Below are 227,805 nucleotides of genomic sequence, written 5' to 3'. Positions count from 1 at the left end.
TGGAACATACTTATACTAAAAAAAAAATGTTGTGTATCTGAAATTCAGATTTAACTGGGCATACAGAATGCCCAACTACAGATTTTTCGTTGTTAAATCCGACAACCCTATTTTAGACCAGTGCCTACCTCAATTAATCTTTCTAAGATATTGCTTATCAGATGATTCCTTCTATTTTGAGTGATAATATTGAGAGACAACCTCCCTTTATATTTAGGCATTAACAGTAATTTCCGCCATCATTTTCTTCCTAAGTATGTAATACCATAAGCACTCTTAAATATATTTCCAAGCATTTTCCCTTGCTGGAAGGTGGAAATTAATTCAGAGAATAAAATATTAGAAAACTCAGTTCACCAATTTTCTGAATATGCCACCAGAACCCGTATTACTAATTAAAGCACGATGTCCTTAACACGGGTTTGGACTGCATGAGTATGTTCATTTTTCTTTTCATATTTTCAGCTTTATTTTCCCTGAGCCTTTCGGCACACCGACATTTTTCAAAGGCAAATGTCATCTTTCTCACCACCATCCTGACTGCACAAAGTGTAGGTATTTCCTAAGCCACACACGCTTGCGAGGCGATTTAAATAGCAAGTCGTAGGATCTAGGAAGAAATCTAGGATTAAAGAATCTCTTTGATCCAATTGACTGTTTTTTCTTTGTTTGTTTGTTTTACAAAAACAGAAGTCTTGAGGACTGAGTTTCTTCATAAAACTAAACATGTTTTCTTCATTTATTCTTGGGCATGGTAACAATAATGCTTTCATTTTCCCCTGCTATATTATTTAGAAAGAGTAATTCAGTTTACCCCAGTACTGCGGAATCCTGGTGGGGTGTCAGATCTTTAATAACTTAACTCGTTCTGTCACTTTATTGAATTAGGAGGAAAAAATAATGTTTGCCACTTTGAATCCCATTTTAGAATCTATGAAAAACTGCTAAGTTCATCTGTGGCTCCTGAATATCCTCGGTTAATATCAAATTGTACCCAGCTTGAATCATTTCCTATGATTCAGAAAATCATTTTTGTTCCATCCCCAAGGATACAAATTGGAAGTAAAGTGATAAAACTTGGAAGTAACACAATAAAACATCCCTCGGAAGCATGAGAATCTTAGATTAACCACTTGGAGAGTTTTAAGTTCTTGCCCAGATGTGCTGGAAATATCCTTTCCACACAGTGAAAATATTCACTGCCTTCTTTAATTCAGTGATTTTCTCTTGCTTCCTTGCTTGTTTGCTTTCTTCTTCTTCTCCTTCTCCTCCTTCTTTTTACTTAGAAAAGCAGCGGCTGTTCTTGCTGGCAGATGACACCGCTGGTTCTGAGGAAAATTCGAGAGCTCCCCACCTTGGAGGCTGATGCAAGGTGGTAGGGGGAGCTGAGTGCTTGGACCAGAAACTTCTTCATGCCCTGGCTTAAAAGGCATTTCTTCCAACACATTCCTATCCCTAAAGAACATCCCTGCTTTCCTTTCCAGCACAGTTCTTCCCCTACCAGCCAGACAACTGACATTAACCAGAGCCCTACCAGCCCTGTCACCCTCTCCCACACCAGTTACTCATTTTATACGATTGATTTCGTGTATGCTAAGCCGAGCATTCTTAAAGAAAGAATTTTTTAAACTATAATTTAAGAAATGGCATTTCCTCGGTGCTCTGGTGTTTCCATTCTTAAGGGCAAGTGCGCCCGGGGCCAGTGTGTTCACAGCATCCTCTCTCATCCCGTAACTGTCAAGCCAACTTGAAAAGATGCCCGGCGGTCTTTCCTTTATAACTTGATTTCTTTCACAGTATTTTATGCTGAATGATGACCTGTGGTCCAGAGTGAGACTGAAAATGGGCCGTCTGCTCCTTGCCCGAGGGAATGGCAAGTTCTGGAGGAAGAAATGTGGGACTGTGTTCCGACCTCTGCTGGTCTCTTGGGGCAGCATTGGGGCACATCAGTCTGCTGCTCTGGGGCTCGGGTTTTCCTGCATGAAACAGGGAGCGTGGAGAGTAACAGGTCCAAACAGGAGGACTCCAGGGCTGCTCGGTGAATTCTAAGCTGCGGCTGGCGTCTCGACAGAGTCCCAGTACCCGTGTGCGTGGGCGAGCTGAGCCTCCCAGAGGGTCTGGGGCAGGAATCCCCTGAGCTCACAGCACCCCCTGTCTTCATGGACTGCCCACCCTCTGCGAGCTTCACAGGAGCAGTACCCAGCCTGATGTGCCTCCCCGAGGACTCTGGCACCCAGGGGTGGCACCCGGCACGGCGGCAGGCAGAGAGGGGGCACTTGATAGTTAAACGTCAGTGTAACTAGTTCATCTACAAAGATGATGTTTACAGCTACAGTTTCTAGTCGACGTTTCCCCCGCCCACTGAGCAGAACTCAGGATGGGGGGTATCAGGCAGCAGGGAGAAGGGAGCAGTAGATGCAACTACAAATTCTAAGAGGTCAAATGTCTTCACTTCTATGGTTACTTTAAATAGATTTTCATTGCTTTTTCTCTTCCTGGGGGAAGTTGCTTAAATACCAAAATTTTTGATTTTCGTTATCTACTAAAAGCATGGAACATTTCCAAGCACAGTTAAGTACTTGCCTAACGTCGTCCAGAATAAATAACCAGGGACATAATTTCCCTGCTCCTGTTACCTCGCGTGGCTCTGCACCACACAGGTTCTCGGGGCTTGAGCAGGGTGTGGTTGCTTTTGTCTCCAATCCTAGAAGATGTTGTGTTCCTTTGTGTTGGGAAAAAAAGGAGGGTATTCTGGTCCCTTTGAGTCAAGAAAATTCTTTCTTGCTTTAAAAAAAAAAAAAATTTATCTTATTTTTTTTAATTGAAGTACAGTTGATTTACAATGTTGTGTTAGTTTCGGGTATACAGCAAAGTAATTCAGTTATGCATATGTATATATATATTCTTTGTCAAATTCTTTTCCATTTTAAGTTATTACAGCTATTGAGCATAGTTCCCTGTGCTCTTGTTGTTTATCTATTTTATAATAGTGTGTGTATGTTAATCCCAGACTCCTAATTTATCCCTCCCCTGCACTCCTTTCCCCTTTGGTAACCGTAAGATTGTGATCTATGTCTGTGAGTCTGTTTCTGTTTTGTAAATAAGTTCATTTTATCATTTTTTTAGAGTCCACAAATAAGTGATATCATATGATATTGGTCTTTCTCGGTCTGACCTACTTGGCTTAGTATGATAATCTCTAGCTCCATCCATGTTGCTGCAAATGGCATATTTCACTCTTTTGTTTAGGCTGAACAATATTCCACTGTGTGTGTGTGTGTGTGTGTGTGTGTGTGTGTATACACACACACACACATATATATATACTACATCTTCTTCATCCATTCCTCTGTCAATGGACATTTAGGTTGCTTCCACCTCTTGGCTATTGTAAATAGTGCTGCTGTGAACATTGGGGTGCATGTATGTTTTCAAATTAGAGTGTTCATCTTTTCCGGGTATATGCCCAGGAGTGGGATTGCTGGATCATATGGTAATTCTATTTTTGGTTTTTTAAGGAAACTCCATACTGTTCTCCATAGTGGCTGCACCCATTTACATTCCCAACAACAGTGTAGGAGGGTTTTGCTTTTCTAATTTCACGATACCAGTACAGGCGGACCTCGTTTTATTGCACTTTGCTTTAATGTGTTTCGCAGATACTACGTTTTTTACAAACTGAAGGTTTATGGCAACCTCGTGTTGGTCAGGTCTGTCAGAGCCATTTTTCCAACAGCATTTGCTCCTGTCTTCCTGTCTCTGGGTCACATTTTGGCAATTCTCACAATATTTCAAACTTTTTCATTACTGTTACGTCTGATTATGGTGATCTGTGATCAGGAATCTTTGATGTTACCACTGTGACCCACTGAAGGCTCAGACGATGGTAAGCATTTGTCAGCAGTAAATTATTTTTAATTAAGGCATGTCCATACTTTTAGACATAATGCTATTTGACTGCACACTTCATAGACTATAGTATGGTGTACACATTAACTCACATGCACTGAGAAACCCCACGTTCATGTGACTCGCTCTATTGTGATCTTCCCTTTCTTGGTGGTTTGGAGCAGAACCCGTGCTGTCTCCGAGGTCTGGCTGTATTTGGTTTGTCTGTGCTGAACATAAAGGAGCCTAAAAGCCTGAAAGCAGCCCTGGAGGCCAGTGTCGCCTTCCCCCCTGCTTCCCTGCTTCTCTGTCCATTGTTCACCAGGTGCCGGCAGGTCCCCACTCTTGCTCCTGTCTTGGGGGTGAGGGTATCAAGGGTAGGGCACCTGCCACACTGTATCCTAACAGCCTACTTCCTCCCCTGTATTCTCCCTGGCTCCTGTCTCCGTAAGCCAGCACGATGCCCCACGCTTTGCGACCATTGAATACGTTCCATAAAGACACAGTGGGCGCTGACATTTATAAGTGCCTTGCTCATGTCAGCCACCATCTCACCATCTCATTTAATGCTCACAGCCATCCTAGGCCACAGGCCCTATTATTATTCCCATTTTCCAGATGAGGAAGCTGGTGCCTAGGAGGTTCACATTTTACCCGGGATGCACAGCTCTGGCCGAGCCAGGATTCCACTGAGGCCCAGCTGCCTCTGGAGCCGGCGTCTTTACCTCCACAGTGAATCAGTGATGTCATATTGTTCCATTAAGTCAGTGGAGGGGGGGGCAGCAGTCTTGGGACAAAGCTGACCCCGAGGATGGCAGAGCAGAGACCACAAGAAGCCGGGGGGCTGGAGGTGGATCTACCACCCTGGAAGGCTGTCCCCTTGCTGGACTTGCAAATTCCATAACGAATAGCCTTACCCTTGAAGCCATGTTAAGTTGGTGTTTGGCTATTTGCAATGGAAAGTACTCTTACTGATATACACTGGGCAAGCTGGGTCTGCGGTCCTTCACTACTGCTGCGTCTTCCACTTACTAATTATGTACGGAGGTGCTTCTTTTCTGCAGGAACATATTCATTAATGAAATGTTAGCAGATATTTATCATATACCAATTGGAAATCAAACTACACCAATAGGTGATTAGAAATGTGTTCACATGCTTTTGTTCTCGTGAATATATTTTTTTTCCTGTTTTAACTTCTGTGTTTATTTCATGCCCCTAAGAGTTTATGAAAGTGTCCGGCTCTACATGGAAAAAGAGGTAACATTGATTTCTTGGTGGTGCATCACGAGCATGCTCTCTGGGTAGAAAGCCCTTTTACACTAGCTTCCAGGCTGATTTATTTCTTTGCGAGCTGCACAATCGCAGCCTTGTGGGAAGACCCCACCATGTTCAGACAGCAGTGGCAGGTTTAGAAACGGTCTATCTTTGTCCAAGCCGAAGTCTCTTCTGCATCCTTGATTACGTCTAAATGATGCTCTTATCCTCACACAGAACCCACTTTCTCAGGCCACCAGGAAGCACTTGATTTGTTTCCCAGCCCCGAGGACGGGAGAAGGCAGCAGTCTAAAGGGTAATCACACAGCCAGGTGAGCTGTGGCTCGGGAGAAAACGGGTTTGAATGCTGAAAGAGTTTGGTATCATGCTAACCTATTTACTAAGGGGTCTGCTCAGCCCTGCCTGGGAAATTGGATGGGCAGGCAGGAAAGGAGTCCAGACACTTCCAACTGGGGACACTCCGGGTAGCTCTAATTGTCCTGGTTGGGGAGAGGGGACAGTCATGAGGGGGCAGTGCCCATGGTGCGTGTGACCTGGAGAAGACGGACCTACAGATGTGGGTGAATGAAGGTCTTCACAGCAACCCCAGCTCTTGGGGGTGGAGCACCTTGGGCTCCAGTGCCCACAGAGGACTGATTTCCCTAGTGCTGTGGCTCAGATTTGCTTAAGTAACAAGGACAGCCAGCGAACAGGACAACAGGACCAGGTGTTTCCGGGAGGACAGGCACCCTGATGGAGTCTTGAGCAGGAGAGATGACCCTGGCCCATGGTCCTGACAGGCCTGCACCCCTCTGTGGGTTTAGGAGGGCCCTGTCCCCACAGAGTGGGCAAGGTGAAGACTGAAGACAGACAGCTGCTGTGATGTTAGAGTCTCCTAGGGCTGCCCTTAAAACTTCATTCATTCCTTGAGGCCAGCCAGACGTCGTGTTAGGTTTCAAGGATGAAGGCGAATAAGTGTGTGTGTTTGTTGGGTGGGTGAGGGGAAGGTGTTGTGTGTTGCGAGTCGAATAATATTTTGCGTTTGCTAAACTAGCTTCTTATTCACAGAAATGTTGTCCTAATCCGTACCTAAAATGAGAAAGTTCATAACACAAAGTCATTCCATTTGTAAACGCTGGGGGCTTGAGAAACAGGCCCACAGAGGGGCTGGGAAGCCTTAGAGCAGCTGGGTTCAGCTTCTGAAATCATCCTCCAGATGTGGGCCAGACCCCGCCCAGCCCCTGGAGAGTGCCCGCCGCATGGCCTCCAGGCCCCTCCTGGAGGTTTCCAGGTGAACCTCTCCCACTTGTTGTGACATGTCCAGCTGAGGCCAGAGTCAGCCCACACCTCTGCGGATGAAAGAGGGTCGGGACTTCCTAGAGGAAGTAGACATGGCTTGTGACAATCTTCTGGAAAGATGGGGTCCCCAAACCAGGACCAGGACAACCGCAGCCCCGCTGGAAAGGCCAGGCGTCTGGTCTCCGAGCCTCGCTCACCAGGTGTGTGCCCGGGAGCCTGCAGGACCGCTGGGCCCCCTGGTGCCTGAGGAGCCTCCAGTGCAGACCCTTCAGCGCTATTTCCCAATGAAGTTACACACTCAGCCCCAGAGAAAACTGACAAGAGTGGAAGCTGCTCATCCCACAACCTTAAAATTGCATCCCATCCCCACTCCTCACACCCACCGGGCCCTAGGAATTCATCTGTTTATTTTAGCGCAGTAATTATTTTGTGACAGGCACAATTATATGCATTGTATCTGTGCAGGCGTGACAAATCTGTTGATTTGTTAAACTGAGAACTGTTAAAATACACCAATATTTTTGTAACTGCTTTGGCATCCTTCATTTTTAAAAATGTATCAGGTGATTTAATAAAAAGTAAAAAAAGAATCGGGCCTGGCCTTTTTGAACCTCAAAGAGGTCCTGCCTGGCCTGGGTGGCAAGGTTCACCCAGGTGGAGAGAGGCCTTGCTGCTCAGAGTGTGGTCCCTGGGCCAGTAGGTCTGCCTCACCTAGAACTTGTTCAGAACACGGACTGCGCCTTTGCATAAGATCACCCGGTGATTCCTAACAGCCGCAGGGAGCACAGGAGAAGGTGTGTCCAGCGCTCTGTCCCCCAGCGCTGGGCCCCTCGCTGTTTGGGGTGAAGGGGTGAGCCCCCTCCAAGGCAGCCCAGAGCCCCCCAGGGAAGGTGAAGGTCATGGAGACCTGGGCTCCCAGATCCAGCCACTCCTCCCTCATTCACAAAAAATTATACTGTTACCACTATCATTTTAAATTTTGTCAATAAAAGCTTTATGGCAATTTGCTTTCTTTCTTGTTTTATAAGTCAAATTCCTGGAGACAGAAAGTAGAATGGTGGTTCCCAGGGCCTGGAGAGCAGCGGAGACGGGGCCTTCGTGCTTAATGGGGACAGAGTTGCAGTTTTGCAAGATGGAAAGAGCTCTGGAGACGGAGGGGGTGATGGTTACACAACAAGGAAGATATCCTTACTGCACTGAACTGTACGCCTAAACATGGTCAAGATGGTAACTTTTATGTTACGTATATTTTACCGCGTTAAGAAGAAGCATTAAGGAGGTACAGTCAGTGGGACGCAGTGGCTGGTTCCTGGACAGGAAAGAGGGAGAAGCAGCTGTCCTGCCCGGCTCCTCCGGCTGTCCTGACTCACGGTTACACCCTCCACTTTATCTTCCCAAAGCTGAACACTTTCACGGCCACCAACAAAGCGCCTACAGAGCTACAGGGCTGCGCCCGGGGCCAACGAGGGCCCGGGTCCTGATGGAGAGGACAGTACGGGGCGCGGCTCAGCGGAGCCCGCCGCCGCGGGAAGGATGCTGCTGCCGCGCGCGCGGAGAATGGGGGATGCCGCCGCCGCGGGAAGGATGCCGCCGCCGCGGGAAGGATGCTGCCGCCGCGCGCGCGCGCAGGACGGAGGATGCGGCGGCGGCGGGGCGGCTGGGTTCCGGGCGGCCGAGGCCCGGGCAGAGGCGTGAGGGCTGCGGTTTGGCGCCACCGCTTCCAGGCCAGGGCCCCGCGTCCTGTGTCCCCCCCTTTGTGCTCGCGGGCTACAACAGCCGCCCTGAAGTGGGAGCTGGAGGAAAGGGGGCTCCTGGGCTCCCCAGGGCGGCGTGGGGGCGGGGACCGGCTACTGAGGCCCGAGGGGCGGGGCTGGGGAGGGATGGAGAAGGGGGCGGGGAGGAGGGGCCCTGGGGGTGGCCGGGAATGGGGTGTGGGTGACGGGCCCCTGAGGAGCGGGGAGAGCCCCGGAGAGGCGTGGGCCAGAGCACCAAGGAGGGAGTCCGTCGCTTAGAGGCCGGGACGGCTATTGGACCTTGGCCTCCAGGAGGGTCAGACACAGACGCTGCCCCACAGGGCTTCTGACGGTAGTAGAGGAAGGAGCGTGTGGCCCTAGCTGAGGCTCTGCACTTGGAATCCCGGCCGGGAGAGGAGGAGGCAGCGCAGAATCAGGCAGAGACGCCGAGGGTTTTGCCAGCTGCTCGGAATCTAGATGGCCTTCCCTTAGGCTAATGTGGTTGTCGAGAGAACCCTTTCCTGTAACCCTTGGGGTCCCAGGGCAAGATCCAGGTCCACACATCAAAGAACAGATCACAGAGCTCCTACGCTGTCACAGGCCCTCGGCCCGCGCTCACCTCCGCGTCCCCAGCCGTCTCCCAGCCAGTGTTCCCGGGCCGTGTGGTTCCCACTGAACAGTTATCTGCCTGCTTTGCGGAGGAAACGAGAGCACGCCACCCTCCTGGTGCCGCCCACTCTCCAGCAGCCCTTGTTGGGTCCGGTGGAGCCTGTCTGTTCCCTGAGTCCAGCCGCCGTACCTCCTGAGCTCCCACACCCTGTCCTGTGTCACACGTGGCACCCTTGCCGAGCATGCCGACCCCTCGGCCCTTGGTCTTCGCCTTAAAACTCCTGGTGGAGCTTGAAGACACTTGTAGCACGTCTGTTCCTGACCCTGGTCACCCCACCCTCCCCGCCTGTTAGCTCCGCACCAAGTCACTGCGTTATAATGGATTATACACCCACCTCTCTCCCCGCAGACTGTGGGCAATCCTTGGGGTCAGACCTACTTCGGTCGAGCCTGGCGTGGGGGGGTGGCATTTCTTGCTTCTGTGACACGCAAACCCCAGGGCCCTCAGCCAGGCGGTTTCAAGGGCAGGCACCAAGGGACACTGTGATGGCCCGAGCCTCACAGCTCAGCTCAGCAGGCAGGGCTACCCCAAGCACTGTATAAAGTAGCCGCCAGCGCCCCCTTTTGCAAATGAGGACCTGAGAGGTGCCACTGAGCAGCTGCAGTGCAGGGATGTGAACCCGGGTCACCCACAGGTGCCGGCTGGGAATCCAGCACTGTGCCTGGGCGGGGGTTGGTGGTCCCAGAACCTGCAGGGTTGGGGGCTCCCGGATGCCCACTGTCTGGGCAGTGCCCGCCCACCCTGCAGGACAGACGCCTGGGTGCTGGGGCAGGTCCTGCTCTTTCCGTGGTTGCCCAAAGCTCTGGTCGTGGCATCAGCTTTTCCGTGGCTATGTTCAGTTTGTATTTCAGCTTGTGGAAATGAGGAAGAAAATCCTGGTTGCATCAGGCTATAAATCTAGTGTTGTTCACTCCTAATTGCACATGGGGGCAGAGATGTTTCCACAAGTAAAATTCACAGGTAATCACCAAACCCAGGGGTTACTGAGGACTCCAGTGTCAGACCCTCCAGAGTTCACGAACACTAAGCAAAACAAAACAGGCCGAAGGAAGAGTAGGGAAGGGTGTGAATCAAATTCCTAGTCTCCACCGCAGAGATCTGGCTTCTAGGCTGCTCTCAGGAATCTATATTTTAAATTCCCCGGTGATTTGGATGCACCAAGGCTTGGAAGCCACTGGCTTGAATGGCCCAGAAATCGGCCCCGCACCCCAGTAGGCCTTACCTCCCCATAAAAATGTGAGCGGATGGCCCAGGCTACACAGAGCAGCAGAAGGAGTGCGCGGGGAGTCCAGCCCCGGGGTGGGGTGGGGTGAGGCGGGGGGCACAGCGCTGACGCAGCCGGTAGCCTCGGAGGACTTCGGTTTTCCTATCTGAGAGCGAAGAAAATTAGACGAACTTTCCTGTTATGAACTTATCAGATTCTACGAGACTTGAATTTCTTATTATTCACTGAGGGTGAGGATATTTTTAAAGGAATGGGAATCAGTCCCTGGAGAGGAATTGTCATGTGTTTAGTATCTCTTCCAGATTCTGCTAAGGAATCTGGCAAGACCTTCCGTCCAGCTCTGTCATCTTCCTTCCCTTCTGATCAGAGGGCCAGTTATGCTGGTGACCCCTGACCCTCAGGCCTTTCACTCTTTGCCCAAGTCTCAGAAATCTTTCCTGACTCTCCTGCTCTTTCTTTCCCTGGAAACACCGGAATGGCCATTTTCGAACCTGGCTGTATATTAGGGTCACCTGGGAAGTTTTTATGAAATATTAATACTGGGGCCCTGCCCCCGACAATTGAATCCAAACTTTGGAGGTGAGGCTGAGGCATCTGCATTTTTAAAGCTCCCCGACTGTTTGGGATGCACAACATGGTTGGACCAGCTCCCCAGGGCTGGTCTGGAAGCAGGGTGACTGGGTCTCCAGCCACTTCTTTACCCGAGTAAGAGGGAGCGAAAGTGTAGGGTTGAATTTGCTGTGTTGCCAGGTCCTCTCTGCCCAGGCCCACATGCCAGCATTTTAGATACACCAGATCAATAGTTACAGGATGAAGCATCACATATACTGTCGACGTGAAATGAAAAAGCCAGGCCAACTGGCGCCACCACATACCCAACCAGCTGACCCGAGTCAAGTCTCCCGAGGTTCCGTTTTCTCATTTGCAAAGTGAGGCCAGCATTTCCCTCTGGTTATTTGATGGATCAAATGGGATAATGTATATGAACTGGCTTTAGAAACTATCAAGTGCTATAAAAATTGAATGGGTTTAAGCACCTTATATGTAGAAGGAGTTCACATATTCAACTAAAATTATGTCAGTTCTTCTCAAATTGACTGACATATATGTATTGAGTGCAATACCAATACTAATCAAAATCCCAGCAAGCTTTTTTTTTAATAGAAATCAACAAGCTGATTCAAGAATTTGCATGGAAATGCAAAAGACCCTGAATAGTCAAAACAGCTCTGAAAAAGAAGTACAAACTTGGAGGACTCACATTCCCTGGTTACAAGCAACAGTAATCAAAATAGTATCAGCGTAAAGACAGGCAAGTAGTTCAATGAAACGGAATATTGAACTCCAAAATAGACCCATAGATATCTGGCCATTGGATTTTTGACAAAATTGCTATGGCAGTTTAATGGAGAAAGAATAATCTTTCAATAAATGATGCTGGAACAACTGGACAGCCATATATATATATATATATATATACACCTTTATCTCATACCATTGATAGAAATTAACTTGAAATGGAACACAGATGTAAATAAAAGGCAAAAGAGCTGAAACTATAAAACTACTAGAAGAAAACAGAGGAGAAAAATCTTAGTGACCTAACATAGGCAATGATCTATTAAATAGGACACAAAAAGCAAAAATTAATAAATTAGATTTCATCAACATTTAAAACTTCTGCTGCTCCAAAGATAGTGCTAAAAAATTAAAAAGCAAGCCACAGGCTGGAAGAAAGTATTTCCAAAACATGTATCTGACAAAGGACTTACATCCACAATGGATAAAGAATGCATACAACTAAATGAAAACAACCGATGTTTTAATAAAATGGATGAAAGATTTAAAATATGTTTATAAGTGAAGATATGTGTGTGACAGATGAACACGTGAAAAGATGCTATAACCTTACTAATCAATGAGATACCTACTAGAATAGCTAAGGGTAAAAAGTCTGTGGCAAGGATCTGGGGTGACTGGAACTCCTGTGCATCGATGGTCAGAATGAAAAACATTATGGTCATTTGGGAAAACAGTTTGACCGTTCCTTATAATGTTAAATATACACTTACCATGGGATCCACGACCTTCACTCCTACCGTATGTCCACAGCAGATTGCACTCAAATGTTCTTACCAGCTTTGTTCATAACAGCCCCAAACTGCACATACCTCCAATGATCATCACCCTGTGAATGGATAAACAGATTGTGGTACATCCATACAATGGAATACTACTCAGAAAGGAAAAAGGATGAATTAGAGATGTGTGTGTTAGCATGGATGAATCGCTAAAATATTATTCTAAGTGAAAGAAGCTGGACACAAAGGCTATAGACTATTTGATTTCACTTATGTGAAATTCTAGAAAAGACAAAACTCTGGTGATAGAAAGCAGATCAGAGGTTGCCAAGGGTCAGGCAGTAGGAGGAGGGGATTGAATACAGAGGGGCATGAGAGCACTTTTGGAGAGACGGAAATATTCTCATGATTGTGCTGATAGTACCCAACTGTATATATTTGTCAGTACTCACTGAATTGTTTAATTAAAAATGGTGAGCTTTGTTGCATGTAAATTATATTTCAAGGAAGCTGACCAAAAAAATTATTGAAGTCTTCTGCCTGTGCTACAGATAGAGATCTGTACACAGGATGGAGAAGTTGGTTCTAACCAGGAGAGGGAGAACAGGCTGGAGGGTATTTGATCCAAGTCTTGAAAGATGGATAGATAACGATTTGCCGAGTAATAAAGGAGAGAAAACAATTCTAGGCAGCAAGGGCAGAAGAACAAAACCTCACAAGCTGGAAATAGCCAGACAGATTCTAGGAAATGCAAGTGGTTGGTTGAAACCTAAGGTTCCAGGAAGAGCATGTCCAGAGGTGAAAATGTGGGTGGCAGTACAGCTTGAAGGGTCTCATACCACATACTAAGGCACTTAGGTTATATCCTGTAAACAAAGAGAAACTGCTGAATAGTTTTAAGCTGTAATAAACATATTCAGCTTTGTGTTTTGTAAATATTACTCTGGAAGCAGGGAGGACAGATTGGAGTGGACAGCAAGATTGAAGGCTGAGAAACCAATCAAAAGACTAATAAGACGAAAAAAGAAGCAGACTCACAGATACTGAGAACAGACTAGTGGTTACCAGTGGGGAGGGGAGGGAGGGGTAATATAGAGGTGGGGGAGGGGAGGTACAAACTGTTGGGTGTCAGATAGGCTCAAGGATGTAGTGTACAACACAGGGAATATTTTGTAATTACAGTATTTTGTAATAGCTGTAAATGGAAAGTAACCTTTAGAAATTGTATTTAAAAAAAGACTGTTGCCATCATTCAGATAAGATAAACCATGAGTTTTGTTCTGTGGAGTAGAATGATGTAGAGGGGAGAGTTATGAGAGGCATTAAGGAGGTATATATAACTGGACAGAATGTGTCTGAGGGTGCTGCATAACAGAAGGATGAAAGGCAAAGAGGACTCCTTGGATTCTGGCCTCGGTGATGGGGTGGCTGGTGGTGACTTTTGTCAAGACTGTGAATACAAGGAAGAGTGAGTTTGGGAGGGAAAGATGAGTTCAGTTTGGGGCATGTTGGGTTTTATATGGTCCATTCTAGTAGAGTGTCTGAAAGGAAATTGAATACCCAAGAGTAAAATTCAAAAGAGAGATCTAGACTCGATATGTGGTTCAAAGTAATCCACACATAGATGGCAGCTGAAGCTAAGGGGTGAATGAGGGTGATCACAGAGGGGCAAGTTATGAAAGGGATGAGTGGAGAACGGGAAGCCTTAACAGGAGCTGAGAAATAACGGTCAAAGAAATAATGGCGCAGCTGAACCAGGAAGAGTGTGGTGGGGAGAAGCAGAGGAATGAGGGAGATTTTAGAGAAAGATGGTCAAACACTGTCCAATGCCACTTAGAGGTCAAACATGATGAAGACAAGAAAGAGTCCATTGGAATTGCCAAGCGGGAGGTCTTTGGTGTTATGTTCCAAAGTGGTTGCTATGACGTGGTGGCAGAGCCTGACTGCAGAAGGCCAAGCTGTGAGTGAGATGGAAAGAAATGGGGACAGTCAGCAGGCAGTTTGGCTGTGACGTGAAAGAGAGAGGAAGGTAGTGAGTAGGTAGGGAGAGGTGTAGGATCAAAGTATTTGTTTTATAAAATATTGGGAGACTTGACAAACTTCACTGGCTGTTGAGGAAAAGCCAGTGGAGTAGAAGAAGTTGAAAATATACAAGAGTGGTCCAATGAAGAAAGGTCTTAGTCAAGGAGGAGACTGCAGGGATAGAAACAGGGAGAGAACACCTTTTCCTCTGGAAACGCAGGAAGGAAGTAGAAGGCAAGCACAGAAGCAGGTAATTTTGGAGGTTTGAGGGCCAAAGCTGAGGGAGTTCATGGCTGAAGACTCATTTCTCAGTGGGTTTGAAAAAAGTGAAAGTCAGAATGGCTATTGCAAGGTATTTAAAGGGAGGAAGTCTGTGAATTGACAAGGGCCCAGAAGGTTGGGCTCCATACGTCTATAGTGTCATCTGTCTGTAAAGGTTATGATTTTTCGGCCTCAGCATTGAACTGCCTACGTGTGGCAACTAGGAAAACAGATCGTTGGATCGATCCAACGTTTGCATGTAACAAGGAGGATGTGGTAGAAGGGCGAGGTGGTGAGGACACTTAGAGTTTTATTAGCAGAGTGGAGGAAGTAATGAACTCCAGGAACTAGGCTGGATGGAGCCAAGGTGCCAGAAGGGATGGGAGAGGAACAGAGAGCTTAGAGACTGAGAGAGGGTCACGGTGAGCGGGGCAAACAGATAAATCGGTGGAGCAGGACGACAGTAGGTTATGGCCTAGAGCACGGTGCTCAAGTATAGACTTCAGAGGGAAGACGGCTCTGGGCAATGCTGAAGTCCAAACTACGGCCATGGGAGTGGGAGCCCAAAGTGAAGGAGACGGAAGGTCGCGGGTGCCCAGGCGACGATGTTACCCGAGTCTTTCCATGAGTGTCAATGTCCCCAGGATGACGTGGGTAGAGAGAAGTACTGCGAGCCAGCTGTCCAGGTCCCCAGTGAATGGGGGAAGGGGGACAGGAAGGGCAGAAGACTCGGCCATCTGTACAGTGCGTGTGGCCTGGACCTCAGAGGAGAGGTCCGTGCACAAGGGTAGCAGACTGACGGTCTGAAAGAAGCAACAGGAGCCAGGGTGCCACTGCCACCCGAGGGCTCTGCAGAGAGACAGCGGGGATGTCCTTGGGGCTCAGCCAGGTTTCCTGTGAGGCTGGGAGGTGGACGGAGGTGAAGATGTTGGTACAATTGCTCTGGGTGAAAGCAGGGCGTGGTTCGGAGGGAGGGAGGGGAGCGTCTGCCGGGGAACCGGGGAAAAGAACGCCCAGCCCAGTCTGGGGATGCGAGGACACCCTGAGGACCACATCTAGGCTGGTGACTTAGGATGTCAGGGGTGAGAGACACAGGCAAGGCTTGTTGCCCTCCAGGTTCTGGGCAACTAAAAATGTGGAGCCCTCAGCGGCCTTAGATCCACGTAGAGTGTGATGAGGGGTTTTGCCAATGCCTCAAAGGAGAAAGAAGACTCTTCAGGATCACAGCTGGAAAAAATTCCTACCTGGGAGGTCGCAGAGCTCCTGGGACATCACCACCTGCTGGAAGTAGCCGTTGCTATGGGTACTCGGAAGACAAAGATTTTACCTGCGGGCTCTTTAAAGGGCAAAGTTATGTCTACAGGTCCCTCAATAGATGTTTGTTTAGCTGATGGAAATGCAGAGTTGGGCTCGCCAGTTCCTTGTGGAATAATGGAACTTGGAGCTGGGAGGACCCACAGGAAGGAATCCACCCTCAGGTGCACTTTTGTGGTCCACGCTCTGGACCCTTCTCCCTCCAGCTCGCCCCCATCACTGCTCCATGGCCCTTCAGCAGTCTCTGACCATTGTGCTCCTGCAGACTTGTCTAGCTCTTTCTATCTCCCTGTACATGCTCTTCTCTCTCCTTGGAAGGGTCTTGCCTCCGGCAAAGCCAAACCACCTTCTGTTCAGCATTTTCTGGCTCTACCAGGCATGCCTGGGGGCTCCCTCTGCTACGTTCCTCCTACACTCTTTCCTACTTCCGTTAAAGCGATGATCTTATCAAAGTAGAATTTCTTGCTGTGATACTGTGATTTATAAGAAATATACATTTGGTCATTCAGATGACCAAAATATATTTCTCATCTATACTGTGGTTTTCTTCCATGGTTCCTGGCTCACAGCTCTGACAACCTTGGAATTTCCTGATCAATAAGAGCCATGCGAGCATCTTTTGTTATAATATTTGGTCTCTTGTCCTCAGTTCCTGAAATTGCTTCAGAGCCATCAAGGTGAAATGGGTATCTTGTTATTCATAATAAGCCCCTTGCCACCACAACTGGGTTTAGGTTGATGAGGTGACTTTTGGAAGGTACTTAGGATGGGGGCTGGTTGCCAGGGGAACCAACCAGGAAAGGGGTGGAACTTTCAGCCCCACCCCCTGATTTCCAGGGAGAGGAGAGGGGCTGGAGATTGAATCAGTTGCTGATAATTTAATCATGGTTTGAGCAATCATGCCTATAAAATGAAGATTCCACATAATCCCAAAAGGATGGGGTTTGGAGAGCTTCTCGGTTGGGGAACCCAAACCCATCCATGTGCCACCTTGTTGGGGACCTCACCCTCCTGTATCCCTTCATCTGGCTGGTGGTTTGTATCCTTTAATACCCTTTTTAATAAACTGGTAATCTAGCAAGTAAACAGGTTTCCTGAGTTCTGTGAGCCACTCTAGCAAACTAGTTGAATCCAAGGAGGGGGTCGTGGGAACCTCTGATTTATAGCCAGTCGGTCAGAAGCACAGGTAACAACCCAGACATCTCCGGGCAGATAGGGTCAGAATTCAGTTGAATTATAAGACACTCAGCTGTCGTCCAGAGAATTGCTTGGTGGTGTCGGGGGGAAACCTCCCATCCACACATTGGAATTGGGTCCAGAACCTCATTACTTGCGTATCTCTTAACTAGACTGTAAACTTTTGAAGTTAAGGACTGTCTTTTCATGCTGTATCCCTAGCTCTTGGAACAATGATAGGTTCTTAGTAACTTGATGAATGAATGAGTGAATAGATGAATGAACGCATGAATAAGAGAATGAACAGCGGAGAGAGAGACCTAGGATTCTGACCCAGTGGGCCAGCACCTGCCCAGTATCCCATGAACAAGGCGTTCTGTGAGTGTTGTTTCATTTAATCCTCACGGTAACTTCGAGGTCAGTACCACTAGCTTATTAGTTAGTCCTCACTTTACAAGCAAGGGAACCGAGGCTTAGAAAAGAAAAGTGATTGTCCAAGGCTATATGGAATCTCATTTGCAGAATGGGGCTCTGAACTCTGGCCTGTGAAGGTCTCTGTCTATTCTGCATCTTTACATCCGGCTCTTTTGAGCCTCAGGGTCTCAGTAAGTGATTAAATGCTTGGATTTTTGAGCCAAATAAACGCCGGACTCAAATCCCAGCTGTGTCACTTAGGAGCTGCTATCCTTAGGCAAGTTCCTCAACCTCTTAAAGCCTCAACATTATCTGTACGTGGGGGTGATGAGATGGTGGTGGAAGTAGTGAAGGGAGCAGCAGTGCTGCCCTGAAGCGTGAGACCTTGTGTTCAGAGCTCTTTGCACAGTGCCTGGCACAGGGTGAAGTCTCCGTCCGTATTAACCATCGCTTTTATTGCTTTTAAAGGGAAATAGATTCAGAAATTTTCTTACAACCTAGATCTATTCAAATCCTGGTGAACAGACTCAGACCCCTTTATAAACCAGGGTAGCAAGTTACTAGTTCACGATAAGAATGCCAAGCAGATCAGACACCAAGTCATCCTCCCTTCCTCCCCCCGGGGACAGTGGCACGGACACACTGAGAAACTCTTATTACCCGCTTCGCAGTTTTTCAGATTCTGTTATGACTATTATTCCTTTCTTTGAAATGTCGTCCTGGCTTCTTTTCACAGTGTCACGTTTCCGAGTTCATTCGCGTTGAGCTGGTAGTGAAAGTCTCCTTAATTTAAACCTTCAATCAAAGAAGATGACCCGTCCCTTTTGAGCCCAAGATCTTGGGCTCTGTCTTACTTTGAGAACGGAAGTCCCTCCCCTGTCCACTGACGACACTGTTTATCCTCAAAGGAGAGAAAAACAGGTTTTCATTTATGGGCCAGACGATGTATCATATAGAGTTGGGAAGACTTCCCCGCTGGAGATCTCAGCAGCGGAGGGCCAGGCGTGCTAGTCAAAAGACACCATTGACGTGACGGGAACAGAAGCCAGTGTCCTCAGCTGCCCTGAGGATGTCTTTCCGGAGATGTTTGTCTCGTCTGACATTTCTGACATTTGCAAGGGAGCCAGTGGGACTGCCGTCTTAAGTGAGGAAGCAGCTGGTAGCTCTCTCCTCCAATTGGCCCTGAAATGGTGTGAAATCCCTTTGTTTTCAGCAGCCCACAAGGGGACCCGAGAGATGTGATGTCCTTACAGGAAGCTCTTTTTTTCTTTTTTTGGCCACGCATTGCGGCATGCGAGATCTTAGTTCCCCCACCAGGGATTGAACCCGTGCCCCCTGCAGTGGAAGTGTAGAGTCCTAACCACTGGACCGCCAGGGAAGTCCCACAGAAAGCTCTTAAATCACAGCTGGGTCCTGGCCTGAGAGCTGCCAAGTGTGTTCTGTTCTGTCCTTCTCTCTGTCTCTCTGTTTTTGTCTTTCTCTGCACCCCCCTTGTACTCTCTTTGTGTGTGTGTGTGTGTGTGTGTGTGTTTGTGTTTGTGTGTGTGAAGCTACACTTTAATAAAACCTACCATGTAGGTTAAATATATTTAGGATAAAATGTACTTTTATCGTAATTCCTTTTAAAATTAAATAAAAATTCGGAAAGGTCAAGGAATGTGTCATAGGAGTATCAGGAAAGAGCAAATCTCAAACATTGTATCTGAGAAAAGATGCTTCTAATCTGGATTTAGGGGTCCAGTCTCCACAGAACCAAGTTTCCCATCTTAGCCTCACATTCTGATGATTTTTGGACTGTTCATTTTCCCCTAAGTAAGAAAACGCAGAGCGTGTTATATGTGAGGTCACGTTCACTCAGACCGTAATGTGCCTTCCCGTCCAGTTCTTCTGGGTTGGGATGACTGAGCTGCTCTCCTGGTGATGGGACTGAGGGGTCCTATAAGGTCAGAGATTCCACCACAAGCCTTCACATTGACACTGATGACATTTCTAAGGCATTAGACACAACAACCCAAGGATATACCACACCATAGTGAAGGCGTGGCTTTCCAACTTCAGGTAAAGGTATTTTTCCTTCAAGCATAATTTTTTTTTCAGTTTGACCTAATTTCTTTCTTGGCTGAGCTATGGAGTTGAAGCTTATTAGCCCACCAGCTGGGTCAGGTGGGTTAGGGGATATATTCACTCCTTCATCCAAGTCCATGAGATGATGCTTCCAGCATCCTGTCCTCACAATCCCACATCCCCCATAACCTCCGTATCCCCACCTGCCCTAGTGACACCTGGGGCCTCACGAGACCTTGGAAGTGCTTCCCCTCGCTTGGCCCACCTCCTATCCTTCTACCTTGACCTACTTTCCAATCTCTTCCTGCATCATGTTCATCTACCCAGTAGAAACATGTTCGCCTTCCCCATCTTAACAATTGGCGGTGGGGGGCAGGGGGTTGGGGGTGAGGGGGTGTGGCTGATTTGTAGCCTTTGCCAATTTCTGTAGTGTAAACACTCCCACAGTGAGACTGTTTCAAGCCAGTTGTAACAGGATGCTCATGGAATTCCTGAAAATTTAATAATCAGCTGTCCCCAAAGTAGGGGGGTTCTGGGACACCATTGCAGCCTTCCCTTGGCTCTGCCTTACTTGAGCCATCTTTCTCTTCCTCTTGATGATGAAACTTCTCTAAGAGCAATCTACAACCATCACTTACACTTCATAACTTTGTGATATCCCAAGGCCTTTACAATTGGAGAGGTTTTAACCTGGTCAAGATCATTAGTAATTTTTGTTGTTATTATGAAAGTTATCCATGCAAAATCCAAAAGCAAAAAAAAATTTCATCCACAGAAATGGAGTTTGAAAGAATTACCGTCAATGAGCTTTGAATCGCAAGCCTACCTTCTTGTTCCCCATTTTCTTTAGCGTCTCTGCACCATCGGTCACTAGTGACCAGAGGTGCCCTCCCGCTCTGCCAGGGGCTCTCTTTTCTGTGGCCTCCCCGAGGCTGCACTGTCCCTTGCTTCTTCCTCCCCCCCGCCACGATGACCTCGTCCCAGAGCTCTGTCCTGGGCCTCTTTTCCCTTTATTAGCTCCATCGACCTTGTCGTTGGTGACTCACAAGCACATACTTCTATGCGGGACTTCTCCTGAGCTCCAGTGCCGTGGCTCAGCCGCCTGCAGGTCCTTTCTGAATAGTCCAGAATAGAATCCACCAGCTTGACATCCTTATCTTCTCCGCTGTCTGCATTTCCTCTTTCTGTTCAAGGGGCTCTGTCCTTCCAGTCTCTCAGGCTCCAGTATCATAGGGCTCCTCTGCACTCTTCACCCACACATCCTGCTTGTGGAATCTCCCAGCTACCTTCTATTCAATTTCACTTCCACATCAGTACCTACTGGCATACCTTCTGGCCTCTAGAACTGGTAAGATTCCTCTCCAATTGATAAGAAATCCAGCTATAAGATTCATAATTGTAAAGCATAGCTCTGACCAATCTCACCTTCCTGCTCAAATACCTTTGATTACACCTGAGGTTTAGCCTCACATCAAGGCCCTCAATGGGTGACCCCAGTTACGTCCCAACGTTATCTCCCATGCCAGCATTCACCTGCCCCTGGACTTGGTCCACGCTGGTCCCTCTGCCTGGAGCTCCTCGTCCCCTGTTTCTCCATTTCTAAATCTACCCATCTTCAAGTTCAAAGGCCACCTCTTCCGTGAACTCTTTTCTGAGCTTCCCCAGCTGTAAGTAATTGCACCTCCATTCTCTGAGTTCTCAGAACACTTTTCTTTTGTGACACATCACTTTCTGCCTTGCAGTAGAGACGTTTGTGAAAGGAAGGAGGAAAACTTAACATTTATTAGATCATTCATCTCATTAAGACTTTTTATTAGCTCCTTCAAGGTTTACACGACCCTGGGAGGTGTATACTATTACTCCTTGTTACAGAAGACGAAACAGTTGCTCAGAGTGGCACTATGAAATTGAATTCTGATGGCAGCCTTCATATCTGTGCTGTTTCTACTCCATCGCATGTTATGTCTAACCCGCTCTGGATGGTAACCTCCTTGAGAGTAAGGACCGTGTCTTTTTCATCTTTACACACCTCAAGACTCCTGGCGCTGGGCTCGGCCCCCGGCTGGCACTCTGAAGGCTGCGGGACTGGATGAAGGCTGAGCTGACTGACTGGCCCGTGCCCTGCTCTTTCCCAGCTGTGCTGCGCATTGCAGCTGTGCATTCCAGAGTTACACGTGCTGTAATGACCTCATAGCCCATCCAGTTTAAGTGTTTTTCCCTGCGCTCTGTGTCCTGCTTATGTGTCTCTCTTTGATTGGCAAGCTTTGAAGGAGGCAGACGTGGAATCTGCGGTACTCTTTTGTCCAGATCCTGAGCATAGCAATCAACAGATGATTCCTGGGGATGGAAACGAGTTGTTTTTCAACTTGTTGATGATGATTTTGTGCTGCTTTTTGGACCAAGTCTACTTGCATTTCCTTCACCTCATTTTTTAAATTATTTATTTATTTATTTTGGCTGCGCTGGGTCTTAGTTGCAGCGTGTGGACTCTTAGTTGTGGCATACATGCGGTAGGGGATCTAGAGCCTCCCTCTCATTTTAACAACAGAAATTGTGGGTAGAGTCCACTGTGACATCACTTTTGTATGAAAATTATTAATGCTCAAGACTCCCAGCCTATTACGACCTATTTTACTCCTCCCGCCCTCCCCCGCTCTCCCCCCTTCCCCGTTCTCCCCCCTTCCCCTCCCCCCACCCCCAGTGGCCCAGAGCCCTCCCTCCGTCTCTGCGCCTCTGAGCAGGCACAGGGAGAGGCGTCCTGCCAGCCAGGCAAGTGGTCCTGACTTCCTCCGCCGAAGCTCCCCTGCCCTTCCTCTCTGCCGCTTAACTCATCCTACAAGCTAACTCGGACTAGATGACTGTTCACAGAATTGCTGCATTAACTCCTTACTCCTTCCAGCTGGGCGGTAGCTTTATGGCGTAATTCAATTGAAAAAGTAACTGTAATGGCGGGAACTCAGGCACCACGGTGTCCTGTTGAGAAAGATGTTTTAGGGCAAGGGGACTCTCCTGAGGGCCCTCCCGTGGCACCGGCTGCCTGACTGGCTGGTCCCGTCCACACACCGTCCTCCGCCTCCGCCACGCGGCGCTTGATTTGCGGCAGGAAGTGGCGACGAGCCAAGGTCCCGTTGCTGCCCTCTTACCCATCTGATGTACAGTGACTCACACATCAGGCTGATAGCACCGCTGACAAACAGAAAGGTGATTCCCCCAAGAGCAAGAGTGATCCACGGCCCCCGTGGGGCTGCGAACTCCCCCGGCCTCAGGGCGTGCTGTCAGAGCCGACCAAGGAGCCTCCAAGACCAGGGGGACAGAGCTCCTGCTTGGCTGACTTCTCTACCAGCGACGCCTCCGACAGAGTGACATGCTGCCCCGTCGTGCGCCCCCCGCCCCCAGTGCTCTCTGAGACCCACGACGGGGCCCCCCAGAGATGCCAGGGCCCGTGGGCGGGGCCAGAGGGGGAGGGGGACCCACGCTTCCCTGTCCTGCCCGGGGTGGGTGAGCAGGACCCTGCAGGTGCTTTTGCTTTTCCAAGAGCACCAAAGAGTCTATGACTCCCTGGGTGTGTTGCTTTGATATTAGAAAATCCTTGTCTTGCCTCCAAATTCCTGCATAAATCCCACCAAGGCCCCGGGTTGATGGAGGGCGGATTTCATGGGCATCAGTGGCCCTGAGCAGCTGTCATGGGATTTCTGACTTTTGAATGCACGTTCATTCCCACGGAGAGCTCCAAGGACATCTAAGCCCTTGGATGTTCCTCCTCGCCTGTCCTCTTTCCGTCTCCGATATGCAGGCTGTCACGGATATTGTTGCATCTGTTAGGGGCTCGTTCAATAAAAGGTTGTCCTTTTTAATCCAAGGTTAATGCAGTGTGTTCTTGTTTATTTGTATATATTTATCTGAATCTCAGTGTATCGTGGGATGAAATGAAACACTAAGAAGTAAAATTGGTCTGCGGTGACTATGGATAATGCTGTTTCTAGCCTCTTTTTGGATATGAGAAAATTTTTATTTGTGTCAGGTGACATACTGAAAAAAATTGGATGTTTCTGATGGAAGGGCTAGGAACTGGCCAGATAAATGTTAGACATGATAGACAGATAGATAGATAGATAGAAATATATATACATTACACTTACATTTTATGTGCCTATTGTATCTATCTATCTATGTAATTATAGAGAGATGCCAATTTCAAGTACTAAATGATGGCAGTTCAAAATTTCTTTTTCTTTAAGGAGAAGGCAAACCCAGGCCAGGCCGTGAGACAAAGGAGTGTGGGCTGTTCTCCCAGTGGAGGTGGGGTCTGATCTCCTGCACGATTAGGAACAGTTGTCGCGTGCTGGCTCCTGGCCCTGGCACCGAGGATTCAGCCACAGGCTCACGAGTTCAGGAGGGAAGCGGATGTTCAGGGCTGTTTTCAGCGCTGGCAGAGGCAGGCCCTGGCCAGGGGTGTGCTCACAAGGCAAGGTCATGCCAGTGCCCCAGGGGGATTCCCCCAGCCTCTGGCAGGGCAGCCTTCGCCAAGGTCTGGCACTCGCGCACTTGACCTTTCAGGTGTATGGGAGCAGGAAGTAACCCCCAGCAGCCGCATCCCTGAACGTGCCGAACAGCAGTGCTGACTCTCCCGGCAGTGTTAAGGGGCAAGCAGCTCTGAAGCGTACCCTTTGAAGCTCTAACGTTTTGAACAGTATCTTGATCTCTCAGAGGCATCATTATGAAAAAGCATAAATGTGGTCTTCGCTTCAGAGGCAAGATCATCTCATTCAGATGCCAGTCTCAGGACCAGCTGCATCAAATAATCTGGCAAACTTGCTGAGAATACAGATTCCTACCTCCCATGCTGGATTCTGACATGGTAGGTCCGGAGCAGGCCCTGGGATCTGCATTTCGGTAAGCTGCTGTACAGCCAGATTCGGGGACACTGGCCTGGTCTAACTCCCCCCATAGAATCATAGAAATCCCTTCCACGATATTCCTGAGCCAACAGCATTGTTTCTCTTACTGAGCTGAAATCTGCCACAGAGAGCTGTTTACCCATCTGCCCTGGTTTACCCCTTGGCACAATAAATGAAAGCCTTCTGAATGTGAGGGTTTGGGAGAACAGCCCAGGGCAGGGGAGTCGGTCGGTTGTGAGTAGGAGTGTGTGTGCGTGTATGTGTGTGTGTGTACACGAGGATGCACCCTTGCATGTGTTGGGGGATTGGCCAGAGCAGGCATGAAGCAGAAGGGAAGCTGACATTTAGAGATCAAATGGGGGCTTGGTACATCCAGGTCCAGCAGCCACTGAGGTTGGGGGGGATGGACAGGACAGGTGTGCAGAAGCCGAGCAGCGCCGACACCAGACCAGCTTATCCAAGAGACTCCAGCCGGTGGGCAGAGCCTGATCTTCAGAAATGGGGGCTGGAAGAGAGAGGCAGGCAGCCAGCATTGGGTACCAAATGAAGTTAAGGGAACCGGTCCGGGGAAACCTCAAAATACCCAGGAGACCTGAGAAGGAAGTCAGCCGTCCCTCCTTGTAGGGAAAGAGAAGGAGCTACTGGCTTACAGGGTCAGAATAGGATCAGAATAGCTTTTAGCACAGAGCTGTAAAAACAGCTTCTAGATCCCATGCATTTGTGGGGCAAGGGCGGTCATCAGCACGGGCCCCTTCATTCTTGCGGCAACAGGCAGGGACGACACAGAGGGTTGGGTCTCACTGGGGGCTTCTGTGCTTCCAGGGTGGGGCCGGCACCACGTCCTCGGGTCTCCAGCTACCTCTCAGTTTTCAAGGACTCTTTGCCACCTTGGTTGAGCACCTTCAGTTAGTAACACAGTATTCCAGAAGGTGTCTAGTCAGTATGGAGCAGAGTGGAACCAGTACCTTCTTTGTTCTGGACACCACTGCTAGCTTCGTAGCCCCCAAATCTCCCAGTCAACGTAGCGGTCCTGTACGCTGGTCATTTACGCTGACCTTGTAGATGTCTAAACCCTCTAGAACCTTTTCACAGAACTTCTCTTAAAATCACATCTGAATGCAAGTAGAGACTTTACATTTTTCCTTCTTCAATTTCATCTTTTAGTTTTGACATAGCTTTTCTAGCTTTTGGCGGTTTCTCTGAATCCCGGTCCACCGCCGACATCTTTGCTGTACCCCACAAATTGATGTCACCGGCAAACTGGATCAGAATGACTGCAGTGTCCTCCTGTAAATTCTTAAAAAGAGTTTGGACAATGTAGAATTGATATAAATCTTTGTGGCGAAGCAGTATAGAGACCTCCCTCCACCTTGATGTTGAAAAAGTAATGTTCTTCCACCAGCTACAAAGTTACCCACTTGGACTGCGGAGCAGGGCACTTCGTAAATGACTCAGTTACGGCATTTATCAAACTGTACCCTCATCACTTCTTTTTTTTTTTTTTAATTTATTTATTTATTCATTTATGGCTGTGTTGGGTCTTCGTTTCTGTGCGAGGGCTTTCTCTCTAGTTGTGGCAAGCGGGGGCCACTCTTCATCGCGGTGCGCGGGCCTCTCACTATCGCGGCCTCTCTTGTTGCGGAGCACAGGCTCCAGACGCGCAGGCTCAGTAATTGTGGCTCACGGGCCTAGTTGCTCCGCGGCATGTGGGATCTTCCCAGACCAGGACTCGAACCCGTGTCCCCTGCATTGGCAGGCAGATTCTCAACCACTGCGCCACCAGGGAAGCCCCCTCATCACTTCTTTACACCGCGGTCTCACTCGCCAGGCTGAGTTCCTCCAAGGCGAGGACCATGTTTTATCCGTTTTCGTGATTTCAGCGTCCCGCTCCGCGCAGTAGGTGTGAGGGGAATGTGGTGTGGATAACTCGTCTGGCTGACATTCCCCCAACTTGTCTAGAGGTAAGAAGAAGCCTAAATCATCCTCTTGTCCAAATGAAGACCCTCTTTCATCCCCCAGCCTTTCAATCTAGCAAGAAATGTAATGAAGTATGAGGTTAACTGGACACAAGTGAGTTCCCCAGAATCATTCATTCTTCTCCTTCATGTATGTGAAACATTGGCTTAATAACATGACATTGGTTTGTTAATCTAACGACATATGTTCGTGCTCAAGGTCACACTCACTGTCTGTGGTTTGGTGTCTACCTTGTTCTTGCCCCCCGACCCCGCCAGTATCCTTAGTCCTTTGCCTCTCACCATCCCTGTGATTTCTCAAAGACTCCTGTCTCTCCAAGCCTCCCCCTGGCTCCCCAGAAGGTCCTCACCTGCCTATCTGACTTGGTGGAAAGCCCTCAGTGCCAGGTGCCTATTTCCTCTCCTTTCTTGGACCCCACTCCCCTGTTCGCCAGGACTGGACGTGGGTCTCTGGGGCCAGGTCTGGAAGTAGGGGGTGAGGATGTTGCCTGGGTGCCTACGCCCTCTCATGCGTGGCCTGGGGCAGGGCCAGGAGACACGGAGAGGGGCCTGCAGGGCACTTTTAAACACCCCCTGCCAGGACTCTTGAATGACCCTGTGGGGAAGAGGCCTCCACAAAATCACGGAGACTGGGTTTCCTGCTCACGCTGGGAGGGGGTAGGAGGAGGCTTGATGTGATGGAGAAAACTTGAAGAAAGTGGCTTGTCTCCCCTCATGAGCGTCTCAGAGCTAACTTACACCATCTCGTAAGGCTTCCTCCCCTTCCGGCTTTAAGATCATTTTCACTGAGAGAGAAAAAGACAAAGGGAGCAAACTAGGATTGAGTATTTCTGTCTTCTCCAAGCTCTCTTCTGCCATCAGGCCACTGGCCAAGCACAGCGTCAAAGATTCCAGGCTTGGGCTTCCTGAATCCAGTCTCACAATTTGCATTACTCCATCCCGCAGGTCCATTCTCAACTGTATGCTTTGATCTCACACATTCACTTAACAAAGATTTACCGAGCACCTGCTGTATACGCTGGTGGAACAAAATGGGGAAAAAACCCCCAGAAACTTAATCTCATCTAATGGATAAACAAGGCAAACAAGTAAATACTTGATGTGTTGGGGGCGATAACTCGGTGGAGGAGAGCACAGCAGAGGGGCACTGGGTGCTGGATCTCGAGGCGCAGGGCAGTGGAGATTGGAAATAGCCCATGTGGGAACATCTCACGGGGAGGTATTAAGTCACCTCACAGGTAGGGGAGGTGGGGGGCAGGCTGTGCAGGTGCCTGGGGAGAACCACAGACCTGGGGTACAACACACTTGCTTGTTCAAGGAGGCCAGAGTGACTGAAGTAGAGACTTGAAACACGTCCCAGTAAAGTTAGAATTCCCCAGAGACCCTGCTGGCATCTCCTTCTCTGTGTCAGAAGAGACTACCCTGAACTCTGGTGCAGGAGTGCTTCAGGGGCCATGGAAGTAAGTGGCTAGGGCCCTGTCCCACTCTAGGTGGCCCCAGATGGCTTTCTGAGTTCAGGAAACAAAGGTGTCCTGAACGGTGGTGTCCCAGGGCACAGACAAGTGGACAGACTCAAGATGAGGCACCCGATTGGCCGGTCTTGGGTTGACGTGTTGTCTGGTGTGAGGGGGAGGGAGGAGCAAAGATGGCACCCAGGTGTCTGACTTGGAAACAGTGGGAGGTGGAGGTGCCATTTCTGCTAACAGCTCATCTCTTCCAAACTCTCACTTGTAGCTCAGGTTTCCTGGAAGCACAGACAGAGGATTCTGACGCCCAAGACCTGGGGAGGGGGTGTGCTCTCAGGAGAAGGCAGTGAAGGGAGGAGGGCCGGGTTGGTGAGAGCTAGGAAGGCTGTGGTCTCGGCTGGGAGCTCTGGGGCAGAACCGCATGGAATTGTTTGCACCTGGAGGCAAAGGGTACCCCTCTGTCAGTCGGTCATTGGCTGTGGGCTGCCTGGGGGAGGGACGGTGGATGCTTCTAATCCCCCGGGGTGAGTTGCATCTGGTTCTGCCAAAGACAAGTCTCCCAAGAAGGGGACACCTGTGAGTCCCTAGCAGCCGATATTCCTGGGGGCTGGGGGGTGGGGCGTAGGGAGCTGGGTGCCCCGGCCCAGTAAGAGGGGCCTGGGAGGGGCGTCCACTCCGCCCTCAGGCTCTCCTGCTCTTCCCTTGGCTGGGAAACCAGATGACCAAACCGACTTGGGGTATGTCATGGCATGAATGTTTGTGTTCCCCCCAAATCTAAACGTTGAAATCCTAACCTCCAATGAGATGGTTTTAGGAGGTGGGGCCTTTGAGAGGTCATTAGGTCATGAGGGTGGAGCCCTTGTGAAGGGGATCAGTGGTCTCATAAAAGGGCCCCCAGAGAGCCCCCCACACATGTGGGGACACAAGGAGTGTGCAGGCTGCAACCCGGAAGAGGGCCCTCATCAGAACCGACCGGGCTGGCACCCTGATCTCGGGCGTCCAGCCCCCAGAACTGCGAGAAATAAATTCCTGCTGTTGTAAGCTGCCCAGTCTGTGCTACTTTGGTGCAGAAACAGGGGATGTACCAGAGCAGAGCGGGTAGCTCCCACTGGGGGCCCGACTGACTTGCTAAGGAGCGCTTTTCAAGGCTGGCTTTAGAAATCGCTGTTCCTACTTCGGATTTTTCTGCTTCCCATCCAGTTCTTGGTTGTGTTCGGTATGGTTGAGTTTGCTGAGAAGGTGAGTTCTGAGGAAACGAGCTGTTGTCTGGGTCCCCAACAGACTGTCCTGCTTTTAGGGTGCAGGGTCGTTATGGGGGAGTGGGGGCCCCCGTGGCACAAGTCCCCAGAAAGCGCCGTTCCCGGCGTGGTCTATGGGGACAGCGCCCCCAGGAGTCGGGCGCCAGGACCTGCGCCGCCCCGGAGGGCGGGGCAGGGTCTGGACTCGCCCCGCGGGGGGCGGGACGGAGGGGGTCACCGGGCGGGGCTGGCTGCTCTGCCCGCCCCCCCCCGCCCCGCCCCGGCCTCGTGCGTGGCCGTGACCTTGCCTCCAGCTGGGCTGCGCTCTCTCACTGCATCGCTGGGCCGTGTCCAGGTTGCCGTGGGAACCAAACCCGGAGCCCGCGGAGCCGCCGCAAAGTGAACCACTTGTGCAGGGCTGGCAGGATGGGAGGGACCCGGCTCTGTGCCAGGGGCGGGGAAGGTGACCTCGCTCCCTCCCCGGCCGGGCTCGGCTCGCACCCCGGGGTGTCACGCGCGGGGTGGGGGCGCGCGGAGAGGAGGCCTTGGGATGAGCGAGGCTGGTGCATCCTACATCCGCGCGGCAACATCCCCGCCCGGGTCATCGCCAGGGCCCGGCCGGCGCCGCCCATCCCGGGATGCCCGCTTCAGGGGGGGCCAGGAGGCAGATTACTTCTCCCCGCAGCACCCCGCGTTTGCGGTTGGTTCACAGGGTCCTCTGGCGTTCGGTGACCACCGGCGACTCTGCGTCTCCCCTGAATGCCTCATCTCTTGACGTGCAGTCTGATTACCGCCTTTTCAGTTCACCTGCAGTGACCCCGCAATATACACAAGAGCTCAGTCTGGTAAACACCTTTCGTCTTTGTAACTGGTTTCTTTTGTGGGCTCCTTTTCATGCGCCAAAACAAGAGATTTAAAAACAAACAAAACCTCTTGTAATACATAATCACTGTAGAAAAATTAGATAATACAGGTAAGCAACAACCAGAGATATGATTAAAATAATCCAAATCTTTCCACCCAGGGACAACCACAGTAATATTGATTCCTGACTTTTAAGGTAAATATGTATGTCCTTTTTAAACGGATTTCATTCACATTATACATATGGCTCTTTGCTTTCCCAACACATATATGCTGAACATCCTTCCCAGTAAGTAAAGATAGAACTGTAATCCACGGTATCTTTTAAAATGGCCGTATAGAACTATTTTGCCACTATAGACAGATTCAATGTATTTTCCAATTATTTAGGAGGTTTGGATTACTTTTGCTACTCTAAACAACACTGCAGTGCGTAATCTTGTGCGTGTATCTTGGTGCACGTGTCTGCTTATTTCCTAAGAGCAAACTCCCAGAAAGGGAATAACATAAAGATTGTGTATCTTACGAAGACTTTTGCTGCATCTCTCTGGATTGTTCGTTAAGTGTACCTGTTTATGGTCCCTCCAATCTGAGGTGATCATTTTCCTCACACCCATGCCAACACTGGTTATTATTCTTTTAATTTTTTTCCAAACCAATATATGAAAAATGCATTCCTGTAATGTTTTCTTCCATTTGTTTGATTACTCATGAGATTTATCACTTTTGACACTTCTTGGTCATCTGTATTTCTTATTTCATGAAGTGCCTCTTCATGACTACTCTTGGCCATTTTCCCATTAAGGTGTTACTCATTTTTGTTGATTTGTGCAAGCTTTCTACAATCAACTTTCACACACACCGCCACCCAGAGAACATTCCCCTTCATGTGGGTGAGAAATTCCTGTGTGAATACTCTGGTGGAGAAGCTGTTTAAGTCAGGTTCCTTCCACAGGACCTTTAAAGGAGAGCGGTCGCTCCTTGAATGCAGGGGGTGGAGCTGCGAGGCTCCTTGTGTTTACTGTTGAAATTGGTGCTAACCGAGAGGACCGAGATTGGGGGGCAGCAGACACAATGTTGGTCCTTGGCTGGACACCGGACCTAGAAGCTGTGAGGTGGGGAGGTCGATTGTGCTGTACTCACTTGTGTTGGCTACGCTAGAGGTCCCCGGGCAGGCAGCATCAACATTACTCAGAAGCCTCTTTGGCAATGCAGATTCCCAGGCCCCAGCCCAGGAGACTTGTCAACACTTGTAAGACTTGGTAAAATATACAGACATAATATTTACCATCTTAACTGTTTTTAAGGGTACAGTTCTGTGGCATTAAGTACATTCACATTGTTGGGCACCCATCACCACCATCCATCCACAGAACTTTTCATCTTCCCAAACTGTAGCTCTGTCCCCATTAAACACCAACTCCCTATTCTCCCTGCTCACCCCCAGCCCCTGGCAGCCACCCTTCTACTTTCTGTCTCTATGAATTTGCCTACTCTGGTACCTCAGATAAGTGGAATTGTACAATATTTGTCCTTTTGTATCTGGTTTATTGCACCTAGCACAATGTCTTCAAGGTTCATCCATGTTGTAGCAGGTGTCAGAATTTCCTGCCGTTTCAAGGCTGAATAATATTCCATTGTATGGATGGACCACATTTTGTCCCTCCATTCATCTGCTGATGGAACTGACTACGTTTTTTAAAATATTTATTTTATTTACTTATTTTATTTATTCGGTTGCGCCAAGTCTTGGTTGCAGCAGGCGTGCTCCTTAGTTGCGGCCAGTGGGCTCCTTAGTTGCGGCTCGCCGGCTCCTTAGTTGTTGCATGTGAACTCTTAGTTGGGGCATGCGTGTGGGATCTAGTTCCCTGACCAGGGATCAAACCTGCGCCCCCTGAATTGGGAGCACGGAGTCTTAACCACTGCGCCACCAGGGAAGTCCCCTGACTACATTTTGAGGTGCAAGACACACAGAGTTCCCTGGGGACAGGATTCAACACAAATTGTAATCAGCATTTCTGGGATGGGCCTTGGGCCTCTGCAGCAAGTTCTGGACCACTTGCCCTACAAGCCAGGCCAATTCTTCATCCGCTGTGTCCTGTCACACTTGTAAAAATAAGCCACAGCCCCAAGGGCTGGTCTCGGCGACTGAATCCCACAGATCTTATAGAAAGCTTTTGAAAAACACAAATTCTCCATTCTCGCTTTCCAGCCAGTTTTACCCTCCACCCACCACCATCCGACAGCAGGACTGAGTGGGTCTGAGTGGATCTGAGAGTCTCTTGGCCACGGCCAGGCCTCCTCGGCGGGTTGAGTTCTCAACCCCCCATGGGACTCTCTCCTGCTTCATTCACTGCCCCCTACCCTGATACCGTTTTTATCTCTTATATATATTTGACTTCTCTCATCTGGAGTAAGGACTCGGAGGCTAAAAGCCTGTATTCTGTATTCACTCATTCCACAAATATTTATTGAGTGTTACTCTGTGCAAAGCACTGTTCTTTCTGGGAACAGAGGATACAGCCGAGAACAAAAGAGACAAAAACCCTGACTTATTAGCTTTCCTGCTGGTGGGGACATGGATCGTAAACAAGGTGGACGAGCACGATTTTGGCTAGAGATACATATTAAGCATGAAAAATAAAGCAGGGGAGAGAGAGAGGAATTTGGGAGGTGATGCTCACCTTTTAGAGAGGGAGGCCAGAGCAGTCACCACCCTCATGGAGGTGACCGTGGGGTAGAAACGGGAGGGAAGGGAGGGAGCCGGCCACATGGGGGTGGTACGTAGGAAGAGCAGCACATACAAAGGTCCTGAGGCAGGAGCCTGCTGGGTGCTTCATAGAAACGTCAAGGAGGCCAGAGTGGTGGGGACAGAGCAAGTGAGGCAGAGGAGGGAAGAAGATGAATCCAGAAAGGCAGCAGGATCAGATCACATAGGGCCCCACAGACCAGCGCTGTCCAATAGAAATACGCCAGCCATGTGTACTTTTCCATTGTCTAGTTGCCATACTAAAAAAAGGCAAAAAAGAAGCAGGTGAAATTAACTTTAATATATTTTATGTAACCCAATATATCTGAAATATTATTATTTCAACAGGTGTTCAGATTACTGATGAGACAGTTTACTTTTTCTGTACTGCAAGGATGGAGGCTCCGGGGGTAGGGGAAGCGGTTGCATTCTAAAACGGAGACAGACAGACAGATCCCTAAAATGATTCCTCACATAAGCACCTGGATGCTGAACTAAATGAAACTAGGCACTTTACAGTGTCCTTTTGAGGAAGAGAGGATAACACATTTGTTGAAATACTTACGTATTCAAGAAAATTCCGGGGGCGTTTAGACAGTGAAGTCGTGGTGAAAGAGACACAGAGTTATTCTCTGCTGGCCGCTCAGCACATCGGGACGGTCCCTCTGCCTGGCCTGGTTGGGTCATTACATTTCCCAGGACGGAGCTGAGGGTCGGAAGCAGGGTCTGTCCCCAGAGTAGGTTAGAACCCAGAAAAGGGAGAGCAGAGCCCCTCTGGCTCCCTTTCGTCCTTGTTTGCACAGGCTGTCCCAGGCCTTTGCGGTAGGAAAGACCGTTATCAAAGGAGCCATTTGTCATTCAACGCTTGCTTCCCGCTGCCGGGCCCAGGGTCAGCGTCTCAGGACTCAGAGGGGCTCATTCTGTCCAGTAGCGCCTCACCCGCATCAGATTCATCCAGCATCCAGGCGGGAGACACCAGGATGACTTGTTCATGTTTTCTTGATAATCTAAACAGAATGCTTTTTACGTTTTTAAAAAAATATTCAATTTTTAATTTTTTAATCAAAGTATGGTTGATTTACATTTCAGGTGTACAGGAAAGTGATTCAGTCATATATATATTCATATATATAGTCATATACATACATTCTTTTTCAGATTCTTTTCCATTATAGGTTATTACAAGATATTGAATATAGTTCCCTGTGCTATACAGTAGGTCATTGTTGATTATCTATTTTATACATCTATATGTGTATCTGTTAATCCCAAATTCCTAATTTATCCCTCCCCCCCTTTACCCTCTGGTAACCATAAGTTTGTTTTCTATGTCTGTGAGTCTATTTCTGTTTTGTAAATAAGTTCATTTGTATCATTTTTTTAGATCCCACCTATAGGTGATATCATATGATATATGTCTTTCTCTGTCTGACTTACTTCATTTAGTATGATAATCTCCAGGTCCATCCATGTTGCTGCAAATGGCATTATTTCATTCCTTTTTATGGCTGAGTAATATTCCATTGTATATATGTACCACGTCTTCTTTATCCATTCCTCTGTCGATGGACACTTAGGTTGCTTCCGTGTCTTGGCTATTGTGAATAGTGCTGCTAATGAACACTGTTGTGCATTTAAGCAGAATGCTTTTGCTTTTCCTGGGGTCTGGCCGCCTTCATGCCTTGTCACCATCCCCAGCCCAGCTCAGGAAGCACAGCCAGTGGGGACATTTCCCCTTTGTATGAAAAAATGAAAGTGGGTCCGGCCATTCCTAGAGCTCAGAGAGGCAGGAGGTTAAGACAGAAGCATTGAGTCAGACAGAAACCACGGCTTTCCTGGAGGGCAGGTGTGGGACGGGGACTCTTTCTTTGCCAGGTGCGCCTGTAGGTAATGTGGCTGACTCGTTAGCACCTGTGCCCTGTCCCCAGATTTCAGATTCGGTGGGTCTGGGGTGGGACCTCAGGGTCTGCTTTTCTAACAAGTTGCCCCGTGATGCAGATGCTGCTTTTGTCCAGGGACCACACTTTGAGACCGCTGCTGAACGGCGTTCCTCTGTGGGAACATCCCACCACTGATGTGTCCATTCTCATGCTGATGGGCGCTTGGGTTTCTGGTTTTGTACTGTTGCAAACAGTGCCTCTCCAGACAACCTTGTGCGTGTCTTTGGGGGAGCTATGTAGGAACTTGTGTTGAGTGTACCCCTTGGAGTGGAATTGCTAAGCCTTACAATATGCACATCATCAGTCTTAGATAAGTGCAGTTTCCCCAAGTGGTTGTATTCAGTTACATTCTCACCAGTAGTTTACGAGGCTTCCTGTTGCCCGCGCCCTCACCAGCACTTGATGTTGCCCATCGTTTTTCTTTCAGACGTTCTGGTGAGCGTGCACTAGACTCTCGTGGTGATTTCAGCGTGTTTTTCCCTGATGGTGTGCCTTCTCCCCCTCTGTGGGCGGCCTTTCCACCCTCTTCAGTGTCTCTTTAGAGACAGAAGTTCTTAATTTTAATATAGCCCAATTTACCAACTTTTTTCTTTATGGGTAGCATGTTTGAGTTTTTCTTAAAAGATCTTTGCCTGCTCCAAGCTTCCACATATGGCTATTTTGAAGTAGGCATCCAACATTCACTCGGAAATATAAGTTTGAGTGCGATCATCCCCAACCTTTTGGATCCAGAGCTGTCAACCACGGTGTGTGTACTTCTTATCACGCGTGGTCCCCAGGTTTTCCCATTTGTGCTTCATCCACATCTTCTGTGCTCCTATCCTGCTCCCCTCCTTCCCTCTCAGCCCTGGTTCTTCCACGTGGCCTCGTAGAGCTCCAGCAAGAACACGCCCCCTCCAGCTGGCAGCCCCCTCCTCTTAGGCCCCTGTTGGGCTGTGGTCCTGGGCTTCATTTCGTGAGCGTCCCCTAGGATGACCATGGCGGTGGCCTGCTCCACAGAGCCCACGGGACACAGCAGCAACCCCAAGATGACCGACTGGCCCGCGTGTTCCTGGGTCAGATGTGGCCCCGGGGTCTCCTTCTCGGGCAAGGGGGCCTCCCTTTCAGGGAAACACCTCTGTGTCTACTGCCAACTAGTTCACTGCTGCCCCATCTGGATGTCTGAAATCCCGAATGTCATGGCTGGATTTTAGAATGGACATCAACCTCCTAAAGTTGGATTAGGGTCGAATTCAGTTCTCCCCGTGAATTCATGCGTCCCCAGCCCCCCGGGCCACGGCAGCGTGGGTCCTGGGCAGAGCCTGGCCCACACAGGCAAGTGGGTCCAGCACATGTGTGTTTGGAGGGAGGGCGAAGTGTTGGCCAATGAGAGTACCCAGGTGGACGCCGGGGCTGGGAAGGAGATGTTGAGAGGGAAAACCACAGGGAGGTGTCAGGACCAGGGACACACGAGTCAGGTACCGGCACACGTGGCTTGAAAAGGCCCCTTGGAATGTGCTCCGTGTACTTAGGACGCACTTTATGATCGCTTGTGAGGGGTTCACCCACAGGAGTCATGTCTTGTTTCTGACACAGGAAGCATCACACTTCGAAGGGGTAACAGAGTTCCTGAAAACACACTTCCTTCCCTGACAAAGTGGTAGGTGAGGAAATGGCCCGAGTACGTTCCCATTACAGATAATTTTAGATTCCCCCTATTAATGGGCAACCAGAGGTATGAAACAGAAAATTCACACTTATTTAGGTGTTACTGTGTAAAGCATTAGATGAATTTTCTTCCCTTAGCAGATCTGCCAAGTCGAGTGTTACACGCGTTTGTAACGCACCCATGGATGGGGCGCTTGGGCAGCGGCGAGGAAACCAGCCGGGGTGAGCGCCACGTGGGGCCTGCCCTCTTCACAGGACACCTGGCAGGCGCTTCACCTGAGTCAGACGGCCATCAACCCTGCAAGAGGCCCCGTGGGAGGTAGGACACACGTGTAGAGAACAGATGCTCAGTGGTACCAGCTGTTTAACCTCCTCATCGGTGGGGAAGCTTGTTCCCAAGTAGCAGCTGTAGGAATCAGCGAGGGCCACCGTGACAAATACCACACACCGGGTGGGATGCACCGCAGATGTTTATGTCCCACAGTTCTGGAGGCTGGAGGTCCAAGATCAAGGTGAGGGCAGGGCCAGTTTCTCCTGAGGCCTCTCTCCTTGCTTGCAGATGGCCGCCTTCTCCCTGTGTCCTCAGCTGGTCTCTCTTCTGTGCACCGTCGTCCTGGCGCCTCTTTGTGTTATAAGAACACCAGGCAGACTGGATTAGGGCCCACCCCAAAGGGCTCATTGTAACTGAATCCCCTCGTTAAAGGCCCCCTCTCCAAACACAGCCACGTTCTGAGGCACTGGCGTGGGGCTTCAACATAGGAATGTGACATGATTCAGCAGCCGCTCTCCTGTTTCCTGAGAGCTCAGGCGAGCACGGAGGCAAAGCGCTGCCCTAAGGAATCAGGAAGGCATAACCTTTTCTAAACATTATATGCATTTCTACCTCTGTCCAGTAGAGGGCAAACTTTTTTTAAAAATTTATTTATTTTATTATTATCATTATTTTTAAGCTGGTGGTTTTTTGGTTTTTTAAAAATTTATTTATTTATTTATTTCTGGCTCTGTTGGGTCTTCGTTTCTGTGCGAGGGCTTTCTCTAGTTGCGGCAAGCAGGGGCCACTCTTCATCGCGGTGCGCAGGCCTCTCACTATCGCGGCCTCTCTTGTTGCAGAGCACAGGCTCCAGACGCGCAGGCTCAGTAGTTGTGGCTCACGGGCCTAGTTGCTCCGCGGCATGTGGGATCTTCCCAGACCAGGGCTCGAACACGTGTCCCCTGCATTGGCAGGCAGATTCTCAACCACTGCGCCACCAGGGAAGCCCAAGGGCAAACTTTTAAAGTGCTCATTTTAAACCATTAGCCTTGACGTTTAACCCTTTATTGTGTGAATAATCTCTTTTAAATTTTAAAAAAAATGATCAGAAACAGATAAGATTTGCGCTATTAACATCACGTATTAACAGTTCAAGTCTCAAAAGGCCATTCTTCCCTTTCTTTGAAAGTTCAGCATGATGGACTAAGATAATTTTCCATTCCTGGGTGAGGATGTCTTGACAATTTAAAAATCAGTTCAAAACAGAAACTCTTTGTTCCTATCACCTTTTATTATAACTCATGTAATTTCAGTTTCATGATTTCATCTTCTAAAACCTTACGAGAGTTAAAGAGTTATCGTGCAAGAGTGGAAAGACAATGCATTTAAGTCAGTACTGAATTTATTGCTTGTTTTATTTATTTATTTATTTATTTATTTTTGGCTGCATTGGGTCTTTTTTGCTGCGCACGGGCTTTCTCTAGTTGCGGCGAGCGGGGGCTACTCTTCGTTGTGGTGTGCGGGCTTCTCATTGCAGTGGCTTCTCTTGTTGCAGAGCACAGGCTTTAGGTGCGCAGGCTTCAGTAGTTGTGGCACGCAGGCTCAGTAGTTGTGGCTCGCGGGCAGTAGAGCACAGGCTCAGTAGTTGTGGCGCACGGGCTTAGTTGCTCCGCGGCATGTGGGATCTTCCCAGACCAGGGCTCGAACCCGTGTCCCTTGCATTGGCAGGCGGATTCTTAACCACTGCGCCACCAGGGAAGCCCACAAATGATCTTTCTTAAATTTCCGTCTTACGTCTTGTCCTTCTTAATCTCTTTTTTTGGTTGTTGTTGTTCCTTTGAATGTCTTAGTCTGGGGTCATTTCTGCTTTATTTTTTAACTCTGGTTTATAAATGGCGGACAAGATGTGTGTGTGCGGAGTGAGAGAGGTGGGGAGGGGGCCAGCCCTGAGTCAGAGGTACCTGCTGGAGGTCACTTCATACACAACTGACCTTCTGGGTCCTCTTGCCACGGCTTCCATCACCTCCTATGTTGAAGACTGAGTCTGAATTGAGACTGGAGCACGGTCTCAATCCCAGTCACCCAGAAGCACCCAGGCCATGTTCCCTCCCAGGGTAACATTGACCTGTGCAGGTAGCAACTTGAATTCACTATTTAACAAGTACACACTCAGCACCACCTGGGCGCTGCTTTGCTGAAGACACCAGGCATGGTACCTTTCCTCCTGGAGCTTCTCCAAACCTTACAGGAAAGTTAATGAGAAATGAGGCTATAGGCTGAAGAGTAACCAAGTGAGGGGGTGGGATGGCTGAACTTAGCAGAGAAGGGGGCAGACCCTGGCCCCAGAATTTCTTCTCTCTAGAGATGAGGTCAAGTCTCTTCCATGGCAGGTGGTCAGTCAGCACACAGGGAGGCGGGGAAGGTCCAAGCCAGGAGGCCCGGAGGCCTTTTCAAGGAGCTTCCACTCTGTGGCTGTACAGTTAACTCTCATAACCATGTACATCCATTTGTTCTTTTTCTGTTGTTTGTTTTGGATGCATGGGACCCTGGAAACAGAAATGGTTGGAAAATTCCATTCAGGAAGAATTGTACCATTTGTATACTAAGCTTTTCCCCTTGTGATGCCCTAAAGAATGAAACTCACCCACGAACCAGCAGAAGAAGTGGTCTCTGCCCCTGTGATGATTGGACCTGGGCCCCCAGTGGATGCCGTGCTCCCAGCAGGAGGGGGAATGGCCCCCATCCTCCCCCTCCTCTTGCAGGAGCCTTGATGCAAGATGCCATGAGGCAGCCGAGGGCAGCGATGAGGCAGAAAAGGCCTCCCCTTTCTTGGGAAAGTGACCTTAGGTAATCGGGGTAGAGAAGTAAGATATAGAGCGTCATCATTACTCTGCAAGCTTCATGGAACAGGGCACGTCGTGGGTCACCCCGGGGCGTGTCTGGGGACACCTGAGCTGGGCAGGAATATGGTGTCCGAAGTCCACCGTCAGATCCTTAGTGGGGATCTTACAGATCACGGGTCTGTAAGAGCGATCCTAGTGGGCAAAGTCATCAAGGTGTCCTCTACGTCATCAAGGGCTACCACAGCCTCAGGAGCTGGCTGGTCTCTGGAATCTTCCCTTGTCCCCTTCTCGGGCAAGATTCCAGAAGCCAGCCAGGCTAGTGGTGTCTGGCGAAGCCGAGTGGAAGGTGGCGGGTCAACCGCCCTCAGCTGGCTGTGTTCGGAGCCTGCCGGTAAACATGTGGTGAACTCAGGGGGCTGAGCCTGGGAAGTGCGTCTGCAACAGGGGACGGGCTGGTCAGAGAGGCCCAGGGGGAGGGAAGAAGCTAAGCGGGGGTGTTTGCAATGATCCTCTGTGCACCTGTGACAGCAGCCCCAGGGAATGGCACAGCCAGACCCCATCCTTAGGGCCCAGGCTTGACTTGGGGAGGCTCCACCCGAGACGGCTGGACTTGAGCAGAAGCCTGGTGCTGAGTCTCCTGGGAGGACTCCGTGGAAGGGGGCATAGCAAGGATGCAGGGGCAGGACCTGAGACCTTTCTTCCCTCTGTGGCCGGTGTGCTGCCTTCTGACCCTCCTTGCGGGGCCATGAGAGGCTCCTACCTGGGGCAGGGGTCTCTCCCACTCCTTCTCTTTGTGCAGAGGGCCCGGAATTAACCCAGCTCCTTTCGCTTCACCATCCACGTCTGCAAAGACCAGAACCGTTGCTGGCCCCTCTGGATCGCTGGGAGCCTTGTGGGGGGGTTCCTGTTCCATCTTCTGGCGAAGTCTCACCTCCTCTGAAAGAGCGTCGCGTTTGCCACGTGGCACCATGATCGTCTTTTCGCAGTCGAGCCCCTTCACGTACACATGTAGCTCAAGTGAATTCCACTGTAGGTGCTCAAGGAAAACTTTCAGTAAAAACCAGTGTCAATAAAGTGTGGGCTCTGCCAGCCCTCCCCACCGTAAGCACATGCCCTGGAGTGTGAATCAGTGAACACGTGCATCCGGTTCTGATCCTCTTGTGCTGGGAGCGTCTCACACACCCGTGTCTCAAGCTACAACACGTATTTTCCGTACAACATGACCTCAAAACGCAAGCTGAGCCAAGCGCTTTTTCTGGTGCTGAACCACCATCTGTTCTGTGGTTCGGGGAAATTGGCTGCATTGTCTTTACTGGGAGACGGTGTTTCAGACGCCAGTGTACCACTTCCCGGGGGGATTATTTTCCCCACAGGTAGTTTTGATTATGCTTGATGTTTTCTCCTTGATGTTGACCTGAGAGGCTACCTGTCCGCTGCCTGAGATGTGACTCCAGGCTTCCTCTCCTCCTGCCCAGCCGTGAGCTTCTGGAAGGGTGGGCCACGTCTAATTTATGCCTGTAGCCCAAGTGCACGCCTGGCGCACGGTAGGCGTGGTGCCACGGATGAGCGGGACGCCAGAGGATGGCCAAGGATGGCTTCCTGGATGGCCTGATTCATCTCCCCGACGGAGGGCCGGCTGAGGTCTCGGGGGTGACTCGGTTATACCCCAGACCTGGGGAAAGCATGCAGCTCCTAGCTGTACTGCCTTCACCCACAGTGTCTTCTACTGTTTCCTTGGAGGGTCCACCTTCTCTTAGAGAAGCCTGATCAGTGGCTCTCACTGGAAGCTGCCCTCCCCCAGCAAACGCTCACCTTCTGTAAGGGATGCAGCCCAGCACGCGGCAGTGCTTTTGGCCTCTGGTTTCCACACTCTCATTTGTCATTGCCTCCTTTGCTGGGTCTTCCTTCTCCTCCTGCCTTCTAGACGCTGAGAGCCCTAGACTTAGTCCCGGGCTCGGATCTCGTCTCTTCCCCATCTGTACCTGCATCTTAAGTCATCCTGCCCAACCTGCAGATTTTACCACTGTCGGGCACCGTGCTGTCCAATAGGGTAGCCGATAAGAGTCTCCATTTCATAGGTTTGTTTGGGGGGGATTAAAGGGATAATCCTCACAAAGACTAGCACATGGTAAATATCCAATAAATGCCAATCAAGACATTGCTGATTTTATTAGTCAAACTGACAGATAAGGAACCGGGAGCTGTGTAATGGGACAGCACAGCCTGTGACCCAGGATCGTGACTTTGTACCACCTCACCCTGAATAAGAGGCTAAGGGGTAGAGCTACTGGGGGGGGATTGCAGGGGCACATAATCCAGTTTTTAAGAGTGAATCAAGTCTCACATTGAACACAGGGAGAGGGTTCAATATTTCCCTTTACTCCGTGTCAGCTTTATCGGGTTTGAATCACCACTACCTTCCCATCTTCCTTTCTCCCAACTCAGCGTGTTTGGCCTTATGGTCCCAGCAAGTGACACGCTGATTTTAACGTGAAATCTGTCATCCTGGCAAGTTAAGGGGACATCGGGAGAACAGGCTTCTCACGGAAATGGGCACATAGAAAGGGAACAGCAAGTCCCCAGTCAGTGCAGAGGCAGAAGGAAGCAACGTCCTGCTCTCAGGGAGTCGGGGTCTCCCGATGGAGGTGGTGGGGGAACCGTCCCTGTGATGCTAATGGATCTGCAGGTGTCACCTGTCAGCCTCCATCTCAATCCTCGAGAAACACACAGGGGAGGATGGGAGGACAGAGGGACTGGACACAGAAACCGTCGTAGGAATTTTCAAAATGCGGAAACAGTGAGGATCTATTGACCACTAGGCTGAATGTAACACGGTCTCTCTTCGATGATCCAGAGGACCATTTAGGATCGTGCATCGATTCAGGGTCATTGCACAAAACAAAAGTCACTGTGTGCTGGAAACGGACAGATGTTCCCATAAACACATGAACTGTCAATAGTTCACAGCTTCCTGGGCAACAGGGGTTGACTGGTTAATGATCTCTTCTATTTACTGGGCACCCTTCGTGCCAGGAGCAGTGCAAAGTGCTGTCCTCACATGTTCTGATTGAATCCTTTCGGCTGCCCAAAGAGGTTTGTGTTATGAGGAAACTGAAGAGACGAGATACCTTGTATCCAGCCACACAGGTAAAATGACAAGAGCTGAGACTGCAACACAAAAGTCCCTAATTTAAAAGCAATTGCTCAGAGATGCATATGAAATTAGAATCATTCCTTTACTATCTTACAAAAACTACTACTTTTATATAGACTCATTTCGTTTAATACTTTTCTTCATTATCTGGTTTAATTCCCATTATTCATTCAAGAAACCTTTATGTCAGGTACTCCATTAAACATTAATTTAATAACAGCTTTATAACTTTAAATACTTAAAAATAAACTGCTTACATTGTAGTTAATTTTATCTTTTGCTTGATAAAAAGTTGCAAGATAATAAAATGAAAGAATAAACTTAAAAAAAAAAGAGAAAAAAAAATAATAAAAGCAATTGCTCTTAATTGCTGCACTGCACTGCCTAGAAAAGCCCAGATGGTTATGATGAGCGAAGAGAAGTGGACAAAGAGGCAGAAATAAGCCCTGGTGAGGGGGGGGCACGGGCAGGGGTGGGAGCAGGCCAGCAAGGCCTCTGTGAAATTCCTCAGGCACTGGCTTCACCTCCGGGGAAGACTTTCCGTGTTGGAAACAATGATATTCACACAGGACAAATGCTGTTCCACGTGAAAATGCCAAGAGCTGCTCTAAACCAAGGGTTCAAGCTCGTGTCAGGTGAGGGGGACCTGACTGGATAAAGAAGATCTAGACGCTCGCCCTGTTTATGTTGTGGTTATTGTTTCCCATCGTCCTGTTGATACCCATCCTCTGAGACCAACCTAGTATTTATATTCTGTTCACAAACCCAATCCCCCAACCTCCCCATGGTCTACTTTGGATGAGTTATATTTTGTCCGTCACAGGCCCTGGCAGGAAGCAAATGGGACCCTCAGACTAGATGACTGAGGACAGATGATGGGGCTGTCCACGGAGATTTGGGCAGGGTTGAGGGAGACCAACAAGGTTATGGTGAAGGTGTCAAGGCTTCTTGGGTCACCTGCCCTAGAAGGATGGGGATCAGGGAGCGGATTCCAGGGCCCGGAGAGGGTGCTGTAGGCAAGGCTGCCCAACCTGAGCCAGCTCCCACAGGGGTGTCAGCAGATGGGGGAGGGGGGCTTGGGGGAATTATTCCAACTCAGTTCCGTCTCCTGAACCCTGCCGGTGTCACCAGGCGAGACCTGCCATTGTTCCCAGGACCCAGGGCGAGGTGGGGAAAGATGGAAATGGATTTGGGTGGGGCTAATAGAAGACACACAACACAATCCTCTACTTCCAAGAAGAAAAAATGAAATTAGAAAAATTAAAACCAGAGCAAAAAGAAAAAAGGGATAGGGACTTCCCTGGTGGTCCAGTGGTTAAGAATCCGCCTACCAATGCAGGGGACGTGGGTTTGATCCTGGTCGGTAAACTAAGATCCCACCTGCCTCGGGGCAACTAAGCCCGTGGGCTCTAGGACCCGCGCGCCGCAACTGCTGAGCCTGCTCGCCACAACTGGAGAGCCCGAGAGCCGCAACTAAGACCCAATGCAGCCAAATAAATAAATAAATATTAAAACAAAAAGAAAAGAAAAAAGGGATACTTTTTTTTTTGAAGATCAAAACAAAAACCACAGATTGAGAGGTTACAAACAAGCCTTGAGCAGAAAAAATCCCGAAGACTATTGGATTGAGCCTGGCACATGCCTTAAACACATTTTAATTTATTGCCAATAGTTAAACATTGGGAGATTTTACACAGAAGTCTGGATTTCCTGTTTTTCTTGAACAATTCCAAAATCCTACGCAATGGCCCCGCAGCTGGACGGGAGACGGAGACATACATCGGTTCCCGAGGTCCCCGCCTGCCCAGCTGCTGTGTCCACTCCCCTTGGGCCCCAGTGGGCAACTCACACCTGCTCAGAGAGGCTGATGGAGCTGAGTGGAAAGACGAGTCTACACTTTTGGGAAACCGTTCAGGCCTCTGGCATCATAAAGGTAAGTACACCAATTCATCAGAAGAGGAAAGTCTTTCTGGTTCCAGTTTCTGAGTAAAGACACAGCAACTGCTTTTTCTCCTGCAGCGTTTGATGCCCACAAGAAGCTCTCCCTGAGGAGGGGAGGGAGATGGGGAGTGACAGCAGAGGAAAGGACTGTCAACTCATGCTGCAGACTTTCCTGCTCTCAGGGCCTCGGGGCTGCTCGAGACCCTTCCACGTTCCGCACGGCCTCTGGAGCAAAGGTCCTCAGCAGGGGGAGATTTTCCACCCCCCACCAACCAGGGGGCCATTTGTCAATGTCTGGAGACACTTCTGATGGTCATGACTGGGGAGATGCTGCTGGCCTCTTGTGGGCGTGAGCCAGAGATACTGGTGAGCATCCCTCCAGGTACAGGATGGCCACCTGCCCTGCCCCACAATACACTCATCCAGCCCCAGATGTCAGTAGTGCCAAAGCCGAGAAGCCCTGCTCTAGAATAAAGTCCAGATTCACTCATTGCACTTTCAAGCTCTCCAGTGCCTGCCCGGCTTGTCATCAGACACCTCCTCCCTCACCTCCGCCCCCCTCTACCCCCGGCCCACACTTTGCTCTGTTGCCCACTCCTTCCGTGCTCTCTCCTACGTTGGGGCCTTTGCATATGCTGTTCCTTCTGCCTGGAGGACAAACACCTCACCTTCATCTGCCCAGGGACAGTCTACAGCCCTCAGGTGTCACCTCAGGTATCACAGCACTTCCTTTGGGGCGCTTCTGCGGCATCTCCAGGCTACTAATAATCACCCTCCATTGTCACCTGTGGACTAAATCTCACCTGTGTCTGCAGTACCTGTACCTGATGGCCACTCAACACTGTTGGATGAATACATGGCCACACCCTCATCTCTAACCATCTTACAGAAATCAAGTTCAAGTCCTATAGGGCGCGAGTTTTGTCTCTAACATCACCAGGAGGAAACAAGCAGCTCCTGGGAGGAAGGGAATGAGTTTGAAGGATTCACTAGGTCACTTCCCATAAGGAGCGGGCTCTGGCACGAGCCTGCACGTCCCCCTCTCATGAGAAAACATTTGTTTTATAAGTTGTTCCCACTTGGCTTTGAAAACCCAAGAACGCACGCAAGTTGATTACCACTTGGCATTGGTCAGCCTGGATTCACAGAAGTCCTCGCTTCTACATATTTATTAAGAAATCCATCGACCCGCATTTTTCTAGACAGGGCAATTTCAGACACTTCCCATCTCCAAGAAGTCATTGCTGATATCAAATTCCAATAGTAGATGAAACTGTGGCTGACAGCCAGCAAAAGATGCTTTAAACCCCAATCCTCCCTTGATAGCCCAGCAATTTGTGAGCAACCTAACAGGCAGCGGAATTCATTGAACTCAGAAGCCTAAGTGTTTCTTTTCTGGTGAGGAAGGATGGCCCTGAAGGAACCACTTTTGGAGCCAAAGTTGCTTACATTCATTCGCCCTGTGTTCACAGCGGAATATTACTTTTCCAGAAGACCTGAAAATGTACCTGAAGTGACAGGGGGAACTGCTCGAAGGCAGTTGCTTTCTCCAGCTGAAAGGCAGATGCCGTTTATAGACCTGAGCCCAGCAGGGCAGGCGGGGGCTGGTGGCATCCCTGCCTGGTGCCAGTCGGACCTCAGGTCCTCGGAGACGAGAGAGCCCATCTGTTCGCCCAGCATGGCCTCGTTGTAACGTGTGCGGCGGGTACCTTGTTCTTCCTCTCTGTGGGGATTTAATGGGATGTCTGTTGAATGGAACCAGAATCTCAAAAGCAGGGAGGCTTGGGGAGAGAAAGTGCCCCAAGCTGTAAATAGCAGATGAAACACTGTGTTTTCTGTTGATGGGAGGTCCCTGGGGAAGGACCCCTCCCAGGACGAACAACATCGCCAAGCTTTCGGCGCCCCCGATGGTGAAACACAGCGGTCTATGAGGAGGTGTGGACGTGACAGTGCTGTTATTAGAATGAGATGAAATGGGATTCACTGTCCCTTCATAGTTCCTGCTTTCTCTGCAACTTGACGTGAAATATAGATGATGGACCTCAGGATCAGGAAGAGCAGCCGTGATGCTTTTCTTTCCACGGAGAACGGTCTGAGCTGCTGGGTTGAGCGTGGTCCCTAGAATTAAGTGCATTGTTCAATTAACAGTTGGTGTCGCAGACTCATGGGCTGTCCCAGCTCCAAAACAGCTTGGAGGCCACATCATCCGCCCCTCTACACAATGTGTCTCATAGATGAGTACCCCAAACCCCGCGGGCCTGAGTGATGCCCCCAGGGTTACACGGGATGTCAGAGGCAGAGAGGGGACCAGTCCAGTCTGTTACCCTCCCATCCTGCCACCTCCCAGCACTGCCCTGAGGACACAGCCCTGCACGCTCGGGGCTTAGGCAACCAGCCCTGGTTTTAAGTGTCTGTCTTAGTCTGTCTCGGCAGCTATAACAAAAATACTAGGTGACGTAGACAACAGACATTTATTTTTCACAGTCTGGAGGCTGGGAAGTCCAAGATCAAGGCACCAACAGATCCGGTGTCTGGTGAGTGCCTGTTCCCCGGGTCACCAATGGTCACCTTCTCCCTGTGACCCCACCTCTCTGGGACCTCTTTTATAAGGACACTAATCCCATTCACGAGGGCTCCCTCCTCATGACCTTATCACTTCCCAAAGGCCCCACCTCCTCACATCATCACCCTGGGGGTTGGGATCCAGCCTAAGAATTTTGTCGGGGCACAACGTCCAGTCCCCAGCACAGGTGCAGGATGCTCAGCAGGAGACAATTAGGCACCTCCCAGGGCTGGCTCTGCATCCTCCCTGCTTCCCACCTGCCCTTCTTTTCTCCTGAATCAAAGACAGAAAAGCAAAGGGCAGGAAGGCTTCCAGCATCGCAGACAGCACTGTAATGGCCTGTAAGTCACCAGGCAGACTGACGTTTCTGGCGCCTTCAAGTCCCATGTCCAGCCCATCCCGCCTGCCTCTTTCAGACAGTGTGACCCGTGCCATTTCCTCTTGTCAAAATAAATACCTGTGAAGGGAACAGTGTCAAGGGGCCTAAGAGGGCTTTTTGTGTGTGTGTGTGGGGAGGGAGTGTCAGACACCCCTGGATGAAGGGCCAGACTAGGTGAGAGGAACAGAGCTGGTGGGTTTCCATTCTTAGAGGCACAGACGGTGTGACAGCTGGTCCCCAGTCTCCATGACCCTGTTTATTTCCACGGGCGGTGAGGGAAGGAACTCCTAAGTAATTAGAACCATCCCTGGTGTTGGGACTGTAGGGGATGAGCTTTTCTGCAGCCCAGCTTTTCTACCCAGTGCTTGGGGCAGGGGGAGAGGGATGAGGTCTGGGAGGAAGGTGCCGGGCAGGGGAAGGGTGATGCGATCCCCAGGCCTTCCCGGGTCTGGAGGCAAAACTCCAACCCTCACGGCAATCCTGTCCTTCATCAATTATGCTGACACTCACTAAAATGGGCTCTTGATAATAAAGTGGGGGAGGGCTAAACAGGGAGATGGACCCACAGGGTGTATCAATCCTACTTCCTCTGCAACTTGACGTGAAATATAGATGATGGACCTCAGGGTGTTAAGAGAGAAAAGGCCATGTTCACCCTCATTCCATTTACTAGTCAGACGGGAGGGGCGACGGGAACCTGCTCCAACTCGGAGCCAAGAAGCGTGGTTCCCAGATTCGTTGAATTCTGCCTCATCGTTAGCTTCCCTAAGAATATTTGCTTTTTAAAAACTTCTTAAAAAATAATAACAATTATTTTAGGGCTTCCTTGGAGATGGGTAACTTGATTTTCTCGAAAAACAGCTTAGTCTATTTGGTCCTTGGTAAAAAGGTCAATCTCTTCCCCAATCCAGTGTGCAAGTAAATCTGCCTCTGGGAATTCGCCTAAGTAAGTAATCCTAAATCCTGAAAAATCTACGTTCCCGACTATGCTTATTATAGCACTACTTACTAGCATGAAAGAACAGTAAACACTTTAAATGCTTGATGACAGGAGAATGGTTACATAAACCCTGTAAATCCCCTGTAAGGAATATTATTCAGCCATTACAAAAGACAAGAAGATGGTAAATTCACGGGAAAAAATTAGGATGTAAAATTGATAGTATTCGTGTACTTGATAGAGACGGAAAAAAACCTGCCACCAAATTTGCTACAATATAACAGTGATGGCAGAAGGGTGGCAGGATCATGGATGATTTCTGTCTCTTCTAAATTTTTAGTTCCATAATTAAAATTTTATTTATTTATTTATTTGGCCTCTTGGATTGCGGGATCTTAGTTCCCCGACCAGGGATCGAACCTGGGCCCTCGGCCGTGAAGGAGGAGAGTCCTAACCACTGGACCACTGGGGAATTCCCATCAGTTCCATAATTAAATTTTTATAACAGAAAATATGAATATAACTTTCCAAAGGAAAAATATTCCACTGACCGCCTAAGACAGTTAGCTCTTCCAGACCTGGGAGGCAGCTACCTGACTTGAAAGGAAGCCAAGTGTAGAGGACTTGGTGGCTTAGTGATACAGCGTGAGTCTCCCAGGAATCCACCAGTGTGAAGCAGTCACTGTGACAGCTGCTGCTTGTTAGGCAGTGTTAATAAAGTGTTGTTTCTAGAACTCCTGCTGTTCTCTGTGCCGGCTGGTAGCATGCAGAGTCTCCCATCCGGAACCACGTGTTAAGACAACCAGAAAGTACCTAGGAGTACTTTCAGGGCAGTGAGGAATCTGAGAATCATGTGATGGGGCAGCTGAAGTTGGAGCTGGGTGTGCAGAGCTGGGGAAAGAGATGCCACGGCCGGCTGGTTGTCCTCAAATGTTTGGGAAACTGGAACCTTGTTTTGTTCTTAACATCGAATCCCTCCTTCCTGGGGAATTGATATCTTTATCCAGGAGTGATCGAGGAAAAGTCACTGCTCTTATCTGTTGCCCTGGTGTTTTTTGTTTGTTTGTTTTAATTAATTTATTTATTTACTTTTGGCTGTGTTGGATCTTCGTTTTCTGTGTGAGGGCATTCTCTAGTTGCGGCAATCGGGGGCCACTCTTCATCGCAGTGCGCGGGCCTCTCACTATCGCGGCCTCTCTTGTTGCGGAGCACAGGCTCCAGATGCGCAGGCTCAGTAATTGTGGCTCACGGGCCTAGTTGCTCCACGGCATGTGGGATCTTCACGGACCAGGGCTCGAACCCGAGTCCCCTGCATTGGCAGGCAGACTCCCAACCACTGCGCCACCAGGGAAGCCCTGTTGCCCTGGTTTTGATGCTCTGTGTGCCGTGTGCTCTTTCATACCAGTGCCAGCCTGCAGTGGGACCTAACTCCCTTCTATCAGCGTGGATTTGCCAATCATAGACAGAACTCTTCCTTTGTAATTGCTTAAATTCAGATATTAACTATGCAGCTCTCGGCATTATTTCAATAGATACAGTTGCTGCCCTTCCTACTGTGCTACTGCACAGATCCTTGCTATGCCAGAATTTGTCATTCATTTGTGCTGCAAATATTTTCATGAGTGCTCACCACATGCCAGCCCTGGATAGGCACTGGAGCACTGCATTCCCCAAAAGAGACCACATCTTTGCCCTCAGTAAGCTTAAGTTCTAGTGAGACAGGAAGAGTTAATGTTTTCTAGGTATGTGAATGTATTAACTTGTTCAATCCTCATCCCAACCCTACTGGATAAGTACTACTAGTATCCCCATTTTAGAGGTGAGGAAATGGAGGCACATAAATGTTGAGCAACCCATCCAAATAGAATGAGGGTGCTCCCTCTTCCCCATGGGCTAGATTTGCCTCTGTGGGGTGAGATTCCAGAGGCCCGTGCTTCTCCTTCTCCTGCCTGGAAATTACTTCTCTCAGCCCGGCAGCGAGGTGAGAGGTGTCAGAAGGACTGGGGTGTGAAAAGAATGACTTCAAAGCTGAGTACTACTTGGAAATTGATTACCTCTAAATGACTTTCTGTGTCGCATTATCATACGGACTCAGCATAATAGCCTCAGGCTTCCTTGGGCCAGCTTGTGAGAATATCAGTTACCTATTTTCGAGTACACGAAAATATAGGATTTCTTTTCTTTTTTAAAAATTTATTATTATTTTTTTTAATCTTTTTGGCCACACCACGCAGCATGCAGGGGATCTTAGTTCCCCAACCGGGGATCAAGCCCGTGCCTCCTGCACTGGAATCTCGGAGTCTTAACCACTGGACCACCAGGGAAGTCCCAAGGATTTCTTTTCGAGTGAAATGTTTTCTTACATGGACCATAGTTGGGGAAATACTGTCTTAACTAACAGGTATAACAGCTAAATGCAAGGAATCAGCACCATGATCAAAGGGCCCCTGCTCCATACAAACCAGGAGAACGTGGGCAGCTGCCTACAGAGGCTAGAGGGGATTCGAACATGCCAATGAGGAAAGCTGAATTTTCAGTGACAGTGTAGATTTCATGATAACCGTTGTTACACTTAATTAATTCAATTACTAACTTTTTAAGGACATGAAGCTAGTAGGAAATGCTAGATGCCCTGTTAATATTATGTTGCCTGCAACATTTTGATGGTTTTCTGATACACACCCAGTCTAAGATTTTGGGGAAAAATCCATAATGAGGAAGACAAGTTTTTCCCTAGCCTTTGGTTTCAAACTAAGCAAGAAGGCTTCCTATTTAGGGTACTCCTACAGAGTTATTTTTCTCTTAAGGTTTACATACATTCCTTTGTTTTAAAAATGAATTAATTTTTTTACATTAACCTCGTATTTCTTGCATGCCTAGTACGTGTCAGGCATTTTTCCGGGCACTAGGGATCAGAGATCAATAAGGCAGACAAAACCCCTCATGGGGTTTATATACTGGGGACGGGGGGGAAGATGGCCAATAAAAAGAATATGAGTGAGCGTATAATACGGTGTCGGTTGATAATAACCGCTCTGGAGGAAAAGTGGTTACGCTTTGGAGAGCGTGAAGCGTTAAAGGTGGTTGTTGATGGGTCACCAGTGTCTCTGGGGAAGTGACACCCTGTAAGTTTGAGTGACAACAACATAGGGTTCACACTGGACGGGCACCAAGGCCATTTCCATGCAAGCCGTGTGACCTTAGGCATCTTACAGAGCACCTCTCTTTTCTCATCATGAAAATAGAGATAGTAATAGTATCTACAAGTTTTGAATTCTCCTACTTTCCTTGTCTGCCAGTTTTTCTTACATACTTTCTAAACAGACGGCAAATGGTGAACATGTGCTTTTCCAAATAATTTTTCTGAATTATCCCAACCGAACTTATCCAGTTGGGTATGTGAATGCAACTCTCACAAAAGGTATAAAAATCGGTTCACATTTTGATGTACATGTAAATCATCATTATATATATAAATATGTATAAGCTTTTTACATATTTACATTGTATAAGCTTTTTATTGTGAAATGATTATAAACCTCCATGAAGTTGCAGGAACAGGACAGAGTCCCATGTACCCTTCACCCAGCTTCCCCGTGGTGACAATCATTAGCCTAAAGTGCCGTCATGGGGGCGGGAGCTGTGGGCGTCAGGGGCATGGGGGGGTCTTCTGTGGTTCAGTCATGTCCTATATTTGGGCCTGGCGATGGTTCAGTGAGCGTTTGCCCTTTAGGTGTCAAACTGTACACATCAGCTTTGTGTCTTTTCCAGTAAGTTCTATTTTGCAATTTGTTCAGGGTTAACAGAGAGAGCATGAGGGTGCAGGAATGAAATCTCCTGCTGATTTTTTCTCCATTCCCCCATGAGGCCACTAAAATGACAATAAAGAAATTGTTTGAAGTATAAACTCACAAGGAGAAAAAAATGGGGGAGCAGATGACAGAGTATTTCAACAAATATTTGGAAGATGAAATGAGTGGAAACCAATTTAGCAGAGTGGGAAGCCTGACACCTCACCATAAACCTCCCACCCCCGCCGCCCAATAAAGGCGGGAGGGAACTAGGACAGGTTGGGAGATGCAAAACACCCATAAAAATAGTTACCTGTAGAGGAAAGGGGGATGGGTGGGAGAAGGAGCCAGAGGTAAGATGTCTCAAAATATACACCTTTCTACAAGTACTTGGATTTTTTTATAACTGATTTTTTCTTTTTTTTAATCGAAGTGTAGTTGATTTATAACATTATATTAGTTTCAGGTGTACAGCATAGTGATTCAACATTTTTTTATATTATACTCCATTTAAAGTTATTACAAAATAATGGTTCTATTTCCTTGTGCTGTACACTATATCTTGGTTGCTTATCTATTTCACACATAGTAGTTTGTGTCTCTTAATCCCCTACCCCTTATCTTGCCCTCCCCGCTTCCTTCTCCCCACTGTTAACCACTGGCTTGTTCTCTATGTCTGTGACTCTGTTTCTGTTCTGCTATATTCATTTATTTGTTTCATTTTTTTTAGATTCCACATACAAGTGATAACATAGAGTATTTGTTTTTCTCTGTCTGACTTATTTGCTAAACACAATACCCTCTAGGTCCAGCCAAACAAGTGTCTGGATTTTGATACAGGTAAGTGGTCATCTATTCACAAAATGAAGGCGAGCGAGACGGGGTGCGGGGCAGGTGAAGCAGCAGGTGATTCCTGCCACGGGGCCGCCTGCCAGGTGGGTGGGGGACAGGCCCCCCGCCGCCCTGCGCCTCCCTCTCCGCAGAGCCAGGGGTCTCAGGGACGGGCCCCGGGAGCGGGTGAGGTGATCCTGAGCGCAGCGGACAACGGGAGCGCGCGGGCATGAGACCCTCTCCGGCCTCCTTCCCCACCTGTGGGGCCATTCATGCCCCCCGCCACAGCCGGCCCAGTGGAGAGCTTCTCTCCAGGAGAAAAGGCCTGTAGAAGGGACAGAGTCCCAGCAAAAAGTAAGACGGCCAGCGTGCTAGGGGGCCACTGTGACCACCGGCTCTACATCGCTGCGCGGACCCACCCGCCACCTGGGCACGCCTCCAAGCCGCTGCACACAGGCAGGCGGGGGATGCTCGGGGGCTGGTCCGGTCCTCCCGCAGCCCTGCCCACCCATGCTTCTTCATCCACTCCTCCCCCTAATGTGAGCCTTCCAAACAGTGTCTAGTTTCCCTCCTTTTTGTGCTCCTTGTCTTTGGGGTTAATTAATATTTTTAATAATTAAACTATCTTTTAGAGTGGTCTTAGATTCACAGCTAGATTGAGCAGGAGGTGCAGAGATTTCCCATACACCTCCTGCCCCACATAGGCAGCGTCCCCCGCCCCCCAATAAACATCCCCACGGGAGGGGTGCATTTGTTCCAGTCAATCCATGAACCCACATTCACACATCCCCATCCCCCAGAGCCCGCAGATTACACCAGGGATCACTCGTGGTGGTGTATGTTCTATGGTTTGGACAAATGACATGTATTCATCAATATGGTATCATACAGAATATTCTCACTGCTCTAAAAATCCCCTGTGCTCTGCCTGTTCCTCTCTCTCCTCCCCCATCTTTGGCAACCCCTGATCCTTTTACTTCTTCATAGTTTTCCCTTTTCCAGAATGTCATATACTTGGAATCATTATTAATACTTTAAGAATAATTTTTATTGCCTTACTGTCATCTTAGCAGGGTGTGGGAGAAAAAGGAGATTAAAAAGTTGGTGTTGGGACTTCCCTGGTGGCGCAGTGGTTAGGAATCCGCCTGCCAATGCAGGGGACACGGGTTCGAGCCCTGGTCCAGGAATATCCCACATGCCGCGGAGCAACTAAGCCCGTGCGCCACAACTACTGAGCCCGTGTGCCACAACTACTGAAGCCCGTGTTCCACAACATGAGAAGCCACCACAATGAGAACCCCACGCACTGCAATGAAGAGTAGCCCCTGCTTGCCACAACTAGAGAAAGCCGGCGCGTAGCAACGAAGACCCAACGCAGTGAAAAATAATAAATAAATAAACTTATAAAAAAATAAAAATATATAAAAAGTTGGTGTTTAATATGTCACGTTTAAATGGAAGGTAAGTGAACCCCATTTTTCTACTAATTTTTCTTTCAAAATTGAAGATGAATTCCCTAGGAAGAAAAAAAAGTCTTCTGCAGGTTGAATTCAAAACCTGCGGGAGAGGGTTGGATATGGACAGACCCAGGGCCTCTGGAGCTTTCAGCCCTGGGGCCTTCGGCAGCGCTTCTGGACATGTGCAGGGTCCACCCTTGGGGTGGTCACAGCCTCCGGCGGAAGCAGGTCAGGCCAGAGTATCATGCCCCCATCCACGTTCTCACCCCAAACCCTGTTATATATATATATATTTTTTTTTTAATTAATTTATTTATTTTATTTATTTATTTTGGCTGTGTTGGGTCTGTGTTGCTGCGCGCGGGCTTTCTCTAACTGCGGCAAGCGGGGGCTACTCTTCATTGCAGTGCGTGGGCTTCTCATTGCGGTGGCTTCTCTTGCTGCAGAGCACGGGCTCTAGGCGCGTGGGCTTCAGTAGTTGCAGCATGTGGGCTCAGTAGTTGTGGCTCACGGGCTCTAGAGCACAGGCTCAGTAGCTGTGGCGCACGAGCTTAGTTGCTCCGCGGCATGTGGGATCTTCCCGGACCAGGGCTTGAACCCGTGTCCCCTGCATTGGCAGGTGGATTCTCAACCACTGCGCCACCAGGGAAGCCCCTGTTATATATTAAATTGTGTCCCCTGAAAAAGATATGTTGGAGTCCTAACCCCCCAGGACCTCAGAATGTGACCTTGTTTGGAGACAAGGCCTTTACAGAGGCGATCAAGTTAAAATGAGGCCATGAGGGTGTGCTCCAATCCAGCGTGACTGTGTCCTCTTGAAAATGGTAAATTTGGACCCGGACACACACACACAGAGGGAAGACGACCTGAAGACAAAGGGAGAAGATGGGCACCTACAAGTCAAGAAGCCCTGAGGCCACCGGAAGCCCAAGGAGGGGGGCGTCCTGGAATGGACTCTTCCCCACAGGTTTCAGAGGGAGCGAGGCCCTGCTGACCCCTTGATCTTAGACTTCTGGCCTCCAGGACTATAAGACAGTTTCTATTTCTAATTTCTATTGTTCTCAGCCGCCCAGCTTGTGGTACTTTGCTCCGGCAGCCCTGGGAATCTAAAGAAACTCCTACAGGTGGAAATTCCATGTGATGAATTTCCTAAAACTAGGTTTGTTAGTTTCTGGTTTGAAGACCAGATTAAAGAAGGTTTTGTTTTGCTTTGTTTGAATGGCATTGGCTTTTAAAATACAAACACTGGCCTGGACAGCACCCACTCCAGCCAATCTGGACAATTCCTTACCACTGTGGCTAAAGCAGGGGTTTTTCCCTCTTTGGGAAAAAGAAAAAGGAAAAAGACACTTAGTTAAATATCAAGGCCTGTCTTCTCCTGGGCTTTGAAGATGAAGAAAAGCAGCTTAATTGGCTCTGGCCTGTCTTGGGGGTGATTTGACATTCTTTTTAAAAATAGATAGCTGGGAACATTGTCTCATATTGAAATGCAGCTCCCTCAGTCTCTAGTTGTAAAGGCACCCGCTGCTTCCTGAGAGTCCCCCTGGCTTATTCACCTGCTCTCCAGGGCCAGCTGGAGACTCAGCCTGGCTTCCCCGCTGCTTACTCTCTGCCAATGCCTCCTCTTTCTCCTCATCATTTTTAGGATTTTTCCCCTTTCAAGAATCTCTCTGATACAGCACAGGGAACTCTGCCCAGTATTCTGTAATAACCTGTGTGGGAAAAGAATCTGAAAAAGAATAGACATATGTATATGTATAACTGGATCACTTTGCTGTACACCTGAATCTAACACAACATTGTAAATCACACTCCAGTATAAAATGAAAATTTTTTAAATATATTAACATTTGGGTGAAAGGTACATGAAAAATCCTTGTATTATTCTTGCAACTTTCCTGTGTAAGTGTGAAATTTATTTCAAAATAAACATTTAAAAAATTTTTTAAATGAGTTTAAAAAAAAAAAAAGATCTACCTGAATCCCGAGGAAGTTTGGAAGAGAACAATGCACTGCTTGGTCTTAACCACAGCGTCCCTAAGTCCTGTCTCCACCTTGGCTGGAGGGCACCTAAGTTCTCTTCCCCTCCCCTCCTCAGCGCCCCACCCCTGCCCGAGCAGCAGGCAAATCCCTGTCTCCGAGGCTCCCTCCAGAGGCTCAGAGCGGACCCGGGAAAGGCTGCAGACCTCCTGTAGTCTAGTCCTGCTAAAGCGTGTTTTTCCACATCATCAGCATCTGATTGCCCTGGCTTTGCAATTCATGGCATTTATTCCAAACCATCTCCGGAGGCTTTGGGGGAGCATTACCCTGGAATTTGAAGAGGAAGAGAACATTTTGAAACCTCCTTAGTAACTCTTGGCGTGTTTTCTGTTAGCAACCCTAGGCCATAAAATTGCCTCTTTTGGGTATTTTTTAAACGCCAAGTTCTTCTGTGCCCTGACAGCTTTCAGACCACGGCTCTGTGTACACAATTGAATTGTACTCTGATGAAACATAGGAATGATTATACGACCAGATCTATTTATAACAAAAGACCACCAAAGGCATGTCCTTTTCACCTCAGCTTAATTTAAGGCTGTCCCAGAAGCTTCTGGAAATAGGGTCTATCTGCTGGGCTTAGGCACTTGACCCAAATGGCGAGACTGAGGGCTTGTGGGCACATTTAAAATTCTTCAGTTCTTTCACAGGAGTTGCTAATACTTCAGAACATGGCATCCTTTGTAAAGGTTTGTGTTAAAGGGAAGGCAGTATATAAAGAAACAATCAGAGTAACAATACCGTTATCACAAATTACAGACCTCTTTGGAATTGTGTTTGATGTGAAATTATAGTCTGTCTCCAACTTCCTTTTTGCAGCTGGGAGTTGTTTACTATTGAACCATGCAACCTTAAATTACAGAGAAGATGGAAAAAAAATCCTTGTTCGGGGCATAGTCTGTACTCATCTTTGAAGATATCTTGAATTGAGCATCACATAACATTCCTGTTAGTTATTATACAGGTTAATTCTAACTACTTCCTGGTTGCTTGGGTAGTTTTGAAAGTGGTATGTTCATATATAAGAAAAATGTGGAAATTCCGGAAAAATTTCAAAGCTGAAATAAAATGGCAGTGATCTGAAAACTAAAATCAAGGTTTTAACCTTTAAAAAAAAAATCAACATCGTTGTTAATTTTCCTTCAGACTTTCCCTGGGATCTGGCAAAGGAAAACTGCCGAAAGGTCAGCCAGATTGCAGTTGGGCAGAAAATCTTCTGTAGACTCTATTATTACAACCGACTAGCACTATTTGGAAATCAGACATAAATAACACTAAGGAGTTAAGAAGGTGGGAAGGACTTGGCCATCTCGCAGTGCCCGCCCCGGACCCTGGCTGCTGTGGGGGCCCAGTGGGCACCACTTCCATCACCCAACAAGCTGGCGGCCGTTGGAAAGGCATCTTCATTTTGGAGGTTTCTGTTCCCTTTTCTGTAAAAAGAGATGATCTTTAAGATTCCTTCCAGTTCAAAAAAAGTTCTGTTTCTAGGCCAATTTCTGATTCATTAGCTGACATTGGGTGCTTATAGGAAGTCTTCAAGGAAGAACTGAAAGTTCATCAGTGTCATGAAAATTTGATTCAAGAGTTGCCGGATATTCTAGGCTAGAAACTGACGCCTTCAAGGAAACTTAAATCAATCAGTTGTCCTCAAGCAGGCGAGGATGGCTTCTGCTCACATGGGACACAGTAAACATTTAGTCATTGACAGGCTAAGTGGACGGATGGATGGATGGACGGATGGTCCTTGAAGTTAAAGACTGAGAGGAAGGAAAGGGCTGAGGAGTATTTAAAAAGGCAGAAACATGTCTGGAAAAGCTCCATCGTTTTCCTCTCTGACTTCTGGTCCAACAGCCTCCTAAAGGCTCCCTTCATCCAGGTTCACCCCAATAGGAGCCCGTTAGCATCCCTGCTCAAAAGCGTTCCAAGGCCCTGCATTGTGTATAAGGTAAAGCCCTGTTGCTTTGTCTGACGTGCCAGAACGTGTCCTGGCAAAACTGTCCACGTGAGTCTTCTACTTTCCTCCAGGCCTGTCAGAACGCTCTGTCCGCAGACCCCTCTGCGCCAGTGCACCCGTGCCTGTGTGCTTATGCTTTTCCCAGGCCTGCAAAGCCCTCGGTCCTCCCCCACCCACCAGCCTCGGGGGCTGATGTGTGCGCCCTGCTCACCTCCTCACCGCCCCTGGCCTTCCGGGATTTCACTCATCCACGTGTGAAATGGTGATTATCCCCCCAAACCCCACTAGACGATAAGCAGCTTGAGGGTAAGTATTCCATGTAATATTCCCTTCCCCACAGGACACAGCATTGTCTGATTAATAGAAAGCTTTGTTGCCATCAGTGAGATTTCAGAGGTGCTTGTAGATTTACAAAGTCATTTCAAATAAATTTTATTAAAGTGAAGGGAGGCTGCCTTTCTGAAGGCTATATAAAAATAGACTTTTAACATCAGAATTCCCATCTGAGTAATAAATTGAATTACATATTAGGATTAAAAAAAGAGGTGATGTTGGTTTTTCATTTCTTCTGCTTGCTGTTTCCAGGCAACATTGAACTTGTCAAATAAAAAAGTCTAAACAGAAGGCTGTGAGATATATGACCTTAGTTCGAAAATCGTGCCCTTGACTGGCCAGACACGTGACTCAGCACTCTGACTAACCGTTCCTGAAAGGCCAGCCCTCTTTTCACATATTAGGGTTTTGTTTTGTTTTGTTTTGTTTGGAGTGATTTAAGGAAGAAAACTTGGTGTTGAAAAGAACATAGGATTTGGAGCCACATACTCTGAATAACTCAGATCCTGAGTTTATTGCTGTGAGATTGGGAAAAATCATTGACACTTTCTGAGCTTTGGTTTCTCTGTCTCTGAATTGGTCGTGACCAGCCACCCAGGCTACCTCACGCTGATGCAGTGTGTGTGTGATATGACTGCAACGTTGACCGAACGATAAAGATGCCTTTGATGATGATCGTCATCATCATCATCCCAGGAAGCGCTACACAAAGCTCAGGGAAGGAGAGGCAGCGGCCCTTGGAACCTCTGCCCGGCCAGGCCTTCAGGAGCATCCCCGTTGCCAGCCCCTGCCTGGGGTAAAACCCTGCATCCCGGGGTCACCTTCCCGCAGCCAGAGTTGGAATCAGCTTGGCTGTACCTTCTTGCCTTCCACCTCCTTAATCCTTGGCCAACATGCTCACTCCAACCCACCACCCACTTTGGCCCTTGGCCTCTGGATTACACTCTTTTCCAGCCACTGGGACCAGTTTAGGGTGACCCTGGGATGACAGCGAGAATGGCGGGCGGTTCCAGCCCGATTCTGGGCTAAATCAGAGAGAGGTCCTTGCCATTTGTCCTGTGCATGGTTTAGAGCCCTGATACGCCCCAGCTCTGCATGTGGCCTTTCCGTTCCTGTTAACACAGGGAGAGAACAACTATCCTTCCTGTGAAAACAGTGAGGCCTCTTTATCCCTTGTCTGCGTTCGGGCAGCCCAAGATCAGGACAGAAGAAATGAGAAAGCCAAGGAGAACCCCTGAGACTGTTAACTTCTATTCACCCCTCGGGTCTTCAGTAATTCTGAGGATCACCAGGAGAGATTTTTAAAAATTTTATTGGAGTATAGTTGATTTCCAATGTTGTGTTAATTTCTGCTGTACAGCAAAGTGACTCAGTTATACATATACATCCATTCTTTTTTTATATTCTTTTCCATTATGGTTTATCCCAGGATATTGATTATAGTTCCAGGAGAGAATTTCTAAATGGAAGGAAGGAAAGCTGGATTTATTAGAAAGCTTTCTCCTCCTTGCAGGGTAGAAGGAGCCTTTATCTCCCCACAAAATACGCCATTTTGGAAGAAAGCTAAAGCTTTTCCCTACTATGACAAAATAAAATGTTCCTTTGTCAGGAATGGGAAAACCTCAGACGAGGCAGCCCTTCCCTGCCAGATGTGAGGGTGATTTCTGTATTTTCTGTCCACTTTAAGTCAATTCAAATCCCTCACACATTTTGAGAGCACAGTGGAGGACAAATCTTCTGAAGAGAGATTTTTCAAATGGCATTTGAAGCCCTCAAGGCCGGCTCCGAGGCTGAGTGGACAGCACCTCTGGGTTACGGCTGGGACAGCATTCTTCTGGAAGATTGTGTTATTCTGAAGCACCATTATTCTCCTCCCTGACCCCGTGAAGCTTATGAGACAGGCCCAATTATTGAGCCATATGGCAAAGAGAATTTTGGGTAAACAAATTTGTATTTCATTAAGATGTAACAGCCTCATAAAAATGTGATAATTAAAATGTGGATGACAGTAGGTGTGCTTGTTGAAAGCTGGCTTGTAGCTTACCAGCTGGTATATCCCAGGTGACTTGTGTTCCACAAGCAGAGGTTTATAGGCAGGTTATATTTTCAATATTCTCTTCCATCCGTTTTCCTGTTTGGCAATATTTCTGATTCATTGTATCACCCCCCTCAGGTCAGCTTTATTTTACAGAATTTCTTCGGGCATAACATCTAGGAGTACAGTCTACTGAAGGGCTTTTTGTTGTTTTTTAAACATTTTTCTTATTTACTAGCATGAGGCTCTCCTCCAGGATGGGAGAGAAGAAATAAGAGTGCTTTCCTCACATAATTCCCCTCTCAGCTTGGAATGGCAAATGCTGAAAGCAGCTTTGCTATGCAGAAGGCTTCTACACCCCAGCCGGGGAGGTTAGAGTTAAGTTAAAGCAACAGGAGCTGTTTTTCAGCTACAGGCTGGACTGGGGGAGGGAGAGGTGGGCAGGTTTCCCTCCTCTGCAACCTCCCCATCCCCAGTCTGCTCTTTCTTCCTTTTCTCGGCCTGTCCTCTTCCGCCCTGGACCAAACCTACAGGGTCAGAGGTGGGAGGAGAGGGCCAGGAAAGGACGAGCACAGGAGGGGAGGTCCCCAAGCTAATTCTCTCCTGCCAGAGGTGCTTGAACACGGGGACCACTCGGAAGCATAGGAACCCCTAACTCTGAGCCTCCATCCGTCACGTGAGTGTCATCTTTCCTCTCCTCATCACCCCCCAGCAGCCTGCAGGCTCCTCAGAGCGGTCTTTTTCTGAAACTAGCTGGAGGGAGATGTTAGATCTAGATTCCAATTAAGGTCGCCTCTGATTGCACCAGACAAGTCCCTGCTGCGGAGGAAACAGGCTGAGAAATCCGAGATTCAGGAGGTCGTAGAGGAAAGCGCAGATCAGGACCAGGGGGCTCACATGAGCCTTCTTCCTGTGAAAATTACATGAAATGGGAACTACAGAAGTCATCAAATAAAAATTCTATGATACCACCCCTTCCTAACCATGAATTAAGATACAGCACAGGGCACATGGTGGCTTCCAAAGTCAGCTCAGCATTGAATGATTGGGAGCCATGAAGATGAGGGTGGGGTTCCCCTTAAGTCAGCGGTACTGAATGGCTGTACCATAGGAGGTGCAAAGAAAAATGAGGCCAGTATTGCTGCATCTGAAGAGGGAGAGCTGGGGCTTGTTTTTCCACCTGTGGCCCAGGCAAAATCTGATGGCACCTGGAACACCCTCAGCCGTTCCCCCAGAGGCCACACTGCCAGCCCGAGTTAGGGCATGCCGCTTAGCATCTTGAGTAAGCACGTTAGGTGTGAAATTATTCTAGCTCATATGAGAGAGGAAAGCCAGGTTGATGATCAGAGTAGGCATCCCATAAACGCTGGATTAAATTAAATGAATATGTGAATAAATGAATGATTGCTTACACGAATGAATGCCAGTGGCCTGGTCCCTGCCCTGTTGGAGCCAAGACAAACATACATGAAACACAACACTCGCACTTGCGTCCCAACCCACGTGGACCGACGGGGAGGGTGTCAACTTTTACGCTGGGTCACCCAGAGGGCTTGGCTGAACGCGGGGGCTTCCTTCTCATTAGCGGAAACCCAGAAGCCCAGCAAGGCTGAGTGGCTTCTCTGGGCCACTGTCATTCATGAGTCAACACTGTGTAAATAGAACTATGTATCCACAAGGAAAAATATGTCCATGCCAGGATTTATTCTTTAGTAACTTTTAATTTGAAATCATGTAATTTCAAATACACAGAAAAGTTGCAAGGATAAGAATAGTACTCAGAGGGAATTCCCTGGCGGTCCAGTGGTTAGGACTCTGCACTTTCACTGCCGAGGGCACCAATTCAATCCCTGATCAGGGAACTGAGATTCCCCAAGTTGTGCAGCATGGCCCCCCCAAAAAAAAAAAAAGAGAATAGTACACAGAATCCCCACATCTCCCAGATTCACCTGTTGCTAATGTTTTGCCCTATTTGCTTTATTATTTGCACATTCTCTAATATACATATATTATATTACCTTATATTGCATTATATTATATCATATCATATGTAATAGGAGCTAGAGATGACGTTCTCTGAAGTGTTTGAGAGTCAGTGCCATATATTTGGCCACTTGACATCTATATACATCAGTGTGTATTTGCTACAAATGAGGCTGGGATCAGCCTCCTCCATGGGCCTTGCCTCCACGTGGCTAATTTGGGCTTCCTCACAGCATGGCTGTCTCAGGGAAGTCGAACTACCATACTGACTTTTTTTTTTTAAATTAATTAATTAATTAATTTTATTTTGTTTTAGCTGTGTTGGGTCTTCGTTTCTGTGCGAGGGCTTTCTCCAGTTGCGGCGAGCAGGGGCCACTCTTCATCGCGGTGCGCGGGCCCCTCACTGTCGCGGCCTCTCCCGTTGCAGAGCACAAGCTCCAGATGCGCAGGCTCAGTAGTTGTGGCGCATGGGCCTAGTTGCTCCGCGGCATGTGGGATCCTCCCAGACCAGGGCTCGAACCCGTGTCCCCTGCATCGGCAGGCAGGCTCTCAACCAGTGCACCACCAGGGAAGCCCCCCATATTGACTTTTAAGAGGGAGCACTTCACGCAGCAAAGGCAGAAGGTACAGATCTCTTGAGGGCCAGCTCAGAAGTCACGTGGTGTCATTGTCACCTGTGAAACTGGTCCAGACAAGCCACAGGGCCAATTGGGTTCAAGGGCAGGAGAACACAACCCCACCTCCACTGGAGAAGAATCGTTGGCCATCTTGACTCCACCACGACACCCACCACTTTCTATCCTGTGGTCTAAGCACTTCTGTGCGACTCTCTGTCCCTACCAAACTCTGAACAGCAGCTCTCTGGAGGCAGGGTTCCTGTCTGACTCACCTTATTAACCTCTCCCTTGGTGCTCAGCTCGGTGCGTTGCACATAGAAGATGCTTACTATTTATGGAATAAATACTGATGAAAAACAGACTTCTCAATAGTATAACCTCCGCACATCGTTTCTGAGGGCCCTGAAACCCTAGGAAGGCTCTTTGATGGTCCCCCGGTCACAAAGCCCCATCTTGTTCATCCCAACGGCAGGCGGGCCTGTGGGTCAGCGTTCCACAAGGGCGCTGCGACTGGCGCCTAGGTGGGTCGCTAGGGGATGGTGGGGACGTGGCCGGGATGGATCGTTGGCTTTCTCTGCCATTTGGTGCCTGTGTTTTTGAGTACGGATCCCGCCTTGGTTGGTTAATTGGCTTATCTGGGCCATAATGGATGCATGAAATAAACCGGAAGCATATCTTTTCCCTATATCTACTAACAGAGTACGGATGTCAGGTTGGAAATACCCTGGGAGAGACATGGAGGGTAGAAGGATTTGTGGTTCGGTAGCAGTGGACGTGGCTGAGAGGGTGATCTGTCCACTTCATCCTGCCCTCCCTGATCCACTGTGGCTGTGCTTAGGCATCTAGAACGTCAGCTTGGTCAATGAACAGGCCAGAGGTTAGCAACTGCTCGGGGTACCTAATCCTAATGCAGCTCTGCTCAGAGGGATTCATCACTTCATTTAAGCTAAAGCACAGAGGGTTTGACATTTTCCCCTCAGGTACCAGCACGGCCCCAGCCCTTATGGGAGCCACAGTGAAAGCAGAACCGGTGTTGGTAGATTCTGTCTCATGGGCCAATTTGCTCAACTTCAATTTTGGTCCTCAAGACAATTTTTGTTTTGACATTTAAAAAATTGCCTTGCCTGTCTGTGGGCCCTGATTTTTGTGATGGTTCTGAATGAATTCTGACAAATTAGGGTATCTTTCTGGATCTTGATGGAGATGTAGGAAGATTAATTGCATCTGTCTTCTATGAGAGTTACAAATTCAGCAGAATGCCAGGCTGGGAAGGCAAAAAGGGAAGCGTTCCTGACAGCAGCTCCATGGAACAGACAGCACGTGTGAAAGACCCCAGGGCTCTCTGACAAGGCGGACAGAACACAGCTGAAAGGTATAAATGAACCTCACACTCTGGAGCCCTGGGAAACAACTAGTCACACCTGTGAAGGACTCTCCATCATCTTGGCTAAAAAACATCTCACTTATCTGGCAGTCATTTTAATTAATTAATTTATTTATTTATTTTTGGCTGTGTTGGGTCTTAGTTTCTGTGAGAGGGCTTTCTCTAGTTGTGGCAAGCGGGGGCCACTCTTCGTCGTGGTGCGCGGGCCTCTCACTCTCGCGGCCTCTCTTGTTGCGGAACACAGGCTCCAGACGCGCAGGCTCAGTAGTTGTGGCTCACGGGCCTAGTTGCTCCGCGGCATGTGGGATCTTCCCAGACCAGGGCTCGAACCCGTGTCCCCTGCATTGGCAGGCAGATTCTCAACCACTGCGCCACCAGGGAAGCCCCTCTGGCAGTCATTTAGATGGCCATCTCAAGTATCTGTGATACCACCAAGATCTAGGAAGGAAGTTAAAGCATCTCTGAAAAGTTAAAAGAGATGTCACACAATTTGTGACAAAAATCCATGAATTTTTAGATAGAATTCCAACAGACTTGGTTATTTGCTGTTCAACTCACAGCCAGTGAGAAGCACCTTTAAGAAGAATGCAGAAGGCTTCTAGAGGCAAGAACATGAAAAATGGAAGGAAATCATAGCCTGACAGAGTAGGAGGAGGCAAAGACAAAACAAAACCAAACCCTAAAAGCAGATGAAATCCTCAACAAGCACAGCATCCTGGGGCCAGTTGAGGGAAAGGCAGAGAGCCCTGTATTCTCAAGTCTGTGAAAGCCTGGCCGTGCCCCATTCCAACCTGATATAAAACAAAGATGGGCAGGGCCTGATGGAATCAACAAGGGGATAAAATACACTCATTATACTACATTTATACACACAGCTTAGAAACATATTCCGCCTAAGTGACTAGACATTTGGAAAGTTTTTACACTTAACAGAATAGACATCTAAAGAAATGTATTAACTAAGTCTATTAGTCTTGTAGGACTGTCATAACTGACTGATTTCAACCTGACATCTTAGCATAATTCATACAAGATTCATACATGTTGCTGCGTGTAGCAGGAGTGGTTTCTTTTTACCGCTGAAGAGTATTCTGTTTCATAGATGCCCTACACTTTGTTTATCCATTCCCCAGTTAAGAGACATTTGGGTTGTTTCAGGTTCTTGTAATCATGACTGAGCCCACTCTGAACATTTTTATACAGGTGTTTGCGTGAATGTAGGTTTTCATTTTTCTGGGGTAATTATCTAGGTGTGGGATTGCTGGCTCATATGGTAAGTGTATGTTTAGTTTATAAGACACTCCCAAACTGTCTTTCCAAAGTGGCTCGCCATCCTGCTTTCCTGCCAGCAACGTATGAGCGTTCCAGTGGCTCCACGTCCTCACCAGCGCTTGACCTCCTTGGTTTGGTTGCCCTCATTTTAAACCATGCTGGAGGGTTTGGACTGAATCCTGGAAGTAAACGGGAGCACGGCTGAAGGGATGTGAGCAGGACAGTGGCAAGGTGGGATGGGTGTTTCAGGGAAATCACGTGTTTCAGGTGGGATGGGTGTTTCAGGAAAATCAGGGAGACTGGTGAGGATGCTGTTATTCAGGAAAGAAATGATGAAGGTCTGAATGAAGGCAACAGCAGAAGAGGGGAGAAGTTCCAAAGATGTTTAAGGAGGACAGTAAGCCAGACTTGATCTCCTGGATGTGTGTGTATACGAGGGGGTGGGGAAGGGGAGGAGTCGGATAAAGGCAACTATTTTCTCAACATATTTGTCAGTAGCTTCAGAGTAACTAGAAAAGAGGATTTCCTGGTAGCTCTACTAATTTTTTTTATTTTTTGAGGCTAAGTTAGTTGTGTTGACGCACAATGCAGCACAGATACAGGAATAAAGTTTTATTAGTGTTATAGGCGGAATTGTGTCCCCCAGATTCATACGTTGAAGTCCTAACCCCCAGGACCTCAGAATGTGACTGTATTTGGAGAGAGAGCCTGTAGAGAGGTGATTAAAATGAGGCCATTGGGTGGGCCTTAATCCGATATGACTGGTGTCCTTATAAGAAGAGGAAGAGACACCAGACACACACGTGCACAGAGAAAAGGCCACGTGAGGACACAGGGAGGAGGTGGCCGTCTACACCCCAACGAGGGAGGCCTCAGGGGAAAGAAACCCCTACCGTCTATCGGTTTGGATCTCAGAGTTTGAGAAACACTGGTGTTCTCACCTCCCCCCGCACCCTCACTGGATCACGGGCTCCCTGAATGTAGTGTGACCTCGTTAGTGTTCACTCCCTATCACCCAGTGCAGTGCTTGACTTCAATATTTGTAGAATTAATGACGGAACAGAAAAGTCTTTATCTCATTTGGCATCCTGAGAAACTGTAGCTGCCGGTGCCACTGGAGGCTCAAATGAGAGACACAGATTTCATGAAAAATATATTCAGGAGCGCAGCTTCCTTCCATAAAATGTGTGCAGTGCAGGTGATGCAGAGCCAGCAGAGGGAAACGATGGCTTCACATTAGTTACAGATGGCTTCTGTCTGTATTCCAGATTTAAGTCCTATTACTCTTTGCATTGATCATTATGCTGTAACAGAGATAAACATTTTGCTGCCCCTTCTACCTGCCTCTGCCCCCAGGCACCCCTGCCCATCACACACACACACACACAGCACGCTGCTCTCCTGGCCTGGCATGCCTCTCCCCACTTCACCCTGATAGCTCTTATTCATCTCTTAAGACTTTGCCCAGATCTCGGCTCCTCTAGGAATTCTCCCATGACTGATTCAGACGAGATCAAATACTTCTTCTATATGCTGGCTTTACACGCTGTGAGTACAACTATCATATCATTCACTACAGGACATCACAGTTACCCATTCCCGAGGTTGTCTTCCCAATATGCCATACATCCCTTGAAAGCAAGGGCCTGTCTCTTCCATTAAAAAAAAAAACTTTATCCTTGGTGCCTGACACAATGCCTGGTATATAAGTCATGCAATGCAGGATAGCTGTTACCATTTTAAATCAAACAGTAGTAAATCATGGGAAGGAAGGTTAGGTATTATACAAGTTAATATGAGTTACTTATAAACAAAATAATTTTTCTTTTCCATTTCACTTCTTTTTCTTCTGCTGATTTCTTCCTAACATAACTTGTTTTCAAACTGCTGAGCTCTAAGATTGGCGAGAAAAAAAATGGGAAAAAGAGAAGAGAAATAAAGTTAAAGAGAACGAGGGAGGACATACTTAGACACACACACACACACACACACACACACTGAGGATAAGGATTTTAAACGCTGAGATAACCACATTCCATCGCTAATTCCCTTAGCACTTTGAGGTGAAGTGTACGGAGTCCTAAGCCTCTAAAAATAGGGCTACAAAGCACATCTCTTTCAACAAAGGGATGAATGTATCAATTAATGCTTACAGAGTACTTTGAGGATGAAAATTTACACACAAATCCTTATTAGTATTAGCTATGCTCTGTACAATAAGCCTTAGATGTGAAATTTACACAACAAATCAAGTAACATGGCTCAAAAATAGAAAAACATGTACAAAGTACATATTCATCATTCACATTAATCGTATAATCAAAAGCTCCCAAATGCTCACTCCAGACTGGACTGCCAATAATCTGAATTTTAATCCTTTGTGTGCATTCCAATGTGATTGTTGGCCCAGGGTGTGGCTTTGTGATGTATATTTTAATGTACTTCTAGAAGATTTTCCTTTTTTTGTTAGATACATTAAAAAGACCCCATTCTGATGTTTTGTTCCAGTGAAGGAAAAAGTTGACAGCACTAAAAAAAATTCATATATTTCATTTTATGAGATTTGAAATGCTGGGTTTTGCCATATGTGTCCATTGTAGACATGACAACTATTATAACATAGAGGTGACTTCTTCTGTCACTTTTCTTCAGTTTGGATGAGAGTCCTGTATAAGAAAGAGCTATTGGGTTGGCCAAAAAGTTCATTTGGGTTTTTCCATACAATGTTATAGAAAAATCCGAACGAACTTTTGGGCCAAACCCAATATTTTCACTTCTTTGAAACAGGGAGAAACTTACAGGTGGTAGCACTGCTGCTTTATGGTAACAGCCTATTGAATGTTGGTCTTCTCCCTCGGATGGTTGCTTCATGAAACCAGGAGCTCTGCCTGCCTTCTCACTTGGTACTTGGCACACAGCAGGTGCTCAGCAAACACCCCACTCAAAGGATATGGATGGAGGAGGTGGGTGCAGACAAAGTGAGGACGGATATTAGTGATGTTAATGCTGTCTAAGCGAGCGGGAGAGACTAATGGGGAGCACACAGTGCGGAAGGCTATAGCACAGGTTTTCGAGATTAAACAGAAGGTCCCAGTTTGCTAAGGTTGATAAATCCGGCTTCAAACTACTCAGTTATGTACATATGTTTTTGTTATTACTTAAACCTATGACCTGAGGAAAAAAGAGGATAGTGTGGTTATCTTTGAAACTCTTTGCCTTAAAGGACAAGCATATGACTTCGGATAAGTCAGGTAGAAATCTGGGCTCTCTGGAATCCAGTCTTACTCATTTTGGGGTGCCAACCGCACCTTGGGTGGCATCTTGCACTTCTTCGTTTCTCAGTGTGGTATGTAGGTTGTGTTGATTTTATCCCTGGCTGTTGTTTACGGAGGCCTTACTTTTTGTCAAGTTGAGCTCAGCACGTTACAGGCTTCACCTCTGGTCCTCACTGCCCTGCATGGAAGGCATCCTTACACCCATTTTACAGAATGAAGAAACTGAAGCCCAAATTCCACAGAATGTGGATTTAAACCCACTTACTCTAAGTGATCCCTTCCCTAAATTATGCTATGTCAGGGGAGAGACTGCTTTTTGGATTTAAACATGTGACTTGAACACGTCATTTAACTTTTATGAGCATCCGTTTTGGCATCTGTACAGTGAAGTGTGAAAACAGTTAATCTTTCAGGTGTATTTTCCTCTAAAATTCTATCAGTAGAAGGAGGCAGTGATGAGGCTCCCTGCTGTGATGGAGCTGTCCATGGTCCTGACAAGACTGGCACCAATAATGCAATAATCAGCTTATCAAAGGAAGGAGCACAAGAAGCCAAAAACGCCTCCATTAATAAAGATTTGCTGTTATTCTCTAGGTCTCTTAAATAATTAAGCATGCCATCTCCTACTGCTGGGTGTCTGGATTATGCCGGGAACCAAGCCTCTGCAAATCAAAGATGCAGGTAGATGTGCACACACACTCCTTTCCCCCCAAAACCTGAAATGCCTGTGTGTTCCAGACAAATGAGCTGTAGAACATTTTGTCTCCTTTTTGTATTCTTTTGCCTTAAATTACAGATTCTTTTTCTGTGAAGCAGATGTTCTTGGACCTGATTTTCCAAGCTTAGCCACCCTAAGAACAAAGTGAGATTAATTTAATGAGTTCTCTAAGAAATCAAATAAGTTCCTTTATTTTAGCATATTTTCATTGCTTCTCTCATTTATGCACATAGATATGTTTCTATAAAGGGATATATATTTACTGTATAAGCAGTAATATCCATGTCATTTCAAAAAAAAGATGTAGTGGATACAGGAATGTTGAAAACATGAGATGAGCACCCACCCATACTTTTCTCTGTAAATCATGGCTAGTTACTGAATTTTGTACCATCACTTCTTATCATTTACCTTATACATAACCCTAATGTATAATTTAACTTGTAAAATAGCATGAATAATAAACCTCTGGTATTTTGAAATCTTTTTACTCCATTACGACATTTGCAAGGTTATGGGTTTTTTAAAAAATTAATTAATTAATTTATTTTTGGCTGTGTTGGGTTTTCATTGCTGGGTGTGAGCTTTCTCTAGTTGTGGCGAGCGGGGGCTACTCTTCGCTGTGGTGCACCGGGCTCTAGGTGTGCAGGCTTCAGTAGTTGTGGCTTGCGGGCTCTAGAGCACAGGCTCAGTAGTTGTGGTGCACAGGCTTAGTTGCTCCGCGGCATATGGGATCTTCCTGGGCCAGGGTTCGAACCCGTGTCCCCTGCATTGGCAGGTGGATTCTTAACCACTGCGCCACCAGGGAAGTCCCAGGTTTTGGGTTTTTTTAAAGCAATATTTAAAGGCCTAAGGAGATCTTTCCAAACATACTGAAATAGTGTGTCCCACTGAGAATTAATTATAAGATAGAACTACCTTTATAAGGATGTACTGGACCGCAAGAAAATAAAATTCTAAAAGCAACAAGTGGTCAGATTATGAGCTGGGCACTGCTCTTAGTGGTTGCCTGAATCTCTGTTTGAATTGTGTGTTCACACACATCTGCATATATATAAACATGGTTTTACACTTTCAAATACACACATATATATTTTCTTACATGCACGTATAAAGTAAACATATATGACTGAATCTAAGTTATTTGCATATGGAGCCAGGGAGGATTCATTTTTTTCCCCCCAAATTATCTTCCTGAGTGATTTGCAAGGGGAAGAATGTCTTCAAAGGGAGAATTTTGAAGGTGCTTGGAGCAAACAATGAACGAGGTAAATTCCCAAGTCAGGCCAAGGAAAAGAAGCAGAAAACCTAGTACCTGGTGCTCATCCCAGCCCCAAGGACTAAGATGGACCTTAGGGAGAGGAATATTTTCCCCAATTCATGCACAAAAAGAAAGGCCCTAGGGCTGGGAGACCTGAATGGAACAGGAGGCTATTTCGACTCCTAAAGAGTTTGCAGTTCTGGGAATGGTGGAAGCAGCCCCCTGGGAAGAGCCAGCATCACCCTGAAGGTTGTGGCAGAAACTACTGCCAGGAAACAGAGGTGCCCAGCACTCAGGGTGCTGTCCACAGGCCTGGCCAGGCAGCAGCACGGGGCAGCTGGTACAGACTGAATACATTCCTCAGAAGGCAGCAAGGACCCAGGGACAGCGTTATTTTAACTGTGTTGGGGGAAACAATGTCAACCTCCAAATCAGTTACATTTTTCACATTATTATTTTTTTAATAGATCTTCATCAGAGTATAATCATAGTACTGTGTTAGTTTCTGTTGTACACTAAAGTGAATCAGCCATATGCATACATATGTCCCCATATCCCCTCCCTCTTGAACCTCCCTCGCATCCTCCCTATCCCACCCCTCTAGGTCATTGCAAAGCACCGAGCCGATCTCCCTGTGCTATGCAGCTGCTTCCCACTAGCTATCTGTTTTACATTTGGTAGTGTATATATGTCGATGCTACTCTCACTTCGTCCCAGCTTCCCCCTCCCCGTGTCCTCAAGTCCATTCTCTACGTCTGCGTCTTTATTCCTGTCCTGCCACTAGGTTCGTCAGTACCTTTTTTTTTTTTTTAAGATTCCATATATATGCGTTAGCATACAGTATTTGTTTTTCTCTTTCTGACTTACTTAACTCTGTATGACAGACTCTAGGTCCATCCACCTCACTACAAATAACTCAATTTCGTTTCTTTTTATGGCTGAGTAATATTCCATTGTATATATGTGCCACATCTTCTTTATCCATTCATCTGTCAATGGACACTTAGGTTGGTTCCATGTCTTGGCTATTGTAAATAATGCTGCAGTGAACATTGTGGTACCTGTCTCTTTTTGAATTATGGTGTTCTCAGGGTATATGCCCAGTAGTGGGATTGCTGGGTCATATGGCAGTTCTATTTTTAGTTTTTTAAGGAACCTTCATATTGTTCTCCATAGTGGCTGTATCAATTTACATTCCCACCAACAGTGCAGGAGGGTTGCCTTTTCACCACACCCTTTCCAGCATTTATTGTTTGTAGATTTTTTGATGATGGCTATTCTGACCGGCATGAGGTGATACCTCATTGTAGTTTTGATTTGCATTTCTCTAATAATTAGTGATGTTGAGCATCTTTTCATGTGCCTCTTGGCCATCTGTATGTCTTCCGTGGTGAAATGTCTATTTAGGTCTTCCGCCCATTTTTGCATTGGGTTGTTTGTTCTTTTGATATTGAGCTGCATGAGCTGTTTGTATATTTTGGAGATTAATCCTTTGTCTGTTGTTTCATTTGCAAATATTTTCTCCCATTCTGAGGGTTGTCTTTTTGTCTTGTTTATGGTTTCCTTTGCTGTGCAAAAGCTTTTAAGTTTAATTAAGTCCCATTTGTTTATTTTTGTTTTTATTTCCATTACTCTAAGAGGTGGGTCCAAAAAGATCTTGCTGTGGTTTATGTCAAAGAGTGTTTTTCCTACGTTTTCCTCTAAGAGTTTTATAGTGTCCGGTCTTACATGTAAGAGGGAAGTTTATAGCAATTCAATCTCACCTCAAGAAACAAGAAAAATCTTGGGGCTTCCCTGGGGGCACAGTGGTTGAGAATCTGCCTGCCAATGCAGGGGACACGGGTTCGAGCCCTGGTCTGGGAAGATCCCACATGCCGCGGAGCGGCTGGGCCCATGAGCCACAATTACTGAGCCTGCGCGTCTGGAGCCTGTGCTCTGCAGCAAGAGAGGCCGCGATAGTGAGAGGCCCGCGCACCATGATGAAGAGTGGCCCCCGCTTGCCACAACTAGAGAAAGCCCTCGCACAGAAACGAAGACCCAACACAGCCATAAATAAATAAATAAATAAATAAATAAATAAATAAATAAATAAATAAAAATTAAAAAAAAAAGAAACAAGAAAAATCTCAAATAAACAATCTAACCCTGAACTCAAAACAGCTAGAGAAAGAAGAACAAAGAAAACCCAAAGTCAGTAGAAGGAAAGAAATCATAAAGACCAGAGCAGAAATAAATGATATAGAAGCAAAGAAAACAATAGCAAAGATCAATAAAGCTAAAAGTTTGTTCTATGAGAAGATAAACAAAATTGATAAACCCTTAGCCACACTCATCAAGAAAAAAAGGGAGAGGACTCAAATCAATAAAATTAGAAATGGAAAAGGAGAAACCACAACTGACACTGCAGAAATACAAAGGATTTTAAGAGACTGCTACAAACAACTATATGACAATAAAATGGACAACCACGAAGAAATGGACAAATTCTTGGAAATGTACAATTTTCCAAGACTGAACCAGAAAGAAATAGAAAATATAAACAGACGTTTCACAAGTAATGAAATTGAAACCGTAATTAAAAATCTTCCAACAAACAAAAGTCCAGGACCAGATGGCTTCACAGGCAAATTCTATCAAACATTTAGAGAAGAGCTAACACCGATCCTTCTCAAACTCTTCCAAAAAATTGCAGAGGGAGAAACACTCCCAAGTTCATTCTACAAAGCCACCATCACCCTGATACCAAAACCAGAAAAAGATATCACAAAAAAAAAAAATTATAGACCAATATCACTGATGAACATAGAGGTGAAAATCTTGAACAAAATACTAGCAAACAGAATCCAGCAACACATGAAAAGGATCATACACCATGATCAAGTGGGATTTATCCCAGGGATGCAAGGATTTTTCAATATATGCAAATCAATCAATGTGATATACCACATTAATCAATTAAGGAATAAAAACCATATGATCATCTCAGTAGATGCAGAAAAAGCTTTTGACAAAATTCCACACCCATTTATGATAAAAACTCTCCAGAAAATGGGCATAGAGGGAAACTACCTCAACATAATAAAGGCCATATATGGCAAACCCACAGCCAACATCGTTCTCAATGGTGAAAAACTGAAAGCATTTCCACTAAGATCAGGAACAAGACAAGGATGTCCACTCTCGCCACTCTTATTCAACATAGTTTTGGAAGTCCTAGCCACGGCAATCAGAGAAGAAAAAGAAATAAAAGGAATACAAACTGGAAAAGAAGAAGTAAAACTGTCACTGTTTGCAGATGACATGATACTATACATAGAAAATCCTAAAGATGCCACCAGAAAACTACTAGAACCAATCAATGAATTTGGTAAGGTTGTAGGATACAAAATTAATGCACAGAAATCTCTGGTATTCCTATACACCAACAACGAAAAATCAGAAAGGGAAATTAAGGGAACACTCCCATTTACCATTGCAACAAAAAGCATAAAATACCTAGGAATAAACCTGCCTAAGGAGGCAAAAGATTTGTACTCAGAAAACTATAAAACACTGATGAAAGAAATCAAAGATGACATAAACAGATGGAGAAATATACCATGTTCTTAGATTGGAAGAATCCATATTGTGAAAATGATTATACTATCCAAAGCAATCTACAGATTCAATGCAATCCCTATCAAACTACCAATGACATTCTTCACAGAATTAGACCAAAAAATTTTATAATTCGTATGGAAACACAAAAGACCCCGAAGAGCCAAAGCAATCTTGAGAAAGTAAAAAGGAGTTGGAGGAATCAGGCTTCCCGACTTCAAAGTACACCACAAAGCTACAGTAATCAAGCCAGTATGCTACTGGCACAAAAATAGATATATAGATCAATGGAACAGGATAGAAAGCCCAGAGATAAACCCACACACATATGGGCACCTAATTTACGACAAAGGAGGCAAGAACATACAACGGAGGAAATACAGTCTCTTCAATAAGTGGTGCTGGGAAAACTGGACAGCCACATGTAAAAGAATGAAATTAGAACACTCCCTAACACCATACACAAAAATAAACTCAAAGTGGATTAAAGACCTAAATGTAACACATTATTGTTTATATTTACTTAAATTTTAATTTGTAACTATGTTGGTAGTGCATGAGTATATACTTCTTTAGAAAGCATTCCACAGTTAGAAAAAGAGCAGAATCCCATTTGTTATCACCCCTGAACCTGGTTCCCTTTTCCTTTTTCCAGAAATAACCACAATTTATTCCTGCCATATTATGGAACATTTTTCCAGAAGAAAAATTATTGACTGAAACTCACTGAGAATACAAGTTTTAATATTGTCTTTTTTTTTTAAAGAAACAGCTGAAATATCTAGAGTTTAGACAATACAAAATGGCAAAAAAAAAAAAAAAAAAGAGCTTCCCATGAGATGTTGGAAATATTTACTCTGTAAGCCCAGCCTCATAAATTCAACATGTCTCAATGGAAGGAAAATGGCGTGAAAGCTTTGGGCTTAAATGACTAATTGATGTGCCCTCTGGAGTGTTTCCTGAAAGAAAGAAAGAAAGGGAGGGAGGGAGGGAGAGAGAGAGAGAAAGGAAGGAAGGAAGGAGGGAAGAAGGGAAGAAAGAAAGAAAGGGAGGGAGGGAGAGAGGAAGGAAGAAAGAAGGAAAGAAAGAAAGAAAGAATCTCAGCCCTGAGGTTGTATCTACATAAGGAGGCCTCGCCAATGTCTAAGCACTTTTTCCCAAAGGCTGTTTAGTGTTCCACACCGATGACTCAAGTTAGGCGAGAGGTAGACAGGTGGCACCTACCACGGGTGATCTGTTAACAGTGTATCAGGAGAATGGATTCGAAGATTTTCATAAAATATGATAAAATCCCCTGGTTTGCAGTGTTTTGCAAAGCAGACATGATTCCCCAGGCACAGAATAAACAGCCAAGGCTTCTGTGTGCTGGTTAATTCCTTTCTCACATGTTTTAGTGGAACCACTGATTACCGGGATGTAATTCCACGACTCAGGTGCTCTGAACGTTCTATAATCTGGTAAATGGCACTTTCATGGCCTAAAAGAGTTCACGCAGCTTCCCTCTGGCTACCATCCAGGGCAGAATCCTTGGCACCGGGCATCTCGTTCCTTTGACCAGATGGACAAGACGCGGGACTTGGGATGGGTGACCTGGCCGCTCTCCGGAGGTCAGGAGAGGAGACCGGATCCCTCCACGGACGTGGGAGTGAGTCAACAGTGAATGGGTGGGTGCCCGTGGCGGATAAACCTGCTCTTACAGCCAGCACCTTGAGCGCCCTGGCAGGACTCGAGGACAAGCCAGTCACCACGTGTCCTGTGCTTTCCTGGCGCTGATGGCCTCTGGAGGAGAGGCACCTGGCTTTCTGTCTTTGTCACCCACGCTGAGGCAATTGGTTCACGGCAAGTTTGAGCAGAATATTTCTTAGAAGTCATCTGGCAGCCAGATTGTTTTTGGACTGATATAATTTTGAACGGATCTATTAAAGGAAATGATTAGTTGGGGATTATGATGACCACACACCTTGGGGGCGGGGGAAATGGGTCCATGACCTGCTGCCCTGAGCCTAATTCTGGACAGCCCTGTTGTGTGTGTGTGTGGCGGCAGGGGGGGGGGGTGTCCCGAAGGATTTGGAGAGAAGAAGAACCCCCTTGGGTAAACTTACAAAGCTGGTTTACTCCATGAGTAAAATACTCTTAACCACTGGCCTCCAGGCTGACAATCAGGTCGATCTATTCAACAACAGGGGAACTGTGCAAAATGAGGGCAAGCAACAAAACACAGCCCAGGCCCTGCCCTCGAGGGACCAACGGTTATGTACCGCTGTCCCACACACCACGCAGGCCTGGCCCGCGGCAGGCGCTCAGTGCACAGGCGTTAAACAGGAAGGCAGGAAGGATCCGTCACAGAATGTGCCTGCAGGCGGGGAGGGCAGGGATTCAAGGAGGGTTTGAAGAAGGATTTGTAGCATTTTAAGAAGCACACTTGGCCGTGTAGACAGATTGTGTTTGAGAGCACTGGCTTTGGAGTCAGGCAGGCCTGTTTCAAATTCTTTTTTTAAAAAAAAAAAATTTATTTATTTATGTATTTTGGCTGCGCCGGGTCTTAGTTGCGGGATCCTTGTTGAGGCATGCAAACTCTTAGTTGCAGCAATGCATGTGAGAATCTAGTTCCCCGACCAGGGATAGAACCCAGGCCCCCTGCATTGGGAGCGTGGAGTCTTACCCGCTGGACCACCAGGGAAGTCCCCTGTTTCAAATTCTTACTGCCGCTTACAAACTCTGTGATCATGGGCAAACTCCTGAATATTTCCGAGCCTCAGTTTCCTCATCTGTAAAATGGGGTCAATAATACTGACCTTGCAGCATTGCTCCACAAATGAAAGGAGATGACATATGTGAAGCCTTTAACACACTCGATAAGTAGAGACAATTATTACCGTGTAAAAGATATGACAAAGTGATGTGTTCACGGAACTACAAGCAACTTAACAAGTGTGGATCTGGCCTCGTGTGCGTCTGCCAAGAGCAAGAAGGCTGGAAGGGGGCGGGGCCACCTCGAAAGAGCCTTGTAGGGCAGCGTTTGGGGTCTGACCTAAGTCCAGAGAGAACCAGTGGAAGGTCTGGCTGGGATAGGAGTGAAAGCAGGATGGAGGGGAGGGGGGGAGAGGGGAGGAACCATCTCTACCCGCGGGTGTTGAAGTGTAAACACAAGGAAACATGGCTGTTTGCTGAAGGCTCCTCACGAGATTGGAAGAGGGAAGACCACCAGCTCAGAAGTCCTTGGCTCCCAGCCCGCTGGCTATGTCACAAGATCTCAAGGACGTTTGCTACCTTTGCAGGTACGTGTCTTCCCACTGAGGGGCGTTTGCCTGTTCTGGGCTTTGATTGGATGCACGGTGTGGCCGTGAAGCCATAGGATGCAGGCTGGGAGGCGTGCTCACAGTGGGCTGTCATTTAACTGGACGACTCCGCGCACGCTGCGTCTCCCACTTGTTATCAAGGAGATCTATGAAGGCTCTTATTTTCCATTTCCAGGTTTTCTGTAATCTTCAGAGGTGAATAAAGAAGATGTGGGAAGGGGTTTCCCTGGTGGCGCAGTGGTTGAGAATCTGCCTGCCAATGCAGGGGACACGGGTTCGAGCCCTGGTCTGGGAAGATCCCACATGCCGCGGAGCAACTGGGGCCGTGAGCCACAACTACTGAGCCTGCGCGTCTGGAGCCTGTGCTCCGCAACAAGAGAGGCCGCGATAGTGAGAGGCCCGCGCACCGCGATGAAGAGTGACCCCCGCTTGCCGCAACTAGAGAAAGCCCTCGCACAGAAACGAAGACCCCACACAGCCATAAATAAATAAATTAAAAAAATAAAATTAAAAAAAAAAAAAAAAGATGTGGGGAATACAAACACTGATTAGCGCCAAAGAACAAAGACAAAATCCTCTCCAAAACGAGTTCGCCACACCAGCTCTTGGATCCTGGAGGGTTAGGGACCTCAGTTTCTCCAGCTGCACAGTGGCGGTCCCTGCCTCCTTAGGACTGTTGTAAGGACTCACTGGAGAGAAACCGCCTGGAGCGCGGGCCCTGCAGGAGGTGTTCAGTCTGTAGGAACTGAACTTGACAACGATGGTGAAACAGACCCTAACGCCTGCCAACGAGGATTCGGAGGTGGGAGCTCCAGACAGAAAAGCAGTAAGGACAGTGCGTCTCTCCCTTCTGTCGCTTAAAAAAAGAACAAAACCAAAAATAAACCCGAATAAAACCAAAAAATTTCCATTCAGGGCCTGCTCTGTGCAAAATTTCAAAATAGGCAAAATTTATTTTTGTCTTTCACTACCCTGAATTAAAAAAAAAAAAACCCATAACATAAAATTTCCCTGCTTAACCATTTTAAAGTGAATAGTTCCGTAGTGTTAAGCATATTCACATTGTTGTGAAACCAATCTCCAGAACTTTTTCCATCTTGCAAAACTGAAACTCCATACCCATGGGACGCTGACCCCCCATCCCCCCTCCCCCAGCCCCTGGCAACCACCATCCTACTTTCTGTCTCTATGAATTTGATTGCTCTCGGTATCTCATATAAGCGGCCTCATGCAGTATTTGTCTTTTTGTGACTGGCTTATTTCACTTAGCATGATGTCCTCAAGGTTTATCCATGATGTAGCGTATGCCAGGATTTCCTTCCTTTTAAAGGCTGAAAAATATTCCACTGTATGGGGGGGACCACATTTTGTTTATCTATTCATCCCCCAAAGGAAACTTGGGTTCCTTCCACCTTTTGGCTGCTGTGAACATCGTTATACAAATAACTCTCTTTCTCTCTCTTTCTCTCCTCTCCCTCCCTCCCTCTCCTTCTTTCTGATTTGTAATCCAAGTTTCTGGTGATTTCACCCTTTACTCAACATTCTGTCATCAGGAAAGGAGATCTGAGAAATCATTAACACCTTGGGGCAAATGTGATTAACGTGTTATCTCTAAATGAGAGTGAATTTTAAAAAGAGAACCTATGGGGAAGGCACATAAGGAAATGAATATCAAACTGTTGGGTTTCAGGCTGAGGCCTCTGGACGGGGGCTGTGTGGGCCTGTGGACTCCCTGGAACATCTCAGAGCGGACTACGGGTTCTCCACCCATGAATACACAGCTCTGTTCCCATCAGACCGGAACTTCCTTGTCTTATGTGCCAATTCCAAACTGAGCCCATCTGAAGCATCAAACTCACAGAGGAAATCTAAAAATTAAGCCTCCACTCCTCTTAATCATTTCATTTTATACCAGGAGGGAAAATCCTTATCAGATACTCATTCTACTCAAATCATGGCTCAAGTCAAAGCCCGGAACCCTCCTTCACGCCGAGCCTTGGCCTCGCTCTGGCTTCTCAGGAGCCGGACCTCCTGCGTGTTTCTAATCCACCCACCGTGGGTTTACTAATCTTCTCTTATCTTTTCCTCCTGATGGGCTCCTGCTCTGCTCTCCACACCTGTCAATTCACCCCCCTCCCATCATTAAGCACCACCATCGTGTCGTTGCCAGAAACGCAAACCCTCCTACAGCCCAGGACGTGCAAGTGAGGAGATATGTTTCTTCCTACAGACTTCGCACTCTGTGTTCTCAGGAAATGTTAATAAGCTGCAGGAATTCATGGCTGTTCAATGAAATCTCGCTCTTCTTTCTTCAATGGTAGCCTGTCAACTTCAATCAGCTGTGTGCTTCCTTTTGTGATGCCTCTCACATCCCTCCCCCGCTATCCGCGCCACACAATCTGGGGGTGTGGGCTTGCCGGGAAGACAACGGTAGATGTCAAATCAACTCTGGAGGCAAATGCAGAGTTTGGAAGCATAGCCAGGGCTAATTACCGAGTGGTGGGGTGACCGACCGAGAGTCAGGTGAAGGCGGCAGAGGATTAGGGTGGGTGCCAGGTTCAGGAACAAACGCAGAAAAGAGAGCAGGAACCAGAGACCCAAGGAGGAACTTGATCCTGGCAATAGCTTTCTGCTGACTGCCTTTAAAAAAAAATGAGTCGACCACTCAGCTGTGTTTTGGGGATATATGCTTTCTTTAAGACTCCCCATTCCCAATTAAAACCCTCATGGTATTTAAAAAATATCTTTCTTAGACCAGTTACACTAGAGTCTCTGAAGATGGGCAAACCAGGAACTTGCCAGGGGATGTCAGAGAAGCCAGAATTAAGCACTGCTTGATCCTCTGCCCCTGCATCCGTCCTCCACGCTGCTTCCAGATGCACCTTTGTAGTGATGCTTTAGAACCTCCTATGACTCTCCGCTGACTTCTGAGTTGGCCGGGTCCCTGCTCTTTGAGACTCTGGACATCCTGGCCGAGCCCACCTCCACCCTGGCGCCAGTGGCCTGCCTGCCTTCCTCTCACTGCCCATCTTGCTGTTTTTCCCGCAGTGTCCTTGGACGCGATGGGGGGAGCCTGCTTGACTCCTGCCGTGTGGAGGCCCTGGGCGGGACAGGCCCAGGTAAGGTACAGGTGCGGGAAGGACAGCCCATCTGGCAGGCAGAACGTGGTGTCTGAAGCCATGCGAGCAAACACACTGAAACCCAGAGCAAGGGTTGGAGGGGTCCCGTGGTGGGGGGGTGTGTGGAAATGTTCAGGTTCCAATAGACAGGAAGTCCACAGATCAGAGCCAGCTCCAGCCAGGGATCTGTGGTCCTACAGCCCTAGAGGGACTACTTGTCAAGCCTAGTTGGGCAATGAGAACAAGGTAGAATGTCGTGCCTCTCTGTGCCTTGTTTTTCTGATAAGAAAAATGGGATAAGATTATTTTATGGATAACCTCAGAGGAATATTTTGAGGATTAAATGGATCATATTATGTAACAAGTACTTCAAATGGTGTCTGGTATACAATAAGTATGCAATCAATGTTAGCTCCTAGGGAAAGAAGGCAGGCAGGGCTGGATTGAGGACCCACCTGGCCCTCTAACACCCTTCAGGTTCCTCCTTTTTATATCTCCGAAGTCCCACCTAGCCTTGTTTTTTTTTTTTTTTTTAATAGCAATTTATTTTATTTCATTTTTGGCCGCTCCACTTGGCATGCAGGATCTTAGTTCCCTGACCAGGGATTGAACACTCACCCCCTGCAGTGGAAGCACGGAGTCCTAACCACTGGACCGCCAGGGAAGTCCCCCATCTAGCCTTTCAACTCCATCTCAAACGCCACATCCTTTACTCAAGATTTCCTCTTCCGAGCCTCCGACCAGGAGTGGCCGAACCTTCCCCTGCATCCGTCTGTCACTCTACACTAGGTACTCTGAATGTGCCTGCCTTTTGCCAGTCAGTTGGGCACTTGTTTTATTCCTTTTTGGAAGCATATGCCGGGAAACTGTGCCATGCCTGCCAGGCTGTAGTACACATGAATTGTCTGAGTTGAATCGCACATTTATTTATTTATTTATTTATTTATTTATTTATTTATTTATTTATGGCTGTGTTGGGTCTTCGTTTCTGTGCAAGGGCTTTCTCTAGTTGCGGCGAGTGGGGACCACTCTTCATCGCAGTGCGCGGGCCTCTCACTATCGCGGCCTCGCTTGTTGCGGAGCACAAGCTCCAGACGCGCAGGCTCAGTAGCTGTGGCTCACGGGCCTAGTTGCTCCGCGGCATGTGGGATCTTCCCAGACCAGGGCCCGAACCCGTGTCCCCTGCATTGGCAGGCAGACTCTCAACCACTGTGCCACCAGGGAAGCCCGAATCGCACGTTTTGAAGACAACCAATTGGCCCTACAAAAATGCTACCTGAAATCTCCCAGCTGGGCACCTGTGAAACGCTGAGGTTTACTGCTTTGAGGCAACTCTCCTTCACTTGTTGCTTCACACCTGTAAGGAAGATTAATTGCACATTCAAAATATCATCACTGGTCACATGTAAAGCCTAGCTGTTTCAAAGAGTTCCACCATTAAGATCTTCGCTATCCGCAAGGTCGGTTGCAGATAAGATTGCAGGTTGACTGAGTAAACCAGTATCGCCACAAACTTGCAAATGTTTGGAATGGCATGTTGGTGCCGAGCAGTGATGGCCTGTCATTCTCGGCCCATGTTAGCGCGAGGAAGTGGGCTGTTTAGGTGGGGCTGCGCTGTCAGCTGCGTTATATTTGGAGAAGAAAAATGCTAGATTTGCTAGAGTTGTGTTTGACACTTACCTCCTGCACGTCTCGGCAAATAAACTATAAATTGTTTGTTGTTCTCCATCTAGACCATACTTCCTGCTCAAATGTTTTTGTGTCCCATTTGCCGGGGAGTTGCAGGATCTTAATTGTAGGACGGCATCAAAACCTGCCAGTGAGTTGGTGGGAATGTAAATGGGTGCAGCCACTATGGGGAACAGTATGGAGGTTCCTCAAAAAATTAGAGCTACCATATGACCCAGCAATCCCACTCCTGGGCATATACCCAGACAAAACTATAATTTGAAAAGATACATGCACGCCTATGTTCATAGCAGCACTATTCACAACAGCCAAGACATGGAAGCAATCTAAATGTCCATCAACAGATGAGTGGATAAAGAAGATGTGGTACATATATACAAAGGAATACTACTCAGCCATAAAAAGAATGAAATCATGCCATTTGCAGCAATATGGATGGATCTAGAGATTATCATACTAAGTGAAGTACGTCAGAAAGAGAAAGACAAATACCATATGGCATCACTTGTATGTGGAATCTAAAATATGACGCAAATGAACTTATCTATGAAACAGAAGCAGACTCACAGACATAGAGAACAGACCTGTGGTTGCCATGGGGGAGGGTGGGGAGGGGAGGGATGGAGTGGGAGTTTGGCGTTAGTGGATGCAAACTATTATATATAGAATGGATAAACAACAAGGTCCTACTATCATAGCACAGGGAACTACATTCAATATCCTGTGATAAACCATATTGGAAAAGAATATGAAAAAGAATGTATGACTGAATCACTTTGCTGCACAGCGAAAACTAACACAACATTGTAAATCAACCGTACTTTAATAAAACAAACTTCAAAAAAACCCCAAAACAAAACCTGCCAGTGAGAAGTGGTCGGCGAGGTGGGCACCTCTTTGCCCAAGGCTGTGTGTTAACCACACACACTGACGTGAGCATGAGGGTTCGAGGCCACACAACAAGCAGGTTTCGTCTGGGTTAACTGGCCCTCCGCACCACCTCCTGCCCAAAGCCCACTGAAAACTGACCAGCAAGGGCCGTTGTTGCCCTGGGCATAGAATAGGTGCTCAACAAACGCTTATAGATTGGTTGCCTTGCGACATTTATTGAATGTGGAGGGTACAGAAACAGTGTCTATGCACGAGGAGCCTATGGGTTTAACAGGACAAATAATTTCTGAGTTGGGCTAGAAGGTGTGAGCCTGTAAAGCAAGTAAAGAAAATGAAGACGTGAAGGAAGGTAGCACAGGGCTTTGGGATGTCACGGCCCGTGGATTCCTGTGTTGAAGCCTGAGCCCCACTTCTCTGAGTCACGTCTGGGCAGCAGGACGCTGGGGTGATGTGGAAGTAGTGGGAAGGTGTCTGCCCTGGCTTTGACCCAGGGTCTTTGTTTTTCTGGAAGCATTCCTGCCTTTCCCCTGGGCTCTTGGGACTCCTCTGCGTGTGTGGGAGGGATTAAAGCATGGACGGATGGATGGATGGATGGATGGGTGGATGGATGGCTGTCTGCTTAGTTTGAAAACAAACATGGGAAACTATGTAGGTCAAATGGGCAAAGTTATTGGGAATGAAGATGGATCATTTATTGATTCAGAAAGCCTTTAGCTTTCAGTTATAATTGAAGAAATACAATAGGGATCATTCAAAGAGATGATGACTTCATTTTGAATCATATGAAGAGAGCTATCGCTATTGCCTGGGGGGGCTGAGATGGGGAGAGGAACAGATTCATGCTGTTTTAAATTTCAGATCTAAGGACCCAAGTCTAGGGCAAGGAAGAGAGACAGTGTGTGGACTTGAGGTGAGAAGCCAGGGCAGCACTAAACAAACAGAGCTGCCAGGTCCCAGAGACTTGATGGTTTCAAGTCCTCAGTCCTGGTGTCTGGAGCCATGTTTTATGGCACCTGCCTGAAGCTTCTCTCTCTTCCAAAAAAAAAAAAAAAACAAACTGGAATTACAGAAAGATCGTGGGGGGCACTGTTGGTTTCCCCAGCCTGGCTGAGCCTGACCTCTTCTCCTGGTTTCCACTGGCAAGCGAGTGGGAAGTGTCTTTTACAGGGCTATTTTACTGCAATAATCTATAAGTCATTAACTGTATCAATCTCTAAGATCCCAGCAATTGTTATCAACTTAAAGGCCGGTTCCACAACAAATCCTCAAAAAACAATGATTCCAGATCTGGGGCTGGGGACTTGCACTGCCCAATCCTCCAGTTCTGATTTGTTCCCTGGGGCTGGGATGAATCCCTCACCCCCATCACATCCTTCTTAAGAGAATCTGTCATTGGAGGGTCTTACAAGCAGGCATGTGATAGATCTTTCGTATGTATTAGGGCAGATACAAGATTAGTTGGGGACTTCCCTGATGGTCCAGTGGTTAACTCTCCGTGCTTCCAACGTCAGGGGTGCGGGTTCGATCCCTGGTTCGGGGACTAAGATCCCACATGCCGTGGGGCGTGGCTAAAAAAATGATTATAAAAAAAATTTAACAGTTTAAAAATATATATATAGTATAAGTTGAAGCCAATGTTTTCCAGTTAGACTTTATTAATGATGTTGTTATGTGCTAAATTGTGTCTCCCCCAGTTTCATGTGTTGAAGTTCCAAACCTCAGTACCTCAAAATGTGTCTATACTGGGAGAGGTGGTCTCTAAAGAGGCCATTAAGTCAAATGAGCCCATTAGGGTGGGACCCTAACCCAATATGACCCGTGTCCTTATAAGAAGAGGATGAGACACCAGGGGGCATGTCCACAGAGGGAAGAATAGTGTGAGGACACAGGGAGAGAGGCTTCGGGAGAAACCAACCCTGCTGACACCTTGATCTTGGACTTCCAGACTCCTCAACCGTGAGAAAAGACATTTCTGTTGTTTAAGCCCCCCAGCCTGCAAGGACTTGGTTAAGGCAGCCCTAGCAAACTAACACAGAGGCTAAATCACTTCTGGGCTTGTTTATAGCTAAGCATTAAACAGCCACAATTTCACAGTACTTATTTTGGGGGGAGCAGATTACAACGTGTTTCAGACACAGTCTCGTGAGAAACAGATACTACCCAAGGGTGTCGCTGAAGATTTTAATGACGGGATGATCTACAGAGGGGTGGGCGAGGCTGAGGGGGCTGAGGATGCTGGTGCCACCCCGAGACTAGCAGCGGTGGGGACCTGAGGGGAGCCCCGAGCGCTGTGGCTGAAGAAGAGGCGGTGCTGGCAGGAACAGCGGCCTCCCAGTGACAGGGTTGGTGGTGTGAGTGAGCTGCCCCCCTCTCCTCCTGCCCCTTCACATGTGCCCACGGCTCCACGGCCTGGACTGTGTGAGGGGCACACCCCTGTGAGAGCAGGACCAACCATGCAGAAGGCCAGCGAGACCCAGGGCATTGCTGAGACCTCCACCACCTCTGAGATCTCTCAGGGACTTCCCTGGTGGTCCAGTGGGTGAGACTCCGCGCTTCCACTGCCGTGGGCCCAGGTTCGATCCCTGGTCAGGGAACTAAAATCCCACATGCCACGAGGTGAAAAAGCAAACACAAACAAACTAAATAAATAAAATCTCTCTACTGGTTTTCTTTCATTCTCTTCTATTTTAGTAGAGAAGTTGGAGTTTCTTCAGTACTTTAGCTCCATACCTCAATGCTATGTTAGAGCACATTATGGCTTTGAAAGATGTGGTTTTCATCGTCTGTTTTGATATATATTTTTAAATTTTTTGATTATTTATTTATTAGTTTTTGGCTGCATGGCAGGTGGGATCTAGTTCCCCGACCAGGGATCCAACCCGAGTCCACAGCATTGGAAGCATGGAGTCTTAACCACTGGACCACCAGGGAGGTCCCCTTTTTTGATATATTTTTTTAAACTTTTTATTTTATTTTTTATAAATTAAAAAAATTTTTATTTATTTTTTTACTTTTGGCTGCGTTGGGTCTTCATTGCTGCGCACAGTCTTTCTCTAGTTGCAGTGAGCGGGGGCCACTCCTCACAGAGGTGCACGGGTTTCTCATTGCAGTGGCCTCTCCTGTTGCGGAGCACGGGTTCCAGGCGTGCGGGCTTCAGTAGTCGTGGCACGAGGTCTCAGTAGTTGTGGCTCACGGGCTCTAGAGTGCAGGCTCAGTAGTTGTGGCACACGGGCTTAGTTGCTCTGCAGCATGTGGGATCTTCCCGGACCAGGGCTCGAACCCGTGTCCCCTGCATTGGCAGGCAGATTCTTAACCAGTGCACCACCAGAGAAGCCCCCCATTTTGATACTTTTAATATTCCTTCTCGTTCTCTAATTTTTGGAATACTTAGATTTATTTTCTTTAGAATTGTTTTCACTTTTAATTCTATTACTTTTCAGTGTTGTTTTTACTTATGAATTGTTAGTCTCTGCAATGTCTTCTTCGAGCTTTATATTTTTACTGATTGCAGTAATTTTTATCCTTTATATCCTTGTTCTTAACCTTTTATCCTTTCTACTTTTGTAGAAAGGATAACTTTTAACTTTTCTAGATTGTTATCTCTTTTAGCCTAAATTGTATTTATCCTGTTTCTTTATTTAAACATTTTTGACTTTCAATCTTGATGTGGTTTTATAATTTCTTATTTAAAATGTTTAATTGATGTTTTAAAATACCATGAATTAATCTTAACTTGTTAGATTTATTTTCTTCTTGAACGACTACCTTCCCCCTCTTATCCTTTTCTTTCTTTTCTCTGATATTTTACTTACTTTGTGATTTCATTTTAGGAATCATACATTGTTTAGGGTTTTATTTTGGGGATCACAAGGACCAGGTAGGAAACACAAATATGTGACTTGGGCCAGATGTAAGGCAGGTGGAACAGGCACCCAAGGGTGGCATGTCCTGCCCGGAAGATCCAAATGAAGAAAGGGCCACTGGAGCAAATATTTAGGGTAAAAAGCAGGTGTGAGTAGTGCTAATTTCTCATCAGGATTGTAGTTTGTTTTTCCTATGTTTTATATAGAAAAGATATTTCTATATTTTAAAATCTTACAAATATATTGCTTTTGTAATAACAGGAGAAGAGTTAAAAGAAAAGTAAAAGACAACAGTAACGAAAAACACGATGCCACCCAGATAGCCTCTGCTGGCTGTACGTGGTCATCAGACTCTGGAGTGCGACCTTGGTTTATTCTCATGATGGCAGGAAAGGAGCCCACAAGGCAAAGGGGGGAGCCAGAGGCCTGGCTCCTGACTTCAGCCACCCTCTCATTTAACAGATATTGTGAGTCATGTTTTCTTCTTTATGTTGGCAGCTAGGAAGCTCAGAACCAAATAGGTGGTCCACCTTCAACTACTCTCTGTGATTTCAGTCTTATCTCACAAATGTCCAGCCCTCACATGTTTGTTCTTTGATTTCCTCATTAGTTTTTAATCCTGTTTTGTGGAATATATGTTATGAGACACCTTAAACCTTCTTTGTCATATTATAATGTGTAAGTAAATTAATTGACTACATGAACATGACCTGCCTCAGTTTACCTCCTTGGTCTCATTTCTGTATAATCTTTCCACACCTCTCTGCTATGCTTACACACACACACACACACACACACACACCACGTACATCAGTTTCCTGGGCCTGTCCAGAATTAACAGTGATATTTACCTGAATTCACCGTACATCCTCATGCCTTTGCTTTTGGTACAACTTTTGCCTACAGGTGGCTCTTTGCTCAAACTTACTGATTCCTACTCATCCTTAGGGGTTTGAATCTCCTCTTCAAGAAGCCTTCTTCAATCAGTTTCCCTCTTTCAGCCTTTCTGCTTAAGATGCTTCTCATAGAACCTTCTAGAAGTGTGTGCATCCTAACTGCAACAGTCTGCTTACTTCTCTTGATCTTCTCCGCTAAACTGTGAGTTCCTTGGCAACTGAGACTTTTAATTTTTTGAACATTTCCATTAAGTGCAAGTAAAGTGCTCCCCGGACTCTTGCCGACATTGAAATGAGTGACAAAACATCAAACAGAAACCAGCGAGGGCACCTGAAGAGAACGGACCTTTGTTTGGGTGAATTAATATAGTCTGTGTAGATTTGGCATACTCATTTAATCTTGCATCAGTGTCAATCAATGACGTTATCTAAAATTGCTCAATTTCCCCTGGAGAGCAAGGTTTCACTCTATTAATAGCTATAATAATAGATCACTCGATTCCTCCAGCTCCGTTTTTCTTTCTCAAGATTGCTTTGGCTATTTGGGGTCTTTTGTGTTTCCATACAAATTGTGAAATTTTTTGTTCTAGTTCTATGAAAAATGCCATTGGTAGTTTGATAGGGATTGCATTGCATCTGTAGATTGCTTTGGGTAGTATAGTCATTTTCACAATGTTGATTCTTCCAATCCAAGAACATGGTATATCTCTCCATCTGTCTGTATCATCTTTAATTTCTTTCATCAGTGTCCTATAGTTTTCTGCACACAGGTCTTTTGTCTCCGCAAAAGGGGATATGGGGATATTTGTATACATATAGCTGATTCACTTTGTTATATAGCAGAAACTAACACAACATTGTAAAGCAATTATACTCCAATAAAGATGTTAAAAAAAATGATAGATCACTTGGTTTGATACACATTGACCTCATATTCAGTTTTGCAGAGAGACGGTTCAGGTTTTCAGATTCTAATAAATCAATCTCTGCACCTATGTATACATATTAATTGAAGTATAGTTGATTTACAATGTTGTGTTAGTTTCAGGTGTACAGCAAAAGTGATTCATTTGTATATATATTATTTTTCATATTCTTTTCCATTACAAGTTATTACAAGATTTTGAACACAGTTCCCTGTGGACCTCATTGTTTATTTATGGACCAATATATTTTTTTTAAATTGTCTTTCTCATTTTACTCCAGCAGAAAGGAATTACTGAGTAAACGGTACAGATAGATTTTATTTTTTATTTATTTTTTATTATTTTGGCTGCACAGCATGAGGGATCTTAGTTCCCCAACCAGGGATTGCACCTGTGCCCCCTGCAGCGGAAGCACAGAGTCTTAATCACTGGACCGCCGGGGGCGTCCCTGCACCAATGCATTTTGTTTTTTGTTTTTTTGGCTGCGTTGGGTCTTCGTTGCTGCGTGCAGGCTTTCTCTAGTTGCAGCGAGCGGGGGCTACTCATACTTGCGGTGCATGGGCTTCTCATTGCAGTGGCTTCTCTTGTTGCGGAGCACAGGCTCTAGGCGCACGGGCTTCAGTAGTTGTGGCACACGGGCTCAGTAGTTGTGGCTCACGGGCTCTAGAGTGCAGGTTCAGCGGTTGTGGCTCACGGGCTTAGTTGCCCCGCGGCATGGGGGATCTTCCTGGACCAGGGATCGAACCCATGTCTCCTGCATTGGCAGGCAGATTTTTAACCACTGCGCCAGCAGGGACGTCCCACCAATGTATTTTTGACTGTAGATTTCTACCTTTTCATTTATACAGGACCCAATGAATTTCCTTAGCATTCACCGTAAAACTCCAGGTGTGTCCCTTCAAACCTGCCGTTTCTCCAATCTCCTCTGTCTGTAGTAACATACTCCTGGTCCTTTCCAGAAACTTAAAACCTTGACATAATCTCTGACATTCTAACCTCCTCTCCTCTTCCTTCCAGTCAGGACCAAATCCTGGGGGCTGGACCCCTGTCCCATGCCCCACACCCACGTTTTCTCTTTGCTCTCTCTGCTGCTTTCCCAGTTTGGACCCTCGATACCTGTCACTAACTGTGAGAACTTAATAACTCACCTCCTCACCTTGGGACCTTCCTCTCCAACCCACCTCCCGTCCGGGCAGGACAGGAGCCCTACCAAAGCACAGGTGCTCATCCTTTCAACTCTTCCCCGCAGCGCTGGGCCAGTTTGCTCGCTCACACACGTGGTTGGATGGATAAGCTGCCTCTGTTGGGTCCTCGCCATCTATGCAATAATGTCTGAATTTCTTAGCAAGACATTCATGACCCTACAGAGTTAAGTCCTAATCTCTTCCTCCAGCTTCTCCACCACTTTCTCCCATTTCTCCCCAACCCTTCCATTTCCCACACCGGGGCGTCCTTCTCCAACATGTCGGCTTGTCAAAATGACATCTACCCTTGAAGGTTCAACTTGAAGGTTATCTCTTCCATGCTTCCACTCGGATAGATCTATTTCCCCCCTTCATGATGTTCCAGTGGAATTTAATTTATAATTGACTTCTCCCCTAGAACCTACTACCTTTCTTCCTTGACTTATTACAATGTTTGCATTTGATAACATTCCTGGGTTTCCCCTTCCGAGCTGGAGGGATGCTCCTTGGTGGCAGGAAGAAACATGATACTTGGCTTGTCACCCTCCAGAACACCTTGCAACCTGTCTCCTTTTAGAAAAGTTTGTTGAATATAATTAGCGCTTTGTAGTAAGTAAGAACACTTGATTATCGCTTATGGGTAGTGAGGGCTAGTGGACCTGACATGGGGAATCACAAAGAGGAGTAAAACAGCCCTTTCCACCCAAAATGACCAGACTGGGAGCTTAGGCAATTAGGAAATACTCTGGGATTTATTAAAATAAAAATCCTCTATGACCCCAGGCAAGTTACTTAACTTCCTTGAGACTTAGATGCCTCATCTATCAAATATCTTATCTTCAAGGGCCTTTCTAAGAAAAAATAAAATTAAAAAAACACCCAAATCTGTTAAGCTCTTTAATTTTTATAGGAAAAGCCATTGCATAATAACCCACATATAAATGGGTTTGGAATGGTTAACTAGCAAAACTCCCAGGCCCCAGTGGTCAAGGGGAACGTCTGACAACGAAGGCACATTCCTCAGGTAGCACCCACCTGGGAGCCGTTTTCTTCCGTCAGAGCCCTGGTGGCTCATCTAACTCGACCTCACCACGCACGAGACGAAAGCCACCCCAGCAGCTGTAGTGGGTCACGCTGCAGTCTGCAGTGCAAGAGAGAGCTGTATACTTGTTTCAGGAGCAAATTAGGAACAGTAATAACCCAAGCAGTAAAATGAAGACTCTATAGTTTAATAACTGAATTCCGAGCAAGTGCTCTTCAATTTTTGTAATAATATGAAAATAATGTACACGTGGATCTAAAAGCAACATCACTCCCAGATAGGAATGAACACATTCTTTGTGGGCTCCAACGGGACCAGCACAGGGTCATTGCCCTCAGCGACATCAGTTTACAGGGTTTGATTTTTTTTTTTAATTCCTTATTGCAATACATAGGCTCATCCTATACCCAGTTTACTATTTGTTTAAATACGTCTCGTGGGCTTCCCTGGTGGCGCGGTGGTTAAGAATCTGCCTGCCAATGCAGGCGACATGGGTTCGAGCCCTGGTCCGGGAAGATCCCACATACCACGGAGCAACTAAGCCTGTGCGCCACAACTACTGAGCCTGCGCTGTAGAGCCCGCGAGCCACAACTACTGAAGCCTGTGCACCTAAAGCCCGGGCTCCGCAACAAGAGAAGCCACCGCAATGAGAAGCCCGCGCGCAGCAACGAAGACCCAACGTAGCCAAAAATAAATAAATAAATTTATTTTTAAAAAAATAATAAATAAATAAATAAATACGTCTCGTGAACTTGAGTCCACGTCATAGCTTTGGTTCAGTCATTTCCAGGTAACCCTCTGCATTGTTTGTAAAATACTGACTTAAAACAGATTTCCTTCAGGTGGAGAAGGGAATAGAGCTGAGAAATCAACAAGTTCTGTCTGGATAGGGAGAGGGCAGAGAAGAGGAATAATTAACATTCCCTGAACACTGGCGATGGTACAACCACTTTTATGCTCATTTTATCTGAGGAAACTGGGGGCTCAGAGACACTAAGTTACTGTCCTAAGTGAACAGGGGTGTGGAGTGCAGCTCCTGAGGGGTTCATTCAAGAGCTCCTCCCCCTGCCTCCCAAGGTTCTGGGGCCCAGAGTGAGTAGACAATAAATGGCGTCTAATTATGGCCCGTGCTTATCTTGCTGTAACTCATTTGGCAGCCAGGTAACTTCAGGTCCGGATGCTTTCCCCGCAGCAAGGTCAGACTGTGAGGCTGTTGGATGAGGGTCAGGAGAAGCTGACCAGTGTCATGGGGCTGGGGCAGTGTGGAGCAGGCAGGACACACAGGCCCGCTGCCAGGGTGCCCACCACCCAGACACCTTCCCTCTTCCTGTTGCTGCCATGATCAGCTTCATGGCCTTCGCAGGGGATGGAAGCTTGTTTCCCACGCGCTCACCATGGAAATTTCTAAGCCTGATGCCTTGGAGCCCTCTGTCTTTAAGTGGTATTTGGATGGCTCGGACATTAGTTATTCCTCTGCTATCATGAAATCCATTCAACAAATATTAGTTATATGCCTAGCATGCCGTAGGGGCTGGGAATTCAAGATGGATAAGAAATAGCCTCTGCCCTATAGGGACTCCCTGTTTGGTGGGGGACAGTGAAATAATTGTGGGAGGAAAGGCAGGTGGAGGGGTACAATGTGAGCGCAGAGGCAGACGTGGATAAATGCAAGAAGGCTCCGGAGAGGGTGACATTTGAGTTGCCTTGTGAAAGGTGAGCTTCCCAGGTGCAGAAGGGAAGGGCACCACAGGTATTCAGACAGCCCAGGCACATGCGGAGAATGCTAGTTCAGGATGCTTTAGGGAAACTGGCTGGAGACAGAAAATGATTTGACTTATCTTGTAGACGGTAGGAGCCTCTGAAGGTTTTTGAGCAGCAGAGAGGTGCAATCAGATCTATATGAATTTTAAAAATCACCCATAAAATAGTGTGAAGAGGAATAAAGCCAGGGTACATGTGTTAGAAATATTGTCACAGCACAGAAGGCAGTGGCAGTGACCTCAGCTTGGGTAGTGGCACTAGGAAAGGAGGGCAGGGAACAGACAAGGGACATACCAGCTGTGGTCGCAGAAGAGTGTGTACACGTGGCCATTTTCACAGCTGTCCTGGTTCATTGGAAAAATAGCTTTCCCACGAAAATATCACTGACTCTTGAGTGACCCTGGTTAAATAACGTAATTTCTCTGTGCCCTATCTGTAAAATGGGCGTAATTCCATGTACTGAATAGATGTTATGAATGTTAAATATAACAAGCACATCATACTGCGAATAATGAATTGTCAATATGTGTGAATTATTTTCACCTTCCCATAATTTTTGTCACTTGAAAATAAGGTTAATATCAATATACTGCCCTGCTCTCACGAGATAATTGGGCTAATGTTCCAATTGAAGATAAAGCTCCTCATTTTTCTGGGGTAGATTTTATTCTTGTGAGATGTGGGTATGTAGATATGTGTATTTATCTCACTCTAGTGTCAAGATAAAAATAGATACTATCCTTCAAAAGAAAGCTAAGTAAGTGAAGTGTGTTTATAAAGATTTATGTATGGAGCTAAATTAACTCTTGAGAACTGAGGTATTTATAGTCATTATTTCACTTCATTCTAAGAACAAGTACAGATGAACATGTCAAAAATGCCGACAATTATTGTGCTCTTATAATTTGATTTCTTACATATTCTAATTATGTTCTTTTAATTAGTAACCACTCTTGTTCTTTTGCTTCCCCTGAAGTGAGACTGAACTCACTTCCTAATGCAAAACAGTTTGTAATTTTTATGTAAGATGACATGCTATTAAGTAAAAAGAATGACAATTGTTTTTCCACTAAAGACTTAGTAATGATAAAAGAGAACTTAAGTAAATCACTGAGTACGTATCTCATTTATAAAGCGTCTTGAAAAAGTCACGGTGTCACCACTCTCAGATTCACCTGATTTGAAGTAAAGATGACACTAAAACTGCCTACATTTTAACTTTGGGAATTTATCCAAGATTTTGACCAGGCAAGGGTGAAGTGGAACAAAGATGGCACATTTCAAAAGGTTTAAAAAATATAGCTGTGAGGATCTCATTAGGAACATGCTTGAGAGCTTGTTCAGTTGTTATAATAACACCGGACAGCGTGCATTCAGCTCACTGGCGGGTCAGGACCGGCTGTACCACGTGCTTCACACACATCATTTCATGGAACACAAAATGACTGATCGCTTCACATCACCAGAATTCTCTTTAGCACGATGCTTTATCATCACCTCCCATGCTCCCAAATTTAATTTTCCTGCTTCAGCATGATATCAGTTCCTGGGGTTAAAGGCACTATATATCAGGTTGGACCAATATTTACAGGGGAAAAAAAAGGGAGTAATGAAGTCTTGAGAAGTTAGAGATACCTAGTCTCTGTGATCCCATTTCGTAGGCTCTGCTTGTCTCTTATTATAGAATAAGACATTTTTGTTCTTGGAGATACATGCTGAAATACTTAGGGTACAGTGTCTGGGTGTCTGCAATTCACCTTCAGTGGTTGAGTAACAAAAAAATTCTTGTGTGCAGAGAGGTAGGAGACAGAGATAGATAAAGTGGCAGCGGGAGACAGGGAGGGAGAGAGAGACTGATAAAGACTGAGGAAAAAAAGTGGCAATGTGCAGACAATTGGTGAATCTTTTACCCAGAACTAAAACTGAAAAAAAAGTGTATGTGAAGAATTTTTTAAGATTTAGCAGTAGTTGAAGGGCAATAGAATTTGTCTGTGAATGCATTCAAGGTCCATAAATAAAACAAAGGTGACTCCTCCAAAGCAAATTTTTTCTCTTTATTATGGTAACCTCAGTATGTTGACATCATTATGGTAACTATGATTCCCATTTTAAAAAAAATGATTAACAGACTTTATTTTTTAGTATAGTTTTAGATTGACAGAATAATTGGGCAGATAGTACATAGAGTTCCATATACCCACCCCCTACCCCTCTAGCCCCTCACACAGTTTCTACTATCATTAACATCTTCTTTTAGTGTGGTTACAATGAATGAACCAATATTGATGCATTTTTATTAATTAAAGTCCATAGTTTACATGAAGGTCCCATTTTGTGTTATACATTGGGTTGTACAGTCTATGGATTTTGACATATGTATAATGACGAGTCCACCACTATAATATCATACAGAGCAGTCTCACTGCCCTAAAAATCCTGTGTTCTGCCTGTACATTCCTCCCTCCTCCTAACCCCTGGCAACCACTGATCTTTTTTCTTACTGTCTCCATAGTTTTGCCTTTTCCAGAATGTCATATAGTTGGAGTCACATAGTATGTAGCCTGGCTTCTCTCATTTAGTAATATATAGTTCAGATTCCTCTATGTCTTTTCATGGCTTGATAGCTCATTACTTTTTATCATTGAATAACATCCCATTGTCTGGAGGTACCAGTTTGTTTATCCATTAACCTACTGGAGGACATCTTGGTTGCTTCCAGTGTGTGGCAATTATAAACAAACATTTGGATGCAGGTTTTCATGTGGACCTACGTTTTCAACTCATTTGGGTAAATACCAAGGAGCTCGATTGCTAGATTGTATGGTAAGACTATGCTTAGCTTTGTGGAAAACTGCCATGCTGTCTTCCAAAGCAGCTGTCCCATTCTGCATTCCCACCAGCCGTGAATGAGCATTCCAGTTGCTCCCCATCCTTGCCAGCATTTGGTATTATCAGCTTTTTGGATTTTAGCCATTCTAGAAGGTATGTTGTGGCATTTCATTGTTTTAACTTGCAATTCTCTGACATATAACGCTTATTTGACATCTGAATATTGCCATCTCTATTTTGATGAGGCATCTCTTCAGATCTCTTGCTCATTTTTACACTGGGTTGTTTTCTTACTGCGATTTGAATGGCTTAAAAAGAAAGTGGGTCATTTCATGAATAAATAAACAGGAGAGAATAGAGAATGTCATTTATTCAGCAACTGTGGCAGAAACTGCATTCCCCTTTTCCCTTAGTAACGGAACCCTCACGTTGGTGCAGACAAGGTCCCTGGCTTATATTACTTAGTATTTCAGATGCTTTGGCACTTAGGGGTATGTCACAGTGTGACACAGGTCTGGCCAATAAGAAGCAAACAGAAGGTGCTGGTTGGGGCCTCCCAGAAAGGTTGTTAGGGGGAAGATTCAGTTGGCGGGCATCTCTTTGATCTTACATCCTTTACCCATCCCCCTACCATTTTCCAGAATATGATACAATGTCCACAAGGGGAACAGCCATCTTGTGAGAGGAAGACAAAGTCACATGTCAAGGACAGCAGAGCCAACGGGGAGAAGGAGCCTGAGATACACTGACACCCTGGAGATATTGCAGATCCTCCAGGCTGTCTCCAGACTTCCTGTCATGTGGTAAGAAGCAACCCCTGTTGGTATGCACTTTACTCAAGTTTCTGTTACAGGCAACCAATTTACTCCCTGATTTGGCAACATTTTTCCAGCTAAGTATGAGGCATTAGCCCCTTAATGCAACTGCTCTGAGCAATTTTATTTAAAGGGCTGGTTCACAGAACAACTATATTTGAAGAAAATTCTCTACATTATGGACACAATACTAAGGGTAGGGTTATATTTACTACATGTTCAGCACTGCACTAGACATCACGGGGGAAGGAAACAGTAGTATAAAATAAGGACCTTACCCTTATGGAACTTACCATCTAATTAGAGATAAAACCGACTTATATGAAACAATCCTGAACACTTCAGGACAGTACAATTAAGGGCTAATAGTGGGTGTAAATTAAGTGTAGCAGCAGTTCATATAAAGTGGGGGGGCGGTCACTGAAGACAGGAGAAGCAAGGGAAATGTGATTAGCAACCCTGAAAACAGACTCTGGGTATCTTACACCTTCACATTTTTGAATTCTAAATCAATGACCTAAATATAGACCTGGAAGCTATTCCCCTGGGTAAATGAAGATAAAATGAAGGAAAGCCATTTCAACTTGAATAACAAGTCAGCTTTGAATGCAACAGAAATTTATCACCCTAGTATCAATATTACAAATACAGAGCACTGTAATAATTCACTAAAATCCTGTTTACCTTATTAATGACCAGAATATTTCATGTTGACATGATATGGAAACTAAATATATGTCACCTTAAAATAGAGCTTTAAAAACGCTTCCTTGGGAAGTAATGTAGGTTAATAGATTACACATGAAGAGGGATGCATGATTTTTCTTCTGCATTTCTGGTGCTGCAAACTTTGCTAAAATTGTTGTCAGCTGCTATGCATTTTTCCTAGCATTTAGTTGCTGTTACGAGCCGGATCAGATGTGGGTAGTTATCACATGTCTGTAAAGACAACCTGAGTTACTTTTTCTAGGACTCTTTATTGGGATTTGAACTTATTTCCTAAAAGCTTTTCAATTTAGTGACCTTATTGGTAAACCAAAAAGAATAAAGGCAAGTAAAATAAAGTAAAATAAAGATAACACTTCTGTTTGATGTTTTTAAACCCCTTTCCTTCAGGACCTAGGAGAACATAATTGGGTTTTCTTTTTTTTCTTGTCTTCCTGTCCTTCCTTTTCCTCCTCTGTTTTCTTTCCTTAAGCTTACCCCTGAGTCATCAATCAAGTCCCACTGCCAGGGGGCTTGGCTGGGTAGTTTAAGGGATACCCTGTATTTAATAGGTATTGTGGATTCTCTCACATCTGGGCGGAGGGAGACTGAAGTCGTGGGGGGGGGGGTGGCGGATAAGAAGAGAGGAATCTGCAGAGGGAATGAGAAGATTCTGCAGGCAGAGTGCTGACGGATTTGAGAAGGGCATTAAGACCAACCGAGGGCATGGCTGTAATCCTCTCAGGGTTGTGAACCCTCAACTCTGCAGCACACAGGTAGATGGACCTCTGTCTCCAAGAGCCCTCAAACCCAGGGAAGGTTAGGGTATGGGTGGAAACCCAAAGGGACTGCAGTGGAACATCGTAAGCGGAGGTGATGCACGGCCCCCAGGCTAAACTCTGCCCAAAGAGTCCCTACCTGTCCACTCCGGGAGGGACTCCAGCCAAAGCCTCAGCCCAACCCGGGGGCGGAGAACGAAGGGCGAGAGCCACCTCCTCCGCAATCCCCCGCCCCACGGCGCCGACGCGCCGCGCTCCTGCCGCGCCCCCATTGGCCGAGACGCTCGCCAATCCGGGAGCAGCGGCCGGTGAGCCGGCCCTGGTTGGTGGAGCCGGCGCTGGGCCCCCCTCTCGCTCCGGCCTGGACCCCGCCGGGAGGGGGCGTGGCCGCGGCCGTGGCCGGGCCGGAGGCGGTGTCGCTGGCGCCGCTGCGTGCGGGGCGGTGCGGGGGCGCCGGGCGGCCGCGGGGCGGCGGGACCATGGAGCTGGGAGCGCGGCGCCGGCGACGGCGGCGGAACCGCGGACCGGTGAGTACGGGTTGCGGCCGGCCGGCTCCCTGTCCCCGGCCTTGACCCCTGCGCTGCTCGGCTTCGGGCCGGCCGGCTGCCCCGCAGGCAGAGGCGGGCGCGGGCCCCACAGCCCCGCGGCCAAGTGAACTTGCTGCATCGCCGGGGTGCTGGGCGGGCGGTGGGGCCCACTGCGGCCGCGCCGCCGCCCGCGCCAGCCCTGCAGCCCGGCGCATCCTCCCCGCCGGCTCCCGCGCCGGCCCGGGCTTCCCGCCGTCGCCGCGCGGCCCGGCGCCGTTCTCGCCCGCGCCGCTCCCCGGCCCTCGGCCCCGGTGTGCGCCGCCCGGCTGCGGGACAGGCGCCCGCCATCCCGGCCGCAGGTGGCGCCCGGGCCTCGGCCCGCGCCGCACGCACGGGCCCGGGGCTGCCCCGCGTCCGGGAGCCTCGCGTTCCTCCGGGCTGCGTGCGATCTCGCCGCACCTGGCCCAGTCCCCGCGTGCCCGCCGCCCGGGTCCAGCCCTCTCCCCTCGGCTTCGCCCTCCCCGCGGCCGGTGCCCCCTCCCCTGGGGCTGCGGGCGCCCGGGGTCCCGGTCCCGGCCTTGGTAGCCGGGCTGGGCTCCGGGTGCCGGGAAGGGGTCGGCAGCCTGCGAGCGGCCCGCTGCGGGGCGCGGGGACGGGGAGCGCCGGGGCCCGCGGGCCGGGATGCGTCCTCACAGGAGGCTCTCCCGGCGGGGCCCGGCTCTCGCGCCTCCTCCGCGCCGGGGCTTCGGCGAGGGGAAAGCCTTTGCCTCTCCGTGTGTGCTGCTTAACCGGCAATGGCGATTTCTTCTTGGTTCAGCTTCTGTGCAAGGGAGAGTTCCCTGGTGGAGAGCAGAGTTCTTAATTATTAAGAAACTCAGCCGTGGGTTTAAGGATGAATGGAGCATTTCGTTTCTTAGCTGCTATTGGGCGGAATAGGAATTCTTTCTCATTTGGGGATGAATTTTAAATTCTCAGTTATTATCAGCAGTAATTATTAAGCTTTTAACAACTGACAATTAAAAAGGCCTGTTTTTGCTTTGAAGCTCTTCAAATCAAATGCATCGTGGGGCCTGAAAGATTAAGAATCGGAAAACACATTTTTTAAGGGCAGGAGCCAGCCATTAGAAATGTTTTGCATCTTAAAAAAATTAGGTTTGTCTAAAACTTAAAATGTCTGCTTCTCTATCAAAACTAGGTTCAAAGTGTTATAATTGACTTACTTCTTTATTGCCTCTAGGGCAAATTCTATTGAACGCTGGTTGCTTCTTTTTGTACGTGCTTTACCCAACTTTCCTTTTCTAGCAGTGAAACAATGCAGAGATTCTTTAAAGCTAGTTCTTTTATCTACTTGAGAGGTTAAACGAAAGAAAGCCGGGTTTGGCCTTTCCCATAGGCAGTTCTCATTGTGTGTCTGGTCTCCTTCCTAAGAGTGTCCACGTCATACTCATTTTTCTTCATTTTTAAAAGACCTCCTTAATTGATATTCATGAGAGTTGTGTCTTTTCAGATGTTTCAAGCTCACTAGGTTGGAAAGTTTGGTTGGCTTTATAAAGTTACCGTCTGACCTGTAGTCTCTGTTTTCTTAACACAGTGAAAAGAAGCTTGTTCTGGAACTATCTCCTTATAAAAATTGTTCTTGCATTTCTGGTTGCTGACATGAAGTTGCATTATAGCATTGTTTTCTCTGTTTGCCTCAGATTTATGACCTAATAGGCAATGATGTGCTACACCATTTTTACAAAATTCTGAAAATAAAGGTGGAAAAACACACTTTGCCGAGCGGTCCTGCCAACATTATAGCACCCATCTCTTCTCAGTGTGTCCTTGTAGACGCGCCTTACCCTTCCCATGGAAGCCTTCATGTGGCAAGGAACCTTCTGGTTATTGGAACGTTTTGATTGAAATAGTTGCCTGTTACAAGTATTCAACATATAGCTCGTGGGCCACTGCTAATGGTCTTTAAGAGTTCCCAGGACCTTCTCTGAAGAATATTCGAGATTGTGTTTTCCACTCACAGGCTGCTATCATTCCTTATGTTTTCTTGGGAGCGCCTCCATATGGCTGGACAGACTGCAGATGTTCGACTTCTCTTTTCAGTCCTTTTTTTTTTCTCAGGGCCTGGTTTTCCTCTTTGAGGTCAGATGTTCTCGGGAGCTGCTCTTGGCGTTGGGACCCATGCATGCCTCTTCCCAGCTGGTTCTTTTCCCAGCTGATTTCATTTTAGGCTGGTAATGCAGGAATATCGTAGACCAGCAATGCGTAAATAGCGCATGTTGTAACATACATTCACTATCACTGAAGAGGTAAGTGGAGCAGGAAGTCTGAGTTCCCCCTTCCTTCTGGTCCTGTCGCCCCCCGTCTGGTCCTGTTTCTTTCTCCAGGGGTAACCGCACTTAATGCCATGGGGTAGTCACCTTTTTTATTCAAAAGCCCTTTAGTGGAGGCCTGCGAAGTACCGGGCGCTGCTGTTTCAATGCTGGGATTGCAGAAATAAGAGACGACAGCTCTGAGGATGCTCATGGTGTGCCGAGGCGAACAGTTCCCGTGCAACGCGGCGGCTGCTGAGGCAGAGCCCGCGGTGAGGGCCGTGGAGCATCCCGCGAGTGGCTGGACCGCTTTATTCATTCAGCGAACTCCAGGGTTCACGGGGTGTTCGGGAACACAGGGGAGCAAGGCAGGTGCCTCTGTGGGCCCCGTATGAGCTCCCGGTTCGGCGGCATCTGGGACCGTGGGAGCTGTTGGTCACGGCGCAGTGTGCTCCGAACGGGCCCGCGCGGAGCTCCCAGGATGACCAGAAACGCGAGCCTGGGGACGGTTCGGAGAGACGAGGAAGGCGCCCCCAGAAGTGCCCGGGGGAAGGAGAGAGTACAGAGGCCTGTCGGGGACAGAGGCTTTGGCGCAGCTAGAGCCGAGGTTAGGGCGGCGTGGGGGGAGGGGGCCGGGGCGCCGCGTGGCAGGAGGAGGGGTGGGCCGGGCCTCCGGGGCCCTGCGAGGCCCGTTAGGAGGGGCCTGGCCTCCCCTCTGGGTGACGGAAACGGCCGGAGCCGTTTGGGGGAAAGATGCTGCCCTTGTCAAGTTCAAGGTGCCTGCGGGACGCGGCGGTCAGTGGCTGCATTGGGATCCGGATACTGGGAGGTGTCTGGACCGGAGGCACGCGTGTGGGAGTTCTCAGCGCCGGTTCCCAAACTGTTTGCCACAGTGAACTCGCGGGGAGTATGAGTTCGATGAAGGGCGCTCAGCAATGCGAACAGCTGTCAGCCCTGTGGGACCTGCCTGCTCAGAGTGGTGGACAGTTTCTACAGGAGTTTATGTCACGTTCCTTCTGATGACGTCATCTTTGCGAAGCTGGGGTTTCACTGCTTGCTGTTCTGCGTGCAGATCGGTGTGGACCAGGGAACGGGGGAGGTGCCATCCAGTCTGACCCCAAGGTGTGAGAAATTATGCTGTTTGTGCTTTATTGAAGAGAGAAGTGAAATACCCATTTTCTCTCAGTTGAAGTGTGCTGTTTTCTAATGGGTACTAAGTTGCTAGGACATAGATACTTGGTATTTGCACATATCTAATGGTTCCATTACTCAGTAAGCATTTCTCCTTGCAATCAGGGCTGAGTGAACGGGTGCAGTGAGAAGAGAAAGTTCTAGAACCTCTGCCTTTGTTAATGGAGTAGATTCAAGAAGCTTGTGCAGAGCATGCGTAAAGAAAAGGAGTGGGGAGAATGGGATCTGAAGGACTCTTGTGTTTAAAAGATAGGCTCCCACACTGAGACTGAAAGGATGGGTGTCTGGGAAGCCATGGTCCAGGAAAACCTCAGCAAAGAGGGATGACAACAGCCAGGTCGTTGTAACATAGCTGACGGCAGTGATGACACAGTGATGGGGACAGGAGTGAGATGGCTGGTTTGTTAAGAGGGTTTCCGAGTGAGCGGGGGCCACAAAGTGTGCCGGTGCTGAAGGGTGACAGAGGAGGGTGGGTGAAGGGGGACCTTTTTTTCTTTTTTAATGGAGGGATTTGTGCATATTAAAGTGCCAAGAGAGAGAGGTTGCTAGACAGAGGTTGCTAGATGGTGGTTTCAAAATTTCCATTGTTTTTAGCCCTAGGATGTCATTACTGATTTCGGCAAGAGGCATCACAGGGGAGCCTTATTGCCGTGGATTAAGGGGTGATGGTGCTAAGGGGGTGAAGCCAGTCAAGGGAGGCTGGATTTTGAAGAGGAGAGAAGGGCATTCACTAGAGAGGAACGTCTGGCGCAGGGTGGAATTTTTTAACAGTGACTTTATTTTCTCTTATTAACAACAGTCTTTTTAGGATGCTGTTTTCCTTTTAAGGCATGCTTTTCCTAGGGTGGGTGGTCCTTCTAAGGGTGGGTTTATGTGCGCACAGCCTTGTCTTTTTCCAGGTCCTGGTGTCCTCTGGGGTCACATTATCTGTGATGTTCTCTCCGTTGCTGCCCTGTCCTGGCGGTGCTTTCTCAGCCACTTACCTCAAGGCCAGTCTTGTTTGTTTTGTGTCAGAGCCTATCCTCCTAACTTAATAGATGTCCCTAGATTAGAATATTTTTCCATACTCGGATTTCAGTCCTGACCTTTAGAGCCACCCTGTTGTGTTTCTTCTTGCCGGGACCTGTGGCTGTTCTCTTTGAGGTTAGCTCTTTGCTTCTGTTGACTTTTTTTTTTTTTTTTAATTTTAAACATCCCAAACATCCCAGGGTATTTTCCCACCTTTCAGGTCTACTAGAGCCTCTGGGCCTTGACCCTGAGCACAGCATCTGGGATCATTTCTGAACTTTGTACGAGTGAGATTGTCCCTTGCTCCTGTTGTTGGGATGTCCTTTGACCTTCTGGAGCAGTGGTCTTGAAATTAATGTAAAGATGTCGTCAGCTATATTATATATTCTTGAACTTTTTCAATGTTTTATTTATTTTACTTTTTTTCGTTCAGTTTTTGCTTTCTGGTTCTTTTCAGGAGGTCCACACGTATTTGAGTGCCTACTATGTGTCACACTAGTTACTGGTGATAACAGTGTTGATACAGCCAAGCTTCTGTGTCAAAAGCTAGAGAGATGAGGCAGAGGGTCGATTGTCCTGCTCACTTAACTATAAACTCCTCGTGGTCAACAACCAGACAGCGTGGTGCCTGTTTGATAGGCGTGTCTGCCTTTGTCAGATAACCTCAGGTAAAGACCTCGTTAGGTCATAGCCCTAGCTCGAAGTGATAACACACGTTGTCTTCCCCCAGCTGATGTGACCTTTGGTCTCTGAGTACTTCTGATTTCTGAAAACCGTATTGGACCTGTAAAAGTTGTGCTCCAGTGCAATCCAAAGATTGCATCGCCTACCGCAACCGTTGCATTTTAGTTCATCCCCTAGCATCCTCTCATTGAGTGCTGCTACTTGTTTTTGTGCACGCGAACAGTTCAGTGAAATTCTGTTGCAATATGAAAGTATGGATGTGATGGACTGTGAACCACAACCCATGTAGCCATATTTTATCAGCTAAGTGGATGAAATAGTGTGTTCTCTGCACATAGAAGAGCTTCAACAGATTTTTTTTTCATTGACTGAATATGTCATAAGTTTTGATTCATGACCTAAACAGAACACTACCCCTACTATGTAATTTTAAAAACTTGATCTGAGTCATTTTGCCCTACTAATGTCACACTTATTTTTTCAGCTCCTCAAAATATGTGTATGACACAGGGGGTTTTGGTTTTTGCCTATTACCTTATGTAGTCCTGTGTTAGGGAATTACCTAGGCAGATATCAGCTTTCAGTTGACTTTGTAACTCTTTGCTGGGTGGTATTCTTTCCTCAGGTTAGAGTGAATGCTTAAGGAGAGACCATGGATTTGAATTACTCGCTGTGGTGCATGGAAGGAATGAATAGTGTCTAAACAGGAGGGAGCAAAATATCCAATCCAGAGGGAGGATGACATTAACCAGAAAGTTGCAAGGAGATAGAGCCTGTGTGCATGTTGGTCTCATCCTGTGCGAGGCTGTCCACAGCCCAGAAAGGGGAGGAATAGATTCACTTTCCATCTCTGCAAAGTAAGATCTTAATTTTGGGGGCATGATTGTAATTTTTCAGAATAGGACATTCATCTGTTTCAATAGAAATAGAAAAGCATTTGTTTTATAACCAACCCTGTAGATTTAAAACATATCTTGGTTCTTAGTTTTCCATAGGATTTGTCTCCCATTTTTGTACACCTTTTAGAGTTAACTACCTTGATTATTGGTTTAAAAACCAGCAGTCACAGAAATCCCCAAATTCCCCAGTCTCCTGCCTTCAGATTTTAATTACACACTGCAAACAACTTTGTTTCCAAAGGCTTGACTAAAGTGGGAATTGTTCTTTGAGATATCCCAGGGAGGAAGATTATTAAAACGTTACTTCTTTTTAAAAATTGGCATTGTAATTTTGAACGGTTACAAGGCTTATCAGCGATAATGAAGTCCCTACCTGAGCTGTAATTAAAAATGCACAGCTCCTGTGCTGTTTGTCCATTGCATCACATAGGCTAATTAAAGACTTCTTCCATTTCCAGTATGCCCAGTTCCTTCCATTCTACCCCTCCAAAAAAAAAAAAATTATGGCCATGACAAAACTTCAGGGTATCATTTGAAAGAATTGTATTAGGGATTAGGCATTAAAGGGTTTAGGACAGAATTTTTCTTTTAAACTATATTTATGGCTACTTTTTCTGCTATGCAGTTTAGAAGTTTGTGGCTTTATTTCTTAGGCTATTTGGTTGCTACTGATGGTCAAATTTCATTTGAGACAAACAATATTGCCCTGCATTTTAATATTTACGCAGCATTTTTTCTCTTTTTGGACACTGATATAACTTAGATGAACTGTGTATAAGTAAAAGTTCCATGTACAGTTTTTTTAAATGGAATGTATACTTTATCCAAATTTTTACTGTTTGAGATGCTTATGATTTTATTGGACATAAGCAGTGGGGGCTTGTCTGTCTTGTCTGCCATTAAATAAAGATTTGAATGAACTTATAGGAAATACTCATAATAATAAAGCTGTATATAAATAATGAGAATCAAAACTACATGAGGATCAGGAATTAAAACAACAAAACCTGTACTTTCAGTGGTGGTTGAGCCTCCCAAGTTGGTGTTTTAGATGTGGTGGGCTTACTTGAATAATGCAACGTGTCAGTGACTCAGCACGAGAAACACCTCTAGGCTTGCAGTGGTGTGTGTTGGAAGCTCTGTTGGAATTCAGTTAGTTTATTCCTCCACTTACAGATAATTTGAAGGCTGTTGTATTCTGCCTCCTATATTAATGCTGGAAGGCATGGATCATATGTGGATTTTTTTGCTCTCCTTGTGGATGCTTTGGAGGGAGAATGTATGAGGAGATTTGGAATCAGGTGGACAAAATCCTCTGAGCCTGAAAGTCCTGCCAGGCCAGCATAATCTTAATATCTAATATTGTCAAGGATGTTACAAGGAAAAAATCATAGGACAGTCTCATTCATGAACATGCTTGCAAAAATCCTAAAAAATAACAATTAGATCTATCAACATAAAATGATAATATGTCATGAGCAATTTGTGTTTATTCTAGAATGCAGTGTCGGTTTAGCATTCAACAAATCCAACGCATCTCACCATATTAATGATGGAGAAAAAAACTATACAGTCGTCATTAGATGCAGGAAACACTAAAATTTAATATCTATTCATGATGAAAAACTTTTAAGCAAACTAGGAAGAGTATCGGTAAGAAAACTTAGAGCAAATATCATATTAGTGTTGAAATAATGAAAAGTTATCTTCTAAAATTGGAAATGAGATAAGGATGCTTGTAATTATCACATTTATTCAGCATTATGTTGTAGGTGCTTGCCAGTGCAGTAAGATAAGAAAAAGAAATAAAAGATACTAGAGTTGGAAAAGAAGAAAAAAATTGAGTATATGCAGGCGAAACTATTGTGTATGCAGATACATCCAGAAGAATCCGTGTAAGTTATTAGACTTAAGATGTGTCTTTAGCATGGTTGCTAGATTCTCTATGGCCGTGAACGATTAGAAAATGAAGTTAATAAAGGTACTACTTATAATAGCATTAAAAATCCAAATATATAGGAATAGAACTTGCAAGAAATTTATAATACCTTTACATAGGAAACCATAAAATATTTAGAGAATTTAAGGAACAGGTAAGAAAAGAGGGAATATACCATGTTCATGGTATGAAAGACTAAATATAGAGATGTCCGTTCACCCTAAATTGTTATAGATACTGTTCAACCCTAGTCCATAGCATGAAAAATTTTAGGAGGTGGAAATTGACTATCTGTTTCTAGAATTTATATAAATGTAGAGGGCAAAGAATTTCAAGACACCCTTGAAGAACAACAGGTGGCAGGACTTAATCAGATATCAAGAGTTTATAAAGTTGTAATATTCTAGACCGTGTGGTATAGGCACAAGTGTGGGCAAACAGACGAGTGAAACTGAACAGAAAGCCCTGAAACAGAACCAAACATGTGTAGACATTTGATTATGTTAAGTGCAAAATAGTTTGGAAAGGATGGTCTTTTCGGTCATTGGTGTGTGATCCTTGAGATGGATGTCCATAAATGACATTTGACCCCTACTTTATAACATACACAAAAATCAATGCCAGACAGACTGTAGATCTAAAGATGAAAGGTAAAAAATAATATAGGGTAGCTTCATGGCTTAGAGTAGGGAAAAATGTCTTAAATAGAAAGCCCTGACCGTGAATGAATAGATGCTAAATTGAACTAAATTAAGAACTTCTGTTTGTTAAAATATACCATTAAGATTAAAAAATGTAATCCATGGACTGGAAGAGAATGTTTGAATCATGTAAACTGACATGTCTCCTACCTAGAGAATTTAAAGAACTAGAAAAAATCTGTAAGAAAGCTAGATAATCCAACAGAAAAATGGCCAAGAGATTTGAACAAGCACTTTACAAATATACAAATACGCAGACATACAAATGGCCAGTGAACATATGAAAAGAAGCTTAAACTCATTGGGAATCAGGAAGTGCGGATTGAAATAATCCTGAGATACCACCGTAGAGTCATCAGATTGGCTAAAATGGAAAAGACCAGCGGTCTGCAGCATGGAGAACATGGGGCGACGGCACTCGTATCCCTGACCAATGGGAGTGTATGGCACAAACATGTTGGAGAATTGACAGGCGTTGTGTACAAAAGCTGAGAATACACATACCTTATGAGCCAGAATCTCTCTTCTAGGTGTACATACACCCAGCAGAAATGCATGACTTTACCAAGATTTGTGTATGCTGGTGTTCATGGCAGCATTGTTTGTAATAGCCCTGTTTGGAAACAACCCAGATGTTCATCAGCAGAAGAATGATTGAGTAAATTGTGGTGTATTCATACCTTATTCAGTGATAGAAATGAAAATGAGCTACATGCAACAATGATCTGACAAATTTAATGTTGAGCAAAACATACTAGACATAACAGAGTCCATAACTGTGAGATTTCACTTAAATAAAATTAAAAAGGGGTGTTAGGAGTGAGGAAGGTGATTACCTTTGGGAAGAATAAAGGATTAATACTTGAGTGGGGCATGGAGGGCACTTCTGAGGTTGCTGGCAGTGTCCTGTTTTATGACCTCCATGCTGGTTACTTGGGTTTGTCCACTTTGTGATAATTCTTCAAGCTGTACATTTTGGGGGCTGTGAACCTTTCTGTATATGTGAAATACTTCTGAGAAAAAAGTCTTAAAAACTTAAGTAGAAAAAGAATTGGAAGGGGACATTTGAATCTATTATAAATGATTTTTAATGTAATTAAAAAAAAATCTGTTTCACCTTGGCAATCTGGAATTTTTTAATACCTGAATTTATCTTATAGATTACATTTATGCTCACGTTTGGATATAGCTCTCCTTTTCAGCTAGTGTCTAGTTCTAATTTGACTCATTTTTAGGTATTAATGTTTTCAGTGAAAATCAACTTGGTTTTTGAGCCAGCTTTTCCCCCCTTCTCCCTGTCTAATTCTACACTTACTTGCCCATCTTTTAGCGAAGTCCTATCTCTCTGTAAAGCGTAAGACCTTATTAGTCTTCTTTTCTTCTATACTTAAAGCCAGCAAGTCTCTAAGTATGGTCCGGGGACTCCTGGGGGGTCTCCAGGACCTTTTTAGGGGTCAGTGAGATCATACTTATTTTCATAATTATACTAAGACATTCTCTGCCCTTCTTATTTTCATCCTCTCAGAGTATGCAGTGTGTTTTTCAGAGGCTACATGATGGAGCCACAATTACCTGAAAAGACTATTAAACACTTCTCCTGTTTTCAACCGGAGATCTGTATGAGACTGAATCGTCTTCATATACTGCAACCAAAACAACATATCGCAACAGATTGAATTCAGAGAGCAGATATGAACATCTAGCTGCCTTCTCTTAAGCCAGACATTAAAAAACTTGCAAAACTATAATCATGCCAATAATTTCTTGTCTTGAGAAATAGTTATTTTTCTTTAAAGATATATTTATGTTAACACATAAGTTTATTTTGTCCTTTTCAGTGATTTAATAAATATTTAAAACGTTTCTGCCTTAATTTCTAATGAGGTAAAGATTGATAAGTGTCACTCATGAGCAACAGCTCTTTGAGGTTTTAGATTGTAAGAGATTCTAAACAAAAATATTGTTGCTTCTTACGACAGTGGTTCACCTGCGGACTTTTAGAAAGTACTGATGCCTGTGTCCTAGTCCCAGAAATTGCGATTTAGGTGGTCTGGTATGTTGCATAGGTTTTGAAATTTCTGCATAATCTCTAGTTGATTTCTAATGTGTAGACAAACTTGGGAATTTTACTGATACATATTTCAGAATGATGGTTTGTCATATGCTTATGTAACTTCTGTTCTTGCCGTCTTGAAAAAGGTATAAGACAGTGGTTCCCAAATTTGCAGAGAAGAATCACCTGAGGATCTTAATTTCATTTTTGATTGTTGCTCTTTTATAGAAAAACACTTGATTTTTTAAAAAAGTAACTTTTTATTTGGAGGCAGTTGTAGACTCAGGAGGTTGCAGAAGTAGAACAGAGAGGCCACATGCACTCTTCACCCAGACTCCCCCAGTGGTAGCATCTTACATAGCTATAGTACGCTATCAAGACCAGATAATTGACATGGGTACAATCTGTAGACCGTACTCAGATTTCACCAGTTTGTACGCACACTCATTTGTGTGTCCTATGTGCCTTAATCTCATACATAGATTCACGTAACCGCCGTTGAGTTGTGGACCGTTTGTCACCACAGAGGAACCCCTTTGTGCTTCCTCTTTGTGGTCACTGCAGTTGATTGTTGTGTACTGATTAGTGTCATGTGACCTTGTAGAACCTGTCTTTTGGTTCTAGTAGTGTCATTGTGGATTCCCTAGGACTTTCTACGTATAGGATCATGACACGCACTAGTTATGAAATTGACTAGCAAGATAATTTTATTTCTTTTTCCATCTGCATGGTCTCCCTCCCTTCTTTCTTTTTTGCCTTTCCGCACCGGGTGAAACTTCCATTCCAATATTGAATAGAACGGGCATTCTTGCCTTATTCCTGTTTTTAAGGGGAAAACATTTAGTCATTCAGTATGATGTTAGTTGTAGTTTTTGTAGATGCCCTTTATCAGGTTGAGGAAATTTTTTTCAATTCTACTAGTTTGTTGGGAGTTTTTAACCACAAATGGGTGTTGGATTTTGTGAAAGAAAAATCTGTATCTATTGAGACACCCATGTAGTACTGTCTTTTATTAATATGACATATAGTCTAATTGATTTTTGGAGATTAAACCAACTTTGCATTCTTTGGATAAATCCCATTTGTTCATGGTATGTAATTCTTTTTCTGTGTTTCTAGGTTTGATTTGTTAATATTTTGTTGAGTATTTTTGCATCTAATTCATGAGGGATATTGATCTGTAGTTTTCTTGTGCTATTTTTGTTTGGCGTTGGTGTCAGCATAAAACTGGTTTCATAGAATGAGTTAGGAAGTGTTTCCTCTTCTAGAAAAATTTGTGAAAGATTGGTATTTCTTTTTTAGGTATTCACCTGGGAAGTCATTTGGGCCTGAGGTTTTCTCTGTGGGAAGATTTTTAATTACTAATTCAATCTCTTAACTTGCTATATGTTTATTCAGCTTATCTCTTTTTAAGTCAGTTTTGTTAATTTGTATGTTTCCAGGAATTTTCCTTTTCATCTAAATTGTCTAGTTTGGTGGCATAAACTTCTTCAGAGTATTCCCTCGTAATCCTTGTGAAGTTTTTATGGTTGGTAGTGATCAGTGTCTATTTTCATTCTTGATTTTACCAGCTTGTGATTTCTCTCCTTTTTTTTTGTGGTCATTCTAAAGGTTTGTCAGTTTTGTTAATCTCCTACCATCTAGGTAGAACTTAACCTCAAAATTGTCGAAAAATGATCTGTGACTGTGTTTTTTTTTTTATTTTTTTAAAGGGAGGTGAAAAGCATTTATTTTAAAATTAACATTCATCTTTTCAAAGAAACATTTGAGAGCTTATCTGAGGCTAAAATGTTATTCAGTAATAATTTGGTTTGGTAGGTTAAAAGTGAGAGGAAAGACGGAAATGAGTTTAAAGGAAATGATGGAAATCATCTATGTACCTATTTATGTTGACTGTGTTTTAGACTATAGAATTTTAGAATGATAATTGTGTGGAACTGTCTTTCTATTGTGAAACTGTAAAACAACAAGAAGAGAGAAACTAGATTAAAATACAAAAGTAAATAAAATATCCAAGCTAGAGAAGGGGAAGGATGGTGATGATTCATTATAAGCAAATTATTTAATTATTATTTTTTTTGCTTTCCTTTTATTGAGTAATTTGAGATGATAGACAAAATTCAAATATTTTAATGTTCCGTGGATTACATAGGTGAGTAGCCTGATTCCAGACAAACATTAAACTGAAGTGCCAAGAATAGGTAATAAGGTTGAAAATAACAATTCTCTTTGCTGAGGAGACATTTATATTTTGGGTTGTTTTGCAGATATAACAAAATCTCATGTCCATTATCACCGTGCCTATTTTACCATTATTTTTTTGTCTCTTTGAACTTTTGGGGGAAAAAGAATGAAAGACAAGAAAAACATGATTCTCTTTGTATCTTGCTCCCTCTTTGTCCCCACCTTGCGGTGATCTTTAGACACGATATACACCCTTGTGATGACCCTTTTCCACCAGGAGACAGCATTCCTAACGGTTAGCGTGCCCACTGATCGTGCATGGTCATCAGAAACGAATGAATGAGCCCAGAAAAAATGAAACTGAATCATGCCGAAAAACACGTGATTTCTAGATTGACTGCATTTCCGAAACCTTAGATGTTGAAAATTAGAGATGCCTGTATTTCCAGTCATTTCTTACTGTGTATTTTTGGCTTTCCAGTATGTAAATTTGCATTTAAAAATAACCTCTTAAGTTTTTCCATTTAGAAGGGTATTAGGATAGGTTTTATTAATATGAGTATGTTCAAAAGTTGGCTTTCATGTTGTTTTTCTCTCAGAAGTGCTGTAGCATAAAGTAGCTTAAAAATTTGTGCAGTTTCTATTTCTGTCAGGAACATCTCAAAGAACCTCAGTGAATGGAATCCCAATTTCAATGGGCTTTGTATAAAAGCAGCCAAGCATTAGATGCATATGCATTTGTAGGTCCAGTTAGCATTCAAATATTATTTCTGAAGTGTTGGATTTCATATAATACATTTTGGTGCTTGTTGACTTTTTTTTCCCCCTTTAATTCTAGTGTCAGCCTCAAATTATTTCTGGTCATTTTGGGATTTCTTTCTTTTTTAATTTTTTTAAAGATGTTTGTTTTGCAGGCATTGGTCATTGGTGAAATGAGGAATACTTCCTTATCTGGATGAATGGAATGTGATTTGTTTTCCTAAATTGAGTGAAATTTGATTCATCCTGGTCTTCTCATGAAAGTACTAAAATAAATCATAAGATTCGGCAAATTTCATTTAAATTTAAGTTCCCAGAATTTCTGAAGTGTTAGGGATATGAACAGTAGTTAGTTAAATCACATTTTAGGAAAGTTGAATAAATAGAAACCCAGAGAGGTTTGAGTTGACCAGAGTTTTTGATGTTTTCCTTCCCTCTCCCCCAGATGTATAAACGGTAAATGCTGTATCCTAATATTGTTTTAATACTCTCACTGTTAAATCTAGCATAGTTTTATAACTTTTTTAGTCACTAATATTTCCTTGCTGCCATATGTAAGTTGTTCCGTATTGCTTCAGTTTTCTTAATTTGCTGAGATATCCTGTATGTATGTTTAAGAATGTATGTGTTTAATAGACTTACTAACCCGAGTTTTACTTTTGCTGCTAATTGCTCCTTTTGGAAGGAAAACAAGCGATAAACTTTGAAGGAAGCAGTAGGAGATGGGTTAGCTTTAAGTGTCGGGGAGGACAGGGGACAGCCCTGAGTGACTTGGCAAGTTTCAGAGAAGTTATGATGAAGAAATCAGTTGGAAGCTTTCACTCTAGTTCCAACCAGAGTTACTCCCTTTTGGCTGTTTGGCATTCTGATGAAAATTTTGTTAAAAAAAAAAAAAAAAAAAGTTACAAAACTACTGCTCTGTGGGCAAGGGGTCCCAAGTTATATTATCAATGGAAGACAATCAGAGCTTCTTGGCTTTTTATTTTTAATGACCATTTACTAGAGATTCTTTCCTTGACAGTGATTTGCTATGATGCTATGCCAGCTAGGCTCTGGAATCAGAACAGAGGGGCCATTTGGAACACTGAAGAAAGAGGAATATGCCTTGGTGATTATTCAGCCCCTGCTTTGGGATAGGATGTCAGTAGGTGTGGACTCTATGTTTGCTGGAATTGCTTCCAGGTCTTAGAATCAGGAGTAAAGGCACTTTCTTTTAGTAGTTGGTAGATGTGTGGCTTGTGGACACTATTCTGTAAAACCTTAGATTCCCCTTTACAGGTTCTTGAACCAAATTTGTGGTTCACCTGAAGCAGATGTACAGGATCTAAGGGATGCCTTCTGTATGTGTCTCATTTTTAGCTCATTTAATGCTTCTATTCTTATTTTTTTCTTTTCTTTTTTTCACCTGCTTCCAATAAATGCTGTCTTGTTTCTGGAGCACAGTGGGATGTGCACAGGGCTGGATGACTGAGTGCCTCTCAGACCCGATGAGAGACAGAATGGCAACCCAGTCAAGAGCAGGTGTTTGGGGCCACACTGATTGGGGGTCACATCTTGGCTTTGCCGTTTATTAGCTGTGTGGTTTGGGGGCCATTTTTTAACTTCCATGAGCCTTGACTTCCTTGTCTAAGAAAACAATGCCTGCCCCGCAGAGTTGATGTAAGGAGTAAAGGAAGCCATGTGAATACTGAATGAAGGGTTGACTTCTGTACTGAGAGTAAAAAATTGCCCAGGAATCGGCAGAATAAAGAACAATAGCAACAGCAAGAAAATTCCTAAGAAACCTTCAGACCTGTGTGTGCGTCTTGGGACCACACCTTGGAAGAGAGGGCAGAACAACCTAGATGTCCTTCCTAGCTGTAAACAGATCTCCTAAGAGGGTCAGTACCTTGAGGGCATAATTAGTCACTAAGAAAGATGTCGTCGGGCACCTCTATGGACATTTAAAAATGGGGCAGAAAGAAATGAATGCGAAGTGATCATTTGCAGCCTGGGGTCTTAGTGAAAAGAGGGTAACAACTAAGGTGCCGTGGCTTGGACAGAGTTCGTGTGGGCAACGTGTGTCAGCTCTCATAGGAGTGCACGTCTGATGATTTACGTGTTAGGTGTTTTTATTATATGATCAAATTTGATGTCTACAACAATCCTCTACGGGAGCTTTTTATTCAGATGGTCCCGGTTCGTGTGAGGGCAAGTTCCAGAGGCAACAGAGACAAGCAAGGATGGGAAAAAGTAGGATGATTTTCCTCAATGGATGAGACACAGAAAAGTTCTCCTGGGCCTCAAGCAGCGGGTGAATGGGTAACGCTGGCTGAGGACTTGATTCAGCGGGGGGCCCTTTCTCCTGTACACCTGTTGTTATTCTGTCTGTGCCCAAAACGGTCGCACAGAAGATGCAGAGAAGGTCATAGTCAGAGTCGGCACAGGTGAGGGGGAAGCAGGGCCCAGGGATCCTCAAACCCAAGCACAGTTCTTTTACGTTAGGTGGTGTTTTCATTAAAAATTCCTTATTCTATTAAGAAGTATTTATTTTTTTAATTATGAATTTGATGATATTTCCTGTTTTTGTTGCTTCTTTGAGCAGTTTTTCAGAGAAGTGGCCCTAAACACACTGTACTGGGGCTTGGGAGCTGTCTTTAAATTATCCTTCTGTAATCTGTAGAATGTCCCTTCTTCCTTCTTAAAGCTGTGACAGTCTTGTGAAGCCACTCTTGCTTTCCTGAGGTTTGCCTTTGTGGTTGGGAGGCTGTGTCAGGACCGCTTCGTTCTCCTCGGATAGTAGGAGCAGATGGTGACAGCCCTCAGCAGTGTGGTTGCTACCTCAGTAGCCCGAAAAGGTTTGGAGGGCAGAAGCCACCGCTCACCAGGAAGTGATCTGCTCAAAAGGATCCTGAGAACTCAGTTCAGTGAAGTTCATTTTGGGCTCAGGGCAGTGAATCTCTGACCTCCTGGAAGACGCTGCATTTTTGCCTAATGTTTACTTAAACCTCTAACTTTTAAGTGGCACCTCTGGTGCTCTCCTACCATCCCCCTCCCTTCTAGGAAAAAATAAGAAAAAAAAAAGACACCCTTGGTTTTGCAGGATTATGGAGATCCAGCAAGCATTATAACAAAGGCACTTCATCATGGCTTAGTCACAGGGCACCAGTAAATTAACAGAATGGGGAGCCTTTCTATTGCTTTTTCTTGCGGGCTGATGGTTTCTGCTGGAATAAAAATGAAACATCTCAGGATTTTAAAGATCTTACTATGAAAATCCTTGACTGTGGCAAATGAGGGTGTCTTACTATAATTCACGGGAAGTACTTGCTAAGAGTACTTCTCTAGAGCGCTTATTTTTAGAGTAAAAGTGTGATGTTAATTTCCAGTACTAGGCAGTGAACATAATTTTTATGAAACAGTATTCATAGGATCTAGAATTGAGCCTGTATGGCCTCTGTTAACCTAATCGATATTTGATCTATTCACTGCCGAATATTGAGTCTGGTTGTTAGCCAAAGAATTATTTATTACAGAAACTGTGAAGGACAGCTTATTGGAATTGACTTATAATTTCATTCATTTCTTCTTAATTACCAGATAAAAGGATGATTTGTGTTGAGTTCAGTCATTCCTTAAATTAAAATAAGGAACTTATAAAATATTTCTCCGTTTTATGTTACCTGGGAAGCATTCATGGGCGGCAGAGAAACACGTGAGATAATTATTCAGGAATTTTACTGGCTAGTATCTGTGTGTTGAAGGTACATATAGGACAAGAGGTTTTGGAATCTCTTGCAAAGTCAGAATTGCCCTGTAGATGATCCTACAGAGAGTCAGAACTGTTTCAAAGTCTTTGTAAATGGAACGAAGTGAAAACAGTTCCTCCTTTGATAGTTCTGATGGCTGGTGCCATTTGGCCAAGGTTATGGAGGAGAAGTAGCATCCAGCCGCTGGGAAGAGGCGGGGCGGGGGTGGGCAGGTTCCTTCTGAATCAGAGCTTTCATCATGAAATACATAACGTCCTCCTAAGTGATAGTGTGGGAAGTAAAAGAGGAAGAAAATCTTTGAAAAAATTGACAGAAGTGAGCGAATACATAATTGTAACAGGTAATATTTGCATGTCAAAGAGAAAGAATGAATGGATGAGAACTTGGCGGAATACCAGATAGGGATAAAGGGGAAAAGTCCACAAGAAGTAAAAATTGCCTGGTTTCTGGACCAATATGATACTGAAGAATGATTGAGTTTAAATAGCAGCTGTTTACATTACCCTGCAGATAGAGTACCCACTCAGCTGATAGGCTGTTACAGGGTGCCTTCTGGTTTGGGGCCGAGTCACTTAGGTATACCCATAAACGAATTTTTTAAAAATCCCATGGTTAGAAGGGATTTGCTTGTTAAGTAATACATTAGATAACTGTAATTTTGCTTTATTCAGTCATGTGGGGAAATACGAAGATTGAAACATATGTTGCTGCTGTTGATAAGGACATCCGTTCCTCACGGTTTGTTTCACTGATAAGTTAGATGGTAAGCTTCTGGAAAGCAGAAGACTGGTTCTTCTTCATCTTAGAGTTTGGCTTACACACAGCAGGCGCCCAATCGTGTCTGTTGACGTTGTAAACTAGGGGAGCATTCACTGCTGAGTCTGCATGCCAACTGTCAGACCATACATCCCAGAGCAGACTTATTCTGAAAAAATGCCTGTTGCTTTGCCCTGTGTACGTTTTGCTAAAGTTAAGCTGTGGCCCCCAATGCCTAATGAAAGACTTACTGTGTTGCTGATGGTTTCTAGTGTGAGTAGGGGTCACAGCTGAGCATGGTGCTGTAGAAATCTCACTCCACAGGGCTAGGCAAGAAAGAAAGGTTTGAGGTCGTTTCCATGGATTCTGTGAGATTTAATTTTTTATTGTTTTAAAACTATCTTCTGAGTAATCTGGGATTGTATGGCAAACAGAAGGAGTGCTGTGCTTGGATGGCAGAGAATCTGGGTTTGTCTGATGGTTAGAATTGTAACGCTCCGAAGGGGCTTCATTTGGTGAGTGATTTTGGCTTTGTTTGTAGAATTTTCGGTAATGAAGTAATATTTGATTTTTTCAAGTAGTTTAACATTTGACTTCTGTTGTTCAGTCATGTTTCACAAGACCTTCTCCACTGCAAGATTATTAAAAAAAAACCTTCTGTGTTTCTTCTGGTCCTTTGTTGGTTCCATTTGGAACTTCTTTTGGCATAAGGGGTAAGTAAGGACTCCGTTTGATTCCCACCCCCCCCGATGGATTGTTACAGTAGCATTTAATGAATAATCTTTACTCCAGTGATATGAAATGCCACATCCATTTTATACTGAGTTCCTAGGTATTATGAGTCATTTCTGCATTTCAGCACCACGCTAATTAATCGTTGTAGCTTTACAGTGCCTCAGTATCCGATACGGATGCGCTCTACTCTTTAGTTTTCTTTTTCAGAATTCTGTATCTTTGCTTGTTTTCCCATAAGAACTTTAAGATCGCCTTGTCTAGTTCCTAAGAGGATTGTTGGGGATACTTAGAGAAAACCTTCCTCTGTGGTGAATGACGCTCTGGAATCTTAGAACCCCATCTGTGTCATAAGCCTGGAGACTTGGTTTTAGACCTAGTTCTGATGTTAACTGGCTCTGTAATAAGAAAAAAAAATTAGATTCATGTTTTACTATTTTACAGGTGTTTGCAGGTGGCTTTTAAAGAATTACTGTGTACTCATGGTTTTTTTCTTTACTTTCTCAATCACTAGACACAACTATTGTAAGAATCCTTAACATTTTTTAGCATCGCAGAGGGGTCCTTGTCCTTGCAAAAGTTGGAAACAACTGAATTAGAGTACTCTAAGCTCTTTTTTGTTCTAAAATTCAATTCTAAGTAAATGAAAGGTGGTATATCATCAATCCAATCAAGGATTGAATTTAAATCTTTGTAGCCACTGAAAGGGCTACTCTACCAAGAGAAACTGCAGAAATGGTTCTTGGCAAGATCATTTGTCTGTTTCTTTCTTTTTCTCTGGAAGCAGTTGGTGTTTTGAAAGGAAGCATATTGTCTAGATTTTCAAAGTTCTCTAAAAACAGGATGGGAGAGTGCGTTATTTTCGAAGCATGTAACATGATTGCATCTTCAGCAGAATTAAGTGCTTTGAAAGCTTGAATTCTTTGTGTTGTCATAGTTGACTATTATGCTTGAAATAAGTATGTATATATCTTCTTCCCTTTCTGAGTGTTCATTGTTAGGTTGGGGGAGAGCCTTGGACAGAATGGTTATGGGAGAAGACAATCAAGGCTGTGTTAATTTTCTAAAGTCAGGCTTTACATTTTGAAGGGCACATCACATCTGTAGTCTATAGAATTCTGTAACAGATTGGAAAATAATGGAACAAATGATGAGAGAAAATTGGCCTTCATCTGTTGGTGAATGGCAGTTACCATTAAATTAAAGTGAGTTTTAAAAATGAGGAGACGATAATTCTTTTTTTTGCCCCCTTTGGAAAATTACTTTCAGGATTCGTTGATTTTAAAATTGTTATAGGACTTAAAAAAACAAAACAAAAAAAACCTAAAAAAATTTACCAGAAATCCTATAATCCGATCAGAATAGTATTCTGAAGTGGAGGGCGAGTTTTGGGATTTGTTGAATCTAGCTACACCAGACTCAGTCTGTTTAAGAAACGTAGATCATCATGCTCTTAAACAGGAAGTCAATATGGTCGTCAAATAAACTGGTTGAAATCACCACTATGAAATTAGAAAGATTAGACAAGGGAGTTTAGGAAAAACAAGAACATAAGCAGAAAATAATCCTAGAGTATAAATTTGAGAAATTCAAAGTGAAAGTCAGTTCACTGAATCCAGATGCCATTTGTGTGCTAAGCAGGAAGAGAATATGCCAGGAACTCGGGACTTCTTTAGATGAAGCTCTTGATGTGAGTTTTGTTTCCTTCATTCGAGCTCACGTGATGAGAGTCAACCAGAATCATGTTCTCAGATCCCCGTTCCTGGGAGGGAAGCCGACCGGCCCATTTTGGGTTGTGTCCATCCTGGTCACCGTGTGGCCAGGAAGTGTGGGGAGTTGGGGGGTGTCACGCTAACCCTTCTGGTTTCCGCCAGCGTTAAACAGCATCCCAAACTGACTTCTGTGTCAGCTGTCAATCACAGACTACCTTTTGGGAAATACATATTTTTTTCCTTAGATTCTAATTTGATCTTGGGCACCCTTTGCAGTCTAAAAAAAGCTTCATTTATAGCTTCTACTTGTGCCAGTGAAGTGTCAGAGTGCCTGAGGAACCCCATCCTGGCCAACACGGGGGTTTTCGTGTTTTAATCCTTGCTGATATGGTAAGTGAAAAGAGTATACGGCACTGCGGCTTTCATTCGCATATATGGATGTCACACGAGGTCGGGCATTTCTTCACGCCTGCTTTTCTGTTAATCGCTGGATGGCGTGTGACTTGGTTCTCTTCTGTTTTTGTTCAGCTCAGTCACTGGGCTGCAGGGAGTCTTCTGTTTTGTTAGAGGAATCGTTTGGGAAAAGTTTCAACTTGTTCCATCAGTCATCAAATATAGCACTAGGAATGGTTCATCTCGAGACTGGCTTGGGCAGAGGGAGTGGGCAGGTGCCAGCAAAGCACAGAAGGAAGTGATCGGGGAGCAGGGTGTCTGGTGGGAACCGCCGTGATGGGTGGATTGGTAGACCACACATTGAGCCCAGCGGGCATCAGTGGCTGTATGGTCTACACCAGGGGCCCCCAACCCCCGGGCCATGGACCCGTAGTGGTCTGTGGCCTGTTAGGAACCAGGCTGCACAGCAGGAGGTGAGGGTCTGGTGAGCGAGTGAAGCTTCATCTGCGAGCGAAGCTTCATCTGTATCCACAGCCGCTCCCCATTGCTCACATTACCGCCTGAGCTCCGCCTCCTGTCAGCATTATGGTGAGTTGTATGTAATTACAATGTAATAATAATAGAAATAAAGTGCACAATAAATATAATGTGCTTGAATGGTCTGGAAACCATACCCCAGTCCCTGTCCGTGGAAAAATTGTCTTCCACGAAACCGGTCCCTGGTGCCAGAAAGGTTGGGGACCGCTGGTCTAGACAGTTACTGATGTCTCAAGTGACAAAATTCCGTGCAGGTCAGAGATTCCAGCCTGGTGCAGCGTTGTCAGTAGATGGATGTGTAGGAGGGGTGTTGCTGCTTCAGCGTTAATGGAATTCTTTTTTTTTTTTTTTTTTTTTTTTTTTTTTTTTTAAACATCTTTATTGAAGTATAATTGCTTTACAATGGTGTGCTAGCTTCTGCTTTACAACAAAGTGAATCAGTTACACATATACATATGTTGCCATATCTCTTCCCTCTTGCATCTCCCTCCCTCCCACCCTCCCTATCCCACCCCTCTAGGTGGTCACAAAGCACCGAGCTGATCTCCCTGTGCTATGCGGCTGCTTCCCACTAGTTATCTATTTTACATTTGGTAGTGTATATATGTCCATGACACTCTCTCACCCTGTCACATCTCACCCCTCCCCCTCCCCATATCCTCAAGTCCATTCTCTAGTAGGTCTGTGTCTTTATTCCCATCTTGCCACTAGGTTCTTCATGACCTCTTTTTTTTTTTTTTTTTCCCTTAGATTCCATATATATGTGTTAGCATACTGTATTTGTTTTTCTCTTTCTGACTTACTTCACTCTGTATGACAGACTCTAACTCCATCCACCTCATTACAAACACCTCCATTTCATTTCTTTTTATGGCTGAGTAATATTCCATTGTATATATGTGCCACATCTTCTTTATCCATTCATCCGATGATGGACACCTAGGTTGCTTCCATGTCCTGGCTATTGTAAACAGAGCTGCAATGAATATTTTGGTACATGACTCTTTCTGAATTATGGTTTTCTCAGGGTATATGCCCAGTAGTGGGATTGCTGGGTCATATGGTAGTTCTATTTTTAGTTTTTTAAGGAACCTCCATACTGTTCTCCATAGTGGCTGTATCAATTTACATTCCCACCAACAGTGCAAGAGTGTTCCCTTTTCTCCACACCCTCTCCAGCATTTATTGTTTCTAGATTTTTTGATGATGGCCATTCTGACCGGTGTGAGATGATACCTCATTGTAGTTTTGATTTGCATTTCTCTAATGATTAATGATGTTGAGCATTCTTTCATGTGTCTGTTGGCAATCTGTATCTCTTCTTTGGAGAAATGTCTATTTAGGTCTTCTGCCCATTTTTGGATTGGGTTGTTTGTTTTTTTGTTATTGAGCTGCATGAGCTGCTTGTAAATCTTGGAGATTAATCCTTTGTCCGTTGCTTCATTTGCAAATATTTTCTCCCATTCTGAGGGTTGTCTTTTGGTCTTGTTTATGGTTTCCTTTGCTGTGCAAAAGCTTTTAAGTTTCATTAGGTCCCATTTGTTTATTTGTGTTTTTATTTCCATTTCTCTAGGACCTGGGTCAAAAAGGATCTTGCTGTGACTTATGTCATACAGTGTTCTGCCTATGTTTTCCTCTAAGAGTTTGATAGTGTCTGGCCTTACACTTAGGTCTTTAATCCATTTTGAGTTTATTTTTGTGTATGGTGTTAGGGAGTGTTCTAATTTCATACTTTTACATGTACCTGTCCAATTTTCCCAGCACCACTTATTGAAGAGGCTGTCTTTTCTCCACTGTATATGCTTGCCTCCTTTATCAAAGATAAGGTGACCATATGTGCGTGGGCTTATCTCTGGGCTTTCTATCCTGTTCCATTGATCTATATTTCTGTTTTTGTGCCAGTACCAAACTGTCTTGATTACTGTAGCTTTGTAATATAGTCTGAAGTCAGGGAGCCTGATTCCTCCAGCTCCATTTTTCGTTCTCAAGATTGCTTTGGCTATTCGGGGTCTTTTGTGTTTCCATACAAATTGTGAAATTTTTTGTTCTAGTTCTGTGAAAAATGCCAGTGGTAGTTTGATAGGGATTGCATTGAATCTGTAGATTGCTTTGGGTAGCAGAGTCATTTTCACAATGTTTATTCTTCCAATCCAAGAACATGGTATATCTCTCCATCTATTTGTATCATCTTTAATTTCTTTCATCAGTGTCCTATAATTTTCTGCATACAGGTCTTTTGTCTCCTTAGGTAGGTTTATTCCTAGGTATTTTATCGTTTTTGTTGCAATGGTAAACGGGAGTGTTTTCTTAATTTCACTTTCAGATTTTTCATCATTAGTATACAGGAATGCAAGAGATTTCTGTGCATTAATTTTGTATCCTGCTACTTTACCAAATTCATTGATTAGCTCTAGTAGTTTTCTGGTAGCATCTTTTGGATTCTCTATGTATAGTATCATGTCATCTGCAAACAGTGACAGCTTTACTTCTTCTTTTCCGATTTGGATTCCTTTTATTTCTTTTTCGTCTCTGATTGCTGTGGCTAACACTTCCAAAACTATGTTGAATAATAGTGGTGAGAGTGGGCAACCTTGTCTTGTTCCTGATCTTAGTGGAAATGGTTTCAGTTTTTCACCATTGAGGACAATGTTGGCTGTGGGTTTGTCATATACGGCCTTTATTATGTTGAGGAAAGTTCCCTCTATGCCTACTTTCTGCAGGACTTTTATCATAAATGGGTGTTGAATTTTGTCGAAAGCTTTCTCTGCATCTATTGAGATGATCATATGGTTTTTCTCCTTCAATTTGTTAATATGATGTATCACGTTGATTGATTTGCGTATATTGAAGAATCCTTGCATTCCTGGAATAAACCCCACTTGATCATGGTGTATGATCCTTTTAATGTGCTGTTGGATTCTGTTTGCTAGTATTTTGTTGAGGATTTTTGCATCTATGTTCATCAGTGATATTGGCCTGTAGTTTTCTTTCTTTGTGACATCTTTGCCTGGTTTTGGTATCAGGGTGATGGTGGCCTCGTAGAATGAGTTGGGGAGTGTTCCTCCCTCTGCAATATTTTGGAAGAGTTTGAGAAGGATAGGTGTTAGCTCTTCTCTAAATGTTTGATAGAATTCGCCTGTGAAGCCATCTGGTCCTGGGCTTTTGTGTGTTGGAAGATTTTTAATCACAGTTTCAATTTCAGTGCTTGTGATTGGTCTGTTCATATTTTCTATTTCTTCCTGGTTCAGTCTCGGCAGGTTGTGCATTTCTAAGAATCTGTCCATTTCTTCCAGGTTGTCCATTTTATTAGCATAGAGTTGCTTGTAGTAATCTCTTATGATCGTTTGTATTTCTGCAGTGTCAGTGGTTACTTCTCCTTTTTCATTTCTAATTCTATTAATTTGAGTCTTCTCCTTTTTTCTCTTGATGAGTCTGGCTAATGGTTTATCAATTTTGTTTATCTTCTCAAAGAACCAGCTTTTAGTTTCATTGATTTTTGCTATTGTTTCCTTCATTTCTTTTTCATTTATTTCTGATCTGATCTTTATGATTTCTTTCCTTCTGCTAGCTTTGGGGTTTTTTTGTTCTTCTTTCTCTAATTGCTTTAGGTGCAAGGTTAGGTTGTTTATTCGAGATGTTTCCTGTTTCTTGATGTAGGCTTGTATTGCTATAAACTTCCCTCTTAGAACTGCTTTTGCTGCATCCCATAGGTTTTGGATCGTCGTGTCTCCATTGTCATTTGTTTCTAGGTATTTTTTGATTTCCCCTTTGATTTCTTCAGTGATCACTTCGTTATTAAGTAGTGTATTGTGTAGCCTCCATGTGTTTGTATTTTTTACAGATCTTTTCCTGTAATTGATATCTAGTCTCATAGCGTTGTGGTCGGAAAAGATACTTGATACGATTTCAATTTTTTTAAATTTACCAAGGCTTGATTTGTGACCCAAGATATGATCTATCCTGGAGAATGTTCCATGAGCACTTGAGAAAAATGTGTATTCTGTTGTTTTTGGGTGGAATGTCCTATAAATATCAATTAAGTCCATCTTGTTTAATGTATCATTTAAAGCTTGTGTTTCCTTATTTATTTTCATTTTGGATGATCTGTCCATTGGTGAAAGTGGGGTGTTAAAGTCCCCTACTATGATTGTGTTACTGTCGATTTCCCCTTTTATGGCTGTTAGTATTTGCCTTATGTATTGAGGTGCTCCTATGTTGGGTGCATAAATATTTACAATTGTTATACCTTCCTCTTGGATCGATCCCTTGATCATTATATAGTGTCCGTCTTTGTCTCTTGTAATTGTCTTTATTTTAAAGTCTATTTTGTCTGATATGAGAATTGCTACTCCAGCTTTCTTTTGATTTCCATTTGCATGGAATATCTTTTTCCATCCCCTCACTTTCAGTCTGTATGTGTCTCTAGGTCTGAAGTGGGTCTCTTGTAGACAGCATATATATGGGTCTTGTTTTTGTATCCATTCAGCCAGTCTGTGTCTTTTGGTGGGAGCATTTAATCCATTTACATTTAAGGTAATTATCGATATGTATGTTCCTATTCCCATTTTCTTAAATGTTTTGGGTTTGTTATTGTAGGTGTTTTCCTTCTCTTGTGTTTCTTGCCTAGAGAAGTTCCTTTAGCATTTGTTGTAAAGCTGGTTTGGTGGTGCTGAACTCTCTCAGCTTTTGCTTGTCTGTAAAGGTTTTAATTTCTCCATCAAATCTGAATGAGATCCTTGCTGGGTAGAGTAATCTTGGTTGTAGGTTTTTCTCCTTCATCACTTTAAGTATATCCTGCCACTCCCTTCTGGCTTGCAGCGTTTCTGCTGAAAGATCAGCTGTTAACCTTATGGGGATGCCCTTGTGTGTTATCTGTTGTTTTTCCCTTGCTGCTTTTAATATGTTTTCTTTATATTTAATTTTTGATAGTTTGATTAATATGTGTCTTGGTGTGTTTCTCCTTGGATTTATCCTGTATGGGACTCTCTGTGCTTCCAGGACTTGATTAACTATTTCCTTTCCCATATTAGGGAAGTTTTCAACTATAATCTCTTCAAATATTTTCTCAGTCCCTTTCTTTTTCTCTTCTTCTTCTGGGACCCCTATAATTCGAATGTTGGTGCGTTTAATGTTGTCCCAGAGGTCTCTGAGACTGTCCTCAGTTCTTTTCATTCTTTTTTCTTTATTCTGGTCTGCAGTAGTTATTTCCACCATTTTATCTTCCAGGTCACTTATCCGTTCTTCTGCCTCAGTTATTCTGCTATTGATCCCATCTAGAGTATTTTTAATTTCATTTATTGTGCTTGTCATTGTTTCTTGGTTCCTCTTTAGTTCTTCTACGTCCTTGTTAAATGTTTCTTGCATTTTGTCTATTCTATTTCCAAGACTTTGGATCATCCTTACTATCATTATTCTGAATTCTTTTTCAGGTAGACTACCTATTTCCTCTTCATTTGTTAGGTCTGGTGTGTTTTGACCCTGCTCCTTCATCTGCTGTGTGTTTTTCTGTCTTCTCATTTTGCTTATCTTACTGTGTTTGGGGTCTCCTTTTCACAGGTTGCAGGTTCGTAGTTCCCGTTGTTTTTGGTATCTGTCCCCAGTGGCTAAGGTTGGTTCAGTGGGTTGTGTAGGTTTCCTGGTGGAGGGAACTAGTGCCTGTGTTCTGGTGGATGAGGCTGGATGTTGTCTTTCTGGTGGGTTCGTCCACGTCTGGTGGTGTGTTTTGGGGTGTCTGTGGCCTTATTATGATTTTAGGCAGCCTCTCTGTTAATGGATGGGGCTGTGTTCCTCTCTTGCTAGTTGTTTGGCATAGGGTGTCCAGCACTGTAGCTTGCTGGTCGTTGAGTGAAGCTGGGTCTTGATGTTGAGATGGAGATCTGTGAGAGATTTTCGCCGTTTGGTATTACGTGGAGCTGGGAGGTCTCTTGTGGACCAGTGTCCTGAAGTTGGCTCTCCCACCTCAGAGGCACAGCCCTGATGCCTGGCTGGAGCACCAAGAGCCTTTCATCCACACGGCTCAGAATAAAAGGGAGAAAAAATGGAAAGAAAGAAAAAAGAGGATAAAATAAAATAAAATAAAGCAATTATAATAAAAAATAAGAAAAAAATTATTAAGAGTAAATTTATTAAGCAAAAAAATTTTTTTTAATTTTTAAAAATAGATTTATTAATTTTTTATAAAAATAAGAAAAAAATTATTTAGAAAAAATTTATTAAGAAAAAAAAATTTTTTAATTTTTTAAAATAAAAAATATGAAAAAACTTATTAAAAATTTTTTTAAAAATAGAAAATAAGGAAAAAATTATTAAGGAAACATTTATTAGGGAAAAAAAAAAATTTTTAAGGCAAAAAAAAAAAAAAAAAAAAACGGACGGACCTAACCCTAGGACTAACGGTGAGAGCAAAGCTATACAGACAAAATCTCACCCAGAAGCATACACATCTACACTCACAAAAAAAAGGAAAAGGGGAAAAGTTAATATATCCTGCTCCCAAAGTCCATCTCCTAAATTTGGGATGATTCGTCGTCTATTCAGGTATTCAACAGATGCAGGCACATCAAGTTGTTTTGTGGAGCTTTAATCCGCTGCTTCTGAGGCTGCTGGGAGGGATTTCCCTTTCTCTTCTTTGTTCGTACAGCTCCCGGGGTTCAGCTTTGGATTTGGACCCGCCTCTGCATGTAGGTCCCCTGAGGGCGTCTGTTCCCCGCCCAGACAGAACGGGGTTAAAGGAGCAGCTGATTCGGGGGCTCTGGCTCAGTCAGGCCGGGGGGAGGGAGCGGTACGGAGGAGGCGGGGCGAGCCTGCGGCGGCAGAAGCCGGCGTGACGTTGCAGCAGCCTGAGGTGCGCCGTGCGCTCTCCCGGGGAAGTTGTCCCCGGATTACGGGAGCGTTAATGGAATTCTAAGAGGAAACTCGGTACCGTGATAATACTTTGGGAATGATTTTGCTATATCTGGTATTTAAATCTTCTCTTTTGTTATTTCTCCAAAGCACCACAGAGCTGGGCAGATTTATGTGTGTACTTCTCTTGAAATTAAAAACAGTCCCGTTGGTGGAGGTTGGGTTGGAGTGGACCTTCTCCCTCCGAGAGAATGTTAGACCTCATGCTTTGGATTGTCTTGAACGCAGAATCTCACGGCTAGACGTTTCTTTAGATTTTAGCATCAGTGAGCACTGTTGTCGTGCCTCTTATACTGAATTGGAGCAAAGCAGTGTCCCCTTTCTGCATTAGTTCCTTGACTGCCCCCGCCTACCCCCAGTGCAGGCGAATGTGACCTTATCAGCTCAGGTTACAGGAGTGAATGGAAAATGTAAACATGCCTTTGTTCTTGTGTGCGTAACTTTCCCTCCCCCTGTGAATGAAACCAGTTCCTTTGGGGAAACTGATGCTGAAGGCCCATATCTAAGTAGCATAACAACAGGATTTCTCATTAATACGCTTTGTCCGTCCTCCGCTTGCAAGACACTGTCAGGGTATTCTTGGCTGGAGGCCGGGATGCTTGGGTTTCCATCGTGTTCATTTCTTATCTGTGATCCTCTGCTGAGAAGGTCTCCCCTCCCCATTTAATCATATTCAGAAAAAAAAGGGTAAACCATCTGATACCTGTTTTTAATTGTTTCTGTACTGATAAGATTGCCGCCTCTCACTCTCTGTATAAAGATGTAATGTGGTATTTACTTTTGCTTCAGTAATTTTTTTTGAATTTTGATCTTTTTCATTTGAGGAAAAAACTAAAAGGAGGCATAAGGTGGAAAATTGATGATTCTTTTAAAATGTCTTTCTTCCTACAGATCTCATCTTTAAATGTAGATCTTAAACCAGAAATATCCCCTAAAAATCTACTCGTGGAAGGTAATCTGGCTGAGATTTAAGAACAAGGCAGATATAGATGAGATTACTAGATGAGATCACCAAAGAAAAGTTCCAAATAAATATATCTAAAGTCTGATAATCTCCCAATTCTCTAGTTTCTTCTGTATAAAAAGTAGGACTGAAATGCCACACAAACTTCTAGCAGCTAGCTATGGGCTCCCTGTTACGTGCCGTGTACTATCTGAGTGAGGTGACCAGCCCTTAGAGAGTTTCAAATCCAGGAGAGACAGGATCCGACTTCCCTGTTGACAGAATTGCTCTGGCTTCCGAGTGGAGAACAGGCTATTGGGAGCCAAGGGTGGAGGTGGGAGATCAGGTGGCGGCCAGCAGAGTCAAGGTGAGAGTGGAGACCAGGTTGGGGGGCTTGGCGGAGCCATAGGTGAGGGCAGAGAGCAGAGCGAGTGTACTGCTTTGAAATTCAGGGCAGTGGTCTGGTCTGGTGATGTGAACTTGGGAGTTGTCTGGACTGGAGGAGATCTGAGAGGAGGGGCTGTGATGGAGGAGAGAAAAGGTTCAGGGACTGAGCTGTGGGCCCTTCTGTTCTGCATTAACCCCAGTGTGCTCAGCTGCTTCTTCAGGGTGGGTGGCTGACCGGCCGATGGAAGGAAATATTTATCAGGGAGTAGCTGAGAAGGACCTAGAAGGAAAGAGGAAGTTGTTTTTCTCTTTTGCTTCCTACATCGGAGTGATTCTAGATTGCTCCGGGCTTTGCTTGATCTCCATAGGATAAGCTTTCCTGTATTATGGTTTTAATGAAGTTTATGATGTCACCTACCTCTGCAAAATGCTTTATTTAACCAATCTCCATAATGTAATATCTCATTCTGAAACTTGACTTTTTAAAAAAATAAGTAATTAGTATGCATTTAAATCTTACTTAGTTTTCAGGATGTATTCCAGAATACAGGGAATATTTTTGTGGCTTTTTGCAGAGTGAATCCCAGTAGTTTTCCTTATGGAATTATATAGTATTTTTACTTTACAATGCTTTCTCAATTTCTCCATATCTAACATGAGGACATTCTTACCAGTTATCTGCTGAAGGGTAATTTTTTGGAGGATAAATGTCATTCGATGTGTGCGTGTGTTTTAAGTATAGACGCATTATTTTTCAAAGAGTGTTTCTGTAATATGTTGTACAACTTGTGTCAGTATTCTCAGTGCTTTCCTTCAGTTTAGTCTTTTCACAAATGCTTAAGGAATGTAACATTTTGCATTTGGGGAACTGGTCCTTAGGTTTCTATAGGGGACATTGTGATTTTGAGGGAGCCCTGCCCTATAATATTGGTTCAGTGAATGAATGAACAAATGTAGGTGAGTGAGTGAGTGTGTGTGTGTGTGTGTTGGGGGGGGGTGTTGATCTGTCATGAAAATGGAAAGATACCAAATCCCATCTTAGCTTGTGTTTGGAAGGATCACTTCTCTTGTGAAATTACGGAGGAGATGGTTTTGGTCCAGAGCAGCCCAGCAGGAGTGCAGGCCTCCATAGGCAGGTTGCTTTCATGCACTTCCTGAGTTTTATGTTTGAGGCTGAGAAAGGTGAGAGCTTGTAAGTTCTGCCTCCTGGGGATGCTGAAGGGTAAACCATAACGGGCCCAGACACTTTCCGGTTATAATAACGCCACCTTTATTTTTCTAGACCATTTATTAAGCCACCTGAAATTTGCTTTTGATTTTCAGTTTACATTATTTTTTACTATTAATCTTGCAGTTTATTTATTTTAAGTCAATTTCAGGTACTTTTTATAGTTGATAGTATTCTTTTTACATCACCTGTTACGTTTGACTTGTTAGCATTTATTTCCTATGAGGTTCTCTTGCAGATTTATTTATTTACCCTTTCTGGGACACTTACCAGTAGAATCCATGCTCCACAAAAACAAGGACTTATTTCTTTTATTGCATTTTCTCCCCAGTACCTAGGTACTAGTACATAGAAGGTATTCAACAAATAATTCTTTCATAAGTAGATACTGTATACACTGTTTTGTATGCTTTCGCATGTAATCTCATGTCATAAGACTTTTATCACATAATTTAAAAGTCTTCTAAAATGCAACGTAGGTATTGCATAATAATTTATTTTATAGATCTAGCATAATTTACTTTAAATTAATTCTTTTGTTTGGCATATTTAGTTTCTCTTGTGTTTTGTTATTACAAGTAACACCAAGGGGAACATTTTTATGTATAAATCTTTGCCCATATTTGTGTTTATTCCTTTAGGATATATTGCTAAAGAATTAGCAGTTTAAATAATTTAAGGCTCTTAACATATACTGACAACAAAAGTGTCACAATTTATGCCCCCACTGACATTTTAGGAGAGCCCATTTTCCCTGGAATTTGGTCTCTGATGCCATTTTCTTCCCATCTCGTGTTCATTCCCCTTAGCCTTGCCATCTGTTGTGTCTCTGTTCCATTCCCTCAATTACAGCAGTGCTGGAGGCTTGTGACTTCTTATTCCAGCCTCAGCTCTGTGTTCACTGGTGATCTGGAGGTCCCCTGCACGTCAATTCTCCACCTCCAAGCGTGTAATTATTATCTTTCCATCGTGACCTGCTCTCCCCTGCTCTGTTCCCTTTTGAGACAAATTAAGGTTGGAGGTGGGGGAGTGATTCTCAGTCCTTCCCTTTTCCTGTCTGTTCAGTGGTGATGAGTTACTTTCCAGGCGACTGAAATTTTGCCTTCCTTTCTGGGCGGTAATCATTCCCCCTTGTTCTGTCTCCTCTCGTGGGCTGTGTTCTTCCTTCTGACTGTGTGCGCTGAGCCATTCAGCTCCCACACTCCAGACGCAGCTATGGCAAGGTGTGACTGGGGGCTCGGGAGGCTTGAATGTAACAGCTTCGTGTGTCAGTCTTGTTTGAACGCACAGGTGCCCTGCGGGGGGGAGTTTATGGACCCATTTGTTACAGCGGCTGCTACTATACTTTCCTCAGGGAGAAAAACAAGTGATGTTACTTGTTGAATTGCTTGTGAAATCTTTATGTCAGGTTTAATATTACACAGAAAGCTTTGAAATAGATTTTGATTCTGGAATATGTAAAAATTGTCATGGTGATCGAAAAAAAACCCAGCCGTCTGCTATGCAGCATTTACATCTGCTATTTCCATCTGATAATGTGCAGATTTCCTAAGTATTTCTGTATATTTATGTAATAATTTTTTGGTCCAAATTTAAGATTCAGCATATTTAATGAAACTAAACAGTAATTCTGATTTGGTTATGATCTATTTGGTACCTGACAGCATGTTGATTGCTGACTGTATGGTATTTTAGGAGGTTGTTATATTGTTTAGTCTGAGGTTGAGGAGGGAAGGATATTGTGTCACTGGGGGGGAGTCAGAGTGACTGCTCTGGTACTTGTGTTACGTCTGTCCTTCTCTTGAAGGAGTTGTGGACATGCAGAACTCCAGGTATAAGCTGAAGATAAAAAAGAAGGCCGGACCCCTCACTTGGTCAGTTGTAGAAGCTCCGCAGGTCCCTGTAGGGGCCGACTGTGGTTGATGTGAGGGTGGGCTGGGAAGTCAGGGTCGAGAGGACCGAGTGGGGCTGGACGTTCAAGCTGTGGGTCCTGGCGGGAACAGAAGCCAGGTGAATATGGGAGTCAAGGCGGGGCACATCAAGGGAATCGACACCGTGGAGACACCCAGTGGGTCCCGTTTCCGGGTGCTCAGGAACCAACACACGGTCAGAATCCAGGGACCGTTTATGGATGTGGGGAAGCGGCAAAGACTCAAACCAGTTGAAGGTGTAAAGCAACTTTAGTCATTGCTAAGGAAACCTCTTTTATATTTATTTACGATGGCCTGGGACAGACTTCCAGGATTTTCTAACCTAGTTGCAGCTAGGAAGGTGGGCCAAAGCCAAGAAGTTAGACCTTGGTCTCCTTGATGACTCTTTGATCGGTGGCATCATGACAGTAATTCAGTGTATCCCTGTGATGTGTGTGGTACCATTCTAGACAGTACGAAATGTAAGATTCCATTTTTACCCTCCATGGCTTCTAGTTGAGTTGAGAAGACAGAGCCTGTGCCTTGAAGGCAAACCTCAGTGGAAAGGAGAGGTGTTGGGTGTCACCTGGGTTCTGCTCATCCTGAGTTCTGTTGGAGTTGGAGGATGGGAATTGTGTGAGTCTTAGAAGGGGCTGAGTTTGGAATACAAGGTGGGACTTAGAGTGAGGAGGATGTAGGTGAGGGCTTCTCCCACCTTTACAAGCTGTTTCACTCTCGGAGCCTGCTTCCTCAATTGTAAGCTGGTTAAAGTAATTTCTGCCTTGCTTGTTTGTGGCAGGGTTGTTGTAGAGATTAAACGAGATGATTTACGTGAAAGCCCTTTGTAAACGGCACCATGGATTCAAATGTAAGGTGTTATTAATCATTTGCCGTTTGCAGCGGGAGCCTGTTGGATCACAGCTCTGTTCATTCATCATATGTAAATGAGACTGTATTCTTGCAATCAGAGGTGTTTAATGAAGGTCATGATTAGATGTTGAGGAAAAAGAGTCAAAGAGACTGTTTTTAAGTAAGGTTAGTGTATGTCTGAGATTTTACTTATAAACTTATAAATACATAATTAGTGTTGAAAGTTAATGTTTAAGGTGCATCTGAAGTGCTTTTCATTTTTGGTTAATAAAAAGAGGAAATATATTTGAAGAGTAAGTTACTGAGCTGTGAAAAAAACAGGAGTCCATTTAGTAGCAAAATTACACGATGCTTCTCATTCCTCATTCTAGAACAGACTATTTTTAGCGTCTCTTTGAATCAGTGATGAATTCCAGTTACAGGATTCAGTAATTAAAGCAGAGAAAAATATAACATCGTTTAGGCAAGAAAATCTTTTTACTTGAGTTGGATCTGTTTCAGGGTTTAGACTATTATCCTCAGCCACCCCGCGCCCCCTCCGGAATCGTTGGTTTGTCATCCCTGTGGGGTCACAAGCAACAGGAAGAGTGCCAGGACCTCGGCCAAGGACACAGTGTCCCGTTTTTAAGAAGGGAAGTTTAAAAAACTCTGGGATGTCTTAACGGGTAAGCTTGTTGTAACTGTGTCATCTGCAGGACTCTGGAACCAGTGTTCAGGGACCCCTAGGCCTCCCCCTCTTCTCCTGTCCTCCGTCCCTTCCCGATGGTCAGTTCTGTCCCTCTGTCTCCTGCGTCTGTCCTGCTGCTCCTTGGTTTTTTCCGTTCTCCAGCTGCCTGTGAATATTGCGAAAGCAAACGGCGTGCTGCTGCCAGTTGGTCCCACTCCACGTTTGTGTTTAGTGGTTGTGGATTGTTCCGTAATGTTGCTAAACAGCTTTCTGAAAACTTGCTCCCAGTCAGCAATCTTTCTTCAAGCTGGAAGCCTTATTTTATCCTGTGCAAGTTATTATTATTCTATCTTTTTATGCCCATTCCGCAAAAGCTCATTAACTGTTTGGTTGCACTGAAAGTGGTGTTCTGTTGACCCCAATTCTCCTGCTGTTCCCCTGGGCGGAGCCCAGCCCTTGAAATGGTGACCAGCACCAGGTCACAGGACACTACTGGTTGAAGTAGGTCACGAAGATGCATGATGATTTTTTTAACCGAGTCATTTGAGAAAGTTCACTTATTTGACAGATGTTTTTTGAGTGTTGTTTGTGTGCCGAACATTGAGCCAGGAATTAAAAAAAAGAATGAGAAAGGTCTTTGATAGTGAAGCAACACATAACTAGAAAATGCACTTTTGCTTTGAAAACTGATTGTTTACCATGAATTTCCAAACTTTTTCAGCCTCTGAGTTCTTTGATCTCTCAGCAGATCGGTACTTTGTGTTGCAGTAATGAATAACCAGGCAGATGGGTAAGACCAGAACTAAATCTGGGCTTCTTCAGTCATCTTGGTTTTAGGCTTTTGTGTGCTCGTTTATTGATTCACTGTTTGTTTTGTTCCGGACTCAACACTGTTCAGGAGGCTTCCGAGCTCCTTTCTGTGTGAAGCCCTGGGGGTATAAGGACGTGGGTGACCCTCTTCCCACGCTGGGGGCTGTCACAGTGCCCGGGCAACAGGCAGGACCGGCGCCGGGTCAGTGATGGATGTTCTCAGGGGCTTGTTATCACGTGTGAGGCCAGGCTTGTCCCAGGGATCACTCCTTTGATTCTCGCTCTCATTTTTGTATTTCGGGGAATTTAAGCTTAATTAACCTGCCTTAGAGGGTGTAAGTGGGAGGCCAGTTTGAGCTGAATCCTGGCTTGAGAGCCCACCGCACCATGGCATCCTGTGTCGCCCGGCTGACTTGGTGGGCACAGAGGAGGGGGTGGACTCTGCCGGCAGCTGAGCAGAGCTTTGCGGTGGAAGTGACCCCTCGCTGGTCAGAAGGTAGAGGGCAGGAGGGCAGGTGTGGGGAGATGCACATGTGCGGAGGGGAGATACAGGTGAGGGGAAATGCAGGTGTGGGGAGATGCAGGTGTGGAGAGATGCACGTGTGGGGAGATGCAGGTGTGGAGGGTGTGTGCATGAGGGCAGTGTGGGGAGAAGTGATGGGAGGGAAGCCTGCAGACCCTGCCCGGGAATTGGCCGTGGCCACCCTGTGGGGCAGGGCGGCGGTGTCAGGGACCCCACGGTAAAGCCGATGGAACAGGCAGACTGGCCACGTTAACGGAGGGTGTGCTGCTTCCCTTGGCTCCTCTGCCGTCCCTGCGTCTGTGAAGGGCAGACTGGGGCACCTGGGAAAGGCCAGCGGGACTGGGATGCCTCAGCTGCCGTCAGACCCTTGGAAGCTTGCAGAGTTGAAGGCTTTGGTAGATTCTCTGGTTTCAGAGGGCAGAACAGAGAGCATTGGTTTGAAGTGTTAAAGATGCAGGCTTTAACCGAATACAGAGCTAGGGTTAACGAGAGGTTACACATTCCTCTCCCTGAACAGGGTTCACGAGAAACATCCAGGGATGGGGCAGAGGGGAGTCTGCACTGAATGGCGGGTGGATCTCTGGGCCCTTCCAACTCTGGCCTGTGCATTTCCTGTAGCTGCCCAGGCCCAGGCAGGCAGTACACACTCTTTATTTTATGAGCAAGCTCTGGACCTGGGAACTTTTTGACCCCCTCGTGATGTCTTCATATTTAGGTGGTGAGGGAGCACTTGTCTTTATATTAACCTCGCATCCTCTGTGCATTTCAGAGGCCAGGAATCAGTCTCTTGGTGTCGCTTTGCTCCGCACGCACATTTTAAGTCTTGTTTATTGAAGCCGGCACTGGTCCTTTCCTCCCACGACACTGTGCACGGATCTCTCTTGCCACTTAGCACTTTCGGACCTCGGTGTGCTGTCTTTCTGTGTGTAGTGTCCCTTCTGCCTGATTCATGGTTGTGTTGTCCGTGTATTGTAGAAAGGTACTAAGTGTTTGAATGGATCATGAGGGGTTGATGTGGCCCAGATCTTGATCTGGGTTATTCGATTCTCTGGCCGGGGACTGTTAGCCCAGAGGTATGGGCCAGCTGTGGCTCTCTGCACAGCCATATTATATCAAGAATTGATCATTTTGTTTTCCTATTTTACTAGGTAGTTATTGTTCATCAAGTTAAGGGGAAGAAACTATTGTTTTATGACGCTAGTATTTAGGTCTGTGGTACATACTTTTTAAATGAACAAATTACTTAAAACTGGTAGAATTTTTCATTTGCACCCTCATAGAATAAGTAATGTGGTTTTATTAATTGTTACATGAATGTGTCCCTAGCTGGGAATGGGCTTATATGTAGGTGTTCAGTCGGTGTCAGCTGACACTGTTTCTGTGTTGTGTACAGCAGTTTTCCTCCTGCTGCTTGTTTTATGGGCGCACACGCACACACATGCACACACACACGCACGCACGCACACACACACACACACCCACACCCCCTTCCTCACCAGGTAAAGCTCTCCGGGCACCAAGAGCGTGTCTCGTTCCTCATCCCTCCTACGTAAGAGCTCACGTACGCGTCGAGGTGAACTGCGGGGCCAGCCAAGTGTGTTCCTTGTGGCTCGGATCTAAGTGATGCAGGGCAGTTCTAGCCGTGGGAATTGAAGCTCAGGTAACCGACCTGAGAGGCCAAGCAAGGCAGCACAGAGGTTGCTGTTTTGTCGTGTTGTTAGACACGCTTCTAGCTAAAAACATTCCTGTTAGACGTGCTGACGTTTCTCTGAAGATAGTCGAGTCTGCATGTTGCAGAGTGTCTCACAGTGTTGTAGGCAGAGCTTGCTATGTGCGTAGTGAAGAACGTTGATGACACGACCTCCTGGATGGAGAGGAACTTAGAATCTGAGCCTGGTGAAGAAGGTGGCCCTGGAATGCAGTGCAGAGACTGCTATCCTGGACCGCGTGTGTGTGTTGTATGTACGCGGCTTCCCGTTTCTGGAAAACTGGAATTCAGGAGCTTAGGTGAGATGGCAAGGACCAAAATAGTAAACAAATCCTAATACAATCAGATTAGGATGATATTGGCAGATGACCAGTGAGTTACTTAGACACAACCTGTTCTCAGGTTAAATGTTCTCGTGTCACAGAGTTCTTTCTTTCATGTTGACTTTGGATGTTGTAGGTAACTAAGAGGAAAGGGCATATTCCTAGGAAAAACTTTATTCTCATTGACCTTTTAAAATGCTCTCTAGAACAAAATAAGGTATTTCATGAGTCAATTCAGTCTTTTCTCTCATCAGAGTACAGAAGAGTGTAGACCAAATGTCAGCTGAACTGCTTAGGAGCCGAATGGTCTGTAATGTATCTGAAATTACCTGACCTCACGGTAAAGCCGCTGCTCCTCTCCCCTCCCGGCTTTCTTTCATTTTTTTAGAAAATGACGTATTTTACTAGACAGCAATTTATCCTGGCTTCATTGATTATCTTTAATCTATGATTATTTTCTAAATTATGGTTTCAAAAACATAGTTTTTCCTTTCTCCCCCTTTTCTCTCTCTCTCTTTTGTTTTCTTCAGAGTATATAAGGAATTCATAGTATAGGGAATTTTAAGTTAGTAGTAGTATTTTAAGGATTAGGCTGCGATCTGGAGCCAGCATGAGTACACTTTGATGCCACCATGTTGAGGGCATTACTCAAGACCCGAATGGCGAGGACAGGCACCTCTTGATGGGATTTTAAAGGGAGGAGTCCTTAAGATCACCCAGTTTGTTAGTCTGTCCGTTGGCCTCTTCGTCCTTCTGTTCAACAAATATTTGCATGTCCGCGTGCCTTTCTCTTGGTGATCCTTTTCCCAGGTCTGGTGACAACCCCTCAGCTCAGAATCTCGAGTCTGCAACATTAAGAGCTGCACTGTTCAGTCCTGTAGCCACTAGCCACGTATTGCTCTTCAAATCAGTATTAATTAAAAAGAAATAAAATGGACAACTCAGTTCCTCAGTCACACTTGGCACAGGTAAAGTGGTCGGTCGAGTGCTCTCTGTGACTGGGCCCGCCGCATGGGCCGGCGTCCACGTGTGGAATACAGCCATCACCGCGGGGGGCTGAGCCTGGCATTCTTGCCTCTGCTCTTGGGCTCCAGCCCCGAGACCCCTCGGTGCCCATCTGCTCTAGCACTCAGTGCCTACCTCTCTCAAGTTCACTCCCATTAAAAAATTCTCCCATCTTATTGTAGGTCTGGGTCATCTGTCATCTGAATTAAGGCCACAGTGTTACCAGGGCTGTGAAGCCTCCCTGCCCCGCCCCCCCGGCTGCCCCCCGCCCCCCCCCCCCCCCCCCGCTCTCGATACCACGTACACACACAGTTGTCACATTGAATCCCAATTCCTTGTTGATACAGCCTTTCTTCTGGGGGATCAAGAGGTCCTTGGGGGTGCAGGATTGGGTTTTGGCTTTCCAGGGTCGGGGCACACGAAGCCTGACACGTCACCACAGCAGGTAAGTGTTTACTGAACCGATAGAGGGAGGAACGGGTGGGTGGAGGAGGTGTCACAGGTTGCGCTGTAAAGACTGGAGCCAATTTGGATGCACGGAAGCCACACGAGGAGAGGCGTTCGTGGCAGGGGAGCATCACAGATGCAAGCCAGTTGGCAGGAAGTTAAGGGTGGCTGTGCTGCCAGGTGCAGCCAGAGTGGCATGTTCAGCACCATGGCCAGGGCTTAACCAGCGACAGAAACCATTTAAATCATGCTGCTTCATATAAATGTGTTTCCCTGTGCTAATGCAACACCTCTTAGTAGAGGTGCTGCGTTTCACACTTAATAACCTTAACCTGTACCTTCAAAGGAGTTCAAGATACGCTTTTCCCCTGTAAAGTGAGGCAACACATTCACAAAGGCTAGTTAACTCTTCAAGACCTTCGTGGTTCCTGACTTAGGTTACACGGGTTATCAGCTCAGTAGGAAAGAAAAATGCACATATGCACGTCCAGAAGAGGCCATCTGATACAGTAATTAAGAACAGTGACGGTGGCCAGACAGCCCTGTCGTGGCTCGGCCTCTTCCAAGCTGTGTCGGCCTGGGCAAGTCACCTTCCGATCCTCAGTTTCCTCATTTTTTAGTGGAGATGTTACCTGTGTTGACTGAAGAAAACAACACAAGCTAAATGCTTCGAGCTATGTTTTATTTGGGAATTTACCGAGGACTATAGCCTGGGAGACAGCCTCTCAGATGCTCTGAGGAAGTATTCCAAAGAGGTGAGGAGGGAGCCAGGATAGGAGTTTTTGCTGGCGGGGAGGAGGGAGGGGCACGCAGTGGAACACCAGAAGATGACCACCAATCACAAAAACCAAACATCTCAAGCTAATGATTTTAGTGTTTTTCTATGTATGGGAAGATGGAAGAGTCTGGGCTCTTTGAAATTCTTCCTTAGATGTGCATCTTAACTATCTAGGACCAGTATCCTATTTTTCTCCATCCTGAATCCCCTCAGGGCACACCGTCAGGGCAGCTGCAGTGGCTGCTGGCTTGATGGTGGGGAACATTTTTTCCGTCCTGCCTTGTGAAGATTAAGTTAATCGTAGGTGACTCTGCACTCTGCTTAGTCCTCAGTAAGGCATTCACCAGGTGACAACTAGTAACAAAATTCTAGTTCCATAGCCTTTCACACAAATGGGAAACTTCATAGTTGTGTTTCCCAAAGGAAGAGTTAACACATGATTGCGAACGCAAAGGGTCCTCCAGGGCACACACATTTGGATTGCCCTGAGGTACAGTTAGTTGTATAGTTACATAGTGCTGGTTACTTTCAAAATCATGCAAATAAGGTGATCTGGTTCAGGTGAAATTTGGCCTGGATAATCTAAAACCCAGGGATGCTTCTCTGTATTTGGAAATAGGATGATCACTTATGCAAACGACAGGAAAAAGTCACTTTTACATTTTGCATCATCAAGTGCTGTACAGCCGCTCCGAAGGAAGGGGGAGAAAATCATGTGCTACTTTTAATTTTAACTGAGAAGACTAGGAGGACATGTGTAGTATCATCGAATGACCTTTCTATTTTTTTTCACACTTTCAAAAGGATGGTGACAGTCTTAACTGTGGACGTTCTCATTATCCACTGGCCCACATACAATTCACTCACGGCCAGGCAGTCCCTTCTAGACTTCAAGTTGCTTTCCTTCCCTGCGGAGATCACACCCCCTCCTTTCCAGGGCCTGCACGGCCTTTTCCCTCCCCACCCTTCCTTGACCTCCCACGAAGCTTTTGCTATACCCCAGCCCACTTCTGGGCTGCCCTGCTCTTTCCTGCATCTACCGTATTGTATTATAATTATCTACGTGCATCAGTCACCCTCGCGAGACTCAGTTCTTTCATGAGCAGGCGTTTTCTCAGTCATTTTTGTGTCTGCAGGGTTTAAAGGCGAGCCAACTTACGCAAGATGCTTGGAAATGTTTTGCTGAATGAACAAATGCTTGTTCTCTACGTGTTTCTTTTCTTTTTTTAATTTATTTATTATTTATTTTTTATATTTATTTTTGGCTGTGTTGGGTCTTCGTTTCTGTGCAAGGACTTTCTCTAGTTGCAGCAAGTGGGGGCCACTCTTCATCACAGTGCGCGGGCCTCTCGCTATCGCGGCCTCTCTTGTTGCGGAGCACAGGCTCCAGACGCGCAGGCTCAGTAGTTGTGGCTCACGGGCCTAGTTGCTCCGCGGCATGTGGGATCTTCCCAGACCAGGGCTCGAACCCGTGTCCCCTGCATTGGCAGGCAGATTCTCAACCACTGCGCCACCAGGGAAGCCCTCTACGTGTTTCTTACATGTATTCTCCTAAGTGAATGGAAACTCTGTTTGGGTAGGAAACTATACTATATTTTTGGTACCGCAAAGCGGTGTTTATCTTCAGATAACTCTGTAGGCTTGCTGTTAATATCAGTTATTCTGGAAACACTTTCTAGGGTCAATTCAGCAGGTATTAAGTCTTTGTTACTGTTTTATCCCCACATGTACTATTAAAATATTTGTGAAGTGATCACCAAGATTTTTATTGACTTGAGTTCTTATGCGAATGATCTGTATTCAATTAATTGTGGGCGGTCACAAACCTAAAATGTGTGTAAGCAGTTCAGTTGAATAGACCTGTGGTATACTGGGCTTTTTGTTTTTCTTCCCTTTGGCTGTTATTTACCAGATGCCTTGAAGTTAATTTCAGAGCTTATTCCAGGGTAGAGAGTGGGAATTATACCGGAATTCACATTCCTTATTAGCTCCCTGCTTAAACTAATTTAAGAAGAACTAGTTCTGGGACTAGAGCTCCCTTGATGAAATTATTGGAATGTGAAATTTGAATTTAAGACTTTCTTGGAGACATGAATGCATTTTGCGTGCCGGTATTTAATTTTTTTTTCTTCTTCTTCTTAGTTTTAATTTTGATTGCTGTTACTACTGATACCTGAGCCAAAGTGGTGATGCTACCTGAGGGACATTTCTGCAACCCATAAGTCAACAGTTACACGGTAAGACTGTGTGCCTTTTACCCTTAAAGCCATTTAATTTCTATAACATTATAGTTTAGAATTTTAATTTGAAATAGAATAGAATAAAATATGTTAGTGTTTCAAAATATTAAAATATCAATATATTTTAATATATAAATATTAACAGCAGATAATATTTTAGAGTTTTTGGTCCTAATCAACAGTGAGAGGTTGAAAAACTATAATTTGATATATTCATTTCCTATTAATTTTTACATGAACAAGTATGGATATGCAGTTTTTGACTCATTAAACTGGGGTCTCATTTCCCCCCCTATATATTTTGCCTATTTACTTTCTGTTTCCTGAGGTTTAACCAGTTGGTTATGTTTTGGATCTTGTTAATAACGAGTGGGTATGAGAAGCCAAGATGATAAAACTTAAAGCTCCTCAGGTGTTACTATAACTCACTCTGAAGTGAAGTGGTGATTCCAACAGTGGGTCAAATGAGGTTTTGAATTATTTATGGGTTTAAGTGACCTGTATTTCTCTATCTTTGAGGAATGCCTCAAGAGTAACGAGGATGGTGGACTAGGAAGGCAGGTCCTGCTCGGAACCTCACTTTTCTTCTGTACAAAATTCTGCCGTCTGTCCTGTCTGCTTTACAGAGTGAAAAAATCACTTGATGTTTGTGGAATTGTCCTTTTTTGCATTAAGGGTAGAGGGAGAATAACAAGTCTTGGTTCTGAGATGGTATTGAGAGAGAACGTATTACTCTTGATATCTGTGTGTGGGGCATGCCAGAAACCTTGACCTCTAATCCTGCCTCACCTTGACCTTGGCCATAGCGCTACAGTAACTTCCTATTAAAAAATTGAATTTGATTCCCGTACTTTCATGTTACAGGTAATTTTCCAGGAATATGTCTGTATTCTTTGACCACAGCAGAATTAAGCTAGAAATCAGTATCAGATGTTTGGGAAATCACCAAATATTTTGAAATTAAATATCACATTATAAAGATCCCATGGGTCAAAGAGGAAGTCACAAGGGAAATTAGAAAATATCTTGAATTGAATGAATATGAAAATATAACATATTAAGATTTATGGGATGTTCCTAAAGCAGTACTTCAAAGGGAAATTTATAGTGTTAAAGGCTTATATTAGAAAACAGAAGTTTTGAAACAATAATATAAACTTTTACTTTATCAGCTCAGTGCTTTATGTCCACCTAGAGGGTGGGATAGGGAGGGTGGGAGGGAGACGCAAGAGGGAGGAGATATGGGGATATATGTATATGTATAGCTGACTCACTTAGTTATAAAGCAGAAACTAACACACCATTGTAAAGCAATTATACTCCAATAAAGATGTTAAAAAAAAAAAGAAATTAGAAGGCAGGGAACTATATTCAGTATTCTGTAATAAACCATAATGGAAAAGAATATGAAAAGGAATATATATATGTATAACTGAATCACTTTGCTGTACAGCAGAAATTAACACAGCATTGTAAATCAACTATACTTCAATAAAATAAATTTTACAAAAAAGAAACTAGAAGGCAAAGAGCAAATTAAACCCAGAACAAGCAGAGGAAGAAAATAATAAAGATAAGGGCAGAAAACAATGAAATAAAAAACAGGAAAAAAAAAAATAGGAAAAAAATCAGTGAAACCAAAAGCTGTTTCTTTGATGAGATCAATAAAAGTGACAAACCTGTAGTCATACTGATCAGGAAAAAGAGAAAGAAGAGGCAAAAATTTCTAATATCAGAAAAGAGAGACCATCAATATAGATCCTACAAATATTAATAGGAAGATAAGGAAATATTATGAGCCACTTAATACATTTGATAACTTAGATAAATGGACAGATTCTATCAAAGATACAACCTACCAAACCTCAGTCAAGAAGAAATGGTTAGGGACTTCCCTGGTGGTCCAGTGGTTAAGAACTTCGCCTTCCAGTGTAGGGGAAGCGGGTTTGATCCTGGTTGGAGAGCTAAGATCCCATATGCCTCACAGCCAAAAGGCCAAGACATAAAACAGAAGCAATATTGTAACAAATTCAGTGAAGACTTTAAAAATGGTCCGCATCAAAAAATCTTAAAAAAAAAAAGAAATGGATAACTTGTATAGCTCTTTATTAAAGAAATTGATTTTGTAGTTAAAAACTGTCCCCAAAAGAAAGCTCTAAGCCCACATGGTCTCATTGGTGAATTCTGCCAACCTATTAAGAAAGAAATAATACCAATTATATACAAACCCTTCAGAAAACAGAAGGAAAGGAATGCTATTTTATGAGGTCAGTATTACTCTGATACAAAAAACAGATATTTCTCCACAAAATATTAACAAATTAAATACAGTTTATATAAAAAGGGTAATATATCATGCCAAAGGACCATTCCAGAAATGCAGGAATAATTCACAATATCAACAAACTAAACAACAGAATTTTTAAAACCCCTATGATCGACTCAGTAGATGTAGAAAAAGCATTTAACAATATTCATCATCCAGTCATGATTAAAAACTCAAAAAACTAAGAATAGAAGGAAACTCTCAAAAAAGCTGGAGTAGAAGGGAGCTTCCTGAACTTGATAAAAGCTATCTATGCAGAACCTACAGCTGATATTACAATTACTGGTGAAAGACTGAATGCTTTTGCCTAACATTAGGAGCAAGGCAAGGATAGTCACTCAACGTTCCTATTCAGAATTGTCCTAGTCAGAGCAATAAAGCAGGAAAAAGAAATAAAAGGCATATGGATAGGGAAAGAAGCAAAAGCAAATTTAGAGCTCCCCTAGCAAGGGGCCTGAGAAATGTCGGTTTAGCCTGCCAGCCTCTGTGATATAGAGGGGAGAACAGGAGTTGGGAATAGCTGTTGAATGCCAGCACATAAAATCTACTACATTTTGGTTTCTGTGGTCATGATCTGAAAATCATAAAAGCAAGGCAACATTTATATCACTTGTGGGTTTAAATTACTGTGTTCTTTAAAGTTTAAAGTCAGCATAATCTATTGTGAGAGTCTTATTTCAGCATTTTCTTCTTTCCCTTAATATAACTGGAAAGCCAAGTGTAGTATTTAAAAGTTACACATTGGTTTAAACTTCATTAAATAGCTTTTGTTTTTTAATTTAAAGAAAAAGGCTATCTGAAACAATATTAAGATGTCCTCTTAAATTTTGTGAGGGCAAACAACATTATTTGTTAAATCTGTTACAACTCTCCCTTAACTTTGGAGAGTTGTTTTGTATGCTTGCTGTCACGTCTTAGAATATACTGACGTGTTTTGTATAGTAATATAAGACACATATTGTGCCTTTTAATTGCTGCTATGTAATTTCCAAGTACTTGCTTATTTTTATGGTGGTTGGCAGTGTGGAATTGAGGAAATCTTGAGTCCTGGTCCCAATTGTCTGGGAGAATTATATGACAGGACAGTGTCTCTGGGTGGTTTTACTGGAATCATTTCTAAGTCTCTTGCAATGAAATTGTTTTTCAGCCTAAGAAGAATACTTACAAATATTAAACAAATTTAATAATTGTGTGCATTTCATTACATGTTACCAGCCCTGTCACTTGGTGCTAAGTACTTGGTATGGCACAGAGGTGTAGCAGGAGGAGTGTAAATTTAGAAGTTATGGAAGATCTTGGGTTCAAATGCTAAAAACATAGAGGCTTAATTAAGTTTTTGAGCAAAATCCACGTAAATCCTTGATCCTCATTTCCCTTATCTGTAAAAGGAGGATAATAATCTTGATAAGCTGCTGAAAACATTGAAAATATTCCTCAGAGCATCTAAGAGACCATGGACCCTCAGATGGTGATGCTGGTAGAGGGTCTTAGTTGCAGAAACATCATAAGACTTTGGCACCCACCAGAACTGGTTTTGAGTTTAAGTTCTTCTACTTACGAGTCATGTCACTCTGGATAAGTTAATTTTTGAGCCCTGAGTTCTTTATCTGTTAAGCGAGGGCAGTGCCAACCCATAAGGTTGTAGTGGGGTGTAAATGACATAACGTATATAATAAAATGCTTAGGTATGTAAAATGTTCCCATTTATCACCTTTAACGGGTTTACCATCGTTCGCTTTATGATTTTGTTTCTTTGGTTGATTTTCTATAAAGTGACCTAGAAACCCCAAATGATCACAATTCACCTGTTGGCCTGTGTTGAGAACAATGAAGCTGATAGGGTGCCAGGCTTGATGTTTTGAGACCAAGTGTTGCAAATTTTAGATATTTTACTAGTATTTCTCTGGTACTTTCATAGTGCAAACAATTGGGAGTGGTTAACTAAAATAACTATTCAGTTTATCTTAACTATCTTTCATGAACACAGCTTCTAGTTGCCAAAAATATTGCCATCAGGATGCTTTTGGTTTCTAAAAATACAGACTCAAGATTTGTAGCATGTCTGCTAGGGAACAGTTGGTAGGTTCTACAGCTTTACTGCTATTTTGACCTTATTTTAGGATGTCATTCGTATGAATTGCCAACGTTTGGCTATTTTTGACCAACAAAAGTGGTAATTCCATATGGTTCAAGTTGATATTTCAGGCTATGCTGATAGTGTTTTCTTTACACACTTGGTAAATGATCTAATTTTGTATCTTATAATGTGTAGTTTCCTCTAGGAGCTTAAATTTATTTTTAATGCACTTTGGATTTTCTTCGTTAATTTGTTTGGTGAACGTCATTCTCAAGTAATTGGTGCAGAAGAGTAGGGCAAAGAAAAATAAGTGCTACATCTTTGTTAACAAAAAGAGGAGATGCTGCCTAATCTTTGAGAAGACTTTCAATTTGTGGTCAAGTAAATAATTAGAAACAAAAACTAGAGGCTTTTGAGAATTAAACCTTGAGGTCATAGGTCATACAGGTAGAGTCTGAGTCCCTGAAAATTCTTTGAGATCAATTCACCCTCACAAGTGCTAAAGCACTCTGGATGGTTTTAGCTTCTGAGGGTTTATTCATGTGTTTCATGTTATGAAAATAATGCAGCGTTCACTCAGTTTAATGTTGTGTTTATAAAGTGTCCATAGGTCCTATGTTTATTGTACTTTGAATAAGAAGCTAACAATTTTAGTTTTATTTAAAAGGGCATTCATGTCACAGATACTTAGTGTGGATCATAAATAGTGATAATAATATTGCGGTGAGCAGCTTATGAGCCTTTCCTACGCATCACAGTGTGATCACAGCCTGATTGTGGTGCTGGTAAACCATTCTTCCCCTTCTTGTCCAACTAAAGGGAAAAGGGAGGTACAGAGTTCGTTTTTTTTTTTTTTCGGAGTTAGTTTTTTAATGTGTCAGGTAAGCATTGATTCCTTCACAGGGGTAGTATCTGGGGTTTGGGATCCACATTACGCTGTTTGTGGCCTTGGTGTACCGTCTCATCGGCGGTCTCATCGGAGCCCTCGGAGGGGAGCAGGCAGGCGTTGCTTCCGTCTTGTAGGTGAGGACTGGGGTGTAGTGGGGTTGCGATCCTGAAGAACTTGGATTCTGCTTGCTGGTCTAGCTTGTTCGGCTGCTGTGCCAGGGCCAGACCCCTTTCAGGACGGCTGTCTGTGCTCACTGTTGGCACTGCCCGCTCCCTGATTGTGGAGCGGGGACACGTCCACTTTGGAGGATGGAACTCTGTAGGAGGAAAACTTTTCCTAGGAAGTGAGTTAGCATTTCTGTTTGCTGTATTCATCGAGCCATTAACTGTGGCACCTGACGAGTTGCTAAATTTATCTTTTTCTGTTTTTTTTCTGTCGTGGTCTTTCGTCCCGTGTCTGTGGCTCACAGTAATTCTTTCTACCTGACTATCGTGTCAAAATCTAAATATGAAATAAATTTCCAGGCATCTCCCAATTTGTATTCTGCTCTTATCTCTTATCCAACCCCACGGATCCAGTTTTAAAAGCTTTATTGAGGCGTAATTGACCAACAGTACATGATGCATTTTTGAAAGGTATAGTCTGGTGAGTTCTGACCTGTGCACACAGCCGTGAGCACGCACGCCGTCGCCCATGGAAGGTTCCTCCGGCCTTTGTCACCCTCCCCCCGTCTCTCCCGCACCTCCAGGCAACCACGGATCTGCTCTCTGTCATGAGATTGGTTTGCGTTTCCAGAATGTTACTGCAAAGGAAAAGCAGTCCTCTGTGTGTCTCCTGCTTCTTCACTCTGACACCAGACGTGTGGTGTCCCCACGGCAAGCAGTTTGGTGACACCGGCCAGGTGGCTTGCAGTTGAACTCAGTTCTGACGTTTATCTGGTGGAGAGAGCACCCATCCCACAGGTGAAGGGTCTGTCCCACAAGATCCCCCCATCCCCGCCCAAGCCCCCCAACTTCCTTTGTTAGCTGCACTTCTGGCCGACTGGCTGTAAATCCAAGGTTACCATGACCCCTGTCTGAGCTTGATGGTGCACAGAACTCAGGAAACCAGTTTACCCACTAGATGGATGATCAGGCTGTTACGAAGGACCTTCAGGGATACGAATGAGCAGCTCGATGATGAGATGCAGAGGGTGAGGTCTGGCAGGCCCCGAGCCCCTGGAGTTTCTGTCCCCGTGAGTTTGGGGTGCACCACCCTTCTGGCATGGGGCTGCATCCGGTTCACCAGCTGAGAAGCTCTTGAGCCCCATCCTTTTGGGGGGTTTATGGAGGCTTGGTGACAGGCACGATTCGTTAGATCATTGGTAGTGGGTGACCGAACTTGGTCTCCAGCCCCTCTCCTTTCCCCAGAGGTCTGGGGGTGGGACTGAAAATTCCAACCTTCTAATCACTGGGTTGGTTCCCCTGGCAACCAGCACCCATCCTTAGGGAAGGTCCAGAAGTCACTTCATTAACATATGCAAGTGTGGTTCAAAGGGGTTGGTTTGTGTCAAAAGACTCCTTTATAGCTCTTATCACTTAGGAAATTCCAAGAGTTTTAGGAGCTCTGCGCCATTAATGGTGATGAAGACCAAATACGTATTTGTTATTATAAACCACAGTATCATAGTTACATAGAAGGAACCATATAGTGTGTACTCTTTTTTGTCTGGCCTTTGTTCAGCATAACCATCCGAGATTCATCCTTGTTGTTTCCCGTATCAGTAATTCATTCCACGTTGTTGCTAAGAAGTGCAGTTTGTTTATCCACTCACCTGTTGATGGGTTTTGGGGTCGTTTCTATTTTGGGGTTGTTTTTGGCTTTTGCAAATCAAGCTGTATGAACATTGATGTACAGGTCTTTGTGTGGGCGTGTGCTTTTTTTCTTTTTTAATTAATTAATTTATTTGGTTGTGCTGGGTCTTAGTTGCGGCAGGCGGGCTCCTTAGTTGCGGCATGCATGTGGAATCTAGTTCCCTGACTAGGGATCAAACCCAGGCCCCCTGCATTGGGAGCTCTGAGTCTTAACCACTGTACCACCAGGGAAGTCCCTGGGCATGTGCTTTTATTTCTTCTGCATAAATTCCCAGGAGTGGAATGGTTCCTAGGGTCATTCTGATAAGTGTGCGTTTAACTTTTTAAGAAACTGCCAAACTGTTTTCCAAAGTGATTGGGTTGTTTTACATTCCCTTCAGCAGAGAGTTCCGGTTTCTCTACATTCTTACAGATGTTTGGTGTGGTGAGTGGTTTTGCCTTCAGCCATTCTGATAGGTGTGCAGTACTATCTCCTTGTGGTTTTAATTTGCATCTCCTTCATGGTTAATGACTGATGGTGTGAAATGTCCTTGAGGTGCTTATTTGCCATCTGTCTGTCTTCTGTGAAGTGTCTGTTCATATATTTTGCTCATGTTTTTAATTGGATAGTTTTATTATTGAGTTTTGAGAGTTCTTTGTATGTTTTGTGTATAAGACCTTCATTCAATAAGTGATTTGCGGGCTTCCCTGGTGGCGCAGTGGTTGAGAATCTGCCTGCCAATGCAGGGGACACGGGTTCGAGCCCTGGTCTGGGAAGATCCCACATGCCGCGGAGCAACTAGGCCCGTGAGCCACAACTACTGAGCCTGCGCGTCTGGAGCCTGTGCTCCCAACAAGAGAGGCCGCGATAGTGAGAGGCCCGCGCACCACGATGAAGCGTGGCCCCCGCTTGCCACAACTAGAGAAAGCCCTTGCACAGAAATGAAGACCCAACACAGCCAAAAATAAATAAATAAATAAAATTAAAAAAAAAAAGTGATTTGCACTTTCATCCATTTTATTAGCAATTTTTCCCCCTTTACTCTAGAATGAAGTTTTTGGGAGTGACTGGGATTATTTTACAGTCTCGATCTCCCAGGTTCCATTTATCTTAAAAAAAGTTTATTTTATTTAAGTAGCTGGTTTTGTCTGGCTGGTCAAAACAGGGAAGGAAAGCAGTTCCTGGTAAAAGCATCTCTGAGGTTCCTGGATTAGTAACATGAATCAGAATAAACTTTTATGTGCAACAGAGAAATAGAAAACAGGTGTAGGCTCAAATATAAAGTATATTCTACAGTCCCAAATGTACTGAGTGTCTGATTGTATGGATACCAAGACACTATAAAATGACTTAGAAATAAAATACGAATATATTTTTAAAGCGTTTTACATCTAAAAGGAATTTAGTAATTTGTTGATGAAAAATTAATCAATAGTCAATCTAAGAAAGAAAGAGAAAATTTTATTCAAGCCATCCTGAAGATTATAACCCAGGAGGCAGTCTTTTAGAAATCTCTGAACACTCTGCTCATTGGAGGTCAAAGCACACGTTATATAAGTTTTTGAGACCCAGAGTCATACATCAAAGGAACATATTGACAGTTTGTGAGCCCAGCAAGGCGAGTAGTGGGCCATGGTGACCCCTTGCAGGATTGAGAAAGGAATGTTATTCCTAAGTCATTGCCTCACTGGCACCAGTAGGAAGTTGCCTTCTTTGGGTGAGCAGGCGTTCCTGTGTCTTTAAGGGGATCCAGTTAATATAATGTGTGATACAGATGCAAACTGCACACTAAAGGGGCAGGATAGTGGCTCAAATGGCAGAGAAAGTTTTATGTTTAAACAGTTTCTTGTTCTGCCTTAAAAATAATTCTATTTCATCACTTTAAATTAAAAAAAAAAATCCAAACTAAAGAAGGACATAACAGAGCTTAAAAGTCAATTTAAATATAGATACCCAGACAACTGGTGGAAGGTTCTAGAAGAGAAGCTTTCTTGAGCCCCATGGCCACCCCCGTGATGCCCAGGAGAGGAGGGCGGGGCAGAGACCACAGATTGTTCTTCACTTACTGGATGCTCTTCACCACTTGCTTCTCCATATCCCACTCGTGGTAGGTTATTTTCTTCACTTTTTCTGGCCTTGAGGTTTCTTTCTACAGCAGGCAAACGACAAGACAGGAGCCAGTGGTGAACACGCTGGTGCAGAGGAATCTCAGCCTCAACCTCTACTCTCTGCCTTTTCAGTTAGAACCAGATGTTAGCGTCCACCTGAAAAAATGTCCAGGTGCTGTTTTGTAGCCCATAAAAGACAAGCGACCATTTCTTATCTCTGAGCGTCCTCCAAAAATAAGCACTTGACAGGGGTTTCATATCACTATGTTATTCCATAGACATAAATCTGCTTTTTTCCCCTGGGGTACTTATTATTTACTTGTTGAGGCTGCTGAGCAAAAACGAGATGATACTTTCCAACCCTTGGAAACGAGCTGCATTCCTCCACTGCCTGAGGTTTCCTGAGTAGCCTCCGTGTGCTGAGCGTGCGCTGCAGGGTCGGTGAGGCGCTGTGACCTCCCCACCCCGCAGTGAAGTCTTTCCAGTTGTGTTTTAATTTCCCAGGTATGAGAAATACCTTAAACTAGTGCTTGTCACCCTGGATTGTAACTTTATTGATATGCCTGCCTCTCTCACTGAACCATTACTTCCTCGAGGAAAGGGATTTTGTCTTATTTTTGATGTTTATTCTTTGTATTTCCATTGGCTAAAGTATAATGAAAATGCACGAGGTGTTTGGAGCACAGGCGAATCCAATATGGATATTTCTGGAAGCCAGCTGAATATCTGACTGGAAGAAAAGAAAGCACGCCAGAGCTCGGGGCCCTGTGAGAGCAAATCTGTTTTTTCCGGGGAGGAAGCTGAGGCCCACCTCGGTTCAGAAACCTGCACAGGGTCACGCGGTGCTCGTGGCAGAACTGGGCCGGGACCCCAGGTCCTCCGGTTCCTCTGCGCCTTTCTGTCTCTCATCATGCAGAAGCCTACAGACCATGTTCTAGTAACAAAGTCTAGACACTTATCCCAGTGAAACACAACTGTTACACTTACGCAGTCTTCCCCCCACTTCGCCCCCCGACTTCATCACGACGTTCCTCTGAAGCTTGAGGTGAGGCAGTGTCACTCCAGAAGATCACAGAACAGGGTGGGCGTTGAGGAAGCCCAGGCTCTTCCTCTGGCTGCGGGAATGTGACGGCGTTGGGGGGGGTGTATCTTCCAGGGAATGTCAGCAGGCAAGCGGGGTCCCGTAAAGCCAGGGAGGAGCAGACACGGTCCTTGCCCCTCACAGTAAAAGGGGCACAGCGGGAAGTATGGTGGGAATCAGAGGACCGGCTCTGCGTGGGCGCAGGGATGGGGCCACATGTGCTGGGATCACGTTTTTTCTGAGGACACAACTCCTACATCCAAGTCAATGTGATTAAAAATCCAGACATGGGCAGTAGGCACACGTGTAGTCTGCTGTGTGCAGGAGAGTCTGGGCGTGTGATTTCCTCTGCTGCGTGCTGCACTAACTGCCAGGCGTGTGGCAGTCAGAGCAGAGGTTACCAGCACGTCGGCAGCAGAAAGGAAAGGATCCTTAACACCGTCAGGTTCTGTGAGCTGCGCGTGTAGGCCAGACTCAGGAGGGCTTTATGGCTGCGGGGTGGGGACAGAAATCCATCACAGTTTGGCAGTTTTGTACACTCCACCAGGGCCATCGGTAATACAGCTTTAAATATGTAACAAGGACTTAGTGCAGTTTCTTTAAGTTACACTCTGCATCCAATCAACCCTTTCTACAATCGCAATATGAACTGGAGAATGATCACAATCGTGGGTTTCTGGGCCATAAAACAAATCTCAGCAAATTTAAGGGAGTTAAAGTCAGACAAAGCATGTCCTCTGAACACAATGAAATTAAACTGAAAACCACCAGCAGTCGGACATCTGGAAAAATCCACTCATCGTGTTTGTATTACTAAGTCGACTGCTCACCCGAAAGAGATCTTCCAGATGGTTCACATGGACAGGAATGGCTGTGGACAGGGACGTTCTGAGAACTTCATACTATTTTAAACATCTGTGGAATTGCTTCTGTAATTTTTTTTTTAAGAAAAGAAAGCATTCCAATTAATCATGCTGTAGGAAAACTGAAGAGTTTCAGTATATGGAATTTTAAAAAGAGGTTAAATAAGTTATTGGAAGATAGGAAAGTTTGAGTGACAGTAGAAAGCACATTGATATGATTCTGAAATTCTTTAATCCTTTGACTTTAATTAGAAGAGTACTGCTTGGAGATGTTAAATGCCAGTTTGCAGACATTTAGTTGCATAATGAGTAAAATTACAGGAAAAATTCAGGTTTAGGTTAATTGTACAATAAGCAAAATTAGATGGGAAATATTAAGTATCTTATTTTAGTAATGAATGTGACATCAATATTAAAGTAATAAGATCATTAGTATCTTACATTTTGTTGCCCAGCACACATTTTCACGTGAGCCTCCATACAGCCTGTAAGGAAGCCACGGAAGGTGTAATTGGGGTTATTTTGAAAAGGTGACACAAAAATCAGAGTCTAATGTCCGCTTATATTATTCTGTGTCCTTATGGGATCCCACCTGCAAAAGTTTGATGGGGGATGTGCCTGTGTGAAAAGAGGAGGCTGGAAGAGCCATCCTGCGTGACGCACGTCCGACCTCGGGGTGGGGGGGGGGCAGGAGAAGGTTCCCTCCTGGTTGGCTGAGGTCTGCGGGAGACTGGGCAGAGCCCCTGGGAGCCCCGTCGCTGTCTGGTCTTTGCTGGTTCCTTTCAGCTGTCCCGTTCTCATTTCTTGCCGCTGACTGACCGTCAGCCTCCCTCTCAAGTGGTGAAGAGGTCTCCTCTCTGCTGCTCCAAAGAGCAGCAACTGATCTGGACATCGTGGTCCCACTTCCAGGTTCCTGGGCAGGGACCCTGGCCTGCTTTCGGTCGTGCCTGGAATCTAGTTCGCAGTTGCGTGCACCAGGGTGTGTCTCTAAACTGAGACATTGCCCAGAAAAGTTGGACAAACTGCAGGCTTAACAGTAAACCTTATGTGACCTCGCATAGTCCTTAAGCATTTGATTAGCAGTGTTAGATTTTTTTCTTAGCACGTAGGGTGGCTTTGGAGAATGGTTGGGATGTTCCAGGGGTGGGATGGTGAAGCACACGGAAGTTGCTTGCTGGTGACTGGTTGGATTTGCTCATTACATGTCTGTTTCTGTAATTGCAAAGCGTTTTCAAGAGAATCCATTGACCCAACATTTTCTCCTTTACCTCTTCCTTGCTCTTCAATTTATTCAAAACTGGATTCGTGTCAGATAAAGGCTGTCTGGGAAAAAATACATCTGTTAGAGTACTTCACACTGACAGGAAAGCCATAAAAGTCATTGCTGGGTGATTAGAACTTTTGAAAGGATCTGTGAAATGCAACCCTTCTTCTAAAATTATACAGACGGCAACATATCCTCTTTCTCTGTTGTCTTGTGTATCTAGACAGGTGTGGGAACCCCACATCTAGGTGTAATGAGAGTGAGAAGTGAAGGCTGGGATTAATTAGAGCTGAAATGCTGAACCACAATAGGCCAGGTGCCCAGGGAGGGGCAGATAGACATACGTGTGTGTATGTATATGGGCACGAGGTCAGCAGGCATCATTGGGATGCTCGAGCCATGGTGTGGGCTGTGAAGGGCTTTGTGGGGAACAGAGTCGATAGACTCAGCCCTGAAATCTGGGCAGTTTACGGTCTGCCTTGGGGGGAGAGATGCCGTCTGTGCTGGCCCAGTGCAGGCACACCGGCTCTGCGGGGTGCTTGGGATAGTAAGCGGGGAGCTGTGTGAGTGTCTGACATGCAGCCTCTTCTGAATCCTTCTCAGACCTCTCACTGTTTAGAATATGGTGTATTAATAGGAAACACGAGGTATAGTGAAGCCAGTGGATCCAGAGACAGCTGCCACTGACAAGAGAGTTAGTCCCTCCCAGCTCCCAGGGGAGGGGGCCACACGGGGAAGCACCAGGGCCGTCAGGAGGCAGAGGGAGTGGGGGGGGGATCTGGGGGAAGGAGCCTGTATTGTGGTTTTTCATGGAGGCACGGGTGCGGCAGGGTGAGCGGGCTTAGGATCGGCTCATTTGAATAATCTCAGGGGCTCCGGGGTGTGAGGTCACCCCTGGTGTCTGGCGCCTGGGTGATTAGGGCAGGTGGAAGGTGGCCTGCTGAGAGCAGTGGAGGTGGTGGTGAGGGCCCTGCACTGGTGTGTTTGATGGGAAAGGCGAGTTCAGGATTTGGCCAGTCCCGGGAGGGGCAGCCCCTGCAGGCTCAGCGTGGGCTCAGGTGTCGAAGCGTCAGAATCCAGAAAAGACAAGATGTGGTTAATGCCCCTGTAGAGGCTTAGGCTTTTCTCTTCTGTGCCCTGATAGCATCACAGGCGAGTCTTCAGGTGGGCACCTTCAGCACGTCTGTCAGGTACACACGGAGCCTCCAGGCAGCTCACCGGTGCCAGAGGGGGTGTCTCAAGTGTACACGTGAAGGACTTCGGCGGGGGCGGGGCGGGGCGGGGCGGCAGGGCAGGGGGAGGCTCCGAAAAGGCTGGTGTGGTTTTCAGGACGGCTTGTGGGAAACGGCGGTGTTAGCTCCAGATACGCCAGGACGACGACATGATGGCACATCTGACGTCGGAGAGCCACCGAGTCAGGGCAGGAGGGGGAGGAGTTGACCGCTTGGCCTGCTTTGGACGTGCAGGTGGGATGTCTGCGGGGTGCGTGTATAATTAGGATTTTGTGTATCTGAACGACGGTAAATCCAAAGAAATATGGGTGGTGGGCCGGGGAGGTGTCAGACTGGCAAGTTTTGGGGCTGTCAGAGGTCTAAAAATATGGGGAAAGAGGGACATTCCATCCTGAATAAATACAAATGGACGTGGAAGAGAATGTTATATACACAGTCAGCACTCGGCTCCAAACTCATGTTTATCCCAAGCCCTCGTACAACCCTCCTGTGAGAACTTATTCGAGAGCTGGTTCACGTGTGGGCCGGTCTCACTGAGCAGCGTTCTGAGCAGGTGGGTTCAGAGCCTGGTGGTCCCCCCGCCCCATCCCTCGCTCACCTGCATCTGTAGAAGCTGTGCCCCCCGCCCCTCCCCCCGTAGTGCTCTCTGCCTCCTTATGTACATTGTAGTTGTTGTTGCCTAATTTCCTTCTAGTTCTCGAGTCTCTGCTGATTGGTTTTCAGTATTTTTCTTTCCTATACTTTATGCTTTTATTAAGTTTATTAATGATTTTTCTTTTTTTTCTTATGAGATTTTCTAGTTTATTATGACTAGTTACCACCCTCTTGCTCTAATTGATTCTCCCAGGAAGAAATGACACCTCATAGTAAATCTTTTACACTTTTGACTAGAGACTAGTATATCTAGAATTTTCATAGTTTAACACACTTTCCTTGGATGTGTACCTCTTCTTTGACACAATTTTTTTTTTTTTCTGGCAACCTGGGAAATTTTTAGTTTATTTTTATGCATATAAAGATTCTCTCATCACCACCTGGTCCCTTTCTTATTCTTAATAATCATGAGATGTTTAATCATGAGATTAATCATGAGATTATGAGATTAATAATCATGAGATGTCTCGCATGGGGTGGAAGACAGTGCCCATGTCTTCCTAATGTCAGCATATGTGTACTTTAAGAAAAACAATTTTAGGAACAGATGTAGAAGTATGGCTAACATCACTGAGATGAACCAGACTCTAACAGTTCCTTTGGGTGCCCGACTTCCCCAAACTAGTCCCCCAAATAGGACTCAGATATTCTCCCGTCAGTGATGTGGCTTTGGGACATCCCAGTCTGATGCTCTGGATGGGGGTGGGGAATGGGATAGCCTTGGAAGGCCAGTGAGAGCATCATGAGGCCTGTTAAACCCACCCTGCCCAGTGGACACCGCAGTGTCTGCACGGAAGGAGGCCCAGCAGGTTTTCAGTTGAAAGGGTCAGGGGCTCCTCCTCACTTCCAGTTTCTAGATAATTCCGGTCTCTTCTCCTTTGGTATCTCTCAGTCTCCCACTTGAATTTATGAAGGTGTTAGACATCAGCATCGGGCCGGTACACAGTTGGTGCTCAGTGTTTGATGGATCCATGGCTATTGAGATTATGTGCAGTTCTACCTTCCTTTTTTTGTTTTTTTTAGTTGAGGCATAGTTGTTTTACAGTGTTGTGTTAGTTTCTGCTGGACAGCAAAGTGAAGTAGAGTTCCCTGTGCTATACAGCAGGTTCTTATTAGTTATCTGTTTTATACATAATAGTGTATATATGTTCTTAGACATAATTTTAATGTAAATATTGTTATCCGTCTTCTGTGGTTCAGCCTTATTTTCAACCAGTGAACTGTTCCTTTTTTATTGTTATAATCAGAGTAAGAATTAACATCATAACAACATATGAGATATAATAAAATTAATATAATCAGTCACATTGTTTGAGTGTCCCTATGTGCCAGGCCCTGTTCTAAGTTGTTTGTTATGTAATAACGCATTAAGTCCTCACTCTGTGAGGTAGGTCCCGTTGTGATCCCCGTTTTGTGGGGAGGAAAGGAAGGCATGGAGGGGTGAAGTGATGTACCACAGGCTGTGCACCTAGGTTGGTGGATGAAGTAGTATTTGGGTTGGAAGATGCGGTCGGTGTGCTCAGCCAGCACCTTAATGGGCAAGAGGCGGAAATAGTCAATAAAAACACTGGCCAGTTGAGCAGAACTTTTCCTCTGCAGCTGCCCCCAACTTTCGCCCTCTGCTAGAGCCCTTGTGAGATAGCCCCTGTCCACCCTTCTGATTTCAGGTCAGCAGTCACGTCCACAGAGAGGCTGCCCAGGGTCCCCCAGGGGGTTTTGTAACCTGAGTCCACTGACCTGGGCGGTTGGACCGATGTCTCACTTCCACGGGGGGGAGGGGCCTTGTCTGCTTCACTCACCACTGGGTCCTCGTCACCTTGCACACTGCCCGGTGTCGGATCAGTGCTCAGCAGGTGTTTATGGGATACGTGAACAGAGGTAATGGAGAAGGGAGGAAGGAAAGAAAGATTTACCATGTGCCTCGCTAGTTCCGGGTTCTTTAGGTGAGCCGTTGTACCAGTTGGGAATAAATTTAATTCAGTAACAGAACACCCAGCAACAGTGACTTAAACAAGGTATTATTTGTCTCATGTAATGAGAATTCCAGATTGAGGCTGCGGGGCCGGTTTGATTGCTCAGACGCCACCAGGGTCCTTGGCTTTTCTGGGTTGCTGCTCCTGTGAGTTGGGCCTTGTGGTCACCCTGTCAGGGTGACAGTGTATCCCAGTCACTGGGGTTTCTCCTGTTGTAGGGAGCAGTAGATTTCTTGCATAAGTGGTAGGCTTGAAATTCTGTATACCTCCTTAAACGAAAAGTTGAGATTTCGTTGGATGTATAATGTACCTTTTGAGGAGAGAAGTGGATTGAATTCCCAGGATAATGGGGAGGGCTTTCGTGAGTGTCTGGTGACCCTTCGCCCAGGTAGGTGGGCTCCGTCCTGCTCCCTCCTTTGCAGCCCAGGTTCGGCCTTTCCCGTGTCCTGGTCTGTAAGCTCTGCCTATGGTTTTGGGCTGTTGTGTCCTTTCCTCTCTTAGTACGTGTGGGCTTGTGCCTTTCCTCTCTCTTGTCATTTTAGCAGAGTGGGGGGAAGGTAAAAAATGCAACGTATTCAGTCGCTCATGCTTAACTGGAAATCTTGCATACATCCTTTTTCTATAAAAGTAGGATTGTGCTGTCCATATATCTTTGAAATCTATGGCATTCATTTAAGTAATTCGACATCTGTTGCATATTGAGCCGATTCTCTCACATAGAAATGATAGGATAATGCAAATTCCTGGGAAAGAGTCAGTTTTCCAGGGAGTTGAAACTCTAGGCTTGTTAAAATGTGAATATGAGCTTTTAAAACTGTCTTTTTAATTTTCAGATTGTGAGCCATGCCTTTAGTGAAGAGGAACATCGAACCCCGGCACTTGTGCCGGGGAGCCCTGCCCGAGGGCATCCCCAGTGAGCTCGAGTGCGTGACCAACAGCACCCTGGCTGCCATCATACGCCAGCTGAGCAGTCTGAGTGAGTGCTCTGCCTCGGGGCTCCTTTCTTCTGATTGCCAGTGACCTGTTAACTTAACAAATTTAGCACACGGATTTCAACTCAGTAGTTATGTGATTGTCCAGAGAAGAGGCTGCAGCTTTGAAGGAGAGAGCCTCCCTCCCTCCCACCCTCCCTCTTGAATTTCCCAGCACGTAATCAGCTGTGGCCCCCTCACTGGTCTGGTGATACCAGCTTTGTGTGATGAAGTTAGCATTGACCAGTTCACAAGTTACTAGGTGCCACCAAATGTGTAGATTTAAAGTAGTGTTCATTTTTAAAAGCTTATTAAAAAGGAGGATAAAATAATTGGCATTTTAAAAAACGTGAATTATGCATTAAACTTGGACAGGGCTAATTTCTTTTCAGTGTAATGAATTGAAAACTAGGTCACACCTGTGATATGCCCGGCGTTAGAATAGAGGCTCAATACATGTTTGTTGGTTGAATAATATTCCAGATGAATCAAAGAATCAAGCCCCGAGCTAGTGAGACTTGCTGATTTTAACCTACTAAAGGTTAAAATGCAGGTATTGACTTCCAAATTGAGGTCAGCAGATGAGTTGATGGTTACATGTATGCAGTGCCATGTACACATTGTATACACAGATTATAGAAATATAAGCAAACACAAGCATAAGGAAGAGAGGACTCCCTGTTATTCTAATTTTGAACATTAATATGAAATACCCAAGAAATATTCCATTTCTTAAGACTCAAATATGCATGAAAATGCTTTTCCTTCAAAGCTTTTTGAAGTTGCAGTCTTTCTCCCTAACTTTTACATTTACGTCGTGATCTTATTTTCTCACTTCGTCCCACTCCTTTTCGGTTTAGATGGTTCACACTGCATTTTGGATGACAGGTTTTCACAGTTAAACTTTCAGAACCTCTGTTAATAACGAGAAAATCCTCCATGAAATTTCACATCCTGGCCGCGTCAAGCAGGGGAGAGTGGTTTTATAAAAAAACTCAAGTGCTTTTATTTGTTTTGAAGAAGAAACACTATGGATGAGTTTTTTTTTTTTCTTTAAAAGAATTGTAGCACATCATTATTGATATATTTTCGATATATTATGTCTATAATCATTGGCTAAACAAAAGTAATTTGGAAATTGCTTAAAATGTGCTTCAAAATAGATTTCTTCTGGAATCTGAACTAATTATAATTGATTTTTGGTAGTGGTTGTTGGTAAAATGTATAAATTCATATAATTACAGGAGGATACCTTGTAAATTATTGAAGGGTGAAAGTATTTCTGTGTGCATTCATGTATTTCCGTAAGAATTTTTTTTAGTCTCTTGTTTTTTTATGGCTGAAACGTCTATTGGCATAAGGTCTAAGTGATGAAAACCAACATGAACTGTTAAGGTTTTAACAATCACACCATGTCTCACGCACAGTGTTACATCAGCGGTGCCTGCTTGGCCACAGTCTCTTCTAAGTGAAACTACCCGCAGGGTGCGTTTTGTTCTGTAGAGTCCGTGTGTAGGCAGAATGATCACAGCCCTTCTGCGGACGTCTGCATCCTCACCCTGGGTACCCGCAGATGTGCTGTGTGACTGGGCAAGGGGAGGATTAAGGCTGCTTGTCAGCTCACCTCACGAGAAGGAGGTTAGTTATCCTGGGCTGTCTGGAGGGCCCCGTGTAATCCCGGGGTCCTTTAAGTGGGAGGAAGGAGTGTCAGAGTGATAGCATGTGAGAAGGATCCATCAACCGTTGCTGGCTCCGAAGACAGGAGAAGAGGCCACAAGCCAAGGAGTGCAGGTGGCCTCTGTACGTTGCGAAAGGCCGGGAACTGGACTTTCCCCTGGGGCCCCCAGAGGGAACAGAGCTCTGCCAGGGCCTGGGTTTCAGCCCAGTGGTAACATTTCACACGTCTGATCTCTAGAGCTGTAAGATGGTAATTTTGTGTTGTTTTAATCCACTGAAGTTGTGAAAATTCGTTACAGCAGCAGTAGGAAACAGTGCACCACTGGAGCCGTGGTGACGTTTTGTACACACATCCTGCTCTAGCCTCATGAGTGGACCAGGCATGGGTCCTGGCCTCAAGGACAGTCCACCCCAGTCGGCCTGCTTCAGCCCTGATTCTCTGCTAGAATCACGGGGGGAGCTTGAACAGAAGATGCTAGGAATCGCTGCAGGGATGGTGATCGGGGTGACCTACGAAGTCAGATGCTGCGTGTCTGGATCGAAAAGCCTGTCTGGGCCAGTCCTGTTCTGCCGGGAAGTTTGAACTAAGACACAGCGCGTGTGCTCGTTTATCGTGGGATCTGCCGCTGGGGTGTGGTCCAGGACCGAGAGGGCCCGGTGGCCATCGCAGGCCTGCATTGTTATTGCGGGGGGTGGAGGGAGGCTGCAAGGAGCTAGAGGAAGCCAGCGGGCGAAGAAAGACAGGTGGGCGCGGAGAGAGAAACAGGCGCGGGGCACGAGCGAGGCCCCGGGCCAGCGAGGCGGGAGGGTGGCACTGATGGCCCTACGCCCAGTCAAGGAGCCGCGTGGCCGGCTCACGGCAGACCCTCACAGGTGCCCAGGTGCCCCGTGCTCGCCCCCCAGGGAGGACGGGGGCGTGAGAGCCAAGCGTGCAACTTCAGAAAACGAGGATGGTTGTTAATTGGTGGTGGAGCTGCGAATTACTGATAACCAGTGATTTATTTATTCCTGTTTATTCACTCGGTGCTCCTCTAGGTGCAGCATATACAGCAAATAAAGTCAACTGGGTCCCTACTTAGAAGTTACAAAAGCATATATAATTGACGTCAATATGGTCATACAATAGGCAACTTGCAGTTATGACCTGCCATAACTCTTGCACATGATGAGGGACATCTACATTTTGGGTGAATCTTTAGTTTTTGTAGGTTTTTTCCCACTGAGTAGAAATATAGGAGATGAGAAAAGGTATATGCAAAAAAAATTTTATGATCTAAAATTGTTAAGGAAAATAAGAATTTAAAAGAATGTTTATAAATCAATAAAACTGTTTTTTTCTTTTTTTTTTCCTGGGCATAAATAGATTTCTTTTTTAAATTTTTTATTGGAGTATAGTTGCTTTACAATGCTGTGCTACTTTCTGCTGTACAGCAAAGTAAATCAGCCATACATATACATATATCCCCTCCTTTTGGATTTCCTTCCCACTTAGGTCACCACAGAGCATTGAGTAGAGTTTTTGTGTTGTCTTCTAATTTTCTAATCATTCATCAGTTATTTTTAAAGTGAAGTTTCAGGAAAGTATGAGTCTGTCATATTAAAATTCATCTATTACTGAGGATTAATTTTCAAGATAAAGTCAAAACGGAGTCTATTTTTTTATTCCTTTGAGTTTCTGACCGTCATTCAGTAGGATCCTGCCCACCCTGCCCCCAGCGCCTCCACCCGCAGATTAGGACAGGTGATGTACAGTCATCTGAACTTCCTATAAGTGATACAGAGGGAGGCTAGACTTTGTCTACAAATGCCATCTTGGGGGAATCCCAAGGGGAGCTTTAGGGGTTTGCCTTGACCCTAGAGTGGTCGTACCTGCCTGAGCAGCAGACTTGCCCTGGGAGACTTGTCCTCCTGCCGTAATCCGGAGTAACTAATTCTCTAGTGGGTCTGAGGAAGGAAGAACAGAGCAAGGGGCCAGAAGGAATTTCTTTGGTCTTTTCCAAAAAGGAAGACTAGCAATTGAGGGCCCGATTCACCAGGTCGTTCTGATTCTCATCACATCTGTGGGGGAACAGTTCAGGGTCATGAGGGTTTAAATAACTTTACATCAGACAAGAGAACCTGGTCCTGGTACCAAATAGGCCTTTGAAGCCCCGGTGACTCTGCGTAACTTTGGGGAAATCTTTAGGTTTTTACCAGTTACGGTGCTCCCACTACATCCAAACTAGACGCTTGATGTTAAAGGGCCAGAAATTTTGTCAGAATTAGATATTTCCCAGGCTTTTCAGGGAATTGTTTGTTTTCAATGAAAAAATATTGCTTATTGGTATTGAGTATAAGAACAGTCATAGAAATGAAGAAGAGGAAATTTGTAACTTGAACAGCCTTATAATTAGAGAAGAAGTATCAAAAGCTTTCAAAGCTTTGTCCAATAAAATAAAAAATTCGTGTTTAGTAGTTTTCAGATTTTTTTCCTTTGAGTGTTACTAACTTCTAATATGAGTGACGGTGTGGGGAGGGGAGTGGGAGGGAGAAGGAAAGCCACTTTTTAAAGTGGTTTTGGTTAATAGTGTGTTACTTGGCCTGTTGGCCATCTGTATGTCTTTTATGGAAAAATGTCTGTTCAGGTCTTCTGCCCATTTTTTGATTGGGTTGGTTGTTTGTTTTGATATTGAGTTGTATGAGCTGCCTGTATATTTTGGATAATAGTCCCTTGTCAGTCATATCATTTGTAAATATTTTCTCTTACTCCATAGATTGTCTCTTCATTTTGTCAGTGGTTTCTTTTGCTGTGCAAAAGCTTTTAAGTTTAATTAGGTCCCATTTGTTTATTTTTGCTCTTGTTTCTTTTGCCTTAGGAGACAGATAAAAAAAATTTCTGTGATTTATGTCAAAGAGTGTTCTGCCTATGTTCTCTTCTAGGAGTTTTATGGTTTCACATCTTACAATTAGGTCTTTAATCCATTTTGAGTTTATTTTTGTATATGGTGGGAGGAAATGTTCTAGTCTCATTCTTTTACATGCAGCTGTCCAGTTTTCCCAGCACCACTTGTTGAAGAGACTGTCTTCTCTACATTGTATATTCTTGCCTCCTTTATTGTAGATTAACTGACCATAAGTGTGTGGGTTTATTTCTGGGCTGTTTATTCTGTTCCATTGATCTATGTGTTTATTTTTGTGCTGGTACCATGCAGTTTTGATTACTGTAGCTTTGTAGTATAGTCTGAAGTCTGGGAGGGTGATAGATCCAGCTTTGCTAATTATTAGACAAATGCAAATCAAAACAATGAGATATCACCTCACACTTATCAGAATGGCCATCATCAAAAAGTCTACAAATAACAAATGTCAGTGAGGATATGTACACTGTTGGTGGGAACGTATCAATAAATTGGTGAATCACTATGGAAAACAGTATGGAGGTTCCTCAAAAAACTAAAAATAGAACTACCATATGACCCAGCACTTCCACTCCTGGGTTTATATCCAGAAAAAATGAAAACACTAACTTGAAAACATACATGCACCCCAGTGTTCATAGCAGCACTATTTACTACAGCCAAGACATGGAAGCAACCTAAATGTCCATTGACAGAGGAATGGATAAAGAAGATGTGGTACATATATACAGTGGAATATTACTGAGCCATAAAAAAGAATGAAATTCTACCATTTGCAGCAATATGGATGGACCTAGAGAATATTATACTTAGTGAAATAAGTCAGTCAGAAAAAGATACTGTATATCACTTATATGTGGAATCTAAAAAATAAATAAATGTATCTAGCAAAACAGAGACTCACAGATATAGAAAACAAGCTAGTGGTTACTAGTGGGGTAACCACTGGGAGGGGCAAGACAGGGGTATGGGATTAAGAGATACAGACTGCTACGTATAAAATAGATAAACAACAAGGATATATTGTACAGCACAGGGAATTACAGCCATTATTTTGTAATAACTTTTAATGGAGTATATAATCTGTAAAAATACTGAATCACTATACTGTATACCTGAAGCTAAAATAATATTGTAAATCAACTCTACTTCATTGAAAAAAAATTAATGTGTCGCTTGGTTTTCCAGTAATGGAATATTGATATACTTTTCTTCAAATAATGACAGTTTAGTGTAGCAATTAACATTAAATCAGGAGTGCTTTGTCATCATTTTCCTTGATTAATTATCTGAGTGCTCTTGTTCTTATCAACTAGTTGCTCAATTAAAATTACAGTGTCTTGCAATCAAATTCCTACTGATATTATAATGTAATTTTAATATAATTTGCTTTAAAAAGGAAATAGGGCATTTGTGCCAAGGATGACGCAAATCCATTTCAATACCTCCCAGGCTGGTTTCCACTTCTTTCACTTCGTTCTTGTGATTATAGCTGTCTTCATTTTCCTTTCTTAAGAGTATGTCACAAGGAAAGGAGTTAGACCTTAGGTGCCTCCCCTGCCCCCAAGTTTTTGGTTATATTTGATGGTACTAATAAGATCATGTAGAGAACTTAGCACAGGACAACACAAAGGAAAAAAATTACAAATTTTTTTATTAATCAGCAGAAATCATTGATAATGCTTTGTATATATCATTATAAAAATGATACCTCATACATATGGTTTTGTAGCCTATACTCACTTGTATATAGTAAACATCTTTGTTGATTCTTCTAAGACACATTTTTAATAGCTAGAGATTACTGTGTTATATTGATACAGTATCATTAACCATTATCTTGCTGTTGGGATGTACGTATGTTTCTTTGTCAAGGAGGCACTGTCATAATTCTTGTATAAAACTGGTACATACGTCGCTAGTTTTCTTGGCACCTTTTTTTTTTTTTTTAAGATTTCTTACATCTTATAGGTCATCAGACTTCCTCACAAAGAGCTAAGATTGTTCTTACAAATGGTATAAAATTTTGAGACTCCATTAATTTTAAACGTGAGTCTCTGAAAAAAAGTTATTACAAAATCTATTTTCTATTAATTTCTACATTGAGTACTTGTATAAATGAGAAGGAAATTCTGTTTTCTTCTCAGATTTTAGTTAGTGATTATTATTTGTATTGCTACTCCTTATGGTATGTGTTATGTCTCGTATCAAACCAAATGCCAGATCGTCATAAAAATGCTTCCTTGAGGGCTTGCAGTGTAATACATCTGCTTTATGTAATTGGATCTGAAATTCAGGGTTGTATTAATTGATTATATCAAGTACAGTTCTAGTCAGAATAGAGATTTAAGTATTTTGAAGGCATGCACTGAATAGATTTCTTGGATGTTTTTAGCCAAATGGGATTTTTGAAATGAAAGGGAAGATTTAAACACAGTATATGCAAGAAATAGATCACAAGTTCATTTCCATGCAGGTTAAGGCTGGGTTGAGGTACTTTAAGAGAAAACCTATGAACGTAGTGGACAGAGTTGACTGGAAGAAACAGCACGAATTCTTTTTTTTTTTTAATTTTTATTTATTTATTTATTTATTTATGGCTGTGTTGGGTCTTCGTTTCTGTGCGAGGGCTTTCTCTAGCTGCGGCAAGCGGGGGCCACTCTTCATCGCGGTGCACGGGCCTCTCACTATCGAGGCCTCTCTTGTTGCGGAACACAGGCTCCAGACGCGCAGGCTCAGTAGTTGTGGCTCACGGGCCTAGCTGCTCTGCGGCATGTGGGATCTTCCCAGACCAGGGCTCGAACCCGTGTCCCCTGCATTGGCAGGCAGATTCTCAACCACTGCGCCACCAGGGAAACCCCAGCACGAATTCTTTAAAGTTTACTGCTTCAATCTGAGATAAGTATTTGCATTACTTGTGGATAAAAATAGGAAGCCAGTGAAGAGAGGTAAGAGTAATGTGTACTTAGGAAAGTATAAGGCACAACTCTGTCAGCCGTAGAAGAACTGGAGGTGAGTATAATAAGAGTCCCCCGCAAAGGCAGGGCTGTTGGGAATCCAAGCACTTACCGCCCCACCTGGAACATCGGAAACACTTCCTTAACAGAAGAAATGATGAGGGGGCCGTTTCTCACTTCTCCTTGCCCTGACCGGGTTGCGACATGACAGGATTTAAGTGTAGACTAATTCTCCAGGGCACAGGTGGAGAGCTAGCCACGTCCCAATTGTTCAGTCAAGCCTGCCATCAAACCTCTCTGCTTTTATCATCGGTATTCTTCCCATTTCATGAGTTCATAGGCTTATGGTAACGTGTCTTCAGTGACTTACAGGTGTCTTTCTGATGGTTGTGATTTACACTGTTACTATCATCTAAAAACTTTGAGGGAAGATTTTCAAGGATTTTACTGTTGTTTTCTACAGTTGTCCTAACCGGTCACTCTCCTCTCAGGTCCACGACTGTGATTACCAGCCTCCCGAGTTCAGTCGTGTCCCTCCTTGACGCAGCACCTTTCACAGGAGTAAACATTGTCTACTTCATTCTTGACTAGTCTTCTACACACGTCGTCCAGCAAAAAATTAAAACAGGAGACACATGGGAAAGGAGAAAAGCATGACTCAATTAAGAGAAAGAGAAGTTAGTAGAAACAGGATCCACAGATGACTCCAGCCCGGCGTTTCAGGAACTTAGAAGCCGCTCCCGCCTGCATAACAGGAAAAGAGCTCAACAAACCGAAATCCACCAGCTTCTCTTAGATCCATCAGAGAACTGAGGTCACAGGACAAACCGCTGCCCCAAAATTTGGAAAGACAGGCAGATTGTGAGAATCGCCACTTACCAGGATATAGAAATTTTGAACAACACTCCCAGCCAGTCTGACCTAATTGACCTTTACAGAACACTAAACTCCCACCTGTAGAATACACATTCTTCTAATGTTCAGTTCACATGGAATGTTCCTCAAGATGGGACATATGCTTAGCCAGAAAATAATACATTTGGAAAGGTTGATACCATAAAGAGTATGGTGTTAATGAGAAAATAATTATAATAACCTTTTTAGATAATTCTCACATATTGGAAAATCAAGCAGTAGCTTCTAAAATAACTCCTTGGGTCAAAGAAGAAATCAAAAAGGAAATTGCAAACTGTCTCTAACTGTGTGGGTAATGAACACACAAAATCACCAGTGTATTTGTGGGATTAACGTAAAGAGGTGCCTAGAGGGAAATTTGTACCTTTCAATGCTTATATCAGAAAAGAAGAGAGATGTAAAATCACGAGCATTCCCCTGGTGAGCACTCAGGGTTGCTCGGCAGTCCTGCTGTAACTCCTTCGCTAATTAGTTTCCCCGTCACTGGGAAAGTAAAAGCATTCAGGGGAGGACCAAACACCTCCCTCCTGCCAGCTCAGCCCTCTGATCTGCTGTGCACCAGCGCGTCCTGCCCACCCTGCTCTACAGTGCTGACCCCAGGACTCACTCCAGGACTGGGTTAAGCTCCGTCTTTCCCGTGTCCTCCACCCCACCCCCGTCCGCATCATTCCTACCGAATGTTAACATACTGAGAAATCACCCTCAGGTCATCCTCTCCCCGTCACCCCATTTCTTGCTCCCTTCACAGCAAGCTTCCTGGAAAGAACCATTCCTGCCTTTACTCCCCTCCTTGTCTCTTGTCCCCACTGAAGTTCTGTCGCATCTCAGTTCCTGAGACTGCGCTTGTCAGTGTCACCCACAGTGACGCCCACGTTGCGAAGTCCGGTGCTCAGTCTCGGGCGTGTGGCCTGATGCCTGAGCGCCATTCGACCCCTGATAACTCCCTCCCGTCCTGGAGGGCTTCCTTACCTGCCTCGGGCCGGCACCCTTGGGGTGTCTGTCGCCGCACGAGCTCTTCTGTGTTCGTCTCCTTCCGTGCTCCTCCCGTCCTGCACCTGTTGGACGGCCCCAGGGTGTGGCCACAAGCCCTCCCCTGCTCCCGGTCCCCAGGCCGCCTCATCCGCCCGTGGCCCGATACCACCTTCACGCTGACGGCTTCCAAACGTACGACCTCTCCCCAGACCTCAAACTTGTGTGTACAGCTGCTTACGGAAGCATCTCAAGTGCAACGTGATTTTCTTCTCTCTTCCCCCCCATATATCTTAGCAGATGGGGGCTCTGCTCTTCCAGCCGCCGTGGTCTTTCCCTTCTGTCTTCCTGCATCTTCACAGTGTGTACTGAATCCGCACACCTGCTGCCACCTCTGCTGCCGCAGTTCTGGTCCCAGCTGCCCCAGCCCCGCTGTACGGGGGCCCTGCGTGACCTGCCCGCCCCACTCTGGTCCCCCCACCGCAAGGGAAGGGCATCCCTTTCTCTGTCCTCCGCCGCCGCTCACCCGCCACCCACTCGCCTCCTCCCTGACGCTGTCCTCACCTGCAGCCTGTCTCGTGCCCCCTCACCTCCAGCCACTGTCCGCCCAAACGTCACCTTCTCAGAGAGGCCTTTTGTGACCACCTGAGTGTCACCCACTTCCTACCATATTCTCTTGCAGTTTTGTTTTCTTCATACCACTTGTCATGTGATGGATTGTCTGTTTGTTTATGGTCTGTGTGGTATTGTCTGTATATAATAAAAGCTGTGTTCATTGCTGTATGTCTTCAAGTGACTAAGATAGTGCCTGGTACACAGTGGGTGTTTGATACATATTTGCTGAATAAGCTGAAAATGCATAACAATCAACATCTGTTATCTTAGTTCTTATAAAATGCTTAGAGAGAGTATTGTAAACAAGTATACAAAAAAGTTCACTGTAGTTAACTATGCGTGACATTTTTTACTTTTTATTGTTCTGAGTTTTGCAAATTTTCTACTATGAGCTTGTTTTACTTTTGTATACCCACAAAGACATTTCAAAGAATCAGGCTGTACACTATGTTGTTGTTGTTGTTTTTTAACTTTTATACTTACTTATAAATACAACAAAGACAAAAGAAATGAGTGTTAGCAGTTGCTGTCTTAGATTGGACTTTGGGCCGTTTTTCCTATTGTTTACGTTTCCATATTTTCTACATTTCTTATAAGCATGGATTACTTTCATAGTAGGAAAAAAGTGGAACTTTAAAAAGGAAAAAAAATAACTTAGGGCCCAATAATTATGACATTATTTTATGGAATTCAGAAGCAGTTGGACTTTATTACAGACACTGTAATAAATTTATTTATTTTTATTTTTATTTTTTTTCACACACACTGTATTTTATTTTTACAAGAGATAAATAGACTGACACCAAGCACTGTACATGGATGACCACAACAAAAGCAACAATGATTGCAATTACCAAACATGAAACACACTCATACTATGTCATAATATTGACATTCAGTCCAGTAATCCTCCACTGCAACAGCTCCTTTACTTTGCAGTGAAAATTGATTTGTATATTCTTTGCCTCTGAGTTCTTGTGGGATTTTTTCTTTTTTTAAATTCAACCAGAAAGTCACAAAAATTATACTCATCCTCATCAGTTCACTCAGTCCCATGTAATTAATTTTTTTTTTTCATCTTGATCTTTTGTTAGCACTTTTATGAGCTCATCAGTTTTTCATTAGAGTTCTGAAAATGCTTATTCATTCAGTTCAGCAGTACAGTCAGGTACCAGAAACCTGTACTTGTCAGAGTCTTTTCCATGAATTTCCTGAAGATGAAACCCTTTTATAGGAACATATTTACAAAAGCATCAGAGTACACCCAGAACTGTCTGTAAATGACAAAAGACTTAAAAATGACCACGGTTAAAGATTGGATGAAAGTTCATAATAATGCAGTTGACAAGAAAATTAGTTATTTCTGAGATATACATTTTAAAGTAATAACTAGGATTATGACTTATAACATTATACCAGAACATATAAGATTTTTAGAAATTTCATGTAATGTCTGAAACATTTATATTAACATATTTCCATACAAATAACCCAATGAAAGTTTAGTATTAGTTGTTTTGTTTGTTTGTTTATACTGCAGGTTCTTATTAGTCATCAATTTTATACACATCAGTGTATACATGTCAATCCCAATCGCCCAATTCAGCACACCACTATCCCCACCCCACCGCAGTTTTCCCCCCTTGGTGTCCATATGTCTGTTCTCTACATCTGTGTCTCAACTTCTGCCCTGCAAACCGGCTCATCTGTACCATTTTTCTAGGTTCCACATACATGCGTTAATATACAATATTTGTTTTTCTCTTTCTGACTTACTTCACTCTGTATGACAGTCTCTAGATTCATCCACGTCTCAACAAATGACTCAATTTCGTTCCTTTTTATGGCTGAGTAATATTCCATTGTATATATGTACCACAACTTCTTTATCCATTCGTCTGTTGATGGGCATTTAGGTTGCTTCCATGACCTGGCTATTGTAAATAGTGCTGCAATGAACATTCGGGTGCATGTTTCTTTTTGAATTACAGTTTTCTCAGGGTATATGCCCAGTAGTGGGATTGCTGGGTCATATGGTAATTCTATTTTTAGTTTTTTAAGGAACCTCCATATTGTTCTCCATAGTGGCTGTATCAATTTACATTCCCACCAACAGTGCAAGAGGGTTCCCTTTTCTCCACACCCTCTCCAGCATTTGTTGTTTGTAGATTTTCTGATGATGCCCATTCTAATTGGTGTGAGGTGATACCTCATTGTAGTTTTGATTTGCATTTCTCTAATAATTAGTGATGTTGAGCATCTTTTCATGTGCTTCTTGGCCGTCTGTATGTCTTCTTTGGAGAAATGTCTATTTAGGTCTTCTGCCCATTTTTGGATTGGGGTGTTTGTTTCTTTAATATTGAGCTGAATGAGCTGTTTATATATTTTGGAGATTAATCCTTTGTCCGTTGATTCGTTTGCAAATATTTTCTCCCATTCTGAGGGTTGTCTTTTCATCTTGTTTATGGTTTCCTTTGCTGTGCAAAGGCTTTGAAGTTTCATTAGGTCCCATTTGTTTATTTTTGTTTTTATTTCCATTACTCTAGGAGGTGGATCAAAAAAGATCTTGCTGTGATTTATGTCAAAGAGTGTTCTTCCTATGTTTTCCTCTAAGAGTTTTATAGTGTCCAGTCTTACATTTAGGTCTGTAATCCATTTTGAGTTTATTTTTGTGTATGGTGTTAGGGAGTATTCTAATTTCATTCTTTTACATGTAGCTGTCCAGTTTTCCCAGCACCACTTATTGAAGAGACTGTCTTTTCTCCATCGTATATCTTTGCCTCCTTTGTCATAGATTAGTTGACCATAGGTGCGTGGGTTTATCTCTGGGCTTTCTATCTTGTTCCATTGATCTATGTTTCTGTTTTTGTGCCAGTACCATATTGTCTTGATTACTGTAGCTTTGTAGTATAGTCTGAAGTCAGGGAGTCTGATTCCTCCAGCTCCGTTTTTTTCCCTCAAGACTGCTTTGGCTATTCGGGGTCTTTTGTGTCTCCATACAAATTTTAAGATGATTTTTTCTAGCTCCGTAAAAAATGCCATTGGTAATTTGATAGGGATTGCATTGAATCTGTAGATTGCTTTGGGTAGTATAGTCATTTTCACAATGTTGATTCTTCCAATCCAAGAACATGGTATATCTCTCCATCTGTTGGTATCATCTTTAATTTCTTTCATCAGTGTCTTATAGTTTTCTGCGTACAGGTCTTTTGTCTCCCTAGGTAGGTTTATTCCTAGGTATTTTATTCTTTTTGTTGCAATGGTAAATGGGAGTGTTTCCATAATTTCTCTTTCAGATTTTTCATCATTAGTGTATAGGAATGCAAGAGATTTCTGTGCATTAATTTTGTATCCTGCAACTTTACCATATTCATTAATTAGCTCTAGCAGTTTTCTGGTGGCAGTTTTAGGATTCTCTATGTATAGTATCATGTCATCTGCAAACAGTGACAGTTTTACTTCTTCTTTTCCAATTTGTATTCCTTTTATTTCTTTTTCTTCTCTGATTGCCGTGGCTAGGACTTCCAGAACTATGTTGAATAATAGTGGTGAGAGTGGACATCCTTGTCTCGTTCCTGATCTTAGAGGAAATGCTTTCAGTTTTTCACCGTTGAGAATGATGTTTGCTGTGGGTTTGTCATATATGGCCTTTATTATGTTGAGGTAGGTTCCCTCTATGCCTACTTTCTGGAGAGTTTTTATCATAAATGGATGTTGAATTTTGTCAAAGGCTTTTTCTGCATCTATTGAGATGATCATATGGTTTTTATTCTTCAATTTGTTAATATGATGTATCACATTGATTGATTTGCATATATTGAAGAATCCTTGCATCCCTGGGATAAATCCCACTTGATCGTGGTGTATGATCCTTTTAATGTGTTGTTGGATTCTGTTTGCTAGTATTTTGTTGAGGATTTTTGCATCTATATTCATCAGTGATATTGGTCTGTAATTTTCTTTTTTTGTAGTGTCTTTGTCTGGTTTTGGTATCAGGGTGATGGTGGCCTCATAGAATGAGTTTGGGAGTGTTCCTTCCTCTGCAATTTTTTGGAAGAGTTTGAGAAGGATAGGTGTTAGCTCTTCTCTAAATGTTTGATAGAATTCACCTGTGAAGCCATCTGGTCCTGGACTTTTGTTTGTTGGAAGATTTTTAATCACAGTTTCAATTTCATTACTTGTGATTGGTCTGTTCATATTTTCTGCTTCTTCCTGGTTCAGTCTTGGAAGGTTATACCTTTCTAAGAATTTGTCCATTTCTTCCAGGTTGTCCATTTTATTGGCATAAAGTTGCTTGTAGTAGTCTCTTAGGATGCTTTGTATTTCTGCGGTGTCTGTTGTAACTTCTCCTTTTTCATTTCTGATTTTATTGATTTGAGTCCTCTCCCTCTTTTTCTTGATGAGTCTGGCTAATGGCTTATCAATTTTGTTTATCTTCTCAAAGAACCAGCTGTTAGTTTTATTGATCTTTGCTATTGTTTTCTTTGTTTCTATTTCATTTATTTCTGCTCTGATCTTTATGATTTCTTTCCTTCTGCTAACTTTGGGTTTTGTTTGTTCTTCTTTCTCTAGTTTCTTTAGGTGTAAGGTTAGATTGTTTACTTGAGATTTTTCTTGTTTCTTTAGGTAGGCTTGTATAGCTATAAACTTCCCTCTTAGAACTGCTTTTGCAGCATCCCATAGGTTTTGGGTTGTCGTGTTTTCATTGTCATTTGTCTCTAGGTATTTTTTGATTTCCTCTTTGATTTCTTCAGTAATCTCTTGGTTATTTAGTAACGTATTGTTTAGCCTCCATGTGTTTGTGTTTTTTATGCTTTTTCCCCTGTAATTCATTTCTAATCTCATAGCGTTGTGGTCAGAAAAGATGCTTGATATGATTTCAATTTTCTTAAATTTACTGAGGCTTGATTTGTGACCCAAGATGTGATCTATCCTGGAGAATGTTCCGTGCGCACTTGAGAAGAACGTGTAATCTGCTGTTTTTGGATGGAATGTCCTATAAATATCAATTAAATCTATCTGGTCTATTGTGTCATTTAAAGCTTCTGTTTCCTTATTTATTTTCATTTTGGATGATCTGTCCATTGGTGTAAGTGAGGTGTTAAAGTCCCCCACTATTATTGTGTTACTATCAATTTCCTCTTTTATAGCTGTTAGCAATTGCCTTATGTAATGAGGTGCTCCTATGTTGGGTGCATATATATTTATAATTGTTATATCTTCTTCTTGGATTGATCCCTTGATCATTATGTAGTGTCCTTCCTTGTCTCTTGTAACATTCTTTATTTTAAAGTCTATTTTATCTGATATGAGTATAGCTACTCCAGCTTTCTTTTGATTTCCATTTGCATGGAATATCTTTTTCCATCCCCTCACTTTCAGTCTGTATGTGTCCCTAGGTCTAAAGTGGGTCTCTTGTAGACAGCATATATATAGGTCTTGTTTTTGTATCCATTCAGCAAGCCTGTGTCTTTTGGCTGGAGCATTTAATCCATTCACGTTTAAGGTAATTATCGATATGTATGTTCCTATGACCATTTTCTTAATTGTTTTGGGTTTGTTTTTGTAGGTCCTTTTCTTCTCTTGTGTTTCCCACTTAGAGAAGTTCCTTTAACATTTGTTGTAGAGCTGGTTTGGTGGTGCTGAATTCTCTTAGCTTTTGCTTGTCTGTAAAGCTTTTGATTTCTCCATCAAATCTAAATGAGATCCTTGCCGGGTAGAGTAATCTTGGTTGTAGGTTCTTCCCTTTCATCACTTGAAGTATATCATGCCACTCCCTTCTGGCTTGTAGAGTTTCTGCTGAGAAATCAGCTGTTAACCTTATGGGAGTTCCCTTGTATGTTATTTGTCGTTTTTCCCTTGCTGCTTTCAATAATTTTTCTTTGTCTTTAATTTTTGCCACTTTGATTACTATGTGTCTCGGCGTGCTTCTCCTTGGGTTTATCCTGTATGGGACTCTCTGCGCTTCCTGGACTTGGGTGGCTATTTCCTTTCCCATGTTAGGGAAGTTTTCGACTATAATCGCTTCAAATATTTTCTCTGGTCCTTTCTCTCTCTCTTCTCCTTCTGGGACCCCTATAATGCGAATGTTGTTGCGTTTAATGTTGTCCCAGAGGTCTCTTAGGCTGTCTTCATTTCTTTTCATTCTTTTTTCTTTAGTCTGTTCCGCAGCAGTGAATTCCACCATTCTGTCTTCCAGGTCACTTATCCGTTCTTCTGCCTCAGTTATTCTACTATTGATTCCTTCTAGTGTAGTTTTCATTTCAGTTATTGTATTGGTCATCTCTGTTTGTTTGTTCTTTAATTCTTCTAGGTCTTTGTTAATCATTTCTTGCATCTTCTCAATCTTTGCCTCCATTCTTATTCCGAGGTCCTGGATCATCTTCACTATCATTATTCTGAATTCTTTTTCTGGAAGGTTCCCTATCTCCACTTCATTTAGTTGTTTTTCTGGGGTTTTTTCTTGTTCCTTCATCTGGTATATAGCCCTCTGCCTTTTCATCTTGTCTATCTTTCTGTAAATGTGGTTTCTGTTCCACAGGCTGCAGGACTGTAGTTTTTCTTGCTTCTGCTGTCTGCCCTCTGGTGGTTGAGGCTATCTAAGAGGCTTGATGGGAGGCTCTGGTGGTGGGTAGAGCTGACTGTTGCTGTGGTGGTCAGAGCTCAGTAAAACTTTAATCCACTTGACTGTTGCTGGGTGGGGCTGGGTTCCCTCCCTGTTGGTTGTTTTGCCTGAGGCAACCCAACACTGGAGCCTACCCGGGCTCTTTGCTGGGGCTAATGGCAGACTCTGGGAGGGCTCACACCAAGGAGTACTTCCCAGAACCTCCGCTGCCAGTGTCCTTGTCCCCACGGTGAAACAGAGCCAGCCCCCGCCTCTGCAGGAGACCCCCCAACACCAGCAGTTATGTCTGGTTCAGTCTCCCCCAGGGTCACTGCTCCTTCCCCTGGGTCCCGATGCACACACTATTTTGTGTACGCCCTCCAAGAGTGGGTTCTCTGTTTCCCCAGTCCTGTCGAAGTCCTGCAATCAATTCCCACTAGGCTTCAAAGTCTGATTCTCTATGAATTCCTCCTCCCGTTGCCGGACCCCCAGGTTGGGAAGCCTGACGTGGGGCTCAGAACGTTCACTCCAGTGGGTGGACTTCTGTGGTATAAGTGCTCGCCAGTCTGTGAGTCACCCACCCAGCAGTTATGGGATTTGATTTTACTCTGATTGCGCCCCTCCTACCGTCTCGCTGTGGCTTCTCCTCTGTCCTTGGACGTGGGGTATCCTCCTTGGTGAAGTCCAGTGTCTTCCTGTCGATGATTGTCCAGCAGCCAGTTGTGATTCTGGTGCTCTCGCAAGAGGGAGTGAGAGCACGTCCTTCTACTCCGCCATCTTGGTTAATCCTCTAAATTTATTTTTTAATTTTTAATTTTGAAATGATTTCAGACTTACAAAATGGTCAAAAAGAGTACGAAGAATTCTCAAACTTTCACCCATATATTATTTTACCTCATCTTTTCTTTTTCTCAGAAATTCCTCTCTTTTCCTCCTGCCCTGCTTTCCCCTCTGTCCCCTCCTGTGTCTCTGTGTGTACATACATGCATACACATACATACGTAGTTTTCATATATACAAACATATATCTGTTTCTATCTTTCTCCTTTAATCTGGAGCAGTTCTCAGTCTGTCTGGACTTTTATGACTTGACATCTTGACATTTTAAGGGGAACCAGCCATGGTTTTATGGACCATTCCTTGGTCTGTATCTCCTGATGCTCCCTCATGACTAGATTTAAGATGTTCTCAGGACTGTCGCAGAGGGTTGACACCTCCTACTCAGGGCATTTTATCTGGAAGCACACGTTACTGGCTTGTCCCGTAACTGCCGCCGTGAACTCTGATTGCTTGGTTAACATTTTGTCTGTGGGTTTCTCTACTGTAAAGCTTTATCCCCTATGTAATTAGTAAGTATCTTATGGGGAGACACGTTGAGACTATGTTCTGTCCTGTTCCCAGACACTTTGAGATTATGTTCTATCCCGGTTCTACCCAGTGGTCTTAGCATCCATGGATGATTCTTGGCCAAAGCACTTATTATTGGGGTGGTTACAGAATGGTGATTTTTGTCATTCCCTAATTTCTTCTACATTTATTATTTGGAACTCTGATGTAAGTGCTTTCACTCCTTTCCCTGTTATTATTCATTCATTTGTTTATTTACAACAGTATGGACTCATGGACTCTTAGTCCATGGGCTATAAGCGTCATCTTGATTATTTGTCTTAGTACTCACATTTTCCCAGACTTGGCCAGTGGGACCCTTTCATGCTGGTTCCTGTGTCCTTTTGACGTGTCCCCACCACTCTCTGAATACTTCTTTACTTTTTTTGAAAAGCACACCAAGATATTCTAAGCGCATCTTGTACTTTTTCACCCTCATCCCTAGAATCAGTCATTTTTTCAAGGAGCCTCGTTCCTTTTAGTGGAAAATGGAAAGCCAAAATCGTGACGAACCCAAGATCAAGGTGCTAGGTGTACGGATTAAAATTTCTGAAGGACCTCGTTATGACTGGCTCCTTGTTTCGCAGAAAGGACTCTCACAGACACGCTGATTGTTTCCCGAAAATCCTAAATACAACGGAAAATCCACACATAATTTCGATGCTTTGGCAGTTGGGAGGCACAGTTCGCGACCTGACACGCTTGGACATAAGCTCACGGTGGTGCTAATAAATCTGTAAATGGATTCTTTGTCAGTAAAGAATGAATAAATGGTGCTTACCTCTGTGTGGTCTTTAATTCAATTCAGAATTATTTTAGTTTAGCTATTATTGGACTTGCCACTGGAAGAGTGAGTACAATTAAGCTTTTCGAATAAGTTGCAGTTTGCAAAACTGAATGCTGTAATTGCAACACTTCATTCTTGTTCATCGGAAAATATAGTTCTTCCATTTCCTTCTCTTTAGTCACTTGTCAGCTTTCAGCAGCTGGAAAAGATTAAGTATGCAAGTCTTTAATTTCTGTTTCTTTTTATAAATTGAGAACTTCCAATGGGAGTATAGTAGCAGTTGTATGTTTTTTTCAAATAAGGTTAAGCATGGAAGGTAGAGGGCCCGTGTTATTGACCCTTTTCAACTTACTTAGCATCTAGCAGAGTGTGCTTCTCAGCAGTGCTTGCTGTGCTTTGAGAACGCTGATGTCTCTTCTGCAAGAGGTTGTGCTGTATATGCCTGTATTCTTGGTGGTATACGCTGTCTCTCTTAGATTTCTGCAGAGTTGAAGGGAAAGGGGTTTTTTTGGAGTTGCACTGGAATTTTTTTTTTTTTTTTGTAACCATGAATGGGCAAGTAGAAAAACAATCAGTTGGTTCCATTTTGACTATGTCTGGCGTTCCAAATAAGCAACTGCTAGACCTGGATCTAAAGCATTCGGAACACGGTGCTTTGTCTACAGGTCATCCAGGTGAACGGGCAGGCATTTTCCCAAATGGGCTTCAGAAAACAGTATTTCTGAAAGGTGTTACTAGTGTTTCCAGGCCCAGTCAGTTTGAAAATGGGGTGTGCTAGGGGCTTCTCCTGCAGAATCCTGACACACACGAGTGTATTAAAGGTTGTAAGATGCCCTGAGGCATAGATACATGCTTAATCCTTCTGGTCCAGCATTTCCCAAACTTGCATGAGCAGGGAGCCCTTGTTGGCTGTGTCGTTGTTAACAAGAAGACACTGCTACAGGTTATGTGTTTTTATTCAAGAGATACTGAGCACGGGCTCAGCACAGACAGTGCAGAGATGCAATGCAGATGAGGCGTGGCTCACACCCTTAAAGAACTTCCATCAATAAAGACAAGAATAGGGGCATGTAATGCGTCCTGTGACTGAGGCGTCCTTTGGGTACAGTAAGTCCCTGACATACGAACGAGTCCTGTTCTGAGTGCGTTCGTAAGTCCAATTTGTTCATAAGTCCAACAAAACCTAGGTACCCAGCTAACACAGTTGGCTATATAGTGCTGTACTGTAATAGGTTTATAATACTTTTCACACAAATAACACATAAAAAACAAACACAAAAAATAAAACATTTTTAATCTTACAGTACAGTACCTTGAAAAGTACAGTAGTACCAGCCACATCATTGCTGCTTTTACACTTGCTTCCGGACATCCTGGACTTGAAATAAAGATACTGTACTACTGTACTCTATACGGTACTGCACAGTAAAGTACACAAAAGCACAACCACTTGTAGAGGATGCACGCACGTGACAGTGTACGCCAGACACGTGAACTAACTTACGTGACTGGACCTGGGAACGCATGTTCGTATCTTTGAAAGTTCGCAACTTGAAGGTTCGTATGTAGCGGACTTACTGTATTTGAGAACACAGAGAGGGGCCTCTGATCTCACAGACCCCAGTCTGCATCTTGAAGGATGGATTTTAAGTGTATGCATTTTTATTCGTTTATTCAAAACTCTTTTTGAGCACCTGTGATGAGCCAGGCACGCCCTAGACCTTGGCGACTGAAACAGCAGTGCACAGACCAGACCGGGGAGAGACCTCTTCTCCTGGATCGTATGTCCTAGTGGCAGGAGCCAGGCAGGAAACAGGGTGGATAAGTACGGGTGTGTAACTTATTACGTGGTGGTAAGTGCTCGGGAGAAAAATCCAGCACGGCAGGGACGGGCTGCGTGTGTGTGTGTTTACGTCTGTGAGTGTGGGCGGGAGGCGATGGCCGTTAGCTGTAGTTGCTGGAGAAAGCCTCCCTTAGAAGGTGACCTTGGCTCTAGACCTGGATGGCAGCAGTGGCCCAGGCAGGAGGGACAGGAGATGTGAGCCTGAGCGGGAGCGGGCGTGGCCGGCGCGGCTGAGCCTCAGCAGGGGCCGCGTGTGGTCCGCGTGGAGCGTGGGAGGGAGAGGAAAGCAGGGGAGGGGCCAGCGAGGCAGAGGAGCCGGACCACGTAGAACCTTCTGAGCCGTAACTGGCCTTCCGCTTCTTCTGAGCGAGGTGACAGTGCACGGATTCCAACCTGAGGAGGACTAACAGGGTCTGTGAGCAAGTGGGGCGGGTTTCGGCAGTGCGTTCTTCTGGAGCCCAGAAAAGGGGCAGAGCTGAGGTGCACAGGGCCTCCCGTGTCCTGCCGAGAGCCTTAGGGGTGGTGTTAGGCTGCTGGGCGCCATGCAGGATCGGCGCAGCAGCGGTGGGCTGCACGGATTTGAGGGTGGACGTCAATCCGGAGGCAGAAAGACAAAGCTGTTGATGTAATTTGGGCGAGAAACAAGGAGGGCCAGAGCCGAGGGGTTGGGGGCGTAAGGGGCCGAGGTTTGGTGTCAGTGGCCGTGGAGGGAGGGAGCTGTCACGGATGACTGTTCTCGCTTGGGCTTCGTTTGCGGTGGTCGGTGCCTTTCCACGTGGGGATGCACGCTTGAGTTAATGTGAACGTGAGTTCCTATGAGAACTTGTACTGGCTTTGAGATTCTTACAGGACATCCACGTGGAGATGTCTATGAGGTAATTAGATACACACGTCTCACTCAGGAAAGAGCTGACAAGGCAGCAAACAAACATTAACTCTGGACGCCACGTCTAGTTACAGTGTTTAAAAACATATGTAATTTGTGTGAAGACTTTTTATTGAACAGACCCCTCACCAGAGGAGATGTACAGATGGCAAACAAGCACATGAAAAGACGCTCCACGTCATATGTCATCGGGGAAGTGCACATTAAAACGAGATATCACTACACACCTATTAGAGTGGCAAAAATGCAAAACACTGACACCACCAAGTGCTGGTAAGGATGTGGAGCAACCGGAACTCTTGTTCATTGCCAGTGGGAATGCAGAATGGTACAGCCACTTTGAAAGACTGTTTAGCTGTTTCTTAAAGAGCTAAACATACTCGTACCATAGAATCTAGCAGTCATGCTCCTTGGTATTTACCCAAGTGAGTTGAAAACTTAGATCCACACAAAAAGCTGCACCCAAATGCTTATTCATAATCACCAAACACTGGAAGCAGCCAGGATGTCCTTCAGTAGGTGAACGGATAAATAAAACTGTGTTACATTTAGACAATGGGATGTTATTCAGTGATAAAAAGAAATGAGTTATCAGGCCATGAAAAGGCACGGAGGAACCTTAAGTGCATGTTACTGGGTGATAGAAGCCAATGTGAAAAGGTTCCATACTATATGATTCCAATCATATGACATTCTGGAAAAGGCAAAACTATGGAGACAGTAAAAGCAAGATCAGTGGTTGCCAAGATGGGGTGGGGTGAATAGCTGGAGCATAAAGGATTTTTAGGGCAATGAAACTACTCTGTATGATAACTATAATGGTGGATCCCCGTCATTATATATATATATGTCAAAGTCCATAGAATGTACTACACCAAGAGTGAACCCTAGTGTAGACTGTGGACTTCGGGTGATAATGGCATGTCAGTGTGGGTTCCTCAGTTATAATACATGTGCCATGTGGTACAGGATGCTGATAGCAGGGGAGGCTGTGTGTGTGGGGGGCAGGCGTTATATGGGAACTCTCTGCTTTCTGCCCAGTTTTTCAGTGAACCTAAAACTGTCTAAAAAATGAAGTCTAGTTAAAAAAAAAAAAAATAGTGGTATCTCTGTCCGGGGAGAGAGGATGCAGGCGTGCCTTGTACACTCGGTAGGCAGTTATTAAATGTTTGTTGAGTGAATAAAGGAATAGCGTTCGGATTTGGAAATTCATCGTAAGCAGATACTGATTCCTATCTTGCTTGTTAAACTTTCAGAAATGTTATTAATTACACTTTAAGAAAAATTGGGAAGTATGTCTAGCACTCACAAGCATGAAGAGGTGATCCATAGAGAAAAATTTAACTCAGAATTCAACATGTCGATTTTTAGGGAGGGCCAGAGTCAGCACTGTATATCTAGATTTTGAAATATGAAATAGAAGAAGTTAATGCCATTGGAAAGTTGTCGGCACCATATAAGATGTCTAACATTTCCGATTGTGAATGAGGTAAAATCCTGAGTTTAGAAAACAACACGATTTATTGAATTACCTTGGGAAGTAAAAGGAAACCATAGGTCCTGAGATGTTTATACATAAAGCATGCAAAATGAGAGAGTAGTTTTTTCTAAAGAAGTTTAATGGAAAGCAACTTGTGGGATAGCTCATGTAACAATCAAGTAAAAATTCTATACTATTTGGGGGCATTTTAAAATTCTACAACTTTGGGTCAGTCTCAGATATGTGTGAATATTCCTAATAAATTTTGAAAAATTCTACAGGCCTTTGACTGTGATACTTTATTTTTGTGATCATTTGCACAAAACCCCACGTGTTGAGATCGGAGTTTGGCTTGGGTGAGAATGTGGGTTCTGACCAGGTGGCCTTCCCCATGTGTTCCTTCTCCAGGCAAACATGCTGAAGACATATTTGGTGAGTTGTTTAATGAGGCCAACAACTTCTACATCCGAGCAAATTCCCTTCAAGACAGAATCGATCGCCTTGCTGTCAAAGTCACCCAGCTGGATTCAACAGTGGAAGAGGGTAGGTAATTGCATGAGAGCTGTGAGCTGGAAATGATGCAGACAGGACAGGAGTGGTTAATCGCTGGGTAATTCCTGCTTCTTCCTTGGGGTCGTATGCTGTTACTTCATCTTGTCTTTTCCTAGAACAGTGAGGGGGAAAACCCACAACATGGGGTTAATTAGTAATTAAAAGAGTCCTATCTTGTCTGCCTTGTGTGCCACACTCTCTTTTTAAATAAACTACACATGTAGTATTTGTTTTAAAGGACTCTTTGAATGCATTCAGTATTAGAAGTCCTCATGGAGGTTATTGGTAGTTATTGTAAAGATAATTTCTTACCTAAAGATCATAGACTCTGTCCAGCTAAGGGGAAGGGTGAGCCATCACCTGCTGCCCTCCTTACGGCCGATGCTTCTAAGACATCCTGCTGGTCCTGCTGGAAAAACTGCCCAGAAATAGCGTTTACTGAAGGCCTCTAGGCTTCAGGGTTTTAAAACAAACTTAATATTGACAGGCGCTGTGTAGTTAATTGATGGTCATACCCTGAAATTGGGGTAGTTTCAACAAAATTAATATTCAACAGTTCCTTTAAAAATTTTTCCACTTGCTGTCTCTTTTGAACAAAAGACTGAAATTAGACTGGAAAAAATCTGCCCCCCAAAATCAAGATGTGCCATTTTATATTTACTTTGAAGAAAACATTCAGATTAAAAGTTATTTTTACCTTTATATAAGGGTACTTAACAATTTCTCTTGTTGCATTAAAACAATCCTAGCATCTGATTTTTCTACTAGGCCTTTAATAGTAGTATTAATAAGAAGTGAAGGTTTTCCTTTTTTTAATATAGTTACTTATGGAATTCATCCCGCATCATTTAAGAAAAACATGTTTTCTCATGTTCAGATCTTTTTCAAAGGTCAAAATTAAATTAGCAAACTAAAAATTTAACAGAAGTGTAGAACATTGATATTTTAATATCTGTTATGAACATTCTTACTGACTTTTCCAACAATAAGTAGGAAGCTGAAGCTGTGCTCTTTTTAATCTGATTTTTAAAATTTATCTCTTATTTTAAAAAATAAAAATTTGAATAGCTACTTGGTCTATTCAGATAAGAAATTTTTAACATTTTAAATCAATCATTCACTTTTCAAATGGTATCACAAGTGATTTTTAAAAAAATATTTGCCTTTCTTCAGTTTTTTGTTGGTTCTTGCAGTTGTAATGCTTGTGATAAACCTTACACTGGAGGAGGTCTGTAGGTTAAATCTCATGAGATTCTACAGCATATCTCATATCCTTAAAATTTCTTTCCAATCAAGATTTTACCTTATTACTTTCCTTGCCATGGATGTAATTGTAGAAAAATCCCTCGACCGAGCTAGGAAATCTGTGCTGTACTTGGGCCTGCCACTGTTCTGCCTGGTGACCTTGGAAAGGTCATTTAACAACCCTGACCGTCAGCTTCATTGGTCCAGTGGGTTAATGCAACAGTTTACCCACCTCAAAAAGTTTGTGTCGAGGTCAGATGAGTTGATACCTGAGATGTAACATGTTGTACAAACTCAAGAAATGAGTGTAATTAGCCTGGTTCTCTCATTCCTTAGTGTAGATTTGTATCATGCTGCTTAATTGCTAGGACTACAGGTATGTTGAAAAGCTTTGCCCTCTCTCCTTAATGTTAATGTCAGAAAAATTTAATGCACTTTTTACATTTGTGTGTTTTTTGCAGAAGTATTTCCCACATGTATTGTAATTAAACTGGTTAACTGTTTGAGTGATTTTCCCCCCTAAGATACCCAGGGGTATTGTGTTTACATTCCTATTATACTCATAACTCTATTCCTGTGTGGTTTCTGAGAAATGCTATTTAAGTAAAGAATGATGCTCTAATATTAGGTTCAATGAAATCATTATATCGCTACAAAAGAAGGAATGACATGACTTACAGAGATAACTGTTGTTTATCAGAGGGAGGGAATGAATGCATGTACTATTTAAGCATGGTTTTAAGTGAACAACAAAAGACATTATTTGGCTATTCTAGGAGATGTTTATGATTGTGAGTCAAATTATACTTGTTTCTAAAATATTTCCGTATAACCCAACTTGGGGGACTTTTCTCTAAATAGTGTCACTACAGGATATCAACATGAAAAAAGCTTTCAAAAGTTCCACAGTCCAAGACCAGCAGGTGGTTTCAAAGAACAGCATTCCTAATCCTGTTGCTGACATTTACAACCAGAGTGATAAACCACCTCCTCTGAATATCCTTACGCCATACAGGTACGGCTTTGTGTATCCCCAGAGCCTTTGCGGTGTAAATAAGTTGAGTGAGGCGAGCAGTGCGGTGAAAATATCTTTTCAGTCTTTGAGAATGATAATTGCGGTGTTATCCACAATGAAATCAGTTATTTACAGAATTGCTAAAGTTTGAGTATTTCAAAATATAAATACGTTTACCAAGAGAAGTGGGAGCTCTCCTGTTAGCTTTTAAATGCAGATATCCAAAGCAGAAGTGGGCACATTACGTAATAACCCTGTGTGATTGTGTTGTTCCTCACGTTCAAAATCAAGTTTAAAGGAACTGCATAATTCACTTCTAATGCAGCAAAACACCTGTCTCAGCATTTCGGCCCTGCAGACATTTGTTACTGAATTCAGAAAAACATGTTCTGCGGCATTAGAGGTTTCTAAGAGTGAATATAGAGTCAAGAAATTAACCTTCTGTGTGAAGTGGTAGGATACATTATTAGGACCAAACCTCCAGGAAAAAGAATAGAAAATGTGCAAAAAATGAATATTAAGAAACTAACTAAAAATGCTCTTTAGAACTCCTCTCCTACCGCCTGCCACATCAGCGTGTTCTTTCCCGTTTCATGTACTTCCCTGTTCTTCCCTGTCTTTTCACCCCACTGTCAAGCTCACTGCTCCAGCTTCTGATGAGCTCAGGCTGGTGGTGGGGTCCCCACGGCCCCCCAGGATTAGCTCTGCTGGGTAGTACCCCTGCAGAAGCCTTCCTGAAATCACTGCGTCCTTCACGTCCATTATTGCCCTCCTGGGCCCAGTGGCCCTTCTCAGGGAGTGCCCAGAGGTTTTTTGGGTCTGAATTACTATCCTTTCGCAGGGTCCAAAAGGAGATGTTTGGAGCTGCCCTTTGTTGCAGCTCTGCTAGTAAAGCAGTAATTCAGACTGCATCCCTTTCTTTCAGCATGGACAGAGAGATTCTCCAAAAAATGGTAATAGAGATTCCATGGAAACCATGATGGGAGAGGACCAGGGTACCACATTTTTATATGAAACAAGCATACTTTTCTGGAGGTTTTAGCACACTTACTTAAAGATATAGATGAATAGTGGTATTGTAAGCCTAACGTTTTAACTTGTGACTTTGCTTTTGTTCAATAGGCATTTTTCTGGGGCAGTTTCAGTTTTACTTATTAGCCTAGAGCCATGAGAACTTAGTAAAATTTTCCTAAGAAACCTCACTAAATATTTTGTTCTAAAGGAAAAAAGAAACCCAGAAAACTCAATGAACCACTTGTATTTGATTATTCAAGATCATGATTAAATATTTGTGGTGATTGAAAATGTTTAATTGCATAAAAAAATGAATCGACCTTTATATATTATATATTGTGTGTTTACTCAGTTTTATGGAAAAGAAAAATGTCTTTGACTTTTTAATAGTGTTTAAGAATAGTAGTGCCAGCTCAAATCTACTTTTTATTAATACAGAAATGTTTGGGGTAAGAAAACGCATAAACTTTTGCATTTGGACTTAAATATGACACAGTCACAACGCAGTCTTAAATATGAGATGTAAAATGTGACTGAAAAATCAAATGTTTAGTTGCGATAAACATAGGACATTTCTGCTTATATTCTGATGTCAAGGTTAACATTTGCTTAAGTTATTAAACATATTTATTCCATTAAGTATTAGCTCCTCATCAAAGTATTAGCTCCATTTTTGAAAAAAAGAAGGGGCATTTTATGCATCTTAAAATTACAGCAAGTTCCTGCTCAGTTTTTCTGTCTTCAACTATATTGAAGGCCTAGTATCTTAGGGAAATAATTTATATTTTTCACAATAATGTTATTAATAAAATCTCAGTAGTGCAGGTTGCTTCTCACTTAGGAAATTTGGAAAAGAAAGGATTTTAAGTAATTAAAGTTTAAAGTACAGAGTGAATTGTGTTGATTTGTTAGCGACTTTAAGACAGAGCTACCAGATGACCCTCATGAAAGCCTGGGTCTCTTTATTTGATGCTGAGCTTACAGAACACGGCATAGCAGGAACTTCAAGACCAGGTTCCCTTGAGTAATTCATGTCACTTTCTTTGACTGTGTGGCCACAAACTCTTTTTTATACTCATTTCTCTGATTTTTTTTCTTTCTCTGTATGCCTTAAGTGACTAAATGAAATGCTAATTTTTTAAATAAATTTATTTATTTTTATTTATTTTTGGCTGCATTGGGTCTTTGTTGTGGCGAGCAGGGGCTGCTCTTCGTTGCGGTGCACGGGCTTCTCATTGTGGTGGCTTCTCTTGTTGCGGAGCACAGGCTCTAGGCACACGGGCTTCAGTAGTTGCAGCACACGGGCTCAGTAGTTGTGACTCATGGGCTCTAGAGTGCAGGCTCAGTAGTTGTGGCTCGTGGGCTCTAGAGTGCAGGCTTAGTAGTTGTGGCGCACGAGCTCAGTTGCTCCGCGGCATGTGGGATCCTCCCAGACCAGGGATCGAACCTGTGTCCCCTGCATTGGCAGGCGGATTCCCAACCACTGCGCCACCAGGGGAGTCCCTGACATGCTAATTTTAAATGTAAATGTTTTGCCTCCTCTTGAAGGTAATATACAGGCCAGATACTTTGTAAAGCATTAGTAGAATAAATAGAGTGTTCACTTCTTATCATGATTATTTTGAGCTTTGTTATCTATTGATTTATATTACAACTTCGGATTCATATTGGCTGCATTTTTATTGGCTTTATGATAAATGAATAACTTATATAAAGACTTGGGGCTTCCGTAGTGGCACAGTGGTTAAGAATCCACCTGCCAATGCAGGGGACACGGGTTCGAGCCCTGGTCCGGGAAGATCCCACATGCCTTGGAGCAACTGAGTCTGCGTGCCACAACTACTGAAGCCTGTGCGCCTAGAGACGGTGCTCTGCAACAAAGAGAAGCTACCGCAGTGAGAAGCCCGTGCACAGCAACGAAGACCCAATGCAGCCCAAAATAAATAAATAAAATAAATAAATTAAAAATAAAAAAAAGACTTGAAGTATTCTTTAGAATATAGTAATTGTAGCAGTTCTTGACAATGAAATGGCTACAAGTGAATTTTCTTTGCACGGTTACTTCCATTTAAAAAAATATCTAGGTCATCACTTTTTATCCTACATTTATACACCATGAACCTTTTGCTTCTTTCCTAATTGAATTATAGACATTGGGCAAACCTGATTAAGAAAAAAGGACAGAGTACTTGCTAATTTTTATCCTAATAACATTGTCGCTCCAGAGTAGAAGTGAATGTATATATATACTAAGAATCCATCCATCTCTGTGTGTAGCCCCCATTGGAATAAACGAAACATACCTTGAAATAACTGTGGAACTAAATATTGCTGTTTGTGAGCCATATTGTGATTTGGGGCAGCACTTTGCTATACTGAAATCTAAATTTGCAAGAGTAGTTTTTACTTCATTATTCTAGAAAAAAGTGCTGTTCTTGCATGTTCACACATTTTTCCAAATAAGGGAAATTGGGAGACTTAACAGTGTGTAAGGACAGTTCAAATTCCTCACGTAGATGTTATCATCTCATGAGTTAGAATTAACATTAATGTTTACCCCATATGAAACTATCTAACGACCTTTTCTCCCCCCCGACTTGTAATACGTTGGTTTATAGAGATGATAAAAAGGATGGCCTGAAGTTCTATACTGATCCTTCCTATTTCTTTGACCTCTGGAAAGAAAAAATGCTACAGGACACAGAAGACAAAAGGAAAGAGAAAAGACGTCAAAAGGTAAATAATGCTAGTATGGGAAACGTGCATATAAATGTGTAAATGGGATTCTCCCTTAGAAATTAGAAGTTTAAAATCAGTAAATTCTTTAAACGGTTGAGATGTTGAATTTCGTGCTGAAGTTTTTTCAGAGGTTGCATTTGTCACATGAAGATACCATTCAGTCTAACACAGTACTACTGTTTTCAATAAATACTGTTGATTTGTTCTCTAATACTTGCTTTGCTTTAATAAATACAGTGGCTGAAATTTCAGTTTTGTTTATAACTGTGGTTTATAACTTTTGCTCTTCAAATTTCGTAAAGCAGTCAACATTCCATATCAGTTAGAATTTTCTGCTTTGGTCTTTTTAACATTATTAATTGTTGGGTTGTCACCTAACTGTAATTAAGACCGTGGTGAGAGGTTCATATTGGATTGAAAAGCGTGTGTGATCTGCACATTTGGAGGAGGGTAGTATTTACTAAAAATGAGATTCCCGTTGGTGGGGTGGTCGTAGGCAGGAGAATTGCAAGTTGGAAGGTTGAGAGACATCTGTACTGCAAACGCTCTTGGGAGGACAAACCCACTCTCAGATTAAGGAACTTCTGTGTGGAAAATTATCCCTTTGGGGCCCAGAAATTAGACTTAAACCATTGAAAATCAGAGTTGACTCTCCAAAGGCAGATATTTGCCAAGACTTTTTTTTTTTTTTTAAAGGAATTCCTTTATTTTTATTATTTATTTATTTATTTATTTTATTTTTGGCTGTGTTGGGTCTTCGTTTCTGTGCAAGGGCTTTCTCTAGTTGCGGCAAGCGGGGGCCACTCTTCATCGCGGTGAGCAGGCCTCTCACTATCGCGACCTCTCTTGCTGCGGAGCACAGGCTCCAGACGCGCAGGCTCAGTAGTTGTGGCTCACGGGCCCAGTTGCTCCGCGGCATGCGGGATCTTCCCAGACCAGGGCCCAAAGCCGTGTCCCCTGCGTTGGCAAGCAGATTCTCAACCACTGCGCCACCAGGGAAGCCCCTGCCAAGCCTTTTATATATGAGCTGTGTTTTAAAAAATGACCACCTGCTTTGTTTGACAAATATTAGGGTGTGTGAATTAAGAGCTTAGCATTTTGTGAGCTGGCTGCCTGAAGGTTCTGAGACATCTAGTAGGTGTATTGGCCCAGTAGGAGTGACAGTTCGAGATGGAAGAGAACTTGAGATTTGAAAACAGGATTTAGGAAAGGGAACATGGAAATAGGTTGCAGACTGCAAGTGTGAGAGGTTACCACGAATTCTGGGAGAGAATTCCACAGACTTGGTTATCTGTGTGCTCTTCTCGTGCTGATGGGTGGGGGAGATTTAATGGGAAATCTTCGAAGAGTTGCTGGGTATTCAAGTGGAGAAATATTCAAGCCAAGAAGCTGCAAAGTGTTCAGGTGAAGAAAAGGAAGATACTAATCTCTCCAAAGGAAAAGGAACAGAGATTTAAAGACCTTTTGGTCTGAATCCCCGAACTTTTCTTTGGTAGCAGGGCAAACCCCCAAGTACTTTTAAGAGTACTCTCCTTTAAAAATCGCCTGCTTTAAAATGGCCTCCCAGGATTTCCTAGAAGCATCAGTGATACTTTTGACAAAAATATTTAACTTTTTTGCCACTGTTCTTTAGTCTTAGTCTACTATGTGTGGTTACTGTGTCTTCAGAATTATTTGTCATTTCCTTGGCAGTTTTGTCTCATTCCATATTCCTCAAAGACATAAAATTCTGATGAGAATTTCTTATTCATTCATTTATATAATGGTTCTTTTTTGAATGGCTTGTAAATGCTGTGATGCAAAAGAAAGGATTATCACCCTCATGGAGATGACAATATAGCGGGGGAAACAAACATTAGATAATCATGCCGTCCTTTGGAACTCATAAAGAGGGAAAGAAATTTGAAAATTTTAATACAAATCTGCTTTATATAGGAACAGAAAATGAGGCAAGATATCCTTAATTTCCCAGGATTTTAGAAACCCAAAAGTCACTTTCACTTTGGAACAGACAATTCTATCTGAAGGAAGAATTAGTTTAGAAAATTTGGGGATAAGACATCCATTGTTTCTGAACATTAAATTTCCTTAGTTTGGCGGTCGAAAAACATTTTTTTAAAGTTATGCAAATAATTATGTCGTTGTAAGGCCGTAGTTAACAGTGCTGGGAGGGAGAAGCCTTGGGGGAGGCGGCAGCGGCAGGTGGGGTGACAGTGCAGAAGGTGAGGTGCTGAGCTGAGGAAGGCCTCTCGGTGTTGCTCACTGAGATGCGAGGACTGATAGCAGAAGTTAGCTAAACAGAGTGAGTGTGTGTGCGACTGTGTGTGCATGTACGTGAGAGGGCATGCCGGAGGCCTGCTGGGCAGGTGGAGGGGCTTTCAGGTATTGATAGCAGCAGCTAAGATCATCCTGGGGCAGGAAACAGCTTGCAGTAGTCTCAGGATTTTTTTTTTTTTTTTTAAACATCTTTATTGGAGTATAATTGCTTTACAATGGTGTGTTAGTTTCTGCTTTATAACAAAGTGAATCAGTTATACATATACATATGTTCGCATATCTCTTCCCTCTTGCATCTTCCTCCCTCCCACCCTCCCTATCCCACCCCTCTAGGTGGTCACAAAGCACCGAGCTGATCTCCCTGTGCTATGCGGCTGCTTCCCACTAGCTATCTATTTTACATTTGGTAGTATATATATGTCCATGACACTCTCTCACCCTGTCACGTCTCACCCCTCCCCCTCCCCATATCCTCAAGTCCATTCTCTAGTAGTTCTGTGTCTTTATTCCCGTCTTGCCACTAGGTTATTCATGACCTTTTTTTTTTTTTTCCCCCTTAGATTCCATATATATGTGTTAGCATACTGTATTTGTTTTTCTCTTTCTGACAGTCTCAGGATTTTAACGTAGGCAGTGTAGTTGAGATACAGATGCATCATGGTTAACGTTTTATTATAGTTGGTTTGTGTGTGTGTGTGTTGGGTGCATGTTGATGGGTAGATTGGAGGCTAAACCATTGTAAAGAAAGTGGCAGATATAACACTTATCCCTAAATATGTCAGCATACATTTCTTAAAAGTAAGGGTGATAGTTATTAATTAGTGTAATACAGTGACGCTTGAGTGAGATGTATATTGGAATCCATTGAGGTCTCCCTTCTTTTTTCTCTCTTTTGGTTTTAAAAGTATTCAGACAACACATGCCAGTTGTAAAATGCCCCACCTACCCTGAAGTAAACACATTCGTTTAGAAAATTTGGGAGTGAGTTTCTCCCTTGCCCAGGCATAACCACCCTCTGGTAACAGATGTGCATACTTTTCGACCTTGTAGGGCATTCATAAATACATGTGTACACATTTCACAGAGTATTTTTTATTCCTAGAATTGACCTGTATACACACACACACAGACATATACATACAGTGACGTAATAAAGATGTACTTCATTCTTTTTGATAGTTGTGTCATATTCCAAAGTTTGGATGCTTCATTAACTATTTACCCATTACCGAATTAATGAATATTTAGGTTGCTTCTAAATTGTTGCTGTTACAGCACCGTAGGGGGTACCTGTACTCATGTGCACATGTTTCGTCAGAGTAAGTTCCCAGAAGTGCAATGTGAACTTGAAAATTTGAAAGATACCATCCTGTTGCTCCTGACCCTTTAAGGACTGAACCAGTTTATACTCCTAACAGGCCTCCTCCAGTCCTGAAGATGATTATTATTATTTGGCATTATCTTCATTTATTTAAAAATTTAAAAAATTTTTTATACAGTTTTTAAAGGTTACTTTCCATTTACAGTTATTACAAGATATTGGCTCTGTTCCCCATGTTGTACAATACATCCTTGAGCCTGTCCTACACCCACTAGTTTGCACCTCCCCCTCCCCTATCCCTACGTGCCCCCCACCACTGGTAACCACTAGTTTGTTCTCTATATCTGTGAGTCTGCTTCTTTTTTGTTATATTCATTAGTTTGTTTTAGTTTTTAGATTCCACATATAAGTGTATCATACAGTACTTGTCTTTCTCCGTCTGACTTATTTCACTGAGCATGATGCCCTCCAAGTCCATCCATGTTGCTGCAAATGGCATTATTTTGTTCTTTTTTATGACTGAGTAGTATTCCATTGTATATATGTACCACATCTTCTTTATCCATTCATCTGTTGATGAACTATTATTATTTTTTGATGAGCTTCCCCACCCCCCAAAAAAATCTAGTACGAATTACACATCTTTCCATGTCTTTATTAACACTTGGCATGTGTTCTGTGAATTTCACGTTTACATCGTCTGCCAGCACATCGCTTGAGCCTCCTGGATACCTGGGCTAACAGTTCCCCGTATCCCCCATGGGCCTCCTCTCATCTTGGACACCTGAGCAGCTTTCTGCCCGGCATCCCTGCCTTTCCCTGTGGACTCTGTCCCCAGCACAGGGGCTCCTCTCCCCGTGCTCCTCCACGTGCCAGCCCCTCCCCTCTCAGTGTTCATGGTTTCCCGTTGCTCTTGGGATAAAGAACAACATTTCTACGCAGCCTTCAAGGTTTTACCCACTGTTCGCCCGAATGCACACTCACCTTCTGTCGCTTCTCCTGACGAGATGCTGTCCCATTGCCTCTTGCGTGCGTCTGGCCCCCTCCTCTGCAGGACTCAGGCCTCCTCACCCTGCAGAGCTTGTCCCAGCCTCTCGGGCACCCTCCCTGACTTCCAGACCGGACAGCATTCTCTGTGTAATACATTCATGTTGTTGCACATTTCATAATTGCACATTTACATGTGTGACTTTGTGGGCTTCCCCCCTGGACTGCAAGCTCCATGAGGGCAGATGCTTGTCTTTTTTTGTTTGCTGTTTGTACCATCCGGGCCTGGCAGGTGCTGGGACGTAGTGAGCACCATCGCTCACCTGGATTTGATCATTCAGTCCGCCTTTACTGAGCGTGGACCCTCTGTAGAGCCGTGTGTGGAGGTGCCGTGAGGGGAGCGTAGGACTTAAAGGCACATGGTTCACCTCCCTAAAGGTCAGGAGATCTCACGGGGGAAGCAGGGAGGACATAAACACACGTAGAAGTAACTGTCCTCACCTTTAAAGAAGCACCTGCGTAGGACCCAAGTTATTTATTGAAGACATTTTTGCTGGCAAAGTAGGGCTGGAGCAGGAATGATTCTTTGTACAGGAGGGAAGGTAAGTTCTTATCTTGTTTTTGTTTTTGTTAAGCTAGTTGCAGGGTTTGCTTAAATATTCTGGAATAACCTTTTCAAACTGAAATGGAGCATTTAAAATTATGTTTTGAAAGATGATTGCACGTTAACAAGTCAGAATGGTGTAGGGGTGGGAAACGATTTCTCTGGTGCGGGCAGGTATTTCACGTGTATGGTAGAGATCTAAAAGGTGTCGTACATTGAAAACAAGCTAAATCCTAGTGAAGTGAGAATTCTTGACCAAAAATGATGGTAAGCGACTCTTGAAGTTGCAGCACAGTAACTTTTATGGGTTGATGTTAAATCGTTAGGTATCTGTTATTTTGGTTGGGTCTGAGTTGGGTAAGCGTGTTAGAACGTTCTTGACCCGGGAGTGATGGAAACGGGCCTGCCTTGTCTGCACCCCAGGCTCGTGGCTGCCGGGGCAACTGCACTAACCTACTCTTTTCCTTCCCTCTGTCTCGGCATGCTTGCCTTCCTTCCTGGACGTCAGGAGCAAAAGCGTATAGATGGCACAACCCGAGAGGTGAAAAAGGTTAGAAAAGCCAGAAACAGGCGGCAGGAGTGGAATATGATGGCGTATGACAAAGAGCTTAGACCCGACACCAGGTTGTCGCAGAGCGTACACCATGGAGCGTCTTCCGAGGGATCCCTGTCCCCAGACACTAGGTCTGTGTGCGTGTGCGTGTTTGTGTGCACGTGTGTGTGCGAGCAGGGCTTGGCTTCCCTGTATGTGGAAATGCACGGTAGCATTGTGCTTCTGTGGCCCACAGTGTGTTTCCAAACTCTCCTTAAAAATGAACGGTATATATGTTTTGACTTCGAAATAATAGTTTAAAGCAGTTTTCTATGACGTTGGGTTACTTTGTGTAATTTTCTGTCTCTCTGACTTAACTTGATCATTCCATTAACCTAGATGTACTGTTTTAACATTGATTCTGAATTTGGGCATAGTAACTGCCTATGCCTGACATTTTAATTTTAATAATCATTTAGTTCTCTCTCTGCCTCTTTTGCTTAGAATGTTGCCTTTCCTTTGCCACTTGGTATCTGAAACGATTGGTAGGTGGTAGCTGATGTGATCAAGGAATAACTTGTTCTTTTTGATAACCTTTTCTAAAAGTGATGAACAAAGATTTTTTTTCTTCAGTTCGCTAATCTTATGTATTCTAATTGCAGGAGGAGAATTCTGTTGGAGTTTATTTTAAAAATTTGTTAGCAATTAAGTAAAAATCTTTCTTGCAGATGTGAAAGATGTGGTCAGTAAGCAGCATTTATCCCAAAAGGGCTTCACTGAACGGAGAAGAACTGACCAGTCAATTGTAACTTACGGTTAATTTCCTATTTCTGCTTCTGTAAAGTTGGAGTCTTCCATCAGTGTTTAAAAATGTGAATAGAGAATTCTTACGTGATTCAAGGAGGTTTCACAAACAGCAACAACCTGGACCTTGCGTTAGATCTGGGTTTTTTTGTGGGTTTTTTTTATGTTTATTAACCTCAGTGTTTAGCACAGACTGACAGACGGAAGATGCTTTTAATATTTGGTGGTTACAGCCCCCATAAATACTCCTACCCCACAAGGGCTGTCAGTCATTGTCTATGAGGCAGGTCTAGGTCATTTTTCTGTACGAGCTGTGATCGGTTAGCTATTAGAGAATTATTGGAGCTTTAACTGAGCTCTGGCCTCAAGTTTTAACCTTTATGTCAGTTTATTTCTGTGGAAAGTAAGAATGACGATACACTTCGGCTCATAGTTCTTTGGGTGGGGAGAAGTGCTTGAACTTGATAGCTCCCAGGAGGTCCATTTGGTTTTTGTTTTTTTCCAGCTAACTTAGTTGTGACTGTTCACTCATGCAAAACATATACTTTGTAATTCTCCATATATTCTCTTTCATTTCAGTAGGTAGATGGAAAATGACTTTTTTTAATCCCTCAGTTGAATAATTGATATTTATTCTAGAATCTGAGATTAGATTGTGCTGTACTGGGTGTACAACTGATGGATGATATCCCTTAAATTATTTTGGAAATTTTTATTTTTTATTTGACTAAAGTGTATCACTATTTTTCTTATTATGAAATAAGATAAACTTTTTATATTTGGAAATTATAGAAAAAATTAAAGTATTCATAATCCTGTTATCCAGAGAAACCACTTTTTTTGCATTTTAGTGTATTTCTTTCTTTGGTCTTTTTTCTGTAAATGTGTATATTTTTCTTTTACAAAAGTGAAATCCTGCTCTGTGTTTTCTATCTTTTGATTTTTTTACTTCCTGTATTCATGTTTTAAGTATTATTTAGAAACATGGTTTTTAATGGATGTATTCAGGATAACTGAGGGAAATTTGAGTATCAAGTATCATGGTATGTGTATAAGTTGTTCATATAACTTATATATTTTAAGCTGATCACATAAACTAATGATAAGTTTTTACTCTCTTTGTAGATGGTCAGGAATGGTTTGATTCTAAGCGTACATTTAGGATGAGACTTGATGCAGTGCCTGGCCACTGCTCTCCCCAGCGATCCGGAAGCAGGATGCCTCCTTGCCCACTGTCCTCGCCCCTTTCCTCCTCCTGTCCTGGGTGTTGCAGACGCCTGACTCTGCCCACCCTCCCACCCACAGAGCCCTGAGGGATTCATTTGATTCTCCCACTGGGTCTCCACTACTTACACCTACTTCTTCCCGTTTCCATCTTGTCTTCACTCCTCCAAGTTCTCTTTCCCATAACAGATAATTCCTGATGCTCATGCAGCTTCAGGACCACCCGCTCGTGCCCACACTAGTGCCGTGTCTTCTGTGGCTGATTTCTGCCTTCCTGAAGGGGTCCTTGTCTCTCAGAGGTCACCCCCCTCCTCACCTCTCCTCCAGCCCACCAGTGTCCCCTGTACGTGGGAAGTGACCCCTCGAGTGACCGGTCCCGTCTCCCACCCACCCTTCAGCAGAGCGCTGCCCTCCCCGCTCTCCTGCTGTAATTCCTGATGTCGGACATTCACCGCCCGTTCCTTTCCTCCGTCCGATTATGCCCTTTGTATTGCCTCCTTTCGGACCTTTATCACCAAGCTACTTGACAGGACAGCTTTCCAAATTGTGCCAGAATGTTCCCAGTTCCTGGCTTCTCATCCCATCAGAAGCACTCCGTGTTTTGCAGATAAGTCTGTTTCCCTTAGAAAGTTATGCCCAGTCTATGACGTAGCCCCCCCGACAGAGCCAAGCACCCATCATCAAGGACTCCAGAGTTTTAGGTATTTACGTTTTTAAAATAAGATAAATCTAAATACAGGTCAGAGTCTTCCCCCGTTAAAAATATTTTTAACTCTCTGACCAGCAGTTGCCATAGTTCAAAAGACAGTCATACGCGCACCGTAATCTAGAATTTATAGTGCACTTAGGGGAGAAGAAAGTGAGTTACAAGTTATTATTATATTGCAATTAGGGAAGGAAAAAGAAAAAAGCCAGCCATCTTTTGCCATTTAAAGATCTTTTCTGTGTGGTGTGATACTCCAGGGACGCTACTGTCTGAATTCCAAAGACCCAATGTGTGTTTGCCTCTTTCCTTCAGAGAGAGAGACACAAGCTGAATCCTAACAGAAACCAGCAAATAAGTGTGAGAAAAGTAAGAACGAGAAGAGAAGAGTGGGAGAGAAGGAAGATGGGCATTGAGTTTATGAGTGACGCCAGGAAACTGCAGCAGGCAGGGAGCTCGGGAGACGACAGGACGCCCAGAGGGTTTGTCGCTCCGCTTGTTCTCAGATCGCAGCCTCAGCAGCCCCCTGCTTCGGCGTCACGAGAGGATGTGCCCCCTGTACTGACCACGCGTCCCGTAACCCGGGTGACTAACACCCTGTGACGTTGCCGAGCCCTCCCCTCCCCCAGCGGCCGGGTACCAGCATCCTTCCGAACCCTGCTGACTAAAACGGGACGTGCATTCCTTTCAGAGTTTCCCTCCCACCCGTGCGTTCAGAGACAGCAAGAGGGCCTCTGCGCATGGCACCGCACTCCTCCTCTCTTTTTTGGCTAAACATGTTTCTTCTGTTTAAGAAAACTGCGACTCACCGTATAGCATCCTTGATTTCTTTTTCTGTTCTTACTGTTAATATGTATCCGGTTCGTCTGCCATTTGATAAGGTCTCATCGTATGCTGTCAGTTTCATTGCACTGAAATCTTAGGTCTCCGATGCCATTTTCACGTTAAGCACGGTGTGTCCTGGAGCCCCCTCTCTTAGAAAAGAGTCGGCTGCGATGTTGAGGAAGGGGGGCTCTGCTGTCTGCCACTTGCCCGTCCGTCTGATGCACTCACTTCACAGCTGTGGCTCTGAATCCGCGTAACCTTGGCGCTTGCCGCTAAAGTCGTGATTACATTGTCGCTTGTGGGCCTAGACCTAGTTGATGGGAAAGGGAATAAGCGTGTGATTTCTGTGCCTTGGCCGTGTTGTTATTCAAATACATGCTGATGCCTGGGAGGGGAAATCGTTTTCACTTACGTCGCTTTCTCCCACCCCTGGTTCTGGCCGTCAGGTCCCACGCATCGGACGTCACGGATTACTCGTATCCCGCCACCCCCAACCATTCTCTGCACCCGCAGCCCGGGACGCCTTCCCACGGAGCCGGTGACGCACCGCCACGCGGGCCGGCAGCCCAGGCCCCCGAGCACGAGTACCGGCCCCCGTCGGCCTCGGCCAGGCACCTGGCCCTGAACCGGCCCCAGAAGCCGCCTCCGCCCCCGCCGCAGGCCGCAGAGGCATCGCAGGCCCCCGCGCCCTTGGCTCCCGCCGACTACGGGTAATTCCCCACTCCCGGGCTCTGACCGTGGCTTGCCATTGCACTGGGGTCTTGCTGTGCATGGTGGGAGAATTTTCAATGAATAATCACACTGTGGAGGCCAGGATGCAGCCAAGAATGACCAGATACGGATACTGTCAGTCGTGAGAAATCCTGTGTGAAAAAATGCAGTGTCACGCTGCTCCCCCTTTTTATTACAGATAAACCTCAGGTTGGTGTCTGTATTCGTGAACACACATTCCCTTTATGTCTGAATGACTGAGCCAAGGCCTTGACAGAGGGTGAGCTGCCAGTTTTGTGAACCTGTCTCAGGTGCTCCAGTGTTTCTCTGTATGTGCCGGGCAAACCGCAGAGAACTCGTATCTCAAAGGAGAAAACTATACAGTGCAGAATTTGTTACACTTGTACATGTAACCCAGACCTCTTGGTACCCAAATACTCTTCTGCCACCAGGTCCTCTTGTTTTCTGTCGTTTGGGAAAAATTCGAACACCGCCTAAACAAAGACCCTCCTGTTTAGCGTTTATTAATTGAAGCCCCCGCCTGTGTTTTGATAGGCTGTAGTTTTCGCACAGCCTCAGTCTTTAAAGAGCCCCTCCAAGTCAGCGCCCAGGGAAGTTGAAAATGTGTTTCCATCAACAGTGTTTTTCTTCACTCCAGAGCAGCGTGGGTCGCATTCTGAATGTATGTCCCTCAGCTCCCTGAGGTTTTCTCCCTGTGGTTGGTTCTGTTTAAGTCAGGATCCCCAGAGTGTGTTCTGTGGCTCTTACCAAGTATCAGGCAGAGAGGGTTTGCAGTCCAGGTGGTTTGGAAAGCTCTTGGCTAAATAGAACTCAGCAGATTTCTTGGCTGGAGGGGTTTTCAAAGCTTTGGATATTCTGATGGGCGTCATGGGCTTGGGGAATTTCCATGGAGACGCGATATAAAATACAGAATTTTCCAATCTGATTGGCCACAGAACCCTTGTAAGATGGGTTTTCAAGCCGCCACTTCTGAGATGCCTCGTGCAAAGGATGCATTTGTGCTGCCTTCTTAGCTCTGCAGTCAGCTATTCTAGTGTTCCACAGAAAGTTACTTTTTCAGTGGTTAACTTTCTGGTGCACGTCAGTAGACGATCTTGAATTCCGACCTAGGGGTTTATGTGGACCTGTGATCCGAAGCGTGGATGTTCGTGCCCTGCAGTGTTGTAAATTCAGCTGCCAGTGTGCGTCTTGTCTGGGGAGGCCTCTCTCCGAGGCGTGTGAGAACCTCCGAGGATGGGACCCTGGGTTGCTCATTGGTGACTCTTGTTTCGTGTCTCCGCCAGGATGCTCCCGGCACAGATCATGGAGTATTACAACCCCTCAGGACCCCCGCCGCCGCCACCCCCGCCCATGATCCCTTCCGCACAGACTGCCTTCGTCAGCCCCCTCCAGATGCCCACGCAGCCCCCCTTCCCGGCGTCCGCCGGCCCCTCCTACGCGGGTCCTCCCCACCCTCCCTCCGGTGGGCTGGTGGTCACGGCCCCGCCCCCCCCGGGCCCCCCGCCGCCGCCGCCGGGCCCTCCAGGTGCCGGCTCTTCGCTCTCCTCCTCCCCGATGCACGGCCCGCCAGGAGCCGAGGCCAAGAGGCCGGAGGCTGCGCAGCCGCCCGTGAGCGACGCCCGGAGCGACCTCCTCGCTGCCATTCGGATGGGTGAGTGCGCGTCCCGGGACGCTGCCCCCTGTCCCGGCAGCTGCAGCCTCGTCTGCTTCCAGCGACCCCCTCTGCCCCAGAGGGCCGGTGGAAGAGGGTTGAAGGAGCCTTGTTTGGTTTTCTTTTTTCTTAATAGTGGATACATTTTTTTTTCAGTGCAAAGTAAGCTCAGTGATAAAGCACAGAATTCAGGAAAGCTTTACTCGAGCAGAAACATAATAAAAATGATCATTAATTAATTGGATCTTTTTTCTCTGCGTTCTACTCTAAGGGCCAAAGTGTAAATGAAAGAAAATGAGCTCATGTCAGTGACTGAGTTTTTTTAGAAATCTAGGATGTATCTTACTTAGCCTTTTCATATTTTTAGTTTGATGTGCTAAGCCAGTAGATTTTCAACATTTATTTAAGTAGCAAAACCCTTGTCAGGTGAAGGTCCTACACCAAACCCCAGGACATGAAACCTTAAGACGTGGAGCGTCTCTAGTCAGATCAGGGTGGAGGAGCCCAGCTTCTCCCCCGTGTTGCCCCTCCCGGTCAGAACCCGCGTTAGACGTCTATTCCACATCATTTATTCTTAACCCTAGGTCCCGGCCCACATGGGCTGAGGGTCCAACAGGATGTGGAACTCTTCCAAGAGCTTCCCATGCAGTGAGGGCTGCCGCATCTCCCGGGCACAGTTTGGCGGCTTTGGTCTGCAGGTGGCTGGAGGAGGGGCTGGCCGCGTGTCCTCGACGCCCCTCCCAGGACACGGGGACAACACTGCCTCTGCCCCTTGTGCAGGCACCGCGGCCAGGCCTGGGTGTGGCGTCCGCCCTCCTGCGGGTCCTGGAGCTCTTGTATGCATTGACGTTACTGACGCACGATGATTTTGTCAAGAAAAAAGTCCCAGAGTCATAATACCTCACTGATCACACGTTTGGGGTCCTGGTAGGACAGTGTTTTGCTTTTTGACACCTGTGAGCCTTGTCCAATGAGAGGGATCCGTAACCTGGATCTGTCAGAGGAAACCTCTGAGGACTCCACATGGAGGGACATCCTACAAAAACATGAAGGTCATAGAACACAGAGATTAAGGGAGGTCAATGAAACGTGGCAAGTAATGTAACAGGTGAGATCCCATGTCGGATCCCAAACCTGGTGGAAAACTTTTTTCGTTTGTTGTATTAGGTCTATTTGCAAAATTTAAATAAAATTCATAGAATAGATGGTACTATTGTATCTCTGCTGATAGTCTGATTTTGATCAATTTTTTTTTTTTAGGAAAGACACATGAAGTATTTTAGGGGCAAAGGGACATTATATGCCACTTAACTCTCAAATGGTCCAGAAAAAAAGTATGTGTGTGTGTGTAAATGAGAGTGATAGCGGATAAATTTGGTCAGATGTTATCAGTTGGGGAATCTGAGTAGGTTATATGGGAACGTTTTTCTACTAGTCTTACAGCTACTTGATAGGTCTGAAATTATTCTGAAAGAAAAGGTTAAAGAAATAACACATTACATTGTTAGACATCCCATTTTGTTACTTACAAAAGTAAGAGAGTAAGATGATTGTGATCTCATACCCATTTTCTTTTTTTTTTTTTTTTAATTTATTTATTTATGGCTGTGTTGGGTCTTCGTCTCTGTGCGAGGGCTTTCTCTAGTTGTGGCAAGCGGGGGCCACTCTTCATCGCGGTGTGCGGGCCTCTCACTGTCGCGGCCTCTCTTGTTGCGGAGCACAGGCTCCAGACGCGCAGGCTCAGTAATTGTGGCTCACGGGCCCAGTTGCTCCGCGGCATGTGGGATCTTCCCAGACCAGGGCTCGAACCCGTGTCCCCTGCATTGGCAGGCAGATTCTCAACCACTGCGCCACCAGGGAAGCCCTCTCATACCCATTTTCAACGGTAATTGCTGAAGCTAAGCTTTCTTACTTACCTCGCCCGCTTAGCCAGAAGCTCTTGGCTCTGTTTCCCAAGCCTTTGGGTTCCAGGCTGTCCAGGAACACGGTCCACTGTGGGGGCCACCGGCCACCATAAATCTACCTTGAAACAGCCTCTCGTGCCCGGTGGCTACCGGGTCGGGCCGTGCCGCCCTGGAGTTTTCTTTCACGGTGCTCACGTGCACTGAAATCGTAACTGACTTTCTTACATTTCAACACATCGCTGTAAAGAATGTTACGACTTTACACATTTCTTTTTTCTTGGTCATGAGACTCTATTTCCCAAGCTTCTCCCCTCAAATTTCTCAAGCTTTTTCTTATAGTGTCAGTAGGGAAAACAACAGTCGGATAGACTCTTGTGTCCGTTTCTGTGTGATTGGAGCAGTAAGCCAAGGGGTTCCACTCTAAGCCGCGTCTCGTGTCTCCAGGAATCCAGCTGAAGAAGGTTCAGGAACAGCAGGAACAGGAGGCCAGGCGCGAGCCCGTGGGCGACGACGTGGCCACCATCCTGTCGCGGCGCATCGCCGTCGAGTACAGCGACTCGGATGACGACTCGGAGCTGGACGAGAATGACTGGTCCGACTGAGGCTGGCGCCCCGGGGACCGGGCTGGGCAGTGTGCTGACGATTTCTGTGGTCCCAGCACCCAGATAGTGGTATTATAATCCCGTAGCTTAGCGACTTTTGTATCAATCATGTGAGATTGCTTTTGCACATCCAAAAATTCTGGGTTTTTCAGTACTTACTGTGGAATACTTAAGTGCCACTAAACATAGCGAACCGTGCTGCACACGAGGAAATAAGCTGTAACTATTGCATTGCCCTGAAAACAGCCTTCTGCTTCCTTTGTCTTGGCCGTGAAGGTACTTAGTGCAGTTTGGGTTCACTCTCCTTGATCATTAAAATCCTGCAGACTTGCTGTGTGTTTGTGAAGCTGCCTGATGTCTGGTCTTTGCAAGATTAATGACTGTGCGTCAGACTGATGTCTTCCCATCAGTAAGTGATATTGTTTCCACTTTTTTTTTTAAATGTGTTTCAGAAGAAGAAGTTGGTTCTAGAGAGAAAGATTAGACAAGTAGGAGAATCAGATGTTTCTGTTTTCAGTTTCTCGGCCTGGTAGCCTCTGTGAGTTGGAATGTTCTGTTGAAGAATTTCGTTTCCTTTGCTCACTCTTGTGAAATGTGAACTTGGCCCTTTTCAGGCAGGATTCCCTGTGGGCATCCACGGAGTCAGTGCTTGTTGATGAGTTTTGTAAGAGGTTTCAGCAGCGCAGTAGTAATGAAAGCGGAGAACAGCCCTTCTTCCTTCAGGGCCATTGCCATCTGCGATGGCACGCAGAACCCTTGGCAGCCCTTGCAGCTCGGGTACCAGCCCGTCCGGACCCGGGTGGTCCCGGAGCTGCGGAGCCCAGCATGGCCCCGGGTGCAGAGCCCTGCACAACCTCTCTTCCGGAGCCATGTGCCAAGTGAGGCCACGTGGAGGCCTCGGTGCTGCAGAGAAGGCGCCAGGTGGCACCTCGCCCCACCTGGTCTGAATCCTGACAGCTTCAGTTTAGGGGAAAGGAGACTTGGGCAGCTTTTCACCTTTCCTGGTGCTATGGCCAGTTAGGGACCCAGCACGAGTAGAGCCTTCGCTCTGTCCTAGAAGCACATGGGTCCCTTTCCCACACAGTCATCAGCACACGAGGCTGGACCAGGTACCTCAGAGGAGAGTCGCCCCTTCGCTGGAGCAGGTCATGTCCCTTCCTCGTCCCCTCCCACGTGGTGACACGTGAGCCCAGGCAGATTTTCCTGCCCAAGGCAAACCCCTGGGAAATTCATGAATGAGAGCTTACATTCTGTAATGCTGGGTGAAGGGTAACTGCTTGTTTGGAAGGAATAAACACCCCAGGCTTTGATCTCAGATATAACTTCACAGATGTACGAGACACTTTACCCACTGAGCAGTTCTTTCTTCTGTACCGTGTGTCAAACGGACCGTGGGTCCTAGCGACTCTCAGTTGTGACCCAGGAATCTGTAGCTGAGACAGAGGTGTTTGGGTGGATGGTAGAATGTCAGCAGGACCCCGACTGCCGGGTTTTGTTAATGAGTTCTCCTCAGGACGTCACCGGCCCCCCCATCACGTCTGTGTCCCCAAGGGACACTTGTGGCCTGTGGAAGGTCGTGGTCATCCTGTAAGGCCAGCCTGATGGGCTTTTAGTCACCTAGGTTGGAACTCTGAAAAGCCTCAGGTCTGTATTACCTTTCCCAGTGCCCGGGCCAGGTTATCTGAGTCTTTTCAGCCAAAGCCAGCTGTCTGGGCACGTGGTTCTTGAGTTTCTGTGTCTTGGAGCTCGTCACCGTACGTTTATTGCCTGTAAGTAGTAGTTATTAATGAACTTTTCAGTTTCTCTCTTTAATTTCTCTCCTTTTTTTTCCCAATGCGGAGGCCAGCTGTGTTGGCATTTTCCTTGGGACTTTCACCAATTTTGATCGTATTTTGTCTTTCTTATAATATTTTGTCTTTAGCTTTACTTTGGATAAGGAATCACCTGTGTCATTCTAGAACTTGTATTTGGTAATACTTCTTTGTTTTTTTTATGTCCCTTCTGTCCTCAGGATGGAGAGAATGCATAAAGCTACAATCCATGTCAGGATTTCTTCTATTTATATCTTATTACAATAAAATTAGTGGCACTTTATTCATAAATATTCATGAGCCTGTTAAGTATTGGTTGTCTTCCTGTAGTTTAATCAACAAGTTATTTTCAACTTGATATTCTGACTAGTGAAAAAGCTTTTGCCCTGATGTGTTATGTAGCCTTTAAAAGAAGGGGAGAGGACTAAAATCCAGTTTAGATTATTTTTTGCAGTATTTTTCTCAGCGCATTTGATTTATTCTAAAAATGAAATCCAGACTTTTTCTAATATGATAGTACATGAAAAGGAAAAAGTGACTATTTTGAATTGTCCGTTCTCATTTTCAAAAAGTATTTACAAAACAAATGGAGAAAAACGTAAATGCATCCTTCATATCCATGGATTTTACATTTTAAAGTAGTTGTATGTTGTAAGGTTATTTTAAATTGTCCCGTTTCCCCCCGTGTGTATTTAGTTTAATTTCTTACAAGCTTTTCCTCATGTCATAGAGCAGGCAGAGGGATGAGAAGATTCCTCAGAACCACCCATGATGTGGTTGATTTTCTGTTTTTGGCCCCAAACCATAAGATTTGGTCACTTATGTTTTTCTTCAGTAGAAGTATACTGTTGGAGAATTAGCATTTTCATTTCAGTAAATTTTTAGAATATCGAAATCTTTTCTGAGCACCAAGTGGCTAGGTTGTGAAAGTTTTGTAATAATTTGCAGCTGAAATTCATGATACATTTTCATCCTTTGAACACTCATGGGAATGTGTCAGCGACAGTAGCAAGTAATTTTTGTTTTCTAAACCAGAGTCTGTCATCTTGCAGTATTACCAATGCCGTTGTACATTGAATTTAAAGTGGTATTAAAAAAACAAACCTCCTAGTAAATAATTTTTATCTGTTTGTATATCTTACTATAGATTATGTACAAGTAACATCTAAATAAAATTACACTTTTAACCCTAAACACTTTTGCTTATTTATAACAGTGTTGTATGTTTAATCTTTGGCGGGGAGGGGGGGGGAAGTTGGGGGTTGGGTGGGGCTTTTAATTAGCATTTTCATTATTAGGTAACAGAAGATACTGCTCTGATTTCCATTTAAATTTCTGCACAATTCTTGTGTAGCCAGGAGTTCAGGTTGGATTCTCGAGTGAGTCGGGAAAGCACTGGTATAGTTAGAAAGAAGAAGCCATTCCCGGAGCAGGAAGCAACGTGCCCAGAAGACAGAGGCGTCTCGACCGCATCCAGTCTCGGTTATCATAGCGACTGATAATTCTGGAGCATTGATTGCTTCTGAGATGCTTCCATTTAACCCTTAAAGTAACCCTTTGAAAGGGGCATTCTCTCTGCTTCCTATGGGAGGGAACAGAGTGAAGATCAGCTGCTGGCCCGGGGAAGGTTCTCGGGGGATCTGAAGTGCAGCATTGCAGGGGGTCGGGGGGTAAGAGGGGTGCCTTAGGGGGAGCAGGCTGGCGTCGAGGCTGCTGTGGCCGCCGCCCCGAGCTGCCCGTGCGCGCCGTGTGCTCCGCGTGTGCTACGTTCACCTGCATGTCCTGAGGCCCTCCCGGCACGGCCCGACCCCACGACAGCGAGCAGCTGCTTGTGCAGTGATTGGATGAATGACAGATTTTCCAGTTACTTTTTTCCACCGAAAGTGAATTGTGTGCAATGTTTTTTTTTAATAAATTTATTTATTTATTTATTTATTTTTGGCTGTGTTGGGTCTTCGTTTCTGTGCGAGGGCTTTCTCCAGTTGCGGCGAGCGGGGACCACTCTTCATCGCAGTGCGCGGGCCTCTCACTATCGCGGCCCCTCTTGTTGCGGAGCACAGGCTCCAGACGCACAGGCTCAGTAGTTGTGGCTCACGGGCCTAGTTGCTCCACGGCATGTGGGATCCTCCCAGACCGGGGCTCGAACCCGTGACCCCTGCATTGGCAGGCAGATTCTCAACCACTGCGCCACCAGGGAAGCCCTGCAATTTTTAAAACATGAAGCATTTTGCCAGGTACCCCGTATTTCCTCCTTATTAGTCCTTGTCCCTGGATGCTCGGCTCCCACTCTATCTGGGTGTGTTCCCAACAGCCTGGGCTCCGCAGCACAGACGTGGGGCCTCGTGTTTACTGTTACAGCCTGTTTGTTGAGCACAGCGCCTGGCACTTCATAGGGATCCGTACATCTTTACTGACTGATGGTCGTTTGCAGAGCAGAAGAGAAGGCTTTGTCAACACACATTCGAAGGCTTAAGAAGAGTGTAAATGCAATAACCCGTGTAAAGCGCACAGAACTGTGCCGGACACCTTGCCGACAGAGGGGAATGTTGGCCATCGGCATCTGCAGGCCACTTGCTGAAGATGAGGCACAGGTCGGTCTTAACCCTCATGGAGCATCTCGTCTGAAGAGAAAGACGTTTTATGTTGTCGAATAAGTAATTTCGATCATCGTCCGTGTACTTTAGTCAGGGGTGAGGTGAGGTCTGCTCAGTCTAGACTGGACCAAGGGAAGCTGAGGTCTAGGAATGGACAGAAATTAGCTGGGAGCCAAGGGCAGGGAGGGGGTTTCTCAATAGCGGGGACAGCATTGGTGTTCGCCGAGTGGAAAGACCGTGACAGGTGACCATGGAAGCCAAGTATCAGTGAAATGGAGCAAGAAGAAGGGGGGTGTCATGAGGTGGGGTACAAATAGGGGGGAGACCTTCCTGGGCCCAGTACTCAGGACCGAGGGGGCTTTTTTTTTGGCTGCATCAGGTCTTCCTTGCTGTGCGTGAGCTTTCTCTAGTTGCGGCGAGCGGGGGCTACTCTTCGTTGCGGTGTGCAGGCTTCTCATTGCGGTGGCTTCTCTTGTTGCGGAGCACAGGCTCTAGGCACGCAGGCTTCAGTAGTTGTGGCACACGGGCTAAGTAGTTGTGGCTCACGGGCTTAGCTGCTCCGCGGCATGTGGGATCTTCCCGGACCAGGGCTCGAACCCGTGTCCCCTGCATTGGCAGGCGGATTCTTAACCAGTGCACCACCAGGGAAGCCCCTGAGGGGGCTTTTTAAGCCACCACAGCTGCAGCTTCAAACGTGTAGAAAATCTCTCCATATTTGCAGCCTGTTGGTTATTCATTGATCTTGACAGCCTCATTCCTTAGTACTAATACTCTGTGTAATGTATTAGTTTTACTTAGGTCGGTTTTACTTATTTATTTATATTATATTTAGAAGGCTTCTTAGTGCTAGGCTAGTCCAGCTCCCTAGCCTTAAAGATGGAGAATCTGGCCATTGCTTGGGTTGCAGAACTTGGTCTCTTAAGTCTTATTCTCAAACTGTGGCACCCCTGTTCCACAGCAGACCTGTTCAGTAAATGCCCGTGCACCCATATCTATCCATCCATCCATCCATCCACCTTACTTTATGCATTTCAAAGTTCCAGTATACTTCACCCCTGAGCACTTCAGTATATCATAAATTAGAGTTTAATATTTGTATTTAATATTTTAAGGTAAAAGATACTTAGAGTGAAATGCACACATCTTAGGTATACCATTTAATGAGTTTTACAGTGTGTGCCCTCGTGTAATGCAAATCCCATCAAGATAGAAACATTACTCTGACCTCAGAAAGTTCTCTCGGGCCCTTTCAGAGTCAATTCTCTCCTATTCCAGTTCCCAGAGCAACCACTGTTCTAGCTTTTTGTTTGTTTGTTTTCCATGGGTTAATTTAGCCTGTTTAGAACTTCATCTATATAGAATAAAACAGTACGTGCCCTTTTGCATCTGGCTTCTTTGAGCAGAATGTTTTTGAAATTCATTCATGTTATTGCATGTGTCAATTTTTAGTTCCTTTTTCTTGCTGAGTACTGTTCCTTTGTATGAATATACCACAGTGGGTTTACCCATTTTTTTGGATAAGACTTACACAAGTCCTTTCTGGACATATGTGTTCATCTATCTTTGGATAACTATCTAGGAGTGAAATTTCTGTATCATAGGTAGGTGCCTGTTTAGTTTTATAAGAAACTGCCAGACTTTTGCAAAGTGGATATACTGTTTTATCATCAGCAGCAATGTTGCGCCACATCCTTAGATGTGATTTTCTTTGTATTTATCCTGCTTGGGGTTCACTGATATTGAATCCGTAAATTAATGTCTTTCATGAAATCTGGGAAATATTTGGACATTATTTTTTCAAATATATTTTCTGCCCCTTTCCATACTTGCCTTCTTATACTGCTATTACAGGCAGACGTCGTTTTGTGCTTTGCTTTATTGCACTTCGCAGATGCTGAATTTTTTTCAAATCAAAGCTTTGTGGCAACCCTGCCTCAAGCAAGTCTGTCGGCGCCATTTTTCCAACAGCATTTGCTCACTTCATGTTCTGCGTCACATTTTGGTAACTGTCTCAATATTTTAGACTTTTTCATTATTATATTTGTTATGGTGGTTTGTGATCAGTGATCTTTGATGTTACTATTGTTAATTGTTTTGGCATTTTTTAACAAAGTATTTTTAAATTAAGGTATTTACATTATTTTTTAGATATATTGCTAGTGCACACTTAATAGACTACAGTATAGTGTAAACATAAATTTATATTCACTGAGAAACCAAAAAGTTCATGTGACTCGCTTTATTGCAGTGGCCTGGAACCAAACCTGCAGTATTTCCGAGGTCTGCCTGTATACATGTGTTAGACCTTTTGATGTTGGCCCACAGTTGCTTGGGACTCATTTGATTTAAAAATTCTTTTCTCTCTGTTTTGCGGATTGGATGATTTTTATGTCTCCATCTTCAGGTTCACTGAATCTTTGTCTGTCATCTATAATTTGCTCTTAAGCCCATCTAGTAAATCTTTTATTCATTGTTTTTTTTCCATTCTAGAATTTGCTGTTGGTTCTTTTTTTATAGTTTGTTTCTCTGCTGAGATTTCCTACTTGTTCATTTATTATAAGCTTCTTTTCTGGAACTTCCCTGGTGGTCCAGCGGTTAAGACTCCGAGCTTCCACTGCAGGGGGCGCAGGTTCGATCCCTGGTCGGGGAACTAAGATCCTGCATTTTCGCGGCACGGCAAAAAAAAAAAAAAATTATTTTCCTTTACATCTTTGAACATAGTTACACTAGCTCTTTAAAAATTTTTGCCTGCTAATTCCAACATCTGGATCTTTTCAGGATGAATCTCTATTGATGGCCTCTTCTCTTGAGTGCACAATGCCTAGTAGTTTGGGTTTGTATCCTAAACGTGGTGAATAACATACATTTTAGAGATTCTGGATTCCATTATGTTCCTCTGAGAAGTGCCAATTTTTTTTTTAAGAGAGACAGTTAACATGGCTAGAATTAAGCTCCCAATGCTTCCCCACTCCCCTTGCAATGTATAACAGCAGAAATCTTTTAAGTTCTTTTAGCTTAGTCAGGCTGCCTGGAGTTTGCCTTGCTCATGCCTAGTTGCAGGATCAACAGGAGGTGGGCAGTTTTACACAGAATGTTTGGGTGCCTTCTCTGGCTCTCCTTTCTTGGATCCTCCTTCACTTTCTATCTGCTCTGGTCACTCTGAACTTGGTCCTCTTATTCTTTAAGCCAGTAGACTTTGGGATAAGCCAGCAAGGCTTTGGGGTTTCTATTCAAGTTTAGCTGCCCTGCTTGGCAGGATGGAGCCTGTCCTCAGGCAAAAAAGCCATTAAAAAACAGGAAATGCACCAAACTTCTTTCCTTCAAAGCATCAACTTCCTCTACTGTCTTTTTGATTTCTCTCCAGTGCCTTAAATAGTTGTGAGGTCTATTTTGTCCAGTTTATAATTGTTTTCTGTAAAGAATTGGTCTAGAATGGGTTAGTCCTTCATTCACAGGAGCCCTCAGTCTGTAAATATTTGATGCAATGTTTATTTTTAAAATTTTTTTAAATGTGATTTTTAAAAATGCAGACTGTTGTTGAATACCAAAATATAACAGAAGACCACCAACGGTTCAGATATTCTACCAGGCAAACTTGTTTTTGCAAGGACTCTGCAACAAAACTTGGGATATCTTTATTCATGTGGTATAGAAGGATTGCACGCATGGTGTGCTCTGAAACACTTGCTGTATGCATCTCCTTATGTCTATGAATCAGGATATTCTCTAAACTGCAAGCAAAACACAGTACATAAATAATGTGGAGATTGAAACTACTTTTGCAAATTGCCACCCTTAACCCCAGTCTCAAATTTTTATGTTCCCCAAAGAACCTTAATGTTTTCATTGAGTGTTAGAAATGTAAATTCTGTTATTGGGGGTTCATTTGAAAACATGGTTTTACTACTTAAAAGTTTGAGAACCACTGCTTGACATCATCACTCTCTGATTTTCTTATCTTTAGACCAAGAAGCATTCACACTGTTACAGCACATTGTACTGTGCGCTAATTTTGTATTCTGCAAAGGCAGTGCTAACACAGAGGTATGTCAAAGCTTGAGAAGACTTACATATTGAATTTGCAGGTGTGAGTAACTCGTAGAGGTATCTTGACAAGGACTTAGATGAGAAAGAGATTTGCTTTCAAAGTACACTTTCTTCACAGAGCTGACACCTGCTGGACATGTATTTGCCAAAACACAATAGCTCTGTTGTGAATATTTGCCTCTGTCGTCTTTCCAAATCCCCCACTGCATTCATCCTGCACATTTGTGATTTGAGTAATTAGCTTCAAACACAGCACCATGATTAGCTAGAGGTGGTGAATTGGTAGCTGATTCACAGTGAAGAAAAATGAAGAAAATATGCCCTTTGAGAGTAATTTAAAGTCTACCAAGTAATTTAAAGCCTACCAAGCCTTCCCATGAAGTGACATTTAAAAGCATTTTATATTCTAGGATGTGCCTCGGCTGTTCTGGCCTAAAACCAGTTTAAACTGAAGTCAAGCAATTGAAGAGCATGCAGCCTTCACATCCTGCAGACGTGAGTGTAACTTAGCGTTTGCGTGGATCAGACGTTGTCTTTTGCGTGCGCGCGTGACGGTGGCTCGACATGTACCCTCTCGAAATCGAGACTTTACGACCTTGATAATTAAGGTAGGGTGTTGTTACCTTTGAGCTCCTTTGAAATATTTCAAGGACCTAGGCATTCGTTTGATTTGTAAGTTAGAGAGTTTCAGCGGCCTGTGCTTTGAGGCAGAGCTCGTAATCCCCTCCAGGTCGCTCCCGCCTCCTCTACTTCCCCCGGCCCCAGCGGCCAGCTGGCGGCCACAGCGGGTTCTGAGGCAACGCTGGGGGCACAGAGGCCCAAGGCAGTTAACAGAGGACGCTCCTGAATGCGGGGGGATGGGGTGGGGGAGGAGGAGCCAGGCCAGACGCCCCTTCCCTGTCTTACCAGCAGAGTCGGGGTTTTCTCCCAGGGCGGTCCTCACCCCACCCACCTCAAAGTTACCTGGGATGCGTGTTAAAATGCAGATTTCCGGGCCCTCTCCCAAACCTTGAGCACGAGACTCTGGAATCCACAGTTTATCCCGTCATGCAAGTGATTCCTAGGGACACCAAAGTTCAAGAAACACCAGCTCAGCACCCGCCTTTACATGGTTGATAGGAACCCAGAGATGCCACCTGCAGTGACCTAGGCTGTTGCTCAGCTGGCTGAGGCACCAAATGGACTGGACATTGGGCCCCGGACCACAGTAAGGGGCTGCCACTCTAGTGCCTGAAGGAGGCTATGTGCAGCCCTGGTGCCCACAGGGGCGAGCTGAGTCCCTCCTGGTCATCTTCGTCTTTGGACCCCAGGTGCAGGGATGCAGAATCGCCATCCCTAATTTCACATCCGGTGGCCCTGCTCCATGTTCCTTTCAGGGCGTCTGTCCCTTCGTTTCCAAACCTGCCTGCGGCTCGGCACCTCCACCAAGCTTCTCACTTGTTTATATCGATGGGTCTTGGCTGCCCAAAGCACCTGGGAGATGTTATGGTCCCGGGGCAGGTAATTTAGGAGCCCCTTTGAGCTCTTGGCTTCAGTACCTGGGAAGACAAATGCTGGGGCCTGATCCTTGCCTGGGGGCTGTCCCCACTGATGTCACTCACTGGACAGGGCTTCGTCCTCCCGCGGCTGGACTGGGAGATGTTAGTCTGATTCTCTGCTCTGTTTCTACCGCCGTGGGGTCCCTGGGGTGGGAACAAGGTGGCGTGATGCACGCAGGTGTGTGAATTGGCCCCAAGCTCCCGGGACTTCTCTCCTGGGGCTGTGAGCACCCCGCTCTTAAAGGGTCCCTTATCTCACTTCATGGCCCATAAAACCAGCTTGTGGGGCAGGTTATGATGGCGGGGGGTGCCCTACCCCTCGGCCCTGCGGAGACGGGCAGCGTCAAAGGCGGCGTGAAAGAGTGCAAGCACTTCCTTGATTTTCTTTGGGTCGCGTGTCTTACAAAGATGCTGCTGTGGGGTCTGGGCCCGTCACGTGGGGCGGGGAAGCGGGGAAGGGGGCTTCCTCGCCCCGGGTACAGTTGGTCTGCAGAGCTGACCCAGGCGGGTGGGTCCCTAACCACCGGTCTGGGGATGGGGAGCGCCCTAGGCTGTCCTTTCCCATTTGGTAACTGACTGTAAATGGGAAGCAGAATAGACATCCTCCAGTCAGCCCCACACCTAGTAACGTGGTTATGTGCCCTCTGCTAAGACAGGCGGTCAGAGACTGATTAACGCCCCGGCGGGCCCTCCACCTCTGCACGAAAAAGACTGCCTGTGCTCAGCCTGGGGGCCCAGGGAACCTGCTGGAGCCTGCCCACCCCTCCCGGCCCTGCCCGCTGGACTCGTGCCCAGCCTCGCGGCCAAGGAGGGAGCAGCGCTGTCTGTTCCGAGGCCACTGCAAGAAAGCAATCCCGGAAGGAAGTTAGCACAGAGGCCTCGCTTCAGGACTGCGAGGGTAGAGGCAGGCTTCCCCGTGTTCAGACTCCTTAGTGGATGTGTATAGGGAGCAGTGAGAGGCCAGCCACGGCTTGGAGAGGAGAGCAGCCCACCCCTCTGTGGCCTGGAGCCACCAGCGCAGGGGGCAGTGCGAAGTACAGCATCCATTTAGTCCAGCAGAGAGTCAGGCGGGGCTGGGCCCTGATGGAGCCGGCACTCGGGGCCTGACACTCAGCCTGCTCCCCAGCACAGGTGATGCAGGAGAAGCAAGTGCCGTGGCCCCAGGGGCCCGTCCATGTCAGCTGGAGAAACAGAGCGCGGAGGGGGAAGCTGGAGGGAGGCCCGTGAGCCCCGTCGGCCTTGGTGCTGAGTCTCAGCGTGACCCCTCTCTGCTGTGAGTGTGGCCAGGACGCCTGCATCTCCCGTGTGGATGAAGGCATCAGGGCTGGGAGCTGTAAGGTCAGGGCAGGGCCAGAGTGGCGGGACTGGCGCAGGGGCTGACCCCCCCCCCCCACCCCCCGTGGCAGGCCTCACGCTAGGATGGCTGCATGTGCTGAGTGACTGAACACAGTGATTCTGTGTGGTGGAGACTGTGATCCATTTCGTAGGTGAGAAGAGTGAGGCCACGTGACCCGCCCAGGGTCCCAGGATTGAGGTTCAAACCAGGCCTTCCTGATGGGACTCCGCTCTCCCGCCTTCCCAGGCGTTGCAGGAATTTGCAGGACTCGTTGGGCAGCCTTCACCACTGCTGGACTGAGGCTGGACTGCAAGGTGGGAAGTGAGGGGCTGGGGCGCAAATGGACCCCAGAACTAGATGAGTCCGTGCAAGTGTCAACGTGGCCTCTTCATGGTAGGCGGCAGGGCTCAGCCGAAGAGGGCTGCTGGTCCCCCACTTTGGACTAAAAGCAAATTGTTGGATGTCCCGAGGCGCTGTGCTGCTTCCCGGAACCCTCCCTGACTCCAGCAGGTCCCGAGCCCCGCGCGGGTCTCAGTGGTGGACGTGGACATCCCCATGGGATGGGGGTGCACGCACCCATCTCTTCAAGTTTTTGGAAAGTTTGTGCGCAATGGAATCGTCCTGACCTCAAAGCTGCTGCGTTGTCAAGACGTACTGCTTCGTGCCCTGCCAGCGTCTGAGGAGCGGTTTCTAGGGAGGCGGGGAGCTGGCCGTGGACCTGCCTGGGGCGCGGATCCGGCCACCCCGCCTGGCCTCGCCCGCGGGTGGGTTCCGCCCGTGGGAAATGCTCGCAGCTCGTGCACAGGCGCCCTCCGTGCTCTGGGCCGGGCAGGAAGACGGGAAGGTGGGTGTTTTGGAGGGCGGACTCGGCAGGCCTGGAGGGCAGAAGTGGGTCTGCCAGGAATAGGCATCTGTATGATGATGACACCATGGCGGGCCTGCATCTCAGGATGTGAGGTTCCGCAAACAGACCGTGTGGGCAGATGGCTGCAGAGTGGGTGTTGCTGCCCCTGGGATGCCACGCCCGGAGCCCACAAGCCCCGTGGTCTCGGGGTCTCTGGTCTGGGGTCCCTGGAAGCGACTGAGGATTCTGCACGCGGGGGGGACGGGGCGAGGAGCGGCGCCCCTGGAATCACCTGGGCAACAGCCGGAGCGTGGGGCTCAGCATCCGCACAGCTTCTGGCCCGCAGAGCAGCATCTCCTGTTCTCCCGGGGTGGAGCGACCCCCGGCTTAACACGGAGGCCTTTGGAAACCTGCCTTTAAAGGAACTGCATCACCCCCTGAGGCCCCTGCAGAAGACAGGTGGGTTCTGAGTCCCGGTCCTGTGGTTTGGGGAGGACTCTCCACGGGGAACAGACGCCCCCTGTACAGATGAGCTAGAGAAACGGATATCTGTGATCCCGCCTCCCCTCTTCCGTCCACCAAGGCATCCGTGCGGTGTGACCCCGAAGTACGGACCGGACGCAGGGAGCTTCCGGCCTCCCTCTGCTAAAGCGCGTGTCACCAAGTGCTAAGGAGCCTCCCGAGGGCGCCGCCCTGCGCTTCGCCGGGGAAGCTCCGCCCCCCAGTGGCCACAAGGTGCACCAGCTTCACTCCTGCGGCTCATCCACTCACCCGTTCTTTCACTCAATCTGTCCTGCATGTGTTTCTCGCGCCCTGCTGTTAGGAGTGAATTGGGACACATTCTCCAAAGGGCAGTTAGCAAACATCTGTCAACATGGACTGTACCTAGAGATTGTCATAGTGAAGTAAGTCAGAGAAAGACAAGTATCATGTGATATCGCTTATATGTGGAATCTAAAATATGACACAAATGAACTTATTTACAAAACAGAAATAGAGTCACCGATGTAGAAAACAAACATGGTTACCAGGGGGGAAACCGGGGGGAGGAGGAGGGATAAACTGGGAGATTGGGATTGACATACACACGCTACTATATATAAAATAGATAACTAATAAGGACCTACTGTATAGCACAGGGAACTCTTCCAATACTCTGTAATGACCTGTATGGGAAAAGAATCTAAAAAAGAGTGGATATATGTATATGTATAACTGATTCACTTTGCTGTACATCAGAAACTAACACAACACTGTGTTGATAAATCAAGTATACACCAATAAAATTTTTTTTTAAATAATGGGGATTTCCCTGGTGGCGCAGTGGTTAAGAACCCGCCTGCCAATGCAGGGGACACGGGTTCGATCCCTGGTCGGGGAAGATCCCACATGCCACAGAGCAACTAAGCCCATGCGCCACAACTACTGAAGCCCACACGCCTAGAGCCCGTGCTCCGCAGCAAGAGAAGCCACCGCAATGAGAAGCTTGCACGCTGCAACAAAGAGTAGCCCCTGCTCGCCACAACTACAGAAAGCCCGCGCACAGCAATGAAGACCCAACACAGCCAAGATGATAATAATAATAATAGTAATAATAGTAACAATGGTAGGCAATGCCAACAAAGAAGGACAAGAAAGAAAAAAAAAGACTACATACGCGTGATCAAGCAAATCCACATCTAGAGTGGATTTTCCAAAAGTGTGAGGACAGTATTTCCAGCCCCATGTTCTCCTCCAGCACTTTGCCCCTCCACTGTCAAGAGGTGGATTCTATTTCCCTCCCCTTGGATCTGATGGGACTTGGGGGCTGCCTCACTGCAGGCCTGACTTCCAAGGCAAGGTCACAAAGGCAAGAAGCCTGGCTCTCCCTCAGAACCCACCTCTGGGCTCTGCCACCATGTTGTAAGGAAGCCCAGGCCACCTGAGGGGCCACATGCAAAGTCTGGTTCCAGCCATGGTCCCAGCCAGCAGCCAACATCGCCTGCCAGCCCCGTGAGTGGGCAAGACCCCTTCAGAGTCCCCGCCATGAACTGCCACAGTTGACACCTGCTGAGGCAGGGACATCCATCCTGACTGAGCTCAGCAGGGCAAAACTGCAGATCTGTGAGCAAAAATAAATGTCATCATTTTAGGTTACTCAGATTTGGTGTAACTGGTTATGCATCTTTAGGAACTGAGACAGATTCCAGTAACTGGGACAGATAGGTATTTCAGACTTAACTGAACATGTGCAAAATGACATATTCCCCACAGCATGGTTTAAAATAACAAAAGATTGGAGACAACCTACTGTTCTAGCAACAGACTATGGATTACATTATAGTATATACACAATGGAATACTCTGCAACTGTACAAAGAACGAGGATGTTTCAAATGCATTAATGTGATTTTCAAGATATATCATTAAAGTGAAGAGACAAAGCAGAAAAATGTGCATATATGCTATTTATTAGATAAAAAGAAAAAAATATGTCTTTGTTTATATGTGCATAAAATATTTCTGAAAGGACCCATAAGATTGTGACAGCATTACCTCTGGAGGGCACCCGGCTGTCTGGGGGTGGGGAGGGGAATCTCTGCTACGTTCCTCTTTCAGTACCTGTCAATTTTGTAACCAAGTAAATGTTCACCTACCTAAAAAAAACTGATCAATTATTTTTAAATGTATAAAGGCCTTTTGATATGCTGGACATGGTGATCTAGAGATGAAAGACTGCTGCTCACCATCATAACAGTCACCTTATTTTTCTACAATTAAGGGAAACAGTAAAGTACGACAGTAAAGAGTGAGGCTCTAGAATCGGGCTTCTGGGGTTCAAATCCTGCCTCTGCTCTGTGACCTTGGGCAAGTTACTCAAATGAGCGATTCTTTAGTTTCCTTCTCTGTACAGTGGGGAGTGATGGTGCACTCAGTTCAAGATATTTTCCAACTTGTGTGAATTATTTAGAAATGTTAATTTCCAAATGAGTATTTTCTAGGTTTTTTGGTTTGTTTTTGATTTCTAGCTTTATTGCATGTAGTTCTAGGACATGTTTCTCATGATTTCACACATGCTTTGTATGAAATTTGATGAGATTCACTTTAAGACCCAGTATACAGCAAATTTTGGAAAATAACGTATAGGTTATTGGATGCAGTGTTTTATGTGTCCATTGACTTTTTGTATTGTCAACTCTTCCATATTGCTACTGCATTTTTAATCACTCAGAGGATGTGTTTAAAATAGCCCATTGAGAATTTGGACTGGTATCTATTCATTTTTGCAGTTCTGTTAAACTTTTCTTCACATATTTTGATGCATGTTATTAGGGTTTGTAATTTCATGCCCTATGTGTGTAATGCCTACTATGTACATAACATGGCGGGCATTGTTCTAAGTGCTTTAAATATATGCTAACTCTGTTATCCTCTTAACCATCCTACAAGGTAGTTACTATTAGTATCCCATTTACGTGTGGAAACTGAAGAATAGAGAGACTAAGCAATTTGCTGAAGATTACACTTATGGTAAGTAGCCGAGCTGGAATTTGAACAGACTGATTCTGGAACTTGTTCTTTTAACCAAACTGACATTGTTCTACTAAAAGAGCTTCTATCATTATGACACGAGCTTCATTCTGGTGATTATCTTTGCCTTAAATCTATTTTGTCTAATATTTATAATGCTCCAGTGGCTTTTTTTTTTTTTGATTAACATCCTCCAGCATTAACAGCATCTTTTACTGTCCTTTTACTTTCAACATCTGTATTCTTATGTTTTAGATATGCCTCTTGTTAGCAAATATTTGGATTTTTTCCTCATTCTGACAGTTTCTGTGTTTTAAATGGAAAAATTTTAATGGGTCATTACTCTAAGAATTACAATATGAAAGCTTAATTTATCAAAGTCTAAAGTTAGTCAATAATTTTCCGCAGAGGTAATAAAAATATTTGTTTTATGACACACACGGACCAATCAGAACCCTAGTGGCCAATTCACTTGGGATGATGTACAGGTTCACGTCACCTGGGTGCCAGCCCTGTCTGCTCACTCCTTCAGGACAATACAGGGGTCTTTGCAGCATTTATCCCTGTTTTAGCTCAGCTGCCGTAATGAAGTACCACAGCCTGCGTGGCTTAAACAGCAGAAATGTATTTTCTCACAGTTCTCAAGGCTGCAAGTCCAAGATCAGGGTGCCAGTGTGGCTGGATTCTGGTGCGGCCCCCCTTCCTGGTTTGCAGACGGCCGCCTTCCCACTGTGTCCTCACACAGCAGGGGTGGGGGAGAGGGAGAGCTGTTTGGGGTCTCTTTTTCTGTTTGTTTAAGATTTACTCTTGGATGTGGACCATTTTTAAAGTCTTTATTGAATTTGTTACAATATTGCTTCTGTTCTATGTCTTGGTTTTTTGGCCAGGAGGCATGTGGGACCTTAGCTCCCCGACCAGGGATCGAACCTGCACCCCTGCACTGGAAGGCGGAGTCTTAACCACCGGACGGCCAGGGAAGTCCCTGGGGTCTCTTCTTATAAGAGCACCGATCCCGTCATGAGGGCCCCTCTCATAACTTAATCACCTCCCAAAGGCCCTGACTCCAAATGGTATCACAGTGCGGGTAGGGCTTCAACGTGTGAATTTTGGGGAAATACGATTCTGTCCATAGCTCCCCCCCATCTGACTTGCATGTTCCTTTTTCTTAACCTCATAAGATAGATAGCATTGTTTCGTGTCCTTTTAGATTTATCCCAATATTTATCATTATTTTTGTTCGTCCTTTCTTTGCGTATTTCAGACCTTCCATCTGGGATCATTTCGTTCTGTCCTGAAGTATGTTATTTTAGAATTTGCTTTAGTGAGGATCTGCTGATGGAAAAAAACTCATTCTTTTCATCTGAAAATATTTTTATTTCACCCTTGGTTCGTTGTTGAGTGATTGTCCCTTATCTCCACAGGCACACCCCACCCCCCCAACCCCCTATCCCCACTCTGCTTTGTGCCCTGGGGTGGGGAGTCTGCCAGAGACATTCCCCCTCTTGCCAGCCTTGAGCTCTGCTGGGGGGCTGTCAGTGTCCAATTGGGAGACAGAAACTGTACTGGTTATTTGAACAGGGGTATTTTAATATAAAGATTTTTTTTTTTTTTTTTGGCCTTGCAGCTTACGGGATCTTACCTCAGAGATTGAACCTGTGCTCCCCACAGTGGAAATGTGGCATCCTAACCACTGGACCACCAGGGAATTCTATAAAGAATTATTAAGTAGAACAAGACAAGGTGGTTAATTCTAACAGGTAAAGTCCTACCAGGTGGTTAATTCCTTAAGAGGACCCCGAGGAGTCCAGAGGTAAGAGGTATGAAAGAACAGCTACTGCTTCTTGGCTGGGCAAGAGGGGGCAATCCTGGACAAAGGATTAGGACAGGGACCCCCTCCCACATGGCGGTCCCGCAGGAACCCGCAGTCTGCTGGGGGGAAACCAGAGACTAAGACAAAACAAGACCTTCGCCAGGCTGTGGGCTGGCACCGGTCTATACAGCGGCCACTATTCCTGGAGGACGGGCAGGCAGGCGCCTGGCCTGGCCAGAGGGTGCGGTGCAGGGGGGCTGGTCTCAGGAGAGGGTGTGGCTGGGCCAGTGCTGGTCTGAGAGGTGGTCTGAGAAGAGGCAAAGCACAGAGCGGCCAGCACGATGTTGACGGAGGAAGCAAAGTCAGAGGACTGACGCTCCTACTTAAGACTCACTGTAACGCTGCAGTAATCAGGAGAGGGTGGGATTAGGGGAGGAGCGGTCATGGAGGTAGAGTGGGGAGCAGGGCCCTGCCTATGGCCGGAGCTCTGGTCACCCATCGGCCCTTCGCTGGCTGCGTGGCCCTGGGCAGGTCACGTACGGTTTCTGAGCCTCAGTTTCCTCGCCTGTAACAAGGTGAGAGTGATGCCTACTCCGTAGCGGTGGACCTAAATCCAGCGATAAATGGATTTTAGCGCCGCTGCTACACGTGCCGTCGGGAACCAGCTGGCTGGGAACCCGCTGGGAAGCTAGTTCACGGAGAAGCGCAGGGACCTTCCCCAGGCGGGCAGCACTGCCTTGGGCACCTCGGCAGCGTCCTGCCTGGATGCGTCTGAAAGGACCAGGATGAGAGGTCACCCGGCGCAGGGTCCCTCAGCACCCCTGCGGGGCCTCCCACCTGCCTTGTCATCCCCTGCCCTCAAGTGACCAGCTGCCCGGCCCAGGTGGGCCTTGCCGCGGGGCCCGTCCTCCACCCCGGGGTCTGGAGCCCACCGGCTTCCCCGCCCTCCAGCTGAGCCTTCTGAGTGTAGGGTGTGCAATCAGAGTGGTCTAACCCAAAACTTCTGCTTCCCAAGGCTATTTCTGCCTGAAAGTAGGCATTTCCTACCGCACGGAACGTGCCCCTGCTGGAGCCTGGGAGAGGGGGTGGTGCGGGCGCCCCGCCTGGGTCCTCGCTCCTGCCTGGGTGGAGCAGGTGTGAAATCGTCCTCCTCCACCTGCAGGCCGTCACTTCTGCATCCAGACGTGGGTCTGAGCAGGGGGTCCTCAGAGGCAGGATGCTGTGTCACGCAGCCCTCGTCTGCTCTCTAGCCGCTGCCTGATGGGCATGAAGGACCCTTTAAGAGGCCTCGATGGGGGGTTGGGGGCTGTGTGGACAGAGCTGCGAGTTAAGTGAAGGCGGCTGTCACTTCAAGCCGAGCAGCGCTGGGTGAGCGCCTCCCTGACCTGGAAGCGTTTCCCCCCAGCATCTGCTCCACGGAGCCGCTGACTCAGAAACAGAAGTCACAAAAAGCACAGTAAGTAAGTTCCACGTTCGGAGCTGCCAGGCTGTCGTAAAAGAGAAACCGAGACCAGGGCAAGCTGGACCGGCCAGCTGAGGCTGCCGTGGCCCATGGGCAGGCTGGGATGGGGGCTGGGTGGAGGAGGAAAGCCACAGGCTTACCTGCACCTGTGCTTTGGGGGCTGGAGAGGGAGGGAGGGAGGGCCGGCCTCCCAGGATGGCGAGGGAGGATTCTGGCCGTGCTTCACCGCGTGCACCCCTGTCCCCTTTCCCTCACCTCCCTGGCCCCCGCACCCCGTTCCCATCCCTGGGCCGATGGGAGGAGGACCACTTACACTGTGGGAGAGAGGGGACCCTGAGTCTCCTGGACTCAGCAGCTGAATGGCCAAAGGCACTTCAAGTGAAAGAATGAATTGGTTCCCACCTCTGCTAGCTACAGACTTGGGTCTGAGAAACCCCTTTATCCACCGTAATCTTCCTGCCAGCAGGTTCATTACGGCTCTCTGGTTTCGTGCTTCACCTTGCTGAAGACTTCTGAGTACTTTTCTTTTCTCCCAGAAGCAGAATGAAACGCGCACATACCAACTGGCCCTCTGGTGTTGGAGGTTAGGGTACCTGTGCAAAGTAGCGGAGCAGGCGGGCTTGTTCCATGTAAGGTTTCGGAGGATTTCTTCTGAATCAGTGGCTTTGATTCTAAACACGTTACAGTGTGGAAATCTCAACTGAGCTGCCTCAGTAACAACACAGCTCCGTTGAGGGCACGGTGGGTGAGACGAGATTATCATCTCTCAGTTCCAGTCTCTTTTGAAGCCACGACCCACCTGTGGAGGCCGACAGCGTCGGCAGGAAGTTGCCCTGCATCCACCGGTCCCACGGGTTCTCAGCGCCGGGCTCTAGGAGGTGGACGCCTCAGTTCTGCTCTTGACCCTGATCTACTCCCCACGCAAACCCTCCACGTGGCTGGGCTCCTCCCAGCTGAGCGCACTCTCCGTCTCCTGCCCTGTCCGCTCTGCATCTTGGGGGCCTGGCCTCATTCACTCTGAGCAGTAAAGTCTTCCAACCGAGGTGCACCAAGGGCCGAAGCTTCCGGGCAGGCTGGTGTTGTGAGAAGGATTACGTTGCCGTGTGTGCTTGGTAAGAAGGCTCAGCAGAGAAAGGCAGGCGCAGAGGGAACAGAGCCTGTCCCTTGTGGCACCTGACCTTGCCTGGCCTGGGGATGCGCAAGTGGAGGTGGGGAGCCCCATTTCCCAGAGCCTGGCTGTGGCCGGATCTGCTCCCTCCTTCTGCCATTCAGCCCCGACCTACGGGACAGAGCTGAAGCAGAGGGTCCCGGTGAATGTCCTAGTGTGACAGTGAGGGTCCCCTGGGGCCAGGTCTCCCAAGTCCTGTGGCTACTCTGGCTTGATGCACGCTTCCCACCATCCAGAGAAATAGGTATAAAACAGGGTGAGCCTGCCCGGATACAGAACCATTGCTGTCTTCATGTCCCCGTACTGGTCAGGATTCCCTGGAGAAACAGAACCAATGGAGCCATGGTTTCACGTTGGAACCTGGGAGCAGTCAGCGTGGAGCTCGTGAGAAGAGATTGACCTTCTGATAAAAGAATGGAGTTGCTTGCGGACCAGTATCAGTAATTCACCTGTATTTTCTTCACTCAAGACCATGTCAGTTCTCCAGCTCTGGATTGCAGTTCAGCCTGAGGAGACCCTTGGTTGTCTCCCTTCTCACCCTGAGATCTTGTTGTGTGAAGTCAGGAGCCGTGGCAGCCAACGTTCATGAAACAGTGACTCTGCAAGTAGATAAAACATCAGACCCTTCCCAGGTCTGGACGAGAGCCTGGGATTCACTGAGCCACTGAATTCCTTCACCCTGCAACTCCCTCCCTCCACAGCAAAGTCCTTATAATTTCAGCCACTGTTCTTTGAGTAATTTAAGCCTCTTTCCTTGCAGCCAAATGCATCTGTGGAAGACAGAGTGGATTGGGTCCGTCAACTCCATTTCCCCTCCCAGCCACAGTCGCAGCCAGCAGCCAGCACCGCCTGCCAGCCCCGTGAGTGGGCAAGACCCCTTCAGAGGACTCGAGTCCCCACCGTGAACTGCCACAGCTGACACCCGCTGGGGCATGGACATCCACCCACTCTGAGATCTGCCGGCCAAAACTGCAGATCTGTGAGCAAAATAAATGTTTTGAAGTACTTTTTCTTGTTTTGAAGTCCACTTTGTCTAACATTAAGATAGTCACTCTAGGGGCTTCCCTGGTGGCGCAGTGGAACCCATGTCCCCACCCCCAATGCAGGGGACACGGGTTCGAGCCCTGGTCTGGGAAGATCCCACATGCCACGGAGCAACTAAGCCCGTGCGCCACAACTACTGAGCGTGCGCTCTAGAGCCCACGAGCCACAACTACTGAGGCCACGTGCCACAACTACTGAAGCCCACGTGCCTAGAGCCCGTGCTCTGCAACGAGTAGCCCCTGCTCGCCGCAAATAGAGAAAGCCCACGAGCAGCAATGAAGACCCAACGCAGCCAAAAATAAATAAATTAATTAAAAAAAAAATAGTCACTAGTTTTCTTAGGACTAGATTTGCATCATGTATCTTTTCCATCCTTTTACTTTTAACCTGTTTGCGTTCTTATACTTACTTACTTATTCAGCCATGCAGGGACTTATGACTGTATCTTCAAATCCCCAGAGTGTGACTAAGACCAGCCCTGACTTCAGAGAAGCCTTTCTCTAAGCCTCAGGAAGATTGAAAGAAGAAAAAAGAGAGAGCAACATGAAACTGGATTTTTCTGGATTATAAGATGTGACCTATTGACCTATTGACCTATTGACCTTCACCTCAGTTGCTCCTTGGCCCAGCTCCTGTAACCCCCGATGTAGCCTCAGGTGACAGCCCTTCGACACCTTGTCCATCGCGGTGTGAGCAGGGGTGCAACCCTAGATGCTTCAGGACCCCTTTCTAAGAGAACGAGGGCCAGCAGGTCCCAAACACACAAGTCTCACCAGCATAAGTCCTGCCTTGACAATTTTAATATTCTGCTCGAAGACAGTGAAAGTGACCCCCCCTCTGCTTCCAGATCCAGTAGATCAGGGGTGAAGGGTGAGGCCACAATAGGACAATCGACAGCACACAGCATCAGCCGCTGACGGTGTGCCCACCAGGGACGCACCTGCTGCCCACACGGGACTGTGTAAGGGGTTCCTGGCTGTCAGTGTTGCTCAAGGTCTGATAACAAGAGCGCATGGCCTTGGGAAGGACGGTCTGTGACTTTTACCCCCAACGTTGCGGCTGTCGCCCCGTCCCTCTGCCCCCTACGATCTGGGTGCTGTGTGATCTCACTGGTCTTCACTCCGGTGCGCTTCTTACACTGCTCAGTGCCTCCTTTTCAAGGTCCCACTTTTCCTTCCCTCATCTGCCCTCTTCTGAGGACAGACCCTGGTCTCCCTGGCTTTTCAGAACGGTCACCAGCGTTACGAGTCCCGTCTCTGTCTTGAACCGCTGACCACATTGACTGTCCTGGCCACTCTGGCAACGTTTGCCACTGTCACCAAGACCGTCCACACTGAGTCTACATTTGTCATGACAGCCCTCCCATCTTCCTGTTTCTAATGTTTTCTAAAAGCTCTGTTGGCGATTCCGTGAGTACACAGATGACTGTGTTTCCCTCGTGGGGAGCGAGACACGCAGCTGGTCCTCAAACACCAGCGTCCATCAGACTCACCTGGGGGGCACATTAAAGCCCAGATGGCCGGGGTCCCTCCCTGGGTTTCTGATTCAGTAGGTCCGGGTTGGGGCCGTTGCTGAGTCGGGCCCCCAGTGGATGAACCCCTGCAGGATGCGGTGGAGCACATCTGGCCACTGGATCGTCCTCCGCCTGGCGTGAGGGGCTAAGCCTGAAGGAAAGCCGCGTCTTACTGCGTCTCATGGCAACTGATGCCATTGGCTTCCTGGTGGGGTTTGGAAAAGTTGCTGAGGAGCTGTCCCAGGTCACCAGGCACCTGACATCAGGAGCTCTGGGTTTCCGCTCCCTCCCGCCTTGGAGGACGAATCCCTGGTCTCAGCCTTCGGTGGGAGGAGCCAACTGCTGGGCTGGCAGTCACAGGCTTAGGCATTCCACTGCTTTTCATGCCCTAAAGTGGGTCTCAATCCCTCTATTTGCTCATTTCTCGGCACCTGTTTTTTTTAAAAATATATTTCATCTTTTTTTATTGTGGTAAAATACTCACAACATAAAATTTACCATCCTAGCCATCTTTAAGTGGACAGCTGAGTAGCATCGTGTATGTCTGCATCCCTGGGCATCCATCTCCAGAAATGTTTCATCCTCCCAAATGGAAACTCTGTCCCCGTTAAACACTAACTTCCCTTCTTGCCACGCCCACAGCCTCAGCACCCACCACCCGACCTTCTGTCTCTGTGATCTGACTGCTTTAGGCACCTTATGTCAGCGGAGTCACCCAGTATTTATCCTTTTATGTCTGGTTTATTTCGCTTGGCATGGTGTCTTCAGGTCTGAACTGGTTTTTTATCTCAGTTGGAATTGTTAAACCAGAGTGATGTAGACGGACAGATTTTGCACTCAGAGGTACCCAGCTTTGAGTCCTGTCTCTGTCTTTCCTGGTTGTGTGATTTTGGACGATTTACTTCCTGTGCCTGGGCCTCCATTTCGCCTGAGTTAAAGCAAATCTTATAATTTATCTCATTAAGTTGCAACACAGACACCTGGCCCAGCACCTGCCCCACACAGGTAGGGAGAGCTGGTTTCTTCTCTTTCCTGACCTGAGGAAACAGGGGCTCAAAGAGGTTAGGTGGCCTCGGCAGGGGTGTGTCTCCAGCTGGGCAGGTGGTGAGCCCCGAGTCACGCTGCTTCCTGGGCTGCTGTTTTCCGTTTCCTGCAAAAAAAAGTCTTGTTTCTACAACATGAGCTGGGACTAAATCCACGTCTGCTGTGCTGGCGTGTGTGAAGGGCTGCTTTTGCCTTTTAGAGTGTTTTAAAATGAGCTAGCTGCTCTGTTCTTTTTTCTTTTCCCTCTCTCTCTCATGTTTAAAATGCAGTGCGAACAAAATATTTCTGGCCTAGTAAGCATAATGTATTGAGAGATTTTTATAAAGAATTAATGTAACTTGGAATCCAATTAAGACTAAGAAAGTAGTTCTCGTTAAGATTCCAAATTAGGCCATGCAGTACAATGTTATGATGATTAGGAAAGCAAAATAGCAAGATAGCTGACTTTTCTAAGCATAATGCAAACTTGATATTATGATCATTTAAAGCCACCTGTTCATCAGGCCTCGGGTCAGGGGGTGCCTTAATGCCCTGGAGCCGGGGTTCCCAGCGTTGGCTGTATATAGGAATCAACTGGGGCGATTTTGAAAGTCCCAATGCCCAGGTTGTGCTGGTAAATAGGAAAGTGGTTGAATTTTGTGTGTTAACCTTGTATCCTGCAACCTTGCTACCGTTGCTGATAGTTTAGGAGATGAACCCTATAAATCTCGTGCGTAGCCCTTAGCCAACTGCCAGTTTTCGAATAACTACCATTTATATTGGACTCACCACGTGTTGAGCCATCTTCTAAGTTCTCTGCCTATGTTAACTTCTCCGTGCCTCAGTTTCCCCGTCTGGAACACAGGGAAGGGGGAGCTGTTTCGAGGATTGAGCTCGCGTGCCTGTGTCAAAGAAGTAGAATTGAGGATTTGAAACCCCAGCATTGTGACTCCTGGGACCACGTTGGAAGGTGATCCCATCACTAGCACTTTCAACCGAACAAGCCTCTTATTTGGGGAGCCCTTGGCCCTTCCTGCCCCAAACCCTAGTGTTCTTTTGAGTCACTTATTACTTTCCTGTCTTTCTTCTTTGCAAAGATTGGTTATATTGAGATCTTACTCTCTCCCAAAAGCTGAGTTTGGGTCAGTTTTCAAAACATCATCCATGCGTTTGTCCCAATCAAGTGCAATTTTACAAAGAGAAGAATATACCTGCAGAAGAAAGGAATCCATCATCACCACAGTGACCAGCATCACAGGCTCCCAGGGCTCCGGTGTCATTGAATTCCATGGCAGGAGAGGGCAAATCATTGTTTTTAAAGAAGCAGAGCTTTAATAACTGATGAAGTTATATTAAATATTGATCACGTGCAATGAACTAAACTCTTGAAGGAATGATCAAGATGTCGGATATTAGATCCCTTGCCCTCTGGCTCAAAAGAGAAATGCTCCCATTATTGACATAAATGCTAAAATGAGGGATCCGCCCATATCTCACAGGTAATAGTGGGTGGCTCTAGTTGGCAAACGTACCAAAACAGGCTAAGGGACACGGCAATATTGCTAACTGCCGCTAAGGGACATAGGCAAGATGTATGTGCCCCACACATAAGACTAAGG

General features: G+C 45.2%; 1 protein-coding gene across 3 annotated transcripts; it reads left to right on the top strand.

The window, feature by feature from the left end:
- Positions 1 to 99,035: 99,035 nt before the first annotated feature.
- WASF3 (WASP family member 3) lies at positions 99,036 to 205,467 on the top strand. 3 transcript variants are annotated; one of them, XM_061170964.1, is made up of 10 exons: positions 99,036 to 99,123; positions 141,371 to 141,465; positions 158,602 to 158,744; positions 182,164 to 182,298; positions 184,414 to 184,567; positions 188,200 to 188,317; positions 197,088 to 197,254; positions 198,044 to 198,307; positions 199,613 to 199,980; positions 202,329 to 205,467. In XM_061170964.1, the coding sequence occupies exons 3-10, from the start codon at positions 158,612 to 158,614 to the stop codon at positions 202,484 to 202,486; spliced, it is 1,497 nt and encodes a 498-aa protein (XP_061026947.1). In that variant the 5' UTR covers positions 99,036 to 99,123; positions 141,371 to 141,465; positions 158,602 to 158,611; the 3' UTR covers positions 202,487 to 205,467. The 3 variants fall into 3 exon arrangements, with proteins under 3 accessions (XP_061026947.1, XP_061026946.1, XP_061026948.1); XM_061170963.1 differs by lacking the exon at positions 197,088 to 197,254 and adding an exon at positions 194,018 to 194,193; XM_061170965.1 differs by lacking the exon at positions 197,088 to 197,254 and having other exon boundaries at positions 198,111 to 198,307.
- Positions 205,468 to 227,805: the final 22,338 nt, after the last annotated feature.

The sequence above is a fragment of the Eubalaena glacialis genome, chromosome 16, assembly GCF_028564815.1.
Source record: "Eubalaena glacialis isolate mEubGla1 chromosome 16, mEubGla1.1.hap2.+ XY, whole genome shotgun sequence".
Taxonomy (NCBI): domain Eukaryota; kingdom Metazoa; phylum Chordata; class Mammalia; order Artiodactyla; family Balaenidae; genus Eubalaena; species Eubalaena glacialis.
This window is presented reverse-complemented; position numbering and strand designations above follow the sequence as displayed.

Coding starts and splice junctions, on each gene's coding strand:
- WASF3 (XM_061170963.1), top strand. CDS start 158,612: ATGCCTTTAGTGAAGAGGAACATCGAACCCCGGCACTTGTGCCGGGGA. Junction 158,745..182,163: donor ACGCCAGCTGAGCAGTCTGA/GTGAGTGCTCTG, acceptor TTCCTTCTCCAG/GCAAACATGCTGAAGACATA. Junction 199,981..202,328: donor CCTCGCTGCCATTCGGATGG/GTGAGTGCGCGT, acceptor TCGTGTCTCCAG/GAATCCAGCTGAAGAAGGTT.